General features: G+C 39.6%; 3 protein-coding genes, 2 long non-coding RNA genes, 1 other non-coding gene and 1 pseudogene across 17 annotated transcripts; 5 read left to right on the top strand and 2 right to left on the bottom strand.

Moving 5' to 3' along the window:
• The first annotated feature begins 58,863 nt into the window (after nt 1-58,863).
• Nucleotides 58,864-70,846, top strand: LOC141417435 (uncharacterized). Its single transcript, XR_012442002.1, has 3 exons — nt 58,864-59,003; nt 67,444-67,519; nt 67,613-70,846. It is a non-coding gene; the product is annotated as an uncharacterized lncRNA (long non-coding RNA).
• A 13,991-nt stretch (nt 70,847-84,837) lies between these two features.
• C15H16orf87 (chromosome 15 C16orf87 homolog) lies at nt 84,838-126,146 on the top strand. 3 transcript variants are annotated; one of them, XM_074056074.1, is made up of 4 exons: nt 84,838-85,273; nt 90,926-91,022; nt 113,213-113,395; nt 121,374-126,146. In XM_074056074.1, the coding sequence occupies exons 1-4, from the start codon at nt 85,208-85,210 to the stop codon at nt 121,631-121,633; spliced, it is 606 nt and encodes a 201-aa protein (XP_073912175.1). In that variant the 5' UTR covers nt 84,838-85,207; the 3' UTR covers nt 121,634-126,146. The 3 variants fall into 3 exon arrangements, with proteins under 3 accessions (XP_073912175.1, XP_073912176.1, XP_020026940.1); XM_020171351.2 differs by lacking the exon at nt 121,374-126,146 and adding an exon at nt 119,308-120,327 and having other exon boundaries at nt 85,085-85,273; XM_074056075.1 differs by lacking the exons at nt 113,213-113,395; nt 121,374-126,146 and adding an exon at nt 119,308-120,327 and having other exon boundaries at nt 84,843-85,273.
• A 27,022-nt stretch (nt 126,147-153,168) lies between these two features.
• Nucleotides 153,169-154,737, top strand: LOC109674765 (ras GTPase-activating protein-binding protein 1-like; annotated as a pseudogene).
• A 9,539-nt stretch (nt 154,738-164,276) lies between these two features.
• Nucleotides 164,277-287,982, top strand: Vps35 (VPS35 retromer complex component). Of its 8 annotated transcripts, none has more exons than XM_074056066.1 (28): nt 164,277-164,350; nt 218,235-218,325; nt 219,086-219,509; nt 223,199-223,650; nt 225,117-225,222; nt 225,823-225,916; nt 226,401-226,510; nt 227,828-227,969; nt 234,224-234,294; nt 237,338-237,466; nt 238,930-239,082; nt 240,186-240,318; nt 266,414-266,512; nt 268,043-268,139; nt 269,307-269,430; nt 270,749-270,931; nt 273,337-273,550; nt 274,910-274,993; nt 275,521-275,630; nt 276,090-276,186; nt 276,289-276,437; nt 277,980-278,187; nt 278,586-278,741; nt 281,762-281,884; nt 284,457-284,636; nt 285,117-285,356; nt 286,309-286,452; nt 287,029-287,982. In XM_074056066.1, the coding sequence occupies exons 3-28, from the start codon at nt 219,148-219,150 to the stop codon at nt 287,206-287,208; spliced, it is 4,140 nt and encodes a 1,379-aa protein (XP_073912167.1). In that variant the 5' UTR covers nt 164,277-164,350; nt 218,235-218,325; nt 219,086-219,147; the 3' UTR covers nt 287,209-287,982. The 8 variants fall into 8 exon arrangements, with proteins under 8 accessions (XP_073912167.1, XP_073912166.1, XP_073912171.1 ...); XM_074056063.1 differs by lacking the exon at nt 164,277-164,350 and adding an exon at nt 197,310-197,444; XM_074056067.1 differs by lacking the exon at nt 164,277-164,350 and adding an exon at nt 197,312-197,444 and having other exon boundaries at nt 223,199-223,308.
• On the top strand, nt 242,792-248,192 carry LOC141417434 (uncharacterized). Its single transcript, XR_012442001.1, has 2 exons — nt 242,792-243,718; nt 244,540-248,192. It is a non-coding gene; the product is annotated as an uncharacterized lncRNA (long non-coding RNA).
• On the bottom strand, nt 246,606-246,724 carry LOC141417765 (small nucleolar RNA SNORA26). The gene has a single exon (XR_012442397.1). It is a non-coding gene; the product is annotated as a small nucleolar RNA SNORA26 (small nucleolar RNA).
• Orc6 (origin recognition complex subunit 6) lies at nt 251,913-260,380 on the bottom strand. 3 transcript variants are annotated; one of them, XM_074056071.1, is made up of 7 exons: nt 260,221-260,380; nt 258,874-259,003; nt 257,710-257,873; nt 257,411-257,500; nt 253,769-253,881; nt 253,290-253,358; nt 251,913-252,406 (listed from the first exon to the last, which is right to left on the bottom strand). In XM_074056071.1, the coding sequence occupies exons 1-7, from the start codon at nt 260,283-260,285 to the stop codon at nt 252,279-252,281; spliced, it is 759 nt and encodes a 252-aa protein (XP_073912172.1). In that variant the 5' UTR covers nt 260,286-260,380; the 3' UTR covers nt 251,913-252,278. The 3 variants fall into 3 exon arrangements, with proteins under 3 accessions (XP_073912172.1, XP_073912173.1, XP_073912174.1); XM_074056072.1 differs by lacking the exon at nt 260,221-260,380 and adding an exon at nt 260,049-260,181; XM_074056073.1 differs by lacking the exon at nt 260,221-260,380 and adding an exon at nt 259,882-260,020.
• Nucleotides 287,983-288,358: the final 376 nt, after the last annotated feature.

The raw sequence follows: 288,358 nt of genomic DNA, 5'->3' as shown, positions 1-288,358 counted from the left end.
TAGAAAACTATCTGTGTTAATATGAGGAGCATGTAGCAAATTGTTTTCTGTAAGAATTGTGTCAGTTGTAGAAAGGAATACTGCCTGAAAACGTTAGTTTTTCAAGGAGGAGAAAGGAAAATTTGGTTCCAAGAGGCATATTCAGGTGAGTGGACAAAAATAAAGTATCTCTGAAAAGAAAATCGCTTGAGTTAGAAGCTGGAGCTTCAAGACTTTGTATCCCTGTTAGCATTGCATGAGTATTTGAAAGGAATTCTTACTGCCACGTGATTTTTCAATGCGGACATAGGCTCTCTTTCTTCCAAATAGGCCTATAGAACTGAGTTGATGAAACACATGTATCTCTCAAAGGAAAACCATCTAGTTAGAAAGAGAAGCATCTAGCACATTGTTTCCATGTGAGAAATGAGTTCGTTTTTTTATTTAATACTTCCTGGAAATCACAGTTTTCAACATGGAGAAAGGCTCCTTTAGTTCCAATAAGCCTATTCAGCTACATTGGAAAAACAAATGTATCTCTTGAAAGAAAGCCATCTGTTTCATCTAGTGCATTGGCTTCCCGTGAGCATTGAGGTAGCTTTTGAAAGGGAAAGTTCATTTCAGTTGCTACAAGGCAGGTATAGACTTGGTTTGATCGAAATAGGCTGGTTCAGCTGTGTTGAAGACGCACATGTATCTCTCGAAGGAAAACCAACTATGTTAGAAGCTGCAGCATGTAGCACATTTTTTCCATGAGAATTAAGTTAGTTTTTGTTAAATAACTCCTGGAAATCATAGCTGTCGAATGCAGAAATATTACCTGCCAATCAGTTTTCTAGAGGGAGAAAGAGTCATTTTGTTCCAAACAGGCTTCTTCTGCAAAAATGAAGAAACAAATGAATCTCTCCAATGAAACCATGAAAGTAAGAAGCCGCAGCATCCACCACATTGTTTCCCAGTGAGATTTGAGTGAGTTTTTGAAAGAAATACTTGCGGAAAATCATGGTTTTCAAAGTGGAGAAAAGCTCATAAGTTCCCTGTAGGCCTATTCAATTGACTAGATGAAAAAGTGTATCGCTTGAGAGAAAACTGTCCATGTTAATGGCAGGAGCATCCAGCACATTGTTTCCCTGTAAGAATTGTGTTTGTTTTCGAAAGGCATACATCTTTCAAACCATAGTTTTCAAGGAGGAGAAAGAAAAATTTGGTTCCAAGAGGCATATTCAGTTGGTAGACAAAAATAAAGTATGTCTGAAAAGCAAATCATGTGAGTTACACTCTGGAGCTTCTAGAATTTGTATCCCTGTGAGAATTGAGTTCCTTTTTGAAAGGAATACTTAGTGCCATGTGGATCTCTCAATGTGGTGATAGGCTCTCTTGGTTCCAAATAGGCCTATGCAACTGACTTGATGAAACACATGTATCTCTCAAAGGAAAACCATCTACTTAGAAACAGGAGCATCTAGCACATTGCTTTCATGTGAGAATGAGTTAGTTTTTTTATTTACTCCTTCCTGGAAATCATAGATTTCAACGTGGAGAAAGGCTCTTTTAGTTCCACTAGACCTATTCAGCTACGTAGAAAAAACAAATGTATCTCTTGAAAGAAAACCATCTGTGTAAGAAACAGCAGAATCTAGTGTGTTGGCTCCCCGTGAGAATTGAGCTAGCTTTTGAAGGGAAACTTCATTTCAGTTGCTACAAGACAGAGATAGACTCAGTTTGATCGAAATAGGCCGATTCAGCTGTATTGAAGAAGCACAAGTATCTCTCAAAGGAAAACGAGCAATGTCAGAAACGGCAGCATCTAGCACATTTTTTCCATGAGAATGAAGTTAGTTTTTGTTTAATAACTCCTGGAAATCATAGTTTTCAAGGTGGAGATAGGCTCTCTTTACTGCAAATCAGCCTATTCAACTCCGCTGAGGAAACGCAGAAGCCTCTCAAAAGAAAACCATCTCTGTTAGAAATGCCGCATCTAGTGCATTGTTTCCCTGTGAGAACTGAGTGAGTTTCTGAAAGAAATACTTCCTGGAAATCACAGTTTTCAAGGTGGAGAAATGCCCATTTGTTTCCTACTACACCGCTAAGGCTAAGTTGAAGGAAAACATAAATCTCTCGAAAGAAAACCATCTGTTCAAGGAGCTGCTCCTTGTAGCACATTGTTTCCCTTTGAGGACTAAGTTTGTATTGAGAAGGAAGACTTCCTGCAGCTTTATTGTTTCAAGATGAAGACCGGCTGTGTTTGATCTAAACAGGCTCTGCAGCTTCACTCAAGATACACATGGATCTCTCCAAAGAAAACCATCCATGTTGAAGCTGCAGCATTGAGCACATTTTCTCCGAGGGTGAATTCAGTTAGTTTTTGAAAGGAGTATTTAAAGCAAATCAAAGTTTCAAGGTGGAGAAATGTCAATTAGTTCTAAATAGGCCTATCAAGCTATGTTGAGGAAACACAAATATCTCTCAAAGGAAAACCATCTGTGTTAAAAGGAGGACCATCTACCAACTGGTTTCCCTGTGGGAACGGCATCAGTTTTTGAAAGGAATACTTCCTGCGGCTTCGGTGTTTCATGGTGGAGAGAGGCTCTGTTTGATCCAAATAGGCCTATTCATCTGAGTTGAAGAAAAACATGTATATTTCAAAAGAAAGTCGTCCGAGTTAGAAGCAGGAGCATCTACCGCATTGTTTACCTGTGAGAATTGTGGTATTTTCTGAACAGAATACTTCCTGACTCTTAGGTTCTTCAAGGTGGAGATAGGCTCCCTTCGCTCTAAATAGGCCTCTGCAGCAAACATGACGAAACACATGTATCTATCACCAAAATCTTCTATGATAGAAGCTGCAGCCTCTACCACATTTTTTCCCTGAGACTTGAGTTAGTTTTTGAAGGAAATACTTCCTACAAATTAGTTTTCAAAGTGGAGATAGGCTCTGCTTGCTTCTACAGGCCTATTCAGCTCAGTTGAAGAAACACATGTATCTCTCGAAAGAAAACCATTTATTTTAGAAGAAGGAGAATGAAGCACAGTTTCCCATTGAGAGTCAGGTTAGTTTATCAGAGGAATACTTTTGGCAACGTAGGTTTTTCAAGGTGGAGATTGGTTCACTTGGCTCCAAATAGGCCTATTCATCAGAGTTGAAGAAACACATGTATCTCTGCAAAGAAAACCGTGTATGGTAGAAGGTGCAGCATGCTGCCTATTGTTTACCTGTGAGAACTGTGTTAGTTTTGGAAAGTAATACTTCCTGCAATTAGGGTTTTTCAAGATGGAGATAGGCTTTCTTTATTACAAATATGCCTCTTCAGCTACGTTGATAAAACACTTGTATCTCCAAAAAATCCAAATGTGTCAGAATCAGGAGCATCTACCACATTGTGTCCCCATGAGAATTGAGTTGGTTTTTGAAAATAATACTTCCTGCAAATCACAGTTTTGAAGCTATTGAAAACCTCATTTTCTTCCAAAGAGGCTTATTCCATTCAGTTGAAGAAGCACATGTATCTCTCCAAAGTAATCCATCTGGGTTAAAAGGGGGAGCCTCGATCACTTTGTTTCCCTGTGAGAATTGACTTAGTTCTTCAAAGGAATTATTCCTGCAACTTAGGTGTTTCAAAGTGTTTATAGACTCTGTTTGCTCTAAATATGGCTATTAAGCTGAGTTGAAGAAACACATGTATCTCTTGAAACAAAACCATCTATGTTAGAATGAGGACCATGCAGCATCGTGTTTCCTTGTGAGAATTGAGTGAAATTTTGACAGGAATCCTTCCCGGAAAGCAAAGATTTCAAGGTGGAGAAAAGCTCATTTTTTTCCAATAGGTCCACTTGCAAAGTTGAAGAATCGCATGGATCTCTCTAACGAAAACCATGTGTGTGAGGAGCCACACTTTCCAGCACCTTGTTCCCCTGTGTGAAACGAGTGCGTTTTTGAAAGGAATGCTTCCTGAAAATCATAGTTTTCAAGGTGGATAAAGGCACATTTTGTTCCAGATAACCCTATTCTCCTATGTTGAACAAGCACATATATCTCTCAAAAGAAAACATTCAGTGTTAGAAGCTGAAGCTTCTAGTACATTGTTTCCTTTTGAGAATTCTGTCATTTTTTCAGAGGAATGCTTCCTGCAACATAGGTATTTCAAAGGGGAGGGTGGCTCTGTTTGCCCCAAATAGGCATATTCAGCAGAGTGAGAAACACATGTGTCCCACCACAGAAAACCTTCTAGGTTAGAAGCTGAAGCATTAGCACATTGTTTACTTGTTGCAATTGAATTTGTTTTAGAAAGGCATATTTCCCAAATAGTAGAATTTTCAAGGTGATGCAAGGGTCATTTTGTTCAAAGAGGCCTACTTAAGCGAGTTGACATCACCCATGTATCTCTCAAAGAAAACCATCCAAGTTAGAAGCGGCAGCAGCTAGCACATTGTTTCCTTTGGAGAATTCAGTTAGTTAGAGAAAGGAATATTCCTGCAGATGATAGTTTTCACAGGAAAGAAAGGTTCATTTTGTAACCAATAAGCCTTATCAGCAAAGTTGAAGAAACACCTGTATCTCTCAAAACAAAGCCATCTGAGTTCGTACATGGAGCTTCCTGCACATTTTTACATGGAGAATTGAGTTGGTTGTTCACAGAAAAACTACCTGCAAGTCTTAGTTTTCTACAGGGAGAAAGAGTCGTTTTGTTCCAAACAGGCTTTTCAGCAAAAATGAAGAAACAAATGTATCTCTCCAACGAAAACTGTAAAAGTAAGAAGCCGCAGCATCTAGGGCATTGTTTCCCAACGAGATTTGAGTGAATTTTTGAAAGAAATACTTCCTGAAAATCTTGATTTTCAAAGTGAAGAAAAGCTCCTAAGTTCCCAGTAGGCCTATTCAATTGAGTTGACAAAAAACATGTATCGCTTGATAGAAAACTATCTGTGTTAATATGAGGAGCATGTAGCAAATTGTTTTCTGTAAGAATTGTGTCAGTTGTAGAAAGGAATACTGCCTGAAAACGTTAGTTTTTCAAGGAGGAGAAAGGAAAATTTGGTTCCAAGAGGCATATTCAGGTGAGTGGACAAAAATAAAGTATCTCTGAAAAGAAAATCGCTTGAGTTAGAAGCTGGAGCTTCAAGACTTTGTATCCCTGTTAGCATTGCATGAGTATTTGAAAGGAATTCTTACTGCCACGTGATTTTTCAATGCGGACATAGGCTCTCTTTCTTCCAAATAGGCCTATAGAACTGAGTTGATGAAACACATGTATCTCTCAAAGGAAAACCATCTAGTTAGAAAGAGAAGCATCTAGCACATTGTTTCCATGTGAGAAATGAGTTCGTTTTTTTATTTAATACTTCCTGGAAATCACAGTTTTCAACATGGAGAAAGGCTCCTTTAGTTCCAATAAGCCTATTCAGCTACATTGGAAAAACAAATGTATCTCTTGAAAGAAAGCCATCTGTTTCATCTAGTGCATTGGCTTCCCGTGAGCATTGAGGTAGCTTTTGAAAGGGAAAGTTCATTTCAGTTGCTACAAGGCAGGTATAGACTTGGTTTGATCGAAATAGGCTGGTTCAGCTGTGTTGAAGACGCACATGTATCTCTCGAAGGAAAACCAACTATGTTAGAAGCTGCAGCATGTAGCACATTTTTTCCATGAGAATTAAGTTAGTTTTTGTTAAATAACTCCTGGAAATCATAGCTGTCGAATGCAGAAATATTACCTGCCAATCAGTTTTCTAGAGGGAGAAAGAGTCATTTTGTTCCAAACAGGCTTCTTCTGCAAAAATGAAGAAACAAATGAATCTCTCCAATGAAACCATGAAAGTAAGAAGCCGCAGCATCCACCACATTGTTTCCCAGTGAGATTTGAGTGAGTTTTTGAAAGAAATACTTGCGGAAAATCATGGTTTTCAAAGTGGAGAAAAGCTCATAAGTTCCCTGTAGGCCTATTCAATTGACTAGATGAAAAAGTGTATCGCTTGAGAGAAAACTGTCCATGTTAATGGCAGGAGCATCCAGCACATTGTTTCCCTGTAAGAATTGTGTTTGTTTTCGAAAGGCATACATCTTTCAAACCATAGTTTTCAAGGAGGAGAAAGAAAAATTTGGTTCCAAGAGGCATATTCAGTTGGTAGACAAAAATAAAGTATGTCTGAAAAGCAAATCATGTGAGTTACACTCTGGAGCTTCTAGAATTTGTATCCCTGTGAGAATTGAGTTCCTTTTTGAAAGGAATACTTAGTGCCATGTGGATCTCTCAATGTGGTGATAGGCTCTCTTGGTTCCAAATAGGCCTATGCAACTGACTTGATGAAACACATGTATCTCTCAAAGGAAAACCATCTACTTAGAAACAGGAGCATCTAGCACATTGCTTTCATGTGAGAATGAGTTAGTTTTTTTATTTACTCCTTCCTGGAAATCATAGATTTCAACGTGGAGAAAGGCTCTTTTAGTTCCACTAGACCTATTCAGCTACGTAGAAAAAACAAATGTATCTCTTGAAAGAAAACCATCTGTGTAAGAAACAGCAGAATCTAGTGTGTTGGCTCCCCGTGAGAATTGAGCTAGCTTTTGAAGGGAAACTTCATTTCAGTTGCTACAAGACAGAGATAGACTCAGTTTGATCGAAATAGGCCGATTCAGCTGTATTGAAGAAGCACAAGTATCTCTCAAAGGAAAACGAGCAATGTCAGAAACGGCAGCATCTAGCACATTTTTTCCATGAGAATTAAGTTAGTTTTTGTTTAATAACTCCTGGAAATCATAGTTTTCAAGGTGGAGATAGGCTCTCTTTACTGCAAATCAGCCTATTCAACTCCGCTGAGGAAACGCAGAAGCCTCTCAAAAGAAAACCATCTCTGTTAGAAATGCCGCATCTAGTGCATTGTTTCCCTGTGAGAACTGAGTGAGTTTCTGAAAGAAATACTTCCTGGAAATCACAGTTTTCAAGGTGGAGAAATGCCCATTTGTTTCCTACTACACCGCTAAGGCTAAGTTGAAGGAAAACATAAATCTCTCGAAAGAAAACCATCTGTTCAAGGAGCTGCTCCTTGTAGCACATTGTTTCCCTTTGAGGACTAAGTTTGTATTGAGAAGGAAGACTTCCTGCAGCTTTATTGTTTCAAGATGAAGACCGGCTGTGTTTGATCTAAACAGGCTCTGCAGCTTCACTCAAGATACACATGGATCTCTCCAAAGAAAACCATCCATGTTGAAGCTGCAGCATTGAGCACATTTTCTCCGAGGGTGAATTCAGTTAGTTTTTGAAAGGAGTATTTAAAGCAAATCAAAGTTTCAAGGTGGAGAAATGTCAATTAGTTCTAAATAGGCCTATCAAGCTATGTTGAGGAAACACAAATATCTCTCAAAGGAAAACCATCTGTGTTAAAAGGAGGACCATCTACCAACTGGTTTCCCTGTGGGAACGGCATCAGTTTTTGAAAGGAATACTTCCTGCGGCTTCGGTGTTTCATGGTGGAGAGAGGCTCTGTTTGATCCAAATAGGCCTATTCATCTGAGTTGAAGAAAAACATGTATATTTCAAAAGAAAGTCGTCCGAGTTAGAAGCAGGAGCATCTACCGCATTGTTTACCTGTGAGAATTGTGGTATTTTCTGAACAGAATACTTCCTGACTCTTAGGTTCTTCAAGGTGGAGATAGGCTCCCTTCGCTCTAAATAGGCCTCTGCAGCAAACATGACGAAACACATGTATCTATCACCAAAATCTTCTATGATAGAAGCTGCAGCCTCTACCACATTTTTTCCCTGAGACTTGAGTTAGTTTTTGAAGGAAATACTTCCTGCAAATTAGTTTTCAAAGTGGAGATAGGCTCTGCTTGCTTCTACAGGCCTATTCAGCTCAGTTGAAGAAACACATGTATCTCTCGAAAGAAAACCATTTATTTTAGAAGAAGGAGAATGAAGCACAGTTTCCCATTGAGAGTCAGGTTAGTTTATCAGAGGAATACTTTTGGCAACGTAGGTTTTTCAAGGTGGAGATTGGTTCACTTGGCTCCAAATAGGCCTATTCATCAGAGTTGAAGAAACACATGTATCTCTGCAAAGAAAACCGTGTATGGTAGAAGGTGCAGCATGCTGCCTATTGTTTACCTGTGAGAACTGTGTTAGTTTTGGAAAGTAATACTTCCTGCAATTAGGGTTTTTCAAGATGGAGATAGGCTTTCTTTATTACAAATATGCCTCTTCAGCTACGTTGATAAAACACTTGTATCTCCAAAAAATCCAAATGTGTCAGAATCAGGAGCATCTACCACATTGTGTCCCCATGAGAATTGAGTTGGTTTTTGAAAATAATACTTCCTGCAAATCACAGTTTTGAAGCTATTGAAAACCTCATTTTCTTCCAAAGAGGCTTATTCCATTCAGTTGAAGAAGCACATGTATCTCTCCAAAGTAATCCATCTGGGTTAAAAGGGGGAGCCTCGATCACTTTGTTTCCCTGTGAGAATTGACTTAGTTCTTCAAAGGAATTATTCCTGCAACTTAGGTGTTTCAAAGTGTTTATAGACTCTGTTTGCTCTAAATATGGCTATTAAGCTGAGTTGAAGAAACACATGTATCTCTTGAAACAAAACCATCTATGTTAGAATGAGGACCATGCAGCATCGTGTTTCCTTGTGAGAATTGAGTGAAATTTTGACAGGAATCCTTCCCGGAAAGCAAAGATTTCAAGGTGGAGAAAAGCTCATTTTTTTCCAATAGGTCCACTTGCAAAGTTGAAGAATCGCATGGATCTCTCTAACGAAAACCATGTGTGTGAGGAGCCACACTTTCCAGCACCTTGTTCCCCTGTGTGAAACGAGTGCGTTTTTGAAAGGAATGCTTCCTGAAAATCATAGTTTTCAAGGTGGATAAAGGCACATTTTGTTCCAGATAACCCTATTCTCCTATGTTGAACAAGCACATATATCTCTCAAAAGAAAACATTCAGTGTTAGAAGCTGAAGCTTCTAGTACATTGTTTCCTTTTGAGAATTCTGTCATTTTTTCAGAGGAATGCTTCCTGCAACATAGGTATTTCAAAGGGGAGGGTGGCTCTGTTTGCCCCAAATAGGCATATTCAGCAGAGTGAGAAACACATGTGTCCCACCACAGAAAACCTTCTAGGTTAGAAGCTGAAGCATTAGCACATTGTTTACTTGTTGCAATTGAATTTGTTTTAGAAAGGCATATTTCCCAAATAGTAGAATTTTCAAGGTGATGCAAGGGTCATTTTGTTCAAAGAGGCCTACTTAAGCGAGTTGACATCACCCATGTATCTCTCAAAGAAAACCATCCAAGTTAGAAGCGGCAGCAGCTAGCACATTGTTTCCTTTGGAGAATTCAGTTAGTTAGAGAAAGGAATATTCCTGCAGATGATAGTTTTCACAGGAAAGAAAGGTTCATTTTGTAACCAATAAGCCTTATCAGCAAAGTTGAAGAAACACCTGTATCTCTCAAAACAAAGCCATCTGAGTTCGTACATGGAGCTTCCTGCACATTTTTACATGGAGAATTGAGTTGGTTGTTCACAGAAAAACTACCTGCAAGTCTTAGTTTTCTACAGGGAGAAAGAGTCGTTTTGTTCCAAACAGGCTTTTCAGCAAAAATGAAGAAACAAATGTATCTCTCCAACGAAAACTGTAAAAGTAAGAAGCCGCAGCATCTAGGGCATTGTTTCCCAACGAGATTTGAGTGAATTTTTGAAAGAAATACTTCCTGAAAATCTTGATTTTCAAAGTGAAGAAAAGCTCCTAAGTTCCCAGTAGGCCTATTCAATTGAGTTGACAAAAAACATGTATCGCTTGATAGAAAACTATCTGTGTTAATATGAGGAGCATGTAGCAAATTGTTTTCTGTAAGAATTGTGTCAGTTGTAGAAAGGAATACTGCCTGAAAACGTTAGTTTTTCAAGGAGGAGAAAGGAAAATTTGGTTCCAAGAGGCATATTCAGGTGAGTGGACAAAAATAAAGTATCTCTGAAAAGAAAATCGCTTGAGTTAGAAGCTGGAGCTTCAAGACTTTGTATCCCTGTTAGCATTGCATGAGTATTTGAAAGGAATTCTTACTGCCACGTGATTTTTCAATGCGGACATAGGCTCTCTTTCTTCCAAATAGGCCTATAGAACTGAGTTGATGAAACACATGTATCTCTCAAAGGAAAACCATCTAGTTAGAAAGAGAAGCATCTAGCACATTGTTTCCATGTGAGAAATGAGTTCGTTTTTTTATTTAATACTTCCTGGAAATCACAGTTTTCAACATGGAGAAAGGCTCCTTTAGTTCCAATAAGCCTATTCAGCTACATTGGAAAAACAAATGTATCTCTTGAAAGAAAGCCATCTGTTTCATCTAGTGCATTGGCTTCCCGTGAGCATTGAGGTAGCTTTTGAAAGGGAAAGTTCATTTCAGTTGCTACAAGGCAGGTATAGACTTGGTTTGATCGAAATAGGCTGGTTCAGCTGTGTTGAAGACGCACATGTATCTCTCGAAGGAAAACCAACTATGTTAGAAGCTGCAGCATGTAGCACATTTTTTCCATGAGAATTAAGTTAGTTTTTGTTAAATAACTCCTGGAAATCATAGCTGTCGAATGCAGAAATATTACCTGCCAATCAGTTTTCTAGAGGGAGAAAGAGTCATTTTGTTCCAAACAGGCTTCTTCTGCAAAAATGAAGAAACAAATGAATCTCTCCAATGAAACCATGAAAGTAAGAAGCCGCAGCATCCACCACATTGTTTCCCAGTGAGATTTGAGTGAGTTTTTGAAAGAAATACTTGCGGAAAATCATGGTTTTCAAAGTGGAGAAAAGCTCATAAGTTCCCTGTAGGCCTATTCAATTGACTAGATGAAAAAGTGTATCGCTTGAGAGAAAACTGTCCATGTTAATGGCAGGAGCATCCAGCACATTGTTTCCCTGTAAGAATTGTGTTTGTTTTCGAAAGGCATACATCTTTCAAACCATAGTTTTCAAGGAGGAGAAAGAAAAATTTGGTTCCAAGAGGCATATTCAGTTGGTAGACAAAAATAAAGTATGTCTGAAAAGCAAATCATGTGAGTTACACTCTGGAGCTTCTAGAATTTGTATCCCTGTGAGAATTGAGTTCCTTTTTGAAAGGAATACTTAGTGCCATGTGGATCTCTCAATGTGGTGATAGGCTCTCTTGGTTCCAAATAGGCCTATGCAACTGACTTGATGAAACACATGTATCTCTCAAAGGAAAACCATCTACTTAGAAACAGGAGCATCTAGCACATTGCTTTCATGTGAGAATGAGTTAGTTTTTTTATTTACTCCTTCCTGGAAATCATAGATTTCAACGTGGAGAAAGGCTCTTTTAGTTCCACTAGACCTATTCAGCTACGTAGAAAAAACAAATGTATCTCTTGAAAGAAAACCATCTGTGTAAGAAACAGCAGAATCTAGTGTGTTGGCTCCCCGTGAGAATTGAGCTAGCTTTTGAAGGGAAACTTCATTTCAGTTGCTACAAGACAGAGATAGACTCAGTTTGATCGAAATAGGCCGATTCAGCTGTATTGAAGAAGCACAAGTATCTCTCAAAGGAAAACGAGCAATGTCAGAAACGGCAGCATCTAGCACATTTTTTCCATGAGAATGAAGTTAGTTTTTGTTTAATAACTCCTGGAAATCATAGTTTTCAAGGTGGAGATAGGCTCTCTTTACTGCAAATCAGCCTATTCAACTCCGCTGAGGAAACGCAGAAGCCTCTCAAAAGAAAACCATCTCTGTTAGAAATGCCGCATCTAGTGCATTGTTTCCCTGTGAGAACTGAGTGAGTTTCTGAAAGAAATACTTCCTGGAAATCACAGTTTTCAAGGTGGAGAAATGCCCATTTGTTTCCTACTACACCGCTAAGGCTAAGTTGAAGGAAAACATAAATCTCTCGAAAGAAAACCATCTGTTCAAGGAGCTGCTCCTTGTAGCACATTGTTTCCCTTTGAGGACTAAGTTTGTATTGAGAAGGAAGACTTCCTGCAGCTTTATTGTTTCAAGATGAAGACCGGCTGTGTTTGATCTAAACAGGCTCTGCAGCTTCACTCAAGATACACATGGATCTCTCCAAAGAAAACCATCCATGTTGAAGCTGCAGCATTGAGCACATTTTCTCCGAGGGTGAATTCAGTTAGTTTTTGAAAGGAGTATTTAAAGCAAATCAAAGTTTCAAGGTGGAGAAATGTCAATTAGTTCTAAATAGGCCTATCAAGCTATGTTGAGGAAACACAAATATCTCTCAAAGGAAAACCATCTGTGTTAAAAGGAGGACCATCTACCAACTGGTTTCCCTGTGGGAACGGCATCAGTTTTTGAAAGGAATACTTCCTGCGGCTTCGGTGTTTCATGGTGGAGAGAGGCTCTGTTTGATCCAAATAGGCCTATTCATCTGAGTTGAAGAAAAACATGTATATTTCAAAAGAAAGTCGTCCGAGTTAGAAGCAGGAGCATCTACCGCATTGTTTACCTGTGAGAATTGTGGTATTTTCTGAACAGAATACTTCCTGACTCTTAGGTTCTTCAAGGTGGAGATAGGCTCCCTTCGCTCTAAATAGGCCTCTGCAGCAAACATGACGAAACACATGTATCTATCACCAAAATCTTCTATGATAGAAGCTGCAGCCTCTACCACATTTTTTCCCTGAGAATTGAGTTAGTTTTTGAAGGAAATACTTCCTGCAAATTAGTTTTCAAAGTGGAGATAGGCTCTGCTTGCTTCTACAGGCCTATTCAGCTCAGTTGAAGAAACACATGTATCTCTCGAAAGAAAACCATTTATTTTAGAAGAAGGAGAATGAAGCACAGTTTCCCATTGAGAGTCAGGTTAGTTTATCAGAGGAATACTTTTGGCAACGTAGGTTTTTCAAGGTGGAGATTGGTTCACTTGGCTCCAAATAGGCCTATTCATCAGAGTTGAAGAAACACATGTATCTCTGCAAAGAAAACCGTGTATGGTAGAAGGTGCAGCATGCTGCCTATTGTTTACCTGTGAGAACTGTGTTAGTTTTGGAAAGTAATACTTCCTGCAATTAGGGTTTTTCAAGATGGAGATAGGCTTTCTTTATTACAAATATGCCTCTTCAGCTACGTTGATAAAACACTTGTATCTCCAAAAAATCCAAATGTGTCAGAATCAGGAGCATCTACCACATTGTGTCCCCATGAGAATTGAGTTGGTTTTTGAAAATAATACTTCCTGCAAATCACAGTTTTGAAGCTATTGAAAACCTCATTTTCTTCCAAAGAGGCTTATTCCATTCAGTTGAAGAAGCACATGTATCTCTCCAAAGTAATCCATCTGGGTTAAAAGGGGGAGCCTCGATCACTTTGTTTCCCTGTGAGAATTGACTTAGTTCTTCAAAGGAATTATTCCTGCAACTTAGGTGTTTCAAAGTGTTTATAGACTCTGTTTGCTCTAAATATGGCTATTAAGCTGAGTTGAAGAAACACATGTATCTCTTGAAACAAAACCATCTATGTTAGAATGAGGACCATGCAGCATCGTGTTTCCTTGTGAGAATTGAGTGAAATTTTGACAGGAATCCTTCCCAGAAAGCAAAGATTTCAAGGTGGAGAAAAGCTCATTTTTTTCCAATAGGTCCACTTGCAAAGTTGAAGAATCGCATGGATCTCTCTAACGAAAACCATGTGTGTGAGGAGCCACACTTTCCAGCACCTTGTTCCCCTGTGTGAAACGAGTGCGTTTTTGAAAGGAATGCTTCCTGAAAATCATAGTTTTCAAGGTGGATAAAGGCACATTTTGTTCCAGATAACCCTATTCTCCTATGTTGAACAAGCACATATATCTCTCAAAAGAAAACATTCAGTGTTAGAAGCTGAAGCTTCTAGTACATTGTTTCCTTTTGAGAATTCTGTCATTTTTTCAGAGGAATGCTTCCTGCAACATAGGTATTTCAAAGGGGAGGGTGGCTCTGTTTGCCCCAAATAGGCATATTCAGCAGAGTGAGAAACACATGTGTCCCACCACAGAAAACCTTCTAGGTTAGAAGCTGAAGCATTAGCACATTGTTTACTTGTTGCAATTGAATTTGTTTTAGAAAGGCATATTTCCCAAATAGTAGAATTTTCAAGGTGATGCAAGGGTCATTTTGTTCAAAGAGGCCTACTTAAGCGAGTTGACATCACCCATGTATCTCTCAAAGAAAACCATCCAAGTTAGAAGCGGCAGCAGCTAGCACATTGTTTCCTTTGGAGAATTCAGTTAGTTAGAGAAAGGAATATTCCTGCAGATGATAGTTTTCACAGGAAAGAAAGGTTCATTTTGTAACCAATAAGCCTTATCAGCAAAGTTGAAGAAACACCTGTATCTCTCAAAACAAAGCCATCTGAGTTCGTACATGGAGCTTCCTGCACATTTTTACATGGAGAATTGAGTTGGTTGTTCACAGAAAAACTACCTGCAAGTCTTAGTTTTCTACAGGGAGAAAGAGTCGTTTTGTTCCAAACAGGCTTTTCAGCAAAAATGAAGAAACAAATGTATCTCTCCAACGAAAACTGTAAAAGTAAGAAGCCGCAGCATCTAGGGCATTGTTTCCCAACGAGATTTGAGTGAATTTTTGAAAGAAATACTTCCTGAAAATCTTGATTTTCAAAGTGAAGAAAAGCTCCTAAGTTCCCAGTAGGCCTATTCAATTGAGTTGACAAAAAACATGTATCGCTTGATAGAAAACTATCTGTGTTAATATGAGGAGCATGTAGCAAATTGTTTTCTGTAAGAATTGTGTCAGTTGTAGAAAGGAATACTGCCTGAAAACGTTAGTTTTTCAAGGAGGAGAAAGGAAAATTTGGTTCCAAGAGGCATATTCAGGTGAGTGGACAAAAATAAAGTATCTCTGAAAAGAAAATCGCTTGAGTTAGAAGCTGGAGCTTCAAGACTTTGTATCCCTGTTAGCATTGCATGAGTATTTGAAAGGAATTCTTACTGCCACGTGATTTTTCAATGCGGACATAGGCTCTCTTTCTTCCAAATAGGCCTATAGAACTGAGTTGATGAAACACATGTATCTCTCAAAGGAAAACCATCTAGTTAGAAAGAGAAGCATCTAGCACATTGTTTCCATGTGAGAAATGAGTTCGTTTTTTTATTTAATACTTCCTGGAAATCACAGTTTTCAACATGGAGAAAGGCTCCTTTAGTTCCAATAAGCCTATTCAGCTACATTGGAAAAACAAATGTATCTCTTGAAAGAAAGCCATCTGTTTCATCTAGTGCATTGGCTTCCCGTGAGCATTGAGGTAGCTTTTGAAAGGGAAAGTTCATTTCAGTTGCTACAAGGCAGGTATAGACTTGGTTTGATCGAAATAGGCTGGTTCAGCTGTGTTGAAGACGCACATGTATCTCTCGAAGGAAAACCAACTATGTTAGAAGCTGCAGCATGTAGCACATTTTTTCCATGAGAATTAAGTTAGTTTTTGTTAAATAACTCCTGGAAATCATAGCTGTCGAATGCAGAAATATTACCTGCCAATCAGTTTTCTAGAGGGAGAAAGAGTCATTTTGTTCCAAACAGGCTTCTTCTGCAAAAATGAAGAAACAAATGAATCTCTCCAATGAAACCATGAAAGTAAGAAGCCGCAGCATCCACCACATTGTTTCCCAGTGAGATTTGAGTGAGTTTTTGAAAGAAATACTTGCGGAAAATCATGGTTTTCAAAGTGGAGAAAAGCTCATAAGTTCCCTGTAGGCCTATTCAATTGACTAGATGAAAAAGTGTATCGCTTGAGAGAAAACTGTCCATGTTAATGGCAGGAGCATCCAGCACATTGTTTCCCTGTAAGAATTGTGTTTGTTTTCGAAAGGCATACATCTTTCAAACCATAGTTTTCAAGGAGGAGAAAGAAAAATTTGGTTCCAAGAGGCATATTCAATTGGTAGACAAAAATAAAGTATGTCTGAAAAGCAAATCATGTGAGTTACACTCTGGAGCTTCTAGAATTTGTATCCCTGTGAGAATTGAGTTCCTTTTTGAAAGGAATACTTAGTGCCATGTGGATCTCTCAATGTGGTGATAGGCTCTCTTGGTTCCAAATAGGCCTATGCAACTGACTTGATGAAACACATGTATCTCTCAAAGGAAAACCATCTACTTAGAAACAGGAGCATCTAGCACATTGCTTTCATGTGAGAATGAGTTAGTTTTTTTATTTACTCCTTCCTGGAAATCATAGATTTCAACGTGGAGAAAGGCTCTTTTAGTTCCACTAGACCTATTCAGCTACGTAGAAAAAACAAATGTATCTCTTGAAAGAAAACCATCTGTGTAAGAAACAGCAGAATCTAGTGTGTTGGCTCCCCGTGAGAATTGAGCTAGCTTTTGAAGGGAAACTTCATTTCAGTTGCTACAAGACAGAGATAGACTCAGTTTGATCGAAATAGGCCGATTCAGCTGTATTGAAGAAGCACAAGTATCTCTCAAAGGAAAACGAGCAATGTCAGAAACGGCAGCATCTAGCACATTTTTTCCATGAGAATTAAGTTAGTTTTTGTTTAATAACTCCTGGAAATCATAGTTTTCAAGGTGGAGATAGGCTCTCTTTACTGCAAATCAGCCTATTCAACTCCGCTGAGGAAACGCAGAAGCCTCTCAAAAGAAAACCATCTCTGTTAGAAATGCCGCATCTAGTGCATTGTTTCCCTGTGAGAACTGAGTGAGTTTCTGAAAGAAATACTTCCTGGAAATCACAGTTTTCAAGGTGGAGAAATGCCCATTTGTTTCCTACTACACCGCTAAGGCTAAGTTGAAGGAAAACATAAATCTCTCGAAAGAAAACCATCTGTTCAAGGAGCTGCTCCTTGTAGCACATTGTTTCCCTTTGAGGACTAAGTTTGTATTGAGAAGGAAGACTTCCTGCAGCTTTATTGTTTCAAGATGAAGACCGGCTGTGTTTGATCTAAACAGGCTCTGCAGCTTCACTCAAGATACACATGGATCTCTCCAAAGAAAACCATCCATGATGAAGCTGCAGCATTGAGCACATTGTCTCCGAGGGTGAATTCAGTTAGTTTTTGAAAGGAGTATTTAAAGCAAATCAAAGTTTCAAGGTGGAGAAATGTCAATTAGTTCTAAATAGGCCTATAAAGCTATGTTGAGGAAACACAAATATCTCTCAAAGGAAAACCATCTGTGTTAAAAGGAGGACCATCTACCAACTGGTTTCCCTGTGGGAACGGCATCAGTTTTTGAAAGGAATACTTCCTGCGGCTTAGGTGTTTCATGGTGGAGAGAGGCTCTGTTTGATCCAAATAGGCCTATTCATCTGAGTTGAAGAAAAACATGTATATTTCAAAAGAAAGTCGTCCGAGTTAGAAGCAGGAGCATCTACCGCATTGTTTACCTGTGAGAATTGTGGTATTTTCTTAACAGAATACTTCCTGACTCTTAGGTTCTTCAAGGTGGAGATAGGCTCCCTTCGCTCTAAATAGGCCTCTGCAGCAAACATGAAGAAACACATGTATCTATCACCAAAATCTTCTATGATAGAAGCTGCAGCCTCTACCACATTTTTTCCCTGAGAATTGAGTTAGTTTTTGAAGGAAATACTTCCTGCAAATTAGTTTTCAAAGTGGAGATAGGCTCTGCTTGCTTCTACAGGCCTATTCAGCTCAGTTGAAGAAACACATGTATCTCTCGAAAGAAAACCATTTATTTTAGAAGAAGGAGAATGAAGCACAGTTTCCCATTGAGAGTCAGGTTAGTTTATCAGAGGAATACTTTTGGCAACGTAGGTTTTTCAAGGTGGAGATTGGTTCACTTGGCTCCAAATAGGCCTATTCATCAGAGTTGAAGAAACACATGTATCTCTGCAAAGAAAACCGTGTATGGTAGAAGGTGCAGCATGCTGCCTATTGTTTACCTGTGAGAAGAGTGTTAGTTTTGGAAAGTAATACTTCCTGCAATTAGGGTTTTTCAAGATGGAGATAGGCTTTCTTTATTACAAATATGCCTCTTCAGCTACGTTGATAAAACACTTGTATCTCCAAAAAATCCAAATGTGTCGGAATCAGGAGCATCTACCACATTGTGTCCCCATGAGAATTGAGTTGGTTTTTGAAAATAATACTTCCTGCAAATCACAGTTTTGAAGCTATTGAAAACCTCATTTTCTTCCAAAGAGGCTTATTCCATTCAGTTGAAGAAGCACATCTATCTCTCCAAAGTAATCCATCTGGGTTAAAAGGGGGAGCCTCGATCACTTTGTTTCCCTGTGAGAATTGACTTAGTTCTTCAAAGGAATTATTCCTGCAACTTAGGTGTTTCAAAGTGTTTATAGACTCTGTTTGCTCTAAATATGGCTATTAAGCTGAGTTGAAGAAACACATGTATCTCTTGAAACAAAACCATCTATGTTAGAATGAGGACCATGCAGCATCGTGTTTCCTTGTGAGAATTGAGTGAAATTTTGACAGGAATCCTTCCTGGAAAGCAAAGATTTCAAGGTGGAGAAAAGCTCATTTTTTTCCAATAGGTCTACTTGCAAAGTTGAAGAATCGCATGGATCTCTCTAACGAAAACCATGTGTGTGAGGAGCCACACTTTCCAGCACCTTGTTCCCCTGTGTGAAACGAGTGCGTTTTTGAAAGGAATGCTTCCTGAAAATCATAGTTTTCAAGGTGGATAAAGGCACATTTTGTTCCAGATAACCCTATTCTCCTATGTTGAACATGCACATATATCTCTCAAAAGAAAACATTCAGTGTTAGAAGCTGAAGCTTCTAGTACATTGTTTCCTTTTGAGAATTCTGTCATTTTTTCAGAGGAATGCTTCCTGCAACATAGGTATTTCAAAGGGGAGGGTGGCTCTGTTTGCCCCAAATAGGCATATTCAGCAGAGTGAGAAACACATGTGTCCCACCACAGAAAACCTTCTAGGTTAGAAGCTGAAGCATTAGCACATTGTTTACTTGTTGCAATTGAATTTGTTTTAGAAAGGCATATTTCCCAAATAGTAGAATTTTCAAGGTGATGCAAGGGTCATTTTGTTCAGAGGCCTACTTAAGCGAGTTGACATCACCCATGTATCTCTCAAAGAAAACCATCCAAGTTAGAAGCGGCAGCAGCTAGCACATTGTTTCCTTTGGAGAATTCAGTTAGTTAGAGATCGGAATATTCCTGCAGATGATAGTTTTCACAGGAAAGAAAGGTTCATTTTGTAACCAATAAGCCTTATCAGCAAAGTTGAAGAAACACCTGTATCTCTCAAAACAAAGCCATCTGAGTTCGTACATGGAGCTTCCTGCACATTTTTGCATGGAGAATTGAGTTGGTTGTTCACAGAAAAACTACCTGCAAGTCTTAGTTTTCTACAGGGAGAAAGAGTCGTTTTGTTCCAAACAGGCTTTTCAGCAAAAATGAAGAAACAAATGTATCTCTCCAACGAAAACTGTAAAAGTAAGAAGCCGCAGCATCTAGGGCATTGTTTCCCAACGAGATTTGAGTGAATTTTTGAAAGAAATACTTCCTGAAAATCTTGATTTTCAAAGTGAAGAAAAGCTCCTAAGTTCCCAGTAGGCCTATTCAATTGAGTTGACAAAAAACATGTATCGCTTGATAGAAAACTATCTGTGTTAATATGAGGAGCATGTAGCAAATTGTTTTCTGTAAGAATTGTGTCAGTTGTAGAAAGGAATACTGCCTGAAAACGTTAGTTTTTCAAGGAGGAGAAAGGAAAATTTGGTTCCAAGAGGCATATTCAGGTGAGTGGACAAAAATAAAGTATCTCTGAAAAGAAAATCGCTTGAGTTAGAAGCTGGAGCTTCAAGACTTTGTATCCCTGTTAGCATTGCATGAGTATTTGAAAGGAATTCTTACTGCCACGTGATTTTTCAATGCGGACATAGGCTCTCTTTCTTCCAAATAGGCCTATAGAACTGAGTTGATGAAACACATGTATCTCTCAAAGGAAAACCATCTAGTTAGAAAGAGAAGCATCTAGCACATTGTTTCCATGTGAGAAATGAGTTCGTTTTTTTATTTAATACTTCCTGGAAATCGTAGTTTTCAATATGGAGAAAGGCTCATTTTGTTCCAATAGGCCTATTCAGCTACGTAGAAAAAACAAATGTATCTCTTGAAATAAAACCATCTGTGTAAGAAACAGGAAAATCTAGTGTGTTTACTCCCCATGAGAATTGAGCTAGCTTTTGAAGGAAAACTTCATTTCAGTTGCTACAAGACAGATAGACTCAGTTTGATCGAAATATTCCAATTCAGCTGTGTTGAGGAAGCACATGTATCTCTCAAAGGAAAATGAGAAATGTTAGAAGCTGCAGCATCTAGCACATTTTTTCCATGAGAATTAAGTTATTTTTTGTTAAATACCTCCTGGAAATCTTAGTTGTCAATGTGGAGATAGGCTCTCTTTACTCCAAATCAACCTATTCAGCTCAGCAGAGGAAATGCATAAACCTCTCAAAAGAAAACCATCTCTTTTAGAAATGCTACATCTCGTGCATTGTTTCCCTGTGAGAATTGAGTGAGTTTCTGAAAGAAATGCTTCCTGTAAATCACAGTTTTCAAGGTGGAGAAATGCCCATTTGTTTCCTACTACACCGCTAAGGCTAAGTTGAAGGAAAACATAAATCTCTCGAAAGAAAACCATCTGTTCAAGGAGCTGCTGCTGGTAGCACATTGTTTCCCTTTGAGAACTAAGTTTGTATTGAAAAGGAAGACTTCCTGCAGCTTCATTGTTTCAAGATGAAGACCGGCTGTTTGATCTAAACGGGCTCTGCAGCTTAACTCAAGATACACATGGATCTCTCCAAAGAAAACCATCCATGTTAGAAGCTGCAGCATTGAGTATACAGTCTCCCTGTGTGAATTGAGTTAGTTTTTGAAAAAAATATTTAAAGCAAATCAACGTTTCAAGGTGGAGAAATGCCAATTTGTTCTAAATAGGCCTATCCAGCTATGTTGAAGAAACACAAGTATCTCTCATAGGAAAACCATCTGTGTTAAAAGGAGGACCATTTACCAACTGTTTTCCCTGTGGGAACTGGGTCAGTTATTGAAAGGAATACTTCCTGCAGCTTAGGTGTTTCATGGTCAATAGAGAAGAGAGGCTCTGTTTGCTCCAAATAGGCGTATTCATCAGAGTTGAAGAAACACCTGTGTATCACCACAGTCAACCATCTGTGTTAAAAGCTGAAGCATTAGCACATTGTTTAATTGTTGGAATTGAATTTGTTTTTGAAAGGCACATTTCTGAAAAATTAGAATTTTCAAGGTGATGCAAGGGTCATTTTTTTTCAAGGAGGCCTACTTAGGTGAGTTGACCATACCCATGTATCTCTCAAAGGAATCCCACCCATGTTAGAAGCGTCAGTAGCTAATACATTGTTTCTTTGTGAGAATTCAGTTAGTTATAGATGGGAATACTTCCTACAAATCATAGTTTTCAAGGGAAAGAAAGGTTCATTTTGTTCCCAATAAGCCTCATCAGCAAAGTTGAAGAAACACCTGTGTCTCAGAAAACAAAGCCATCTGTGCTCGAAGCTGGTGCTTCCTGTGCATTTTTCCACGTGAGAACTGAGTTGGTTTTTTGCAGAAATACTACCTGCAAATCACAGTTTTCTAGAGTTAGAAGAGTCCCTTTGTTCCAAACAGGCTTCTTCAGCAAAGATAAAGAAACAAATGTACCTCTCCAAAGAAAACCATGAAAGTAAGAACACTCAGCATCTAGTGCCTTGTTTCCCAGTGAAATTTGAGTGAGTTTGGGAAAGAAATAGTTCCTGAAAGTCATCATTTTCAAAGTGGAGTGAAGGTCAGATGTTCCCAGTAGGCCTATTCAATTGAGTTGACAAAAAACATGCATCACTTGATAGAAAACTATCCTTCTTCAGAACAGGAACATCTAGCACACAGTTTGTCTGGGAGAATTGTGTTAGTTTTTGAAAGGAATAAATCCTGAAAACCATAGTTTTCAAGGAGGAGAAAGGAAAATTGGTTCCATGAGGCATATTCAGTTGAGTGGACAAAAATAAAGTATCAATCAGAAGAAAAATATTTCAGATAGAAGCTGGAGCTTCAAGGGCTTTGTATCCCTGTGAGAGCTGAGTTACTTTTTGAAAGGAAAACTTACTGCAATGTGGATTTTTCAATGTGAAGATAGGCTCTCTTTCTGGCAAATAGGCGTATACAACTGAGTTGATGAAACACATGTATCTCTCAAAGGAAAACCATCTATGTCAGAATCAGGAGCATCTACCACATTGTTTCCCCATGAGAATTGAGTTGGTTTTTGAAAACAATACCTCCTGCAAATCACAATTTTGAAGCTGGTGAAAAGCACATTTTGTTCCAAAAAGGCCTATTCTCCTCAGTTAAAGAAACACATGTAGGACACACTTTGCAGGCATAATCACTGAGAAGAGGCATAACTTTGACCCCTCCACACCTCCAGCCAGCGCAGAGAATCTCCACTTCACATTAAATGGAGAAACCAGGAGGGATCCCGGGCCGCCATCGCCTGCACCCAGACGACTTGGGAAGACACAGACCAGGTGAGCTTCCCAGTACATGGTACTCCCACAGACAAGCCTAGGCCAGAGCAGCATAGCCCCCTGGACAGACTGACCTCCACCCGGGGAAAAAAGAGAAACTGAGTAATAAGCAATAAGAACAAATAAGACACACGGGAAAGAGGGTGGGGTGCACTGAGAGCTGAAGATTGGGGGAAGGGAATCTTTCCCGGGACTGTAAATAAACAAGCCGGGTGGGCCGGAAAGGCTCTGGTGGGAGTGGGGGCAGGGCGCATGCCCAGAAACCAGGAGCGGGAAAGGTGGTGAGAGTGGCGGAGGGAGGAAAACTCCACAGGAGAGGAGGGAAGACACACTTCCCACGTGAACTGTAAACAAACATGGCAGCTGGCAGGAACAGCAGCACCACCAAGTAATCAGAAGCAGGAAAGCTTGTGAAAGTGGCAATGGGAGGAAAACACAGGAGAGGGGGGAAGACCCACCTCCCACATGAACTGTAAATAAACATGCAGGCCTGACAACAGGGGTGCAGTGTCACCTTTCCCAGTGCTTGGAAAGGGGAAAGCTTGTAGCAAAGGCTCCTGCACAGGAGAACTCTGAACAAACAAAGACTGCAGGGCCAGGTGAGTGCTAAGATCTGCATAAATAATGCCTCCAGCAACAGCAGGTTGACAGCAGCAGGCAGACAAGCCACAGCTGCAGATACCATTCTCAGAACTGTCTCCAGACTCTTTTTTTTTCTTTTTCTCCCTACCTTTGATGAGAGAACAACCGAATTACACCTGCAAGTGGAAAAACTTACTGAAACTGTATTGCATTTGAACTTGGGACATTTGGTGGGGTTTTGTGTGTGTGTGTGTGTGTGTGTGTGTGTGTAGTTTTGTTCTACTTTATGCATCCCCCATGATGAGACAACTACAGAACAACATCTGAGGCACCATCTCCAGGATTGGAGACTGAGACGGACACCCAAATTATTAAGACTGAAACTTCATTGCATTTAACTCAGAGATTTTTTGGTTTTTTGGTGTTTTTTTTTAATTTTCTATTTTCCATTTTATTTTAATTCATTTTTATATATAGATATTTCTTTCATTTACTTATTTTTCATTTTTATTCCTATTTATTTATTTTTGATTTTTGATTTTCAATCCTCTCTCTGTCTCTCTAATGACTGTTCAGCTTCCTGTCAATTAGTACACTAACGCTCCCTGTTTATACCTTTGAAACTTTCTTGTCTGAAACCTTGTTCTGCTTTCTTCCTCTTGTCTGTGTATTTGTTTTCCCTTTTTCCTTAACTTCTTGCTTTCCATCTCAGCTCACCCTTCCATTCTAAATATTACCATTGTTATTATTACAAGCTAGAAAATACGTAATTGCACACAGTACAGGGACAGTAACAACACCAAAGACAATGACAGGAAGACAGAAAAAACAGGGAAACCAGTTTCCCCACAGCAAAAAATTAGTACAGGAAACAGAGGGGAATGAAGAAAACAGAAACTCAGATCCAGACTCCAACAAAATGAAGATAAACTATGCCAAAGGACCCAATGAAGCCCACAACAATAATTTAAAAGAAGACATACTACAGGTACTCAACGAGAATTTTATAGAGATGGTACTGGATAGGGTCAACCAAAATGTACAGAAGACACTCAAGAAATTCCAAGACAATAAAAATAGAGAATTTGAAAAAGCAAAAGAAGAAATAAAGGAAACCATAGAAGCACTGTATAAACACCAAAGTGAAAGAGAGAACACGATGAATAAATGGATAAATGAACTCAGGACAAAAATAGACAACATTAAAGAAGAAAACTGCCAAGATATGGAAAACCTCAGAAAAAAGAACGAAACAGAACTGCAAAACAAAACGGAAGGCCAATCCAGCAGAATAGAACAAACAGAAGACAGAATCTCAGAACTTGAAGATGAAATGGTAATTAAAGGAAAAACTGAAGAACTATTAATTAAACAACTCAAGACCTGTGAAAAGAAAATGCAAGAACTCACTGACTCCATCAAAAGAACAAACTTGATAATCATGGGCACCGAAGAAGGAGAAGAGGTGCAAGCAAAGGGAATGCGTAATATATTCAACAAAATAATAACAGAAAATTACCCAAATCTAGAGAAAGATATTCACATACAGATGCAAGAGGCCTCCAGGACAACAAACAGACCAGATCAAAATAGAATTACCCCACAACATATCATCACTAAAACAACAAGTTCAGAAACTAAGAAGAGAATATTGAAGGCTGTAAGAGAGCAAAAACAAGTAACATACAAAGGTAAACCCATCAAAATCACAGTAGACTTCTCAACAGAAACATTAAAAGCAAGAAGAGCGTGGGGTGAGATCTTCCGGGCACTGAATGAAAATAACTTCAACCTCAGGATACTCTACCCGGCACAACTATCATTCAAAATAGATGGAGCAATAAAAGTCTTCCATGATGAGCAGAAACTAAAACAATACGTGCCCACAAAGCCACCACTACAAAAGATTCTGCAAGGGATTCTGCACACAGAAAGTGAAACCCAACTTAACCATGAAAAGGCAGGCAGCACCAAACCACAGGAAAAGAAAAAGCAAGACAGTAGAGAGTAACCTCAACTTAGGTACACAGGATCAAACCTTCAAACAAGTAAGACAACTAAATGACAGGAATCACCACATACCTATCAGTACTAACGCTTAATGTTAATGGACTTAATTCACCCATCAAAAGGCACCGCTTGATGAAATGGATTAAAAAGGAAGATGCAACAATTTGTTGCTTACAGGAGACCCATCTCACTGACAGAAATAAGCATAGGATTAGGATGAAAGGCTGGAAGAAGATTTACCAAGCCAATGGCCCCCAAAAACAGACAGGAGTAGCAATACTTATCTCTGACAAAGTAGACTTCAAACCTACATTGATCAAATGAGATAAAGAAGGACATTTCATACTAATAAAAGGGAAAATAGACCAAAAGGAAATGATAATTATCAACCTGTATGCACCCAATGTCAACACACCCAATTTCATCAAACATACCCTGAAAGACCTAAAAGCATATATAAACACCAACACAGTGCTTGTGGGAGACTTTAACACCCCATTATTATCAATAGATAGGTCATCCAAACAAAAACTCAATAAAGAAATCCAATATCTACAATATGCAATAGATCAAATGGACCTAGTTGATGTCTACAGAACATTTCATCCAACCTCTACACAATATACATTCTTCTCAGTAGCCCATGGAACTTTCTCCAAAATAGATCATATCCTAGGGCACAAAGCAAGTCTCAGCAAATATAAGAAAATAGAAATTATACCATGCATACTATCTGATCACAATGCAGTAAAAGCAGAACTCAACAACAAAATTAAAGACAAAAAACATGCAAACAGCTGGAAACTAAATAACACATTACTTAATGAAGAATGGATCATTGATGAAATAAAAGGGGAAATTAAAAAGTTCCTGGAAGTCAATGAAAATGAAAACACAACCTACCAGAAACGATGGGACACAGCTAAGGCAGTCCTGAGAGGAAAGTTTATAGCCATGAGTGCATATATTAAAAAGACTGAAAGATCCTGAATGAATGACCTAATGATACATCTCAAACTCCTAGAAAAACAAGAACAAGCAAATCCCAAAACAAATAGAAGGAGAGAGATAATAAAAATAAGAGCTGAAATCAATGAAATAGAAACCGAAAAAAACATACAAAGAATTAATGAAACAAAAAGTTGGTTCTTTGAAAAAATATACAAGATCGATAGACCCCTGGCAAATCTGACTAAAATGAGGAGAGAAAAAATCCAAATTAGTAGAATCAGGAATGCAAAAGGGGAGATAACAACAAACACCGTGGAAGTCCAGGAAATCATCAGAGACTACTTCAAGAACCTATATTCAAATAAATTTGAAAATCTTAAAGAAATGGACAGATTCCTAGATACATATGCTCATCCAAAACTGAACTGAATAGATCTATGGCACAAAATGAAATTGAAGCAGCAATCAAGAGTCTCCCCTAAAAGAAAAGTCCAGGACCTGATGGATTCTCTGCTGAATTCTATCAGACCTTTAAAGAAGAACTGATACCAACCCTCCTTAAACTGTTCCATGAAATAAAAAGGGAAGGAAAACTGCCAAACACATTTTATGAAGCCAGTATTACACTTATCTGCAAAACAGGCAAAGACACCTCCAAAAATGAGAACTATAGGCCAATCTCCTTAATGAACACTGATGCAAAACTCCTCAACAAAATAATGGCAAACCGAATTCAACAACACATCAAAAAGATTATTCACCACGACCAAGTAGGCTTCATCCCAGGAATGCAGGAGTGGTTCAACATAGGAAAACCAATAAACATAAAAAACCCACAAAAACAGAAGTAAAGACAAAACCACTTGATCATCTCAATAGATGCAGAAAAAGTCTTTCATAAGATCCAACACCATTTCATGACAAAAGTGCCAAGAAAACTAGAAATTGAAGGAAAGTACCTCAATTTTATATAAGCTATATATGACAAAACTGCAGCCAGCATTATACTTAATGGAGAAAAACTGAAACCATTCCTTCTAAAATCAGGAACTAGACAAGGATGCCTACTATCTCCACTCCTATTAAACATAGTACGAGAATTCCTAGCCAGAGCAATTAAACAAGAAAAAGGAATAAAAGGAATACAAATAAGTAAAGAAACTGTCAAAATATCCCTATTTGCAGATGACATGATCCTATACCTTAAAGACCCAAAAAACTCTACTCAAACACTCCAAGACACCATCAATAGCTATAGCAATGTAGCAGGATATAAAAATCAACATAGAAAAATCATTAGCATTTCTATATACTAATAATGAACAAACTCAGAAAGAATATATGAAAACAATACCATTTACAGTATCCTCAAAGTAAATAAAAAACCTAGGTGTAAACTTAACAAAAGAAGTGGACAACCTCTACAAGGAAAACTATACACTTCTGAAGAAAGAGATTGAGGAAGACTATAGAAAGTGGAGAGATCTCCCATGCTCATGGATTGGTAGAATCAACATAGTAAAAATGTCTATACTCCCTAAAGTAATCTACATGTTTAAAGCAATTCCACCAAAATTCCAATGACATTCATTAAAGACATTGAAAAATCTACCATTCAATTTAAATGGAAACACGAGAGACCACGAATAGCAAAGGCAATCCTCAGTCAAAAGAACAATGCTGGAGGTATAACGATACCCAACTTCAAACTATATTACAAAGCAATAACAATAAAAACAGCAAGGTACTGGCACAAAAAACAGACATGAAGACCAGTGGAACAGAATAGAGGACCCAGATATGAAGCCACACAACTATAACCAACTTGTCTTTGACAAAGGAGCTAAAAATATACGATGGAGAAATAGCAGCCTGTTCAACAAAAACTGCCTGGAAAACTGGTTAGCAGTCTGCAAAAAACTGAAACTAGATCCATGTATAGCACCCCATACCAAGATTAACTCAAAATGGATCAAGGATCTTAATATCAGACCCCAAACTCTTAAGTTGATACAGAAAAGAGTAGGAAGTACTCTGGAGTTATTAGGTATAGGTAAGAACTTTCTCAACGAAATCCCAGCAGCACAGCAACTAAGAGATAGCATAGATAAATGGGACCTCATAAAACTAAAAAGCTTCTGTTCATCAAAAGAAATGGTCTCTAAACTGAAGAGAACACCCACAGAGTGGGAGAAAATATTTGCCACCTACACATCAGACAAATGACTGATAACCAGAATATATAGGGAACTTAAAAAACTAAATTCTCCCAAAACTAATGAACCAATAAAGAAATGGGCAAGTGAACTAAATAGAACTTTCTCAAAAGAAGAAATTCAAATGGCCAAAAAACACATGAAAAAATGTTCACCATCTCTAGCAATAAAGGAAATGCAAATTAAAACCACACTAAGATTCCACCTCACCCCTGTTAGAATAGCCATCATTAGCAACACCACTAACAACAGGTGTTGGTAGGATGTGGGGAAAAAGGAACCCTCTTAAACTGTTGGTGGGAATGTAACCTGTACAACCACTCTGGAAAAAAATTTGGAGGCTACTTAAAAAGCTAGACATTGATCTACCATTTGATCCAGCAATACCACTCTTGGGGATATACCCAAAAGACTGTGACACAGGTTACTCCAGAGGCATCTGAACACCCATGTTTATTGCGGCACTATTCACAATAGCCAAGTTATGGAAACAGCCAAGATGCCCCAGCACTGACGAATGGATTAAGAAAATGTGGTATCTATACACAATGGAATTTTATGCAGCCATGAAGAAGAACAAAATGTTATCATTCTCTGGTAAATGGATGGAATTGGAGAACATCATTCTGAGTGAGGTTAGCCTGGCCCAAAAGACCAAAAATCGTATGTTCTCCCTCATATGTGGACATTAGATCAAGGGCAAACACAACAATGGGATTGGACTTTGAGCACATGATAAAAGCGAGAGCACACAAGGGAGGAGTGAGGATAGGTAAGACACCTAAAAAACTAGCTAGCATTTGTTGCCCTTAACGCAGAGAAACTAAAGCAGATACCTTAAAAGCAAGTGAGGCCAATAGGAAAAGGGGACCAGGAACTAGAGAAAGGGTGAGATCAAAAAGAATTAACTAGAAGGTAACACACACGCACAGGAGATTAATGTGAATCACCTCCCTGTATAGCTATCCTTATCTCAACCAGCAAAAACACTTGTTCTGTCCTATTATTGCTTATACTCGCTCTACAACAAAATTAGAGATAAGGGCAAAATAGTTTCTGCTGGGTATTGAGTGGGTTGGGGGAGAGGTAGGGGATGAAGTGGGTGGTAAGGGAGAGGGTGTTGGCAGGGGGGAATATGACCTATGCCTTGTATGCATTTATGAATAATTAAACAATAAAATCTAATCTGTCTATGATTTGTAGTTGTTCTCAATGGGAAAATTTATCTGAATTTATTAGTCCACTATTCCATAAGACTGTGATTATTTATTTGGGTGTAAAATTAATAGAATGGTGAGATACAAATTAAAGTGTTTGATACATACAAAAAAAGAAAAGAAAGAAAATGTGGTAGTTATGAACAATGGAATTTTTTGCATCCATGAAGAAGAACAAAATGTTATCATTTGCTGGTAAATGGATGGAATTGGAGAACATCATTCTGAGTGAGGTTATTCTGGTCCAGAAGACCAAAAATCATATTTTCTCCCTCATATGTGGACATTAGATCAAGGGCAAACACAACAAGGGGATTGAACTTTGATCACATGATAAAGTGAGAGCACATAAGGGAGGTATGAGGATAGGTAAGACACCTATTAAACTAGATAGCATTTGTTGCCCTCAATGCAGAGAAACTAAAGCAGATACTTTAAAGCAACTGAGGCCAATAGGAGAAGTGGACCAGGAACTAGAGAAAAGGTTAGATCAAGAAGAATTAACCTAGAAGGTAACACACATGCACAGGAAATCAATGCATGTCAACTCCCTGTATAGCTATCCTTAACTAGTAAAAATCCTTGGTCCTTCCTATTGTTGCTTATACTCTCTCTTTAACAAAATTAGAGATAAGGGCAAAATAGTTTCTGCTGGGTAGTGAGGGGGAGGGGGAAGAGGGAGGGGGCAGGAGAGTAAGGGAGGAGGTGGGGGAAGAGGGCAGAAATGACCCAAACATTGTATGCACATATGAATTAAAAAAAACACTATAGTATAATGCAAAAACAAACAAACAACAACAAAAATACCCAAAACCCCCCAAAATATATGGAACAAGAAAAATATTCTTCAATAAGCAGAACCTAAAACAATAAATTTCCACCAACTCATGAATACAAAAGTTTCTCAAAGGTTTTCTGCATACAGAAGATGAAAGTAAACAAAACCACAAGAGGATGGGCAGTACTAAAGCACAGGAGAAGAAAAGACAAGGAATCAGCTGCACACAATCTAATTCTTAAGCAATAAAAACAACTAAATGGCAAGAATCACCACATACATATCAATACTAACACTGAATGTCAATGGACTCAACTCCCCCATCAAAAGACATTGTTTGGGAAACTGGATTAAAAAGGAAGATCTGACAATCTGTTGTGTACAGGAGACCCATCTCATTGATAGAAACAGACACTGGCTTAGGGTCAAAGACTGGAAGAAGATTTACAAGCCAAGGATCCTCCAAAACAAGCTGGAGTAGCAATACTTTTCTCAGACAAACTAGACTTGAAACTTACATTGATCAAACAAGATAAAGAAGGACAGTTCTTTCTAATAAAAGGGGAAATACACCAAAGGAAATGACAATTATCAACATATATGCGCCCAATGTCAGTGCACCGAATTTCATCAAACATATTCTAAAGGAGATAAAAGCACATATAGACTCCAACACAGTGGTAGTGTGAGATTTTAATACCCCCCTATCCCCAATAGATAAGTCATCCAAGCAAAAAAAAATCAATAAAGAAATTTTAGAATCAAATCACACCATAGATCAAATAGACCTAGCTGATGGCTACAGAATATTTCATCCAACATCACACAATATACGTTCTTCTCAGCAGCTCATGGAACCTTCTCCAAAATTGATCACATCTTGGGCACAAAGCAAGCCTCAGAAAATATGAGAAAATAGAAATAATCCCCTGCATTCTATCTGATCACAATGCATTAAAACTAGAACTCAGTAACTAAAACAACAGAAGAAAATGTGCAAACAATTGGAGGCTGAACAACAAATTGCTCAATGATCAGTGGGTCATTGATGAAATAAAAGAGGAAATTAAAAGTTTCCTGGAAGTTAATGAAAATGAAAACATGGCCTACCAGAACCTATGGGACATAGCAAAGGCTGTCCTAAAGAGGAAAGTTTATAGCCATGAGTGCATATATTAAAAGGACAGAAAGATCTCAAATCAATGACCTAATGCTACATCTCAAACTCCTAGAAAAACAAGAGCAAGCAAAACCCAAAATAAGCAGAAGAGTAATAATAAAAATAAGGGCCAAAATTAATGAATTAGTGACCAAAAAAAAAAAAAAAACAAAAACAAAGAATCAACAAAACAAAAAGCTGGTTCTTTGGAAAAAATAAAAAACATTGATAAGCCCCTGACAAATCTGGCTACAATGAGGAGGGAAAAGACCCAAATAAGCAAAATTAGAAATGAAAAAAGGGAGACAAAAACAAACATCATGAAAAAAAAAAAAAAAAAAACAAACATCATGGAAATCCAGAGAATCATCAGAGACTACTTGGAGAACCTATATTCCAATAAATTGGAAAATCTTGAAGAAACAGACAAATTTCTAGATATGTATGACCATCAAAAACTGAACCAAGAAGATATTAACCACCTAAACAGATCTATAACACAAAATGAAATTGAAATAGCAATAGTCTCCCAAAAAAGTAAAGTCCAGGACCTGATGGATTCTCTGCTGAATTCTATCGGACTGTTAAAGAAGAACTAATACAAATTCTCCTTAAACTTTTCTTCAAAATAGAAAGGGAAGGAACACTGCCTAACTCATTCTATGAAGCCAGTAGTACACTCATCCCAAAACCAGACAAAGATGAATCCAAAAAGGAGAACTTTAGGTCAATCTCCTTAATGAATATTGATACAAAAATCCTCAATAAAATAATGGCAAACTGATTCCAACAACATATCTGGAAGAGAATTCACCATCACCAAGTTGGTTTCATCCCAGAGATGCAGGTGTGGCTCAACATATGCAAATCTATAAATGTAGTACAACACATTAATAGAAGCAAAGAACAAAAACCACTTGATCATCCCAATAGATGCAGAAAAAGCCTTTGATAAGATCCAATACCACTTCATGATAAAAACTCTAAGAAAAGTAGGAATAGAAGGAATATACCTCAACATTATAATGACTATATTTGACAAACCTATAGCCAAAATCATACTTAATGGAGAAAAACTGAAATCACTTCCCCCAAAACCAGATATGAGACAAGGGTGCCCACTCTCCCCAGTCATATTCAACATAGTCCTGGAATTCCTAGCCAGAGCAATGAGGCAAGAAGAAGAAATAAAAGGAATACAAATAGGTAAAGAAACTGTCATAGTATCCCTATTTGCAGATGACATTATCCTATACCTCAAAGACCCAAAAAACTCTATCCAATAACTTCTAGACATAATAAACAGCTTCAGCAATGTGGCAAGATACAAAATCAACTTACAAAAATCAATAGCTTTTCTATATACCAGCAATGAACAAATTGAGAAAGAATACATGAAAACACTTCCATTTACAATATTCTCAAAAAATCAAGTATCTAGGAGTAAACTTCACAAAGGATGTGAGTGACCTCTACAAGGAGAACTACAAACCCCTGAAGAAAGAAATTAAGGAAGACTACATAAGGTGGAAAGCTCTCCCTTGCTCACTCTTTGGTAGAATCAACATAGTAAAAATGTCTATTCTACCAAAAGCAATCTACATGTTCAATGCAATTCCCATCAAAATCCAATGATATTCATCCCAGAGACTGAAAAATCTATCTTAAAGTTCATTTGGAAATACAAGAGACTGCAAATAGCCAAGGCAAGACTCAGCAAAAAAGAGCAACTCTGGAGGTATCACAATACCTGACTTCAAACTATATTACAGAGCCATGGCAATAAAAACAGCATGGTACTTGCACCAGAACAGACATGAAGACCAGTGGAACGGAATAGAGGATCTAGATATGAATCCACACAGCTATTTCCATTTTATTTTGACAATAACATACAATGGAGAATAGACAGCCTCTTCAACAAATGTTGCTGGGAAAAGTGGTTATCTGCCTGCAGAAAACTGAAACTAGACCCATAGCTATCACCCTATACTAGTATCAACTCAAGGTGGATGAAGGACCTAAATATCAGACCTGAAACTCTGAAGTTAGTACAGAAAAGAATAGGGAATACTCTGGAAGCAATAGGTATAGGCAAGTACTTCCTCAATAGAACCCCAACAGCCCAGCAATGAAGAGAAAGGATGGACAAATGGGACTACATGAAATTTAAAAGCTTCTGCACAACAAAAGAAGTGGTCTCTAAACTGAAGAGACCACCCACAAGTTGGAAAAAATTTGCCAGGTATACATTAGACAAAGGACTGATAACCAGAATATATAGGGAACTCAAAAAACTAAACTCTCTCCAAATCAATGAACCAATAAAGAAATGGCCAACTGAACTAAATAGAACTTTCTCAAAAGAAGAAATTCAAATAGCAAAATAGCTTACCATCTCTTGCCATAAAGGAAATGCAATCAAAGCCACACTAAGATTCCTCCTCACCCCTGTTAGAATAGCCATCATCAAAAACACCACCACCAACAACAGGTGTTGATGAGGATGTGGGGAAAAAGGAGCCCTCATGCACTGCTGGTGGGAATGCAATCCAGTTCAACCACTCTGGAAAACAATATGGAGGCTTCTTAACTATCTAAATATAGAACTAACATATGATCCAGCAATCCCACTCCTAGGGATATAACCAAGGGGATGTGACTCAGGTTACTCCAGAGGTACCTGCACACTCATGTTTATTGCAGCCTATTCACAATAGCCAAGTTATGGAAACAGCCACAATGCCCCATTAAGGACAAATGGATTAAGAAAATGTGGTATATGGAGTTTTACTCAGCCATGAAGAAGAATGAAATCTTATCATTCTCAAGTAAATGGGTGGAACTGGAGAATATCATCCCGAGCAAGGTTAGCCAGCTCAGAAGACCAAAAATCATATGTTCTCCTTCACATGCAGACTTTAGATCTAGGGAAAATGTAGCAATGTTGTTGGACTTGGGTCACACGCTAAAGGGACAGCACATAAGGGAAGAATGGGTATAGGTAGGAAGCCCAAAACTTGAAAGTGTTTGATGTCCCCACTGCAGAGGAGCTAATGTAGTAACCTTAAAATGACAGAGGTCAATTAAGGAAGGTGACCAGGAGGTAGTAAAGAGGTCAGGTAGAGATGAATCAATTCGGGTTTAATACACATGTGCATGGAAGCAATGCTAGGAATCTCTCTGTATAGCTATCCTTACCTCAACTAGCAAAAACGCTTTGTCTTTCTTATTATTGCTTATGTCTTCTCTTCAACAAATTTGAGAAAAGGGCAGAACAAGTTCTTCCTGGAAATGAGGAGAAATGACCCAATGAATAAATGAATAAAAAAAAGAAATTTAAACCTTCTGTCTTGGTTGGTGAAAGAAATGGAGTTAAATATTTCTATGAAAATAAATTTAATACAGGATTTTCATCTAAAAGGAATGTTTCTCTCAATGAAAAATGGTGATAGTTTTGGAGGATTTTTGTGAAATAAAGAATCAATACCCCTAGTTAAAATTGTTCCCAGACATTCAACCTTCTATCTACCTTGGTGAAAGAAAGAAAATCAGTATAGTACAGCATTTTCATCTAAAATCAATGTTTCTCACATGAAAAGTGTTAATAGCTGTGCCTTTTATATAGTTTGGTGGAACAATGGAACTTAAATGTTCTATGAAAATCAGTATAATACATCATTTTGATACAAAATGAATGTTCTCCCAGTGAAAAATGGTGATAGATGGGGAGGATTCTTGTAAAATATAGTATTTATACCCAGAGTTAAACTTGTTCCTATTCATTCAACCTTCTATCAACGTGATGAAAGAATGAGACTTACATGTTTCTATGGAAGTCAGTGTTATACAGCATTTTCATCTAAAATTAATGTTTCTCCCACTGAAAAGTGTTGATAGCTGGGGAAGAATCTTATAAAACACAGAATAAATACTCAGAGATAAACTTGTTCCCAGACATCCAACCCTTTATGTAGGTTGGTGAAAGATTGGATTTCTATGAAAATCAGTACACTATAGCATTTTTAGCTGAAATGAGTTTCTCCCAATGAAAAATGGTGACAACTGGTGATGCCTCCCTAAATACAGACATAAAACCCAGAGTTAAAATAGTTCCCAGACATTCAAGCTTCTATCCAGGTTGGTGAAAGAATGGAATTTACACATTTCTATGATAATTAGTGTAATGCAACTATTTGATAAAAAAATGTTTGTTTCTCCTGATGCAAAATGGTGATAACTGGGGAGGAGTCTGTGTAATACAGAACCAATCCCCAGAGTTAAACTTGTTCTGAGATACTCCACCTTCTAAGTTTCTGAAAGAATACGAGTTACATGTTTCTATGAAAATCAGTATAATATAGCATTTTGATCTGAAATGAATGTTTCTCCCAAAGCAAAATATAATATCTGGGGAAGATTGTAGTGAAATATTGAATCAATTCCCAGAGGTAAACCTGTATATAGACATCCAACCTTTTATTTTATGTTGGTGAAAGAATGGGAGTTACATGTTTATATGAAAGTCAGTATAATGCAGCATTTTGATCTAACATAAATATTTCTCCAACTGAAAAATGTGAAAGCTGGGGAGGATTGCAGTGAAGTATAGAATCATAAACCAGAACTGGAATTGTTCCCAATCAACATTTTATTCTGGTTGGTAAAAGAAAGTGACTTACATGTATCTTTGAAAATCAGTACAACACAGCATTTTGAGCTGAAATGAATGTCTCTCCCATTGCAAAATGCAGATAATGGGGAGGAATCTTCTGAAATATAGACACAATACATAGAGTTATTGATGCCAGACATTCCACCTTCTATCTAGGTTGGTCAAAGAAGGGGACTTACATGTTTCTATGAAAATCCAATGTAATACGGAATTTTGATCTAAAATTACTGTTTTCCCCAATGAAAAACAGTCACAGCAATGGGTGATTCTTGTGATCTATGGAATCAATACCCAGAAGCTTTTTCCCAGACATTTAATCATCTATCCAGAATGTCAAAAGAATAGGAGTTACATGTTTCTATGTAAATCAGTATAATGCAAAACTGTGAGCAAAATGAATGCCTCTCCCAAAGCAAAACTGTGATAACATGGTTGGATCCCTCTCAAATATGGACTCAATACCTATATCTAAACTTGAACCCACACATTCAACTTTCTATGTTGGTTGGTGAAAGAATAAGAGTTACTATTTCTCTGAAAATTGGCAAAATATAGCGTTTTGATCCAAAATGAATGTTTCTCCCAATGAAAAATGATTGTAGCTGGGAATGATTCTTGTGAAATATGGAATCCATACCCAGAAGTAAACTTGTTCCTAGATATTTAACCTTTTATCTAGGTTGGTGAAAGAATGGGACTTACATGTTTCTATGAAAATAAGTACAGTATATCATTTTGAGCTAAAATGAATGTCTTCCAATGAAAAACAGTGATAATTTGGGGAGAGTCCTGTGTAATATAAAACTTGATCCCAGACATTCAACATTCTATTCAGGTTGGTGAAAGAATGGGAGTTGTATATTTCTATGATTATCAGTATAACACACTTTTCCTCATTTTATTTGATCATTTTTACTTTTATGTATATACATTATTTGTCTCACCTTCCCCCAACCCTTCTCCTATCCCCCTCACCCCCTACTTCCAGGCAGAACTTGTACTGCCCTCTTCTCTGATTTTTTGAAGAGAAAATAAGAAAGACATATCGTTTTTGCTAGCTTGGAATAAAGATATTTATACAGAGAGATTTTTAACATTGGTTCCATGCACTTGTGTATTGAAACCCACATTGGTTCATTGCTACTGGAGCTCTTTGCTATATCCTGGTCCCCTTCCCATTGTGGTCTCTGCTAATTTAAGTTTACTTTTCTTGCTTCATAGTAGGGACCACACCATCCACTTCAAGTTTTAGGTTTTCCTTTCCCTATTTCTCCTGTGTGTATTCTCCCCTTAGTGTGTGACCCATGTCCAATAATATCACTGCATTGGTTTTGGATCTATACTCTGCATATGAGGGAGAACATGTGATATTTGGCTTTCTGAGCCTAACTAACTTTGCTTAGATATTTTCTAGTTCCATCCATTTTCTTGCAAATGACAAAATTTCATTTTTCTTTGTGGCTAAGTAAAATTTCATTGTGTATAAATACCACATTTTCTTGATCCATTCATCAGTTGTGCGTCATCATGACTGCTTCTGTAGCTTGGATCATTTCTCCCCGCTGCCCCCACTCCCTCCCTAACCACCCACTCCGCCCCCTCCCTCTCCCCCCTACCCCTTCAATACCCAGCAGAAACTATTTTGCCCTTATCTCTAATTTTGTTGTAGAGCGAGTATAAGCAATAATAGGAAGGAACAAGGGTTTTTGCTGGTTGAGATAAGGATAGCTATACAGGGCATTGACACACATTGATTTCCTGAGCGTGTGTGTTACCTTCTAGGTTAATTCTTTTTGACCTCACCTTTTCTCTAGTTCCTGGTCCCCTTTTCCTATTGGCCTCACTTGCTTTTAAGGTATCTGCTTTAGTTTCTCTGCGTTAAGGGCAACAAATGCTAGCTAGTTTTTTAGGTGTCTTACCTATCCTCACCCCTCCCTTGTGTGCTCTCGCTTTTATCATGTGCTCAAAGTCCAATCCCATTGTTGTGTTTGCCCTTGATCTAATGTTCACATATGAGGGAGAACATACGATTTTTGGTCTTTTGGGCCAGGCTAACCTCACTCAGAATGATGTTCTCCAATTCCATCCATTTACCAGAGAATGATAACATTTTGTTCTTCTTCATGGCTGCATAAAATTCCATTGTGTATAGATACCACATTTTCTTAATCCATTCGTCAGTGCTGGGGCATCTTGGCTGTTTCCATAACTTGGCTATTGTGAATAGTGCCGCAATAAACATAGGTGTGCAGGTGCCTCTGGAGTAACCTGTGTCACAGTCTTTTGGGTATATCCCCAAGAGTGGTATTGCTGGATCAAATGGTAGATCAATGTCTAGCTTTTTAAGTAGCCTCCAAATTTTTTTCCAGAGTGGTTGTACAGGTTACATTCCCACCAACAGTTTAAGAGGGTTCCTTTTTCCCCACATCCTACCAACACCTGTTGTTAGTGGTGTTGCTAATGATGGCTATTCTAACAGGGGTGAGGTGGAATCTTAGTGTGGTTTTAATTTGCATTTCCTTTGTTGCTAGAGATGGTGAACATTTTTTCATGTGTTTTTTGGCCATTTGAATTTCTTCTTTTGAGAAAGTTCTATTTAGTTCACTTGCCCATTTCTTTATTGGTTCATTAGTTTTGGGAGAATTTAGTTTTTTAAGTTCCCTATATATTCTGGTTATCAGTCATTTGTCTGATGTGTAGGTGGCAAATATTTTCTCCCACTCTGTGGGTGTTCTCTTCAGTTTAGAGACCATTTCTTTTGATGAACAGAAGCTTTTTAGTTTTATGAGGTCCCATTTATCTATGCTATCTCTTAGTTGCTGTGCTGCTGGGATTTCGTTGAGAAAGTTCTTACCTATACCTAATAACTCCAGAGTACTTCCTACTCTTTTCTGTATCAACTTAAGAGTTTGGGGTCTGATATTAAGATCCTTGATCCATTTTGAGTTAATCTTGGTATGGGGTGCTATACATGGATCTAGTTTCAGTTTTTTGCAGACTGCTAACCAGTTTTCCAGGCAGTTTTTGTTGAACAGGCTGCTATTTCTCCATCGTATATTTTTAGCTCCTTTGTCAAAGACAAGTTGGTTATAGTTGTGTGGCTTCATATCTGGGTCCTCTATTCTGTTCCACTGGTCTTCATGTCTGTTTTTTGTGCCAGTACCTTGCTGTTTTTATTGTTATTGCTTTGTAATATAGTTTGAAGTTGGGTATCGTTATACCTCCAGCATTGTTCTTTTGACTGAGGATTGCCTTTGCTATTCGTGGTCTCTCGTGTTTCCATTTAAATTGAATGGTAGATTTTTCAATGTCTTTAATGAATGTCATTGGAATTTTGGTGGAATTGCTTTAAACATGTAGATTACTTTAGGGAGTATAGACATTTTTACTATGTTGATTCTACCAATCCATGAGCATGGGAGATCTCTCCACTTTCTATAGTCTTCCTCAATCTCTTTCTTCAGAAGTGTATAGTTTTCCTTGTAGAGGTTGTCCACTTCTTTTGTTAAGTTTACACCTAGGTTTTTTATTTACTTTGAGGATACTGTAAATGGTATTGTTTTCATATATTCTTTCTGAGTTTGTTCATTATTAGTGTATAGAAATGCTAATGATTTTTCTATGTTGATTTTTATATCCTGCTACATTGCTATAGCTATTGATGGTGTCTTGGAGTGTTTGAGTAGAGTTTTTTGGGTCTTTAAGGTATAGGATCATGTCATCTGCAAATAGGGATATTTTGACAGTTTCTTTACTTATTTGTATTCCTTTTATTCCTTTTTCTTGTTTAATTGCTCTGGCTAGGAATTCTCGTACTATGTTTAATAGGAGTGGAGATAGTAGGCATCCTTGTCTAGTTCCTGATTTTAGAAGGAATGGTTTCAGTTTTTCTCCATTAAGTATAATGCTGGCTGCAGTTTTGTCATATATAGCTTATATAAAGTTGAGGTACTTTCCTTCAATTTCTAGTTTTCTTGGCACTTTTGTCATGAAATGGTGTTGGATCTTATGAAAGACTTTTTCTGCATCTATTGAGATGATCAAGTGGTTTTGTCTTTACTTCTGTTTTTGTGGGTTTTTTATGTTTATTGGTTTTCCTATGTTGAACCACTCCTGCATTCCTGGGATGAAGCCTACTTGGTCGTGGTGAATAATCTTTTTGATGTGTTGTTGAATTCGGTTTGCCATTATTTTGTTGAGGAGTTTTGCATCAGTGTTCATTAAGGAGATTGGCCTATAGTTCTCATTTTTGGAGGTGTCTTTGCCTGTTTTGCAGATAAGTGTAATACTGGCTTCATAAAATGTGTTTGGCAGTTTTCCTTCCCTTTTTATTTCATGGAACAGTTTAAGGAGGGTTGGTATCAGTTCTTCTTTAAAGGTCTGATAGAATTCAGCAGAGAATCCATCAGGTCCTGGACTTTTCTTTTAGGGGAGACTCTTGATTGCTGCTTCAATTTCATTTTGTGCCATAGATCTATTCAGTTCAGTTTTGGATGAGCATATGTATCTAGGAATCTGTCCATTTCTTTAAGATTTTCAAATTTATTTGAATATAAGTTCTTGAAGTAGTCTCTGATGATTTCCTGGACTTCCATGGTATTTGTTTTATCTCCCTTTTAGCATTTCTGATTCTACTAATTTGGATTTTTTTCTCTCCTCATTTTAGTCAGATTTGCCAGGGGTCTATCGATCTTGTATATTTTTTCAAAGAACCAACTTTTTCTTTCATTAATTCTTTGTATGTTTTTTGTGTTTCTATTTCATTAATTTCAGCTCTTATTTTTATTATTTCTCTCCTATTTGTTTTGGGATTTGCTTGTTCTTGTTTTTCTAGGAGTTTGAGATGTATCATTAGGTCATTGATTTGGGATCTTTCAGTTTTTTTAATATATGCACTCATGGCTATAAACTTTCCTTTCAGGACTGCCTTTGCTGTGTCCCATAGATTCTGGTAGGTTGTGTTTTCATTTTCATTGACTTCCAGGAACTTTTTTATTTCCTCTTTTATTTTATCAATGACCAATTGTCCATTAAGCAATGAGTTACTCAGTTTCCAGGTGTTTGCATGGTTTTTGTCTTTACTTTTGTTGTTGAATTCTACTTTTACTGCATTGTGATCAGATAGAATGCATGGTATAATTTCTATTTTCTTATATTTGCTGAGACTTGCTTTGTGCCCTAGGATATGATCTATTTTGGAGAAGGTTCCATGGGCTACTGAGAAGAATGTATATTTTGTAGAAGTTTGATGAAATGTTCTGTAGACATCAACTAAGTCCATTTGATCTATTGTATATTTTAGGTCTAGGATTTCTTTATTGATTTTTTGTTTGGATGACCTATCTATTGATGATAATGGGGTTATAAAGTCTCCCATGACCACTGTGTTAGAGTTAATACATGGTTTTATATCCTTCAGGGTGTTTTTGATGAAATTGGGTGCGTTGACATTGGGTGCATGTACATCGATAATTGTTATTTCCTTTTGGTCTATTTCCCCTTTTATTAGTATGGAATGTCCTTCTTTATCTTGTTTGATCAGTGTAGGTTTGAAGTCTACTTTGTCAGAGATAAGTATTGCTACTCCTGTCTGTTTTTGGGGGCTATTGGCTTGGTAAATCTTCTTCCAGCCTTTCATCTTAAGCCTATGCTTATTTCTGTTCGGTGAGATGGGTCTCCTGTTAGCAACAAATTGTTGGATCTTCCTTTTTAATCTATTTTGTCAAAAGGTGCCTTTTGATGGGGGAATTAAGTCCATTAACATTAAGTGTTATTACTGATAGGTATGTGGTGATTCCTGTCATTTAGTTGTCTTAGTTGTTTGAAGGTTTGATTGTGTGTACCTAAGTTGAGCTTACTCTCTACTTTCTTGCTTTTTCTTTTCCTGTAGTTTGGTGTTGCCTGTCCTTTCATGGTTATGTTGGGTTTCACTTTCTGTGTGCAGAATCCCTTGAAGAATCTTTTGTAGTGGTGGCTTTGTGGTCACATATTGTTTTAGTTTCTGCTTATCATAGGAGACTTTTATTGCTCCATCTATTTTGAATGATAGTTGTGCCAGGTAGAGTATCCTGAGGTTGAAGTTATTTTCATTCAGTGCCCAGAAGATCTCACCCCATGCTCTTCTTGCTTTTAATGTTTCTGTTGAGAAGTCTTCTGTGATTTTGATGGGTTTACCTTTGTATGCTATTTGTTTTTTTCTCTCTTACAGCCATCAATGTTCTTTCCCTTGTTTCTGAACTTGTTGTTTTAATGATGATATGCTGTGGGGTAGTTCTATTTGATCTTATTGGTTTGGTGTTCTGGAGGCATCTTGCATCTGTATGGGAATAGATGTCTCTAGATTTGGGAAATTTTCTGTAATTATTTTGTTGAATATATTACACATTCCCTTTGCTTGAACCTCTTTCCTTCTTCAATGCCCATGATTCTCAGGTTTGGTCTTTTGATGGAGTTGGTAAGTTCTTGCATTTTCTTTTCACATGTATTGAATTGTTTAACTAGTAGTTCTTCAGTTTTTCCTTTAATTGCCATTTCATCTTCAAGTTCTGAGTTTCTTCTTCTGTTTGTTCTACTCTATTGGATTGGCCTTCCATTTTGTTTTTCAATTCTGTTTTGTTCTTTTTTCTGAGGTTTTCCATATCCTGAGTCCCTTCCTCTTTAATATTGTCTATTTTTGCCCTGAATTCATTTATCTCTTTCTTTATCGTGTTCTTTGTTTCACTTTGGTGTTTATACAATGCTTCTATGGTTTCTTTTATTTCTTCTTGTGCTTTTTCAAATTCTCTATTTTTGTCATCTTTGAATTTCTTGAGTGTCTCCTGTACATTTTGGTTGACAATATCCAGTATCATCTCTTTAAAATTTTCATTGATTACCTGTAGTATTTCTTCTTTTAGATTGTTCTTGTGTGCTTCATTGGGTTCTTTGGCATAGTTTATCTTCATTTTGGTGGAGTCTGGATCTGAGTATCTGTTTTCTTCTTTTCCCTCTGGTTCCTGTAATAATTTTGCTGTGGGGAAACTGGTTTCCCTGTTTTTTCTGTCTTCCCATCACTGCCCTTGATGTTGTTATTGTCCCTGTACTGTGTGCAATTTAGTATTTTCTAGCCTGTAATAATAATAATGGAGATATTTAGAATGGAACAGTGAGAGGAGATGGAAAGCAAAGAAGTTAAAGAAAAAGGGAAAAACAAATAAACAAACAAGTATAAAAAAACAAAATGAACTAACAACAAAAAATTTCAAAGATATAAACAGGGAGTGATAGTATACTAATCAACAGAAAGCAGAACAGGCATGTAGAGACAGAGGATTGAAAATAAAAAACAAAAAATAATAAAAATAAAAATAAAAAATAAATAAATGAAAAAAAATCTCCAAGTTCAAATGCTATAAAGTTTCAGTATTAATAACTTTGGTGTTATTCCCTCAGCCTCCAATCCTGGAGATGGTGTCTCAGAAGTAGTTCTGTCATGTCATCAAAAGGGAAAAAAGCTAAAAAAAAAAACAAAAAAAAAACCCACAAAGTGTCCCACGTTCAAATGCAATACAAGTTCAGTGAGTTTTTCAGCATGCAGGAGTAGTTCGGTTGTTGTCTCATCAAAGGTAGGGAGGAAAAAAAGAGTCTGGAGACAGTTCTGTGAATGGCTATCTGAGACTGTGGCTCACCTGCCCACTGCTGTCAGCCTGCTGTTGCTGGAGGGTTTATTTATGCAGATCTCAGGAGTGAGCTTAACACTTGCCTAGCCTCTCAGGCTTTGTTTACTTAGAGTTCTCCTGGGCACAACCACCACTGAAACAAGCTTTCCCCTTTCAAAGCACACTGGGGGAGGTGACACTTCTTCTCAGTGTACCATCTTCTCAGGCCTGTGTGTTTATTTACAGTTCACATGGGAAGTGGGTCTTCCCCCCTCTCCTGTGGAGTTTTCCTCACACCACCACTTTTACAAGCTTTCCTGCTCCTGGTTGCTGGGTGGGTGCCGCCACTCCTGCTTTCTCCAGCTGTCTTGTTGTGAGGGATTTCCCCTCCCCCCCCTTCAGCACCCAGGTTGCCCCACCATCTTTGCTATGTGTCTTTTTTGTTGTTATTGTTTATTATTCAGGGTTTTTTTTCTCTTTTTCCCTGGGTGGGGTTCAGTCTGTCCAGGGGGCTATGCTGATCTGGCCCAGGGTTGTCTGTGGGAGTATCAAGTGCCGCTTAGTTCACCTTGTGGTCTGCATCTTCCCAAGCCGTCTGGGCTCTGTCATCTGGCAGCAGTGCAGGAGCCCTCCTGGTTTCTCCATTTAACATGAAGTGGAGATGCTATGTGCAGGCTGGAGGTGTGAAGGAGTCAAATTTTTGCCTCTTCTTGGTGGTTTTTTTTGTAAGGTGTATCTCCAGTGTCTCTCCAAGATTTTACTTTAGGAGGCACACTTTCTGCTTCCTCCTCTAGTCGCCATCTTGGAATCCTGCTCCATATATTTTGAATGATAGTTTTTCTGGGTAGAGTATCCTAGGGTTGAAGTTATTTTCATTCAGTGCCTGAAATACCTCACTTCATGCCCTTCTTGCTTTTAAAGTTTTGTTGAGAAATCTGCTGTGATTTTGATGGATTTACCTTTATATGTTATTTGTTTTTCTCTCTTATTCTCTGTTCTCTATTCTCTATTCTCTGCGATTGTTGCTTTAATGATAATATGTTGTGGAAAGGTTCTATTTTGGTTAAGTCTGTTTGGTGTCCTGGAGGCTTCCTGTACCTGAATGGGCAAAACTTTCTTGATGTTTGGGAAATTTTCTGTTATTATTTTGTTAAGTGTTTGAATCCCTTTTGCTTGAGACTCTTCTTCTTTAATGCCCATGATTCTCAGGTTTGGTCTTTGGATGGAGTTGGTGAGTTCTTGCATATTCTTTTCATAGCTCTTGAGGTGTTTGACTAACAGTTCCTCAATTTTTTTTAATTTCTATTTTATCTTTGAGTTCTGAGATTCTGTCTTCCACTTGTTCTAGTCTGCTGGAGTGGCCTTCCACTGTGTTTTGTGTTTCTGTTTGATTCCTTTTTCTGAGGTTTTCCATATCTTGGGTCACTTCCTCTTTAATATTTATTGTCATCTTTAGTTAATTTATCTTTCTATTTATGGTGTTCTCTGTTTCACTTTAGTGTTTATTCAGGGTTCCTCTGAGTTCAAGTTCATTTATTTGTTTTTGTGTCTTCTCATATTCTTTATTTTTGGTGTCTTGAAATTTCTTGAGTGCATCTTGTACATTTTGGTTAAACACATTTAGTATCTTCTCCATGAAATTCTCTTCGCTTTCTTGCAAGATTTCTTCTTTGAGGGTGTTTTTGTGGGCATTGCTGGGTTCCTTAGTGTCATTTATATTTGTTTTGTTGGGGTCAGGAACTGGGTATCTGTTTTCTTTATTTCTCTCTGAATCCTTTATTAAATTATTTTTTTGAGGAGAGTGGTTTCCATCCCTTCTTTCCATTGCTCCACTTGGTAATCTCCAACTATGTTCTTGGTAGGCTAGTTGGTGGTTTTAGTCACCTGTTTTCTTTCCCTTGACTTAATTTTTGTGTTGTGGTTGTCTTGGTTGTTAGCTAGGTTGGTGTGCTCTTTCTGTCCCTGGTCTGGAGGTGTAATTTAGCAATAACTAATTCACAGGCTTTCAATACCCAACCAGTTGTTCATATATTATATAGAAGATCCCTTGGTGGTAATATCTATAAGCAGTTGGTGGTTAAGGTTTGTTAGGCTAGCTATAGAAATTTGGGGAGTTGGTTAGAGTGGCACTTAAAGGGGAAGTAGGAAGTGGGGAGGGTGAGTGAGGGAAGCAGTGCAGGGGCTGCTGGCTTTTGTGGCCCTTGTGTGTGTTTGGGTGTATTTCTGTTGTTGTAATGTAGGGTGCTTGTGTCAGGGACTTAGGGAGTTGAGATTGTGTTAAGTTGGTATGGTATGTTGGCCAGCAGATGGTGAGTTTGTAGGAGGGAGGGGCAATCTGGTGACAGGTTGGGGAAGAAAGGGTGGGGAAGGTGAGGGCAGGGGAAGAGAGTGGACGAGAAGGAGCAGAAAGAGTAGTTGGGAAGGAGAGCAATGGATTTTAGCACAGTAGAAGGAGGGAGAGTGAAGGGGGTGACAGTAGGGATGAGAAGATGGTGATGGTAAAGTTGATGGTATAGAAATAAAATAGGGATTAAAAATTAAAAACCTACAATAATAAAGTAAACAAAAAGAACAACTGGGGAAAAAAACAATGAAAATCACTAGGTTCAGAAACAATAGAATTTCAGTCTTAGTTTAAGCTCTGGAGTTATATATAAGCAGAAGCTTTGATGTGGTCTCACCAGGTGATTTTGAGTAGTGTTTTGTTCTTCTAACAGTTTAATTAAAATTGTAAGGTGCAGAAGGTTTGCCAGATCATGCAAGGTGGTCAGAGCTATTGATTTCCCCAGCTAATAGCTGTGTTATCCTTCAGCTGCAGCTGTTTGTATGTCAGGAGTATTGATTCCATATTTCACAAGAATTATCCCTAGATATATTATTTTTTCATTGGGGAGAAACAATCATTTTAGATCAAAATGCAGTATTATACTGATTTTCATAGAAACATGTAATTCCTATTTTTTTCACCAACCTGGAAGATGGTTGAATGCCTGGGAACAAGTTTATCACTGGGTATTTTACAGGACTCCTCCCCAATTATAACCATTTTGTAGGGAGAAACATTTATTTCAGTGCAAAGGCTGCATTTTACTGATTTTCATAGAAACATGTGAGTCTCATTCTTTTACCAACCTAGATAAAAGATTGGAGGTCTGGGAAGAAGTTTACCTCTGGCTATCATTGATAGCCAGCTATCAATGATTTTCTTTGGGAGAAACATTCATTTTATCAAAAGGCTGTATTATACTGAGTTTCATGAAAACATGTAATTCCTATTCTCTCACCATCATGGATAGAATGTTCAAAGAATGGATACAAGTTTATATCTGGGTATTGATCCCATATTTCACAAGAATCCCCCTCAGCTATCACAGTTTTTCATTGGAGAAATATTTGTTTTAGATCAAAATGCTGTATTATAATGATTTTCATAGAAATGTGTAATTCTTACTCTTTCACCAATCTTGATTAGAGGTTTAAATTTCTTGGAACAAGTTGAAAGCAGGGTTTTGATACTATATTTCACTGCAAGAAACATTCCTGCTAGATTAAAATGCTGTATTATACTGATTTTCATAGAAACATGTAACTCCTATTCTTTCACCATCCTAGAAGGAAGGTTTAATGTCTGGCAATAAATGCAACTCTGTGTATTGATTCTTTACTTCACAAGAATCCTTTGTTGATATCACCATTTTTCATTTGTAGAAACAAATCATTTTAGATCAAATGCTGTGCCATACTGATTTTCAGAGAAATATGTACCTCCTATTCTTTTACCAATCTAGATAGAAGGATGAAAGTTGGGGAGCTTAACTCTAGATATTTCATCTCTATTTGACATGACTCCTCCCAGTTTTCACCATTTTGCATTGGGAGAGACATTCATTTTAGCTCAACATCGTGTGTAATACTGATTTTCACAGAAATATATAACTCCTATTCTTTCACCACTTAGATAGAAGGTTGAATATGTGAGAACAAGTCTGTTTTTCACAGGAATCCTCCCAGGTTATCACAGTTTTTCATTGGGAGAAACAATCATTTTAGATCAAAATGCTGTGTTATACTGATTTTCATAGAAACTGTAACTCCTATTCTTTCACCATCCTGGATAGAAAGTTGAAGGAATGGGAACAAGTTTAACTCTGGATACTTTGGATATTGATTCCATATTTCACAAGAATCTTCAAGTATCACTGTTTTTCACTGGGAGAAACATTCATTCCAGCTCAAAATGCTGTATTATACTGATATTCATAGAAACATGTAAGTCACATTCTTTCATCAACCTAGTAAAAGGTTATACATTTGGTTACAACTTTACCTCAAGGTATTGATTCTATATTTCACAAGAATCCTCCCCTGCTTTCAGTGTTTTTCATTGGGAGAAACGTTCATTCTGGATCAAAATTACACAGATTTTCATAGAAATTTTAATTCTATTTCCTTCACCAACCTAGATATGAGGTTTATGTTTCTGGGAAATGGTTTATCTCTAGGTACTGAGGCTATATTTCAAAGCACTCCTCCCCAGGTATTGCATTGGGAGAAACATTCATTTCAACTCAAAATGCTGTATTGTATATTTTTTCATAGAAAAATGTAAGTCCCATTCTCTCACCAGCTTAGATACAAAGTTGAATGTCTGGGAACAAGTTTATTTCTGGGTATTGAGTCCATATTTCACAAGAATCTTTCCCAGTTATCATCACTTTTCATTGGCAGAAACATGTATTTTAGATAAAAATGCTGTGTTATACAGCTTTTCTTGGAGACATGTAACTTCTACTCTTTCACCATCCTGGATAGAAGGTTGAATGGGAACAAGTTTAATTCAGGGTTTGATTCCAGATTTCACAAGAATCCTCCCCAGCTATCACCATTTTTCATTGGGAGAAATGTTAATTTTGGATCAAAATGGCATACTATACTGCTTTTAATAGAAACATGTAACTCTTATTCTTTTACCAACCTGGATAGAAGGTTGAATGTCTTGGAACAAATTTAACTCAGGGTATTGCTTCTATATTTCACAAGAATCTTCCCCAACTATCACCATTTTTCATTGGTAGAAACATTCATTTTAGATTAAAATGCTGTATTTTATTGATTTTCAGAGAGACATGTAACTCCTATTCTTTCACCCTCATGGGTAGAAGGTTGAATGTGTAGGAACAAGTCTAACTGCATGTCTTGAGTGTGTATTTGACAGTAATCTTCCCATGTTATTACCGTTTGCATTGGGAGAGACATTCATTTTTAGCTCACAATGCTATATTATAGTGATTACAATAGAAATATGAATGCTTCATTCTTTGACCATCCTAGACAAATGGTTGAATGACGGGAAGAAGTTTAACTCTAGGTAACAATTCCATGTTTCTCAAGAAACATTCCAAGCTATAACCAGTTTTTATGGGAGAAACATTCATTTAGACAGAATGGATAGACTTGAAAGAACAGGAACAAGTTTAATTTGGGTACTGTGTCTATATTTCACAGTACTCCTCCCAGGTTATCACCATTTTACATTGGAAGAAACATTCATTTCAGCTCAAAATGTTGTATTGTACTGATTTTCATAGAAACATGTAAGTCCCATTCTTTCACCAACCCTGGTAAAAACTTGAATGTCTGGGAACAAGTTTACCTCTGGGTATGCATTCCATATTTCACAAGAATCCCCTGCAGCTATCACCATTTTTCAATGGGAGAAACATTCATTTTGTATCAAAATGCTGTGTTATACTGATATTCAGAGAAACAGTAACTTCTATTCTGTCACCAACCTAGATAAAATGTTGAATGTGTGGGACCAAATTTAATTGTAGATATTGAGTCTGTATTTTAGAGGAATCCTCCCATATTACCACCATTTTACATTGGGAGAGACAATCATTTTGCTTATAATTCTGTATTATTAACTGATTTTCATACAAACATGTGACTCCTATTATTTCACCATTGTGGATAGAGGATTAAGTGCCTGAGAACAAGTTTAACTCTGGGTATTGATTCCATAGATCTCAAGAATTATCCATTACTATGATGTTTTTTATTGGGAGAAACAATCATTTTAGCTCAAAATGCTGTATTAAAATGATTCGCAGGATTAGGTAAGTCCGTTCTCAGACCAAACTGGACATAAGTTTGAATGTGTGGGAACAAGTTTAACTCTGGATATTGTGTATATATTTTACAAAACGCCCCCCCATTAGCACCATTTTGCACTGGGAGAAACATTCATTTTAGTTCAAATTGCTGTATTCTACTGATTTTTCAAAGAAACAAGTAAATCCCTTTCTTTCAGCAACCAAGATAAATGGTTGAATGTATCGGAACAAAATTCCACCTCTGGGTGTTGATTCTATATTTCACTATAATCCTCCCTGGTTTCACATTTTTCATTTGAAGAAACATTCATTTTACATCAAAATAATGTATTATGCTGATTTTCATAGAAACATGTAACTCCTATTTTTTCATTCAACCTAGATAAAAGGTTAAATGTATGGGATAAAGTTTAACTCTGTATTATGTCTATATTTCAGAAGACTCCTCTCCAGTTCACATTGTTTTGCATCAGTTTTCATCAAAATACCATATTAAAGAAAAAAAATGGTGGCTAAGATAGGGAATCAGATCTCCTAAGGTCTGTAATTTCAGAAACCTTGAGATGCTGGAGGCACTCTTGGGTTGTTCTGATATCTCCCCTAGCCAAAATAATAACCACCACCACATTATTTGCAGTTAAAATTCAAAGACTTGTTACGAGTTAGAATGAGGCACAACCACCCAAGAAAGACTTTAAAGGAGAATCTTTATTAGCCAGCTGGTGGCTGCTCTGACCAACAGGTCGTCAGGACTCAGAGCAGCCCCTCTCTAACTTTTAGCAGAGTTTATAAAGGCAAAAACCACATCCTGTTGGCAATCTTTGTGGAGCAAGCTAGCCCAGGTACAGAAGTGAGACAATGGTTGTTAGCTATAAGCATGAGTGAACACAATCAACACAATCAAGTGAACACAATCAACACAACTGTTTAACCGTATCCTGGTTTGGTTCCTCCCATTTTCCTCATTTTCATGGGAACCAGACCTTTTCATGGACCTCCTTCAGCTTGAAAGCAAAAATGGCACCTAATTAATGGTTCCCCTCTGTCTAAGTAAATTGCACTTGATTAATGGCTCCCCTCTGGCTAAGTCATTAACCATTTCATCCCCCCCTGCTTTTAGGTACAGAGTCAAATCATACACTCTTCTGAATGGATAGAATCACATTTAGTTCTCAAGACCATCAGTTTTACAGAAGAAATGCATTGGTGGATAAATTTAAGTAAGGCATTAAGAATACAGGGCCCCACTACTAGTCCCAAGATAAGTAGAATTAGAGGCCCTGTGATTGCTGTTATTAGAATAGTTAGCCAGGGGGACCAAGAGAATAAATTTTGATACCAGTTTCCTGACGATCTACAAAGTTCTTCTCTGTCTTTTAATTTTTTTTCTTACTAAAATCATGCTGTTTTTAATAACCCCTGAATGGTTTGTATAAAAACAACAGGTTTCTCCCAGAGCCACACATAGTCTTCCTTGTTTTAAAAATAGGAAGTCTAGACTCCTGTGGTTTTGTAACACCATTTCAGCTAGTGAATCTAATGAACTCTGTAAATTGGTGATAGATTGTTCTAACTCATGAAGATCTTGACCAATCTGTTTACTTAGGATTTTGAAGTTTATAACTCCAGTTATCAGTGCAGAAGCTCCTATGGCAGCTGATCCAACTATGCCTAGTCCCATCAGGACCAGTACCAGGATAGGGGCTGCTCACTTAGCTCTGTGATTAGAAAAAGGTGGGGGAATTTGTAGGTGTTGTCTGCCTGCTTCCCCTTCATATAGGCAGACCTGGGGAATGATGTGGGCTCATGATTTTTGTCCTGTAAAGGCATGAGAATTAATGCAAGGAGTTATTCCCATAGTGCAGGTAAATCAAGTACCAGGAGGGGGCACAAGGAAGGAGGAGGCATTGCCCAGATCCAAGAGGAAGATTTCTTGGGCACATGAATTTTGATAAGGGAATAGTTTAAGATTGTAGCCTGCAGTCTTAATACAGAGAGCTCATCCTTGGAGGTCCCCAGGAGTGAGTTTGGTGTTAAATCCCCATAGACAGACAGATTTATTTTTGGTTATTCCAGTTTGAGTCCAATTCTGAACATCCTGCTTTTTGAAGCCTAAGATGGCATCTACCCCAAGACCTACATAGTAGGGCAGCTCAGGATTTAAGCAAAGCTAACAGTCTTGTGTTAGATTAGGATTAGTGATGTTTAAAACTCTAAAAACTGCATCTATAGTCTAAATAGGCCTCTCTGAGTAGGTCTCGAAGTGGGAGGAGTTTGAGCATGGGGAACTGTGGCTTCTTTTATTTTTGGGCCTCCAGGGACAAGTGGACCAGGAGGAATCTGGTAGGGGTTATAGACATTTGGGCCAATAGGGACCTCTTCCCTTATTTCCTCCATGATTGGTGAATTCTGTCCCTGGATCTCTACCAGTTATGTATAATCAAAAACCCCATGTTTTTCCCGTTTCACACATGGACTTTAACCAGTGTTGCCAGGACTTTAAGTTTATCTTTAGAGGGTTACAAGTTCCCCTTCCACATGTCTTGCAGGGGGGTTGTCTCTGTGAGAATCTATGATAGAGATAAAGGGGTCATTATGTGTCCAGGGGACTTTAGTTACACAGCTCCAACTGGCATACTGGTATTGGCCTGAGCCCTGGCAGCCAGGTGTACTGGCTAGACAAACATAATATTGTTTAGTCTGCAGCCCTTCTTCTAAACTGTAGTGACTGCATCCATATCGATTTCCTCTTTTTCTGGTATAAATTCCAGCTTTTTCCAAAGAGATCACATAATATCTATGGAGAAGGTGGGCTGGCCTGAGGTATGAGCCTCTGTATTACTTGTGCTGTGACAGAATCTCGAAGTTCCCATGCAACATTTCGGGGCTGGTGGGGGTTGGGGTGTGCATGAGTGTTAGAGGCAATAAGCAAGTCTAAGGGTGGGCTCATTAAAAACAGATACAGGAATAACATCTTTGAGGAACAGAAAAGGACAATTAATTAGGAAAATGTTTAAGTCTTATCTTGAGGGGGTCCTGATTAGCCTCAGGTCTGACGACTGTCCAACACTGGTCAGAGTTTTCCGTGAAGGCTCTCTTAAACTGAGTATGATGAATCCATGAGCGTTTTCCAGCAACCTTGATGGCTGTGGGAGTGGACAAGATCACAGTGTGGGGACCTTGCCAGTGGGCCTCGAGGCTGTCAGGGTGGTGTCTTTTTACCCACACCAGGTCTCCTGGCTCCTAAGGAGTCCCAAGGGGGCCATCAGGTCTCGCCATTCCTTAGGCTTTTTGGACAGCTGAGTCAATTTGTTTGAGAATCTGTTGAAGAACCTTGAAGAGACTGGAGAAGATCATGATTAGAAATTTTTGTTATGGCTTCCTCCCCCAGTCTGGGGATTATGGGAGGTGATCGCCCATAGAGGCTCTCAAATGGAGTGAAACACTGTCTATAAGGGGTACATCTAACTCTTAATAGGGCTGCAGGAAGGGGGTTCACCCAGCCATCACCTGTCTCCAAGGAGAGCTTAGTAAGCAGTTCTTTTAGAGTCTGGTTCATCCTCTCTCCTTGCCCTGAACTCTGGGGCCTTTAAGCACAGTGTAACTTTCATTTGATCTGTAGTGCTTTTTTCGCCTATTAATTTAGATATTTTAGCTGTGAAAGCTGGGCCATTGTCAGACCCCTGTATTAAGGGGAGGCCAAATCGGGGAACTACCTCTTGTAGGAGTTTCTTTACAGTAATCTGAGCTGTCTCGGTTTTTGTGGGGAAAGCCTCAGTCCATCCAGAGAACGTATCAACCATCACCAGCAAATACGTATACCCATACAGGCCAAGCTTGATTTCGGTGAAATCGATCTCCCATTGTTCTCCAGGGAAGGAACCTTGCATTCTCATTCCTGGCTCAACCAAGGGTGGTCATTTTTGGTTAACCTGTTGGCATACACTGTGCCTTGTAGTGAAATCTCGTGCCAGGTATTCTAAGTTCTGGATAAAAAACCATTTTCTTAAAAGTTCAGTTCATTTTGTGGATCCTAATTGAATGGTGTCATGAAGATTCTTTATAAGCGTGTGTCCCAGAGACCAGGGGAGAAATATTCTCCCATCTGGCAACATCTTCCATCTAGAGGGGCTTGGTTTTAGTTGGAGAGTCCCTCCTAATTTTATGTCCTGTTCTGTGTAATTTGGTCATGAGGGCAGGGCTGCAGGGTGAGTTAGCAAAATCTCAAGAGGCCCCACAGCTTTTATGGCAATTGCCCTTGTGGCTTGGTTGGCTGCTCAGTTTCCCCTTTTTAATGACCATGGCAGTGAATAATGGCCACCTTTTTAGGAAGCCAGAGTGCCTCTAAGAGGGCTAGAATTTCCTGGGCATTGTTAATATTTTTACCCTCAGAAGTAAGGAAGCCTCTCTCCCTGTATAGGGCTCCATGTACATGGGCCATTGCAAATGCATACCGGCTATCTGTATAAACATTAATAACTTTATCTTTTCTGTACCTTAGACCCTGGGTCAGTACGATTATTCAGCCTTTTGGACTGAGGTTCCATTTCCAAGTGCCTGGGCCCAGATGGTCCGATCCAGGGTGACTACTGCTGCCCCTGAGCCATTAGTAAACAGTACCTCATCTGGCTCATCCCAGGGAAAGTCAGTCAGGTACGGTCGAAGGCTCCAGGTGTTTTCAAGGATTTCTAGGCACTCATGAATGGGCTCCTTGGGGTCGTCATCAAGAAGAAGAGTAGCGGGGTTAAGAGCATCAGTCTTTTAGAACTTTACTCTGTTTTGATTTATCAACAGAGCTTGATACTGAATTATGCAAGCATTTGTCATCCATCTGGCGAGACTCTTAAAAGGGCTTCCATTGCATGGGGAGCCACTAGGTGGAGCTCTTGCCCCAGAGTCAGTTTATCAGCCTCTTAGCAGAATAGCCTTGACAGCAATGGCTCTCAGGCATATTGGCCATCCTGCTGCAACCGGGTCCAGTCTCTTTGAGAGGTATGCAACTGGTATTTTCCATGGCCCTAAGGTCTGAGCAAGTACCCCTTTTGCTATGCCCCTTACTTCAGCTACATATAGGTAGAAGGGCTTCTGGATATCTGGCAAGATAAGCACCGGTTCTGACACCAATGCTTGTTTCAGGTTTTTGAAAGCCTGTTGTTCTGTCTCAGTCCACTCTAGAGACTGAGTGCTTGCATATGGGGCTTAGCTATCTCTGAGAAGCCAGGAATCCAAAGCCAGCAGTATCCAGTGGCTCCCAAAAATTCCCGCACTTGTCTTAAAGTTCTTGGTGGTGGAATTTTGAGGATAGCCTCAATATGCCCCTTGCTAAGAGTTTGTTTTCCCTGGGTCAGATCATAGCCCAAGTAAGTAGGCATGGAGGTACATAATTGGGCCTTTTTAGTGAAGTCACGCTACCCTTTGTCTCCTAAATCTTTAAGCAGGTCCTCAGTGGCCTCCCTACAATCAGTCTCGTTTTCAGCCACCAATAAGAGATCATCTACATATTGTAACAGGATTACCCCCAGATGTTCTGCTCTGAACGCTATAAGATCCTGGCTGAGGGCTTCATCAAACAGGGTAAGGGAGTTCTTGAACCCCTGCGGCAGTCTTGTCCAGGTTAATTGGCCAGAAAATCCCTCCTCCATGTCAGTCCATTCAAAGGCAAAAATAGGTTGACTCATCTCTGCTAGCAGGAGGCTGCAGAAGGCATCCTTCAGGTCCAAGATGGTGTACACTTGGTGGCTAGGAGGTAAAAGGCTAAAGAGAGTATAAGGATTGGGAACCATAGGATGAATTGTTTCTACTCTCTTGTTTAATTCTCTTAGATCTTGAAGAGGACAATAGTCATTAGTCCTTGACTTTCGGACAGGTAGGAGAGGTGTGTTCCATGGTGAGTGACATGGAACCAGAATTCCTGCTTTCTTCAGTCTCTTGATATGAATGGCAATGCCTCTTTTTGCCTCCATATTAATAGGATACTGTTTAACTTGTATAGGCATTGCCTGTGAAGTAAGTTGGACCACTACTAGGGCATGATGATTAGCTAGCCCCAGTGGGTTAGATTCTGCCCATACGTGGGGAATCTTTTCTCTGAGTTCAGACAGGTAGGGGGTCTCTGGAGGGTTTTCTTCTGTCATAGACAGAAGATATTCTTCATTTAAGGGACAAGTTAATAACAATTTAATAGGAGGTTGACTTTGGGTGTTCAGGTAAGTTCCTTCTTCCTGGAAGGAGATGGTGATTTGTAACTTGTGTAGGAGGTCTTGGCCCAACAAGGGGTAGGGACAGTCAGGAATCACCAGAAAAGAATGGGTTATAGTTCCTCCTCCTAGATTAGTAATTCAGCCTTTTGACCAGTGGTAGTCTTGTTGAGTTCCTGTGGCCCCTTGAGTAGACAATTTTTCCTTAGATAAGGGACCCTCTGGATTTTTAATAACTGAATAGGATACACCAGTATCACATAAAAATTTGACTGATTTGTCCCCCAGTTGAAGGGTAACCATGGGCTCCAGGGGAGGTGGTGTTAGGGAGCCCCAGCCCTGTCACTCCAGTTGGAGGACCTTTTGGCTCTCTCCTGTTCTTTTAGGGCACTCATTTTTCCACTGTCCCTTTTCTTTACAATAAGCACATTGGTCCTTTCTGAGCTGGGCGCTAGGAATTTTTGCAAGCTGCTGCTTGGGAGGAGGCCAAGAGCTTCTTGAGGGGCTGGAGGTGGGAGCTTGCAGAGCTGCCACCATCACCTTTGAAAGCATTCTGGCCTATTTTCTGGCATGTCTCTATTATTACAGACACATTGTGCTATTTCTACTAATTCTGGTAATAATTTCCCTTCAAATCCCTCCTGCTTTTGTAATTCTTTCTAATATCTGGGGCCAACTGGGAAGTAAAAGCAATATTTATTGCCCTTCTATTTTCTGCAGTCTCTGGGTTTATAGGAGTGTATGTCCTATATGCCTCCAGGAGGCACGCCAGGAATGCTGCAGGGACTCATCTGAGCCTTGTCTAATTTCATTCACCTTAGACAAATTTGTGGGTTTCCAGGCTGCAGCTCAGACTCCCATAAGAAAGAGCCAGTGATAGTTGGTGAGAGCCTCCTTACCTGCATGGGAGTTTGGATTCCAGTTAGGATGAACTAAGGAAAAGATGGTCACCAGAAGGTCCTTATTCCCAGTAGGAGTCCCATCCAGGCCCAAGACATGTTTTCTGGCTTCCAGCTGAGTGCAGTCTTGCACTTCAACTGTGAAGAGAGTCTGTAAGAGCTGCTGGCAATCATCCTAGGTAGGCTGGTGAGTGAAAAACACAGTCTCAAGAAGAGAGATTAGCCCCAGAAAATCTGTCAGAAAAAGACAGATTTTATTGTTTCCACTTATAGAGATCAGTGGTTGAAAAGGGCACATAAATCATGAAAGGGGCCCCATCTCTGGGAATTTGTCACAATGGGAGACTAGGGGCTGAGAGACCAGATGAGAGGTCTTCTGTTGAGGGTCTCGGCTCTGGGTGCTGGTATGAAGACCTGTTCCTGGTGCGTGGTGGACTCAAGACTTGGCTTGAATCCTGCAAGATGGGGGCGGGTAAGGAGGTGATGAGGGAAAATTATTATCCAGTGAGGCATCCTGTAGGACAGCCTTTTTATCCTCCAGACATGTAGATGATGATTTGGGGGGCTTCGTGGATAGGAGAACCTTTGAGCTGCCTATGCCTCTTTTTATAGACTTTTGTAGCCAGCAAGGCTTTTCAGATAAGACTTCAATCCAGGTCAGGATGTAAGGAATCTGGTCAGGGTGGCAAGTCATTCCATGATGACCCATTCCACCTGATAGGCAGTAGGCAAATCAAAGGTCCCCTCAGCAGCCCATCCCACATCAAATGAAGGCCAATCTAATACACAGAATTTTCTCAGTGTAAAGGCACCACAAGAGGCCCCCAGGTCTAAAGCCTTCTGTTGGAAAGAAGAAAAGTTAGTCAGCAAACATTGTAAAGGACTGGAGGTAGACGAAGGTTGTCCCATGTTGTAGTTCCAGTCATCCTCTGGTTGCCTAGGGTGGTCTAAAAATGTTAAATACAGAATGACAGAACAGGCACACAGAATAAAAACAATGACTTGTGGCCACACAGAATTTAACCAGACAGACCAGGGGTTGGGGCAACGTCTCACCACCACCCAGGATTCAGGAAGTAATGCTGTGTCCAGCCTTCCCTTGAATCCCCTTACCTCCAGAGGTTTTCCTGACCAGATGACTCTCCTCTGTGAGGATTAATGTCTCCTGACTCCACTTGTCACCCATGAGGATAAGGAGGTATGTCCTAGGGCTGAGGAATGTCTCTCAGCAGCCACCCCCTAGGGCCTCCACCCTATTGGGCTTTGTGGAGTCCTAAGAGATCAATACTCTATTAGCATCTTGGGGGTCATTAAAAGGATCTTGCTGGGGCCTCCAAATGTTATGAGTTAGAATGAGGCACAACTACCCAAGAAAGACTTTAAAGGAGAATCTTTATTAGCCAGCTGGTGGCTGCTCTGACCAACAGGTCGTCAGGACTCAGAGCAGCCCCTCTCTAACTTTTAGCAGAGTTTATAAAGGCAAAAACCACATCCTGTTGGCAATCTTTGTGGAGCAAGCTAGCCCAGGTACAGAAGTGAGACAATGGTTGTTAGCTATAAGCATGAGTGAACACAATCAACACAATCAAGTGAACACAATCAACACAACTGTTTAACCGTATCCTGGTTTGGTTCCTCCCATTTTCCTCATTTTCATGGGAACCAGACCTTTTCATGGACCTCCTTCAGCTTGAAAGCAAAAATGGCACCTAATTAATGGTTCCTCTCTGGCTAAGTAAATTGCACCTGATTAATGGCTCCCCTCTGGCTAAGTCATTAACCATTTCAGACTGACCCTTAAATCAGCCTTTAATTGCACTTAACAGCTGTGAAAATCCTGCCTGGCACACCCAGCAAGGCGTGTCTGGCTCTGGCCCTGAAAAAAAGCCCCCAGCCACTTCTCTTTTCCAACAAGCAGAAGACAGAGCATCAATCAGAATCAAACCCTGTGACATCCTGGATCCCTAATCTGTGGAAATTCTCCCTGTGCCATGCTGAGTGATGCCATTTTTCACTGGCAGCTGGCTCCAAAGCTGTCTGAGTGAAACTGCAGAAGATACAGGTGAGCATCATGCACCACAAGCGGCTCCCTTACCCAACCCCCCCCCAGGAAAATAACCCAGTGCAGCCCCTAGGCAGACTGAACCACCCCCACCCCCAGCAAAACTGAAAGCCATAAATAGAAAATGGAGTGGATATCCATTTTCTTCATTTCCCTCTGAATTCTGTATTAAATTATTTTGGGGGAGAGAATGGTTTCCATCCCTTTTTCATCGTCCCATCACTCCATTTGGTAGTGTGCAACTATGTTCTTGATAGGCTATTGGTGGTTTCAGTTACCTGTTTTCTTTCCTATAGTTAAATTTTGTTTTGTGGGTGTATTGGATTTTTAGCTTACTGTATGTATGCTATTTGTGTCCCTGGTCTGGATGTAATTTAACTAATATTAACTAATTCACAATGGTAAAACTAACAAAACAAAACAAACAAAAAAAGAAATCAACAGAGAGAGATGAACAAATAAACACAAACACAAAAAAAAACTCCAGGTTCAGGAACAATAGAATTTCAGTCTTAGTAGTTCTAGTGTTACTCCTTCAGCATCCAGTCCTGGTGTTGGTGTTTAAGCAGAAGCTCTGTCTTAGTCTCGCCAGGTGGTTGAGCAGTCTTGCCAGTTTTTCTTCTCTCTTTCAGTGGCAGCTGCTTAGTCAACTCCTCCCTCAGTGAGGTTGGCTTGTCCTCAGGTTCCGGAGATTAGCTCTGTAGCTCACCAGCTGTTCTGCTTTGGAGCTGGGTTTTCACTGTGTTGTTTTACTGGGGGCTTGTTTCTTTGCCTTGCCCCCTTTCTCTGGGACAAGGTCAGTGATCCGTCAGCCAGCCCCCTACTGTCAGTGTGTTGTGATGGTTTATTGATTGTTTTTCAATTTTGCAGTGTTGTTTGATTTGGATGTTGCTTAGTGGCTCAGGAGATGAGCTTTATGGACCACTACCTGCTCTATTTCAGGCAGCAGCTTTTCACCCACCTGCTGTCAGCCCTTGTGCCTTTCCTGCCTTTGTTTACTGAAAGTTCATGTGGAGATCTGCTCCTTGCTTCTCCCACCATCTCCGGTGCACTTATAGCACCCCATCTCCTCTGCTGTGTGTTAGTTTTCAGTTCCTTGTTTATTCAGTTTTTTATTTTGTTTTGTTTTGTTTGCAGGGTGGGGAGTCAGCCTGCCCAGGGAGCTATGCTGGTTCATCCCAAGAGTGCCTGGGGGAATACCACATGACACTTGGTGCTCACCTGTTGGTCTGCCGAATGTCTCCCAAGCAATTTTGGAGCTGGTGTCTGGCAGTATGGGAGCCCTCCTGTTTTCTCAGTGTAACATGGCATGGAGAAGCTTTATATGGGCTAGGGGTTCAGAGTGCTGCAGTTTTGATTCTTTTTGGTGCTTTATTTCTGCCAAGTGTGGCTCCAGCATCTCAGCAAGATTTTTGATTTACAGAGCTCATGCTGTCTGCTTCTGCACTCTAGTTGCCATCTTGGATCCACCCAGAAGGTTTAAATTTCTGGGAACATTTTTACCTCTAGGTATTGAGTCTGTACTTCAAGGACTCCTCCCAAGCTATCATCATTTTTCATTAGGAGAAACATTCATTTAGATCAAAATGCTATTAAATCTGATTTTCATAATCACATGTAAGTCTCATCCTTTCACCATCCTAGATAGAAGACTGAAAGTCTGGATACAAGTTTGACTCTGCCTACTGATTCTATATTTTGCAAGAATCCTTCTCAGGTATCCATTTTCCATTAGAAGAAGCATTCATTTTAGATTAAAATGTTGTATTTTACTGATTTTCATAGAAACCTATAAGTCCATCCTTTCATCATCCTGTACAGAAGGTTGAATGTCTGAGAACAAGTTTAACTTAGGTATTGAGTCTGTACCTCCATTTTATCACCATTTTGCCTTGGGAGAAACATTCATTGTGGCTTAAAAATGCTGTTTAATACTGATTTTTATTGTAATATGTAAGTCCCATTCTTTCACAACCTAGTGAAAAAGTTGAAAGTCTGGAAACCTCCCATACTTTCACTATCCTGGATCAATTGTTGAATGGGAAAAAGTTTATCTTTGGGTATTGATCCTATGTTTCATAAGAATCCTCCCCAGGTTTCACCATTTTTCATTGGGAGAAATTTTCATTTTAGATCAAAATGGTGCATTATACTGAGTTTCAAAGAAATATGTAGCTCCTATTCTTTCATCAAACTAGACAGAAAGTTGAATGTGTGCAAACATTTTCACTCTAGGTACTGAGTCTGTATTTGACAGGAATCCTCTCCTGGTGAAAGAATGGGACTTACATTTCTACAAAAATCAGTACAATACAGCATTTTGAGCTAAAATGAATGTCTCTCCCAATGCAAACCAGTGATAATGTGGGAGGAGTCCTGTGAAATATGGACACATTACCCAAATTAAGGTTGTCCCCATTCTTTCAACCTTCTATCCAGGACAGTGAAAGAATAGGAGTTACATATTTCCAAGAAAATCAGTAAAATATAGTATTTTGATCTAAAATGAATGTTTTTCCCAATGAAAACCAGTGATAGCTAGGGATGACTCCTGTGAAATATGGAATCAATACCAGAATTAAATTTGTTCCCAGACATTCAACCTTCTATCTATGTTGATCAAAGAATGCGGCATTCATATTTCTATGTTAATCAGTATAATCCAGCATTTTCAGCTAAAATGAATGTCTCTCCCAATGCAAAATGGTAATAACATGGGAATATTCCTGTCAAATACAGACTCAAACCTGCATTTAAACTTGTTCCTACACATCTAACCTTCTATCAAAGTTGGTGAAAGAATAGGAGTTAAATGTTTCTCTGAAAATCAGTATCATACAGCATTTTGATCTAAAATGAATGTTTCTCCCAAAGAAAAGTGGTGATAGCTGGAGAGGATTCTCATGAAATATAGAATCAATACCCAGAGGTATACTTGTTCCCAGTCATTCAACCTTTTATCTAGTCATTCAACCTTTTATATAGGAGTTACATGTTTCTATGAAAATTGTTACAATACAGTATTTTGAATGGAAATTAATGTTTTGCCCAATGTAAAATGGTGCTAACTGGGGAGGTGTCCTGTGTAATATAACAGAATACCCAGAGGTAAACTTGTTCCCAAACATTCAACACTCTATCCTGGTTGGTGAAAGAATTGGAGTTACTTATTTCTATGATTATCAGTATAATACATTTTTCTCCTTTTATTTGATCATTTTTACACTTACTTCCATGTGCATACTTTGTACCACCTACCTACTACCACCCCCAACCCTCCTCCTAACTGTCCCCAACCCCACTTCCAGCCACACCTGTTCTTTTCTCTTCTCTGATTTTGTTAAAAAGAAAACATAAGAGAAAATAAGAAAGACACATCGTTTTTGCTAGTCTGGGATAAAGATAGCTATACAGAGAGATTCCTAGCATTGCTTCCATCCATTTGTGTATTGAAACCCACATCGGTTCATTTCTACCAGACCTCTTTGCTACTTCCTGTTCCCCTTCCCATTGTGGCCTCTGCTAATTTAAGAATTTTTTTTCACTCCACAACAGGGAGCACATCAACCACTTCAGGTTTTAGTTTCCTTTCCTTTCCCTATTTCTCCCGTACGTGTTCTACTTTTAGTGTGTGACCCATGTCCAATATTACTGCATTGGTTTTGGTCTATAATCTGCAAATGAAGGAGAACATGCGATTTTTGGCCTTCTGAGCCTGGCTACTTTGCTTAGATGATCTTTTCTAGTTCCATCCATTTACTTGGAAATGACAAAATTTTATTCTTCTTTGTGGCTGAGTAAAATTCCATTGTGTACAAATAAAATTTTCTGTGGTGTATAAATAACCCATTCCTCGGTTGTGGGTCATCTTGACTGTTTCCATAGCTTGGATATTGCAACTAGTGTTCTCAAATTAGACTCTGATGATTCCCTGGATTTCTGTGATGTTTGTTGTTTTTTCTCTTTTTTTGTTTCTGATTTTGCTAATTTGGGTCATTTCCCTCCTCCTTTTAGTCAGATTTGTCAGGGGTTTGTCAAACTTATTTTTTTGCTGTTGTTGATTCTTTGAATTTTTTTTTGGTTGCTATTTCATTAATTTTGGCCCTTATTTTTTATTTCTCTTCTTCTTGTTTTGGGTTTTGCATGCTCTTGTTTTTCCAGGAGTTTGAGATGTAGCATTAGGTCATTTATTTGAGATCTTTCTGTCCTTTTAATATAAGCACTCATGACTATAAACTTTCCTCTTAGGACTGCCTTTGCTGTGTCTCATATGTTCTGGTAGGTTGTGTTTTGATTTTCATTAGCTTCTAGGAACCTTTGTAGTTCCTCTCTTAATTCTGCTATGACCCACTGATTGTTGAGCAATGTACTATTCAGCCTCCAATTATTTGTGTGTTTTATGCTGTTGTTTTTGTTATTGAGTTCTAGTTTTAATGCATTGTGATCACAGAGAATGCAGGGAGTTATTTCTATTTTCTTATATTTGCTGAGGCTTGCTTTGTGTCCTAAGACATGATCTATTTTGAAGAAAGTTCCATGGGCTGCTGAGAAGAATGTATACTGTTTGTTGTTGGATGAAATATTCTGCAGACATTAATTAGATCCATTTGATTGATGGTGCCATTTAATTCTAGGATTTCTTTTTTTTTTTTCATTTATTCACATGTGCATACATTATTTGGGTCATTTCTCCACCCTGCCCCCCTCCCCTAGTTCTAGGATTTGTTTATTTTTTGTTTGGATGACCTATTTATTGGTGATAGAGGGGTATTTAAGTCTCCCCTACCACTGTGTTGGAGTTTATATGTGCTTTTAAGTCCTTCAGTATATGTTTGATGAAATTGGGTGCACTAACATTGGGTGCATATAGGTTGATAATTATTATTTCCTTTTGATGTATTGCCCTTTTTATTAGTTTGAAGTGTCCTTCATCTCATATGATCAATGTAAGTTTGAAGTCTACTTGTCTGATATAAGTATTGCTACTTCTGCCTGTTTGAGGGGAGGGGAGGCATTGGCCTGGTAAATCTTCCAGCCTTTCACTGTATAGCAGCCTAAGCCAGTATTTATTTCAGTCAATATGATGTGTCTCTTGCAAACAAAAGATTGTCAGCTCTTCCTTTTTAAACCAGTTTGCCAAATGGTGTCTTTTCATTGGGGAGTTGAGTCCATTAACATCCAGTTATAATATTGATAGGTATGTGATGATTCCTGCCATTTAGTTGTTTTTGTTATTTAAGGGTTTAATCATGTGCAGTCAAATCAATGCTACTCTGTGATTGCTTGTCTTTTCTTCTCCTGTGGTTCAATGCTTTCTGTCCTCACATGGGTTTGTTTACCTTCACCTTCTGTGTGCAAAATTCCTTGTAGAATCTTCTGTAATGGTGACTTGGTGGTCATATATGTTTTAGTACATAGTGAAAGATTTTTATTGCTCCTTCAATTCTGAATGATAGTTTTGCTGGGTTTTCCTGGAAAAATGATAGTTTTCCTTTAATGTTTACATTTAGAGAGAAGCTGTCACAGGTTCCTCCTTTTCCCAAGGATTACAATGTCATGCCCCCTCCCCTGAGAAATGCCTCTCCATCTCATGTTGCTACTATATATAATAAACTCACTGGAGGTGGAGGGGGCTGGTGTGTCTCCACCCAAACACCCAGCCTACCTGGCTCCAGCTTTATGCATGTTTGGCCTTTTGTCTGTTGTCTTTTCCAGCATCTTCTGTCACCCCAGTTAGGTTTCCAGGACAAGCTTACCTGGCATGTGAGACTCTACCACTTAAGCCACTCTGTCAGCCTCTTGATATCTTTTTATACACAGCATTGTGTCTAATTGCAAAATACTGGAAGCAGCTTGAATGCCCATACATAAGAAAGTGATTGATTCACTAGGGCCATGCAAGCAATGGAGTAATGGAGCTAGTAAAAAAGAATGAGGATGACCTCCACCAGCTGATACAGAGTTGACATATTATCAGTGAAAAAGTAAATGGGGCTGGCAGACTGGCTCAAGTGGTAGAGTGCTTGCCTAGCAAGCACAAGGTCCAGAGTTCAAATCCCAGTACAATAAAAACAAAACATACATCACAGGAGTATCTATTAAGATACATTTTTTTTATGTTAGAAATAGAGTGATATAAGACAATACAGAAAAGATGTAAGACAATGCACATACATCCACTCATTTGTAAAAAATCAATATGGGGAGGATAAACCAGAAACTAAAATGATTGATAACCTGGGAGGTCCATGGAAAAGGGATGCATAAAAGAGGAAATGCAAGCTGCACAGCACTATGGGAAAGGAGTGCTGCTAGCTGGGGTGGGGAAGGAAAAAACTAATCTAATACCTGGGCTTTTTTTTGCTTTTCCTTTTTGAGACAGGGTCGCCCATGTAGCCCAGGCTTGCCTGGAACTCACAATCCTCCTGCCACTTCTTGAGTGCACCACCACACCCAGTTAATAAGTGACGTTGGAAAACACCGTCTTTATTTTATTTTTGGCAGAACTGGGGTTTTGAACTCAGAGCTTCATGCTTGTTAGGCAGGCACTCTACCAGTTGAGCCATGCCCCCAGCCCTTTTATCTTCAGTTATTTTTCAGATAGGATCTTGTGTTTTTGTCCAGTGCTACAGCATAACTGGGATCACAGCACTACCACACCTGGTTTATTGATTGAGAGCTTTCTGATCTCAGCCTTATGAGTAGCTCAGATTACAGGCATGAGCCACTGTGCTGGTCCAGAAAACACCATCTTGATGGACACTCTAATAGTAAAGACAAAGAGAATTACATTAATGCTGTTCTCTAGTCTTAAATTTATTTCTCACAAAGGTATGAATTAGTGATTCTGAGTCTGTGTGTACTAAAACTGCACAAATGGGTAAATATGTTTCAGATAATAAGAAATGGGTTTCTTGCAAATAAAGAAAAAGGAGGCTAACATAAACTCTGTTGGGTTAAATGTACCATAATCTGAGATAGTGTATGTGCGGAATTATATATAACAAGTACATAATATATAGATATATATACATATATATGTTTGTATTATATATATATGTTTGTATTACATATATACATGTATGTATTTCCCAGCTCTGTCCACTGAGTGCACTAGAAGCAGTAATGAAGAAATCTAGCATCCAGATTTTTATTTCTAATTATAGTTCTCCAATGAAGGAACCAAAGCTCTTTGGGGGAAGTGGTTGATTCCAGGACTGGAATAGGGAAAATACTAGAGGATCCTGGAACATTTTGAGGTGTCTGACAATAATGAAATGCTTTTAAAAAATGAAATGCTTTAAATAAAAAAGGGTGTGGGGGATTTGTTGAAAGACTATGAGGTCACATGAAAGAGCTCCTACTGACCAAAGCTGGAATATGAGCCAAAAAAACTTGGCTCCTAATCCACAAAATAAATATCCATGAGTCCATACTTCAATAAATATAAGTAAATAAATGAGAAAAGACAGCTCTTCCTTGTAGAAGAATTCCAATTAATAAGTAGGAAGGAATGTAGGAAATAGAAAGTTAGCATTAACTGAATACACTGATAATAGTTGCAAATAAGATTCACTGATGGATGGCAAGATTACTGGGTAAAAGTATGAGGAGAAGCAATACTTGTGTAGTCTCCAAGTATCTCCCCCCAAGATTTTCATTGACTATAAAAGATAGTAACTTTATAATGATGAAACCTGCCAAAAACCAACCTTAACCCAATGATTAAGGTCAGCATCACAGTAAGACATATTGATATTATGAACCTTATGATGTGATGCACCAAACAGTATGTCATTTCTATGTATTGTCAAAAAATGTATAAACTCAGAAAATATTAGCCAAACCCAAATGAAATACATTTGAGAAAAAAACTGATCAGTACTCTTCAAGAGAGTCAAAAAGTTGCTGGGCATGGTGGTACACACCTGTAATCCAGCACTTGGAGAATGGAGAGTTCTATGCCAACCTGGGCTACATAGCACAGCCATGTCTCAAAACAAACAAGAAAAAAAAAACAGAAACAAATCAAACAGTCAAAGTCAAAAGACAAGAAAAGACATGAACTGGAATAGATTGGAGGAAACTAAGGGAACACAACAAATAAATATGTGTGGAATTTTTAATTCTTTTTTTACCATGGCCTCTTCTTGCTGAGTCAAGTATTTCTAACTTTTCTCTTCTTGTTTAAAAATGTCTGTTTCAGACAGCTGCATTATTTTCATATAGTTCTGGGAAATGAATATATAATTTCTATTCATGGATCCACTTGGGTTTTCAGTCTTCTCTCTTTTTTGCACTTGGAAAATTCCCTTTTCACCTTGGAGTCAGCTCTGACAAAACTGGTGGGGGTTTTTTTGTTGTTGTTGTATCTTGCCTAGCATGTTTGCTTAGAGTGAGACAGGTAACTTCTGCTGCTGCTTTTGTTTTTTTGACACAGGATCTCCCTGTGCAGCCCAGAGTGACCTCAAATTCATGATCATCCTGCCTTTGTCTCCTGAGTGCTGGGATTACAGGTGTGTAATCTACCCCACAAGAATTAGATTCTTGTATCAATTAAATCTACACTATTGATGGAAACCTTGTTCCCCCACCTCTGTTTCATTTAGAAAGAGGGTCATTGAGATTCCAAAACGGCAGCTAGAGAGAGGAAGCAGAAAGCATGCCTACTAAAGTAAAATCTTGGAGAGACACTGGAGATACACCTTACAGAAAAAACCATCGAGACAAAACTTTGACTCCTCCACACCCCCAACCTGTGTGTAACATTCCCATTTCACGTTAAACAGAGAAACCAGGAGAGCTCCCGTGCTGCCACCAGATGGCAGTGTCCAGATGGCTTGGGAAGAAGTGGACCACAAGGTGAGCTAAGCAGCATGTGGTACTCCCACAGACAACCCTGGCCCAGATCAGCATAGCCCCCTGGACAGACCAACCCTCACCCAGGGAAAAAAAGAGAAAAAAACACTGAATAATAAGCAATAACAAAAAAGACACATAGCAAAGAGGGCAGGGAGCCCTGAGCACCAAAGGGGGGGAGAGGAAATTCCTCACAACAAGCCAACTGGAGAAGGCAGGAGTGGCGGCACATGCCTAGCAACCAGGAGCGCAAAAGCATGTAAAAGTGGCAGTGGGAGGAAAACTCCACAGAGAGGGGGGAAGACCCAAGTCCCACATGAACTGTAAATAAACACACCAGCCTGAGAAAGCTGGTACAGTGTCACCTCCCCCAGTGTGCTTGGAAAGGGGAATGCTTGTAGCAGTGGTGGTCGCACCCAGGAGAACTCTAAGCAAACAAAGCCTGTGGGACTAGGTGAGTGTTAAGCTCACTCCTGAGATCTGCATAAATAAAGCCTCCAGCAACATCAGGCTGACAGCAGCAGGCAGGTGAGACACAGCCTCAGATAGCCATTCACAGAACTGTTTCCAGACTTTTTTTTTTCTCCCTACCTTTGATGAGAAAACAACTAAACTACACCTGCATGCTGAAAAACTTACTGAAACTGTACTGCATTTGAACTTGGGACACTTTGTGGTGTTTTTTGTTTGGTTTGGTTTGGATTGGGTTTTTTTCCCCTATCATGAGACAATGACAGAACTACTTCTGAGATACCATCTCCAGGATTGCAGTCTGAGACACTAACACCAAAATTATTAAGACAGAAACTTTATTGCATTTGAACATCAAGATTTTTTTATATATTTTTTTTTTCTCAATCCTCTGACTCTCTAATGTCTGTTCAGCTTACGGTTGATTAGTACATTATCTCTCCTTGTTTATATCTTTGAAATTTTTGTTTGTTCATTTGTTTTGGGTTTTTTTGTTTGTTCACTTGTTTTTCCCTCTTTCTTTAACTTCTTTGCTTTGATCTCCTCTCACCCTTCCATTCTAAATATCACCATTATTATTATTACAAGCTAGAAAATACTTAATTGCACACAGTACAGGGACAATAACAACACCAAGGGCAATGATGGGAAGACAGAAAAAACAAGGAAGCCAGTTTCCCCATAGCAAAAACTTAGTTCTGGAACCAGAGGGAAATGAAGAAAACAATACTCAGATTCAGACTCCAACAAAATGAAGATAAACTATGCCAAAAACCCAATGAAGCCTACAAGAATAATCTAAAAGAAGAAATACTACAGGTAATCAATGAGAATTTTATGGAGATGCTACTGCATATGGTCAACAAAAATGTACAGGACACACTCAATAAATTCCAAGAGAACAAAAACAGAGAATTTGAAAAAGCACAAGAAGAAAAAAAAGAAACCATAGAAGCACTGTATAAACACCAAAGTGAAACAAAGAATGTGATTAATAAAGAGATAAATGAACTCAGGACGAAAATAGACAATATTAAAGAGGAAATGACTCAGGATATGGAAAACCTCAGAAAAAAGAACAAAACAGAACTGGAAAACAAAATGGAAGACCAATCCAGCAGAATAAAATAAACAGAACACAGAATCTCAGAACTTGAAGACAAAATGGTTATTAAAGGAAAAACTGAAGAACTATTAGTTAAACAACTCAAGAACTGTGAAAAGAAAATGCAAGAACTCACTGACTTCAACAAAAGAACAAACCTGAGAATCATGGGCATTGAAGAAGGAGAAGAGGTGCAAGCAAAAGGAATGCGTAATATATTGAACAAAATAATAACAGAAAATTCCCAAATCTAGAGAAATCTATTCCCATAGAGATGCAAGAGGCCTCCAGAACACCAAACAGACCAGATCAAAATAGATCTACCCCACAGCATACTATCATTAAAACAACAAATACAGAGACCTAAGAAAGAATATTGAAGGCTGTAAGAGAAAAAGAACAAATAACATACAAAGGTAAACCCATCAAAATCACAGCAGACTTCTCAACAGAAACATTAAAAGCAAGAAGAGCTTGGGGTGAGATCTTCCGGGCACTGAATGAAAATAACTTCAACCTCAGGATACTCTACCCAGCAAAACTATCATTCAAAATTGAAGGAGCAATAAAAGTCTTCCAGGATAAGCAGAAACTAAAACAATATGTGATCACAAAGCCACCACTACAAAAGATTCTTCAAGGGATTCTGCACACAGAAAGTGAAACTCAACATAACCATGAAAGGGCAGGCAGCACCAAACTATAGGAAATGAAAAAGCAAGAAAGTAGAGAGTAACCTCAACTTAGGTACACAAAATCAAATCTTCAAACAACTAAGACAACTAAATGACAGGAATCACCACACACCTATCAGTACTAACACTTAATGTTAATGGACTTAATTCCCCCATCAAAAGGCAAAGTTTGACAAACTGAATTAAAAAGGAAAATCCAACAATTTGTTGCTTACAAGAGACCCATCTCATCAAAAGAAATAAGCATAGGCTTAGGATGAAAGGCTGGAAGAAGATTGACCATGACAATGGCCCCCAAAACCAGGCAGGAGTAGCAATACTTATCTCTGACAAAGTAGACTTCAAACCTACATTGATCAAACAAGATAAAGAAGGACATTCCATACTAATAAAAGGGGGAAATAGGCCAAAAGGAAATAACAATTATCAACGTACATGCACCCAATGTCAACGCACCCAATTTCATCAAACACACCCTGAAGGATATAAAACCATGTATTAACTCCAACACAGTGGTCATGGGAGACTTTATAACCCCATTATCATCAATAGATAGGTCATCCAAACAAAAAATCAATAAAAAAATCCTAGATCTAAAATATACAATAGATCAAATGGACTTAGTTGATGTCTACAGAACATTTCATCAAACTTCTACACAATATACATTCTTCTCAGCAGCACATGGAACCTTCTCCAAAATAGATCATATCCTAGGGCACAAAGCAAGCCTCAGCAAATATAAGAAAATAGAAATTATACCATGCATTCTATCTGATCACAATGCAATAAAACTAGAACTCAACAACAAAAGTAAAGACAAAAAACATGAAAACAGCTGAAAACTGAATAATTCATTGCTTAATGAACAATGGGTCATTGATGAAATAAAAGAAGAAATTAAAAAGTTCCTGAAAGACAATGAAAATGAAAACACAACCTACCGGAACTTATGGGACACAGCAAAGGCACTCCTGAGAGGAACGTTTATAGCCATGAGTGCATATATTAAAAAGACTGAAAGATCCCAAATCAATGACCTAATGATATTTCTCAAACTCCTAGAAAAACAAGAACAAGCACTCTCAAAACAAATAGAAGGAGAGAAATAATAAAAATAAGAGCTGAAATCAATGAAATAGAAACCAAAAAAAAATGTACAACGAATTAATGAAACAAAAAGATGGTTCTTTGAAAAAATAAAAAACATCAACAGACCCCTGGCAAACCTGACTACACTGAGGAGAGAAAAAACCCAAATTAGTAAAATCAGGAATGCAAAAGGGAAGATAACAACAAACACCAGGAAATCATCAGAGACTACTTCGAGAACCTATATTCAAAAAATTCAAAAATCTTCAAGAAATGGACAGATTTCTAGATACATATGATTATCCAAAACTGAACCAAGAGGATATTAATCACCTGAATAGATCTATAACACAAGATGAAATTGAAGAAGCAATCAAGAGTCTCCCCAAAAAGAAAAGTCCAGGACCTGATGGATTCTCTGCTGAATTCTATCAGACCTTTAAAGAAGAACTGATACCAACCCTCCTTAAACTGTTCCACAAAATAGAAAGGGAAGGAAAACTGCCCAACACATTTTATGAAGCCAAGATTACACTTATCCCAAAACAGGCAAGGATACCTCAAAAAAGGAGAACTAGAGGCCAATCTCCTTAATGAACATTGATGCAAAAATCCTCAATAAGATAATAGCAAACCAATTCAACAACACATCAAAAAGATCATCCACCACAACCAAGTAGGATTCATCCCAGGAATGCAGGGGTGGTTCAACATATGAAAATCAATAAACATAATAAACCACATTAACAGAAGCAAAGACAAAATCCACTTGATCATCTCAATAGATGCAAAAAAAAGCCTTTCATAAGATCCAACACCATTTCATGATATAAGAGCTAAGAAAACTAGGAATGGAAGGAAAGTACCTCAAAATTATAAAAGCTATATATGACAAACCTACAGCCAGCATTATACTTAATGGAGAAAAACTGAAGCCATTCCCTCTAAAATCAGGAATGAGACAAGGATGCCCACTATCTCCACTCCTATTCAACATAGTACTGGAATTCCTAGCCTGAGCAATTAGGCAAGAAGAAGGAATAAAAGAAATACAAATAGTTAAAGAAACTGTCAAAATATCCCTATTTGCAGATGACATGATTCTATACCTTAAAGACCAAAAAAAACTCTACTCAGAAGCTCTTAGACACCATCAATAGCTATAGCAAGGCAGCAGGTTATAAATTCAACATAGAAAAATCATTAGCATTTCTATACACTAATAATGAACAAACTGAGAAAGAATATATGAAAACAATTCCATTTACAGTAGCCTCTAAAAACATCAAATACCTAGGTGTAAACCTAACAAAGGATGTGAACGACCTCTAGAAGGAAAACTATAAACTTCTGAAGAAAGAGACTGAGGAAGACTATAGAAAGTGAAGAGATCTCCCATGCTCATGGATTGGTAGAATCAACATAGTAAAAATGTTTATACTCCCAAAAGTAATCTACATGTTTAATGCAATTCCCATCAAAATTCCAATGACATTCATACTGAGATTGAAAAATCTACGGTGAAATTTATATGGAAACACAAGAGGCCATGTATAGCCAAGGCAATACTCAGTCAAAAGAACAATGCTGGAGGTATCACAATACCCAACTTCAAACTATATTACAAATCAGTAACAATAAAAACAGAATGGCACTGGCACAAAAACAGACAAGAAGACCAGTGGAAGAGAATAGAGGACCCAGATATGAAGCCACACAACTATAACCAACTTGTCTTTGACAAAGGCACTAAAAATATATGATGGAGAAAGGACAGCCTCTTCAACAGAAACTGCTGGGAAAACTGGTTAGCAGTCTGCAAAAAACTGAAACTAGATCCAAATATATCACTCTACAGCAATATTAACTCAAAATGGATCAAGGATCTTAATATCAGACCACAAACTTTAAAGTTGGTACAGGAAAGAGTAGAAAATACTCCGGAATTAATAGGTACAGGCAAGAACTTTCTCAATGGAATCCCAGCATCAGAGCAACTAAGAGACAGCATAGATAAATGGGACTTCACAAAACTAAAAAGTTTCTGCTCAACAAAAGAAATGGTCTCTAAACTGAAGAGAACACCCACAGAGTGGGAGAAAATATTTGCCAGCTTCACATCACACAAAGGACTGATAACCAGAATATATAGGGAACTTAAAAAACTAAATTCTCCAAAAACTAATGAACCAATAAAGAAATGGGCAAGTGAACTAAACAGAACTTTCTCAAAAGAAGAAATTCTAATGGCCAAAAAACACATGAAAAAATGCTCACCATCTCTAGCAGTAAAGGAAATGCAAAGTAAAACCACACTAAGATTCCACCTCACCCCTGTTAGAATAGCCATCATTAGCAACACCACTAACAACAGGTGTTGGTGAGGATGCAGGGAAAAAGGAACCCTCTTACACTGTTGGTGGGAATGTAAACTAGTACGACCACTCTGGAAAAAAAGACTGTGACACAGGTTACTCCAGAGGCATCTGCACACCCATGTTTATTGCAGCACTATTCACAATAGCCAAGTTATGGTAACAGCCAAGATGCCCAACTACTGATGAATGGATCAAGAAAATGTGGTATCTATACACAATGGAATTTTATGCAGCCATGAAGAAGAACGAAATGTTATCATGTGCTGGTAAATGGATGGAATTGGAGAACATCATGCCGAGTGAGATTAGCCTGGCCCAAAAGACCAAAAATCGTATGTTCTCCCTCATATGTGGACATTAGATCAAGGGCAAACACAACAAGGGAATTGGACTTTGAGTACATGAAAAAAGTGAGAGCACACAAGGGAGGGGTGAGGATAGGTAAGACACCTAAAAAATTAGTTAGCATTTGTTTCCCTCAATGCAGAGAAACTAAAACAGATACCTTAAAAGCAACTGAGGCCAATAGGAGAAGGGGACCAGGAACTAGAGAAAAGGTTAGATCAAAGAAAATTAACCTAGAAGGTAACACACATGCACAGGAAATTAATGTGAGTCAATTCCCTGTATAGCTATCCTTATCTCAACTAGCAAAAACCCTTGTTCCTTCCTATTATTGCTTATACTCTCTCTTCAACAAAATTAGAGATAAGGGCAAAATAGTTTCTGCCAGGTAGCGAGGGGGTAGGGGGGAAGAGGCAGGGGGCAGTGGGTGGGTAAGGGAGGGGGTGGGGGAAGAGGGCAGAAATGACCCAAACACTGTATGCACATATGAATAAAATAAAAATAAAACAGGGTAATTGCTGTTAGTATATCAGAGACAAAAATAAAGCTACTCATTCCCCTAATTACCTATAGTTGCAACAAGTATTTTTGTTGTTTTTGGTAAAAATCTATTATTGTTGAGATCAGGTTTTTTTCTGCTTTGGTAAAATGAGGTTGTCAATTTACTTTGGAGTTGAATCTGGAATTTTAAGTGAGGACCAAAAAGAACAGAGACTTTTTCTCTTTCCATTTCACCAACTTGAAGGCAGAAAAATTGGAATAATATATATGTCATAAGGGGCTGGAAGTAAAGTGGCTGAACATTAACCACAAGATTCCTCTCACTTCAAACATTGACCATATTTGAATTCTGATGAGTCACTTTCCTTTTGTTTTAAACCCTTTGGTGATTTTAGGAACAAGTTTGTTATGGTTGTAGTTTTAAAGAATATACAAGCTGACTCAAGTGCCACTTAGAATATGTGACTAATGGGGTAAATATTAACTTGGGTTTTTGGTTTTTTCTTTTGGGTGGAACTGGGGTTTGAACTTAGGGCCTGCATTTGCAAACCAGGTTCTCCCCTGCTTGAGCCATACCTCCAATCTACTTTCCTTTTGCTTTGCTTATTTTACTCTTACAAACTATTTGCCTGGGCTGGCCTCCCAACTGTGATCCTGATTTCAGCATTACAAGTATCTAAGATTACTGGAGTGAGTCACTGGCACCTAGCTCCAAATAGTTCTCTTATACCCCTGAATATACATTATTTTTGTTCATCTGTGCTAAAATTAAGAATGAAGCCCATAGAAGTCAGAGAGATAGGTGAAAGAAGATACATTGTACAGTAAATAAAGATGTAGGAAACACAAAGACCATGACATAGCAGTCATTGAGATCACATGAAATGGGCAAGAAGAAAACCCAGAAATGCTCTTAACCCAAACACAGTAAGAAATAGGAACTGATCAGACCACTATGGGAGAATTTTTTTCCTAACTACTAAGTTGATTTGAGATATTAACTTAGTACTGAAAAACTGTTTGGTAGGCATTGAGTTATTGGATTCAAAGGCACAACTCATATTAGCTTGGAAGCATTTTTTCCATGGGAGGTGGTAATAAAATTACTGGAAATTATATTCTTATTAAAAAACTAAACGTATTAGCCACTTGATATAAACTGAGTATAATAACAGAACATATGTCTTCCAAATGAAATTGCTGGTATTTGACCAGGTAAAACTTATCTTAATTGGTGAAGCTGGTACCAGATATATTTCCACATGTGCTGTTCAGCATTCATAATGGTATTATACTGTTCAGTTTTCCTTGAGGATTTTTATTGTTTATTATCTCCACAGAAGTGAACAATACAGTATCTTTGAAAGCTTTGTGAATGCTTTTTTTATATGAATTTAAACTAGGACATAGTGCAGGTAAGGCAAGCAGGAACATGAATTCTATCTTTGGAGAAGGTTCTGTTAGTGAAAGAACTATCCAATGGTGGCTTGGAAAATTTCATTCTGGGGATCTGAGTCTGAAAAATGAACCCCAAGGGAGGCCAAGTCTGTTTTAAATGATGATCACCTGACAGCCATGGTGGAAGCTAACCCCAAAACATCAATCCAAGGTCCTGCTGCAGACATAAGTTTCTGCTACAATTTCTCGACATCTGGCTGCAATAGGGAAGGTGAAAAAATTGAACAAGTGGGTAGGTACCACAACAGCTGAAGGATGATCACAGCTGAGATGGTTATAATTTGTAAAAGCAGAGACCTGTTTTGGAGGGACCCATCAGCTTTAACAAAACAATAAATACTTTATATGGCAACTGAAAGTGTTCTGGCTGGATATTGATGATGTTCTCAAACTTTTGTTAAAAAAAGGGTTCTGAATGATAGTCTGTAAAAAGGGTATTTCATTATTCTTTCTTTCTTTTTTCTTTTGTTTTTTCAGTAGTGGGGCTTGAACTCAGGGCCTTTACCTTAAGCCACTCCACCAGCCTTTTTTGTGTTGGGTATTTTCGAGATAGTGTCTTGAAAACTATTTGCCCAGATTGGCTTCAAAACACAATCCTCCTGATCTCTGCCTCTTGAGTAGATAGGATTATAGACGTGAGCCACCACTGCCTGGCTTTTCATTTCTGTTTCTTTAACCTAGGTAAAACTAGCATTTCATTGTTAAGTAATTGAAATTATGCATAAAAATTGATCTAGAAGCACTCTGCATTGGTTAGCAGACAGGGACCTGTATTTTTCTATAACAACACTTCAACCACAGACAAAACAAACTGCTAGAGCAAAGTTAAATGAATTGTGCTAAGAAATTTTGTCACACTGATTTTTTTCTCACTAGACCTTTTCTCAATAGATGACGGCCTTTTTCATCACTCGGAACTCTTTCTAACAAAAAGAACATTCTCTTCTTGAAAGGCACACCTCCAGCCCAAAAGTATATTTTCATTTGGGTAGAAGCAGCCCTACACTGTGACACAGGTTTGGTGAGCAGAGCCTAAGCTACTTAAAGCCTAATTTACCACCTCAGCTGGATGCTCTGATCTGGAGTCACCTATCATTTACTTTCTACATCCTTAGGTTGGTGAAAGAATCTTTCAGTGTTTTGGTAGACTCTGCCTTGTTCCTGATGCTTCTGATTTTGCTCAGACTGCTAGGGTATCAGGGCTGAGACCAGAAGCGTGGGAAGGACTTTATTTCAAAGGCACCATTAAGGATGAGGGACAATGGTCACTGAGCATAGAGCAATGGCTTGTCCAGTGTGAAAAAAATGAGATGAATATTTACTTAGACTCTAGAGTCTCTGAAGACTTTGTCAGTTTGGCAGTTCTGTCCCTCAGTGCTTGAGTCCTCCCCAGAGTGCTCCCTGGGAAAGTCCAGAAAGTCAGATTTTGTCTCACGGAGGGAGACCCAAACAGATCAGAAATCAGGGCAAATACAACCTTTTTAGCATGTAATATGTGTTTGTGTTCCATTTGAGAAACCCTTTGGAGAGACTATGTGGTCCCAAGAAATGCCACCATAAAAGAGCCACCATGTGTGCAGCACCATCTTGCCACTCCCTAGGAATAGGAAACATGGGTGATGCCATCTTGCCCTACTCTAGGAAATTTATAAGTAATTTGTGGTTAAAATTCTCTAGATTAATATAATTTCTATATGTTTTTACTGCATTATTTTGTTAAGGATCAGGCCAAAAAGAGTATTTATGTTAAAGATCTGATATAAACTACTTAAAATCTAGCTGACTAATCTTCTAAAAATAATGACAAAAACAGTTTAAGGGTGCACTCTAAATTAACATAATTGTTTTGTGTATCATTGTGTGTGTTTTCTGTATGTCTATCTCCTACCAATTGTGGCCACTTAATTTTATTTGAGCTCATTACATTCTTTGGCATGCCTACGTCATAACATCTATGTGTGTCTGTGTGTGTATGTTTAGACATCTTTAGGATAGTTCTTAAGATACTTCTATAAAATTAATGTACACAACTGTCTCAAAGGTTATCTGAAGTTCTAATCCCAATCAGGCCTAATTATTCTCTCTTAGGACTAAAGAAAATTTATTTATTTATTTTTCCTTTTTTTTTTATTATTCACATGTGCATACAATGCTTGGGTCATTTCTCCCCCCCACCCCCACCCCCTCGATACCCAGCAGAAACTATTTTGCCCTTAGCTCTAATTTTGTTGAAGAGAGAGTATAAGCAATAATAGGAAGGAACAAGGGTTTTTGCAGGTTGAGATAAGGATAGCTATACAGGGAATTGACTCACATTAATTTCCTGTGCATGTGTGTTACCTCCTAGGTTCTTTTTGATCTAACCTTTCCTCTAGTTCCTGGTCCCCTTCTCCTATTGGCCTCAGTTGCTTTTAAGGTATCTGTTTTAGTTTCTCTGCATTGAGGGAAACAAATGCTAATGCTAACTAATTTTTTAGGTGTCTTACCTATCCTTATATCTCTCCTGTGGGCTCTCACTTTTATCTTGTGATCAAAGTTCAATCCCCTTGTTGTGTTTGCCCTTGATCTAATGTCCACATATGAGGGAGAACATACGATTTTTGGTCTTTTGGGCCAGGCTAATCTCACTCAGAATGATGTTCTCCAATTCCATCCATTTACCAGCAAATTATAACATTTCGTTCTTCTTCATGGCTGCATAAAATTCCATTGTGTATAGATACCACATTTTCTTGATCCATTCGTCAGTAGTTGGGCATCTTGGCTGTTACCATAACTTGGCTATTGTGAATAGTGCTGCAATAAACATGGGTGTGCAGATGCCTCTGGAGTAACCTGTGTCACAGTCTTTTTTTCCAGAGTGGTTGTACTAGTTTATATTCCCACCAACAGTGTAAGAGGGTTCCTTTTTCCCTGCATCCTCACCAACACCTGTTGTTAGTGGTGTTGCTAATAATGGCTATTCTAACAGGGGTGAGGTGGAATCTTAGTGTGGTTTTACTTTGCATTTCCTTTATTGCTAGAGATGGTGAGTACTTTTTCATATGTTTTTTGGTCATTTGAATTTCTTCTTTTGAGAAAGTTCTGTTTAGTTCACTTGCCCATTTCTTTATTGGTTCATTAGTTTTTGGAGAATTTAGTTTTTTAAGTTCCCTATATATTCTGGTTATCAGTCCTTTGTCTGATGTGTAGCTGGCAAATATTTTCTCCTACTCTGTGGGTTGTTTCTTCAGTTTAGAGAGCATTTCTTTTGCTGAGCAGAAGCTTTTTAGTTCTAATCCCAATCAGGCCTAATTATTCTCTGTCTTAGGACTAAAGAAAATTTATAAACAATAATCTCAACCTGTTTTATTCTACCATGAGTGTAATTTATTTAACCCTTTTATAATTAGGTTTATCGACACGTGTCCTCATAAAATGCTATTATTTAGAAAAATGGCTTAATTTTCTTCCTAAGTCTTTTAAGGTGTAAAGTAACTAATGGTCTTATATAAAACAGCTACCTAATTTGGGTTTTTGTTCATAAAGGTTATTTCAAGATACAAATCAAAGTCTTAAAGTTTAAATTATAAGCTTATAATTTAAAATCTACCTAAAATTTTTCTAAGGTTAAAACTTCAGGTACCCATGTGTATTTAAAATGTGTTTGTTTTATCAAACTTTGGTGTTGGCCACACATCTGTTGGGACCACCTGCCTGGGAAACCGGGTGTGGTCATCGTGCACATGGGTGCAATTATCCCAAGGGGCCAACTGGATAATCTTGTGCAGAAATCATAATGAGCCAAGGTGTGATTTTCCCCTAGTGGGCGGCTGGGAATGAATGATGGGGAGGGGCATGGGCAGTTCCCAGCAGGTGAGGGTGATCTGGCCCAGACCCCAGGCAACCTATATGAGCCCCAAACTTTTCCTACTTCTCGCCTGCCACAATGGTACTGGTGGTTTGATAGAAAGAATGACAGTTAATATAAAGGGCTAGGCACAGAGTACATGCTCATAAAATAGTATTTGAAAGTATGAAGGGAAGAAGCAGTGGAGACAAAGCAAGATGTGGGACTCCCAGAAGCCCCGCTAGTGCCCAGGGAAGGTCAGTGGGCTGAGTTCAGTGCTCAGTTGAGGCACTGCCTTGTGTGGACTGACCAGAGTTACTTAGCTAGGAAGGAGGGCTGGCCTGGAGCTGCTTAGAGCCTGTGGATTTTCTCCAATGGAGATTCCCACCTAGTGCATTACTAGCCATGTAGACGGAAAAGAAAAGCCCTCCTACAGGATAAAGATGAGGCTTTTTGTGCTTTGTCTTGTCTTTCACAATTATTTGTCTTTTTTCTTAATTTTAGCCTTCAATTTTGGAAGTATGGAGTGTAAATGTGATTAGGTTTTCATCATTGTGAGGATCCTTTCTCCATTGCATCTTAAGGAAGAACTAAAATGTTTATTTAAGTTTCCAACTTTTTCATTTACTAATTACATTGGATTTCCAAGGAAAAGGTGAAATTTTGTAAATGTGTAGATTTGTCAAGCATGCCAGTGTTCTTATTTTCCTTTTCCAGAAAAGAAATTTCTTATCTATACCTCCCTTGTAGCTGGAATTACATGTGTGTACCACCATACCCTGGTTGTTGTTCGAGATGAGGTTTCACTAACATTTTTGCCCAGGCAGCCCACAAACAGCAATCCTCCTATCTCCCAAGTAGCTGTGATTATAGGTGTGTGTCACCATGTCTGGCTAGAAAAGGTTTCTATTAAAAGGTTCTTTGGCAGAGAATTTGTTTTGGATGTCAAAATAAGGAAGGGAATGGAGATGAGGGCTGCTACTTATTTCTCAGCCCACCTTGAGGTAGCCATTTTGCTACCTTTTTGATACCTGTTATTAAAGCTCCTGCCTATACCAGTTGCATATTGTGAGGGTAGAATACCTACAGCAACTTGAGCAGCATGCATGAAAGACCTGAAGCAAAGTTAGTAACAGCAACAAAAGCTAGAGAAAAGTGGAATCTTTAGCACCACCTGTGTGTTGGGTTTTCTCTTCCTCTTTCTGTTGATGCTGCAGCCACAGTCTTCTTTCACTTCCTTTTACCTTACATTTGCCCATAATATTCTGTCTGAATATTTATTACCCCCCTTCATCTCATTAACTGCATACCATGAAAATTTCCTCAAGGAAGTCTCTACCCACCCTGCATTAGTCAGACTTTTCAGCACTGTGGCAAAATATCTAATATAAACAACTTAAGGGAGGAAATATTTATTTGGGCTCATGGTCTCAGTGGTTTCAGTCTATCATGGCAGGGAGGTTTGGTAGAGCAGAGAAGTTCCATCTTGGCTGCCAGGAAACAACAAGAGGGACAGGAAGGGGTCAGGAACAAGATACCTGGAAGGACGGGCCCCGAAGTGATCTACTTCCTCCAGCAAGGCCTCACCTCCTAAAGTTTCTAGCACCTAGAATGCTAGAACCTAAAATGGTTCCATCACCAGCTGGGAACCTAGGCTTCTACACATGAGCTGGTAGGAGTCAATTCATATTCAAACCATACACTACTACAGGTCAGTGGCCCCCGCCCTAGAGCCCTGGAACAGTCCCTTTATAACTCTAATCACAAAAATTGTGCACTTATCTGTGTGCCTGTCTTTTCCACTAGAGTACAATACTCACAACAGCAGGGACTTTATTTTGCTCACCACACCATATTCCCATCAAGAACACCAGGTCCAGCAGTAGTGTGTTCCTAGTAAATATTTGTTTACTGAGTGAATAAACATAAAGGCAAAATCCATTCGCTTCTTGGAAAACTTTTGTTTCAGTATCAAAGGAATATGTTTGATAGCAAAAATTGAAACCTAATGAGCAGTGGCTTAAACAAATACATTTTGATTCCTACAGTTCATAAAAATGTTTAAACAGAAAATATTTGAAATTTATAGTGAATACCTTTATGCTGATTATATCATTCACAAATATGATAGTTGCTTATCACTTGTTTGTCCACTTAGCCATCCCTCTATCCATTTATCAATTCATCTTTTTTTTGGGGGGGGTGGTACTTGAGGGGGAGGGGGTGAACTCAGGGCCTCGAATTTGCTCAGCAGGCATTCCCCCTACCACTTGAGCCATGCCCCTAGCCATTTTTGCTTTGCTATTTTTGGACTTAGGGTCCCACGTTTTTGTCTGGGTCAGCTAGACTATGATCCTCCTATTTAAACTTCCTGCAGCTGGGGTGACAGGTGCATGCCACCACACCCAGCTATTGGCAGAGATGGGGTCTTGCTGATTTTTTTGCCCATGCTGGCCTTTAACTGTGATTCTACTGATCTCTACCTCCTGAGTAGCTATGATTGGCATGAGCCACCACACCCAGTCCATCTATCTTTTTAAATGCAATTTGACATCAGTTGTACATCATTGCATTTCACCATAAATACTTCGTTATGCATACCATTCCCCAGAGTTCAATATTTGCTTAAGGGTCTTGTTTGAGAGAAATTTTTATTGACTAAAATGCCTAAATCTTAGGTGTACTATGCAGTGGGTTTTGACAAATTTGGGAACACTTGTGTAACATAAACCTCTGTTAAGATACAGATTATTACCATCAACCTGAAAAGTAGTTCCCTTATACCTATTACAATTTATTTCCATTCTTGCCCCAGAGGCAAAGAAAACTCTGATTTTCTTCTTTTATTCCATAGAAATTTCTCTTCTAGAACTGCATATAAATGGAATCATACGGTACATACTCTTGCATAAGACTTCTTTAGTAAGCATACTTCTGAGATTCATTCATTTTGCTGTGTATTAATTTGCTTTTAAAAGGTAAGTAGTGGGTGGGGGAAGGGGGAAGAATGACCCAAACATTGTATGCACATATGAAAAAAAAAAGCTAATTAGTATTCCATTGAACGAATATACTACAACTTATTTATTTACCTGTTTCACAGATATATGTTGATTTTTTTCTCCCCAGTTTGGCCTGCTATGAATAAAGCTATTATGAATACTCTTGCACAAGTCTTTTCATTTCTCTTGGATAAACACCTAAGAGTGGGAATACTGGGTCAGAAGTCATGTGTGTATTTAGACCAACCATTGCACAGCTCCACAGAATTAAAGACCTCTATCTTAACCCCAGTCTCCTGCCCCATGGCCTTTCTAGGTTTCCAGAAAAAGACCACATTCAAATAAAACTTTCAGAAGACTGTCTTCAGGGCCTTGGTTTCTCATTTATGCCCCACACCATTTTACGATTGCTACTTTACTACCTCTTTCCCCAGTTCCTTGGAATAGAAATGAATCATCCAGGAAATGGCCTTGTCTCACACACACACACACACACACACACACACACACACACACACACAGAACAAACAGCCTCTCAAATTTTGCTACATTTGGCTTCTATATTTTTTTTCAATTCTATACCTATTCTTCCCTATTGTCCCTCTCTCTCCCTGTCTCTGGTCTAACATCTGAGTCCTTTGCTGGGCCATTCATTCTCACTTTAGAATTTATTCTTTTGGTGGTACTGGGGCTTGAACTCAGGGCCTCAGGATTGCTAGGCAGGTGCTCTACCACTTGAGCCATTCCATCAGCTGGACCAGCCCAGCTTTTCTTCCTTGGTACTAAAGGCCCTACAGAGGTACATATGGCCCACCACTGTAGCCTTAGCTTTGCCTGCCTGTCATGTACTTACAACACGGAATTGCTGACCTCCTTGCCTTTGCCCATCTGAGTGAAAAATGTGTCTCCTTTCTGCCCTCCAGTTTATTAATGCCTTTGCAAGCACAGATACATTCATGCTGCCTATGCTCCGAGAATAACATTGTGGGGCTGGCAGAGTGGCTTAAGTGGTAGGAGCGCCAGCCTAGCAAGCATGAAGCCCAAATTCAAACCCCGGTGCCACAAAAAAAATAAATAAATTTGTAAAACTAATAGCTGTCATTCTATAAAAAGCTGTAACAATAATTCTGTTTTATGAATACCTTAATTTGCTCAAGCCTATAATTCTAGCTGCTTGGGAGGCTGCGGTTCAAGGCCAGCCCAGGCAAGTAGCTCCCCAGACCCCATCTCCAAAAAGATCCAGAGCAAAATGGTCTGGAGGTGTGGCTCAAGTGGTAGAGCATCTGCTTTGTAAGCAGGAAGCCCTGAGTTCAAACCTCAATGCCCCCCCCCCACACACACACACAACTGCTCAGTTGACGGATGTCTATGCATGCTATTTCCGAAGTGTTGCACTAAGAAGCAGTACGGTAAAAGTGCACTGTGTTTACACGAATGGATTTGAGCATAGTGGAGAGTATTTCTTAAAATTCCTCAAGGTGGATTTTCTAGGTCAAATTCTAGGTAGTTTTTAAGAGTACACTGACCCAGAGATTGCTGGGCTAGACTTTACCACTTAAGCCACGTCCCTAGTCCTTCTGTTTTTGAGAGCATCTAACTTTGCCCATGACCTCGAACTCTTGGTCCTCCTGCCTCACTCCACAGTAGGTGGGATTAAAGACATAGGCCACTACGCTTGGATGAATTTACTCTTCCAATACAATCCACCTTTGTTGTATTTGAATGTTAGACCACGTATGCCCATCACCAGACTGCATGTTCTTTGAGAGGAGGCACCTCATAGTATTCACGAATTGACCTTGAGTTAACAAATTATATAGCCTGCAGCGCAGTCTTTGGCTTTGAATGTAGCAGAGTCACTAAATATCTATTATAATTCGTTACCGACTAGCCTTGCTAACTTGTACTCAAGCTTTATGTTAAACAGCAAGACCTGCACTAGCCCTTATCCGTCTGTCACACTCTCCTTTCCCAGTAGCGTTCTCCCAGGAGCGGGAAGGGGGCGTGGCCAGCACTACGGGCCGCCCTACCTGCAATTTATTGGTTCAGCTTGACTTGACGCCCTTTACTACTGAGTCCCGCTGAAGCCACGCCCCCAGGCGGACAGCTGAGCCGGGAAAAGGCGTGGGCATTGGCACACCGGGCAGTCTTGGCGTCTGCTCTTGGTAGACTCGGGGCGAGCTTGAGGGCCGAGCTGGAGAGCCGGTGGGCTGTGGGGAGCGGGCTGAGTCTCCGTGCCAGTACGGGCGGCGACCAAGAGGCGCCCAAGCAAGGTGCCCCGGCTCTCAACAGGCCGGCGCCGCGCCCCGCCCTCTTGGCACGCAGGCCCCGCACGCGCTCGCGCACGCGCGCGTCGCGCCAGAACCTGGGTCGGCCGGCGGGAGCTGGGACTGGGCGGGCGCCGGCCTTGCTGCTGAGCTACAAGGGGAGGAGCTCGGGAGGCCACTGCGGCTGCCGAAAGAGAGGAGCATGTCTGCAACTCGAGCCAAGAAAGTGAAGATGGCCACCAAATCGTGCCCCGAGTGTGACCAACAGGTGGGCGCCTGGAGCGGGCGCGCGAGCGGCGGGGCGGGCGCGCGCAGGTGGGCGGCAGTTGCTCTGCTGCCGTTGGCTGCGCGGAGGCCGTGTCGCCAGGGTCCCGGCGGCCCAGCGGTTGGGTCGGCTGTGGGCCAGTGGTGGCGGCAGAGTCCGAGTCCAAGGCCGGCGAGGGCTTGCGGGAAAACGGCCTGGTTCGCCTGCCGGCAGTCAGACGAGCCAGTCCCTAGGTCCCGCCGGGCTTGCGTGGGGCTGTGGGGGGGCGTGGATTTGTCTGTGGGGACCGTCCGGAGTCGCCTCGCCGGCTTGGGTGACAGCGGTGGATCGTGGACGAGCTCGGCCTGGTCAAGCCTCCCGGGCACGCAGGGCGCCCACGGTGCGGAACTCCGAGCCCAGGCCCAGGCCCAAGCTCCTAGAGTCCTTCCTGCCATACGGGGTTGCTTTGTTCCCAATTGAGATGTGTCCCGTGGGTGTCCTTAGAAGGTCCCCACCTCGACCGGCGGTGCGGAAACCCTACAAAAGCGCCCGCACTATAGTGATGTTAAGTTTCTGCGAATTTGGGGATTTTCCTCCTAAATGTACTTACTATATTTGTATTGTTGCGTGATCGCGAGTCTTTTGTGTACTTTGTTGCTAATGAACACTACCGAGAAACGTCCACATTGAGGCTCTTCCCTTCTGGGCGCTGCTTATCCCACCGCTCCCAGTTTTCACTGTTGTAAATTTGACGTGCCTACTTTCCGATCTTTATTAAAATCGTATGTAGTTTTGTGAATTTGAAATGGTTCCTGTCTACATTGACTTCATGGTGTAAGAGTTGTAATTTTTTTCATTTTATGTTTCCTACATTTAAGCCTCATTTGTTACTAGAATGATGGACGTTCCTTCAAGCCTTATAGTGTAATGAGTTAAAACTCAATTAAAACCGCTCGTAAGGCCCTTATTTTATGCCAGCATGTGTATTTGGGTGCGTTTTTTTCCTTTTCCACTGAGTGATTTTGTTTTTTCAAAATAACTATCTCTCCTCCCCCTTTCTTTCTTCCTTTCCTTTTTTTTTTTTCTTGTTCGTTTTACATTAGTAATTTGAAATGTCTGAAGACTTTTTTTTTAAGTAAGCAGATTAATGTATTCTTTAAGGAACAATCTTGTTGGATGATCAAATCCTGTAACAGAAAGCATGTTATATGTTTTATTTTGTATCATTTATGGGCAGTGGTAAAAATGCTGATCACAGAAAGGTTGTTACAGTTTATTGAGCTCTACCAGCATGCCATATAAAAACCAGTTTAGTCATGTTTTCCAAAGTGAAGCGTTACATTCATTCTTACCATTAAAATAAACGTTAAATTCCAACAAAATTGGGCTTTGCGATGTAATTCGTTTGGCAGGTTACTTAAGTGTTTCAATCATTTCCATTTATTTCAGTTAATTGTGCAGAAATGCAAGGTTTACATGCTATGTATTATGCATTCCAGTCTTTGTAGGGCACAAGTCATTACAAATCATGTTCTTGTTTTACTTGGCATAAAGAAAACTTTCTGGAAAATAATCTGTTTTTAATATCCTAGTTAAAGAGCAGAAAATAATAAATATTTAGGAGCCACTGAAGCTGTTCAGCAAAGATCATATTTGGAAAGATCCTATGTTTGTTATACATGCACATATGTATTCTTTTACTCAAAACCAACTATATCAGGTGGGTTGTTTAATGAACAGAAATGTATTTTCTCAAAATTCTGGAGGCTTGGAGTGCAAGATCAGGGCATGTTCTGGTGAGGGTCCCTGAATTTAAAGATGACTGTGTTCTGGACAGCCATGTGACACAGAGAGAGGGCAAACTCTTGTTTCATTATAAAGTCACTAATCTCATTATGAGGCTTCTATCTCATCTAAACCTAATTATTACTTTGTGATCTTTTATTCATGTATTTTGGGAGGGTACTGGGTATTAAACTCAGGCCTAGTGATTACTAGACAAGTAATTGAGCCACCCCAGAATTCTGATTATCTCTTGGACCTCATCTCCAAATATATTCCATCACATATCTCCCCTCACACTGAGAGATAGAGCTTCAGTCTGTGAATTGGGGAGTGGGGAAACACAGTTCAGTCCATAGCATGCTAGTAAATAATTTTACTTGTTGGTTTCTTTTGTCTTTTGTTCAGAATACTTGAGAATGTAACATACATGATGACAAATTAAAACTTGGTGATTTAGGTAGGTGTGGTGACATACACCTGTAATCCCAGCTACCGTGGAGGGGAATATCAAGTTCAAGGTCAGCCTGGGCAAAAAAAGTGAGAACCTATCCCAGAAACAAAGTAAAAAGCAAAAGGGCTGCAGACATAGGTCAAGTGGTAGAACACTTGCCTAGGAAGCATGAGAAGACTGAGTTCAATCCCCACTAGTGCAAACCCAGGGCCTTGTGCATGTTAGGTAAGCACTATATCATAGCCCTACATCCCCAGCCTTTTCCTAAAGTGATTTTTCTCTTCATAAAACTAATTGAATTGAAAATACTAGATTAAATTTGGCTTTCTATTTAAAAGTATAAGCTAATTTTAGTTATAAACTGGAAAAAATTATAATCAAGAAAGACATTTTCTAAACATTACATTATAGACTGTTGCCATGACTAAGTTATCTAACAAACATTGAATTAGAATTTACATATAGTTAGAAACATAAAAGTAAAACCTTTAAAGTTCTAGGAGATTTCCCCAGCTGACTAAATTTGCCTATCCTATGTGCTTACCTTTTAAAAAACAGGTATAGAGAGGCAAACAAGAAAAAGCTAAATGTTCAGCTGCTTTATGACCTCTCTTGCAGGACTCTTTTAAAGATATACTTCTGCACTATACCTAACTACCAGTGCTTCTCAGTTTTTCAAGGGGGTTTCATATCCATTGGCCACTCAAAATTATAAGCCATTTTATATGTATTACTATTCAAGATTCTTGCCAGTTTTCTGGTGTCTTTTGTGTATATTTTGTTTTGCCTTCTTTTTTTTTTAATAGAGCAATCTTTTTTCCATTTATAGGAAATTTTATGTGACAGGTAATTGTGTCTGCTGTGGGTTTGATTCTCTTAGTAAAGAATAAGTCTCTCCTTATTTGTGGGTTACATTTCCAAAATTTCCCAGTACATGGTACCCAATCCTGAATGTGTTGTTTTTTTTCTTACACATGTATGCCTATGGTAAAACTTAATTTATAAATCAGGCATAGTAAGATATCCATAACTAAATGTAGAACAATATATTGTAGTAAAGTATGTGAAAAGTTGAGTGAGAGTGTGAGCATGTAGTATATGTGAATGTTGTCTCAAGATATCTTATTGTACTATATTCACCCTTCTTGTCAAACTTGGGGAACTAAAAAACCCCAGAAAGTGAAACTGGTTAAGGTGGGAATACTGTAAATGAGTTCTCTGTAATATGGTTATTTTAGGGCTTTTTAAAAATCAGTGCATTAATCTGGGACCAAGGATTAGTTTTATGCAATATTTTAAAAATACTTTTACTTTTAAAACATACAAACAACCTAAGTACACTTTTCAAGGAATTAATTGATAAGCCACAAGTAGCTAGTACTTGGATTTATTTTTCCCATTTTTAAATCCTGAAAGTATAGCATTAGAACATTCGTTACTATTATCTTTAAGGGAAATTCAGTGTATTTGTATAAAATCCAAATTATATTGTAATTAATGAGATTAATATTCAAGTTGCCAACCTATTTCATAATTCTTTTTACAGGATCTGAGTTGTGTTGGTAGGTGGTTGTGTGTATATTCTGTTCCTGTTTCCCCTCTCCTCATCCCCAAAACTGTGGGAGACCGGGTTTGGAAGTGTTTCTGTTTGTAAATAGGACTTTTTAGACAGAATTAGCTCAGACACATGAAGGGTTCTTGAGTGGAACTCAGTAAGTTAACCTATCAATTGAATTAGTGCTTGTGCATCTGTGTCTCAAAGCCAAATGTGCATTTCTCATCTAACTGTAGTACTCTAATTATTCTGGATGTAAGTCAATATAATTTTTCTTGTATATGACAGATTCCTAAGTTCAAATGTATTAGGTTCTAGTAACTGGAAGAAAACGCTTGCTGGATTAGCAAAGGAGCTGTTGAATAAGAGCATCACGCTTCTGTGGGATTTTTTTTGGATAGCGTTAGTTTAAAACAGTTTACATTACCATAGATCCCCTATGATATGTTTAGGTGTAAAGGAAATGAGTTTGGTTTCTATGAAGATGTGAAATTTTAAAAACAACTGTATGTACTTTGAGCAGATTTTAAAAAGCATAGCATTTTACATTTACCATTATGGATTGAAGTGATCTTACCACATTCTTAATAAAGCAAGCTATTAGGCATACCTTTTTAATAGACTTCATTGTTATGTCTCTTAAATGCAAATTAGAGATCTTGTGTTCAGGATTTTTATGCAAAGAAAAAGAACTCTGCCACAATTTCAATTTGGCTTGATTGTGTGGAGTATATTCTAGAACATGAGGCAGTCTGTACATACATGGGTAAAAAGCTTTATAATTAAAATTCAGCTTCAGTGGAACTGGCAAACGGAGTTTATCTTACAAAGAGAACTGCAATTATCTGCTATTTGGGGAGTATTTTTAAAGGTTAATATCTGGTTTTTGGTGAAATGTCTTGATTCAGAAGATTATTAACTTCTAATAATAATGAGTGGTAATAGTGGTGAATCTAAAAAAAATTTCCATGATTTTTATAACCACATTTGTCTTAAAAATATTTATAGTCATGAAGTAGATAAAGAACTAAAAGTATTTTGGTCCTTCAACTATACTTTCCTCCTCAAACTGCTGATTGTGAACTCTTCTTGTGTCAGGAATAATACTGGTATCTTCTCTCATGTTAGAACCCTGATTTGTTTTTGGTTTTTCCCATTTTATCATCAGTAGTCAGTTTGGGCCTGACTCTTGTTTTTCCTATCTGTGAAACATCCAACAGATCTACATTTTCTCCATTTCCATTCTCACTATTCTAGTTGGGCTCTCATAATCTTTTGCTGGGATTACTTAATGATTCTTAACCACTTTCCCTTTTACAATTTGTTCTGTAACATAAACTGCTATCAAACTACCATTTTAGGAAGACTACATTTTTTCCTGCCTGCCTTTCCTGGCCCTGATCCTGTTAAGGTTTTCTGTTTTCTCTTGTATCTGTACCTACTTACATATTATTTATGGTATTGCTATAGTAAGGTATCCATGGTATTGTAAGCACTAAGAGAACTGAGTATGTATATGACATTCCTATTTCATATAATTTGTTGTAAGGAGGTAGGGTTTAAGCAAACCTGTGGCTCCTGTTTCAATTAATATATTCATTTGAGGATTTTTTCTTTTTCTTTTTTTTGTGGCACTGGGGTTTGAACTCAGGGCCTACACTTTAAGCCACTTCACCAGCCCTTTTCTTGTGTGTGTGATGGATTTTTTCAAGATAGGGTCTCTCGAACTATTTGCCCGGGCTGGCTTTGAAGTGCGATCCTCCTGATCCTTGCCTCCTGAGTAGCTAGGATTACAGGAGTGAGTCACCAGCAGAGACTACATAAATACTGAGAAATTTAACAGTAGAAAGAATAACATAGTTTTTTTTCTTTTTTTTCCCTGCAGGTTCCTGTTGCATGTAAATCATGTCCTTGTGGTTACATATTTATTAGCAGAAAACTTTTAAATGCCAAACATTCAGAGAAATCACCACCATCTACAGGTAATTGTGAAAGCTTAACACATTTTTAGCTTCTTATTTCTTATTTGTTTATTTATCAGTACTGGGAATTAAACCCAGGGTCTTGAGGATGCTAAAGCCAGAACTTTTACCACTTGAGCTTGATGTAGAAATTTATAGTTAATTTTTATGGATTTAATATTTACCTTTTTTTAAGTTAAAAATTTAAATCTTGAGGGTTGGGAATGTAGTTTAGTGGTAGAGCACCTGCTGAGCATGCTTGAAGACCTGGGTTTGATCCCCAGATCAACACTTACAAAACAATAGCTGGAAATCAGCTTAAAACATTGACTCATTCCATTTAAAGATTAACTCCCTTCTAATGTTGATAAAGTATATAATTTAAAATATTTTTGTCTATTTTAAATTTATTTAACAATCATGAAAAATAGCTTAATAATATAATTTTACATTGAGTTAATTGGACATACAGTGTCCAATTTATAGTGTACAGTTTGATAAGTTTTGACAAATGTAACACAAGTCAGTCATCACAATCAATTGTGAACATTTTTCATTCTGAAAAGTTTCATAGTTCACCTTTGGAATTTCTGCTTCCTACTGACTCCATTCCAAGTAACCACTGCTGCTTTCTATTACTACTCAGATGAGTGGAGTCATGCAGTATGTGCAATACTCTTTTTGTCTGACTTCTTTCACTGAGCATAATTATTTAAGATTCAGTTCATTCCTTTTATTGCTTAGTAGTATTCTTTGTGTAGATATGCCTCAGTTTGTACTTCACCTGTTGGTGCATAATAGTTTGTTGTTGGTTGTTACCCCTGCCCCCATGCTGGTAAAATTTGCAACAATTTTAAAGTTTTGGTCTTTTTTTTCTTCCTCCTTCCTTCCTTTTTTCCTTTCTTCCTTCCTTCCTTCCTTCCTTCCTCTCTCCCTCCCTCCCTTTCCCTCTCTTCTTTCTTTGCTGGTGTTTGAACTCAAGGTCTCACACTTGCTAGGCAGGCACTTGCCACTTGAGTCATGCCCGACCCTTGTTTGTTTGAAACTAGTGATTGTGGAAAAATGTAACTGGGTTTGGTATGAATATAATTTTTATTGGTTATTTATCACAATTCCCTGTTTGAGAATTTCTAGAACATAATTTTGACCTGGCACCAGTAGCTCACACCTGTAATCTAGCTACTCAGGAGGCAGAGATCAGGAAAATCGCAGTTCAAATCCAGTCCAGGCAAATAGTTCATGAGACCCTATTGTTGCTGGAAATTATGAGCTGAGATATGAGTCTCTGAGGCAGATTAGCAGGAAGCAACGTTTATTGTGCCGGCACAGACCCAGAGGACTTGTGTCCAAAGGCTGAGACCCGAGAACAAAGGAGTCTCACCTTATATACCCTTGCAAGCAGGTTACAGAAGCAAAAAGCAAAGCCCAACCCACATATGGCTGCATGTGACTTCATTGGCTATTTTATTTCCCCAGTGCTATGTGACCATCATATTTCAATTTTTTAAATTTTATCTCTCTGCTTTGCCATCCCCTCCCCATCTCATCATTCAAACACAGCCTGTCTGTTTCTTTTCTGGCCTCCCCTTTCTTACTACATTATTACCCCCTTTGATGCTCAGACCCACCCAGGGTCAAAGAGCATCATCTTCATCTAGGGGTTTGTATTTCCATAGCATCATTACATGTGCAGCCATTTTTCTTTCTATAATGGCCTCCATTGGGATCCTGTCCTCTCCAAGTCTCATGGGCAAGCTTTTTCATTCTGTCTATGATCTCTTTTATAACCTTTTTTTTTTTATCATTAATCTGTAAGCAGCAGTTGTTTAGGTTAAATTTTAACAGTTATTAATTTGAGGTGCATGAGACTTCCAGGGTCAAGGCACTTTTTATCTATCCTTACGCCAATTACATGTCCCCATGTCCAATCAGATGGCTTTAAGTACAATGAAATTTATAGGGTTACAGGTGCCGTGGGTACAGTCGGGACAGCTTTCCCCTTGTGAAGGAGGGCTGCGTTCCCTCTGCTATGTGGCCCATGAAACACAACCCCAGTAAGGACAATAATAAGAACCCACATCATCACATGGCCAAGAATTGTCTCCCCAGAACATATACTTATCATGTGATGTATAGGCTCTTTCTGAAGTTAGGCCCTCATAGCCATAGCCTATACCTCCATATCCACCCTTGTCTATGGCTGCACATGCATCAAAGAGCATTGACGCTGGTTTATCAGGGCTAAACACCTGGGTGCAGCTGACAAGGTTCCCAGGATTGTGGACTCGCCTGATCTGTAACCATTGTTCCTGAGGGTGGTAAGTGGGGTTGAAGCAGATATGCTGATTAATATAGGAACACATTGAATAGATGGTATGGTTGTGAGTGCATGACCCAATGACAGTGCCTGCACAAGAATAGTAAGTATGGAATAGCAAAGTCCTAGTGACAACATTTCCTGCCTGAGTAGTATGCATACATAGGTCACAGGAGGAGGGCTCTGAGGCCACAAAGGGAAACCACATCAGTAACAATAAACAGTAATTATGTATCCTTCCCAAAAGAGACAGAAGAGAGCAAATAAAAACCTTTTATCATGAGTCCAATCAGCGGGGACAGTTTCTGCCAAACCTATGGCAAAGATTATGGTGAGAATTCCAGCAACAGTTACAAACAAGGGGTGACAGTGCATCACAGTCTAATTACAAAAACAGACTGATTGTCCCGTTGCAGAGTCAACTCCTGAAGTTTCTGCCATGAGTTGACTAGTCAGCTTCCAGAGAGTGACTAGAGTAGGGCTGTCGTCCTGCCATTCTTGGTCCATTGTTTCCTGGGAAGTGGAGTCCTGCTGAGGGAGTGTACTCAGCTTCCAGAGGGTGATCCTACATGGTGAAGCTGGATCAGGGATGCACTCCCACATGAGAGAAGCTGGTTTGACTCGACTGTGGTAGATCCAAGGAGCAATCTCTGCTACTTTAACTGCGGTGGGAGTAGACAAAATAACAACAAAAGGGCCCCTCCAATGGGGTTTTCGTGGTTGGATATTTTATTTTATTTTATTTTTTATCCAAACAGTATATTTTTTTTTAATACTGAGTAGAATTACCTTGGCAACAATATACTGTTAGTATATATGTCCAAGAAAACTCATTGTTTAAAAAAGTTAAAACCATCATCTCTAAGTATCAAAGGACATGTTTAGAGCAGTAAAAATATTTTGTCTCTATTTAAGTAGAAGACTCTGTCTAAACATATGAGTTTGTGTCTAGAAGGACTTTAGTGCCAGATAGCCACACATGCATGAGAACCATTTCTTTAATCCTCTCGGCCTTGGTTATTTTTGAGAGGTCTGGCACCAGTGACTCCATTGGAACTTTGATGGCATTACCCCCTTTGTCTTCAAATTGCTTGTTTCTGAGCAGTCTCTTCTGAAGATCTGTCTTCCATCCAAGTATTAACAAGGCCTGACCCTGCTTAGCTTCTGAGATCAGATGAGATTGAGTACATTCAGGGTGGTATGGCCATAGACTGAAGACCTTTCTTAATTGGTTGCTTTTTCCTGGATTTTGTTTGCGGAGGAGGATAATGAACAGATCAGGTGGGAGTCAGTGCCAGGTAGACCCTTTTGGCCAAATTAAAGCAACAAGGAGGCTTAGAAGGAGTGGCTCTTAAGCAGTAGGCTTCTAGACAAAATCTAACAAAAGCAGATGTCTAAAAAAGCTAACCTGGTTGACACACAAATAGTTATTAGAGTCATTTTTCTACGGACTTGATTATAAATGCCCCAGAATGATGAGAACTATAATGACAAAAACTTAAGAGTCATGGTTAAAATTTTGATGGACAATTTAGCAACTAGCAGAACAGTATATCAGTGCCATTAACCTTTTGTTACTGTGTTTATCTAAATTTTGTATTTTTGAAGGCTTGAAAAACATAAATATATTTAATACATTGGAACCAGCAACAGCATCACAGCTCTATAGAGGTTTTATATATATATATATATATATATATATATATATATATATTAGTTTAGTTGTTGCTCTTGAAGTAAAACCTTAAATTTTTTCATCAGTTTGGGGAAAGAACAGTAAACGCAGATAGCCCAGTCACAGACACATATAGGGTACCAACTGTATTAGAATCACCCAAGGCAGCAGTTGTTTAACCATGAGGTCATCTAGAAAGTTTTACATAAACTGTTAGGAAATAAGAGGCAGGGAAGAGGCAGAGAGATGTCTCAAACATAAGTACAGGGTTTATTGTTTAAGTAGGAGCCCTGTGGAGAGAGTCCCCAGCAAGAGAGCTAGAACCCATTACCATACACAGGCTTGGACTAGATAAAGGGGGCTAGTGGAAAAGTACCAGGAAGGTCACTAAGGGATATTATTGCTGGGCAACCAAGAAAGATAAGTTGTAGTTAGGTCACTGCCCAACTGTCCTTGGCTTTCATCCAGGGAGATAAAGGTAAGCTATCTGTAAGTGGCTATCCTCATTGTTAACCCTAACATAAACCAACTCTTAAGTGAACATGACTTAGTTACCTTAGTAGTCAAAACCCTGACAAAAATCACCAGAGAGCACAGGTAAATATGGGGACTAAGTGTCGAGTTAGGAAACATAGTGGCCAAGAATCATAGCTCAGATGTTGATAGGGGATCACATCCAGATTGTTGACATTAACATATGGCTCATGACTTACAGCAGGATCCCACCAACCTATAGTTAATGGAGCCCCTCTAAAATAATAGGCCCAATCTGGTCATCCCAGGCCAAAATTTCCCTCTGTCCAAAATGTGGAAGGAGTAGGACTAACATCTCTACTTTGTTGAGTCCAATAAAAACTGGAGGACTTGACTCTTAGTGTAGTCCTCCTTTTGAGTTTACATAAGTAAATCTGTCTTAACCCTCATATCAGCGCTGCCTCTTGTTTTTTTGTGTTTTAATAAACTCTTGTTGTCTTGCCAGATTTGTGGATTAACCTGTTGCACCAAAAATTCCTGACAGTTATCTCAATAAAACAAAAGCCATTTTAAGACAATTTTTTGTAAATGTTATCAAGAACAATACAATATTTTAAAGATAGCCTTGTTGTTATGAGCTTAGAGAAATGTTTTAGTTTAACATTAGTACATTAAATTTTGACCTTACAAAACCTTTAATGTAACTGTTAGATTTTAGTCAACTTAATCACTTACATAAGCATATATAAGATCCATCTTTTCATGACAACTTATTTTGTATCTTTGTGACAACTTAATATGTACCCTGGGGGAGCTTTATCCTTTCTTGTTTTTTTGAGACAATTTTGAGGACAAACCTTTTATTTTTTTTTATATAACCTTCTTTTAAAAATCCAAAAGTATTTTTACCTTTTATTTTTAAAGACTATATCCTTAATACTTTTTAAACATTTTTGTTATTTGTTGAAAATAACTCATAAAATCTTTTAACTTAGAGCCTTGTTTTGTATGACAAAGCAAGAAAGAAAGCAATCTTGAAATTATTTTTGTATAAAAGCAATTTATAGACACCCCATTTGTTAATAGACCCATGTGTTATAAGAGAGAGTTAAATTCCAGATTGTATTTATGAAAGAATGAAACATGTGAAGGTCATTTCTTTAACTACCCAAATTCCAGGATTGCTGCTGCAGGCTGTCACTCCCCTTTTCTTTTTTCTTTTTTTTTTTTCCTGGCCTAATCCAGAAAAAATCTCATCTTAGTGAGATCTGATTGAAGTAAGTTTGATAACCTGTTTTCTTAAAAGTGGAATAGAACTGAGTAATCATTTTTCCATTGACTCTATAATAAGAACTGTTCTCACATATGTACATGGAAGCAAAACTAGGAATCTCCCTATATAGCTATCCTTACCTCAACTAGCAAAAACCCCTGGTCCTCTTTATTAATGTTTATACTCTCTCTTCAAAAAAATTAGAGACAAGGGCAAAACAGTATCTGCTTGGAAGTGAGGGGGTGGGGGAAAAAGGAGGGGGCGGGGGGGGAAGGAGGGAGTAATGATGACATAATCATTGTATGCACATATGAATAAAGGAAATTAAAAAGAACTGTTCTCAAGATGTTTACATATTTATGTGTAAAAAGCCTAAACAGTTTATAACAGAGATCTTTATAATAAATACCCCGGGTTTTTTTTTTTTTGTTACCTTGAGTATCATATTAACCTTACAGCAGCAGTTTAAGAACCATTTTGAAGACGCTTACACATACATGCATACTGTGAGCACACCATTAGATGGTTGCATAATCTGATCAGCCATTAGCAAGGGAAACATAAGCATCTCATGACTTTCTCAATATCAGACCAAGCTTACTGCACCATTCTTTGGAACAGTTTTGTTTTGTTTTTACCAGCAACAGTCAAAGTTGCTCTTTTTTTCACCCTTTTAAGTAGGTTCTCCCTGTTTATGTTCTCTAGAAGTGAAGATACCAGCAAGTTCAGTATTTGTGGCATATTTTAATAATCCTAAATTGTTTTCTGTTTACTTTTAAGACGTAAAAACTCAACTGAAGGAGTGTATTAAACCTTTCATCCTTTTATGTCCCCAAACATTTTATAACATTTTATCTTTTCTCTCTCTCTTCCCTCTCCTTTCTCTCTGCAGAAAGGAGAAGACCTCATCCCAATTTTATTTCTATTCCTCCATTTCCTCCTCTCTATATTCACAACCCTTCTGCAACATTCCTTTTCTTTTAAGTCAGACCAGATCTTATGTATCAGGGCAACTCCATCCTTCATGTGCTAATTTTTGTAAGAGCTCAGTTAGTGCTGAGTCTCACTCCTCCTTCAGGATGCTCATTTTAGGTGAAGATGCGCAAACTGGGGCACCAAAGCTATCCATCAAGACTGGAAGACTCTGATTCCTCCTCAGTCCACTGAATAAATTGCCACCTGAATTTAAATAAACAAGAGAGTCTGGTTTTTGAAGACCAATTTCAGCCTCTTTGCTTTTCCCATTCTCCTAGGTGTTAGATGTTTTTTTACAATTACTCTGTAATCTTCATTAACCATAGTTTTATGTAGTGACCTTTTTGGGGCCATCCTACACCAAGAGCAGGCCAGTCTATTTCACAAAGAACCTTGAGTTTGTTAGGAGTCGAGTTAACTCCATAATCTTCATTAAATCCCTTTTTAAAGTTTTTAACCATACAGTCCAAGGGAATGTTTTTACTCTAATTTCCACCTATCTCTTTCCATTTCCAGATGGCAGGACAGACACAGAGGGGAAAGGGTTTTGGAAAAGCACTCACTTTCTTCTTCTGTTCCCTTCGCTGGGACTTAGGCAACTCTTTGACCTTAGTGAGTCCATATAAACCCCAGACCATAGGGTCACCCTTGACCTTATGAGTTCACCACAGAACTGAGGATTGGGACTCCTCACTCACTTCGCAGCTGGACTGCGTCTCAGGCTCGCATTTTCATATACTCTTACACAGCACAATACTTCCACCCTGCTCCCTAAACCTGAGAGACACCGCTTCACCTCAACAGGTGGTTACTAGCAGTTTCTGGGAGGTGATCAATCTCCCTTTCTGCCTCCTGAGTCAGACCTGAATTTGAACCCAGGTTCTTACAGTACAAAGAGCATTGCTCCTAAGTTGGTTCCTGCGCCTCAGTGGGTTCCATTCTGCATTTGAGGCCTTCACCCTGACTCACCGGGAGGACAAATTCCCCCCTCCGGATCAAGCCGTCCATTGGCACCTGGTGGGATCTCCTCCCAGTGATCTGGGGGATGCACCCCAGTGACAAGGGAAGTAATAACTCATCATCTCCCATAATCCCAGATGAGCCCCCAAGTAATGTTGTGGGAAATTATGAGCTGAGATATGAGTCTCTGAGGCAGATTAGCAGAAAGCATCGTTTATTGTGCTGACACAGACCCAGCAGACTTGTGTCCAAAGGCTGAGCCCCGAGAACCAAGGGGTCTCACCTTATATACCCTTGCAAGCAGGTTACTGAAGCAAAAAGCAAAGCTCAGCCCACATATGGCTGCATGTGACTCCATTGGCTATTTCATTTCCCCAGTGCTATGTGACCATCATGTTTCAGTTCTTTAAATTTTATCTTGTTCGATGAAATTTCTTAAAGATAAGATTTACCTTAGACAATCTATACCATGTAGGAAATTTTAAAAGTATATTCAAAGCAAAATCAACACATGGGCTATTTATTGTACATATTTGTTTGGCATAGCATAATAATTTAATTCATGTAGGTAATGTATAATGACCAAATTAAGGTCATTTCCATCGTCTCAAACATTTATCATTTCCATGTGTTGGGAACCTTCATACTCCTGCTTATTTTGAGATATGTTGTAAATTGGTGTAGACTACAGTTACCCTTCTATAATTCTTCCTACCAACCATATTTTGGTACCTATTACTATTTAACCTTTTTCTATGCCCCCTCCTCCTTGCCCTTCCTGGTGACCTTCTTAATGAACACTGTTCTACTCCTTTCTTATGAATAAGTTGACTTTTTTAGCTTTCACATATAAGTAACAACATGTGGTATCATCTTTATGAGCCTGACTTACTTCAGTTAATGTGATCTCCTCCAGTTCCATCTACATTGCTGCAAGTGACAGGATTTTATTCTTTGTAATGACTAAATTATATTCCATTGCCTATCCTAAATTGATAATTTATTCATCCATTCATGGACACTTGGGTTGATTCCAAGATACTGATTATCAATAGTGCTACAATAAACAAGAGAATGCAAGTATCTCTTTAATATGTTAATTCACGTGAATATATGTCCAATAATGGATTTGCTGGATCCGAGCAAAATATGGTACAGTATGATACAATTCTGTTTTGTTTTGGGGGGTTTTTGGTTGTACTGGAGTTTGAACTCAGGGCATTGTGCTTGCTAAGCAGGTGCTCTACCACTTCGGCCTTTTTTTGCTTTAGCTTTTTGGATAGGGTCTTACATTTTTGCCTGGGTCCTTAATCCTCCTACCTACAGCATAGGCATTCACCATCACCCCTCCTTGTTTGAGATGGAGGTCTTGCTAACTTCCCCAGGCTAGCCTGGAACCACAATATTCCTTTGTAGCTTCTCAAGTAGCTGGGAATGAGCCACACCTCCAACCCTAGTTTTAGTTTTTTTGAGAAAACTCCATAGTGGCCAGTTTAATTTATATCTCACCAACAGTATGTGAGTTCTTTACATCCTCACCAGCATTTGTTACTTTTTGTCTTTTTGATAACAGCCATTCTAACTTGGGGTGAGATGGTATCTCATTTTTATTTGCATTTCCCTGATGATTTGTGATATTGAGCATTTTTATATACTTCTGGCCATGTTATGTGTTCATTTGAGAAATGCCTACTCAGATCATTTGCCTGTTTTTAAAACTCAGATTTGTTTTCTTGCTGTTGAGTTTTTATGATTTTTGATACTAATCTCTTGTTCAATAGTTTGTAAATATTTTATTACATTCAGCAACTTGTCTTTTCACTTTGTTGATTTCCATTGCTGTGCAGCAGTGTCGTAGTTTGATATAATCCCATTTGCCTATTTTTGCTTTTGTTGCCTATGCTATTGGGGGTCTTATTAAAAAAATCAGTTGGGCACAGTGGCTCACACCTGTAATCCTAAACACAGATTAGGAGGATTGTAGGTTGAAAAGGGGAGCAAGACCACATCTCAACAAGCTGACCTGCAGTGGTGTCTCATTCCTGTCATGAGAGCTGTGCCAGAGTTAAAAGTGGAGTGATCATTGTCCACTCCCACCTCTGCCAAAGGCAAGATCTTAACTGAAAAATAAAAGCCGAAAAAGGCTGGAGGTGTGGCTCAAGTGGTAGAGGCAAGCACAAGGATACAATGTCTTGCATTGTTTCTCCTGTTGCTTTCTTTTAGTAGTTTCATAGTATCAGGTCTTTGATCTAATTTTTGTATATGGTGAGAGGTAGGGATCTAGTTTCATTCTTTTGCACACGTATGGCCCCAGTTTTCCCAACACTACTTACTGAAAATACTATCCTTCCATTTACATTCTTGGGCACCTTTTTTGAAAATTGGATTTTTTTGGATTAATTTCTGGGTTCTTTATTCTGTTTCCTTACTCTGTTACTTCTGTGCCAGTATCATGCTGTTTTGGTTACTATATTTTTATAGTATATTTTAAAGTCAGATGTGGTGATACTGTTAACAGCTCTGGTACAGTCTGTGATCAGTAGACTTCCAAATTCTTTGTCCTGTGTGGAAGAATCCATGACAGGACACATGGGTATAAATGGAGTTTATTAAAAGTTAGGGAAGGAAAAACAAAGTGGAGCATGGTGGGGCCCAGATGGAATCTGGAGGCCAAGAGAAGGTGCTTCTGCTCTTCAGGTGCTTTTAAAAACTATAATCACCTATGGGAATGGGAGAACCAGGTGATTGCCATCCAATAATCAACGAGTGGGAAAGGACATGGGCAGTTCTGACCCAGTGAGGGAGTTTCCTGAGCCAAAGCATGGTTAATATAAAATGTAGAACTTTTCTATGAGTCCTGAACTTTCCCTAATTTTAGCCTACCTCAATACCTTTAGCTTCATTCCCTTTACTCAGCATTACTTTGGCTATTCAGGCTGTTTTGTGGTTCCCATGAATTTCATGGGGTCCCCCCCCCTACTTTTTCTATTGTGATGAACAATGCCATTGGTATTTTGATGGGGATTGCATTTAACCTGTAGATCACTTTGGGTGATAAGGCTATTTTAACAACATTAATTCTTCTAATCCATGAATTTGGAATGATTTTTTTCATATTTTTGTGTGTGTCCTTTTCAGTTTTTTGAAGTGCGTTACAATTTTCATAGCAGAGCTCTTTCTCTTCCTCAGTTAAATCTGTTCCTATTAAATTTATAATTTTTTAAAGATTTTGTAGCAATTATGAATGGGATTGCTTTCTTGATTTTTTTTTTTTAGCAAGTTTGTTACTGGTATATAAAAATGCTGCTGTTTTTGTTTGTCAATTTTGTATCCTACAACTTTATTGAATTTGCTTATCAGTTCTAACAGTTTTTTAGTGGTGTTTTTCTATATATAAAATCATCTGCACACAAGGATAATTTGATTTCCTCTTTTCCAATTTGGATGCCCTTTCTTTCTTTTGTCTAATTGTTCTTGCTAAGACTTTAATACTATGTTGAACAAGAGTTATTTCCAGATATTCTTATTTTATTCCAGGTCTTAGAGGAAACACACTTTCTTTTTCTCATTCAATATGATATTGACTGTAAGTTTGTCATATATAGTTTTTATTGTGTTGAGGTGTGTTCCTTCTATACCTTGTTTGCTGAGTTTTTATGTTGAAAGAATGTAAATGAGAATAGTCTAATTTGCAGGCCATTACAGTTTATCAAGTGCTTAATGACTACTGCAAGTAGGATCTAGAACATTTGTTATAAGTCAGTTAAGAGAGTTTATAGAAGAAATGAAAATTGTTAATATGTATCTTCACTAATAATCAGGGAATTGCAGTTGAAATGAAATGTCATTCTTTCTGAATTTTTAAGTACTTTTGTGAATATGGCAGAATGGGTACTGTAATACTGTTGGTGACATAACTTGGCAAAGCTTTTTTGAAGAGCAATCCAAAGTAGTTTGTTAGCTAAGTGTAGTGGTATACCCCTATAATCTCAACTACTCAGGAGGCAGAGGCAGGAGAGAGTTTGAGGCCAGCCCAGTCCGCACAAAGTTAGTGAGACCCTGTGAAAACAAAATGCAGGTTCAAGTGGTAGAGTGCTTGCCTACCATGGGTGAGGCCCTAGGGTCAGTCTCCAGTACTGCAATAAATAAACTAGTTATTAAAAAGTTTTAAATGCACCTAACCTTGAATCTAGAATTCTCTGTGAATAGGTATGTAACTTAGAGAATCTAATTGTTTGAATACACAAAATATTTGGTAGGATTTTCAAGGCAACACAAATAAGTTTTTAGTAAACCAGATGCCACAGTATGAGAATGCTTGAATAAAATAGGGCATATCTTTTTAGGGAGCAGTATGTAATAATTAGAAAGAATGATACAGATTTTTGTGTAGACATGGAAGTCTCTAAAATAATTTAAGAGAAAAAGGGAATTAAAAATACTTGTGGTGTAGACGCATTTTTTTTTAAGTGTCTGCACAATAATGTGTGCGTGTGTGTGTGTATAGTGCTTGGGATGGAACCAGGGCTTTGAACCTGCTATGGAAGTGCTTTCCCATTGAGTTATACCCAAGCCCTACAAAATACTTTTTACAGGTAAGGGCTACTTATTTATTTATTTTTGGTCCTGGGGTGGAACCCAGGACCTTGAGCATGCTAGGCAAACCCTGTATCATGCTTTTTGTTGTTGTTGTTGTTCTTGAGAACCTAGGGCCTCATGCATGCTAGGTAAATGCAAGTTTAAAGTTAAAATTAATTTTGGTGAGAGGAGCATTTGAGTGTTATTTTATAAATATAACTGTTAAGAAATGCTTTTTTTTTTTTTTACAAGAACCTAGAACTTCAGGCAATTATTATTCTTCAACACCTTTCCAAGGAGTTTATTGGATTTTTTTTTGTATTGAAATAGAGATGAGTTTTTAAAAGTAGTGTTTTTGTTCATTTAGGATTTCATTTCTAAATTGAATGGTTGACTGAGAGTTTAAAAAGTAGCTTTGAGCCAAGTGTCAGTGGCTCTCGTCTATAATCCTAGCTACTTGGAAGGCTGAGATTGAGAGGATCATGCTTCAAGGTCAGCCCGAGCAAATAGTTTGTGAGACTCCATCCCAAAATAACCAGAGAAAAATGGAGTGAGGTGTAGCTCAAGTGGTAGAGCACCTGCTTTGCAAATGTGAAGCCCTGTGTTCAAATCCCAGTCCCACCCACCCCCCCCCAAAAAAAAAGTAGCTTTGAAGGCCAGAGGGTGTATATCAGTGATAGAGTACTTGCTCTGGGTTTAGTCCCCAACACCACCAAAAAAATGTAAAGCATCCTTGAAATTAAAATTGCCAATTTGGTTTTTTGAGACAGGTTCTTGCCTGTGTAACTCAAAATGACCTCAGCTCCCAAGTACTGGGATTACGGCCATAAGCCACCACTCCCAGTACCAGAGAAATTTCTTTAAAAGGTATTAAAGGAAGCATCATATTTCTTAGAATTGTGACTATCTGTACTGTGGACCAAAGAGCTAGTTACTAGTTATTTCATCAAATGTTTGGTTAACTATGAATATTAAGAGAAGTATTAATTAACTAAGATTGTCCTACATCTTTTAATTTGGTTTTCCAGATGGGAGTTCTCAGTGGTTTATCAGGGGTCCCAGTTTGCATTTAATAACGGTGGTCATACATTTTTCCTTTCTAAAATTTTAATTATAAGACCTATAGAATAAAAGTAAACTAAGGAGCTACGCATCGATTATAGACTCTAAAGTTGAAGAGAAAGATTTAAGACCAGTTAAAACTTGGAATTTCCTATTAGTATTTTACTATTGTCTATAGGTATATGCTTTAGGGTAAGCTTAGTCCAATAAATAATCTCCCCATTTTTTATTGCTAGAAGGAAAATGATTAAGTCTAAACTCACTTTTCAAATTATTCTTTAAGGTAATTTAGTAGGCAGTGATTGATAGGTAAGCAAAGAAGTCTAAAAATGATAGATTTACTTTAGTTTTCTTTTAAAAAAATGGAGATTCCAGTACTTGGGACACTTAGGAGGATTGCAAGTTTGAGGCCAACCTGGGCACGTGGCAAGTTCTGCGTCAGCCGGTACTGCATAGTGAGGGCCCTATCTCAAAAATAATCAAAACAAAACAAAAAAGAGACTGTTTTAGGTCACATACTTTTGTCACAACAGGTGCACATTGTTGTACTAGAGTTTCTTTCCATAGTGCCCACAAGATAATTCCATTCTTCTATATGGGTGTGGGTGGGTGTGTGTGTGTGTGTGTTTAACCCATGTGTTTTTAGTTCTAAAACAAAGTTCTCAGAAATTGTTTCCTACCTGGAAAAACATTTTAAGAAAAGACATGTGACAGTATACTTCCTATCTTCTATTGTGGAAAATGTCTTTATTTTGCATTCACATTTTAGTGTTATTCTCGTTCATCCTTGGCACCCGGGACAGGGATATAGCTCAGTGGTAGAATACTCACCTAGCATGTGTAAAGCCATGGATTTTATTCTCAGCACCAAAAAAAAAAAAAAAAAAAAAGTGCCTTTCCACCTGAAAGCTCAAGTTTTTCCACTTAGGGCATTTTTAAATCATTATTTCCTTTTCCTTGTTCTCTTTTCTTGTTATTTTTTCATGCTTACTTGATAATATATCAGGATTACAGACCACAGATATTAACACTGTATTGGACAGAGAATTTACTTTTACTGTTTAGTGAAGAAGGTAACTTTTATACCTACAGGCATTCCAAGCAGAAAGAAGAGGGAAGAGTAGAAGAATGTCAGGGACATGTCAATCCCATGGAAAAAAATATTTCTGGCAACCTTAAGCACTTACATGTCAACAGTCTGAGCTAGATTTCTTGGCCACCTTGCCAAGAAGGAGAGTCTTAAGAAATATATAGTACATAATTAGCATTTCTGTCCTAGATATGTTGCAGATTTTTTTTGGATCTTCATTTCTCTTTACTTTCTGTTGCATACTTTTGTCTTCTTGCTTTGTTCTAGGAAATTTTTATTTCCCTTTCTAGATTTTTCATTGTCATTAGGCATGTTTGTTATTTAGCTTATTTTTAGCACTTTATCTCATTTTCTAATTTTTTTTTCAACTTTTATTGTGGTAAAGTATACATAACATAAAATTACGTATTTTAACCATTTTTAGTGTATACTTCAGTTGCATTAAGTGTGTATTCATATTGTATTCTTAACCATATCCACCATCTACCTCCCACACTGTTCTCAAACTGTAATCCATGCAACAGTAATTCCCCATTTTGTCTCCTCGCTTTTCTCAATCATCACTCTGCTTTTTTTGTGTGTCTTTGAATTTGATTATTCTACCTCATATAAATGCAATACAATATTTGTCCTATAGTGTTTGGCTTATTTAACTTAGCACAGTGTCTTAGAGGTTCATCCTTTATTTTATTAAGGTTTGTTGAACATGCATAAGTTCCCTTTTTAAGGTTAAAGAATACTACATTGTATGTGTACACCACATTTTGTTTATTCAGTCATTCATCCGTAGACATTTAAGTTGCTTTCATCTTCTGGCTACTGTGAATAGTGCTGTGAATATGGGTATATGCATATGCGTTCAAGCCCCTGTTTTCATTTCTTTCAGCTATGTACCCAGAAATGGAATTGCTGAATGATACAGTAGTTGTGCTCTTAATTTTTTTAGGAATCCCCATACCATTATCCACAGCAGCACACCATTTTACATTCTGCCAGCAGTGCCTAAAAGTTCTACTTTCTCCATATCCTCATCAACACTTATTTTTCTTAAATAATACCCTAATAACCATGAAGAAGTATCTTGGTATAGTTTTGAATTGCATTTTTCTTTTGATTAGTGATGTGGCACAGTGCTTATTGGCCATTTGTGTATCTTTGGAAAAATACTCAAATCTTTGTCCGTTCTTGAATTGGGTTGTTTTGGTTTTTTGTTCTTGAGTTGTAGGATTTTTTTTTTTTTTTTTGTATGGGGTTTGAACTTAGAGCCTGGTGTTCTTTATATTTCTGGATCTTAATCCTTTATCTGATAATGATTTACAGATATTTTCTCCCATCCCATTTATTGGGTTTTCACTCTGTTGATTATGTCCTTTGAAGCACAAAAAAACCTTTTAATTTTGGTGAAGTCCAGTTTGTCTGTTTTTCCTTTTGTTTCTAATGACTTTGGTATCATATTCAAGAAATTATCACCAAAATATAATGTCACAAAGCTTTTCTATTTTTATAGTAAAATTTTAGCTCTTCTATTTAGGTCTTTTATCCATTTTGAATTAAATTTTGTGCATGGTGTAAGATAAAGGTCCAACTTCATTTTTATTGCTTGTGGATATGCAGTTTTCCCATCACAAATTATTGAAAATTCTTCCTTTCTTCATTGAATTGTCTTACAGAAGTATTGAAAGTAGTTTGACTGTATACATGAGTATTTTATTTCTGAGCTCTTTTTTTTTCCTTTTGTCTGTTTGTCTTTATGTCAGTACCACAATGTTTTGATTACTGTAGTTTTGTAGTAAATCTCAAAAATTAAAAAAAAAAAAGGAAATGTGAGATCTCTAACCTTAGTATTTTTCAGGTTTGATTCCATATAAATTTCAGGATGGAATTTTTATTTCTACAATAGAAATTTCTTAATCTCTTTTTAAGTGTTAGAAATTTCACTGAAGGTAACATTCCATGAGATCATACTCATATCAAATTGCAAAAAATTTGAAGCACAGAAACAGTAGTTTGAAACTTAACTGTTTGTGTTAGATTCCATCTTTCTTAATATGTCAAAACTATACTGGTTTTAATGATACAAAAAGTCTTTAGAAAGTCAAATTCGTTTGTGCTTGGTAAGAAACCTATGTCTTCATCCATTTAATGGGATCTATGTTAAGAGAACCCTGTCTTGGTTGTATGTTACCACACTACTCTTGTATTGGTTGATGATTCTCAATTCCCCATAGTGGACTGCCATCTTGGTATCTCAGATATACAGTCCATTTGACTCAAGCTGGCTGGGGGATAAATGTTCCTGCCAATGTCTACTATGCTGAATAGGCCCTTTGTTGTTCCTTCTGGGGAGTCATATTTCCTACATAAAACTTAGTTTTCCAAGGATTTCCTTTTCCCTCAAAGATAAAATTCTAACAGCCGGGCATCGATGGCTCACAGCTGTAATCCTAGCAACTCAGAAGGCAGAAATCAGGAGGATTGCGGTTCAGAGCCAGACCAGGCAAATAGTTCATAACACCCTGTCTCAAAAAAACCCTTCACAAAAAAGGGTTGGTGAAGTGGCTCAAGGTGTAGGCCCTGAGTGCAAGCCCCAGTATCGGAAAAATAAAGTAAAAGTCTAATGTACACCTGGGATAAGTGTACTTGTTCAGAACTATCAGCAACCAATTAATTTTAATCTTTTAAGTTACTGGGTCCAAGCACAGCTGCTGGCACCTTCTGGTCGTCCATCCACAGGGACCCTGAACCTTGGGAGGCTCCGCAGCTTCAGTGGAACTCTAGGAGTTCTCTGGAGGCTGGGCCTCTGACGCCAGCACTGCCTACCCTGCCTGGCCTTCATGGCCTCAGACCATCACCCTTGGCCATGACCAACCTATGGTGCTACTGCCTCTCCCAAGAAACCTAGTCTCCTTTCAGATCCTTCTGAGCATGTATATCAGAATGTTCCAATTTTTTTGTGTTTACTAGATCCTTCTCTCTCGTGCTTTTTATTTTCCTCAAATTGTTGACAGTTCTTAATTGCTTGTTTTTATGATATCTATAAATTGAAGGAATTGGCTTATCAGTGTAAATAACTTGCATGAATGTATCTTACAGTATTTTAAAAGACCTTTTTGGGTTTTGTTTTTTTCATACAGGGACTCACTATGTAATCCAGGCTGACCTCAAACTTGAGATTCTCCTGCCTCAGGCTCCCAGTGGTGGTATTACAGACATTTGCCACAAAGCCCAACTTAAAGTCTATTTTGATAACAGTTCTCTTTAGTGTATAATTGGGAGAAGTTTAGTGGCAGGTTTTAGGTGTACATTAGGTGAGCAGGCAGGACACTGATTAATATTATCCTTGCTATTGCCAAAGTAAGAAAGGATTTGTTGAGAGCAGAATGTGAAATCTATTACAATATTTCATTCTTAGGAAGAGTTGCATTTTTCTTTGTGTTAGGAAAGTTTGATATTTTCTTGCCCATTTCTCTATTTTCTGGGCTTTATTTTCTTATGTTAGTTTTTCTGCATACATAGGCCTACCTATTCCATAGCAGTCCTATAGCTTTTTCTGACCATCACCCATTGTCTGCCCCTCCTTATTGTACTTTTTTGTCCTGTCTTGGAAGGGCCTTTGGGACTCTCTTGGGAAAAACAACTCTTCTGTAGGAGCTATCACTTGTTCCTATTTTGGATTATGATCCTTCTATTCAGAACCATTGGCTTTTTAGATTGCTGAAGTTTTAAAATTTTGTATCAATAGTACCTTTTCCTTGTTTCCAGCACTAGATTTATTTTCCTTTTTCTCTCTCCCCTTTCCCATGTTTCCCCTCTTTTTCATGGGATTTCTTTTTTCTTTTTTTGGAGGGGGGGTCGGGAAATGCAGTTTGAACTCAGGTTCTCTTGCTTGCTAGGTAGACACTCTACCACTTGAACCATGCCCCCAGTCCTTTTCAGATAGGATCTAGTGCTTTTTGCCTGGGGACTGGCCTTCATTGGTGGTGCTCCTGATCACCTCCTGAGTAACTGGCTTGAGCCATTGCATCTGGCTTCCATGGAATTTCGAGATGATGGTGAAATAAACAAGTACTCAGACTGATTTTATTTATTCAGCAGTATTTAATATGTATAGTTAATGTTCTAGATTCTGTGAAAAAGATAGAGGAATCCCATATCATAAAGCTTATATAAGTGTGTTTATATGTTCCCTTTTGCGGGGGGGTCTGGTTTTAGGGTTTGAACTCAGGGCTTCTTGCTTGCTAGGCAAGTGTTGTACTGCTTGAGTCATGCCTCCAACCTTTTAGTTGTGGTTACTTTGGAGGGTCTTGCTTTTTGTCCAGGCCGGCCTTTAAGGAGATCTTCCTGAACAGGCCAGAAAATAGAGGGGAAAGCTACTGGGGCTCTCAGGTGGCCAGGTAACTTTTCTTTGTGGTAATTGTAAAATCTTAGCACTTACAGTCATAGATCCCTTTTCAATTGTAAATCCCCTACAGCTGTAGAATAGGAAGCCATGGAGACTTCTGCCCTTGGACCGAATGCATGTAATTAAAATACCTAAGAACTAGCTTAAGTGCATGCCCAGAGTGTGTCAAACATGTTTCTGTGGGATGTGCCACAGAGACCACCCAGATTCTTCCTGGTTTTTGTCCTTTAAATTTATAAAAGGCCCTTGAAACAAAGATATGCTTCTTCTACCTCACCTGGCCAGGGGTGAATCACAGCTTTCTCTATGATACATAACTTTCCTTCACTGTTAATAAACATTACTACATTTCCGTGTCATGCTTGGATTCTTTCCATGCAAGACAAAAGAACCTAGGCATCTTCTGTCTAGAGTTTCCCAGAGACTACCCATCTGGTAACATCCCTACTCTCACTGGGATGACAGGTGCCCACTACCACGCCCAGCTTTTTTCTGTTGAGAAGGAGACTTGCAAACTTCTTTTGCATGGACTTGGCTTAGAACTGTAATCCTCCTGATCTCAGCTTCCTGCTTAGTCTGGGGTGACAAGCTTGTGCCCCCTTGCCCAGCTGTTGGTTGAGATGGAGGTCTGAAATCACCATCTTCCTGATCATCAACTTCCCAAGTTCCTAGTATTACAGGCATCATAAAGCTTATATTTTGATGGGAGAGACATACTAAGCTTACAGGTAAATAACAGATTGTGGAAGAGTAAAATATTAGGAACTAAGTTGGACTGGGAAACTCAGAGGGAGTGGCCTATACATTGCTATTTGAAGGGGGAAAAGCCTGTCTCATAAAGAGCCTTGGGGAGAGAGCTCTAAGTGGAAGGATTAGCAAATACATAGACTCAGGCAGAGAGAGGACTTGTTTAAAAGAAAGGCATGTCTGTAGTGTAGTAAACACACTGGTTACATTGGAGATAACTGTAAATGTCAGATCTTGTGGTGACTTACTCTTTGGTAAACAATTTTTACTTTATTCTAAATACCAGTAGAAAACTAATAAAAAGCTTTTTATTATCAAAGGTAATGAAGGGGAGCTATGCAACTTGAGGGTTTTTTTTAAAGATAATATTGGGTATGTAGAGTGAGTTTGACTAGGAGAATTGAAGAGATTGTGGATAAATTTTGCAGAGTATCTATGGACTTTTGTGAAGTATAGAAGCAAGATGAGTTACAAATGACAGGCTATTTGACTTGTGTAAGTGGTTGGTGCTATTTACTAAATGATGAAGGTTGGAGGAGGAGCAGATGTGGGGGTGAGAATCAGTTACTTTTTGATACATTTGAAGTAGAAGGAATTCAAGTGATGAGTATAGTTTAGAGTAGAGATCAGGGCTGTGGTGTAAACTTTGGAGCCATCATAACAATAGTGTTTAATGCTATGGGTCTTTAAAGGTTAAAAGAAAAGGATGGGACAGGCCCTGGGCTTTCACATTAGAGACTGAGAAAGCCCCTGTGATGGTGGTGGTGGGAGGGATAGGGACACAGCAAAGCTAATAAAAGGAATGGCTGGTCAGATAGTAGGAAACCTGGAGCCTGAAAATCAAATGAAATAACTTCAAGGAATCTCCGGAGTAGTCATCTTTGTTGACTTTTTGAGCGATGGCCTAAAATGATACAAAAGTGAAGTGTATTGAGTTTGGTAACAGGTTTTCTTGTTCTTGATGTTGATTCTTCTTTGACCTGAGAACTATAAGTAGTGGAGAGAATTTAAGAGCAAATGGGAGGTGAGAAAGCACAGGCACCACTTCTAAGAATCTGGCTCTGAAGAGGTTTGTGGAGATGGATGGGAAGCTGGAGGAGCAAACCTAAATTCAGTGTTCAACTTTAACAGGCATACTGTTAAGGGTACCAGTGGAGACACTTGGGTGTAAAGGGAGTTTATTAAAAATTAGTGAAAGAAAATTCAAGAAGGAGCATGGTGGGGCCCAGGTGGAATCTGGAGGCCTAGAGAGCATGTTCCCCCCCTTCAGGTACTGTTAAAATTTACGCTAGTCTAGGGGAGGGGAGGAACCAGGTGATTCTCATTCAGTAATCAATGAGTGAGGAGGTGTATGGGGGGTTCCCGGCCAGGTGAGGGTGGTCTCCGGGCCATCCCTGGGCAACCTACATATGAATCCTGAACTTTTCCTACTTCTAGCCTGCCTCAGTACTGTATAAAGCCTTACCTATTCCTTTTTTTAAAACTTTGTTTTTTTGAGAAATTCTTAACCGCATACAACAGTATACTGTGACCAAACCCTGCCACACTCAGTCCCTGCCATTGAGTATTATTTTGAAGTAAATCACATATAATTTCAGTTATAAATATTTTCTAAAAGATAGACCTTTAAAAAGTGAAGTGTAGGCTAGTGCCGGTGGCTCGAATCTGTAATCCTAGCTACTTGAGAGACTGAGATTGGGAGGATCATGGTTTGAGGCTAGCCCCAGCAAAAGAAGGAAAAAGCGGTGCTGTGATTACAAACATACACACGAGCATGCCCAAACACTACCTACCTACCTACCTACCTTCTTTCCTTCCTTCCTTTTTTTCCTTTCTCTCTCTCTCTCTCTCTTTTTTTAAACAGTAACCCGTTATACTTTTTGTATATTCTTTCAATTGTTTCCTTTAGTTCTTGTGATATAAATTTTCCTATTTGTTTTGGCCTTTTACTTAGGTATTTGGGGGGATTCTCTTTGGTGCTTTTGAATTCACATATGTATTGAAGCAAGTTTTTTTTTTCTATACAGCATTTTTTTGTTTAGAAAGGGTGGATTCTTGAATTAATTAAATCACCATACTTAGTAAAGTTCCTCTATTGTTACTCTTTTATATAACAACATTGTCTTTATCAGTTATTATCTCATCTGTGCTTTAAGTGAAAACTATTCAGTTTTTTAGTGTTTTAAAAATATTTTCTATGGATGCTCTGTTTCATTTTTATTGTAACCTTAATATATTATGCCTAAGGTCAGTTTTGGTTTTGCATACTTGACATATTTCAGTCTATAATTCAGGTAGGTGGGAAGAAAGGAATGAAATTTTGTTTTCGTTTTCTAATATTTCACCATTTTAAACTTGGAAACAGGAGTTAAAAGGCAGATAGGTTGCTGTGGAATTGTTTGAAGTTGTAGGAGCTGAAATTTAAAGCTGACAAATGAAAAACTGTATTTTCCAGTATTCCACGTAGCTCATGTGTTATGTGAATGTTTGAGGTTTTTTTCCTGTATGGGTATGGGGACCATATATGGCTGTAGTTTTATAAAATATGCCAGGAAGCATACTCTAGTGCTATTTAGAAAGTAAAAGGAAGACAATGAGAACTTGGGCAAACAGTTCTTGCTAAGCCCTAAAACGTATCACTTTTATTCATCCATACAGAAAACAAGCATGAGGCCAAGAGGAGGCGAACAGAGAGAGTTAGGAGAGAGAAGATAAATTCTACAGTAAATAAAGATTTAGAGAACAGAAAGAGGTCTCGAAGTAACAGCCATTCAGATCATATCAGACGAGGAAGAGGAAGACCTAAAAGTGCATCTGCCAAAAAGCATGAGGAAGAAAGAGGTATGGATAAATCTTAGCAGCTTTTTTTCAAGTTTTAAAATGATCAGAGATTAATAATTAATAATTAATAAATAAGATAGTAGAGGCAGTGGACTCCTGAATTTAAAAATCACAGCTTGTATTTTAGTTTAAAAGCATTTCTTCTATGGTAGATGCTTTGTTTAAAAAAAAAAATCTCAATCTGAAATTCTTTTTGGAAACCTAAAAGCTTAAGTTAGGTAAAATACACTTTTCTATAAACTGACGTTAGTAGAGTTTAGATAAGTTTGTATATTCATCTTTGAGAAGCCTGTTAAAATGGTTGTACTTTTTTTTTTTTTTAAAGAAAAGTGGAAGTTGAGTTATTTCAAATTTCTTTACTCTTGAGTTTAAAAACTTTACTACTTAAAGTGTTCTTGGTATGCATTTTTAAATTGCTTTTTGGGAGATTTGTATACTCCCTACATAGAAGCAGCTTTTGCTTAGGTAGGTGAATTCTTGATTGAAAGTATATTTCTGTTTCTCCTTGTAGGTCTTCTCTTTACTTCTCATAAGTAGTATGTCTACCAGTAACTTGTTTTTAGCTGTTAACTACAACTTTAGCCTTTGAGTTGTTTCTTTGAATTACATGTCTTTAAAAAAATTGGGGGGCTGGATGAGTGGCTCAAGTGGTAGAACACTTACCTAGCAAGTGTGAAGCCCTGGGTTCAAACCCTAGTACAGCCAAAAAAAAAAAATGGAAATTTTCAACATGTAAAAGAGTAGGGAGAATATTATAATCACCCCCGATATGCCCATGAATGTCTTTTTAAAATTGAGACTTTCAAGGCAGTAATTACGGGGAAAAAAAGGGTAATTTCTCTTTATATTTCTTTAGAAACCTGTGAAAATGATTTCATCTTCAGTTAAATGTATTTATAATTTCATTATTTGAGAGTTATACTTTAGGCTTTTTTTCAGACATTTATTGTTAGGTATTCAAGTGCTTTCTATATAAATGTAAATTTCTACTATTTGAGACACTGAGAATTTTCTACCTGTTCATCATTTTTCTGTGCTTTGTGTGCTTTTATTTGAACAAAGTTAGTACTGCTGGACGAAAAAACTTCACTACTATAGTTGTCCCTAGATTTTTATCAAACTTAAAGATGTCTTAATAATGTGTGATTAGAAAAATAAGGCTTACTTATTATTATTTATTATTAACTGTATTCTGTGAATGCTGCAATTAGGTACTCCTAATTTCCTGGACAATTTTGCTGTTTTTCTCTTTCCTTCTATTATGCTTTTCCTGAGATTTGATTTATTAGCTTAATTTGAATGTGCTTTAGCAATGGGATCACCAGAAAAATCTATGTCAAAGGTATTTTAGAGGAAAACTGGGTAAAGAAAAGTCAACAGACATGAAAGAAATACTGCTTGGTCCAGAAAATAGAACATTCTTTTCATTCTTTTTAGTTGAAGTAAAGGGAATATAACAAAGTACAGAGAACAAATGCAGTGGTAAGAGGAAATGAGAAAACAGATAATGGTAGGTTTTGGGGTTTTTTTTCTTTGTTTTTGGTAAGGAAATGAGGTCTGAATTATGCTAGGACTTTATATGTGTAGGCTTATACTTTTATTTCATTATTACTTAAAAAAAGCATTTATTTGGCAGTAACTTTTTCTATAGTAAAAATTTTTTTTTCCCCTCTCTGTGATGCTGGGATTAAACCCAGGGCCTATACATGCTAGACAGGTGCTGTACCGCTGAGTTACATCCTTAGTTCAAGATAAATTCTTTGAATTTTATTTATATATTTATTTTGCGTTACTGGAGTTAGAACTCAGGGCTTACCCCTTGAGCAACTCCACCACTCTTTTTTTGATGGATTTTTTTGAGATAGGATCTCAAGAACTGTTTGCCTAGGCTGGCTTTGGACCTCAGTCCTCCTGATCTCTGCCTCCTAAGTAGCTAGGAATTCAGGCACGAGCCACCAGCACCCAGCTCTTTCAACTTATTTGTGTTTGATAAAAATCACAGCAAAATGCTCAAAGCAAATTTTGTAGATTTTTTTTTCTTTTTGAGACTATATTTTGCTGTGTACTCCAGACTGGCCTCAAACTCAACGATCTTCCTGCCTCAGCCTCCCAAGTGCTGGGATTATAAGTGTGCGCCACCATGCCTGAATAAACTGGAATATTTTAATGTAGACTTGGGGCATCAGCAAAGTTTTTCTGTACAGAGCCAAAAAGTAAATATTTTAGGTTTTGTGGACCATACACTCTCTGTCACAACTATTCAACTCTGTCATTGTAGCTGGAAATAGCTATAAATGATATGTAAATGAGTGAGCATAGCTATGTTTCAGTAAGACTTTTCGACAGGATGGGTGAGAGTTGACACCCAAACTGTAGTTTATCAATCCTTAAAGTAGACATACAGTATCCTTAATTTCCCATATAATATGTGAAACTATGAGCTTTTGAAATGTCTATGTATTTTAGTATAGACTTCTTTGGTAATGCTTCTTAAGGCTGGGTAACTATTTAGTTTATTTCAGTTTTGTTTTGTTTTCTTTTCTTTTCTTTTAAGTGTGTGCCTCACGCTTGCTAGGCAGGCACTCTACCACTTGAGCCACTTGCCAGCCCTATTTCTGCTTTTATTGATTCCTGCTTTCAAGGCACTTGAAAAATTTGAAGCAAGCTTTAACTTTATTTTAACATGTGAATTAAGGAAAACCTGATGGTGCATTTAAAAACAAAACTTTAAAGATTTGACTTTATTATTTTCTATTTTGAAAAAGAATAGGAAGTAGAAAAAATGGAAAAGTGAAGTTCCTTTCCTCCTATGTTTATCCTTTGAAAAGAATAAGATAAAGCAGAGTTTTTGATCTAGAGAACACCAGGCATTGTTGAAGGCAGGGATGCTATAGGAAGCTCAGGAAGATTAGGTGAAAATTGGACATGGTGAATATTGAGCTCTCTGGTCAGGCTTATATCTTCCAGGTAAAAGAGATTAGAGGTGGATTGGAGGCATGGTTCAAGCAGTAGAGTACCTGCTGTGAAAGCATGAAGCGAAACCCTGAGTTCAAATACCAGTTCCACCAAAAGGAAAACAGAGAGAGATTGGAAGTAATCTCTTCTCATGAATATGAAGAGCCCAAGAGAAAAAGCCTATAATAAAAATAATGTCATTAGTGAGTGATTTCACAAAGAAATGGCATAGATAGACTATTTTGTTCTGATTACTAGTGTCAGACTAATCATCTTTTTTGCTCACACTTCCCACCCTCATTGCTCCTGTTTGTTCACACTTTTTTTTGTTGTTCATACTTTTAAATACAAACATATTACTGGGAATTAACCAGATATCTGGAAGAAAGCTTCTAGTATGGAAGGCTGAGACTACATCAGAAGAAGAAAAAAGATAAATTAGAACAAGTTTTTGCAGGGAGCATAAAAAATAAAAAAATATCATTAATATCTAGCAAAAGAAGCTAACTAATCATGAAAAAAGAACAAGATGTTTGAAAGTCAGTTATGGAGGTCAAAAAGATACCTGGAAAGTAGATTTCAAAATATGAACTTTAAAACATTAAAAAATATACAGAAATTTTTTAAAAACTAATAAAAGGTCTAAAGATTACTGAAGTAAGATTCCAGAAAATACAGCAATAGGAAAAGAAATGAAAAAATAGGATGGAAAAGATAAGAAATTTAGAGGACTAGCCTGAGGCCTAACATATAAAAGTAATTAAAGTTTCAGAAAAAGAACATAGAAGATGGAAGAGAAGAAAGTTGTCAATGAAATAATTCTACAAATTTACCCAAACCTGAAAGAATTGAAACTCCCATTCCAGTGGATGGTTAGAAATAGAAATTTTGCCAAAGCATATCATCATATATCTTTGGTTACAGAAAAATTCTTTAGGATTTCAGGGGGAAAAAAAGAAAAGAATTAAAGTGGCATTTGAATTAATGCAACAGAATACTACCTAATGAGGAACAGACTACTGCTATATGAATAACATTGATGAATTCTTAAAACATATTGAGTGAAAGAAGTAAACACATGCTGTACTAGATACACTACTGAATATACTAGATACATGCTATAGAATAATATTCTTTATATGAAGTTTAAGAAAAGGCAAAATGAGTTTATGGTAATAGAAATCAGCATGGATTAGGGGCTGAGGGAGTGGCTCAAGTGTAGAGCACCTGCCTAGCAAGTGGGGCCCTGAGTCCAAATTCTAGTACCACCAAAAAATGGGGCTGGAGGGATACCTCAAGTTGTGGAGCACCTGCCTAGCAAGCATAAGGCCCTGAGTTCAAATTCCAGTACTGCCCTCCCACCCAAAAAAGAAACTTTCTGGAGTGAAGAAAATTTTCTGTATCTTTCTTATTTTTTTTTTGCTGGTGGGGAGGGTGCAGGGGTGGGGTGGGGTTGTACCTGGGGTTGAACTCAGGGCCTGGAACTTGCTATGCAGGCTCTCTACCACTTGAGATACTACCAACCCATTTTCTGTGTCTCGATTGAGGTGTGGGTTACATGGCTGTATACATCTGTCAGAACTCATCCAGTTTCACTTAAAGGATCTATATATTTCACTGTATGTAAATTTAGCAATAATTTTAAAAATAACCTTGAAAAAAGTTTTGTCAACAGTGACACCAGTAGTGATAAGACAGTCTTAACAATTCTAAGGGGAAAAATCTGTAAGTCTTTTCTCAACCACACTACAACTTAATGTTAAAATAGACTAATGATGCTTTCTGATACTCAGGGTCTTAAAAATTGTGCTACCCATGATCCCTTTCTCAGGAAGCTACTTCAAGTTACATGCCACCAGAATGAAGAAGCAAATTAAGAAATAATACTAGGATCCAAGTCAAGAGGGAGATGAGGAGAATCTTCAGCATGGTGTTGAATTAAGGATCACAAGATGATAATTGTGCAGTAGGCCTAGAGATCAATCATTTCAGAGGAACAGGTTAGAAGACTTGGAAAGATTTCTTCAAGAAGATAAAACTAGTATCTAATATGTATAAACATCCTGAAAAAAGAATAAAAACTGGGAGAGAGTTTGAGTTGAATTAGAAATGAAAACTAATGAAAAGAGAATCACTTCAGGGAAAACAATGTGCAGGAAAAGTAGGCTCACTCACGTAGTTATAACAATGTAACACTGAACATTGATTTACTGAAAGTGTGAGCGGGCCAGGGACGTGCAGAATGTTTGAAATGAGGAAAACAAAATCCTAATTTTCCATGGCAGAAAGTGAATAATGTCCAAAACCAAGAAGTAGCATTCTTAACATTACTTACATAGTTGTATCAGAGAATAGGAAATGGGCATGGAGAGATGCAGAATGGACTTCTATTTTTTGTAACAGATTTTGTAAAAATGATTTGGCTAAATTTTATATGTGTGTTTAACTTTGATAAAATTGTCAACAAATTTAAAGAAAACAAAAAAATAGAATCATGGTAAAGTCTAAAAAAATAATTTGAAAGAATACACATCAATATGTTAATTGTAGTTTTAACTTGCTCATGATATCATAGGAAGTTCTGAACATGATTAATATTCAAAAAGGGACCATCTTTTTGGGTGAGAAGATTAATTTTGAGACAATTTATACAAGTGATGAAAAATAAGTAAATGAGATTCTTACAGAAATTATATGGCTATTAGACTGTGTGTGTATAGAAAAAATATATATGTATATACACATACACATATAGTCTCCATTAGGTCTTCATTTTATTAGCTCTTTTTTGTAATTAAAATTTAAATTACTTTTTTCAGTTTAGTAGCATAACATTGTATATTATAGTGGGCATAATATTTATTGTCATTTAAAGAAATACTTAAAAGTTTTAAGGTTATATAAAGAATACATTATTTCTTGCTTTTATATTAAGCTTTCCCTTTTTCTTTTAACAGAGAAACAGGAAAAGGAAATTGACATCTATGCTAACCTCTCTGATGAAAAGGCTTTCGTGTTTTCAGTCGCCTTGGCAGAAATAAATAGAAAAATTATCAATCAAAGACTTATTCTCTGATACTTGTCTGCAAAATTTGTTGAAACTTTTTGAGGATTACATCAGCAGATTCTCAAACCATTATGGACTCTCAGGAGCATTCTGACAGCATCAATAAGGGCCATTGATTGTTTTTTTTCTCTTATCATTTAGCCTGTGCCACTCTTTGGGAGCAAAGCTGTTGGCTTGGACTATTCTGGGATTTCCTTGTTTACCAAGGAGTATTATCAGTGTTTTGTGTGGGGATATAAGTAAGGGTATTTACAAAAAAAAAAAAATGCTGGACGAATGTTAAAGGATAAAAAGGGGTAGGGATGGGGTAAAAGTATGAAAACTAAGGAAATAAAATGCTTCATAGTTTTCAGATTTGCCACCAGAGATGCAATATTTTAAATACTGTCAGAAAGACTGACTTTTAAATATATATATATTTCAGATTTTCAGCACTAACAGATTGCATATATGCAGTTCATTTACTTTTAATGAATTGGCAATTGATATTTTATTGAATGGGGAATTAAGAATATAAATTATAAATTTTGTCTTCAATTGACTTTTTTTCTTGACCATTATTTTTATGACTTAAGGTAGGAGTTATATTTTAGAAGATTCTTTCTAGACAGTTGTAAGTTTGGGTGCTAACATGAAGAAAACATTTAAGGATATGTCATACTTCAGATATAAACACCTTGTTTGTTTGAATGTAATTTATTTATTGGTTTAAAAAAACAGTTTTTCTGCTCTCAAGATGGTACCTGTTAAACATAACATATATTTATTACATGGAAACTATTTCTTAGATAGCCACTTGTAAGCAGTAATGTTTTATCTGAGTAGATGTTCATTTATGCATCCTGATAATTATTTAAACTGTTACTTGACCTCACCCTGGAAGAAAAATAAACCTTAATATTGAAACTAAGTAGATTAACAGTGTGGTGTGTAGCTTTTTGTCCCAGTGAAGTTTATTAAATATATTTTAGTTCTTAATTTTTCTTATATTAAATCCTAACCATTTATAGTTATTTTATGCTAAATGATTTTGCATTTTGGCATACCAATTTCATGACTGACCCATTCAAACTTGGCCCGAGAGTGGAAGTCACCCTTCACTTCCAGTGCTCCAGTACTGCCCTTGGGCAGAATCGACCTGGACAGCAGGGATGATCAATAATCCCTCATGCGTTGAGACTGGAAACTTTTTCCCCAATCCTCAGCTTCTTCCTTTTTCCCAAGTAGTTCAGGATGAGTGTCCCCCTCCCTCCCTTTGCTGTAAACAGCAGTGGGCTTCCTTCTTCAGGGAGTTTGGGGAAAATCCCTGCAGGCACCAGAAAGTGCTAGTCTCTAACTTGAGCTTAACTGCCTTTGTCAGGCATCTGGTTAAACTAGTTAAACAGGTTCTACAGCCTGCCCTCAGGAAAAGAAAAAAAAACACAGTTAAAAGGCAGAGACCTCAGGGTCTTCTCCATTTTTGCCATTTTTGCACCTTACCACAGCAAATGCCTTCAGATGCTCCCTCTCCTTTTCATAAAAAGCCTATATGCCTCACAGGATATATAGGTGGACAAAAGTCTACTTCATCAGGAGTCCCTGTCCACGCCTCTGCAGAGGTCCTCCCCCTGGCCATGCAAGCCCTCTTGGTTACTTTGATAGAGTTTTTTTGTTTTTTTTTTTTAATTACAAGCCTTCAGTTGGTAGAGGAGAGCCAGGTACCTGGGTCACAGGACAAACAGGCAAGTCAAAATAAACAGACAAAAAAATTGGTCAGGGGCTTTGAGGGGGGGGGTGCAGTGTATACAACCAGAAAACCTAAATGTCCTGCACAACCTTAGCCACAGGTGGCAGTGGCAGGAGAGCAAGGGAGAGGGATGCACTCTCCCATGTAGAGTTTCTCCTCATCTGGAGACACTTAGTTAAAAGGAGAAACCTATGTTAAGGTGACCAATTGTCCCTTATTTCCCTTTTTAGATGGGGAATCAAGCCTCAAGGATCAAGGAAGGATCCCCCCTTGCCTGCTTATTAAAACATTGGAAAGACTGATCCAGAATGTCTTCAGCAAAAGCAACTCAAGTTTTACTGCACCCAGGCTTGGCCACAGTATCCTCTGGGAGATGAGGAAAGATGGCCAGAAGGAGGGAGCATTAATTATACCATTCTTCAGTTACATGTTCTATAAAAAGGAGGGAAGTGGACTGAAGTTCCATATGTTCTACTGTTCTTTTTCCTAAGAGACCACCCAGAATGGCTGAGCAAATGCAGGCTAGATACCCAGACCATGGTGACCCTTTGCAAAAAGCCACCAAACTCCCTTGAGGAACCAAAGAACCCATCTGATGCTCCATCAGCTCCCCCTTTCCCCCCTTACCCAAGCTACCTCACACACCGGACTCTACCCCCTCCAGTTAATTCCTTGAGGAGATGAGGCTCACGTTCCTTTTAGAGTGAGTGAACTTAAGTAAAAAAAGGATTTAGGAAATTACACAGAAAATCCAGGTTACTACATCCAGGCATTCAGAGAAGTCAGCCAAAACTTTAAATGAGCTGGAAAGATGTAATGCTATTGCTATCTCAGACCCTTATTGCTCTGGAGAAACAGTGGGTACTAGATCAGGCAGTGAAAGCTGGGGACGATAATCACTTAGATAAATGTGGCCCTACAGGCTAATCTCAGACTGGGCCCTTACAGGAAGAGGAGGGGGAGGGAGTAGAAAGACAAAGACACTGGATACCTAAAAGGGAACCCCAATTGCCAAATCTGACAGGAAATCAGGCAGTACCTAGGTATGACCCTAAGTGGGACCCTGCATTCTTGAGGATCTAAGGAGAGCCAAGGTAAAACCCCTTAATTACTCCTAAGTCACAGCTGTACAGCAAGGACCCTTAGAAGCCCCAGTAGCTTTCCTACAGAGACTTAAGGATGTTTACAAAAGCATACCAACATTGTGCCAGAGTCACAGGAGAGGAAATTGTCCTAAAAGATAAATTCCTAACAAGCACCAGATAACCATAAAAAGCTTCAAAACCTGGTGGCTGAAGGGAGCAGAGATCTAGACCAATTGGTCCATGTAGCCACGTCTGTATACTATAATAGGGACTTAGAAAAGAACCTGGAAAAGGAAAAGAGAAAGGATAAACGACAGGAGGCTCTGATAATAGTGCTCAGAGAGGCTTCCCCAGGGCAAAGTCCAAACCTGAGGACATGCTTTTAATGTGGACAGGCAGACCATTTTAGGAAGGAGTGCCCCAAGAGAAAGCTACCTCCAGGACCTCCCCCATTTGTCAGGGTAAACATTGGAAGGGACACTGTCCTTAGTTCCCAAGGGAACTGAGGCCAGAGCCTCCCACCCAATAATGGGTCCTTGGGCCTCCCATCCAGGCTCCTGTAACCACCATAAAAGCAGAGGAGCCTGGGGTTATACTTACCATCGAAAAGCACAAGGTCAACCTCCTTATCAATACTGGATCAGCAATTCCTTTCCCTCCCGGACCCAGGTCCTCCAAGAAATTTACTGTTCGAGGCATATCAGGCCAGCCCCTAGAGCGTTATTTCACTCAGCCTTTAGCCTGCTCCTGGGGAGATTCCCATTTCTGTCACTCCTTTTTAATTATCCCAGAAACCCCTCTCCTCTGCTAGGGGGAGACCTTCTATTTAAACTGGGGGTACAGCTCTTTTACCCCTAGGAGAGTACTTTTGCTTGCCCTGATAGAGGAACAAGTAGACCCCACGGTGTGGACAGGTGGACATACTGTGGGATGGGCATGAACAGTGGTCCTAGTCCTAATTCATCTCAAGGACCCCTCCTGGTTTCTGTTGGAGTCCGAAGTTGACCACCCCTCAGAGGAACAAAAGACACTCACGATAATGTAAGCCACAAAGCGAGGTTTATTTCCAGCCAGCTGGGGTCCAGGTATCTGCCCGACACTGTGGGTTTCAACACGGACCCCGAATACAAAGTTCAGGCTGCTTTTATATTTTTTAGACATTAGTCACGGTCACACAGCAATTTTTATGGTCCCTGGGGTCACATATTTCTGATATCACCCACATCTTGGTGGTGGGGCAAGATTACTTGAAGATTATTTATCAGGAATTTGGTAAACACCAGGTGTCTTAACTCATTGACTCACATACTGTTTTAGCAAGATTAACCAGAAACAGTCCCTGTTCCCAGAAACCATCCCACCCCCCCTTAGTTCCAGTAAGTGATGGCTTGGGTCATGTTAACCATGGCTGGTTTCAGGCTGAGTGGGCTGCAAGCCTCAAAGGTACCCTAACATTTGTAACCTAACATTCCCCCCTTTAGTTGTTCATAATGAGGAATCATGCTCATCTGGGCGACGAGCGTAAACATCCTCAGGGCTAGGTAACTGTTCATATTGCTGTTTCAGGACCATTAGTTGGACTGTACTAATTTGATCTCTCATGAAGGTCACTAGCTTATTCAGAATACAAGGACCAAAGGTTAAGATAAGCAGTAGTATGACCAGAGGGCCCACCAGGGTAGAGACCAAGGTAGTGAACCAGGGGGACCTATTGAACCAAGCTTCGAGCCAATTTTCTTGGGCTTCCCTTTCCCGTTTCCTTTTTGCCAGTCCTTCCCTCACTTTAGACATAGACTCCCTAACTACCCCTGAATGGTCAGCATAAAAACAACATTCCTCCCCTAAGGTGGCACATATTCCCCCCTGCTGAAGGAACAATAAGTCTAGGCCCCATCGGTTCTGAAGCACTACCTCAGATAGAGAGGTAAGGGATTTTTCTAGGTGACTAATGGAGGCTTCTATCCTCTCTATATCCTTGTCTATGGCCGCGTGCAGTGAGGACATCCCTTTATGTTAAGTAGCCAGGGAGGCTATGCCAGTTCCTGCCCCAGCCACCCCTAGGCTAAGTAGGGTAGCAATGGTTAATGCAGAAATAGGCTCTCTCTTCTTTCTCTCACCTGTTCCTGTATTCCAGTATGAATATAGGCTCTCCTCAGAATGATAGGTGATGCGGGGCAGCGCAGCCACTAGGACACAGAATTCTTTAGAGCCGTTAAACACATTAGTTGATAGGCAAGGGGTGAGCCCGGACTGTGAGCATATCCACCATCCATTGCCTTTTGGAATTGCCCACTTAATACCATCGCCCCAGGTGGGGTTGTTTTCTACAACAGCACATAGGTCCTGTTTTCCCACCGGCACCTTCCCTAAGCAGGTTCCTTGGCTGCTCACTTGTTGTATGGTCAGACCTCTCTTACAGTCTCCCCAGGAACATTGAGTGGGGTTTTCACTAGTCGAGATATCATAGGTGACATCTAGCCCTATTGCCTCATAGAATGGGGGCCTCACATCATAGCACAGCCAGCAGGAGGTAGTCATATTAGGGTTGGTGTGGTTCAATGTTAGGAATGCAGCATTTACCAGATTCCAGAGGGGGTCTGTGGACCTGGTCATGAGACTGGGCTTCACCAAGGGAGGGCCAGTGCCTAATGGTCTAGGAGTTTTAATACTAGCCTTTGTGTGAGGCCGGGTAGGGACTGGGGTTGTGCGAGGTCAGAGAGGTGGCTCTACATAGGACGGCTTAAGTACTTTGTTGGGGCCTACCATTTTGGATGGTGGCCCCATGGGCTCAACTTTTAATCTGATTACTACGGTCGAACCAGAATGTCCACCATATTTATAAAACACAAGTCCCCACACCTTGCCTTGTATCCACCTGGGGGTGTCCTCTTTGCCACTGTCAGTGAAGGTGACCTTGATTCTATCTGTATCTGTGGGCTGGCATTCATGGATGGGTGACGGAATTCTGTGCCCCCAGGGTACTCCGTTTACAACGGCAAATTTGACTAGGTCCGGTTTTGATATCCCCCACTTCCATTCACCATCATTGGATGTGACACATGTCCATGACTTACAGAAGGAGTATTGTATCCCCCCATAGTCCTTGTTCTTTTTGTGGCCGGGGCAAGCATAAAAACCATAATGTCGGGCTGACTCCGGGGCAGTAGACTTGTAGGCAGGATTAATGTCTCTGAAGCAGAATTGAAGCTCCGGCCACCAAGTTCCTATGGGGGCAGTGCGAGTAGTCTCGTTAAGGGTGGTATAAGTCTCCCCATCAGTGAGTATCCAGGTTTGCTTATAGGGCTGGTGACGGTTTGTTTCTGTGAGGCTCCTGCTCTAGGCATTGAGCAAGATCAGAGCGACCAGCCAACCCATCCGTGGCTGCTCCTGAAGACTCTGAATGTTCCCAGAGTCGCAAAAGCTTCAGCTTCAATGGGTTATCTGGGTGCCACCGCATGGTCCACTCTCTAGCCTCTTTCTGTTCCTGATGATTGGCTTGATGCACATGGGAGTGATGGACTCAAGGCCCAATGCCGTCAACCTTAAGAGCAGTGGGGGTAACCAGAATGACCAGGTAAGGGCCTTTCCATCTTTCTTCCAGAGTGCAGGCTCTGTGCCTCTTTACCCATACCTAATCCCCTGGGACGATGCCATTTTCCGGGTTCAGCTTGGGGCTTCTGCACCGCAGTCAGTAGTCTCTGGATCTCCGGGAGGTTACGTAGCTCCTTTCCTTCCACTGTAATGAAATCCCTTTCCCAGTAGATGGCACCATGTACATGGATGGTGCTGAAAGCATAACAGCTGTCGGTATAAACAGTCACTCGTTTTCCCTCAGCCCGCTCAAGTGCCTCTGCCAGCGCGATCAGTTCGGCCTTCTGGGCTGAGGTCCCTGGGGGCAGCGGGGCACTCCAAATTATGTTCCCATCTTGGTCTACCACCGCTGCGCCCACCTTACGCACCCCATCCGAAATGAAACTACTCCCATCTGTATACCATACCAGCTCACTGTTGGGTAGGGTTGAGTCCTGGAGATCGGGGCGCACTTGGGTGATTTCAGCTATAATCTCCTGACAGTCATGTAGAGGAGCTTCCAGGTCCGGATTTGGCAGCAAGGTGGCCAGATTTAGAGAAACCGGGTCGGAGAAGAGGATTCGGGGAGCATCCAGCAAGAGCCCTTGGTAATGAGTCAGTCGGACATTGGTCATCCATCTACCTGGAGGGTGCTTTAGGACCCCCTCCACTGCATGGGGGGTTACCACCTTCAGATGTTGCCCAAAAGTGAGCTTATCTGCGTCCTTTACCATTAGGGCAACTGCCGCTATGATCTGCAGGCATGGGGGCCAGCCTGCTGCAACTGGGTCTAACCTTTTGGATAGATAAGCAACTGGCTGCTTCCAGGGCCCTAGGTACTGCATTAGTACCCCTTTTGCTATCCCCCTTCTTTCATCTACAAAGAGGGTGAAGGGCTTTAGAGGGTCTGGCAGCACCAGGGCTGGGGCTCTCAGGAGGGCGGTCTTGAGCTCCTTAAAGGCCTTTTGTTGATCTGGCCCCCAGGTCCAAGGGGCCTTGTCCTTAGTTGCCTCATATAAGGGTTTTGCCAGTTCAGCATACCCCAATATCCACAGCCGGCAGTAGCCCGCCGTCCCCAGGAACTCGCGGACTTCTCGAGCCGAGGTGGGGACGGGGAGTCTGAGAATAGTTTCTTTCATAGCATTCGTTAACTATCTGGTTCCCTCTTTTAGTTCATACCCCAGGTAGGTGACTGTTTGTCTACAAATTTGAGCCTTCTTTGCACTGGCCTGATAGCCCAACTTCCCCAGCTCCTGGAGGAGGTCTCCAGTGGCTTGCCAGCACTCAGCTTCAGATGCAGCTGCCAGAAGCAAGTCATCTACATACTGCAAAAGTGTGACGGAACTGTGGCTCCAGCAATATGAGTCCAGATCCTGATTAAGAGCCTCATTGAACAGAGTAGGGGAGTTTTTGAAACCTTGAGGAAGTCTAGTCCATGTTAGCTGTCCGGGGGTTCCCGTATTTTCATCATGCCATTTGAAGGCAAAAATGTGTTGACTATTGGGTGCCAGGACTATGCTAAAAAAAGCATCTTTCAAGTCCAAAGTGGTATACCAAACATGGGAGGGGGGAAAATGGCTCAGCAAGGTATAGGGGTTGGGGACTGTGGGGTGGATGTCCTCAACCCTCTTGTTTACTTCCCTTAAATCTTGGACTGGCCTATAGTCTTTTCCCCCCGGGTTTCTTAACGGGGAGAAGTGGAGTGTTCCAAGCAGAACGGCAGGGCCGTAATATTCCAGCCTCCAGGAGACGGTTTATGTGAGGCAATCCCCCTCCATGCCTCAGAAGACATGGGATACTGACGGACTTGGATGGGCTGAGCCGAAGCCTTGATCTCTACTATTACCGGGGCTTGATGTTCCACCAGCCCCACACCTGCTATTTCTGCCCAAGCCTTGGGGTAGGTTTGAATCCAATAAGCCATTTCAGGGGACCACTCAATAGGTTTCGGGGGAGGGTCCCGCAAGGAGAACAAGTGATGTTCATCCTCAAGAGACATGGTCAAGACTTGGAGGGGCTGTCCTTGTCCATCTGTCACTTTGATACCGTCCAGCTCAAAGTGAATGTGAGCCCTCACCTTAGCAGATCACATCCCAGAAGGGGGGCAGGGCACTCAGGAATGACCAGAAAGGAATGGGTCACCTGATGTCGGCCCAAATCCACCTGACGTTTGCTAGTCCATTGATATGCCTTGGATCCAGTGGCTCCCTGCACAAGGCTAATTTTCTGGGACAGTGGCTCAGTAGGTTTATTAAGGACTGAATATTGGACCCCTGTGTCCACAATGCATCTCACGGGCTTCCCCTCCACATATATGGTTACCCAAGATTCAGGGAGGGGGTCCGAGTCCCGTGCCCTCTAGTCACTGTCCATTCCAGCTAACAGGACCCAGGCGTCATTATTGGGCCTGCTATTTGGTCCCAGGTGACCCTGGAGTTTGGGACATTCCTTCTTCCAGTGTCCATATTCCTTACAATAGGCACATTGTCCCTGGTCTAGCCTGGGTCGATCTCTTCGGGGACTTGTGGGGCCGGTCTTTCCAGAACTCGGTCCAGCCAGACCCTGGACTCCTGTTAGCAATATCTTAGCCATCTCTTTTTTTTTTTTTTTTTTTTTTTTTTTTGTGGGGGGGTGGGGGGGTGGGTGTTGGTGTGTGTGTGGGGGGGGGGTGTGTGTGGAGGTGTGTGTGTGTGTGTGTGTGTGTGTGTGTGTTGGGGGTGGTGGGTGTGGGTGTGGGTGTGTGTGGGGGGGTGTGTGTGTGGGTGGGTGTGTGTGGGTGTGTGTGTTGGGGGTGGTGGGTGTGGGTGTGGGTTTGTGGGGGGGGTGGGTGTGGGTGTGTGTGGGTGTGTGTGTGAGTGTGTGTCTTAGCCATCTCTTTTTGCTGTTTCTTGTTTTCCTTACTCTGGTGTTCCCTGTCCTCCTTCCGAATCCTTTCTTGTAGTTCCTGATTCTCCTTCCTGATTCTATCCTCTCGTTCTTCCAGGGTTTCTTGGGTGTTAAAAACCCTTTCAGCTACTTTCATCAGATCCCAGGTAGTCATCTCCCCAAGCCCTTCCTGCTTATACAGTTTCTTCCTAATATCAGGGGCAGCCTGATTTATGAAGGACATTATCACAGCTGACTGATTCACCTCTGCTAGTGGGTCTAGGGGGATATACTGTCTGTATGCATTGTAAAGACTCTCAAGGAACACAGCCAGGCTTTCATTTTCCCCCTGCATTATTGCCTTTACCTTAGCCAAATTGGTAGGACGGCAGGCTGCTGCCTAGAGGCCTACCATAAGAGTCTGGCAGTAGACCCGGAGACGCTCCCTACCTTCTGCAGTCCCATAGTCCCAGTTGGGTCTGTTTAAAGGAAAACAATCATCAATCAGGTTTGGCAGGGTGGTCGGTCACCCATTGTTTCCGGGGACATTCTTTCTGGCTTCAGTGAGAATCTGCTCCCGTTTCTCGGTGGTGAATAGAGTCTTAAGGAGCTGCTGACAGTCATCCCATGTGGGACTGTGAGTATGCAAAATGGACTTGAACAGATCAGTCAGGCCTCTAGGGTCCTCAGAAAAAGGAGGATTCTGGGCTTTCCAGTTGTACAGGTCACTACTTGAAAAAGGCCAATACTGATAGGTGCATCCCCCATCAGGACCAGCACCACCCAGGGCCCGCACCAGGAGGATGGGGGGCCTGGTGGAAGTGGAGGAGGGCTCCTCCTCTGGGGTTTCTTCTCGCTGCCTATGGGGCCTGAGTCCCCTCGCCGGTCCAGAGACCGGGGCAGAGGGTGCAGATGGGGAGGCTGACAAGTGGGGAGGCTCAGAGGAGCCATCTGCCTCTGGCTGGAGTGGCATGGCAGCGGCATATGGCAGGGGATTTACTTCACAATCTAAGTCTATCAAGGATGGGTGGAGAGTTGGGTCTTCCTACAGAATAGGCTTCTTAGGGGAATTAACGGGAGTGGGGGTGTTCCCCGACACAGCCAGTATTGCGGGCCAGTCTGTAGGTGCTCCATGGATAAATGGTTGCAGCCAGGAAGGGGGGTCTTCTACTAAAGTCTGCCACATAAGGACGTAGGGATATTGATCAGGGTGGCCATGAAGACCGGGTCTATTAATGACATCTCGGACCTTCTTAATCGTGTCCAAGGAGAAGGTACCTTGAGGAGGCCAGCCTACATTAAAGGTTGGCCATTCTGCTAAGCAAAGGGTGTCAAACTTACCTTTCTTAATTTTCATGCCATAATTGTGTCCCTTAGCACAGATTTCTGAAAAATGACTCAGAAGAAGGGTCTTAGGAGTTACCTGAGCCTGTCCCATGATGATCAGGAGAGAGGGACAGAGGAGACAGCAAAGAACAAAAGAGACAATTCCAGCAGACAAACAAATTTGCACAGGACTCTCCAACATACACAAGTACTGGCCAGTCAACCAGACTACTCTCACAGGTGCAATTCCATTCACACCAGATTCAGGATCCTTACCCAAAGACCGCCCAAATGGCATCCATTGAGGACGCTGGTGCAGTTCCTGACTGTTGGGGATGTCTCCCATGACTTCCAATAGTGAAGCCTCCAGGGCTGTAACCCTTTCCTTCCACTCAATGAGAATTCTCAACCAAATTCAGACGGGGACTCTAAGTCCCTCCAAACGGAGGTGGCCAATCCTCCTTCCGCGGTCTTTCTCAACTAAACCTCAGTATTGGAGGCCATTTGTTCCTCTCAGGGAGGGGCTGAGATCTCGGTGGGACCTCCAGATGTTGGGGTCCAAAGTTGACCACCCCTCAGAGGAACAAAAGACACTCACGATAATGTAAGCCACAAAGCGAGGTTTATTTCCAGCCAGCTGGGGTCCGGGTATCCGCCCGACACAGTGGGTTTCAACACGGACCCCGAATACAAAGTTCAGGCTGCTTTTATATTTTTTAGACATTAGTCACGGTCACACAGCAATTTTTATGGTCCCTGGGGTCACATATTTCTGATATCACCCACATCTTGGTGGTGGGGCAAGATTACTTGAAGATTATTTATCAGGAATTTGGTAAACACCAGGTGTCTTAACTCATTGACTCACATACTGTTTTAGCAAGATTAACCAGAAACAGTCCCTGTTCCCAGAAACCATCCCACCCCCCTTAGTTCCAGTAAGTGGTGGCTTGGGTCATGTTAACCATGGCCGGTTTCAGGCTGAGTGGGCTGCAAGCCTCAAAGGTACCCTAACATTTGTAACCTAACATTCCCCCATCAAAAACAATATCCTTTAAAGTCAGAAATTAAGGAGGGGCTAATTCTCATAATTAAAAACTTAAAGAGACAGAAACTGCTAATTGAATGTTCCAGCCCATTTAATACTCCTATTCTTGGTGTCAGGAAGGGACCTAACAAATGGAGGCTAGTCCAGGATCTCCGCCTGATCAATGAAGCAGTAGTGCCTTTCCACCCTGTAGTTCCAAATCCCTATACACTTTTAGCCCAAATGCCTCCTTGGTACTGGTTACTACTCTGTCCTGGACTTGAGGATGTCTTCTTTTGCATTCCCTTACATCCTAAAAGTCAACCTATCTTTGCCTTTGAGTACCCCACAAAAAAGTCTGGACAGGTCACCTGAACTGTCCTCCCCCAGGGATTCAGAGACAGCCCACATTTCTTTGGGTTGTCTCTAACCCAAGACTTGGCAGAGTGGCAGTATCCACAAGCTACTTGCTACAATATGTAGATGACCTCCTGCACTGTTTTTAATTGGAATACTCATTCATTTTAATTCCTAATGCTTTTTGCATTAATCTCAATTTCACAGAAATATGTAACTCCCATTCTAAAAGCAACTTAGTTAGAAGGTTGCTGTTCTGATAGAAAGTCAAACTACTGGAATTGGCTCTGTTATTTCACACCAACTGAGCCTGTCATTTTACAAGCCACTAAATCCTTATTAAACTTCTTAGCAGATAGAGGATATAAAATCTCTATTAAAAAAAAAAAGCCCAATTGTGTCAGTCTAGGGTTACATATTTAGGTCTTGTCCTGGAGAAAGAAATGAGGGCTCTAGGAGAAGATAGAATCCTTCCAATCCTGATGTTTCCTTTAACTAAAACTCTAAAGCAATTGAGGGCCTTTTGGGGGCAATGGGATACTGTAGAGTTTGGATCCTGGGATATGCAGACCTAGCCAGGCCCTTATATCAAATCCTTAAGCAAGTACAGAAGGATACCCAGCCCTTTATTGAATGGGATGACAAGTCAGAAAATGCATTCCACAAGTTTAAATAGCCCCTTATGACAGCTCCAGCACTGGTCTCCTAGTACAAGACAAGTTTCAATTATATGTCTATGAAAAGGGTAGACTGGCCTTGGGTGTCATGACTCAGCTTTGGGGCATCACTCCCCAGCCTGTAGGCTACTTAAGCAAAGAATTAGATCAAGTAGCCAAGGGATGGCCAGGATGTCTTTGAACAGTCGCTGCAGTAAGCATTCTAGTGCCTGAAGCTCAAAAACTTATCCTAAACTGCTTCCTAATGGTTTATACCCCACACAACCTAGGGAGAACTTTAAACTCAAAAGGAGAAATTTGGCTATCTGACAGCCATCTGCTTAAATTCCAGACCCAGCTTCTAGGAGGGACAGAAATAACTTTAAGGACCTGTCAGAGCCTAAATCCTGCATCCCTTCTACCAGAGGCAGAGGGAAATCCTGAACCCTCATATGAGGAGGTACTTATGGAAAATTATGCTGCCCAACCTGACTTAACTGATTAGCCTTTAAAAAGTCAGATCTAGAATTATAAACTGATGGCAGTTCCTTTGTCAAAAATGTTGTCAGACATGCAGGGTTTGCAGTTGTAACAGAATTTGGCACCCTCAAATCAGGTCCTCTTCCTCCTAATACAAGTGCTCAGTTGGCAGAATTAATGGCCCTAACAGAAGCCGAGAGTCAACATCTATATTGATTCTAAGTATGCTTTCCGATCCTGAATGCTCATACAGCCATTTGTAAAAAACAAAAACAAAAACAAAAAAAAACGGAATACTAACTACAACAGGAACAATTTCCCATAGAGATAAGAGGGAGGTTGCTCTAATAGTTTTAGGGATAACAGCATTAATTGCAGCCCTAGTTGGAATTAGCTATGGGTGATTGCCAATCATGTAACTGCAAAAAATCTAACCAAAGTGGTAGAGGGCACCTCAGAACAGGTAGGCCTTGCCATTAAGGACATGCAAAGGTCTTTGTTGTCCCTTGCCTGTATGGTCATGGCCCACCACCTAGCCCTAGAGTTTCTTTTGGCTAAACAAGGAAGGGTATGTGCTATGGCCAATACTTCCTGTTGCACATATATAAACACTTCAGGCATTGTAGAGGAACATGTAGATCACATCTCCAACAGGCTAAGTGGCTCCAGGAACAATCTTGAAACTCAGGTTTCTACACAGATAAGGGACCAAATAAAATCCTAGCTCCCCTCCAGGACTTGGTTCCTACCCTTTCTGGGTTCTATAGTTGCCATTATTCTCTTGCTGTGTTTGGGCCTTGCATTTTAAACTTACTTGTCAAGTTTGTTTCTTCTCATCTAGAATCCATCAAACTACAAATGCCTCTTGTGGTTAGCCCTGATGCTGTGGACCCCTTCATTACCCCCTGTCAGCAGGAAGCAGTTACTGAACAGACTTTGTCGTCCTTATTCTTAACAAAAATTAGGGTGGTCACTGAGAGGGGGAACTTGAAGGATGGACCGCAGGAGGTCAAGGAGACACTTCTCCTTCCCAGGAAATGACTGTCTGCATCTGAAAGACATCTCTGCCCTCAGGCAATGCACAAAAAGGCTATAAAACCCAATCCCCACCCTTGCTCACAGGACCACCAGTTTCTGGGCCCCCCTGCATACCCCACTATGTAGTCTTTCTCTTCTCTTCTCTACAAATAAAATCTTTACAACCTCTGCTTCTGGAGTCTGCCTGTGCTTTCATTCTCAGAGTGGACCCGAGAACCCTAAACACCTGAAAATTCCTGCACGTGTCATTTGTGCTTCACCACAGGCTTATTAGGGAAGTTAGTGATCAGTTAGACTTTGCCCCTGCTGTCAGAATCTCTCCCTACCCCCTTTTGTGTATATATGTTTATTTCTAGTTGGTGTATCCATCACCTCAAACATTTATCATTTCCTGGAGTTGTAAATATTCAAAATCCTCTCTCACTGCTATTTTGAAATACAAAATTAGTGATTGTCAGCTGTAGTTTCAATTTCAATTGTAGCATTGTCAACTTCTTCCTTTATCTCACATATCTTATTACCTCCCAAAAGAAAACAGGTCTACATTTTTCTCCTTCACTTAAATTAGTTGACAGCAGAGGGAGCTTTAGAGGTTCTCAAGATAAGATGTAGAAATTTCCTAAGAATTCCTTTTCTCTTATTTCCCATATCCACCTGCAGATACTACTGCAGTTACCCTGTATGCATTTTAAATTAGTAATAAAAATTTCCCAAGAATGTAATGTGATTTCATCTTTGAAACATACTTTATGAAAATCTGATTTTGACCAAGAAAGTTTAAATGTAATTAATATCTAAGAATCCTTGTGAAATATATCCTCAGAAAAAGCAAGAACCACTTGTGGAGTAGGCATTCTTTAAAATTCTTTTATAAGAATTATTGATGTGTCACAGTCTATCTGTTTATAGCCAGACTATTGGAGGAAAGTAATGTTAAAATATTCCTTGGATATGGTGAAGGAGGATACTGATCTGAGCTTGTCATGTAGAAAAGTAATTATTTTGCTTCAGATGCTCATAAAGTTAATTTTCTTTTTTATGTACTTAAAGATTTCTTTGTTAGAGGAGCAAATTAGGTTTCACCTGTTTGTGACAGACCTCATTTAACCAATTTCTCTAAAAAATATATTATTTGGTAGATATATTTATAAGCTGACTTGTTATAAAGCTTAAAAATTTAGTTTGTTTACATCTGTTGTAATGATCCCAGAAAATATTACTTATTCACTGGTGAATAATTAAGAGAATAACTATAGTTCTTTAGTTACTTGATACAAATTTATTCTACTGTAACATCTGTAGCATCTATAAAATGATTATTCAAAATGTCATGAAAGACTCCATGGTCAGGGTAGGTCTGTTTGAAGGTATGTTTATTTTTAAATGTGAGCAATATTAAATAAAAGTAATCTGGGAGAATTTGGGAGGCAGGCTAACCTGTACAAACTTGTGTACTTAAACTCTCTCTGCCTCCCCAGCTCCATGATATTCTAAAATATTTTGGGGAGCAGTTTAATACTTGAGGCTTGATTTTGTTATTAGTTTTGTACATGAACTTTTCTTTCATTTTTATGGGCAAAGGAGTCTTGGGTTATATTTACAAGTTACCTAAAAAATAAGGAGTCAGGCATGGTGATTCCCACCTGTAATCCCAGCACTCAAGTGGGGGTTGTGTGGGGGAGGAAGATTGTGATCTCAAAGTTACATAGTGAATTTGAGGCCTGCTTAAGTACATATAGTGAAGACACTGTCTCAAAAAAAAAAAGGTTTCTAAAAGTAAAGGAAATACTGCAAATTATATTTAATGTAGCAATCAGTAGAAGTAGTAAAAGAGCTTGAGGCATTTTATATTCTGATGAGATAAAAGTTACAATTACTGGGCTAGAGATTTAGTTCAGTTGTAAAGTACTTGCCTGGCATATTTGAGGCCCTGAGTTCAGATCCCCAGCACCACCAAAATAAAAAATTACAAATTACTCAAAAATTTTGTCCATGTAAATTCACATTTTTTTAAATTTCAGATATTAAAAAAACTTGTTACTTTATAAAAAGTAATGCTTTCTTCTAATAATTCAAATTTAAAACTTTCATTTCCTAAACTCTAGTACTTGTACTTCATTTTCTAATTTTGATTGTAAAAATGACTTCACAATTTATATTTTGGGTTTTTTTTCATTTTTCTTTTATAATTCACATGTGCATACAAGGCTTGGTTCATTTCTCCCCACTGCCCCCACCCCCTCCCTTACCACCCACTCCGCCCCCTCCCTCTCCCGCCCCCTCAATACCCAGCAGAAACTATTTTGCCCTTATTTCTAATTTTGTTGTAGACAGAGTATAAGCAATAACAGGAAGGAACAAGGGTTTTTGCTGGTTGAGATAAGGATAGCTATACAGGGCATTGGCTCACATTGATTTCCTGTGCGTGGGTGTTACCTTCTAGGTTCATTCTTTTTGATCTAACCTTTTCTCTAGTACCTGTTCCCCTTTTCCTATTGGCCTCAGTTGCTTTAAGGTATCTCCTTTAGTTTCTCTGCGTTAAGGGCAACAAATGCTAGCTAGTTTTTTAGGTGTCTTACCTATCCTCACCCCTCCCTTTTGTGCTCTCGCTTTTATCATGTGCTCATAGTCCAATCCCCTTGTTGTGTTTGCCCTTGATCTAATGTCCACATATGAGGGAGAACATATGATTTTTGGTTTTTTGAGCCAGGCTAACCTCACTCAGAATGATGTTCTCCAATTCCATCCATTTACCAGCGAATGATAACATTTCGTTCTTCTTCATGGCTGCATAAAATTCCATTGTGTATAGATATCACATTTTCTTTGCTGGGGCATCTTGGCTGTTTCCATAACTTGGCTATTGTGAATAGTGCCGCAATAAACATGGATGTGCAGGTGCCTCTGGAGTAACAGTCTTTTGGGTATATCCCCAAGAGTGGTATTGCTGGATCAAATGGTAGATCGATGTCCAGCTTTTTAAGTAGCCTCCAAATTTTTTCCCAGAGTGGTTGTACTAGTCTACATTCCCACCAACAGTATAAGAGGGTTCCTTTTTCCCACATCCTCGCCAACACCTGTTGGTGGTGGTGTTGCTGATGATGGCTATTCTAACAGTGGTGAGGTGGAATCTTAGCGTGGTTTTAATTTGCATTTCCTTTATTGCTAGAGATGGTGAGCATTTTTTCATGTGTTTTCTGGCCATTTGAATTTCTTCTTTTGAGAAAGTTCTGTTTAGTTCACATGCCCATTTCTTTATTGGTTCATTAGTTTTGGGAGAATTTAATTTTTTAAGTTCCCTGTATATTCTGGTTATCAGTCCTTTGTCTGATGTATAATTGGCAAATATTTTCTCCCACTCTGTGGGTGTTCTCTTCAGTTTAGAGACCTTTTCTTTTGATGAACAGAAGCTTTTTAGTTTTATGAGGTCCCATTTATCTATGCTATCTCTTAGTTGCTGTGCTGCTGGGGTTTCATTGAGAAAGTTCTTACCTATACCTACTAACTCCAGAGTATTTCCTACTCTTTCTTGTATCAACTTAAGAGTTTGGGATCTGATATTAAGATCCTTGATCCATTTTGAGTTAATCTTGGTATAGGGTGATATACATGGATCTAGTTTCAGTTTTTTGCAGACTGCTAACCAGTTTTCCCAGCAGTTTTTGTTGAAGAGGCTGCTATTTCTCCATCGTATATTTTTAGCACCTTTGTCAAAGATAAGTTGCTTATAGTTGTGTGGCTTCATATCTGCATCCTCTATTCTGTCCCACTGCTCTTCATGTCTGTTTTTGTGCCAGTACCATGCTGTTTTTATTGTTATTGCTTTGTAATATAGTTTGAAGTCAGGTATTGTGATACCTCCTGCATTGTTCTTTTGACTGAGTATTGCCTTGGCTATTCGTGGCCTCTTGTGTTTCCATATTAATTTCATGGTAGATTTTTCAATCTCTTTAATGAATGTCATTGGAATTTTGATGGGAATTGCATTAAACATGTAGATTACTTTGGGAAGTATCGACATTTTTACTATGTTGATTCTACCAATCCATGAGCATGGGAGATCTCTCCACTTTCTATAGTCTTCCTCAATCTCTTTCTTCAGAAGTGTATAGTTTTCCTTGTAGAGGTCTTTCACATCTTTTGTTAGGTTTACACCTAGGTATTTGATTTTGTTTGAGGCTATTGTAAATGGAATTGTTTTCATACATTCTTTTTCCGTTTGCTCATTGTTAGTGTATAGAAATGCTAATGATTTTTCTATGTTGATTTTATATCCTGCTACCTTGCTATAGCTATTGATGATGTCTAGAAGCTTCTGAGTAGAGTTTTTTGGGTCTTTAAGGTATAGGATCATGTCGTCTGCAAATAGGGATATTTTGACAGTTTCTTTACCTATTTGTGTTCCTTTTATTCCTTCTTCTTGCCTAATTGCTCTGGCTAGGAATTCCAGTACTATGTTGAATAGGAGTGGAGATAGTGGGCATCCTTGTCTGGTTCCTGATTTTAGAGGGAATGGTTTTAATTTTTTTCCATTAAGTATAATGCTGGCTGTAGGTTTGTCATATATAGCTTTTATAATGTTGAGGAACTTTCCTTCTATTCCTAGTTTTCTTAGAGCTTTTATCATGAAACGATGTTGGATCTTATCAAAGGCTTTTTCTGCATCTATTGAGATGATCAAGTGGTTTTTGTCTTTGCTTCTGTTAATGTGGTTTATTACGTTTATTGATTTTCGTATGTTGAACCACCCCTGCATCCCTGGGATGAAGCCTACTTGGTCATGGTGAATAATCTTTTTGATGTGTTGCTGAATTCGGTTTGCCATTATTTTGTTGAGGATTTTTGCATCAATGTTCATTAAGGAGATTGGCCTATAGTTCTCCTTTTTGGAGGTGTCTTTGCCTGGTTTTGGGATAAGTGTAATACTGGCTTCATAAAATGTGTTTGGCAGTTTTCCTTCCCTTTCTATTTCGTGGAACAGTTTAAGGAGGGTTGGTATCAGTTCTTCTTTAAAAGTCTGATAGAATTCAGCAGAGAATCCATCAGGTCCTGGACTTTTCTTTTTGGGGAGACTCTTGATTGCTGCTTCAATTTCATTTTGTGTTATAGGTCTATTCAGGTGATTAATTTCCTCTTGGTTCAGTTTTGGATGATCATATTCTAGAAATCTGTCCATTTCTTTAAGATTTTCGAATTTATTTGAATATAGGTTCTCAAAGTAGTCTCTGATGATTTCCTGGACTTCCATGGTATTTGTTGTTATCTCCCCTTTTGCATTCCTAATTCTACTAATTTGGGTTTTTTCTCTCCTCATTTTAGTCAGGTTTGCCAGGGGTCTATCGATCTTGTTTATTTTTTCAAAGAACCAACTTTTTCTTTCATTAATTCTTTGTATTTTTTTTGTTTGTTTTTATTTCATTGACTTCAGCTCTTAATTATTTCTCTCCTTCTGTTTGTTTTGGGATTTGCTTGTTCTTGTTTTTCTTGGAGTTTGAGATGTATCATTAGGTCATTGATTTGGGAATCTTTCAATCTTTTTAATATATGCACTCATGGCTATAAACTTTCCTCTCAAGACTGCCTTAGCTGTGTCCCATAGGTCCCGGTATGTTGTGTTTTCATTTTCATTGACTTCCAGGAACTTTTTAATTTCCTCTTTTATTGCATCAATGATCCATTCTTCATTAAGTAATGAGTTATTTAGTTTCCAGCTGTTTGCATGTTTTTTGTCTTTACTTTTGTTGTTGAGTTCTACTTTTACTGCATTGTGGTCAGATAGTATGCACGGTATTATTTCTATTTTCTTATATTTGCTGAGGCTTGCTTTGTGCCCTAGGATATGATCTATTTTGGAGAAGGTTCCATGGGCTGCTGAGAGGAATGTATATTGTGTAGAAGTTGGATGAAATGTTCTGTAGACGTCAACTAAGTCCATTTGATCTATTGTATATTTTAGATCTAGGATTTCTTTATTGATTTTTTGTTTGGATGACCTATCTATTGATGATAATGGTCAGGGCTACTGAGACCCTTTCACTTCAACCCCATCTCCACAGGTTCACTGCCTGGTTTTTCCCTGGTGCCTTTGGCCTTGTTCAGTTTTACTTTTCTAGAGGACAACCTTAAGGCCAAGCAAGTAACTTAGTGGTAGAGTGCTTGCCTAGCATGCATGAGGCTCATGGTACTTATCTGTAGTCCCAGATACAAAGGAGGGTGAGGCAGAAGGATTACTTGAGTCAGGAGTTTGACGCCAGCTCGGACAACATAGTGAGTCCCTGAGCGCTGCACTCCAAGGGTGCACGGCTTGTGCGTCCTCAGCCTGCCTGTCCCACCTGCCCAACCCACGGCAACTAATGTTCTGCCACAAGGCTGGCAGCATGCCCCACAGAGCACACCCTGTGCCCGCCGCCACCACTCCAGATGATGAGATGGAGATGTCGGACCTCATCATCGATGTGAAGCCGGAGCCAGACATGCAATTCCTGCAGGCCCAGGGGCTGGGGCACTTGTCCTCAAAGGACAAGTCCGTGCCCGAGAGGTTCAGGGGTTAACCCTGCCAGTCCCTGGGCCCCGGGCCCACTGGGGCCGCCCTCCACACCTTCGGCGCACGGAGCCACTGGGCCCTGTGGATGCCGCTGACCCCTAACCTTGCCAACCATCAGCCCTGGACCGACAAACACCAGATCTGTTGACCTGCGGCCTCTGCTTGCAGACCTTCCCATTGGAAGCCATCACTGTCTTCATGAACCATAAGAAGCTGGGATGTCAGCCCTTCAGTGGCCCCAGCCCCAGCCAGATGTCAGAACCCCCAGAGCTGTAATCCCTGAGCTGCCTTCGCTGTGGCCGACAGTTCATTCACTGGGGCCTGGAAGCTGCTGCACCACACCCAGTGGGACCATGGGGTGTCCATGTACCAGACGGAATTGGAGACCCTGGAGGCCCTGCTGCTGGGCCTGGCTGAAGTGGCCGCGGCTGTGTCAGCATTAGTGGGGCCCCTGCCTGAAGCCAAGGCCCCTGGCATGAGCAGTATCTCCCGGCGCAGTCCCATGTGCCTCCTGATATTATTTCTTCTACTTGTTCTAGTCTATTGGTGATGCTTTTCACTTTTTTTGGATTTATTGGGTTTTTCATTTCCTTCATGTTTTTTTCAGAATCTCAGGATCCTTACTGAGTTTCTCATCCATGTCGCTTTCTCTTCCAGATCTTGAATTGACTTGCTTACTTCATTCAGCTGTTTGAAACCTCTTTGAGGTCATTGATCTTTTTAACAATAGACTTTTGAATTCTTTGTCTAGCATGTCAGTCATTTTGGTAGTTTTGGAATCTCTTATTGTTATGAGCTTTTTTTTCGGAATCATATTGCATTGCATTTTCATGTTTCTTATGTTTCTAAGTTGTGATTTGTTCATCTGTTAAGCCGGATGGCTCTTCCAACTTTATTTGGTTGACATCTTAGTGAGTCTTCTCTTGAGAGCTCAGTCTCCAGTACCATTCAAAGAGGAGAAAACAAAACACTATAAGAGCAACAACTGTGTCAAGCTGGTAAAGTCTGAGGGCTGGATGCTAGGCTACTTATGGGTCAGTCATCAGTGTCAGAGCTGCATTCACATTAGAAGCTTCCCTTTGTGTACCTGGAGCTGCTGCTGGCCTCAAGGAGCTTTGCAGCCTATGAGTTAGGCAGCTTCCCTTTTGCTCCAGATTCCCCAGTTTGTGCACCCAGGAGTGACAATGTCCAAGCCCAAGGGCTTCCCTCAAGTGTGTACAAGAGTGTGGGGCAAACAGAGCCTGAAATCTGCATTGGAGGTAGAGAACCAGGGAAACCTGACACTCAAAGGTTTAAGATCCCACCAGTAAATCACCCTGTGGGAGAAAGGAAGGTGGGGAAATAGTGGATTTTACTGAACTTGGGCTCAGTAGGGAGGCAGGTCTGAAAGGCAAGCAAACCTCAGGCCAATGGACTTAGGCTTGGATCTCTTATTCTGTGGTAATACAAATGATTACCAGGGGCTCACTCCTTGACTCTCCCTCTGAGGGAAGAGTCACCACATACTTCACTGCTCAAGCTCCCTGCTTCCCAGAATTCTCTGCTTGCTGATCTCAGAGCTTTCAGGTCCCACCTAGCAGAAAATCATCCTGTGTGAGGAAGCTGGGGAAAGACTGATCAGCTTGACCTAGGCTCAGAGCTCTTGATCCTACCTAGTAACAACCACACTCAGCAGCTAAACAGCTCCTGGGCAGTCCTTTCATAACAGGCTCTAGCTTGGATCCATCTCTGTGGGACACACAGGTGGTAGGACTCATTCCTTATCTCTGAAGGTGGACCCAATCAGCCGTCATGCCCTTCATAGCCTGAGGTCTCTGATGCCCAGACTTTTCAGTGGGTCTGAGTCCCACTGTCTCCTTCTCCAATCTTTCCCCCACTGGCTCTTTCTTACCCAAGCACTGTGTGTGTATGGTTGTGATTGGGTGTTCTCAGACTTGACAACTTGTGATTACTTCCTTGTTTTCAGGTCCCTAGAATAGCTCAACTCAGACAATAGGACACCTCTCAAGTGGCACTCAGCTATAGCTCAAGATATGAGAAGAAACAAAATGGATTTCTTCCTCTGTTACTCACTCAACAGGGGTCACTCACTGTTGCACAAAATCCCCACACTGGATTTAAGACTTGCAAGAACTGTTAGCTTGTTCTGTGGCTAGGACTGATAGTCTGTCACTTGGGCTGCCTATCTTACTTTGTGGCTATAATTTGGTTCCCCCTTACCCCCACCCCCTGGGAGCCAAGTTTGGTACTATGGGCTCTTTCCTACTTGTCTCTCAGTGGCCTGCTTTTCCACAGATTTTCAGCTATCCTGTAGATTATTTTGTGATTTCTGGTGTTCTATCTCTTTATTTCTTTGAAATAAACTCTGTTCTTTATTAGCTTGACTCTTCTCATTCAGAGTCACATGGAGGAAGCTTCTATTCTGCATCTTACCCCAGAAGTTGCATATGTTGTTTTCTTGCACTTAATTGTACTGCACTTCTCAGATAGCTTTAGTTTTGTTTAAGAAATTGAAGATTTACAGCAACCCTGTTGAATAAGCATGTGACTGCCACATTTTGGTAATTCTTGCACTGTTTCAAACTTTTCAGTATTATATGTGTTGGGGTGACCTGTGATCAGTGATGCTATTATTGTGATTGTTTTAGTAAATTTAATGTGTGTGTTCTTACTGGTCCATCTACTCAGTATTCCCCCCAGTGTCCTTTGGCTGCACAATTCCTTTGGACACAATACTAATATTTGGACAATTACTAATCCATAATGGCTTCTAAGTGTTCAAGTGAAAGGTAGAGCCACACACTTCCACATTAAATCAAAAGCTGTAACTGATTAAGCTTAGACAGGAAACCACATTGAAAGCCAGGCTTCTTGAATCAGGAAGCAAGTTGTAAATGCAAAGGAAATGTCTTGAAGGAAGCTGAAAGTGCTACTCCCCTCTCCACAGCCCTCTGCCAGCCCCCCAACCCCCCTCCCCATGCCAAACACACAAAAGAAAGCAAAACACTCTTACTACTGATATGGAGAAAGTGATAGAAGATCAAACCACCCACAGCATTCCCTTCAAACCAAAGCCTAATCCAGAGCAATGTTTAATTCTCTTCAATTCCAGAAAGGCTGAGAGGTGAGGAAGCTGCAGAAGAAAAGTCTGAAGCTGGCTGAGATGGATTGATGAAGAAAGGAGCCACCTCCAAAACAAAAGAGAAGGTGAAGCAGCAAGTAAGAGTAAAAGCTGAAGTAGCTGCTTGAGAGGATCCAGCTAGCATCATTAAGCTCATTTTCAATGGAGATTAGAAAGCCTTATACTGGAAGATGCTACCTATGACTTTTGCAGCTGGAAAGAAATCTATGCTTGGCCTCAAAGGTTCAAATGACTGGTTGACTCATGTTAGAGGCCAATGGGGCTGGTGACTAAGTTCAACCCAATGTCATTTACCATTCTGAAAAATTCTAGGTCCCTAAAGAAATACACTAACTCTGCCTGTGCTCTATAAATGAACAACAAAACCTAGATGAAAGCACATCTGTTTACAACATGATTTACTGAATATTTTGAGCCCACTGTTGAGACCCACTTAGAAGATTCTTCCAAAATATTATTGCTGATTGACAATGCACCTTGTAACCCAAGAGATCTGATGGAAATGTGCAGGATTAATTTTTTTTTCATGCTAAGATGTATTTCTAACACCCATTATGCAGCCCATAAGTCAAAGAACAATTGTAATTTTCAAGTGTTAAGAAATTTTGTAAGAGGCTGGGTCTGGTGGGGCATGCCTGTAATCTTAGCTACTCAGGAGTTGGAAATCAGGAAGCCCACAGTTCTAGGCCAGCTTAGGCAAAAAACTCCGTGAAATTTCATTTGAACAAACAAGGTAGGTGTGGTAGTACACACCTGTAATTCCAGAAGTACAGGGGGCACAGATAGGAAGATCATGGTTCAAGACAATAACTAAAATAACTACTGCAAAAAAGGGCTGGGTGTGTGGCTCAAGTGGAAGAGTGAATACCTAGAAAGCATAAGGCCATAAGTTCAAACTCCAGTACCAGCAAAAAGGAAAAAAGTTTTAAGAGTATTGCCATACATGATGATTTCTATGATGGATCTGGACAAAATAAACTGAAAAATTCTGGAAAGGATTCACCACTCTAGATACTACTAGTTGCTAGATATTACTCTAATTGCTTCTCAGCCTTTTGGCTAAGATGAAGTGAAGATGATGATGATTTGTGCTACTGGGGTTTGAACTCAGGCCTTGCACTTGCTATGCAGGTGCTCAACCACTTGAGCCCTACTCCCAGACCTATTTGCTTTGATTATTTTTCAGTAGCATCTTGTGATTATCCTCCTACTAATACTTCCCATGTAAACAGGATGACAATTGTTGAGATGGGGTCTCACTAACTTTGCCCAGGCTGGTTTTGAAGCATGATCCTCCTGATCTCCCCAGTACCTGAGATTACAGGCATGAGCCACTGTACTTGGTTTTCTGAGATAGGATCTCATTATGTGGTCCAGGCTAGCCTTGCACTAGTCATCCTCCTGCCTCACCCTCCTGAGGACATCTGGCACCACATTGAGCAAGAACAGTCTTGATCCATGGGAGGTCAAAATATCACCATCAATAGTCCTTTGGAAGAAAATGACTCCAACTTTCATGACTGACTTTGAGGGGAGGAAATAACTGCAATCTTGCAATAAAAACTTTAATGGATAAGAAGTTGCTTTTTATGGATGAACAAAGAAAGTAGTTTACTGAAATGGACTCTAGTCAAAGGAAGAATCAATCAGAACAGCAAACTCTGTTATCTTATTCTTAAGAAACTTGTCAGAGCCACCCCACCTGCAGCAACCACCACCCTGTCCAGTCAGTAGCTGCCAATATCAAGGCAAGACCATCCCTTGACAAAGACTAGGACTTGCTGGAGGCTCATAAGATCATTAACAACTTTTAGCAATCAAAGTGTATCTGTAAACACAATGCTATTGCACACTTAGACTAAAATATAGTATAAAATAATTTTACACACAGTGGGAAACAAAAATTGAATGATTTACTTTATTTCAATATTAATTTTACTACTCTTCCAAGGAATGCCTGTGGTTTTCAACAAGAAAACACAATGGAGAAAGGATAGTTTCTTCAATAAATGGTGTCAGGAAAACTGGATGTCCACATTGAAAGAATCAAACTGGCCCATATTTTACATTATACATAAAAATCAACTCAAAGTGAATCAATTCTGTAAATGTAAGACTTACGTTTTTTGAAAACATAAAACTACTAGAACAGAACCAGTATCAAGCTCCGTGGTATTTGGCTTTGGAATGATTTTTTGGATATCACAGGCAACAAAACTAGAAATACGTAAGTGAACTACATCAAATTAATAAGCTTCTGCACTGCAAAGACAAGAAAAAAAAAGGTAACCCACAGAATGGGAGTAATATTTGCAAGACAAACATGTAAGAGGTTAATATCCAAAATATATAGGAAACTCAAATAACTCAATACTAAGAAAACAAATAACCTCATCAAAAATGGACAATGGACCAAAAATAGACATTACTCTAAAGACATCCAAATGGCCGACATGTGCATGAAGATGTGCTTGACATCACTAATCAACATAATCACAATGAGACACCACCTCATACCTGTTAGGATGGCTATTAAAAAACAAAAAACAAACCAAAAAAACCCAAAACAGAACTAGCTGCAGTGGTTCACCTCTGTAATCCTAGTCAATTGGGAGGCAAAGATCAAGACAATGATGGTTTGAAGCCAGTCCAGACAAAAGTTAGACCCCATCTAATCAATAAGTGGGACATGATGGGACACCTGTAATCCCTGCTGCACAGGAGATGTAGGTAGGACTGCAGCCTGAGGCCTGTCTGGGACAAAATGAGAGACCATATCTGAAAAATAAACTAAAAAGTGAATAGGGTTGGAGGTACAGCTCAAGTGGTAGACCTTTCACCTAGCAAGCTTAAGGCCCTGATCTCCAAACCACAGTACTGCCAAAAGAAAAATTTAATTTGAAACCCTCCCCTACCGAAAACCAAAGATAGTGTTGCTAAGGATGTGATGAAATGGGAACCCTTGTATGCTATGCTGGGAATGTAAACTAGCACAGCCATTTTGGATAACAATACAAAGGGTCCTCAAAAAATGAAAATCAGAACTATTACAGGATCCAGCTGTAATAGTTCTGGGTGTACACCCAACAAAAATGAAATCAGCAGAATGAAGAGAAGCCTGCACTCCCACGTTGACTATAGTCTTGTTCATAATAACCAAGATATGGAATCAACCTAAGTGTTCAACCAAATAAAGAAAATGTGATACACACACACACACAATGGGATACTATTTAACATTTAAAAAGAAGGAAATTACATAATTTGCAATAACATGGATAAACTTTGAGAATATTAAGTGAAATAAAACAGGGTCAGCAGGGGAGGCATGGTAGCAGGTGTTGGGGAGATTGATGTTGGTCAAAGGATACAGAATTTCAGTTATGCAAGAAGAATAAATTTAAGAAATCTATATATCATGGTGACTGTGGTAACAATGCATTACAGACTTATCAAATTGCTAAAAGAATACATTTTAGGTGTTCTATTGATTAAAAAATTAAGTAAATGTGGTAATGCATATGTTCCTTATTTGACTTTGGTCATTCTACAATGTACACATACATAAAAACATCAGGTTGAACACCACAAATGCATCCAATGCTTATGTCAATAGAAATTATTACTTAAAATAAATGAGCAGTGCCTCTGGGATCTGTGATACAATATCAAAAAGTCTTAACATTTTGTATCGCTGGATTCTCAAAAGGAGAAGACAAAGTGGTACAGAAAAAAAACAATACAAAAACACTTGAATGGTTGACAACTTTACATATTTGGTGAAAGATATGAACTTACACATTTAATAACAACGTCAACAATCCCCAAACATGATAAATTCTGCAAAATCTATATACAGACAAATCATAATCAAACCAATGAAAACAAAAGATAAAACCTCGTGAGAACAGGCATAGAAAAATAACATATTTCATTTAAGGAAAAGTTATTATCATTTTTTCTTTTTTGGTGGCATTGGGGCTTGAACTCAGAGCCTTACACTTGTTAGGCAGGTGCTTTGCCACGTGAGCCACTCCACCAGCCCAGGAAAAGTTATCTGAATGGCTACACATTTGTCATCAAACTCATGGAGGTTAGAAGGACATCTTAATATGCTGAGACAAAAGAACTGTCAAGACAGAATTTTAATCCAAGAAAATTTTTTTCTTTCATGAAATAAGCACATTCTAAGAGGAGGAAAATTGAAAAACTTAACTGTCAGCAGACCAGCACTAAAAGAAATTCTAAAAGAAGTTTTCAGGTGGAAAGAACATGATACAATTGTAAACTTGGAACATCAGGAATTAAGGAAACATGAATAGAAATGATAAGCACCTGGGTAAATAAGTTTAGGACTTAGATGGGAACAGGGGCATTTGCTCCTCTAATCCAAGCACTCAGGAGTTGGAAGCAGGAGGATATTGAGTTTGAGATTAAAAAGAAATTAAAAAAAAAAAAGAAATCCAAAACCAGTTGGGTACCAGTGGCTCATGCCTATAATCCTAGCTACCTGGGAGGCTGAGATTAGGAGGATGGTGGTTTGAAGTCAGCTTGGGCAAACAGTTCTTGGAGACTCCATCTCCAAAATAATCACAGCAAAATGTGGCTCAAGTGGTAGATCATCTTTTTTTGCAGGCGTGAAGCCCTGAGTTCAAACCTCAGTCCTACAAAACAAAACAAAACCCTGACTCCCCCGCCAAAAAAAACCAACTACAATAGTATTGAGTAGCTATTGTAATATTGATGAGTTTCATTATTTCAAAGACAACTATGACACAAAGGGGAGAGGTCAAAATGATGTGAATGGTGTAAAGATTTCTATGTTCCACTTAAACTAGTAAAAAAAAAACCACACACACTGTTTAAAGTGAACTATAAATCTTAGCATGTATATGGTAATCCTCAGAGCAAACAATAAAAAACTATATACAGGAAACACAGTTAAAAACCTCAATAGGTAAGTTAAAATAGTAAGAAGTGTTCAAAAAAATTCAGAAGAAGGGCAGAAGAGGAAAAACAGAAGAACATGAGACAACCTAAACAGGGCATGTCATCTGCTTAACTGAAGTGACAAAGGACAAATTTTAAATTTGTTGAAAGGTGGCCTGTCTTCAACAGAAGTTGGCCACCATTCTGGGAAAATGAATCAAGCATTCACAGTACGGCACTGAACTCTGCAGCCTGAGCACCACAGCTTTACCTCCACAGGAACTCCTTGGGTCCCTGTACCATGGATATGTATTGCATAATCCTAGGACTCAGGAGGATGAGACAGAGGACTGCAAGTTTCAATCTCAAAACCAAAATATAAATTGGGAGGATTCCAAGATAGCGGCTAGAGGTAGGAAGCAGAAAGCGACCCTCCTATAGTGAAATCTTGGAGAGACACTGGAGACACACTTTGCAGGCATAATCACTGAGAAAAGGCATAACTTTGACCCCTCCACATCTCCAGCCAGTGCAGAGAATCTCCACTTCACGTTAAATGGAGAAACAATGAGGGCCCCCGGGGCCGCCAGTGGCCAGCGCCCATACGGCTTGGGAAGACGCAGACCAGGTGAGCTTTGCGGTACTGCGGTAGCCCCACAGACAAGCCTGGGCCAGAGCAGCATAGCCCCATGGACAGACTGACCTCCACCCAGGAAAAAAAGAGAAACTGAGTAATAAGCAATAAGAACAGTTAAGACACACTGGAAAGAGGGTGGGGTGCCCTGAGCGCTGAAGATTGGGGGAAGGGAATCCTTCCCGGGACTGTAAATAAACAAGCCGGGCGGGCTGGAGAGGCTCTGGTGGGAGCGGGGCGCATGCCCAGCAACCAGGAGCGGGGAAGCTTGTGAGAGGAGGGAAGACCCACTTCCACGTGAACTGTAAACAAACATGGCAGCCCGCCATGTTTGTAAACAAACATGGCAGCACTGCCCAGTAAGCAGAAGCAGGAAAGCTTCTGAAAGTGGCAGTGGGAGGAAAACTTCAGAGGAGAGAGGGAAGACCCACCTCCCACAAGAACTGTAAATAAACACGCAGGCCTGACAACGCGGCGGCAGTGTCACCTTTCCCAGTGCTTGGAAAGGGGAAAGCCTGTAGCAGAGGCTCCTGCACAGAACTCTGAGCAAACAAAGCCTGTGGGACCAGGTGAGTGCTAGCTCACCCCAGAGATCTGCATAAATAACGCCGCCAGCTACAGGCTGAGAGCAGCAGGCAGGCAAGCCACAGTTGCAGATACCACTCTCAGAACTGTCTCCAGATGCTTTTTTTTCTTTTTCTCCCTACCTTTGATGAGAGAACAACCGAATTACACCTGCAAGCCGAAAAACTTACTGAAACTGTATTGCATTTGAACTGGGGACACTTGGTGGGGCTTTTGTGTGTGTGTGTGTGTGTGTGTGTGTGTGTGTGTGTGAGTGTGTAATTTTGTTCTACTTTATGCATCTCCTTTGATGAGACAACTACAGAACATCTGACACACCAACTCCAGGACTGGAGATTGAGATGGACACCCAAATTATTAAGACTGAAACTGCATTGCATATAAACTTGGAAGTTTTTTGGTTTGTTTTTGTTTTTAATTTTCTATTTTCCATTGTATTTTAATTCATTTTTATATATAGATATTACTTTCATTTACTTATTTTTTATTTTTTTTATCTTTGATTTTCAATCCTCTCTCTGTCTCTCTAATGTCTGTTCAGCTTACTGTTGATTAGTACACTAACACTCCCTGTTTATACCTTTGAAACTCTCTTGTCTGATACCTTGTTCTGCTTTCTCCCTCTTGTCTGTATATTTGTTTTCCCCTTTTCTTTAACTTCTTGCTTTCCATCTCAGCTCACCCTTCCATTCTAAATATTACCATTGTTATTATTACAAGCTAGAAAATACTTAATTACACACAGTACAGGGACAGTAACAACACCAAGGACAATGATGGGAAGACAGAAAAAAACAGGGAAACCAGTTTCCCCACAGCAAAAAATTAGTACAGGAACCAGAGGGGAATGAAGAGAACAGAAACTCAGATCCAGACTCCAACAAAATGAACATAAACTATGCCAAAAGACCCAATGAAGCCCACAAGAATAATTTAAAAGAAGACATACTACAGGTACTCAATGAGAATTTTATAGAGATGATACTGGATAGGGTCAACCAAAATGTACAGAAGACACTCAAGAAATTCCAAGACAATAAAAATAGAGAATTTGAAAAAGCAAAAGAAGAAATAAAGGAAACCATAGAAGCACTGTATAAACACCAAAGTGAAAGAGAGAACACGATGAATAAATGGATAAATGAACTCAGGACAAAAATAGAAAACAATAAAGAAGAAAACTGCCAGGATATGGAAAACCTCAGAAAAAAGAACGAAACAGAACTGCAAAACAAAACAGAAGGCCAATCCAGCAGAATAGAACAAACAGAAGACAGAATCTCAGAACTTGAAGATGAAATGGTAATTAAAGGAAAAACCGAAGAACTATTAATTAAACAACTCGAGACCTGTGAAAAGAAAATGCAAGAACTCACTGACTCCATCAAAAGACCAAACTTGAGAATCATGGGCATCGAAGAAGGAGAAGAGGTGCAAGCGAAGGGAATGCGTAATATATTCAACAAAATAATAACTGAAAATTTCCCAAATCTAGAGAAAGATATTCCCATACAAATGCAAGAGGCCTCCAGGACACCAAACAGACCAGATCAAAATAGAACTACTCCACGACATATCATCATTAAAACAACAAGTTCAGAAACTAAGGAAAGAATATTGAAGGCTGTAAGAGAGAAAAAACAAGTAACATACAAAGGTAAACCCATCAAAATCACAGCAGACTTCTCAACAGAAACATTAAAAGCAAGAAGAGCGTGGGGTGAGAACTTCCGGGCACTGAATGAAAATAACTTCAACCTCAGGATACTCTACCCAGCAAAGCTATCATTCAAAATAGATGGAGCAATAAAAGTCTTCCATGATAAGCAGAAACTAAAACAATATGTGACCACAAAGCCACCATTACAAAAGATTCTGCAAGGGATCCTGCACACAGAAAGTGACACCCAACTTAACCATGAAAAGGCAGGCAGCACCAAACCACAGGATAAGAAAAAGCAAGACAGTAGAGAGTAACATCAAGTTAGGTACACACAATCAAACCTTCAAACAACTAAGACAACTAAATGACAGGAATCACCACATACCTATCAGTACTAATGCTTAATGTTAATGGACTTAATTCACCCATCAAAAGACACCATTTGACAAAATGGATTAAAAAACAAGATCCAACAATTTGTTGCTTACAGGAGACTCATCTCACCAACAGAAATAAGCATATGCTTAGGATGAAAGGCTGGAAGAAGATTTACCAAGCCAATGGCCCCCGAAAACAAGCAAGAGTAGCAATACTTATCTCTGACAAAGTAGACTTCAAACCTACATTGATCAAACGAGATAAAGAAGGACATTCCATACTCATAAAAGGGGAAATAGACCAAAAGTAAATAATAATCATCAATCTGTACGGACCTAATGTCAACGCACCCAATTTCATCAAACATACCCTGAAAGACCTAAAAGCATATATAAATGCCAACACAGTGGTTGTGGGAGACTTTAACACTCCATTATCATCAATAGATAGGTCATCCAAACAAAAACTCAATAAAGAAATCCAAGATCTAAAATATGCAATAGAACAAGCGGACCTAGTAGATGTCTACAGAACATTTCATCCAACCTCTACACAATATACATCAGCAACACCACCAACAACAGGTGTTGGCGAGGATGTGGGGAAAAAGGAACCCTCTTACACTGCTGGTGGGAATGTAAACTAGTACAACCACTCTGGAAAAAAATTTGGAGGCTACTTAAAAAGCTAGACATTGATCTACCATTTGATCCAGCAATACCAGTCTTGGGGATATACCCAAAAGACTGTGACACAGGTTACTCCAGAGGCACCTGCACATCCATGTTTATTGCGGCACTTTTCACAATAGCCAACTATGGAAACAGCCAAGATGCCCCACCACTGACGAATGGATTAAGAAAATGTGGTATCTATACACAATGGAATTTTATGCAGCCATGAAGAAGAACGAAATGTTATCATTTGCTGGTAAATGGATGGAATTGGAGAACATCATTCTGAGTGAGGTTGGCCTGGCCCAAAAGACCAAAAATCATATGTTCTCCCTCATATGTGGACATTAGATCAAGGGCAAACACAACAATAGGATTGGACTTTGAGCACATGATAAAAGGAAGAGCACACAAGGGAGGGGTGAGGATAGGTAAGACACCTAAAAAATTAGTTAGCATTTGTTGCCCTTAACGCAGAGAAACTAAAGCAGATACCTTAAAGCAACTGAGGCCAATAGGAAAAGGGGACCAGGAACTAGAGAAAAGGTTAGATCAAAAATAATTAACCTAGAAGGTAACACACATGCACAGGAAATCATTGTGAGTCAACTCCCTGTATAGCTATCCTTATCTCAACCAGCAAAAACCCTTGTTCCTTCCTATTATTGCTTATACTCTGTCTACAACAAAATTAGAAATAAGGGCAAAATAGTTTCTGCTGGGTATTGAAGGGGTAGGGGAGAGAGGTAGGGGGCGGAGAGGGTGGTAAGGGAGGGGGTGTGGGCAGAGGGGAGAAATGATCCCAGCCTTGTATGCACATATGAATAAAAAAAAAACAAAAGAATCTGTGTTTCCACCCAGAAAATGGGCCTGTTTATCACCCAAATTATTACACAGATGGAAGATTAATCTTTAATGATAGAAGGAGCTGTGCAAATAAATGTATTTAAAGAATGGAAAAAAAAGATATCAAAAGGGAAAGGAAAGGTGGTATAGCTCCCTTCCTTCTTAACACAAACATACCCTCTTAGGATCCTCAGATTCCAGCATAGTAAGAGAACCTATGGTGTGGAAGCAGTTGCGTGAGGGATTCTTGCTGCCCTCTGTGCTGTGGAGCAAAGCTTGTTCCTCTCCCGGTCAGCCACACAGGTTGAATTGACCAAAGCAATGGTTATGGAGAAGCCTACTCCCCTGCTGGTCAGGTGGGAATTTGTGAGACAGTATGACACACTGCTGAACCAGACCCCTGACATGCTCCATAGATTTTATGGCAAGAACTCTTCCTATGTCCTTGGGGGACTGGATTCAAATGGAAAGCCAGCAGATGCAGTCTATGGACAGAAAGAAATTCATAGGAAAGTGATGTCACAAAACTTTACCAACTGCCACACCAAGATTCGCCATGTTGATGCGTTCGCCATGTTGATGCACACGTGACTGTCCATGAGTGGTCCAGGTGATGGGACTGCTGTCCAACAACAACCAGGCTCTGCCGAGATTCATGCAAACATTTGTCCTTGCTCCTGAGGGCTCTGTTGCAAATAAATTCTATGTTCATAATGATATCTTCAGATACCAAGATGAGGTCTTTGGTGGCTTTGTTACTGAGCCTCAGGAAGAGTCTAAGGAAGAAGTAGAAGAACCTGAAGAGAGAAGATGCCTGAAGTGGTACCTGATGACTCTGGAACTTTCTATGATCAGACTGTCAGCAATGACTTGGAAGAACACTTAGAGGAGCCTGTTGCTGAGCCAGAGCCTGATCCTGAACCAGAACCACAGCAGGAACATGTATCTGAAATCCAAGAGGAAAAGTGTGAGCAGGTATTAGAAGAAACTGTTCCTGAGGATGCTAAGAGTTCCTCTCCAGCACCTACAGACATCGCTTAGACTGTGCAGGAATACTTGAGGACATTTTCTTGGGCATCTGTGTGACCAGTAAGAACCTTCCTCCCAGTGGAGCCATTCCAGTTACTGGGATACCACCTCACGTTGTTAAAGTGCCAGCTTCACAGCCCGGTCCAGAGTCTAAACCTGAATCTCAGATTCCACCACAGAGGCCTCAGAGGGACCAAAGAATTCGAGAACAATGAATAAATATTTCTCCGCAGAGAGGATCCAGGCCAATCCACAAGTCTGGTGAGCAAGGTGATGTTGAACCCAGAAGAACTGTGAGACACCGTGACAGTCACCAATTCTTCATTGGCAGCTTCCCTCGTGAGGTGGACAAATCAGAACTTAAGGATTTCTTCCAAAGTTATGGGAACGTGGTGGAGCTGCACATCAACAGCGGCGGGAAATTACCCAATTTCAGCTTTGTCATGTGTGATGATTCTGAGCCTGTTCAGAAGGTTCTCAGCAACAGGCCCATCATGTTCAGAGGTGAAGTTCGTCTAAATGAGGAAGAGAAGAAGACCTCCAAGATAACAGTCTATGGGGACCTGGAGGCCCTCGAGGTGGGCTGAGCGGCCCTCCCTGTGGAGGCATGGTGCAGAAACCAGGATTTGGAAGAGAAGAAGACCTCCAAGATAACAGTCTATGGGGACCTGGAGGCCCTCGAGGTGGGCTGAGCGGCCCTCCCTGTGGAGGCATGGTGCAGAAACCAGGATTTGGAATGAGAAGGGGGATTGCTCCAAGGCAGTGAATTGCTTATCTCTGATCTTCGTGTAGCATATAAACCCCAGCTCCTGCAGTATGGTGAATTTCTTCAACCAGCTTTGTTATTTTGGAGTATGATGAGTCTAGTCAATTATAAACTGCTTAAGTTTGTACAATTTTATTTCTTTTTGTGTTACTGGTGTCTGCCCCTTCCCTCTCCTGGCCTTTTAGTCCTTCACTTCTAATTTTGTAGAATGATATTTTAGGAGTAACGGATTTTTAAAGAAGAAAAAAGACTGAATCTCCTTGCTTACTTTGCATATACAGACTGGATTAGAAAAAAAAAACAGCCATTTCCCCAAAGGAATATGTCTTGTTTATTATTGACTTTTGGTATGTTCATTCATTGGAATAGTTTTTAGTTTCTATACGTTTCAAAATCCTGTGACAAGTACAGGCTTTGATAAACATTTTGGACGCAGGAATAATCCAAATTGTTTCTTGAGTCATGACTACCTTCTGATGTAGAAAAAATGCCATTTGGAAAATTTGACAAGTTTGATTCTCACTGGTGTAGTTATCTGAATAAAAGGTGTTAATAGAAAAAAAAAGAAAGAATATCAGGAATTGAAGATAAAAGTTGAGGAAATATTAACAATCAAACAGCAATATAGAAAAAACAAGTGCAACCACAACTTTTAAGAACTCTGGAACATGATCAGGATACCAAACCTAAAAATCCATGAGGTAGAAGAAGGAGCTGAAATAAAACTAATGGAGTAGAAATCCTTTGCAAGGAAATTATAACAGAAAATCTCCCAAATCTCAGGAAAGATGTACAACCAAATACAGGAAGACTACAGAAACTCAAACATGACCAGAAAAGAACCCCTCCACATCACATTGTAGTCAAAATGCTAAGATTACAAAATAGAAAATACTGAAAGCTGCAAAAGAAAAATGTCAACTGACAAAGGCAAATCCATCAGAATTATATCAGACCTCTCAGCAGAAATACTAGATGCCCGAAAAGCATAGAATTAAATTGAAATGAGATATTTTAAGGTCTGAAAATAAGTTTACTGTCAACAAAGATTACAACATCCAGCAAAGTTATCTTCTAAAATTGATGACAAAATAAAAGCTCTTCCAAGATAAGCACAAAATAAAACAATTCATGACCACTAAGCCAACACTACAGAAGATACCTATAAGAATCCCACACACAGATGAGGAAGAAAGATAATCATAAACATGAGAAGTCAGGAAAGAATAAATTTCAGGACAGGAATAGATAAACAAATGAGAAGGAAAGAATCAAGCATGCTCAAGTCAGTAAACCAGAAAAGCCTTAAGAGGAACAGGGAGAAAGAAAAGAACAAACAGTTTTCAGATCACTAAGAAAAAAACAAACAAACAAGAATCAAGAGTCACTTCTTAATAATAATTCTAAATATAAATGGTCCTAACTCTCTAAATAAAAGACACAGACTAGTTGGACTTATTTACTTTTTTCTTCTCCTTTTATCATTTTTACATTTACTTACAAGTGTTGTATATATTGTTTGTGCCAACTCTCCCCCCACCCCTCCTACCCCTCACTTCCAGACAGAACCTGTTCTACTCTCTTCTCCAATTTTGTTGAAGAGAAAACATAAGAGATAATAAGAAAGACATACATTTTTGCTAGTTTGACTGGTTAGATTTAAAAGAAACATCTAACTTTGTTGTTGGCAAGGAGCACACCTCGCTGGCAGAGGCACACAGAGACTGAAAGTGAAAGGATATAAAATGATATGCCAAGCAAGTGGAAACCAAAAGTAAGCAGGAGTAGCTGTACTCATATCTGACAAGGTAGACTTCAATCCAAAATTAAAAATGTATATAACTCTATATGTTAGGACATGTTTACTCTTTTTAAAAAAAGAATTTTAGAAAGTTGGTGTTAATTCTCCTTTAAACATTTAGTAGAATTTGTCAGTAACATCCTCTATTCCTGGACTTCATTGGGAAGTTTTTGTTTACTGATTCATTCTCTTTACTTATTACAGATCTATTGAAATTTTTTTATTTCTTCTTGAGTCAATTTTATGTATTTGTTTCTAGAAATTACTCTATTTTATCTATGTTATTTGATAGGTTGTTTATCATTATTCATAGTATTTTCTTACAGTTCTTTTTATTTCTGTATGGTAAGTAGTAACATCCACACTTTTGTTCTTGTTTTAGTTATTTGTATCTTCTCTCTTTCTCTCTCTCTCTAGTCACATAGCTAAATGTCTAAATGTTTGTCAATTTTGTTGATCTCTCCAAAGAACCATCTTATGATTTCATTGCTTCTTTCTATTATTTTTCTATTCTCTATTTCACTTATCTCCAACTGATAATTTACAGAACTCAGTTCCAGAACTTCAACTTTTGTTTTGTGATTTACCATTAGAGTTCTTTTGTACTACCCCATTCTCTCATTTGAATCTTACTGTGGAACATTTTCTAGAACACAAACTTTCCAGGATGCCAAAGAACACAAGCATTTGAAATATTGTAATATTTCATTCCATTATTTCTCTATAGAATTATCTCTTTCTTTATCTGATGGAAATATCTGTTAAGCATTATGTTAGTTAGGGTTTAACCTGAGAAACAGATGTATTTACACTATTCAAATTTAAAATGATTATTGATGTAGTTAATGTCTACTATGTTTGCAATCTCTATTGCATTTTATCTTTTATTCTTTTTCTTCTCCTATTCCTGCTTTCTCTGGTTTTAATTGAGTACTTTATCTCATTCTGTTTTCTTTTCTCTCTTAGTTCATAAATTATACTTAATTTTTAAAAAAATTTTGGTGTATGGTGGTGCATGCCTATAAGCCCAGCTACTCAGGAGACTAAGCCAGGAATATCACTTGAACCTAGGACTAAGGAAAGGGTCAGCCTAGGTAACACTGAGATCCTGTCTTTAAAAAAATAATAATTTTAGTGGTTTTCATAGAGTTTGCAATATACATTTACAAGTAATCTGGGTCGACTTTCAAATAGTACTATACTATTTCATGTACAGTACAGGTGTCTTGTAACCTGTACTGTAACAGTATTCCCAATTCTTCTCAACCCTTACACAATGCTCTTATTCATGTCACTTACCTATATGCTTTAACCACCCAGTATTAATATTATTACTTTAGTATATCTTAGATTAATTAAGAATAAGAAAACACTTTCTTTTAACTTCACTTTTTTCAGAACTCCAAAACTTTTCCTGTCTTTATGTATTCAAGTTTCTGATCTGTGTCATATTCCCTCCCTCTGAAGAACTTAACATTTCCTTGAGGCCAGCCTGGGCTGCATAGTGAATTTAAGGCCATCTTGGACTGCATAGCAAGTCCCTTTCAAAACAAAACAAAAACATTTCTCACTAGCCTTGTCTACTGGCAGCAAATTCCTTTTTTTTTGGTCCCTTTTACTTTGAGGGATAACTTCATTGTATATGTAATTGTAGGTTGATTTGTTTGTTTAAAATTTCTTTTTGTGTGTGGTAAATAGTATCTGTATTTCCTTTTGTTTATTGTTGTGCTGGGTGGAGGTACATTGTGGCATTTACAAAAGCTCGTACAACATACCAAATATATCATACTTGAATTCATTCCCTCCACCATTTTCCATTCTGCTTTTTCTTTCTTACATATTTTCTGACAGGAAGTGTACTGTAATTCTTATCATTGTTCTTCTATGAATAAGATGGGATTTTTCTCCCCTGGCTTCTTTCAAGATTTTGTCTTTGGCTTTTTGCACTTTGAATGTGATATGCCTCAGGGTAAATTTTGTGGTATTCTGCTTGGCATTCTCCAGCCTTCCTGTATTTTTGTGCCTATCACTAATTTTGGAAAATTCAAAGCCATTATTACTTCAAATATATATTTGGCCCCATTTTCTCTTCTCCTGGTATTCTAGTTATACACATTTGCTAAACATGTTATGTAAAATTTATGAAATGTTTCTCAGTTCTTGAGTATTTGATTCTGTTTTGTTTGAGTTTTTATTGACAGTCTTTCAAGCTCAGTGATTCTTTCCTAAGATCAGGTTGTCCCACCTACTGATGAATCCATGAAAGGCATTCTTTGAATAAATTTTGCCATTTACAGGAAAATGGATGGAACTGGAAAGCATCAACTTATGTGAAGTTAGCCAGGCTCAGAAATCCAAAGGCTGCATGTTTTCTCTCATATGTGAAATATAGACTGAATACAAATACAAGAAATATTATGAAAAACCAGTTATGCTAAGGGGAGGTCACATACAAGAGAGGAAAGGTGAAAGAAGGAAATTAAGAAAGTGAATATGGTTGATGTACTTCCTATACAAGAATGAATATAGAATTTTAAAACCTGCTGAAATCACCATAAGAAGAGGACTAAAGCAGAAAAGAGAAAAATAGAGGGGATGAACCAATTTGAGTTGTAATACATATATACATGGGAATGTCATAACAAAACGCCCTGTACAGCTATCTTAAGCAAACAAAAATGCCTTTTTTTTTTTTATAAAAACAGAGAACAGGAAGGCAAAACAAATCCTGTCTGGGAGGTGGGGACCAGTGTTGAAGGGAAGATATAAGGAGAGGGTGTAAGAAGGTAAATATGGTGGAAATATTCTGCATACATGTATGTAAATGGAAAAATGAGACCTGTTGAAACTATGCCAGGAATGGGGAAAGGGAGTGATGAAGGAGAATGATGGAAAGGGTGAATTCAAATATGATAAATTATAAGAAATTTCATGTCACAAGATATCCCCAGTACAACAATAATAAATTTTTTTTTTAACTTTGCAGGTCAATGCAAAGTTTGAGCTCCTCCTTACTAGCTATGTGATTACGTATACTACTTCTCTTTCCTAGACTGGGTTTCCACCTTCGTAAAGTCATCCTAGGTCAAATAGATAATGTGTATAAAGCATTTATCAATAGTATTTATTCAGTAAGCCACTGCTAGGATGAAAACAAAGCTCTACTGGAAAACTGAGAATATGTAACCTTACCTGGAGTCAATCTGGAGTAGAAGGACTGTTTTCTTATAGGTCATTCCTCAAGCAGTGCTATGATGACTTTACTGTTAAGCAAAAAGAATTAGTGCTAAAAAAATGCCTTGATGTTTTAATTTGGGATTTAAATTTTTTCTTGTTGTATAATGATGTATTAATTTGAAAACAAAAAAGAGTATAAAAAGAGTGATTTGATAATTTGAGAAGAGTTTTGGAAATAAGAGTTTATTTCTAAAAGTTAGGATGGATGAGGTCATTCATTCATTAGGTTATGAAATGTGAATTGAGCACTTACTCTGCTAGTCTCTAGGAACACAGTGGTGAAAAATACAGAGAAGATCCTTGACTTTATAGAGCTTACACTGGGCTCTAGGTAAGGATACACAATAGAAAATTAAACAATGATTAAAAAAAAAAAGGTAAAACAGGTCCTGCCTGAGGGTTGGTACCAGTGAGAGGGGGGAGGATTATGGAAAGGGTGTACAAGGGTGAATATGTTGAAAAAATATATTTCATACATGTACTCATGTATGAAAATGGAAAAATGAGACATGTTGAAGCTATTCTAAAAATGGGGGAGGGAGGAATAAAGAAGAGTGGCAGAGGGGGGTGAATTTAACTAAGATATATTGTAAGCACTTTTGTAAATGTCACAATGTTCTCCTAGTACAACAATAATATGAAAAAAATAAAATAAAGAGGTAACCATAAAATTAAAAAACAAGATGATTACATAAGGATGCATAAGGTTCAGTGGTAAAGGAAGGTTTCTCTGAGGTGGTGACAATTCAGCTAAGACCTGATGACAAACAGCGATATTCTTTATGCTTACAATTTGGTTGGTTTTATAGTTTTAAACAAATTTGAAAATTGGCCATTTTCTCCCTCCTCCTTTGGAGACTTAAATTAACATATATTAGGCCACTTGAAATCCAACAGCTCACTACTATTGTTCTGCTCTGTTACGTTTTTGTTTTGTTTTGTTTTCTGAGACAAGGTCTCACTATGTTGCCCAGGCTGGTCTAAAACTCCAGAGCAGAATGGACTGGAGGTGTGGCTCAAGCAGTAGAGTACCTGCTTTGCAAGCATGAAGCTCTATGTTTAAACCCTAGTCCCACCAAAAATAAATTAATGTACAAACAAAAATAAACCCCAGTGATCCTCTTGCCTCAGTCTCCCAAGTATAGATGTGCACCACCACACCTGGCTTAATTTTTTTTTGTAGTACTGGGACTTGAACTCAGGGCCTACACCTTGAACCACTCCACCAGCCCTTTTTTGTGAAGGGTTTTTTTTGCAAATTATTTGCCCAGGCTGACTTTGAATCATGATCCTCCTCAGTAGCTAGGATTACAGGCATGAGCCAATGGCACCTGGCTGGTTTTGTGTGTATATGTGTGTGTGTGTGTGTGTGTGTGTGTGTGTGTGTGTGTGTGTGTGTTTTAAGGATTTTTCTTTTTTGTATTCTTTTTGGATAGTTTCTATTGCTGTGTTTTCATGTTCACTAGTCTGAAACATTTAGCTTGCCTTTTATATTATCCTGTATGTTTTCATTTCAGTGTTGGAATTTTCATCTTTAACATTTCAATCTAGACCACACTAAGATTCCACCTCACCCCTGTTAGAATAGCCATCATCAGCAACACCACCAACAACAGGTGTTGGCGAGGATGCGGGGAAAAAGGAACCCTTTTACACTGTTGGTGGGAATGTAGACTAGTACAACCACTCTGGAAAAAAATTTGGAGGCTACTTAAAAAGCTGGACATCGATCTACCATTTGATCCAGCAATACCACTCTTGGGGATATACCCAAAAGACTGTTACTCCAGAGGCACCTGCACATCCATGTTTATTGCGGCACTATTCACAATAGCCAAGTTATGGAAACAGCCAAGATGTCCCAGCACTGACGAATGGATTAAGAAAATGTGGTATCTATACACAATGGAATTTTATGCAGCCATGAAGAAGAACGAAATGTTATCATTCGCTGGTAAATGGATGGAATTGGAGAACATCATTCTGAGTGAGGTTAGCCTGGCCCAAAAGACCAAAAATCGTATGTTCTCCCTCATATGTGGACATTAGATCAAGGGCAAACACAACAAGGGGATTGGACTATGAGCACATGATAAAAGCGAGAGCACACAAGGGAGGGGTGAGGATAGGTAAGACACCTAAAAAACTAGCTAGCATTTGTTGCCCTTAACGCAGAGAAACTAAAGCAGATACCTTAAAGCAACTGAGGCCAATAGGAAAAGGGGACCAGGAACTAGAGAAAAGGTTAGATCAAAAAGAATTAACCTAGAAGGTAACACCCACACACAGGAAATCAATGTGAGTCAATGCCCTGTATAGCTATCCTTATCTCAACCAGCAAAACCCCTTGTTCCTTCCTATTATTGCTTATACTCTCTCTACAACAAAATTAGAGATAAGGGCAAAATAGTTTCTGCTGGGTATTGAGGGGGGGAGCGGGAGGGGGTGGAGTGGGTGGTAAGGGAGGGGGTGGGGGCAGGGGGGAGAAATGAACCAAGCCTTGTATGCACATATGAATAATAAAAGAAAAATGAAAAAAAAAAAAAAACATTTCAATCTAGGATTTAAAATTTCCTTCCAAATCTCCCATTTAATCTATTCCACATTTTCCCTAGCTTCTTGGAATGGGAGCAACCACAAAGCTCACTTCATTTGCTCTTTGTCTCTCCTTCATCACTGCCCTTTGTTGCCTCATGTCAGGTGTCTTGAGGTATTGTCTAGGTTCTTACTTGTTTCAGACAGCAGGTAAAACTTGCTCTTCACTGGAAAGAGAAGTACCTTGCATTATTTACAATACATTATTTAACTCATGTTTACAGTTAAGTTTTTAAATGTGCAAAAAAGCCACCAAATACTGTCAGTTGAAAGCACTTTAGTCTGGTGTGTGGTAAAGTGCATGCCACAAACATGTGTCTTTTGCTAACCCTCATTCAGAGGCTATTTATTAACAACATACCTATCAAAAAGTTCTGATATTTTTCTTCTGTATTTTTTGGATTAAAAAAAATCACTTCTTACCAGAGAAAGAAATATGCTCCAAACTCTTTTCTTAATTATCATACTATAATAGTATCACATTTCTGGGCTGAACTGCTTCTCAGACGTAGTTATCAAACATTTTAATAGCATTACACATACATATAGCCCAAGAACTTTAGAATGTATGTAGATGTGAACTTTTTTTGAATTGTGGTAAAATCTACGTAACATTTGCCAATTTAATCACTTTTAAATGTACAATTCAGTGACATTAAATGCATTCACATTATTGTGGAATAGTCACTACTATTTATTTCCAGAACTTTTTCATCATTCTATAATGAAACTCTGTATTTATTAAATAAACCCACATGCCTTCTTTCCCAGATCTGTGACCTCTACTGTCTCTGTGAATTTGCCTATTCTAGTTTCACATATAAGTGAAATCATACAATATTTGTCTTACACTGTCTAGGTTATTTGATTTAGTGTAATGTTTTCAAGGTCACACATGTTGCAGCATATATCCATTTCATTCCTAATATTCTATCATGTGTATATACAACATTTTGTTTATTCATTCATCTGTTGAACACTTGGGCTGTTTCTACCTTTTGGCTGTTGTGAATAAAGCTGCTCTGAGCACTGGCATACAACTATCCATTTAAGTTCTTCCTTTCTTTCTTTTCTTTTCTTTTTTTTTTTTTTTTCTTTTCTGATACCAGATATTGAACTCAAGGCTTCACACTTGTTAGGCAGCTGCTCCTCTACTAGAGCCATTCCACCAGTCATTTTGCTCATTTTTGAACAAGTTTTTTTTTTTGGGGGGGGGCGCATAGTATTTTGGAGCATTTATTTTAATAACCAAATCTATCTATAGGATAGATTCCATTAATTTTGATATTTTATATCTAACATATCTAGAAAATGCTTCATAGAAAATGACTGTATATATCCACAAATGTCCATAGATCTTTCCTTGTAATAGATGAAGTAGATGGTGATTCTACTTCTACCTAAAGAAAGATCAAAGCCAGGGAAAAGGATCCAAGATGATTAAAGCCCTTTCCCTTAGCTGGGGCCCCTATGTCCAGCTATCTTGCTGAAAACTGCAGATGGCCTTCATCCACAGCTGTGCTGACATGATATAACCTTGAACAGCTAACTGCCAAGTCTGCTTCTGCACTCCCTGCTTTCTTGCTGCTGCTTTTCTCAGTATAAAAACCTCAACCACCCTGAGCTCGGAGCCTGCGCCATTTTGGAGATATCCAGGTGCTGGCCCACTAGCATAATAAACCTTCCTTTCCTCCAGCCACCTGGGTTTGAGTCTTATTCTCAAGGGTCAGTCATACTGTCTGTAACATTTTCTGCAACATTTTGGAGGCCCCATTGAGATTAGACTGCCACGCCCCATTGGGCAGCGGGTCCCTGCTCCCCAGCCCTGTAGCCTGTAGAGGTTCCTGGAACCAGGAAGTATGCACCCCTAATGTGATTCTGGGGTCTCCTTCCAGATGACTGAAGGAGGCTACGGACCCAAGGACCAGGCCGTCAGACTGGTGGAGTGAAACGGAGACCTGCAACAGATGTCTGGACCAGGTAGTAACCCCCGGGGTAGTCAGTGTAGGAGCCGGTGCTAATTGATTCCTGCAGGGGACCAGCTGAGCCCTGACATGATTCCAGGGTGACTGGTCCCCTTCCTTTGGGACCAATATGATACCAATCAGGAACCAATGTTATTCTGGTCATCTGGGGCCAATGTGATTCTGGCCAACTGGTTTGGTGGCCGATGTGATTCCAGCTTTCAGCCAACTAGGTTTAAGGCTAGCCAGGATTAAGGAGAAATAAATAGGGACTGGTTGTTTTAAACTCTGAGTGAATGGTGTGTGAGTGAGCGACTTGACTCTGGCGTTTCAAGCTCAAATTTGTGGCTCCACAGCTGGGTACCCTTAAGGTCCCCTGAAGGCTATGGAGTCTGAGTGGGCTCAATCTGAGTCATGGTGATTAGCATATGGTTTATGGTGGGATTGGACTAGTGTCCAATCATAAGTATCCAACTCTGGCTAAATCACACCTGGCCTCATTGTCTGGGGTTGTGGCCAGGGGAGCATCTCTGTGGCCTCACTGAGAGGCACCCTCTCCTTTGTCTGTCTTGCAACATCGGCAATTATCAGGCACATATAAAATGGGCATCCTGAAGGAGGACTGAGGCTCAGCATTAATTGAGCTCTTACAAAATTAACACATGAAGGATGGACTTGTACTGATACGTAAGATCTGGTCTGACTTAAAGAAAAGGAATATTACAAAAGGGTTATGAATACAAAAAAAGGGGTAAAAAGAAAAAGAACAACTTTGACTGCTGCTGGTAAAAAACTGTTCCAAAATGTTGATGTAGTAAGCTTGGTCTGTTATTGAGACAGTCATGAGATGCTTATGTTTCCCTTGCTAATGGCTGGTCAGATTATGCATCCATCTAATGGTGTGCTCACTGTGTGTATGTGTATGTAAACATCTTCAAAATGGTTCTTAAAATGCTGCTATAAGGTTAATGTGATACTCAAGGTAACAAAAAAGTCAGGATATTTGTTTTAAACAACAGTTATAAACTGCTTGGACTTTTTACACATGAATATGTAACCATCTTTAAAACAGTTCTTAATATAGAGACAATGTAAAAATTATTACTCTGTTCTACTGCTAGTTTTTAAGAAAACAGTGTTTCAAACATATTTCAATCAGGTCTCACTAGGATGCAGGCACTCAGGTGTTAACACTCTGGCTCAGACCAGAGGGGAAAAAATGGGGGAGGGGGGGCACAGCCTGCGGCAAAAATGTTAAAATTTGGGTAATTAAAAATGACCTTTGTGTGTTTCATTCTGCCATAAATACAATCTGGAATTAAATTCTCTCTTTTAGTACAAATGGGCTCCTCTGAGTCAAAGTGCCCAACAGTACTCCAGAGTATGCTTGCTAACTTTAGGGAAGGCTTTTCTGGTGACTATGTGATTAAAATGAAACCTGCCAAGCTTTGAAGATTCTGTAAATTGGAATGGCCCTCCTTTAACACAGGATGGCCAGCAGAGGGCACTCTAGACTTGGCTATTATCGCCCGCACCAGGCCACTCTGGCCTCCCTGAGATCTGAGTCCAATACAAGGGACTCCAATAAAAAGGAAAAAACACTGGGCCTGGACCTCTACCCATGTCATCCAGCAGTTCCCTCATCATACCCCCCTTTGCCTCCAATGACCCCAAAAGAAGGGATAAACCATTAAAAAGGTTACCAAATTCTGAGAAGCTAACAAGTAAAAAGTACAGCAGCGCTATGCCCCCTCCATCAGGCTCCAGGGCTGCCACTTGAGACTTTCTCCACAGTTGCACAGCCTCATGCTGCAGCACAATGCATTAAGACCAGGTCTGAGCCCTAAGTTAGGGCCACTGCCTGTGCTGCGTGTCCTCAATCTATCGGGCAATATAGTGAGTGGAGCACTGACTCTGGGAGAGGACCCAGGCCCTGACTTCCCACAGCTACAAAGCCTCAATCTCAGTGAAAACCAGCTACAAGAGCTGCCCGCCAACCTGGCACACTGTGCCCCATGCCTGCAGAGCCTCAACCTGACCAGCAACTGCCTGGACACCTTCCCTGCTGAGCTCTTCCAGCCCAGTGCACTGCCTCTGCTTAGTGAGCTAGAGGCTGCTGACCCACAGCTGAAAAAAGGGGAGGGAACAGAAGCAAAGGCAGGAAAACAGTGAGGGGGAGGAGGAGATGACAGATGTGGCAAAGCTGCTGCTCACTGCACCTCTGACAAATGGACTATGCTCCTGATAGTGGAGCAGATTCATATGATGGACCTAAAGAAAAGCCTGAAGGTGGTGTATTGGCTTTTGCTCCTCCCCATGTCACTATGGTTCACTGACAAGCCCAGGTACAAGTCAGTGCCAAAAGTCTGTGTCACACGTGCCATTGATGGTTTTACAGGGCTCCTGGATGATCATTCTAAGTTATCCAACACCTTTCAGCTTGGTATTTTTAAGATGTCTGGGCTCTTTGTTCTGCCTTTCTAGGTTGTTGTTGTTAGGTGATGCTGTGTTGTCATTACAACACTACCCTGGTCTCACTGGTTTTCATAAAATTAAAAACACAGTTGTCTTAAAGCAAACATCTGACAAAACTACATTGATAATTATTAAATAGATCAGGACTCCAAAACAAAAGAAGGGAACAGCCTGGCCTGATGGGAGAGCAGACATGTAAGGCCTTTACAGATCCTTAGACTGCAGACAGATCATTGGGAGGGTACCTAGAAGGGGGAAGGCTGCTGTGTCCATCTGGCCAATAGGCAGCCAGATCCCCAAGCCTTGCTTCAGTCACTTGAACTTGACCTCTAACCAGAGGCTAGCCTTCCAGAGTGCTACTGGCACAATACATGAGCTGCAGTCCAGATCGGCATCCCATGAACAGCAAAATGGCCATTAGTCTTTCACAGAATTGGTACAGAGGACTGGAGGTAAATGAACACAGGGCCCTGCTGGTCACCAGAATCCCAGAGGACCTAAAACTTGTGGACATTGAAGCCATCCTACAGCCGACCTTGCTGTCCCTGGGTCAATTCAGGCTTCTGGCAGTAAGTGCCATGAGCCAAGAAAAGGCCAAGGCCACCCTGGTGGACTTTGTGTAGGATGTAGATCTGGAGGCCATCTCCAGGGAGACACTGGGCAAGGATGGGGTATGGAGAGTTCTGTGTGAGACCAAAACACAGGACACACAGGTCCTGAAGCAGCCGAGAAAACTTCTGCTAAATAAAAGGCCCAGCCAGGCCTTTAAAAACACAAAAAGCCATGCCCAGGGGCCAAGACAGGAGGCCAGAAAGGCTGGCATCCCTGGTAAAGCTCCCTGGGGCCATTGGGAAGGCAGGCACAGAGTCAGAGACCATAGGGTGACCCAAAAATACAAAAAGAGGGGCCACAGAGGGCAGCCTATGATGAGCAAGTCTGGGGACTCTTCGGATGACGGCTTGGGTATCATGATAGAGGAGATTCAGGCAGAGGACCTAACTGTGGACAAAGACCAGAGGTCTCTGTATGCCATGCTCCAGGCTGCCACCAAGGAGCTCATTAAGAAGTGGGCTACCCAAGACAACCCAGATAAAGGAGACAGTCCCCAAGATTTCTTGGCCCTGGTCACTATGACAGACAAAGCCAAGGAGGAGGGGCTGGAGAAGGAGCACCTTAAAACTGAGTCCAATGGCCTCAATGCTGAAAAAGACAGGAGTGATGACATGACATCTCCCATTTGGGTAAAACCTCTCTACAAGAACTGTTACAAAAATATCTGATCATTCCTCAATTGACGACACTAACTCAGTTTCCCAGTAAGGCTTGCCTGCACTGCACCCAATACAACCCAGGACAGGGGCCCAAGCCCCTGATACTCATCCAGAAAAAAGGAGTCTACCCATTCCAACACCTGAAAATGGACTTCTCTGAGATCCAACCAAGCAAAACTTATCAGTACCTTCTGGTGTGGTCTGCAGTTTTACAGGCTTGGTGAAAGTATACCCCACCCACATGAAAAGCCTGCAGAGGTATTAAAAACACTAGCCAAGGAAATCATTTCCTGGTTCGGGGTACCTGACAGTCTTGGGTCAGACAATGGGCCTGGTTTTGTCAGTCAGGTGATCAAAGAGATATCTCATCACCTCCAGAGACTTTAAAATATGAAATCCTGAGACCTTGTCAATCTACCTGGAACATTCCTTTGTTGCCAGTTCAGAAGCCAGACACTGATGATTACTGTCCAGTGCAGGATCTCCAGGCAGTCAGTCAAACAACAGTGGCTCTGCACCCTGTGGTTCCTAACCCATACAGTTTGCTGGCCCTGATACCAGCAGAGACAACCTGCTCCTTTTGCTTGGACTCAAAAGATGTATTGTTCTGTGTCCAGTTGGCACCTGTGAGACAACCCATCTTTGCTTGCCAATGGGAGGATACCCCAACCAGAGGGTCAACAACAGTTAACCTGGACCTGTCTCCCACAGTGTTTCAAGAACTCCCCAACCATCTTTGGAACTGCTCTGACATCAGATTTATGAGCATACCCAGCAAAAAAAAGCTGGTTGCACACTCTTACCACCTCCTTGCAGCAGCTAACCACCAAGACTGTCTTAAAGGGACAGAGTTCCCACTCTGTCTCTTCTGGAATGTGTCCCCTTTGATGAGACAACTACAGAACAACATCTGAGGCACCATCTCCAGGATTGGAGACTGAGACAGACACCCAAGTTATTAAGACTGAAACTTCATTGCATTTTAACTTGGAAGTTTTTTGGTTTTTTGGTTTTTTTTTTAATTTTCTATTTTTCATTTTATTTTATTTTATTTTATTTATATATATATTTCTTTCATTTACTTATTTTTTATTTTTACTCTTATCTTTTTTTTTTATATTTTATTTTCAATCCTCTCTCTGTCTCTCTAATGCCTGTTCAGCTTACTGTCGATTAGTACACTAATGCTCACTGTTTATACCTTTGAAACTTTTTTGTCTGATTTCTTGTTCTGTTTTCTCCTTCTTGTCTGTTTATTTGTTTATCCCTTTTCTTTAACTTCTTGCTTTCCATCTCCGCTCACCCTTCCATTCTAAATATTACAATTGTTATTATTACAAGCTAGAAAATATGTAATTGCACACAGTACAGGGACAGTAACAACACCAAAGACAATTATGAGAAGACAGAAAAAGAAGGGAAACCAGTTTCCCCACATCAAAAAATTAGTACAGGAACCAGAGGGGAATGAAGAAAACAGATACTCAGATCCAGACTCTGAGTATGCCAAAGGACCCAATGAAGCCCACAAGAATAATTTAAAAGAAGACATACTACAGGTACTCAATGAGAATTTTATAGAGATGATATTGGATAGGGTCAACCAAAATGTACAGGAGACACTCAAGAAATTCCAAGACAACAAAAATAGAGAATTTGAAAAACCAAAGAAGAAATAAAGAAAACCATAGAAGCACTGTATAAACACCAAAGTGAAACAGAGAACACGATGAATAAACAGATAAATGAACTCAGGACAAAAATAGACAACATTAAAGAGGAAACCACCCAGGATATGGAAAACCTCAGTAAAAAGAATGAAACAGAACGGCAAAACAAAACAGAAGGTCAATCCAGCAAAATAGAACAAACAGAAGACAGAATCTCAGAACATGAAGATGAAATGGTAATTAAAGGAAAAACCAAAGAACTATTAATTAAACAACTCAAGACCTGTGAAAAGAAAATGCAAGAACTCACTGACTCCATCAAAATACAAAAATGAGAACAATGGGCATCGAAGAAGGAGAAGAGGTACAACCGAGGGAATGCGTAATATATTCAACAAAATAATAACAGAAAATTTCCCAAATACAGAGAAAGATATTCCTATACAGATGCAAGAGGCCTCCAGGACACCAAACGGACCAGATCAAAATAGAACTACCCCATGACATATCATCATTAAAACAACAAGTTCAGAAATAAGGGAAAGAATATTGAAGGCTGTAAGAGAGAAAAAACAAGTAACATACAAAGGTAAACCCATCAAAATCACAGCAGACTTCTCAACAGAAACATTAAAAGCAAGAAGAGTGTGAAGTGAGATCTTCCGGGCACTGAATGAAAATAACTTCAACCTCAGGATACTCTACCCAGCAAAACTATCATTCAAAATAGATGGAGCAATAAAAGTCTTCCATGATAAGCAGAAACTAAAACAATATGTGACCACAAAGCCACCACTACAAAAGATTCTTCAAGTGATTCTGCACACAGAAAGTGAAACCCAACTTAACCATGAAAAGGCAGGCAGCACCAAACCACAGGAAAAGAAAAAGCAAGACAGTAGAGTAACCTCAATTAAGGTACACACAATCAAACCTTCAAACAACTAAGACAACTAAATGACAGGAATCACCACATACCTATCAGTACTAACGCTTAATGTTAACGGACTTAATTCACCCATCAAAAGGCACCGCTTGATGAAATGAATTAAAAAGGAAGATCCAACAATTTGTTGCTTACAGGAGACCCATCTGACCGACAGAAATAAGCATAGGCTTAGGATGAAAGGCTGGAAGAAGATTTACCAAGCCAATGGCCCCCAAAAACAGGCAGGAGTAGCAATACTTATCTCTGACAAAGTAGACTTCAAACTTACATTGATCAAATGAGATAAAGAAGGACATTCCATACTAATAAAAAGGGAAATAGACCAAAAGGAAATAATAACCATCAACCTGTATGCACCCAATGTCAATGCACCCAATTTCATCAAACATACCCTGAAAGACCTAAAAGCATATATAAATGCCAACACAGTGGTTGTGGGAGACTTTAACACCCCATTATCATCAATATAGGTCATCCAAACAAAAAATCAATAAAGAAATCCAAGATCTAAAATATACAATAGATCAAATGGACCTAGTTGATGTCTACAGAACATTTCATCCAACATCTACACAATATACATTCTTCTCAGCAGCCCATGGAACCTTCTCCAAAACAGATAATATCCTAGGGCACAAAGCAAGCCTCAGCAAATACAAGAAAATAGAAATTATGCTGTGCATACTATCTGATCACAATGCAGTAAAAGTAGAACTCAACAACAAAAGTAAAGACAAAATACATGCAAACAACTGGAACTAAATAACTCATTACTTAATGAACAATGGATCATTGATGAAATAAAAGAGAAATTAAAAAGTTCCTGGAAGTCAATGAAAATGAAAACAAAACATACCGGAACCTATGGGAAACAGCAAAGGTAGTCTTGAGAGGAAAGTTTATAGCCATGAGTGCATATACTAAAAAGACTGAAAGATCCCAAATCAATGACCTAATGATACATCTCAAACTCCTAGAAAAACAAGAACAAGCAAATCCCAAAACAAATAGAAAGAGAAAAATAATAAAAATAAGAGCTGAAATCAACAAAATAGAAACCAAAAAAAGTATATGAAGAATTAATGAAACAAAAAGTTGGTTCTTTGAAAAAATAAACAAGATCAATAGACCCCTGGCAAACCTGACTAAAATCAGGAGAGAAAAAACTCAAATTAGTAGAATCAGGAATGCAAAAGGGGAGATAACAACAAACACCATGGAAGTCCAGGTAATCATCAGAGACTACTTCAAGAACCTATATTCAAATAAATTTGAAAATCTTAAAGAAATGGACAGATTTCTAGATACATATGATCATCCAAAACTGAACCAAGAGGAAATTAATCACCTGAATAGATCTATAACACAAAATGAAATTGAAGCAGCAATCAAGAGTCTCCCAAAAAAGAAACGTCCAGGACCTGATGGATTCTCTGCTGAATTCTATCAGACCTTTAAAGAAGAACTGATACCAACCCTCCTTAAACTGTTCCATGAAATAGAAAGGGAAGGAAAACTGCCAATCACACTTTATGAAGCCAGTATTACACTTATCCCAAAATCAGGCAAAGACACCTCCAAAAAGGAGAACTATAGGCCAATCTCCTTAATGAACATTGATGCAAAAATCCTCAACAAAATAATGGCAAACCGAATTCAGCAACACATCAAAAAGATTATTCACCATGACCAAGTAGGCTTCATCCCAGGGATGCAGGGGTGGTTCAACATATGAAAATCAATAAACGTAATAAACCACATTAAAAGAAACAAAGACAAAAACCACTTGATCATCTCAATAGATGCAGAAAAAGCCTTTGATAAGATCCAACACCATTTCATGATAAAAGCTCTAAGAAAGCTAGGAATAGAAGGAAATTACCTCAACATTATAAAAGCTATATATGAAAAACCTAGAGCCAGCATTACACTTAACAGAGAAAACCTGAAACCATTCCCTCTAAAATCAGGAACCAGAAAAAGATGCCCACTATCTCCACTCCTATTCAACATAGTACTGGAATTCCTAGCCAGAGCAATTAGGCAAGAAGAAGGAATAAAAGGAATACAAATAGGTAAAGAAACTGTCAAAATATCCCTATTTGCAGATGACATGATCCTATACCTTAAAGACCCAAAAAACTCTACTCAGAAGCTTCTAGACATCATCAATAGCTATAGCAAGGTAGCAGGATACAAAATCAACATAGAAAAATCATTAGCATTTCCATAAACTAACAATGAGCAAACTGAAAAAGAATGTATGAAAGCAATTCCATTTACAATAGCCTCAAAAAAAAAAAAACCAAATACCTAGGTGTAAACCTAACAAAAGATGTGAATGACCTCTACAAGGAAAACTATACACTTCTGAAGAAAGAGACTGAGGAAGACTATAGAAAGTGGAGAGATCTCCCATGCTCATGGATTGGTAGAATCAACATAGCAAAAATGTCTATACTCTCAAAAGTAATCTGCATGTTTAATGCAATTCCCATCAAAATTCCAATGACATTCATTAAAGAGATTGAAAAATCTACCATGAAATTAATATGGAAACACAAGAGGCAATGAATAGCCAAGGCAATACTCAGTCAAAAGAACAATGCTGGAGGTATCACAATACATGACTTCAAACTATATTACAAAGCAATAACAATAAAAACAGCATGGTACTGGCACAAAAACAGACATGAAGACCAGTGGAACAGAGTAGAGGACCCAGATATGAAGCCACACAACTATAACAAACTTGTCTTTGACAAAGGAGCTCTGGAGTAACACAGGTTCCTCCAGAGGCACCTGCACACCCATGTTTATTGCAGCACTATTCACAATAGCCAAGTCATGGAAACACCCAAGATGCCCCACCACTGATGAATGGATTAAGAAAATGTGGTATCTATACACAATGGAATTTTATGCAGCCATGAAGAAGAACGAAATGTTATCATTCGCTGGTAAATGGATGGAATTGGAGAACATCATTCTGAGTGAGGTTAGCCTGGCCCAAAAGACCAAAAATCATATATTCTCCCTTATATGTGGACATTAGATCAAGGGCAAACACAACAAGGGAATTGGACTTTGAGCACATGAAAAAAGTGAGAGCACACAAGGGAGGGGTGAGGATAGGTAAGACACCTAAAAAATTAGTTAGCATTTGTTTCCCTCAATGCAGATAAACTAAAGCAGATACCTTAAAAGCAACTGAGGCCAATAGGAGAAGGAGACCAGGAACTAGAGAAAAGGTGAGATCAAAAAGAATTAACCTAGAAGGTAACACACACGCACAGGAAATTAATGTGAGTCAACTCCCTGTTTAGCTATCCTTATCTCAACCAGCAAAAACCCTTGTTCCTTCCTATTATTGCTTATACTCTCTCTACAACAAAATTAGAAATAAGAGCAAAATAGTTTCTGCTGGGTATTGAGGGGTTCGGGGGGAGAAGGAGGGGCAGAGTGGGTGGTAAGGGAGTGGGTGGTAAGGGAGGGGGTGTGGGCAGGGGGGAGAAATGACCCAAACCTTGTATGCACATATGAATAATAAAATTTTAAAAATACAGAAAAATCAAGCTAAATAAAATCTGTCAAGGATAGTAACAAATAATGGAAAAATTCTTTGCCAAGCTGTGATAGAATCATCTAAAATAGTGTATGTGTGCGTCCACAGTCAGGAGCATGGTTTTGTGGGATTTTTTTTTTGTCAATATTGCAATAAACTAGGAGTTGTAGATGAGAGAGAGATGGACATGATAGATTGGCAACAAGCCAGTGCATATTATAATTTAAATAAATCAGGTATTCAAAAAATAAAAAAGGCTCAGATCTTTCAAAACCTCCCAAGGCCAACAAAACCTTGGCACAAAAATAAAACAAGCTGTCTGTTCAATCCTGACTCCAACTTTAAGAAGACAAATCTGTGAGTTCTTAAAAATGGTTGGGTTCTGCCAAATTTGGATACCTAATTTCTCACTGCCAGCAAAACCTTTATATAAAACCACAAAGTGGGGGACAAAAGGGAGCTCCTAATCTGGAAATCTACACAACAACAGGCTTTTCATGCCATCAAGGAGGAATTAATTAGTGCCCCTGCTCTGGAACTCCCAGATGTAAAAAGCCTTTCTTCCTCTATGTACATGAGAGAAATGACTTGACAGTTGGAATCCTGACCCAATTCCTAGGCTCATGACATCAGCCAATGGCTTATCTCTCCAAACAGTTCAGTTCAATGGCAAAGGGATGGCCTCCCTGCTTGTGAGCTCTCACACCCACAGCCTTCCTGGTATCAGAGACAAAAAGTTAACACTGGGGGAGAAAATAACTGTTAGGATCCCACATTCTATGATGACTCTAATAAAATACAAGGGACAGTATTAGCTGACAAATGCCAAGATAGTCAGATACCAGAGTATGCTCTGTAAAAATCCACAAGTGAAGGTAAAAGTTGTCTGGACTTTAAACCCAGTGACCTCCTCCTGTTAGCTGTGGGCCTCCAGACCATGACTGTGTTGAGGTGATTAATAAGGTATTGTTAAGCCACCCTGATCTTGGTAACCAGGCGCTTCATCAGCCCAGCTAACAATATTTGTAAACAATGTAAAACATGTTCCAAAATAACCCCAAACAGGGGCTTCTCCCCAAACCAGGACTCCAGCATCAGCTTAAACTGACCCTGAACAGGGGACATTCAGCCTTGCCCTAGTCAAAAACCAGAAGCTGACTAGTCTATGCATGGCAGAACTTGAGGAGTCAACTGGACAGACAGTTAATGGGTGGTTGTTTCTCACGGGCAATGTTATGTGGTGATGTTTGAGTTCTGCCATCCCTTGCCTATCTCTCTTTTGGTATCATAACCTTGTTTTGGTCAGTAACAATAACAGTAACTGCTCCATAGGACAAAGCCTAAATCAAGAGGCTCTTTCTGACAATCTTTCTCTCATACCAGCAGGATGTGATATTGATTTTGGTTGTTTCTATCCTGGGTTCCCTTTTCAAATAGTAATGCCTCATGCCAACTTTCCAAAGTAAGCTGGGTGATATGTATTTGCCAGAAGAGGAGTGAAAACTCCTCCACTCCTTCAAGGAAATGCTAAACAAAGTCTTTTATGGGATAAAACTGGACCCCCTGGGTAGCCCCCCGGTGGGCCCACTCACTGTGCTACTCTTACTACTGCTCCTAGGGCCTTGTGTGATAAACCTCACCAGGTTCACTTGCAACTGGATGGAGCTCTTAAATTACAGTTAGAGAGACAGTACCAAAGACTGCCTCTAGATGACTTCCCTGAAATGGTCATAAGGGATTATGATGGAGAAGAGGAGGGAATGATTAGGAAACCCAGAGAAAGATCAAAGCCAGGGAAAAGGATCAAAGACGAGTAAAGCCCTTCCCCCTTGCCTGGGCCCCTACATCCAGCTATCTTGCTAAAAACTGCAGATGGCCTTTGTCCACAGCTGTGCTGACATGATATATTGTAACCTTGAACAGCTAATTGCCAAGTCTGCTTCTACACTCCCTGCTTGCTTGCTGCTGCTTTTCTCAGTATAAAAACCTCAACCACCCTGAGCTTGGGGCCTGCGCCATTTTGGAGATATCCAGGTGCTGGCCCACTAGCATAATAAACCTTCCTTTCCTCCAGCCACCTGGGTTTGAGTCTTATTCTCACTGGTCAGTAATACTCTCTGTAACGTTTTCTGCAAAAATTCTAAGTTGCTTCCCATGTATTTGGGTTGTTTTCAGAGTTTGCTGTTTTTGTTGTTATATGGTGAACTTCCAGAAAAGAATGGTTGTCTAGATTAAGGGGTGAGACTTCCTAAGGCTCCAGCAATAAACCTGTTAAGCTACCTTCTTTTTTTTTTTTTTTTTGGTGGTTCTAGGAATGGAAACCAAATGAGCACTCTACCACTGAACTGCATCTCCAACCCTAAACTTTTCTATTGGTTGGAAAAGTTTATCTTTGTAGGAAAATACAAAACAAAACAAACCCCTTGGCATCTGTTTTCTAGATAGACTTGCAGATGAGAAATTCACTTCTGAAATTTCACATCATCATTAAGAAAACCTGCTGTGGCTCCACAAGTGGCAGCTCTGACCCAAGAGCACCATGTGCCTCTCTTGAGTCGGAAGCCACATAGACTTGGCATTAGGGATACAGATAAATATGACTTCTGCCCTTCACAGGGCTAAAAGTTTTAAGTGTGATTTTCGATAGAAGTATAAAACACCAAAAAAAATCAAACCCATGTTTGTAATAAATTTAGAAAATCAGTTCAACATATCTTAGTGCATTTATTTCATTTATGAAATACTTCTGAGTGTGATTAAAAGGAACAAACAAAAAAAAGGAAAAGAGCTACCATTTATAGAGTAGTCATGTGTCCTAAGTATTGTGCCATCTGCTTTCCTGGTATGATTGTGTCTCATAATTATAAACTAGAGCTGAAACTCAAAGAGTTAGTTAATAAAGTTGCTGTGGGTCACATACTTAGTAACTGACAAAACAAGCCTAGGTCAGTGTGACTCCAGTTTTTTAACAAAACTACTGACAGCTTGTTAGATGGGAGAGTAACAGGGAAATGCATTTCAAATAGCTTAATGTTATTGTGACTAGCTAGAAAAGTAACATAGATATAATTTATAAATAAATAAAGGATTTAATAGGAAGACTTTTAAAAACTGTGCTAGAACTAAGAGATAGTATAGATAAATGGGACCTCATAAAACTAAAAAGCTTCTGTTCATCAAAAGAAATGGTCTCTAAACTGAAGAGAACACCCACAGAGTGGGAGAAAATATTTGCCACCTACACATCAGACAAAGGACTGATAACCAGAATATATAGGGTACTTAAAAAACTAAATTCTCCCAAAACTAATGAGCCAATAAAGAAATGGGCAAGTGAACTAAACAGAACTTTCTCAGAAGAAGAAATTCAAATGGCCAAAAAACACATGAAAAAATGCTCACCATCTCTAGCAATAAAGGAAATGCAAATTAAAACCACACTAAGATTCTACCTCACCCCTGTTAGAATAGCCATCATTAGCAACACCACAAACAACAGGTGTTAGCGGGGATGCAGGGAAAAAGTAACTCTCTTACACTGTTGGTGGGAAGGTAAACTAGTACAACCACTCTGGAAAAAAATTTGGAGGCTACTTAAAAAGCTAGACATTGATCTACCATTTGATCCAGCAATACCACTCTTGGGGATATACCCAAAAGACTGTGACACAGGTTACTCCAGAGGCACCTGCACACCCATATTTATTGCGGCACTATTCACAATAGCCAAGTTATGGAAACAGCCAAGATGCCCCACCACTAACGAATGGATTAAGAAAATGTTGTATCTATACACAATGGAATTTTATGCAGCCATGAAGAAGAACGAAATGTTATCATTCACTGGTAAATGGATGGAATTGGAGAACATCATTCTGAGTGAGGTTAGCCTGGCCCAAAAGACCAAAAATCATATGTTCTCCCTCATATGTGGACATTAGATCAAGGGCAAACACAACAATAGGATTGGACTTTGAGCACATGATAAAAGCTTTAGCACACAAGGGAGGGGTGAGGAAAGGTAAGACACCTAAAAAATTAGTTAGCATTTGTTGCCCTTAACGCAGAGAAACTAAAGCAGATACCTTAAAAGCAACTGAGGCCAATAGGAAAAGGGAACCAGGAGCTAGAGAAAAGGTGATATCAAAAAGAATTAACCTAGAAGGTAACACACACGCACAGGAGATTAATGTGAGTCAACTCCCTGTATAGCTATCCTTATCTCACCCAGCAAAAACCCTTGTTCCTTCCTATTATTGCTTATACTCTCTCTACAACAAAATTAGAAATAAGGGCAAAATAGTTTCTGCTGGGTATTGAGGGGGTAGGGGGGAGAGGGAGGGGGCAGAGTGGGTGGTAAGGGAGAGGGTGTGGGCAGGGGGGAGAAATGACCCAAGCTTTGTATGCACATATGAATAATAAAAAAAATTAAAATTAAAATTAAAACTGTGCTGTAAATGTTACATAAAATTGCAGAAAGTCATGTTAAATTTCCTGATTGATGCAAGTCCTCTCCATATGTTGCTTTTTTTTTTTCAGATCAAATTTTTGGACTCAAGTATTCTATTCATTTTGTTGACTGGCTTTTATCTCCATACCTGTGTTCTCTCATTGGCCTCACTGACACATCATCTCAAAAGTCTCCCTTCTTAAGGAATTCTTACCACAATTTCTTATAATGAAGGGCTCTGTCCACCTTTCTGCCTCTAAGCCTTGATGAGTTGCTTAAACCCATCTAACAGATTCTGTATTTCCATTGGAGGTTTGAAGGTCCCCAGTTTGTCTGTATCATAGCTCTACTCTCTTTTTGGTTCTTGACTAAGACACTTTTGATTGAGCCTTTTGTTTTGTACTTCCTTGTTTATAGTTGTCTTTTTTTCAGCCCAGTGTCTCCTTTTTGATTTACCTCTCTCTCTAAATTGAAGCTGAAGACAGTCACTAGAATCTCCATCTTACCAGACTAATTTTCAAATTCCTGTACTAGAAAACACGGTTGTTTCAAATTGATAGAAGTTTTACTGTTGAATCAAGCCATTTTTGTATGGACAAGAGTTCTATAATACAGATGTGGCTGTTAGATGTTCACTCCTACAGATTGTGTAAGGACATTACTGGAAAAGGCAGAATGTTTGGTACCCAGCCCTCAACAAAAGATGACTGCTACACTCTGTAGACCATTGCACTGAAAAAAGTCATGATAGTCTTATAAACAAGATACTACAGAAACAGGAGCTGAATCCTGAGAGTTAGGCATGATTGCAAGCAATGGGACATTCAGACCCAAAGAGCATGGACTAATCTACACCTGAAGCAGGTCACCAGTAATGAGCTGAAGGGTTCTGTTCACCTTGCCCTGAGTTTAGCCATTTCTGTCAGCTACTCAGGTGAATTTCCATAGAGTACAGGTGTCCACACATACAGAGGTCCTGGCCTTCATGTTGCTATTAGGCTACCTTAAGATAGGGACACAAACTAGGCATCATGGCATGCACCTGTACTTCCAGAACTTGGGAGGCTGAAGTGAGAGAATCCCTTGAGCCCAAGAATTGGAGAACAACCAGGACTACATAGGGAGACTGAGAGAGAGAGGGAGAGGAGGAGAGAGGAGAGGAGAGAAGGGGAGAGGATGGGAGGAGAGGGGAGGAAGGAAAGAAGGAAGAAAGAAAGAGAAAGAAAAGGAAAGAAGAAAGGAAGGAAGGAGAGGAGAGGGAGGAAGAGAAGGAGGAGGAGGAGAAAAAAGAACAGAAGAGAAGAGAAGAAAAACATAAAAATGGCACACATTTGTCATTTTTTAGCCACCCTCTATCACCTCCCCTTTCTGAAATACCATCCCCACCTTGGTGGGATGGTAAGTCTAGGAACAAATCTTCCACAATGGCAATCAAGTGGGTTTCTATCAGAGTTCCCCTGGGAATGAGTGATGCAAAGGTGGGAGATGACCGATGTCAACCCCCCACCTTGCCACCCCCGCCCCACAGCCTTTTCTCTTCATTTTTCCTGGGCTCCACTAAGTGAGCATTGAGCTTGTGAATCTGTAGTTTTCTTATCTGTTCTCTCTCTCTAGTTCTGGGAGATTTCTTCTCTTATTCTTTTGAACATTTTGTTTCAGCTGTATGTAATATGCTCAGTGCTGGGGTTTGAACTCAGGGTCTCACACTTGCTAGGCAGACATGCTATTACTTGAGTCTTGCTTTTAGCCCCCTCAGCAATCACATTTTTAGTCTCTAATTGCTTCATCTTGTTCTTTTTTCAGATAAACCCATTCTGGTTTTATAAAATCTTCCCTAAATCTCTAAGTCAAGTTTTCTTCCATTTTCTGATTATCTATGTTTCCACTGATGTTTGTTTTTCATGTTTATATTTCTTGGTGTTTCTCTTTCAAGCTGCTAATTTTACTAATATCTTGCTGCTATTTGTTTGGCCATATTTAAGAAAGTCTGTGTAACTAAGTGTCTTCTCCCCTGTGAGCATCTGACTGGGTGCTCTGGGCATTGGGTGGGAAAGGGTGATTAGAACTAATTTTTTAGGCTGAGGCCTCCTGATCATGGAATGAGGACTTACTCTGTGGCACCAAGTTCAGGACTAAAAGCCTGAACTCAAATTCTCCAATTTGAGTTATTTAACTTTCTTTAGAGAAAAACTGTCAGAGACTTGTTTTCTTTTGTCTAAGAATAAATACTAGCTATCTGTACTTTTCTGGCTGTGTGTATGAAGGACTGGCGGGGGGCACCGGGAAGGTGAGGATGGAGAAAAGCAGGTGGGTACAGTTGATCCACCATCAGGACTTGCCCAGGTTCCCACAGACTAACTGGCAGCCCTCCTCAGCAGCCTGAGGTTTATGTGTTAACTCCTCCATCAGCTTTCTGGCTTCCAGAGATGTACTGACTCTCTCATCCCTGTATGGACTCACTTTGTCCTAAAGTATGAGTTTATCCTTTTTTGTATTTTCATTCCTTAATAAAAAGAGACAAGGCAGAGAGAACAAGTCTGGCTTATTAATAAAAAAATTTTAAAACTACACATGCATTTAGTGTTATAAGTAATATTTCTTGCAAAAACTGTAAATGCATTATTTACATTAAAATAGATTTTTTCTTTTTATTGCCTAAAAAGTATATAAATAATATACAAAAACATATTCCTTATAAAAATGCAAATACAAAAGCATGCATAGCAATGGAAATCGCTTTTCTCTTCCATTTCTTCTTATCCCAGTTTTGCTGTTTTCCCAGGACATAACTGCTGTTAATAATAGGGTATATCCTTTCCAACTATTGCCTATGGATTTATATATCTATGTCCATCTTTCTGGGTACAGTCTATATTTTTAATATAGATGGGATCATATTTTATTGTTGTCTTGTGAATTTTTTTTTGTCCAAATGCCTTGTATAGCTTTTCATGTCGGTAGACATGTCAACCAGTTTTCTCTACTGGTTTACATTTTTTTTGAAGGCAGAGAAAGGTTTATTACACAACCCAGACATATATGGGAAGGGGCAGAGTAAGGACTCAGCTCATCTTCAGCTATCTTTAGGGTGAATGCATGAATATTAACTATTTTTTTTTATTTTTTTACTGAACCCCAAAGCACTGTGCTTTTTATTTTTTATTTTTTTTCTTTTATTTATATGTGCATACAATGTTTGGGTCATGTCTACCCCCTTCCCCCTACCCCGCTCTCTTACCTCCCAGCCCCCTCCCTCTTCCCCCCACCCCCTCGTTACCAGGCATAGGAAGGACCTAGGGTTTTTGCTAGTTGAGATAAGGATAGCTATACAGTGAGTTGACATGCAGTGTGTTCCTATGCATGTGTGTTACCTTCTAAGTTAATTCTTCTTGTACTAACCTTTTCTCTAGTTCCTGGTTCCCTTCCCCTATTGGCCTCAATCACTTTAAAGTATCTGCATTAGTTTCTTTGCATTGAGGGCAACAAATGTTATCTAGTTTTTTGGGTGTCTTACCTACCCTTATACCTCTCGTATGTGCTCTCACTTTATCATGTGATCAAAGTCCAATCCCCTTGTTGTGTTTGCCCTTGATCTAATATCCAAGTAGGAGGGACAGCATATGATTTTTGGTCTTTTGGGCCAGGCTAACCTCACTCAGAATGATGTTCTCCAGTTCCATCCATTTACCTGCAAATGATAACATTTCATTCTTCTTCATAGCTGCATAAAATTCCATTGTGTATAAATACAACATTTTATTAATCCATTCATTAGTAGTTGGGCATCTTGGCTGTTTCCATAACTTGGCTATTGTGAATAGTGCTGCAATAAACATGGGTGTGCAAGTGCCTCTGGGATAACCTGTGTCACTTTCTTTTGGGTACCTCCCCAGAGTGGTATTGCTGGATCATATGGCAGATCTATGTTTAGATTTTTAAGAAGCCTTCAAATTTTTTTCCAGAGTGGTTGTACTAGTTTACATTCCCACCAGCAGTGTAAGAGGGTTCCTTTTTCCCCAAATCCTCGCCAACACCTGTTGTTAGTGGTGTTGCTAATGATGGCCATTCTAACAAGGGGTGAGGTAGAATCTTAGTGTGGTTTTAATTTGCATTTCCTTTATGGCTAGAGATGATGAGCATTTTTCATGTATTTTTTGGCCATTTGAATTTCTTCTTTTGAGAAAGTTCTGTTTAGTTCACTTGCCCATTTTTTTATTGGTTCATTAATTCTGGGAGAATTTAGTTTTTTGAGTTCCCTATATATTCTGGTTATCAGTCCTCTGTCTGATGTGTAGCTGGCAAATGTTTTCTTCCACTCTGTGGGTGGTCTCTTCAGTTTAGAAAACATTTCTTTTGTTGAGCAGAAGCTTTTTAGCTTTATGAAGTCCCATTTATCTATGCTATCTCTTAGTTGCTCAGCAGCTGGGATTTCATTGAGAAAGTCTTTGCCTATACCTATTAGTTCCAAAGTATTTCCTACTCTTTCCTGTACCAACTTTAGAGTTTGTGGTCTGATATTAAGATCCTTGATCCATTTTGAGTTAATATTAGTATAGGGTGATAAACATGGATCTAGTTTCAGTTTTTTCCAGACTGCTAACCAGTTTTCCCAGCAGTTTTGTTGAAGAGGCTGTCTTTTCTTCACTGTATACTTTTAGTGCCTTTGTCAAGACAAGCTAGTTATAGTTGTAAGGCTTTATATCTGGGTCCTCTATTCTGTTTTTCTGCCAGTACCATGCTGTTTTTATTGCTATTGCCTTGTAATATAGTTTGAAGTCAGGTATTGTGATACCTACAGCATTGTTCTTTTTACTGAGTATTGCCTTGGCTATTAGTGGCCTCTTGTGTTTCCATATAAATTTAACAGTAGATTTTTCAATCTCTTTGATGAATGTCATTGGGATTTTGATAGGAATTGCATTAAACATGTAGATTGCTTTTGGGAGTATAGACATTTTTACTATGTTGATTCTACCAATCCATAAGCATGAGAGATCTCTCCACTTTCTATAGTCTTTCTCAATCTTTTTCTTCAGAAGTTTATAGTTTTCCTTATAAAGGTTGTTCACATCCTTTGGTAAGTTTACACCTATGTATTTGATTTTTTTTTAGGCTATTGTAATGGAATTGTTTTCATATATTCTTTCTCAGTTTCTTCATTATTAGTGTACAGAAATGCTGGTGATTTTTCTATGTTGATTTTATATCCTGCTACCTTGCTGTACCTGTTTATTGTGTCTAGGAGCTTTTGAGTAGAGTTTTTTGGTTCTTTAGGGTATAGGATCATATCATCTGCAAATAGGGATATTTTGACAATTTCTTTACCTATTTGTATTCCTTTTATTCCTTCTTCTTGCCTAATTGCTCTGGCTACGAATTCCAATACTATGTTGAATAGGAGTGCAGATAGTGGGCATCCTTGTCTAGTTCCTGATTTTAGTGGGAATGGTTTCAGTATTTCACCATTAAGTATAATGCTGGCTGTAGGTTTCTCATGTACAGCTTTTATAATGTTCAGTTACTGTCCTTCTATTCCTAGTTTTCTTAGAGCTTTTATCATGAAATGGTGTTGGATCTTATCAAAGGCTTTTTCTGCATCTGTTGAGATGATCAAGTGGTTTTTGTCTTTGCTTCTGTAATGTGGTTTATTACATTTATTGATTTTCAAATGTTGAACCACCCCTGCATTCCTGGGATGAACCCTACTTGGTTGTGGTGAATGATCTTTTTGATGTGTTGTTGAATTTGGTTTGGCATTATTTTACTGATGATTTTTGCATCAATGTTCATTAAGGAGATTGGCCTATAGTTCTCCTTTTTGGAGGTGTCTTTGCCTGGTTTGGGGATAAGTGTTTTACTGGCTTCACAAAATGTGTTTGGCAGTTTTCTTTCCCTTTCTATTTCATGGAACAGTTTAAAGAGGGTTGGTATCAGTTCTTCTTTAAAGGTCTGATAGAATTCAGCAGAGAATCCATCAGGTCCTGGACATTTCTTTTTGAGGAGACTAATGATTGCTGCTTCAGTGTTATTTTGTGTTATAGATCTATTCAGGTGATTAATATCCTCTTGGTTCAGTTTTGGATGATCATATGTGCCTAGAAATCTGTCCATTTCTTTAAGATTTTTGAACTTCTTTGATTTTATATTTATTTGAATATACGTTCTTGAAGTAGTTGCTGATGATTTCCTGGACTTCCATGGTGTTTGTTGTTATCTCCCCTTTCGAATTCCTGATTCTACTAATTTGGGTTTTTTCTCTTCTCATTTTAGTCAGGTTTGCCAGGGGTCTGTCGATCTTGTTTATTTTTTCAAAGAACCAACTTTTTGTTTCATTAATTCTTCGTATGGTTTTTTTTATTTCTATTTCATTGATTTCAGCTCTTATTTTTATTATTTCTCTCCTTCTATTTGTTTTGGGATTTGCTTGTTCTTGTTTTTATAAGAGTTTGAGATGTATCATTAGGTTATTGATTTGGGATCTTTCAGTCTTTTTAATATATGCACTCATGGCTATAAACTTTCCTCTCAGGACTGCGTTTGCTGTTTCCCATAGGTTCCGGTAGGTTGTGTTTTCATTTCCATTGACTTCCAGGAACTTTTTAATTTCCTCTTTTATTTCATCAATGACCCATTGTTCATTAAGCAAGGAGTTATTCAGTTTCCAGCTGTTTCCATATTTTTTGTCTTTATTTTTGTTGTTGAGTTCTAGTTTTATTGCATTGTGATCAGATAGTATGCATGGTATAATTTCTGTTTTCTTATATTTGCTGAGCCTTGCTTTGTGCCATAGAATTTGATATACTTTGAAGAAGGTTCCATGGGCTGCTGAGAAGAATGTATATTGTGTAGATGTTGGATGAAATGTTCTGTAGACATCAAGTAGGTCCATTTGATCTATTGTATATTTAGATCTTGAATTTCCTTATTTTTTTTTTGTTTGGATGACACATCTATTGATGATAATGGGGTGTTGAAGTCTCCCACAACCTTTGTGTTGGAGTTTAATATATGCTTTTAGGTCTTTCAGGGTATGTTTGATGAAATTGAGTGCATTGACATTGTGTGCATATAGGTTGGTAATTGTTATTTCCTTTTGGTCTTTTTCCCCTTTTATTAGTATGGAATGTCCTTCTTTATCTCATTTGATCAATGTAGGTTTGAAGTATACTTTGTCAGAGATATGTATTGCTACTCCTGCCTATTTTCAGGGGCCATTGGCTTGGTAAATCTTCTTCCAGCCTTTCATCCTAAGCCTATGCTTATTTTTATCAATGAGATGGGTCACCTGTAAGCAACAAATTGTTGGATCTTCCTTTTTAATCCATTTTGTCAAACAGTTCCTTTTGATGGGTGAATTAAGTCCATTAACATTAAGTGTTAATACTGATAGGTATGTGGTGATTCCTGTCATTTAGTTGTCTTAGTTGTTTGAAGGTTTGATTGTGTGTACCTAAGTTGAGGTTACTCTCTACTTTCTTGCTTTTTCTTTTCCTGTAGTTTGGTGCTGCCTGCCCTTTCATGGTTTTGTTTGCTTTCACTTTCTGTGTGCAGAATCCCTTGAAGAATCTTTTGTAGTGGTGGCTTTGTGGTCACATATTGTTTTAGTTTCTGCTTATCATGGAAGTCTTTTATTGCTCCATCAATTTTGAATGATCGTTTGGCTGGGTAGAGTATCCTGGTATTGAAGTTAATTTCATTCAGTGCCCGGAAGATCTGTCCCCAAGCTCTTCTTGCTTTTAATGTTTCTGTTGAGAGGTCTGCTGTGATTTTGATGGGTTTGTCTTTGTATGTTACTTGTTTTTTCTCTCTTACATCCTTCAATATTCTTTCCCTAGTTTCTGCAATTGTTGTTTTAATGATGATATGCCATGGGGTAGTTCTATTTTAATCTGGTCTGTTTGGTGTTCTGGAGGCCTCTTGCATCTGTACGGGAATAGCTTTCTCTAGATTTGGGAAACTTTCTGTTTTTATTTTGTTGAATATATTATGAATTCCCTTTGCTTGCACCTCTTCTCCTTCTTCAATGCCTGTGATTCTCAGATTTTGTCTTTTGATGCAGTCAGTGAGTTCTTGCATTTTCTTCTCACAGGTCTTGAGTTGTTTAACTAATAGTTCTTCTGTTTTTCCTTTAATTACCATTTCATCTTTGAGTTCTGAGATTCTGTCTTCTGCTTGTTCTATTCTGCTGGATTGGCCTTCCATTTTGTTTTGCAATTCTGTTTCATTCTTTTTCTGAGGTTTTCCATATCCTGGGTCATTTCCTCTTTAATGTTGTCTATTTTTGTCCTGAATTCATTTATCTCTTTATTAATCATGTTCTTTGTTTCACTTTGGTGTTAGTACAGTGCTTCTTTGGTTTCCTTTATTTCTTCTTTTGCTTTTTCAAATTCTCTATTTTTGTTGTCTTGGAATTTCTTCAGTGTCTCCTGTACATTTTGGTTGACCCTATCCAGTATCCTCTCTATAAAATTCTCATTGAGTACCTGTAGTATTTCTTCTTTTAGATTATTCTTGTGGGCTTCATTGGGTTCTTTGGCATAGTTTACCTTCATTTTGTTGGAGTCTGGGTCTGAGTATCTGTTTTCTTCATTTCCCTCTGGTTCCTGTACTAATTATTTGCTGGGAAGAAACTGGTTTCCCTGATTTTTCTGTCTTCCCATCATTGCTCTTGGTGTTGTTTTTAGCCCTGTACTTTGTGCAATTAAGTATTTTCTGGATTGCAATAATAGCACTAGTGATATTTAGAATGGAAGGGTGAGAGGAGATGGAAAGCAAAGAAGTTAAAGGAAAAGGGAAAAACAAATAAACAAGTAGAAAAAACACAACAAAGAAACAAACAAAAAAAGTTTCAAAGATATAAACAGGGAGAGACAGTGTACTAATCAACCATAAGCTGAAAAGGCATTAGAGAGACAGAGAGAGGATTGAAAATTAAAAATTAAAAAATTAAAATAAATTTATATATATATATATAAATCTCCAAGTTCAAATGCAATAAAGTTTCAGTCTTAATTATTTGGTGTTCATCCCTCAGCCTCCAGTCCTGGAGATGGTTCCTTAGATGTTGTTCTGTAGTTGTCTCATCAAAGGGGAAAAATAAAATAAAACGCAACCACACAAAACAAGAAAAACCCACAAAATGCCCCTAGTTCTAATGCAATACAGTTTCAGTAAGTTTTTCAGCATGCAAGCATACTTCAGTTGTTGTCTCATCAAAGGTAGGGAGAGAGAAAAGAAAAAAAAAGAGTCTGGAAACAATTCTGTGAATGGTTATCTGTGGCTGTGGCTTGCCTGCCCTCTGCTGTCAGCCTGCTGTTGCTGGAGGCTTTATTTATGCAGATCTCATATGTAGCACTCACCTGGCCCTGCAGGCTTTGTTTACTCAGAGTTCTCCTGTGCGAGAGCTGCTGCTACAAGCTTTTCCCTTTCCAAGCACACTGTGGGAGGTGACAATGCATCCGCTTTCTCAGGCTGGCATGTTTATTTACAGCTCACATGGGACGTGAGTCTTCCCCCCTCTCCTGTGGAGTTTTCCTCCCAGCGCCACTTTTACAAGCTTTCCCACTCCTGTTTGCTGGGCATGTACCACTGCTCCTGCCTTCTCCAGCCTGGCTTGTTTATTTACAGTTCTGTGAGAGATTCCCCTCCCCCCCTCTTCAGCACTCAGGATGCCCCACCCTCTTTGCTACATGTCATTATTGTTCTTATTGCTCATTACTCAGTTTCTCTTTTTTTCCCTGGGTGGGGTTTGGTCTGTCCAGGGGCCTATGCTGATCTGTCCCAGGATTGTCTGTGGGAGTACCGCATACCGCCTAGCTCACCTTGCAGTCTGCATCTTCCCAAGCCATCTGGGCACTGGCATCTGGTGGCGGCCCAGGCACCCTCCTGGTTTCTCCATTTAATGTGAAGTGGAGATACTCTGCACAGGCTGGAGGTGTGGAGGGGTCAAAGTTTTGCCTCTTCTCTGTGGTTTTGCCTGTAAGGTGTACCTCCGGCATCTCTCCAAGATTTTACTTTAGGAGGTATGCTTTCAGCTTCCTCCCTCTAGCCACCATCTTGGAATCTGTCCATTCCATCTATTTTGAATGATAGTTTTGCTGGGTAGAGTATCCTAGGGTTGAAGTTATTTGCATTCAGTGCCTGGAAGACCTCACCCCAAGCTCTTCTTGCTTTTAATGTTTCTGTTGAGAAGTCTGCTGTGATTTTGATGGGTTTACCTTTGTATGTTATTTGTTTTTTCTCTCTTACAGCCCTCAATATTCTTCCTTCTAGTCTCTGTACTTGTTGTTTTAATGATAATATGCTGTGGGGTACTTCTATTTTGGTCAGGTCTGTTTGATGTTCTGGAGGCCTTCTGCACCTGTATGGGCATAGATTTCTCTAGATTTGGGAAATTTTCTGTTATTATTTTGTTGAATATATTATGCATTCCTTTTGCTTGCACTTCTTCTTCCTCAATGCACATGATTCTCAGGTTTGGTCTTTTAAAGGAGTCAGTAAGTTCTTGCATTTTCTTTTCACAGGTCTTGAATTGTTTGACTAATATTTCTTCTGTTTTTTCTTTAATTACCATTCCTTCTTTGAGTTCTGAGAGTCTGTCTTCTGCTTGTTCTAGTCTTGTGGATTACACTTCCATTTTGTTTTGCATTTCTGTTTCATTCTTTTCCTGAGGATTTCTATATCCTGAGTGTCTTCCTCTTTGATATTGTCTACTTTCACTCTTAGTTCATTTATCTCTTTATTAATCGTGTTCTTTGTTTCACTTTAGTATTTATACAGTGTTTCTACAGTTTCTTTTTTTTTTCTTCTTGTGCTTTCTCAAATTCTCTATTTTTGTTGTCTTGGAATTTCTTGAGTGTCTCCTGCACATTTTGGTTGACCATAGCCAATATCATCTCCATAAAATTCTCATTGGTTACTTGCAGGATTTCTTTTTTCAAGGTGTTCTTATGGGCTTCTTTGGGTTCTTTTTTCGTTTTATTGGCGTCTGGATCTGGATATCTGTTTTCTTCATTTCCCGTGGTTCCTGTACTGATTTATTATTTGGGGAAAGTGGTTTCCCTCTTTTTTCATCTTCCCATCATTGCCCTTGCTATTGTTACTGTCCCTGTACTGTGTGTAATTCTGTATTTCTAGCTTGTAATAATTACAATGGTGATTTCTAGAGTGGAAGAGGGAGAGAGGAGGAAAAGCAAAGAAGTTAAAGAAAAGGAGAAGAAAAACAAACCAAACAAATAAACACACACTAAAAAAAATAGAGCCAATGAAATAAACAGGGAGAGGTAGTTTACTAACCAATGGTGAGCTATACAGGCATTAGAGAGACAGAGAGAGGATAGTAAAGCAAAAAAAGAAGAAAAGAAAAGAAAATCCCCAAGTTCAAATGCAATAAAGTTTCAGTCTTAATAATTTTGGTGTTAGTCCTTCATCCTCCAGTCCTGGTGTTGGTGTCTGGGAAGAAGTTCTGCTGTTGTCTCATCAAAGGGAAACAACTAGACAAACAAACAAACAAACAAAAAACCAAAAACCTAAGCACATCAAATCAATTAAATCCCAAATTTAAATGCTATACAGTTTCAGTTAATCCTTCAGCATCCAGTCCTAGTTCTGTATTGTCTCATCAAAGGACAAACAGAACAACAACAACAAAAAGAGTCTGGAAACAGCTTTGTGAATGTCTATCTGGGGTTGCGGCTCACCTGTCACCTACTGTCAGCCTTGTGCTACTGCAGGCTTTATTTATGTAAATCTCAGGAATGAGCTTTACACTCACCTAGCCCAAGCAGGCTTTGGTTGTTTAGAGTTCTCCTGGCTGCATGCCCCTTTTCTTTTCTCCAGTATGCAGCCCTACCTGCCTGTTACAATTGCATTCTTTTTTTAATTATTTAGAGTTCCTGTGGGGAGTTGTCCCTCCCCTACTCTCCTGTGGAGCATGCTATGCTTTAGCCACTTTTACAAGCCTTCCCCTCTCCAAGCACACTGGGGGGGAGGTGCTGACTCTCCTACCTTGTCCTGCTTGTTTATTCACAGATCGAGTGGGTATTGTCCCTCCCCCACTCTCCAGAGCTCAGGGGACCCTGCCCTCTTTGCTAAATGTCTTTTTTTTTTCTTTTTCCAGCTACTTGTTTATTAGTCAGATTGGTTTTTTCCTCTTTTTTCCCTGGGTGGGGATCAGTCTGTCCAGTGGGCTATGCTGATTTACTGTGTGCCACTTACCTCACCTGGTGGTCTGCGTCTTCCCAAGCAGTCTGAGAGCTGGCGTCTGGTGGTGCAGGAGCCCTCTTTGTTTCTCCATTTAACGTGGAGTGGGGATGCTATGCATGAGCTGGGGGTGTGGAGGAGTCAGAATTTTGCCTGCCAGGCATATCTCCAGCATCTCTCCAAGATTTTACTTTAGGAAGCACACTTTCTGCTTCCTTCCTCTAGTCACCATCTTGGAATCCCCCTTGTTTACATTTAAAGCAGTTTGCAATTTTTCTTTTTCTAAAAAGGCAAAGTCTATTGCTTTCTTGTTTCATTGACCCTTAGTATGCGTCCCACTTAATCTGTAAAGAATCCCAGTGGATTAAACTGAAAAACCTAATTAGGTAAAATATAGCAAATTGAACAGATCATACATAATATATAATATTTAGAAGTAAAGTTCAAATGATAAACAAATAAAATACCAAAACTTCTTTATTAAAATTCATCTTATCCTATCCCAGGTCATGTTTGAAATAGAATCAAATCTCCCTTATTTTGCTCAGTTACTAAAATGAACCATTTGTTATGAATATGTTCATAGTTTTGAAATGTACTTGTTTTCCTACTATTTCCTGTATGTTTTTCTCCATGCTCTAAACTCTCATTTTATCAGTCATTCTTTTTGGTCTATTTAAACAATTTTTTTCTGTGGCACTGGGAATAGAACCCATGCCAGGCAAACACTCCAACACTGAACCATATCCCCAGCTCCACCTCTCATTTCTAACCATGGCTGCAGCCATCAGAGAAACACTACTCATGTAGTAACTTGTTACTTGATGGATGCCCAGCAACTTTCTTAGTTTTTCAGAGTTGATTCTGAGTGATCATTCTAGTATACTTTAACTAATAACCATAAAAGTTACACTTCAACTGGGAAATGTAAATGAATTTAGCAGGCATGGTGGTGGTGCATGCCTGTAATTCTAGCAGTTGGAAAGTGGAGATAAGTAGATTGCAAGTTTGAGGCCAGCCTGGGCTACACAAAAAAAAAGAAAGGAAGGAAGGGAGGAAAGGAGAGAAAGAAAAGAAAGGAAGGAAAAAGGTGTGAATTAGTTGTCTATCAGGCATATAATCAATGACCAGCACACTTCAATCTATAATCCATAGAAATGAACAACAGTGGGGGACTGTACTAGCTTAGGGGCCTACATCCCATACATCTATGGATTATTTCTCTCTGAGGGCTGGACTGGAGAAGGACAGTAGATTTGCTTTGAGGTGTCCCTGGTTGTTCACCCACAGAGATGTCATGAATTTCCTCTTGAGTTGCTCTGAGCAAGTGATGCAGGAGTTAGCAACATGGCTTGGGGTGACTTTCAGTGGGCTAGGGCCAGTTGACATAGGCCACTTAGGTTTACAAAGAGCTAAACCATCCCCACTCACACATAGCTGATACACTTGTATCTAAATGTGGTACAGTCAGGGCCCTTGGCCAGCTTCAGGGCAGGAAATAGAATACTACCTCCATCACCAGGGAAACAATATGGTCTGCGTGCATGATTTATACTGGAGCAAATGAGAAAGTTCAAAGAGACAGTCAGTCAGGAGGGAGACCAGAGGACAGTTTGCACAGATCTTGTCTTGTGATATTACTGTTGACAAGCCACTTAACTGCCCCCAGGTTTAAGTAACTCTGTGTATAAGGTGGAAATAACAATATTTATGTATTTCACTGGAGACTTATGAAAACAACATTTCTGACAGACCACTTGGGATCCATGGATAGAAAATGGTATGTAAGTTCAGGTGATAAACTTACTGTGCATTTGTTTTCAGCAGTGCATCAGGGACATGTAGACCCTCCAGAAAATACTTTTAGAATCTGGTCCAAAGCAACAGTAAAAACAAGCAGCACTTAGTTTTAGGTGTATGAGCTTGTCTTTGGTATAACTGGATTTGGGGTAATTGCATGTATAATTCACACTTCGGAATTGTTCCCTAAACCTCCCCTTCCAGTTAGTAATACAGGTGATTAAATCATTTGAGAACATTGTAGCTGATTGTTCCCAAATGCATGCCAATATGCTTTTTAAAAAGATTCCCAAATTAATTCTACTTTGTAGTTTATAAATTGTGCATGGAGTCTGGAACATTTTTTCCCAAATTGGATGGGGAAATCTATTTAAAAAAACAAAGCACAAAGAGTTGTTCTTTCCCCCTGGGATTTGCTGTTTCTGAAGGGTCTCCTAAGCCTGTTAAATATAAGTGTTTTCCAGTCACTTAAGATCAAGAAATTGACCTCAGCCCTCCCTGTAAGATTATTAAGTGTTTTTGGTCAACTGGGGTCCTGAGGGAGTCCATCACTCTGTGTTTCTGGTTAATTAAACTTCTCTCTGGTGCATGCTTTTATCTAGAATAGTTTCTGCAGGTTTAAGTGACTGGTGACAAGTACATAAAAACAAACTTTTGTTGAATAACACGGATTATACCTCTGTTTTAAAAATTAGGAAACAGATAAAGTTACAGAAAATAAAGATAATATACATTCTCTCATGTAGAATTAACCATACAGGCATCCATGTAGATTTTAAACAAAAATGAGATTCTAATATATGTATTTGCTGTTTTGCCTCCAGTTTATGGGCTGATGTCTTCACCTATTGGATTGAGAAGAACATCATAGATCTGTAGAGTTTTTTTAACCTGCAGTAAGGAGGGTCCTTCTTCTGTGACTGGCCTGGCAGTTGGGGAATGAGGGCCTCAGAAAGCAGGCAACATTTGCAGGAGAACTTTGAAAGACTAGTTCTTTTAGATGTTGCTTTACTTCCTTAGTGCTACAGTGTTTTAGCAACATAGGAGCACACATCTAGAAGTGGTAGCACTTGCTAAGTTTGGCTTCTGTGTTCTGGCCCTCCCAGTCCATGTGCATTCTGTGACCAGACCCATCCAGCCCCTTCTCTTTTTCTATGCTAACAAGATTTGATTAGGGTATAACCAATATGCAGTGCAATGTACACATATCACAGCCTCTGGAATTTTAACAAGTATATATCCATGTGACCACCACCCACAACATAAAACACCTCCAGCATCCCAGAAGTGGGTTTGTGGCCCCCCAATTAATCACTTCCATCCATTTCTAAACTGATTTTACCATACTACTTCCCACCTCAAAACATTCCAGATGATTGTTGTTGATGCTGCTTCAGGTCTAAATGTCTTCAATTTTCCCAGGCCACCATTAAGGGTCCCACCTGCTGAATCTGGCAGGCCTCCACTGGCACATCCTGACCTGAGGACAGTTCCACACTGTGGTTCCTACCTGCCAGACTCTACCTGGGACTTTGTTCGCTCTGCATCCTCACTAGAATTGCCTTTCCTTGGTCATTCTATGTCTCACTCATCCTTCAAGGCTCAGCTCAAGTCTTGTTTCCTCCAAGAAGTCCTATCTTGTTTCTTTGTCTCCTCTTACACTGTGGCATCATGTGGCTACATTTCTGCAAAGAATGTAGAGCCTGGTTCCCTTTCAACCACTGTGCATTCCTGCTTGTGATTTCTAATGAACGTTTGTATCCTGCAGCAGTCACCGTCTAAACCCTCCTGTCCTCACTACCCACTCTTACATTTTGGAGTTGCCTAAGGGTCTATCTCTCTGTCCCCAGACCTTGCTTGGTGTCATTTTCTCCCCTTTTGTCTTTCCTGATCTTGGGACTTTGTCACCCAGATGAACAAAATCCTCTCTTGCAAACCATCAGGTCCCATCTCTGCTACCAGTTCTTCAGATTAACAACAAAGAAATCCAGGGATGGGCTTTCTTGGAGGTGGGGGAAGGTAGAGGAGAAAATTTGAGCAGATAAAGCTAAAATTATTTTTATCAGAAATAGGGGGGCTAGATACACTTTATTGTATAATTTTGCCCCATCCCACTCATGTCCTTTGCACCAAGAAGTCATTGACTACCCCCACTGTATCTGTTTTTGTGATGTGTTAATCTCACTTCCTTCTAAACTTTTGGGGTTTGTCATGGCATAAACAGAGCTCTGAGCTCATAAGAGTTGATACAGTCAAGGGACTTAACTAGAATTGCAACTAAAGTGCTTAGCACAGTGTTTGCCTGTGGTTAGGCTGAGAAAAGCCTATAGTCTCTCCTCTGATTTCTGTCAGCAAGACAGGTGAGAAAGTCCCAAAACAATGCATATGTTGGTGTAGGAGGACTTCCAGAAAAACTCCCCTCTGTAGTGAGCACACCCAGTACCCCACTGACTCTCACTGTGAACCTCAGTCTCTTATGAGTCAATGAGGATCATAATCCCTCTGCCTCAGCATTTACGTAGCAAATGTGAGGCATACATCAAAGCCTGTTGCAGATGGAAACATCTCACAGTGTGAGCTGGTGGAATGACAGGTAAGACAATGTGTTGGCACAAATGTGTTGTGCCTGCTTTCAACTCCAAATGTAATTGGGTTTTCTGAATTGGTAGTTGGCATAGGCAGCCCTGTAGAGACAAATTCAGGTTATAGACAAACAGCAGAAAGTTTTAGAGTATTGTCCATTGTAAAAACTCTGGAGGCTGGCTGCCTGCATTTAAATCTGGATTCTTGCATTTATAGAAAACACCTTCACTCCTCTAAGACTCCATTTATTTGTCTGTAAAGTAGGATCACAATCACTTTCTCCTAGAATTTTTGGGAGGGGGAAAAAGGTAATTTATATAAAGATACAGCATCAATGCCTGGTGTATTAAACTGCTCAGTAATATTTATCATTTCATAATAAGTGTTTGTTTTGTTCAGTGAAGGATGGATGAATGAGTGAATGGGTGGGTAGATGGATGTACGGGTGCTATTGGTCTGGATTTGATTCCTGATGGTGCTTTTCTGTTCTTTTCTAGTATTTTCAGGTAAATTCCATCTGCCCTTGCTTAAATGGGGAGTAATTTAAGTAGGCATGTGGGGAAAAGATGAGATGAGATTAGGGGACCTCCCCACACCCAGACAAGGTTTCCACACAATTGTTGTGTTCCTCTCTGCTTCTTCAGAGAGACCACCTTCATTTTGGTTTTATTCTCAAATGTAATTCCTGGATTCATTCTGGCAGGATTGTGACTGTTGTTTTTATTCTCTTCTCTTTCTGAGTAGCTGGGAAGAGACAAGTTGTAGACATTTTACCATGAAAGTCTAACAAACATACTAATATCTGGGAGTCTCTACCCTTTGACCCCTTCCTCATCTCCTCAGATGACTTTCATAACTAAGCCTGTGGTGTATAAGCCAATCTTACCTTCTCCACCTCCTCAACCCCCACCTTCCAATCTACAGAACAGGGTGGGAGTTCCATGGTCTCTCTGAAAGCAACAATTGTGCCATCTGGTCCTGTCTCTACCATTGACTTGCTGTGTAACCTTCAGAAAGTCCCTTCTCCTCTCTGGTACTCAGATTTTCCATCTGCAAAATAAGGGAAACTACATGTATAGTCTCTGAGATCCCTCTTGTTTCTAAAAGTGGCAGAATGTTTATGAGAATGGGGTTGAATTCTGCCTTTATTGCTTCTCACTGTCTGACCTTGGGCAAGCCAGTTAAGTTCTCTGTATTATAAAATGGGAAAGATAAATATAAATCTACACCTTAAGTCTGTCGTGGGTTTTATGACAGCTGAAGTGCTTAGCAACAGGGTCTGGAGCTAATACCAAAACCTGCAGCCCCTTCCCAATTCCTGTCAACCATACCAGGTAAGCTGCAGTCCCAAAGTGAGGTGTGTCTGCGTGCTGATGTATGTGAAGTGTAAATGTAGGGTTTGGCCTCCCCCAGGGCATCTTGGAAAGATCTGGAAAGAGAAGCCTTGCAGGCATCTTATGTAGCCGTTGCTTTCTCCCTCACTGTAGCATGCCCCCATCCCTAGAGACTCTGTACCTCTTTGTTGCTTCCTGAGTAGTTTTATTTGGAGAGGCAACAGCTGGGCCCTCCTAGCCCAGAGATTACTAATTAGACTCCTAGCCAAGGTGCAAGTAGTCTCAGAGGAGAAACTCAGGGCCTCTAATCCATTCTGCTCCTGCTCTGACCGAGGGCTACCTGGAGGCAAGGATTCCTATCTCATCTGGGCCCCTGTACCAGCATTCTGGGTTTTGAACTCAGGCCAGCTGTACCCTACAGCTGCCTCCTCTCTCCTCTGTCCTTGGACCACACAGTGTTTGTTTTACAAGTAGACACTCTACTAAGTGATGCAGGAAGTAGGCCCCTGGGGAAGCAGATATAGCCCAGCAAAGCAGATAACCAAGTGATGCTTCTGGGGCCTGGGACAGGGTCAGAGATAAGCGGAAATGCCAGGCTTATCACTACTGCCTGAGCTCTTCCAGAGAGCTCGTCCTGGCCAAGCAGCCCACCTCATTCCCAGGACTCCAGGCAGTTAGTTGGGCAACATCTCTCCACAGAGTAAACACTGAGTTGGCACTGCAGGATGGGGACTCTGTGCCCCACTTCAGCACTACATGATCCTAGCACCAGAGGCCAGCAGCGGATGTCAGATTACACCCAGACATTTGTGGTAAGGAGAGCTTCAAGTTAATATGCTTTGAAGTGGGAATCTGAGGAACAATTGCTAAGGTCATGGGACTAAAGGAGCCTCTGGTGACAATTGTTCCCTGGACCTAGTGCCCTTGGATCAAGCTTTGGTTAATGGGGACAATTTGGGAATGGCCAGCTTGAACTTCCCAACTAATACAGGGGGTAGTGGGCAGGTGACACAAAGTGGCAGCTAACCTTGAAGTTGCTGGCATTGAAGTCTGTGAAGCTTTCTGAAGTTCTTTTCATCTGTTTTCCTTTCTTAAGTAAGCTTGGCTCAATGAAGGATATAATTGCACCTTCCAAGCACACATTAGCTAAAGATGCATGCAGGGGAGACTCAGCAGGTGGCCTGGGCTGAGCCAGATGCCTCTGGAGGCTGATTTGGGATTGGGAGTTGTCCCCCTTCCTATTCCTGCCCCTATCCCAGAACAAGTAAGCACATTGCTATCTTTGGGGGCTGACTATCTAGAGTGGGAGGTGGGGAGAAGGTAAGGCTGGTCTTCAGAATGGCAGTTCTAATATCTGTGCCAGGCTCTGTGCTAAGTGGTTTACCTATATTCATACTCAGACAGTCCTGTGAGTAGTGCACTGTTGTGAGCCCCCTGCATAGATGAGGAGAGCTGTGTCCAGAGAGCTGAAGTAAGTTGCATTTATACAGCAAGTCTCTTTGGTATTTGCATAGTGTAGAAAAGGGCAGCTTTCTTCTAGTCACCTGGCTTCCCTCTCATGGAAAATTCTCATATGTGATTTTGTTAGAACAAGACCCTTCACTGTCACATGCATTGTTGTTGTAAATATATATAAGTCAACAAAGTATATCATGCGTTATATCCCTTGGATGTTGTATCTTTGAGTTTTGCAAAACTTGTTTCTTGTCTTAGTCCCCAGAGGCAAATGTGGATGTCTTCTAGTTGTTTCTTTTATTTACCCCATATTTCTTCATGGTCAGTTCTGTCCATGATCTATGGACTTCCTATTAAGATAAATGAAGATTTGACTCTTAGTCTTTTATTGGTCTGGGTGTTTTGGGTTTTTTTTCAGTTCTGGAATTGAACTCGGGGCCTCACCACTTTGAGAATGCTTGAGCTCCCAATCTCACAATAGATACATTGCTGTTTTGTTTAATAAAATGTTTGTTAGGATTGTAAGTAGTCATTGCAAAGTCAATTATTGTACTTTAATCTTTAATCTCATTCTTTCTTGCACTGACATTCTTGGCTTTTTTTTTTTTTTCAGTACTGGGGCTTGAACTCTTACACCTAGAGCCACTCCACCAGCCTTTTATTGTGAAGGGTTTTTCAAGATAGGGTCTCCCAAACTATTTGCCCAGGCTGGCTTCAAACAGTAATCCTCTTGATCTCTGCCTCCTGAGTAGCTAGGATTACAGGCATGAGCCACTGAGCACAGCCCTTGGTATTTCTAATTCCTCTTGTTCCTCTTTTGCCCTCTCTGCCATCATTGTACTAATAGCTAACATTTGAGCACTTCCTGTGTGCCAAGCACTGCTCTAGCTACCTCACAAGCATTGTCTTCCCCAACTCCATGAAGTGTGTGTGTGGTTATTATACTTATGTGGCAGAGCAAGAAGGAAGTCCAGACTCAGAGAGATTAAGTAATCTTTGGCAACAATTCTAGCTAGTAATTTGCAGAGGCAGGAGTTAAATCTAGACAGTCTGACTCCAGGCCCCATGCTCTTAACATTTATTACATGTCTTTAAGGGCTGGGGTATAGCTCAGTGATACAGCACTTGCCTCACAATTATAATGCACTGGGGTTTAATCAGCAGAACTGGAAAAAAAAAAGGAAAAACCCCACATGTCTTTAATTACGTTGCATTATACACTGTCTTCTCCCCATTCTCCTGCTTTGACTCTGGGCCTAGGTTGGAGTTGTTTTTTTTTTTTTCCTTTTGCTGGAATACATCCTCAAAGCAGCTTCCTTAGGTGCATTAAGAAAAGGAAAGAAAAAGAAAGCATGCATACATTTTTTTACATCTTTTTTCTTTCATTTTTTTGCATCTTTGCAAGTCATAAAACTTCATTCTGTCCTCTGAGGATGGTGAAATGTCTCCAAAGTTCTGAAGGAAATGCTTTCTCATCTATAATTCTGTATCTAGCCTAATTATCTTCCAGTGTCCAGTTGTTTATTTTTTAATTCATTTATTCACATGTGCATACATTGTTTGGGTCATTTCTACCCCCTGCCCCTCACCCCACCTTCTCCCCTAACCCTGCTCCCAGGCAGAACCTGTTCTGCCCTTATCTCTAATTTTGTTGAAGAGAAGACTTAAGCATAATAAGAAAGACAAAGCAATTTTGCTAGTTGAGTTAAGGGTAGCTACACAGAGAGATTCCTAGCATTGCCTCCATGTAAAAATGTGTTACAACCCAAGTTGATTCATCTCTAACTGATCTTTACACTGGTTCTTGATCCCCTTCTCGTGTTAACCTCTGTCGCTTTAAGGTTTCTGTATTAGTTCCTCTGGAGTGAAGACATCAAAGGCTTTCATGTTTTGGGTTTTCTACCTATCTCCTGTATGTGCTCTACACTTGTCATGTGACCCAAGTCCAACCACACTGCTGTATTTGCCCTAGATCTAAAGTCCACATATGAGGAAAAACATAGGATTTTTGGTATTCTGAGCCTGCCTAACCTTGCTCAGAGTGATATTCTCTAGCTCCATCCATTTACTTGAGAATGATAAGATTTCATTCTTCTTCATATGGCTGAGTAGAATTCCATTGTGTACAAGTACCACATTTTCTTGATCCATTTATCAGTAGTGAGGCATCTTGGCTGTTTCCATAACTTGGCTATTGTGAATAGTGCTGCACTAAACATGGGTGTGTAGGTGCCTCTGGAGTAATCTGTGTCACATTCCTTTGGGTATATCCCTAAGGAGTGGGACTGCTGGATCATATGGCAGATCTATGTTTAGATTTTTAAGAAGCCTCCAAATTTTTTTCCAGAGTGGTTGCACCAAGCTTGCATTCCCACCAGCAGTGTACGAGGGTTCCTTTTCCCCACATCTTTGCCAACACCTGTTGTTGGTGGTGTTTTTGATGATGGCTATTCTAACGGGCGAGGTGAAGTCCAAGTGTGGTTTTGATTTGCATTTACTCTATGGCTACAGATGGTGAGCATTTTTTTCATGTGTTTTTTGGCCATTTGAATTTCTTCTTTTGAGAAAGTTCTGTTTAGTTCAGTTGCCCATTTTTTTTATTGGTTCATTTTGGTTTTGGGAGAGTTTAGTTCTTAAGTTCCCTTTATATTCTGGTTATCAGTCCTTTGTCTGATGTATAGCCGCCAAATATTTTCTCCCACTCTGTGGGTGGCCTCTTTAGTTTAGAGACCATTTCTTTTTTGTACAGAAGCTTTTTAGTTTTACGAAGTCCCATTTTTTAATTTTCTCTCTTAGATGCTGGGCTGCTGGGGTTCTATTAGGAAGTACTTGCCTATACCTATTACTTCCAGAGTGTTTCCAGTTCCTTCCCGTACTAACTTCAGGGTTTTGGGTCTGATATTAAGGTATTTGATCCATTTTGAGGTGATACTAATACAGGGTGATAAAGATGGATCTGGTTTCAGTTTCTTGCAGATGGATAACCATTTTTCCCAACAGCATTTGTTGAAGAGGCTGTCTTTTCTCCATCGTATATTTTTGGCACCTTTATCAAAAATAAGGTGGGCATAGTTGTGTGGATTCATATCCGGGTCCTCTATTCTGTTCCACTGGTCTTCATGTCTGTTTTTGTGCCAGTACCATGCTGTTTTTATTGCTATTGCTTTGTAATATAATTTGAAGTCGGGTATTGTGATCTCTCACAATACTTTTTGCTGAGTATTGCCTTGGCTATTTGTGGCCTTTTGTATTTCCAAATGAACTTTAGGGTAGATTTTTCAATCTCTGTGATGAAAGTCATGGGGATTTTGATGGGAATTGCATTAAACATGTAGATTGCTTTTGGTAGTATAGCCATTTTTACTATGTTGATTCTACCAATCCATAAGCATGGGAGATCTTTCCATCTTCTGTTGTCTCCCTCCATCTCCTTATTCAGGGGTTTAGAATTCTCCTTGTAGAGGTCATTCACATCCTTCGTTAGGTTTACTCCTAGGTATTTGATTTTTTTTGAGGCTATTATAAATGGAATTGTTTCCATATATTCCTTCTCAGTTTGTTCATTGTTGGTATATAGAAAAGCTAATGATTTTTGTAAGTTAATTTTGTATCCCGCCACCTTGCTATAGCTGTGTATGCTGTCTAGAAGTTTTTGGGTAGAGTTTTTTGGGTCTTTAAGGTATAGGATCCTATCATCTGCAAATAGGGATATTTTCACAGTTTCTTTACCTATTTGTATTCCTTTTATTTTTTCTTCTTGCCTAATTGCTCTGGCTAGGAATTCCAGTACTATGTTGAAAAGGAGTGCAGATAGTGGGCACCCTTGTCTCATTCCTGATTTTAGGGGAAATGTTTTCAGTTTTTCACTGTTAAGTATGATGTTGGCTGTAAGTTTGTCATATATACCCTTTACAATGTTGAGGTACATTCCTTCTATTCCTGGTTATCTTAGAGCTTTTATCATGAAGTGGTGTTGGAGCTTGTCAAAGGCTTTTTCTGCATCTATTGAGATGACCAAGTGGTTTTGTCTTTGCTTCTATTAATGTGCTGTATTATATTTATTGATTTGCATATGTTGAACCACCCCTGCATCCCTGGGATGAAGCCGACCTGGTCATGGTGGATGATCTTTCTGATGTGTTGTTGGATTTGGTTTGCCATTATTTTATTGAGGATTTTTGTATCGATATTCATTAAGGAAATTGGCCTAAAGAACTTTCTCAATGGAACCCCAGCAGCTGAGCAACTAAGAGACAGCATAGATAAATGGGACTTCATAAAACTAAAAAGCTTCTGGTCAACAAAAGAATGGTCTCTAAACTGAAGAGACCACCCACAGAGTGGGAGAAAATATTTGCCAGCCACATATCAGACAAAGGACTGATAACCAGAATATGTACGGAACTTAAAAAACTAAATTCTCCCAAAATTAGTGAACCAATAAAGAAATGGGCAAGTGAACTAAACAGAACTTTCTCAAAAGAAGAAATTCAAATGGCCAAAAAGTACATGAAAAATGCTCACCATCCCTAGCAATAAAGGAAATGCAAATTAAAACCACACTAAGATTCCACCTCACCCCTATTAGAACAGCCAACATTAATAGCACCACTAACAACAGGTGTTGGCAAGGATGCGGGGAAAAAGGAACCCTCTTACACTGCTGGTGGGAATGCAAACTAGTACAACCACTCTGAAAAAAAATTTGGTGGCTTCTTAAAAATCTAAACATAGATCTGCCATATGATCCAGCAATACCATTCTTGGGGATATACCTGAAAGAATGTGACACAGGTTACTCCAGAGACACCTGCACACCCATGTTTATTGCATCACTATTCATAATAGCCAAGTTATGGAAATAGCCAAGATGCCCCACTACCGACAAATGGATTAAGAAAATGTGTATCTATACACAATGGAATTTTATGCAGCCATGAAGAAGAATGAAATGTTATCATTTGCTGGTAAATGGATGGAACTGGAGAACATCATTCTGAGTGAGGGTAGCCTGGCCCAAAAAACCAAAAATCGTATGTTCTCCCTCATATGTGGACATTAGATCAAGGGCAAACACAACAAGGGACTTTGATCACATGATAAAGAAAGAGCACACAAGGAAGGTATAAGGATAGGTAAGACATGCAAAAAACTAGATAGCATTTGTTGTCCTCAATGCAGAGAAACTAAAGCAGATACTTTAAAGCAACTGAGGCCAATAGGAGAAGGGGACCAGGAACTAGAGAAAGGTTAGTTCAAGAAGAATTAACTTAGAAGGTAACACACATGCATGGGAAATCAATGAGAGTCAACTCCCTGTATAGCTATCCTTATCTCAACTAGCAAAAACCCTTGGTCCTTCCTATTATTGCTTATACTCTCTCTTCAACAAAATTAGAGATAAGGGAAAAATAGTTTCTGCCTGGAAGTGAGGGGGGAGAGGGAGGGGGGAGAGGGAGGAGAAATGACCCCAACATTTTATGCACAGATGAATAAAATAAATTTTTTTTAAATCTAAAAGCAAAAGGAAATTGGCCTATAGTTCTCCTTTTTGGAGGTGTCTTTGCCTGGTTTGGGATAAGTGTAATATTGGCTTCATAAAATGAGTTAGGCAGTTTTCCTTCCCTTTCTATTTCATGGAACAGTTTAAGGTGGGTTGGTATTAGTTCTTTTTTAGAGGTCTGATAGAATTCAGCAGTGAATCCCTCATGTCCTGGATATTTCTTTTTTGGGAGACTCTTAATTGCTGCTTCAATTTCACTTTGTGTTATAGATCTTTTTAGGTGATAATATCTTCTTGGTTCAGTTTTGGATGGTCATAAGTATCTAGAAATCTACCCATTTCTTCAAGATTTTCAAATTTGTTAGAATATAGTTTCTCAAAGTAGTCTATGATGATTTCCTGGATTTCCATGGTATTTGTTGTTATCTCCCTTTTTGCATTTCTGATTTTACTGATTTGGGTTTTTTTTTTCTCCTCATTTTAGTCAGGTTTGCCAGGGCTCTGTCAATCTTATTTATCTTTTCAAAGAACCAGCTTTTTGTTTCATTGATTCTTTGTAATGTTTTTGTTTATTTGTTTGTTTCTATTTCATTGATTTCAGCCCTTATTTTTATTATTTCTCTCTTTCTGCTTGTTTTGGGATCTGCTTGTTCTTGTTTTTCTAAGAGTTTGAGATGTAGCATTAGGTCATTGTTTTGAGATCTTTCTGACCTTTTAATATATGCACTAATGGCTATAAACTTTCATCTCAGGACTGCCTTTACTATGTCCCATAAGTTCTGGCAGGTCATGTTTTCATTTTCATTAACTTTCAGGAACCTTTTAATTTCCTCTTTTATTTCATCAATGACCCATTGATCATTGAACAATGTGTTGTTCAGCTTCCAATTGTTTGCATGTTTTCTACTGTTGTTTTTGTTGTTGAGTTCTAGTTTTAATGCATTGTGATCCGATAGAATGCATGGGATTATTTCTATTTTCTAATCTGCTCAGGCTTGCTTGGTGCCCTAAGACATGATCAATTTTGGAGAAGATTCTGTGAGCTGCTGAGAAGAATGTATATTGTGCAGAAGCTGGGTGAAATATTCTGTAGATATCAGCTAGGTCTATTTGGTCTATGGTATCATTTAGTTCTAGGATTTTTTTATTGACTTTTTTGCTTGGATGACCTATCTATTGGTAATGGGGGGTATTAAAGTCTCTCACTACCACTCTGTTGGAGTCTATATATGCTTTTAGGTCCTTCAGAGTATGTTTGATGGTGTTAGGTATGTTGATGTTGGGTTCATATAGATTGATAATTGTTATTTCCTTTTGGTGTACTTCCCCTTTTATTAGTATGGAGTTTCCTTCTTTATCTCATTTGATCAATGTAAATTTGAAGTCTATTTTGTCCTAGATAAGTATTGCTACCCCTGCCTGTTTTTGGTGGCCATTGGCTTGGTAAATCTTTTTCCAGCCTTTCACCCTCAGCCAGTGCTTATTTCTGTCAATGAGATGGGTCTCCCTTAGGCAGCAGATTGTTGGATCTTCCTTTTTAATCCAGTTTGCCAACTGGTGTCTTTTTTTTTGAAAGTTTTAATTTTTTTTAATTTTTATTTTATTCATATGTGCATACAATGTTTGGGTCATTTCTCCTCCCTTCCCCCACCCACTCCCTTATCTCCCACCCCCTCCCTCTCCCCCCTACCCCCTCACTACCTGGCAGAAACTATTTTGCCCTTACCTCTAATTTTGTTGAAGAGAGAGTATAAGCAATAATAGGAAGGAACAAGTGTTTTTGCTAGTTGAGATAAGGATAGCTATACAGGGAGTTGACTCACATTGATTTCCTGTGCATGTGTGTTACCTTCTAAGTTAATTCTTCTTGAACTAACCTTTTCTCTAGTTTCTGGTCCCCTTCTCTTATTGGCCTCAGTTGCTTTAAAGTATCTGCTTTAGTTTCTCTGCATTGAGGGCAACAAAAGCTAGCTAATTTTTTAGGTGTCTTACCTATCCTCATACCTCCCTTGTGTGTTCTCGCTTTATCAGTTGATCAAAATCCAATCCCCTTCCAACCAGTGTCTTTTGAGGGGGAGTTAAGTCTGTTAGCAATCATTGTTAGTATTGATGGTTATGTGGTGATCCCTGTCATTTAGTCATCTTTGTTGTTTAAGGGTTTGATTGTGTGCAGCTGAATCAATGTTACTCTCTACTTTCTTGCCTTTTCTTCTCATGTGGTTTGGTATTGCCTGCCCTTTCATGGTTTTGTTTGCTTTCACTTTCTGTGTGCAGAATTCCTTGGAGAATCTTTTGTAGTGGTGGTTTGGTGGTCATATATTGTTTTAGTTTCTGCTTATCATGGAAGACTTTTATTGCTCCATCTATTTTGAGTGATACTTTTGCTGGGTAGAGTATCCTAGGGTTAAAGTTATTTCCATTCAGTGCCTGGAAGACCTCACTTCATGCTCTTCTTGCTTTTAAGGTGTCCGTTGAAAAATCTGCTGTGATTTTGATGGATTTACCTTTTTTGTTATTTGTTTTTTCTCTCTTACAGCCTTCAATATTCTTTCTCTATTTTCTTTGCTTGTTGTTTGTTCTATTTTGGTCAAGTCTGTTTGGTGTCCTGGAGGCTTTCTGTACCTGAATGGGCATAGTTTTCTCTAGATTTGAGAATTTTTCTGTTATTATTTTGTTGAATATATTATGAATTCCTTTTGCTTTCACCTCTTCTCCTTCTTCAGTGCCCATGATTCTCAGGTTTGGTCTTTTGACAGAGTTGGTGAATTCTGACAGATCCTTTCACAAGTCTTGAGTTGTCTGACTAATAGTTCTTCAGTTTTTCCTTTAATTACCATTTCATCTTCAAGTTTTGATATTCTGTCTTCTGCTTGTTTTAGTCTGTTGGAGTGGCCTTCCATTGTATTTTGTTTTCTGTTTCATTCTTTTTTCTGAGGTTTTCCATATCATGGGTCACTTCCTCTTTAATAGTGTCAATTTTTGTCCTTAGTTCATTTATCTCTCTATTTATGGTGTTCTCTGCTTCATTTTGGTGCCTATTTAGGGCTCCTATGATTTCACTTATTTTTTTTTCTTGTGTTTTCTCATATTCTTTATTTTTATTTTCTTGGAATTCCTTGAGTGCCTCCTTTACGTTTTGGTTGACAATGTCTAGTATCATCTCTATGAAATTCTCATTGGTTACTTGCAGGATTTCTTCTTTCAGATTGTTCTTGTGGGCTTCGTTGGGTTCCTTGCTGTAGTTTATCTTTGTTTTGTTGGAGTCTGGATCTGGGTATCTGTTTTCTTCATTTCCCTCTGAATCCTGTACTAATTTATTTTTGGGGTGAGAATGATTTCTATCATTTTTTCATCTTCCCATCATTCTGCTTTGTACGGTTTCTGTCCTTGGTCTATGTGTAATTTAGTATTAGCTAACTTACAATAGTAGAACTAACAAAACCAAGAAGAAAGGAGAAAAGAGAAAAAAGAAAAAGAAGGAAAAGAAAAAAATGGAGAACCAAAGATATCAACGGGAGATATAGTGGACAATCAGACAGCGAACAAGACAAATAAACACTTAAAGAAAAGAGAAGAAAAAAATTCCTGGTTTAGGAATAATAGAATTTCAGTCTTAGTAGTTCTGGTGTTACTCCTTTAGCATCCAGTCCTGTTTGTCTGTGTCTTCTAGGCAGGTTTGGAGCCTGCATCTGGTGGTGTTGGAGCCCTCCTGTGGCAGGTGGTGGCCAGTGTGCCGGTGGGCCGGCAGGTAGGCGGTGGCCTGGTGGGCCTGCAAGGCAGAAGACTGGCAGGGCCAAGGCCTGGTGGGTCCATGGGTTGGAGGCCTGGTAGGCTGATGAGCAGCAGCCTGGCTGTTCTGCGGGGCAGAGGACTGGTGGGCCAACAAGCAGCAGGCTGGCAGGCCTGCAGGGCGGTGGCCCAGATGGCCCATGGGATGGAGACCTGTTGGGTCCTGGGGTGGAGTACTTGCAGGCTGGTGAGCGGTGGTCTGGCTGTTCTGCATGACAAAGGCCTGGCTGTTCTGCTGGGCAGAGGCCTGGTGGGCTGGTGAGTGGCAGTCTTCAATCTGATATTTTTGAGGGGAAAATGATTCCCTGAATCACTGTGAAGCCATCAACCATGAGGTCTTCACCAGAACCAAGCTGAATTTAGCACCATGCCCTTGAACCTCTGGAAGAAAGCCCTGCTTCAGCTTTTCTCTTTGAGATGTTAAGAAGCTGCAAGGATCCTTGGATGAGTGGAGAATAATCATGTCTCTCTAGTTGTTTTCAGGGTAAGTTTGATAATATTTTGATTTCAGTTCTTTAGTATGTGATTTTTAAAAATTAAGGATCTTTTTATCATGTTTTCTTTTTCCTATGATCTAAAATTACATGACGACTTTAGTGTTTCTTTGACAAATTCCTTCCACCTTTCATTTCTCTTCCTGGAACTCCATTCCAGAGTAGTGTGAGAGTAGTGAACCCATAGTCTAACATCTTTTCTCTCCTATGTATATAGCTTCATTTTCAGTTCTATTTTCTGGTATAATAGCTTAACTTTATTTTCTAATCCACATTTTGGATTTTTAAATTTTAACATTCATGGCTTTAATTTCCAAGATTTCTCATATTCTATGATTGTTCTTTTCCCATAACATCTCTTTTTAATGGATGGAATAGCCTTTCATATTTTTCTGTGTCAATGAATGACAGACTTTTTGAAAGCTTCTTCTGTTCCTCATTTTCTTTATTTCCCCCATGATTGTTTCTGTTTATTTATTTTGGTCTCCTCTTCATCCTGGGGGCTTTCTTTGAATACTGGTGATTGTTTCTTGTCTGTGCATATTTCAGAATAAGGTGCTAAAAACTGGGTAGGAGTCTTGTTGACTGCTGGCTTTGTTGAGGATGATGAGGTGAGGGGGATTCCCCCTCCCAGTGCCAGGACATAGAGCTATTATGCTGTGGACCACTGAGTTTCCTCAGAAATAGACAGAAAAAAGGGTGGAGTCTCCTAAGGTGGGGAGGAGTGGACTTGCAGTGGACCCTCAGTGCCACATTTCTATTCCTGCCTGTCCCTCCTGGGATGTCAGGTCCACCTGCTTTTCTGGGATTTGTAGGGCCAGCTGATTCTATGCTTGTCTATACTCTCCTTTGTTCCCAGTTAGGCTGTAGTCTGCTAGTTACCTTTCCCCCAAAAGATGTTTTCCAAAAATTCATTGGTAACACTCCTTCACCAATGACTCCTCTTCCATTCTCTGTGTCATTGAGGGTATGTATTTATTTTCTTCCTTTATTATCACTTTAATCAAGTCTCTGGAAGGGAAGGAGATAAATTCAGAAGGTGGATCTTTCCATTTGAGTCAGTCTTGATATCACTTTAAAATGAAAATGTTCAATCTGTCATCATGAGCCCCAAGACTATTGGGTCACCAAAATTCTATGGGAGAATACTGGGGCTCACTCAGTCTACTCTAATCCCACCCTAAGGCAAACAGAGGTCAGCCTGTCTTTTTCCAGAAGTGGGTCAACTACACTGTCCTCGCCTAAGGAGGAAGTGTTGCTGTATTTACGGTTGCTTCTTCTCTGGTCTTCTGAGGTGGAATCCCTCCCTATCCTCTGGGCAGGCATCATTGCCCCAAAGAATTGCCCTGCTATTTGCTTGGCCTACACAACAGTGAGGGTTAGAGAGAAGCCAATGCATCAGCCCTCAGTAAACCCATGTGTGCACAAACTCATTTCTCCTGAAGGCTGAAAAACAAAGGGAATTCAAAGCTGGGGTTCTTGGCTATTCCTGTTCACCAAAGAAGCCTCAAGAGCTTATGTCAGTGTATTCTGAGCAACCTCCCCAAAGGTCCCAGAATCTACTTCTGGGAATTGTCAGTTTCCTGCCCTGTGCAGTCTTTAGAAGGTTCTGGGATCTGGGAAAGCCCAGCTGCTGCCCCTCCCACAGAGGTCTCCTGAAGATCAGCTCTCCTAGTGCTTCCTGCTGCCCCACTGGATTCCTTCCTTCATTGCTGTTATATTGAGTCCCTGCCCTATGCTAGGCAGTGCAGAGGCATCATTCTGCCCTGAGAGACCTCCACAGAAGCTCTGGAATAGTGAGTGACTTCAGTGGTCTCATTTCTAGTAAATGAACTGCCTTGGGAACTTGCTGCTTAGGAGGGGACCTTGAGCAAATCCTTTTGTCATTTACAAAGGTTAGCTTTAGAGGTTGATGTGGGAATGGGGCACTTGCTTGCTTCCTTTGGACTTTTAGTATCTTTCCATGGCTTTATTAACCTTGCACTTGCTGGTTGCTCTGAAGGTCTTCATAGCATCAATAATCATGCAGCGGCCTGTTGGTAGAAACTCTCTCTTAGAAACTGGGGTCTGACTCTATAGACTGGTGTGAATTTCACCTTATAAAAATTATTGGCACCAACTGGGAGAGAGATATTAGGCCAGGTGTTAGATTTCCAGAGATTTCTCTAGACAGACATTTCCCAAGGTTTGATACACAGAATCCTGGTTCCACTGGAAAGTATTATATGTGAAATGTGGGGGAAAGTGTTCCTCTGGTCAAATACAGGAGCCTTTTCTATGGTAGATGAGGTTCTGCCAAAGAGGGGCTGGTGGGGTATGCTCCCCAAATTTGTTTTTCTAAGGACACTTTATTTTTGTGGGTTTTGTTTGTTTGTTTTGTTTTTTTTTTTAGATGAGTTCCCAATGTGTAGTTCAGTTTGGCTTGTAACTTGCTGTGTAGTTCCAGCTTAAACTCACAATCTTCCTGCCTTAGCCTTTTGAGTGCTGATATTACAGGTATGCACCACCATGCTCAGTTTGTGTTTGTTTTTAATCACAGTGATAGAACAAACTGGGCTTGTTTTGGGTCATTCTGCCAACAACACCAAGGACTGTTTTCAGAAATGAATTTGAACTTGTATGTGGGTTTCTTGGGGACCACTATCCTGATAGAGGGAGCATAAAGAGGGGGTTGTGGTCAAGCTGCATTTGCACAATATGGGCGTTATACTGATAGGCCACTTATGGCTTAAAATACAAAACCATCTAATGATGCTTTTGATCATCAAACTTCCAGGTTGGAGTTTATCATAATTGCTTTTATTCAGAAGAGGGAAGCTGGTTGGGGGGACACCAAATCCCTTCCCTTAGTGCCTCACTGACCATGGGTCAAGCATCTTCAGGAGGCCACGTTCCTGGGTGCCTTGGACACATTTCCTTCTCTGGCTCCTGCTTTTTTCTGATGAGGGACTAGATGAAGAAGATGTAAGACAGGCTTCTCTGTGACATCCTTGGAACTATGAGGTGGCCCCTGTGTTCCACCTCAGTGACAACCTGAGCATCTTTCCTTGTGTCTGCTTTGTATATTGGTATGCACCTATGGCAGATGGGACTCCCATGTCCTCAGCGCCTGGGATCCCTAAAGCTGGAGAGTACAGCTTACCTAAAGGACACATTTGGTCCCAACCTTTTTAGCATCAACTACACGATCCCCAGCTTGCCCTCAACAGATTCTTAAAATATTTACTCATCAGCAGCCTCTCAAAGAGGAATGTTAAACACTGCTGTGATGTCAAAGGGGCCCCAAGGAGAAGGGCCTGGGCCAAATTTAGTCTGTCACTCACAGCCCCCATGGTTGAGTGAGAGATAGGCAAAGCAGAGGCCCAAAGAGAACCTGGCCCTTGAGGCTCCCAAAGCAGCCTGGGTGGGTGTGCAGGCTGGCACCATGGGTAGGACTGTAGCCACCAAAGACAATGAACTTACACACAATACTGTGTAAGTGAAAGCCAGAGGTCTGTGTCCCTTCTGTTTTTTTGCTTTTGCTCTGGTCAAGACTGAATTGGGATATCAGGAGCCTCAAAGGAGGGCTTGGGACCCCAGGGTCTGCCAGTGTTAGGCAAAGCTTGCTTAACCACCATGGACAAAAAGCCTAATGTGCTGAGTGAGAAGGTGGATAAACCCTTGCATTTCCAAGAAAATGTCATGGAGAAACTGTAGTGTGTGTGCCAAGGCATGGGCCATCTGGAGCAAGGTCTGTACTGGCTGAAGGCCTTCCAAGGGTTGGGTCCAGCTAGGGCTGACAGTACTCCTCCAGCTGACACTCAGGCTGCGTGGCCTGAGGTCCTAGAGCTGGTGAGGGCCATCCAACAAGATGGTGCCCAGTATAGCGCCAGACTTGAAGCCCTCTTCAGAATGGTGGTGACTATGGACAGGGCCATGGCTTTTGTGGGAGCTGTGTTCCAGAACTCAAAGGTGGTAGATTTCATCATGCAAAGGAATGTCCCCTGGAGGAAAGGCAGCCTGGCAGAGGACCCCGAAGAGGTTGGTTCCTGCTTCACTTCCCTGGCTAGAAGGGAGGCCTACGAGCCCTGGTGGGGCTACTGGGATGTTGTTCCCTTCTTGGATCTCCTGTTAATGGTGAAAAGAAGAGTTGGAGACTTAGAGGTCATTAGTGGCTTTCCAGACACCCCACTGACCACTGCCCACAGGGAAGGAAGAGGCAATATCCTGACCAGGACCATGGCCTTGGCAACTTAGACACAGGGGACAACCTGGTGGAAGGAGGGAAGAACATAAAAGTTCTTGACTTCTCTTCCTCAGGGCTCCTTTCTGGTCCTAGTGATCAGTTTCCCCTGACAGTCTCTACTCAGAAACCCAAAATTCTCTTCCTGTCCCAACCTTGTGCTTTGTCCTGGAGTGGGCAGTGTGTGCAGTTACTCGTGGGAAGATGTGTTGACAGTGACCCATGGGAGATATTGGGCAGGGGCCGGAGCCTGGGGGTGGGGGTGTGGCATTTCTGGAAGCTGCTGTTCCCAAGGGTTACATAATCAAACCTGCTGGTAATGGAAGCTTGGCCCCTGTGGGGGTAGGGGAGATGTGTGGAAAGGATGCCTGTGTTTGGGAACAGCTGAGGGTCAGCCGCTTAGCAACACTCATACAGCCTGGAGCCACCATTTCAGATCACTGCAGTTGCCACCAGCTTCTGCCAGGGGAGAGTTGGAGTCAGAAGGAGGTTATGCCTAACTGCATCAGGTGGAGGGTGACTTCCTTCCCAGCCCAGGCAGGTTGAAGCTCACTCAGCTGCCCCCTCCCTTCTGGGCAGGACCCTCCCCACAGCTCCCTCCTGCCTCCCCTATAACCCCCTCAAGTGCCTACAGGGGAGAAGGGATCCTGGCAGTGGCTCTTGCCACTTGTTAAGCAACCCAGGTTTTATAAAAGAAAATTAATCTAATAAAATAAATCAATAGCTTTGAGAAGAAAATTAAATTAACCTACTATGTACATGCTAAAGGCAAAGTACCTATAATGGAGGGGGCCCAGGGTTCCATCCCCAGCACCAAAAAAAGAAAAGAAAACTCACGTGGTATGAAGAACCAAGTTCCTCCTGCTCCATCCCCCCCATCCCAGAACCACAGGTTCCAGTTTCCTTAAGACCCTTTCAGATAGAGGCTGTGCATCTCTAAGCACAGTACTGGAAGCATCATCCTCAGGTTTCTGATTTGTTTTCATCCAAATATTGTTCACATCATTCTGGCTTTGATTTTTTTTAAGAGGAGGGAAGGCAGGCATTGTTTTGTATTTATACCTAGAAAGCTTCTTTGTTCTTGTTTCTTAAAGTTACAGAGTACTCCATTTGGGGGATGTGTCTTAATTTGTTAACTAGTCCCATATCATCTGTTTATATTGTTCTTCACTGTTAGCCATGATAAATAATAATGCAATGAATAACCATACATGTATGTCTTTGAATACAAGTGTAAGTTTATCTGCATGACACATACCAGTCATGCAGTGTAAATGCTAAGCCAAAGGGTAAATTTGTATCATTAAGTCTAACAGCCTTCAGAAAAGTTATTCAAGAGACTGGGGACTCCTTATACAGTTGGTCTTCTATATCTGTGGGATCTGCATCTGAGGACTGAACCAACCTGAGATCGAAAATATTCGGGAGGTAGGGGGGATATTGTATCTATGTTGAATATGTATACATGGTTTTTTTCTTGCTCTTATTTCTAAATAATATAGTATAACAATTACTTACCCAGTACTTGCATTGTATTAGGTGTTGTAGGTGTTCTGGAGAGTACTGGAAGAATACAGGGGGTGGACATAGATTACATGGAAATACCACACTGTTTCATGTAGGAGGTTGGAGCATCTGTGGATTTGGGTATCCAGGAGGGACCCTAGAACCTATCCCCTTGGATACTAAGGGACAACTGTACTAATCTCAATTTTGGTCAATGTTTGAAGTTTTCATTCTGAAATATTAAAAACACATGCACATAAGATCTCATGTTTCATCCACAGATAGAAAAAGAATGAAAATATTGAATAATGCTTTTTAGCCAAAGTAGAAGCAGCAAGCTTTTGCATACATTATGAGAGAAATCCAAGCTGTAATGAGCACTGCAGCTCAGTGACTGAGCATCACCCACCATGCACAATGCCCTGGACTTGATTCCCAGTAACAGGAAAATGTTCTCAGCATTTGGTAGTACTAGGGTTTGAACTCAGGACCTTGTGCTTACTAGGCAGATGCTCTATCACCTGAGGCACACCTCCAGCCATTTTTGCTTTACTTATTTTTTTCAGATAGGGTCTTGTGCTTCTGCCCAGGGCCAGCTAAGACCTTGATCCTCCTACCTATGCCTTCTGCTTAGCTGATTTTATAGGCATGAGCCACTGTGCCTGGGCAATAAAGACTATTTCATAAACATAACCAGACTGGGCATGGTGGCTCATAGCTGGAATCCCAGCTACTTGGGAGGCAGAGATCAGGAGGACTGAAGTTTGAGAACAGATCAGGCAAAAAGTTAACAATACCTCATCTCAATAAGTAATCTGGGCATGATGGTTCATAGCTATAATTGCAGCCATGAGAGAGGCTATAGGTAGAAGGATCACTGTTCAAAGCAAAAAATGCAAGACTCTATTCAAAAAATAACTAAAGCAAAAAAAAGGGGTTCTGGAGGTATGGCTCAAGTGGGAGAGCACCCAAATGTGAAGCCCTGAGTTTAAACTCCAGTGCTACCACCACAAAAAAAAACCAACATAATTGTAATGCCATTATTAGACCTAAAATGTGAATGATGACTTCTAATGTTATTTGAAGTTAGTATTAAAATACCCCTAATTGTCCTAAACTTTAAAAAAAGATTGGGGCAGTACTCAGTACCTTGTGCTTATTAGGCAACTGCTCTTATCACTTGAGCCACACATCCAGCCCTTTTTGCTTTAGTTTATTTTTCAAGTAGATTCTGATGCTTTTTTTTCCTGGGACTGGCTTCAGACTGCAATCCTCCTACCTCTGCAACCTGCCTGCCTGAGATTGTAGACATCTGTTACCATGCCCAGCTTGTTTGTTGAGATAGGGTCTCATGAAATTTTGCCCAGGCTGGCCTTGAACCATGATTCTCTCATCTCTGCCACTCTCAGGGATGCAGGTGTGAGCCACCGTACTCACTCACTTTTAAATTTTTTTACAGTTTATTTGAATCAGATTTAAATATAGCAATTGATTATATGCTCTTAAAGCTAACTCTTCTTTTGGTTTTTTAAGACATGGTCTCACTATTAATGCTGAGTTGGCCTTGAACTCACTACATAGCCCAGACTGACCTCAAATTCATTGTGTAGCTCAGGATGGCCTTGCACTTGGGATTCTCCTGTCTACAAAGTTCTCTGATTTTTAGCCACTATACCTGGCTAAAATATGTAAGACTTTTTATTAAAGGTAATTTCAGCATAAATATTAAACATTCTCTGTAGGTTTAAAGTCTTTTGCAGTTTTAGTAAACTGTTTGTGATCTTTTCTCTTTTTTCTATTTTATTTTCCTCTTTTCTTTATTAACTTATACATGCTCTTTATATACTAATTAAATTGGCTGTCATACATTTTGCAACTGTTTAGGCATTTCTGGGCTGGTGTGGAGTACGGAGTTATCAAACTCTCTGAGTTCTCATAACATTTCTTGTCTGCATTGCTCTACTGGCACTCAATCCATCTCTCTCTGGTCCTTGTGTTGAATATCTTGTTACTGTTTGCTGGTTTGAGTCTATTCTCCAATCAGACTGTCCACTGCTTACTGGTTCATGCAAGGAAGTCTCTACTTCCCAGGCTGGTCTTACAGGAGGTATTCAGAGAACAGATAGTGAATTCACACCAACCACAACTGTTTACCACATTGTCAGTGCTGAAACCTGCATCATGAGACTTTCTGGAGATGGTGTTTCCTAAGGGAGCAGGGCCTAGTAATCATCTGTGAAATCCAATTCAGTTCTAGCACTCACTGTCTGTTCAATTTGAAAAGTCTACCAGGGCCTTGTGAAGGCCCTCCTCAGATCTTCTGAAGTGCTCGGTGAACTTTGTTGGTTGTAACAATGAATTAGATTACTAGAAGCCAGGTCCTCTCTCAGGAAAGAGCTTCAGGCTCAGCCAGGGGCGGGTCAAGTTGTTCAGTGCACCAACCCTGTAGAATGGGGTTTGAATCTCTTCTACTTCTGCATGGATAAGGCAGGGCCCAGAAGGTAAAGTGCTGGTGACAGGACCTGGCTGTGAGGGGTATGTGGGAGGAGAGAGAGAGTGTTCCTATGCTAAAGGCAGGGAGGGAGAGGGCAATTTGAGCCCAGCAAGGTCTGCCAGAGGACAATCTGTACAAGTCCCTTTCCACCAGTGAGGTGACGCAGGAGGAGGTCAGTGATAATGCCTCCAGTTCCCCAGCTGCGGGGTTGGCAGAACAGAGCTTGCAGACCAGGAGAAGGGAGCTCTCTTTGTTGAGCAGAAGGTCTGTCTGCCACTGATGACATTGTTGATAATCATGATAACAGCAGCTAGCATGTTTTAGGTGCCTTTCACTGGGTTGTGTGTTCTTTATATGTTATTTCCTTACCATAAAAAGGACAAAACATGGTGTCCTGGAATCCCAAAGGTGTGAGCAGGTAATAGGATTGAGAGAAATGGGCACAGTGTAGGAAAAACAATGGGACCAACCTCACCTTTAGGGTCAGGCAGACATTCGGGAGAAGTATAGGGCCACAGCTGGAGAGAGATGCCCCAGCTATCTTTATCATTTGAGCCTAGAGCTGCCAGATGTTCAGGTACATTTTCAAGAAAGTTGGAACTTGGAATTTTTTTCTAACCAAATTTATTAAGGCATAATAATTAAATAATTTTATTAAGGTATAACTTACACACAATAAACTGCATGCACAACATACAGAAACTATACACATTTTAAATAAGTATATAATTCAACAAATGTTTGTAGCTAGGTCCCTACTAGCACAAATTAAAATAAGAAACAATCCTATCACACCCAAAGGGATCCTAGAATTACAATCTAAAGATCTACATTTTTAAATATGGAAATAAATTAAAGTGAAACAAAAAGTGTACTGAGCTGTTTTTGACCTCTGGGCTCCCAGTTAAGAACCTCTGTGGCCAAGGCAGGAGTGAGTTTCTTGTGCCTGGGAGCTGTGTCACACCAGAAGCCATATTAGGGACTTACCAACCAATGGTACAAAATGCGTGGAAGCTCCGGGGGACCCAGAAAGAGGCTGGACTGCATAGAAATATTTGCTTGAGAGCAGGACATCTGTCTGCCCAGACTGTTCAGACAGGGAGCGTGGCACGCCAAGCTCTGTTCTTGAACAGAACATTCGGATTTAAGGGAAAGCTGCTGTGTGCTCCTGTGGGCCAGCGCTAAGCATCTGAACACCATGACTCATTTGACGATGACAGTTCAAAATCACTGTGAGTACCTACTATGTGCTAGGTACACTTCTCAAGACATTCCACCAATTAATTGGCTAATCTTCACACTGACTCCGTGACACAGATAATATTATTATCCCCACTTTACAGATGAGAAAGTGAGACGCAGAGAAGTTAAGGAGCTTGGCCGAGTAGTAAAGGTGGGGTTTAAACCCAGCAAGGCTGGTTTGAAAATCCATGATCCTGGCTATACTGCTACACTGCTTCATGTGTAGCATGTGAGTGGACATGGATCCACTTACCCAGTTCCCAGGCAGACATTATCCATTGATTGTGGTGCCCCTCCCCTCCCGCCAAGCATGGATTTACCTGACCTCAGACTTCAGTCTTACCCAGCACTCTAGGAGCCATGAACTGAGCTGACATTGAACTCAGGGTCTCACACCTCCTAGGCAGGTGCTCTACCACTTGAGCCATTTTGCCAGCCCTGTTTTCTGTTAGATTTTTTTCGAGGTAGAGTCTCGCAAACTATTTGCCTGTGGTTGGCTTCATACCATAATCCTGTTGATCTCTGTTTCCTGAGTAGCTAGGATTACAGATGCAAGCAACTGTAACCTGGCCCAAGCTGACATTTTAAGATGAAGTTTATTTCCAGCCCTGATCTAAGTCCTTCGAGGTTCAGTCCATTTATAAACTCTGTCAGGGGCTGAGTCTGCCCTTCAACAGCAATATAGTGAAGCATTTTAAAAAATGTATATTCTAGATTTGAAACTGGAATTCTCAACATCCTTATCCCCAAAAATAAGCCGTATCTACTGTCTATTATTACTGTGGACTATGTGAAATAACCTGACTACTTTATCTTAAGCACATGTACTTAAGGTCAGCAAATGCTTGTGGCCTGAATGATGGTGATGATGATGATAGTTTGGGGTTGTTATTTTAGAACAGAGAGCAAGTGGAAGAGAAGGGAGCAAAACTGAAGCATGAGCTGAGCACCCGAGGCGTGAGGGCAGACATCAGGGGGCTGTGGGAAGGTGAGTGGCCCTTGCTTTCTTTCTGTTGCACAGGCAATGGTTCAGAATAACAACACTGCAGTGCTAGTGCGGTGTGATTCCTTAAAAACCAGGAAACTGCTTGTCTCTTTTTCTCAGCCCTTTTTGTGCTGTATGTGTATCCCACTGAAGAGACAGACAGTCAACTGCTATGCTTTGAAAACATTATGTCACCAACTGAATGCTCAGGTGTATTTATTTCATTTTTCTTTAAATGGAACTGTTTTGGATTTTAAGCTTAAATTTTCTTTAAAAATTTTGCATAATATGTACATGGTTCTAAAGTCAAATCAATAAAGTAATGTTAAGAGAAGTTCAGCTTCTGCCCTGAACATTTCTGTGGTTCAGTTGTAGCCATTCATAAAGCTTTGTGGTCTTTCCTTTGAGGCACATTTAGACCACATTATAAGTGGTTATATACACACACATGCATTTGTGCCTTAGATAAACAGCTTCCAAACACACTGCTCTCCACCTTGCTTTTTTTCACTTACAATATACCTGGAGATCACTCTAAAACTGTATAGAGAGATACTAATTTTTCTTTTTTATGGCTATGCAACAGTTTATTGTATGGATGTTCCATAGCTCAGACAACCTCTTAAGGGTCTTCTGGGTTGTTTCCAGTCTTTGGGTCCTGTAAACATGATCACTGAATGGTCTCATTCAAACACTTTGCAGTGTCTTTGTGACTGGTTCCTCTGGGTTGTAATACATTTTCACCCTGCCTGTTTTCATGTAGAGAGCCAGAAGGCTGACCTGCCAGAGGGGACAGTGGAGAGGCCACCCCTCATCACTTCAGGGATGAGAGCTGACCTCCTCATTCAGACAGAGGCCTCGCCAGAGCAGGGAGATGGAGGTCCTAGTCTGAATCAGGTGCCCCTTGGACACCTGCTGCTGCCCACACAAGTGGAAGCCAAAGCTCCTGAAATATCCAGTAAAGACCCTAGGACTGGCCTGGAATCATCTGCAGCACCCGACAGGGTCAGTGAGGCCCTCACCAGCCAGGAGGTGGCACCCACTGCAGGACAAGGAATATCGTCCAGCAAGCCTGACACTCAGGCCCCAGAAGAGGGCATGAGGCTCACTTCAGGGTCCAGCCCTCAGCTTCCAGGGCCACCAACCCTGGCCAGGGCAGCTCACCATGGCAGAGAAACACTTCCACGGTAAGGAGTGCTCACTGGTGCTGGGCTACAGGAGAAATTAATTGCAGCCCTTCTACTCAGCATGACCTATAGGCCAGTGATACATCAGGTGACCACTGTGCACATAGAACTAGCCTGTTTCTGGGAGCTCAGAGCACTGTTCTCACTAGAATTACCTGGGAGGATTTAAACATACTAATGCCCAGAGATTCTGATTCAATTGATCTGGAGTGAGTGGCAGGCTTTGGGATTTCGATTTTGAGATTTTGCTCTGCAGGTGACTCCAGCAGGGAGCTCTTAGAGCAAAAACAGCTAACGGATGAGGACCACAGAATCCTTTCCACATGCCCAGAATTGGCCTGGCACTTTACAGGCACCATCTCATTTTATCCTCATGATATGCCCAGCAGGCAAATGTGGCTGTTGTTCCACTTTACTGATGAGGAAATGTAACTTCAGGGTTCTGGGGCCACACAGCTAGGGATTCACAGAGTTGGGATCCAAGTCCAGTAAACTGCACAAAAATCTGAACCGGAACCATTCACCACCCTGCATCCTCAGGCCAGCATTTAATTAAGTTCTGAGTAACTTAATAAGAAAAGGATAGGGCAGGCTGAGTCAGTCTTGGGGGCTTTTGGGTGGCTTATGCCAGAGGTTCTGGTGGTGGAGATGCAGCAGCTACCCTGACTCTTAGGCTGCGACCTCTGGACCTGTGTTAAGCAGACACAGGGAGGGAGCCTGCTGACTCCCCCGCCCTCAGCCCTGTGGAGCTGGTCCCAAGAGCAGCCTGCTGAAGGGCACTGGGTTTCCAGGCTTTTCTTAGAAGAACTTGGTAGCCCCTGCACCTGCCCTGGGCTGCCCTGACCAGTCTCCAAGGCCTGGCTAGGGGAGGCAATCGGTGTCTGTTTGCTATGGCAACCTTTTGTTCTGGAAGGAAATGGGAGTCTCCAGGAGACCTGAGAAGCCCAAGGGAGGGATTCCTGGCAGGCGTCCCTGGATCCAGGCCAGGGCTCTCCATGTGGAATCCAGGAGGCAATGAACTTTCCCTGAACTTGTTGACTCTAAAAGATTCCAGGTGAGAAGAAAAGATCTCCATCTCAGCCCTAAGCTGAACTTCAGGCTCTCCCGAAGTGGGGAGGTCACTACCAGCCCTTTCTACCCTAGTATGTGAGTATACTTTGAGAAAAATAGATTTGAAGTCAAATGTCAGCTCCAATTGGTAGGGGCTGCTGGGCTGAGGATCCTGAGGTCATATCTGAATCTGGTGGCACTGAATTTTGGAATTAATTGGCAGTGCCTGCCATGAGGGTGCTATGCTGTAGGTAAGAAAGCTTTGGACACTAACAGTGACATGGAGCTTGCATGGCAGTGGCTTTGGGGTCATCCTATGCCCCCCGCCCCCGGGAGGGAAGACCAAGTTAAGGAACAGTGACTACTGCCCTTCTCAGCTGACCCCCAGAGACTCTATCAGCAGCTGCTTGCCATAGTTTCCCATGTCCCAGGGTCTGGGATGAGGCTTGAGCTGGGTTTCGGTGGCTTGGCTCGGCTTGGCTGTCCTGTCATCACCAACCTATACTTAGTCTCAAGGAGCACAGTGTTCCAAGGATTTCTTCCTCCTGCCCAGCAATCAGCTGCAGACAGGCTGCTGAGTGTCTCAAATGCACCACCAAGGGTCAGGCACTACACAGCCTGGGCCTTCAGCTGCTGAAGAAAGATCTCCTTATTTTCTTCTTTTTTTATTGTGTTAAAAAAAATAATAACAAGAGCAGGAGGTATGGTTCAAGTGGTAGAGCACCTGCCTAGCAAGCACAAAGCCCTGAGTTCAAATCCTAGTACCACCAAAAAAAACCCACACCCCCCTGCCACACACGCACCCCATAGAATCTACAATCTTAAGATTTATTGTGTATGTGGTGCTGAGGATGGAACCCAATGCCTTGCACATGCTAGGCAAGTGCTGTCCCTCTGAGCTCCATCCCCAGACTGTCTTAACTATTTTGAAGTAGACATTCAGCAGTTTTGTATGTTCACATTTTTGTGAAGGAGATCCTCAGTCCTCAGAACTTTTTATTCTGTGAACAAAGCTTTGCACACATTCTCCTCTCCCATGACCTAGCCCTGGCAGCCACTGTGCTACTTCCAATCTCTGAATTTTACTCTAGATAGCTCATATCAGTGGAATCATGCAGTGTTATTTTGTAAATGGGTTATTCATTTAGTGTATTGTCCTGAAGATTCACTCATGTTTTAGCACCTGTCAAAATTTCCTTTCTTTTTAAAGCTGAATAATATTCCATTTTATGCTATACCATATTTATTTATCTATTCACCTGCCAGTGTTCACTGTGTTACTTCCACCTTTGGGCTATTGTGAATAGGACATACAAGTATCTCTTGGAAACTCTGCTTTCAATTTTTTCTGACCTTTCAATTCTGAAAGTAGAACTGTAGTAAGTATTCAAGTACTGGAGGAAGTAAGTAGGAGTCTCCAGTTTTAATTTTCTATTTGAAGATTGGGCTATTTTGGCTTATTCTCTCTTTCTTTATTTTTTTGATGGCATTGAGGTTTGAACTCAGGGCCTCATGCTTGCTAAGCAGGCGCTCTTACCACTTGAGCCACTCCACCAGCTGCTTTCAATTTTTTTGGATATATACCTGAAGTAGGATTGCTGGAACACATAGAAATTCAACCTCTAATTGTCTGAAGCAGCTGCACAGGTCCTGCATCAATGGTGCCATTTTAGGGCTCATGTTTTAACTCTGTGCTTGTGCTTTCCTCTGTCGGTTGACTCTCTCAGCTCATCTGTGAAGTGTTCAACAGAGGAGGGACTGAGGCTGGACTTGTTCAGTGTTGTCCATCAAAGCTGAGGCCAGACTGGCTTCCTGCCCAAGATTCAGTGTATGCAGACACTGTTACCTCCTCACCCCACCACACACAGACTCTGTGGCAACATGGCAGTGGGATCACAATCCATCAAGAAGAAGGTCTCCAAGGGGAAGCCAGCACTGGGAGCAACTCAGAGAGGAAAGATCCAAACCGCTGGAGTCATGACTGCCAGTGTCAGGATCCCTCCCTCTGAGCATCAGGGCTCGAAGTGCTTCCTGACCTCCAGCTGGGTCATAAACTTCAGTGCCACAGAATTTGGGTACAGGAAACAGACTGAGACTGGAAAGAACCCAGTCTCAAACCCACAGGCTGCAGCCCTCCTGGGGTAGAGCAGGCTTTGGATTCCTCAGGACCACTCCTGTTCACCACAGGTAGTCTCCAGCCTTTCTGGGACCCTCACCCAGTGCAGTCCTGAGAGGTGATGGGCCATCTGCTAATTAAGCCAGCCTGGGGTCCTTCTGGAAAGAGGTGGTTAGGGATCCCAAGGGACAGAGATTGGCGTCTGCTGGTTTCAACTACAAGCCGACTCTTACTATTGTAACAACCCTAAGATCCCCATTTTTACAGATGAAAACTGAGGCCAGAAGACCAGCAGTAGGCCTTTGAGCCCAGATCTGTTCTGACTCCAGAGTCCTCGATTTTTTTGTTTTGTTTTGTTTTTGCACCTGTTTTTTGAGACAAGGTCTTACTATGTAGCCCAGGTTGGCCTGGAACTTGCAATCTTCTAGCCTCAGCCTCCTGGGTGCTGGGATTATAGGTGTACACCATCATGTCCACCCAGAGTTCTTGTTTTTAACCTCAGGGACATATTTCTCTTGTGTAGGATCTCCATCCATGTGCAAGAGATGCATACACATGAGGAGCTACTTGTGACACCAGGGGGCAGATTCAGACCCACCCTCCCTGCAGAGCCTGCAGTAGCTGCCCATCCAGGTGAGCAGGACCCACCTGGGCCCAGGTGCTACTCTGAAGCCCCCAGGGATGAGTTGGCAGAACAGACTCCCAAAGAAGCTGGAAAGCTTCCCACACTGCAGAAGAGCAACAGTGGGGGAGCAGAGGAGAGTCAAGGGCCTGGGACCAAGTCCATCGTGGGACAAAGCTTGGCAAGAAGGGATGAGGAAGATGATGCTTCTGGGGCTCCAGGCCTACAGAAGGACAAAGGCCTAGCAGCAGAACACTCTGAGTCAGGGAAGGACTGTGCAGCCGGGGGCTCAGGGAGAGCCAAAGCAGAAGGAAGGATGTACCCAGGTGCCGAGGCCAGCAGCATAGTTCTGGGTAAGTGAGGCAGTTGCCCAGCTTGTCACAAGCCCTGAGTTGAGTGTGAAGGGAGGCTATACTCCTGGGGAGCTTTCCTGCTGCTTCCAGCATTAGAAAATGTGGTTTAGGGGGAACCTAAGACTAGGGAGCTATACACCCTGGTGCTGGAGACCAAGGTGCAGAAATATGAAGGGCCAATGGATCAGCTTGTGGTGGCTGGGGAAAAGGGGACCCCTGTGATCCAACTGGAATGCTTTCTCAATTAGTTGCCTGCCTGAGCTTTTCACCACTGGTATTTTGCATTAAGACAGGGAAGGCTCCTATTACAAATCTAAGATGGGGAGCAGGGGTGTGGCTCAGTGGTAGAGTGCTTGCCTAGCATGGGCACATGTGCAAAGGACCTGGATTCCCCAGCACTGCAAAAAAAAAAAATGCAAAGCAAAGATATTAACTGATGCCTCACCACTCTCAGCCATTCACACCCAGGGAACCAATTCTCACCCAGGAGAGGGAGGAGGTTGTAGACTCCTGACCTGCTTGCCATCCCAGTGAGGTGGGAGGCATCCTGTGCTCTTTAGACACAAAGGCCCTCAACCCTTCCAATGCTGAGTCACCCTCCCTGTCAGAGGGTCATCTGTGGAACACTCAAGTGCTCTCTGTAGTCAGACAGCAAGCCCTGAACAAATGCCAACCCAGCCACTGACCTCCCACCTCAGTGTCTTCTTGCCCTCTACGCACAAACTGGCTTATGTCATTGTACTTGGTGCATATTCCAATTCTGTTTAATTCCTCTTCTCAGTTTCCATTTCCTTCAATACAGTTCTACGTATCAAATCACCTGCTTTAAAAAAAAAAAGACAACCCTAAGCTATTTAAAAATCTTTCCAAATGGTGGAAAGATTTATAAATGGATTCACAGTTGCTCCCTCTGCCCCATGCTGTGGGAGCTGCCCCAGTGGGCTCTATCACCTGTACTTGCCCTCTGGCATCTACTTGGTTCAGCTGTTAGGAGACCGAGGGTGAGAGGAAAGAGGGCGGCATGTTTATTGTCCAGCTGCCTCCTCACAGCATCTTGCTGTACTTCATAGCCTCCTGTAAAAATAGGCTTCCCATTGAACTTTGCTCACAACCCTCTTCCAGTGTGCAGTTTCCTGTGAAATGGGGCTTTCCCCTGCTGAGCTGGGGAAACCAGGCTCATAAGTCTAGAGCCTTATGAAAACAACTTCTCAACCTTACAAAGAGCACTATCCTAGTGGCCAGGAGATCTGGTTTTGAATCCGTCACTGGTTTCATCTGTGACTTTGATCCAATCACTTCACCTCTTGAGTCTCAGTTTCTTTTTCTGCCAAATGGCTGTCCCATTGGAGATAGAACTGTAGAAAGTGCAAAGGGTTTGTCACCTGGTAAACCAAGTGAAGTTTAATGGGTCTGGGATGGGTAGGGGTGTATAGGAGGTTCACAGGTCCCTTGTTATCTTCTGACAGATGACAGCCCAGCCCCATCGGCTCCTTTTGAACATCGGGTGGTGAGTGCCAAGGAGATGTCCATCTTGGCGGGCTACACAGTATGCCAACATGAAGTCTTGGGAGGGTAGGTGAGGACTGGGAGTAGGAGTGGCTGGGCAGACCTGCCTGGAGAATGAGCTAGGCCCTGCTGGGTGGTTCTCAGAGATGGCTGATCAAGCCCAAGCCAGCATGGGATTTCCTGCATGGCATGGGTAAAGACAGAGCCTGGGAAACGAGGTGAAGATGTCCCTAGAGTGCAGGGTGACCCCACGTGCAGGGCCTACCCACAGGGTGTGAGAAGCTCAGACTAGAGATAACAGGATAGCCAACACAGGTGTGATGAGCAGGATATCCTCAGTGTGGAGGACAACTCTGAGGTGTGGAGTGGCCTGAGGAGGAATATTCTCTTGGGTGCAGGATAGCCCATGTGGAGTAGGAGGAGGTTTTCCTTTAGTACTTAGGGTAGACCACATGGTATGCCTGGTAAAGACTTTTTTTTCTTTACTTTCTACATGGTGTAAGGGTGACACCTAGGACTTACTTGGGCATACTCTGGGATATAGGATGGTCTGTGTGTGTGTGTGTGTGTGTGTGTGTGTGTGTGTGTGTAGGAGGGGACAGGTGACTCACCATGCTGGGGGAGCTTCTTGTGCTCTCAGCCTGCTGTGTCCCTGTGTCTCTGTAGGGGCCGGTTTGGCCAGGTCCACAGGTGCACAGAGAACTCCACAGGCCTCCCACTGGCAGCTAAGATCATCAAAGTGAAGAGTGCCAAGGATCGGGTGAGATATCTGCCTGGGGTCAGCCAGGTCTTTCTAGCCAAGCTCAGGGCCCCTCCACTTCCTACACAGCCTCCCACCCCAGCCCACATTGCACAGGCACCCCCAAGCCAAACAGGGGACTCACTGCCTTTCTGCCTCTGTTCCATGACTCCCACATTCCACTCAGCAAATCAAATTGTATTCCTTAGTTTAAACCCACATAAGTATGTGTGGGTGTCCTGGCCTGGCTATGTCTGTGGGACCCTGGACAATAAATCCCTTTCTTGGGCCTCAGATTTCTATCTGTGAAGTGGGTGGGTCAAACTAAATTACCATTGAAAGAGCACGTTTTGGGTGGTGAACCACAGAGACCTGGTTTGACCTAGGTTCATTGAAGAAGGATGGCAGGGGGCAGGGTGTCTTTGTCTGTCTGTCTTGGAGGGTGCTGCTGGCTTCTCTTCCTGACCAGTTTGGTTGGAAACTGCTCTCTCTGCTGCTTCCATAGGAGGATGTGAAGAATGAGATCAACATCATGAATCAGCTCAGCCATGTGAACCTGATCCAGCTCTATGATGCCTTTGAGAGCAAGAACAGCTTCTCTCTCATCATGGAGTAGTGAGTGTCTCAGAGGTGGGGCAACAGTTCTCAGGCTGGAGATCAAGGCTGGAACTTTATTCTAGGCAAAGTTCTGTCCCTGTTCTTCCCTCACTGGGACACCTAGGGTCATGCCATCACTTCTTCTCTGGGTTGGCTGCTTGAACCCAGTTTGGAGCATGGAGGACAAAGCCTCTTTTGAACCCAAACGAGTGACTAGAGAGTCTGATTTGACTGCAGATGTACATTGTTTTGGCCTAAACAATTTTAGTGATTTTTGAATGAGTTGTTAACAGTTGGAAATTGGATTAAACAAGCTCAGAAAGGCAAATACCACATGTTTTTGCTCATATGTGAAATATAGATCTTTAAAAAAAAATGACATGATTATAAAAAGGGAGGACTATTTGTGGAGGGACCAGATGAAGGGGAAGGGGGAAAGGAGAGGGTAATGGGGTGGATATGATCAGAGTACATTACATATGCATAAAAATAGCATAATAAAACCCACTAAAATGTTAAAAAAAAAAAGAGGGAGAGGAAGGGGCGTTAAGAAAGGCTTATATGGATGAGGTGAATTTGATCAAAGTACATTATAAACAAGCTATAAATATCAAGATGAAACCTCTTTGTACAATTCATTTATGCTAACAAATAATCTTTAAAAACTGTTGGAAATTGGGAAATTTAGATGATAGAAATTAGAAAATTGATATATCTGGCTTTTCTTGAGACTTGAAGGACATGGTGATCTGGACCTGCATTTCTGGCTGGAAACTGTGTTCTGGAGCGCACGGGGTCTGTCTGTAAGGACACAACAACCCATCCCTATTTGCCACAACTTATCACTCCCAATACCCCTTGGCAATGAGCCATGGCTCAGCCATTTATGTTTGGGCTTGTGTTGCCATTTTCCTTCTGGCAGGGTTGAGGAGAGCAAAACAACTGTCCTGGCATGTCTATACCAAAAGTGAAAAAATAAGAACTGTGTGCTTTCAGAAAGCTTTTGTCTCAGTTATAGTCTGATTTGCCTATTTAGACTTCTAATCATCTGGGAACTAGTCCCCCTAAACTGATGAGTTTGCAACCCTGATTTAGATTATCTGGAGTTTAGACTGTCAAACTCTGAAAATCATCCCATATTTTTTGGTAGGAATAAGCCAGAGTAAAAGTCCCGTTAAAACCCTAGATGGCAGCAGCGGCAGCATTGTGACCCATGAGGTGTAATCAGCCTTGGACTGACCTTGGACTGTCCCCTTGGTTGCTGGGGAAAACAGTGAGCAAGTGCTGTGAGAGCTCTGCTCAGTCTGATGCCTGCCTCTCCCTTTCCTTTGACAGTGTGGATGGGGGTGAGCTCTTCGACCGCATCACAGATGAGAAATGCCATCTGACTGAACTGGATGTGGTCTTGTTCACCAGGCAGATTTGCACGGGTGTACTTTACCTCCACCAGCACTACATCCTGCACCTGGACCTCAAGGTGAGTTCTGCTCCAGAACTTGGCAGGTGGTTCCTGAGCTTCTCGCACTCATCATTGAGAGCTCTGTCAACATGGTTTCCTTTCCTGGCTCTGCCATTGCCTGGCATTCTGCGCAGGCCAGTCCTGCCTCCACTCAGAGCCTTCATTCTTCCATTTGTAACTTGTGGCTAATTGCACTTGTTTACGTGTTATTTAAAGATTAAATGACACAGTGACCTTTCTTTAAAAAAAATTTAAGATTAGTCTTTTAAAAGTTCAAAAGGGAACATATGTTTGTGGCAACAAATACAGTAATATAAAAGTCTATAAAATACACAGTGGAAATTCTTCCTATCTGGTTTTCACCCAAAGAGGTCTCTGGGACGGCCTTGCACTGTAGATGAACATACACAAAGAGGATCATATGATGGGCCTTGTTTTTAAGCTTGCTTCTTTTAGTTAACATTACATTGTAGATCTCTCTCGTTACTCATTCATTTTTTTTTCTCTTGCAAAGCCGGGGATCAAGCCCAGGACCTTGCAAGTGCTTTACCACTGAGCTGCATCCTCAGCCCTCCCCATTCTTTTTAAGGGCCGTATGATATTCCATTGAATGAACAGATTACATATTCTTTTGTCTCCTAGAAGTATCCTAAGAGAAAAAAGTTTCTGGCTGGTAATAAACATTTGAAACATGGTGGTCATTTCTGTGTTTTTTTTCACTTCATTGAGCCAACAGGAATGTGTTTTCTGCAACATAGAAGGGAATGAATTTCAGTGGCTCCCTTCAGAGTACAGGAAGTGGGATGGCTTCACCTGTTAGATGCATGTTGTTCCTTCTGACCATCTCTCCTGATTGGCATCAGACTGTCAGGAAGATACTCAGAAAAATAGCTGGCAGGGTGGGGAATTGGTCTCAGAATTCTGTCTATCAGAACTAATTCCAAGGCGTCTGTAGAGTAGGAAATTAGGGAAAGCTCAGGAATTTTCTCTGTGGGTAGGACTAGTGTTAGGGCTAGTGTTGGGTCAAAGACCAGCTTTTCGGGAATTCCTGCACAAAGAAGCCACCTCTGCTGAGGTCCATTTCCCAGCCAAGCAGAGCTTGTGTTTTTCAGCTCCTGTCTGGTTGTGAGACCTTGGGAATGTTCCTTGAGTTCATCAGTTGCAAAGTGAGGAAGAGAAGTTCCTATCCCAGGAGTGCTGTGAGGAAGAGCTCCAGAGCCACTCTGTCCACCACAGTAGCCAGGAGCCACGTGTGGTGATTAAGCACTTGCAATGTGGCCAGTGTGACTGATGAACTAGATTTTACTAATTTCATTAAATTTAAAATCTGACACTTGATTCGGCTATTGAAAAACTTTTAGTATGTTTTGGACCAGCTTGGATTTGATTTTCAACTGTAAATTTTATGAAACCTAAATATAGATCAAATAGCATTGATGAAAACTTTAGGCCCATATTAAGATGTGCTGTAAGAGTGAAAAACTGGGTTCCAAAGACTTATGAAAAAAGAGGGCTGACAGAGTGGCTCAAGGGGTAGAGCATCTGCCTAGCAAGCACAAGGCCCTGAGTTCAAACCTCAGTACCACCAAAAAGAATGGAAAATGTCTCATCAATATTTTTATTTTGATAACCTATTAAAGTAATATTTTGAATATATTGATTTAAATAACATGTACTATTAAAATTAAATTTTAGAAAATAAAATTTGATCTGAATTAAATTGAAAATGCAGCATGCAAAAACATATGGCATATGTCTAAGCTGGGAAAGAAGCTTATAGCTATAATCATCTATATTAAAAAAAGAAGAAACTGGGCATGGTGATGCATACATGTAATCCCAGTTTCTTGGAAGGTGGAGGCAGGAGAATCATAAGTTCAAGGCCACTTCAGACAAAGTTAGCTAGACCTTATCTCAAAAACAACATATGAAACAAAAGAGCCAGGGGAGTGTGTCAAGTAGTACAGTGCTTGCCTAGCATGTGTGAGACCTGGGTTCAATCCCCAGTACCTAAATAAATAAGACTAAAGATTTCAAATCAATAATCTACCCTTCCACCTTAAGAAGCTAGAAAAAGAAGAGAAGTTAAACTCATAGCAAGAAGAATGAGGGAAATAATAAAAATTAGAGCATATATAGATAAAATAAAATAGAAAAGCAATACCGAAAATCAGTGAACCCAAAAGTGGGTTCTTTGAAAGATCAATAAATTGGCAAATACTTAGCTATATGACTAAGAAAAAAAGAGAGAAGATTTGAGTGAATGAAATCAGGAACACAAGAGAGAACATTATTGGCCTTACAAAAATAAAAAAGGAGCCAGATGCTAGTGGCTCATGCCTGTAATCCTAGCTACTCAGGAGATAGAAATCAGGAGGATAACGGTTCAAAGTCAACCTGGACAAATAGTTCATGAGACCCTTTCTCGAAAACACCCATCACACAAAAGGGCTCAAGGTATAGGCTCTGAGTTCAAAGCCCAATACCACAAAAAAAAGGAATATAAGGAAGTATTATGAAAATTCTATGCCAACAAATCAAATAACCTAGGTGAAATGGACAAATTCCTAGGAAGATACAAACTACTGAAACTGACTCAAGAAGAAACAGAAAATCTAAATAGACCTATAACAAATAAAAGGATTGAATGATTAATCAAAAACTACCCACAAAAAAAAGACTAGACCCATAGACTTCACTGGTAAATCCTACTAGATGTTTCACAAACTCTTATTTTCAAAAAAAGTGGAAGAGGTGGAAATCTTTTATTCATTTTATGAGACCAGTGTTATGCTGACACCAAAACCAAAGAAATAAAAAAAAACTGCATGAAATAGATACAAAAATTCTCAGTAAAATATTAGCAAACAATGCAGCAACAAATAAAAGATTATACACATGACAAAGTAGAATTTACTTCAAGAATGCAAGGTTGCTTTAATATATAAATATCAATTAGTGTAGTATGACATATTGTAAGATATATTTGCTTTTGCAGTGCTGGGATCAAACCCAGGGCCTGTGCATGCTACCCCTGAGCTACATCCCCAGCTCAGTCAGTTGATTTTTGATAATGGGGGAAAATAGTGTTTTCAACAAATGGTGCTGGGACACCATGTTAGATATCCACCTACCAAAAAAAATGCAGTTGGAGCCTACCCTCATACTATATGCACAAATTAACTCAAAATACATCGTAGATCTAAATGTAAGAGCTAATACTATAAAAATATTAGAAAAAAAACAGGAATAAGTCTTTCTGAACTTGGATTAGGCAGTGGTTTCTTAAATATGACATAAACAAGAAAAGCATATGCAAAAACTAAAAATAGATAAATTACACTTTACTAAAATGAAAAATCATTGTGCTTCAATGGATACCATCAAAAAAGTGAAATGACAGCTCATAGAAGACTAGAAACATTTCCAAATCATGTATCAAAATAAGGGACTTGTATCTAGCATATATAAAGAATTCTTCCAACTCAGTAACAGAAAGACAAATAAGCCATTTCAAAATAGTCAGATGGGCTTGGAGTGTAGCTCAGTGGTAGAGCACTTTCCTACCATGTGTGAGGTCCTGAGTTCAATCCCCAGCACTGCAAAAACATGGTAAAAGGATTTGAATAGACATTTATCCAGTGAAGATGTACAATGGGCAATAAGCAAATGGAAAAGTCAACGCTGTAGTCATTAGTCACTTGGTAATAATTTAAAAAATGAGATACTATCTCATGCCCAGTAGGCTGACTAAAATATAAAAAAACAGTAAGAATTGTTGACAAGGATGTGGAAAAACTGGTACTCTCATATATTACCAGTAGGGTTGTAAAATTGTGCACCACTTTAAAAACCAGCGTGACAAGGGCTGGAAGTACGGCTCAAGTGGTAGAGTGCCTGCCTATGAGGCCCTGATTTCAAGTCCCTGTCCTATAAGCAAAACAAAACAAACAACAATAACAACAACAAAAACAAGTATAACAGTTTCTAAAACCAGGATTACTATATGAATCCACAATTTCATTCCTAGGTATATAACTAAGAGAAATGAAACAAAATAATGCAAGACTTATACACAAATGTACTTAGCATTATTCATAATATCTAAAAAGTGAAAACAACCTGGATGTTCATTAATTGATGAATGAATAAACAAAATATTGCATATCCATGTGGTGGAATAGTATTTAGCCACAAAAAGGAATAAAGTACTAATAGATTATTACAACATGAATGAATCTTGAAAACATGCCAAATAAAAGAAGCCATGCACAAAAAAGCTACATATTTTAAGATTCCATTATGTGAAATGTCCAGATCAAGGAAATCTCTAGGAGAAAAAAAAATACATTAGTGGTTTCTAGGAGTTGGGGAACAAGGGGAGAATAGACATTGACTAATGATTTTTTGCAAGTGATAAAAATGTTCTAAAATTAAATAGTGGTGATCATTATGCAATTCTCTAAATATAATTTTTAAAGCACTGAATTTTATACTTTAAAATGTTGGCTTTTATAATATAATCATTACTGTTTACACTTTAATAATGTTATAAATTTTTCATGTTTCTTTTTACTTTTTAATGTGCCTACTAGAAAGTTAAGGGGTTTTGTTTTATTTTTTGAGACAGGGTCTCACTATATAGTCCAGATGGCCTCAAACTTGTGATTCTCCTGCCTCTGCCTCCCAAGTGCTAGAATTACAGATGTGCACCACCACACCTAGATGAGAAAGCTTTAAATCATGTATGTGGTTCACATTATATTTCTGTTGGGACAGTGTTATTCTGGATCTTATAAAGAAGACAGATTTTTATGTACTTTCCATACCTATCTGAGGAATTGCACAACCCCTCTGTAACATAAATAACAATCAAACATTCTGTTGGGAAAGTTAGCACCTGACATTTTCTTTGGAAGCTCTAAAGTATGCCATGAGGATTTGATCATCACACCCTCCAGGAAGATGGGTGGAAAGTGGTTACCATTCCCATTTTAAAGATGGAGACACTGAGGTTCAGGAATAGAAAGAGCTTCATCTAGGGCTTCAGTACCAGGTGACCGAGCCCTAGGCCGCAGGCACTGGACCTTAGGTCTCCAAGTTATTTCTATGTAAGCCCTCCAGCTTCACTCAGCTCCGAGTTCCCCCCACCACCTCAGGCTTATCATACACAAGCACCAGCATGGTTACAGACTCCCTCTGGCCTCAGAGCTGATTTGAAGACCTAGAAAGGAGAAGCACATCACAGTCGCTGTCCTCACCCCCATGAGTCACAGCTGCCACTACAAAATGGCAGGTTGATATTCATCAGCTATATTCTTTGTGTGTGTGTGTGTGTGTGTGTGTGTGTGTGTGTGTGTGTGTGTGATATGGGATTTGAACTCAGGGCCTCATGCTTGCTAGGCAGGCACTCTACCACTTGAGCCACTCCACCAGCCCTTTTTTTGTGACGGGCATTTTTGAGATAGGGTCTTGCGAACTATTTGCCCAGCCTGGCTTTGAACTGCCAGCCTCCTGATTTCTGCCTTCTGAGTCGCTAGGATTACAGACATAAGCCACTGGCTCACTTTTTTCAAGACAGCATCTCATGAACTATTTGCCTGGGCTAGCTTTAAACCAAGATCCTCCTGCTCTCTGCCTCCTGAGTAGCTAGGATTACAGGCATGAGCCACCAGCACCTGGTTCAGCTGTACTCTTCACTAGACCAGTGAGTGATACTTTGATCTCACCTCTGAGATTGTGATGTCATGGATCAGGGTTGGGGCCTGGACATTGGAACTTTAAAACTTCCCTAATGATCCAATGCGCAGCCAGGGTTGGGAACTACTGCCCCAAGCCACAGGCAGTGGGTGAAATCTAAGTTACAGAAGGGTTCTGGTGTCAGTAGGTTTAAATTTGATGTAGTTGTCGACATTTAAAAGCATGGAATTTTCACATTATAAAACCTGGATTTCTGGCTTCTTTTGAGGATCAAGAAACTCTGACAATTATGCCAGCATTTCTGCATGGGGAGCAGCTCCTGGAGCTGAGCAGTGGCCACCCTTTGACATACGGCAGAAGTCGCCTAGTTCCCCATACTCCACACCAATCCTTACCATCTCATCAGCCCACTTCATTTATTTTCATTGCCTATCCAACTCCTGTAGGGCTGCCCTGAGACATACATTCTCCTGGAGGCTGGGAAACTCGAGGCTCCATAGCCCAGTAAGTGTGGGAGAGTCAGGCCTCCTTAGCTTTCATTAGGGCTAAGCAGACTTCTCTTTCTTTTCCAGCCAGAGAACATTCTGTGTGTCAGTCAGACAGGACACCAAATTAAGATCATTGACTTTGGGCTGGCCAGAAGGTAAGAGCATTTTATTCTGATTCATTGACAAAAGCCCTTGAGATTCTTTGTAGCTCTCTTAGGTAGGTTACCTGCCCACAGTCCAGCCAGTTCTTCCATTTTGGGATGGATGCATGAAGCCTTGCCTTGTGGATAAATAAACCTTGTTACTACAGCAATGGTGGCTTTGTACTATGGGCTCCATTTCTTCCTAAATGTCTGTGGAATTAACAGTCCTTCAAACCACCTGAGCAGAGAGAGTGCCAGTCAAAGGGACCCAGAATGGAGTGCTAGGCAGCCCAAGTCTACCCATTTCTTGGGCCTCCTGGGGTCAGGCTCTTTTGGGCTATATAGTACATCCATTCCCACTCTTGTCCTCTGGGAAGTGAACAGGTTAAACATGAAAACATGTATGTGACAGTGCTGGGTGGTGCCATGGGTGAGTGGTCTGGAGTTACTCAGGACTGGGTTAGATCTTGGTTCAGTGGTGACATGACATTACCTACTGGCATGGGGCAGGTATGAGGATTAAATGAGAATCTCCGTGAAGGGCATCTTAATAACTGTTTCCCACAAAGAAGCTGTCTATGTTGTCTCTATGAGCCTTAAAATGTCTTCCACTCCATCCACAAGTCAAGAAAGCAGAGCCTCGTCCCTGTGGAAGCAGAACTTAGCTCCTGGTTTCCTGCATGTGCTCCCAGGCACCATCAAGAACCACAATGGTGGTCTCCTGAGGTCACTCCTCCACTGGCTAAAGTGGCAAATGTTACCCAATTAGCAGGAGTACTCTTGACCTAACAGTAGAAGGAAGTTCATATCATCCCACCTGCACCTTCTGTTACACAGGGCCCTCTATTTCTCCCTAATTCAAACACTTAAAATCACAGTCAATCTGTAACGTAAAAAACCCTGCTTCATGTTTTCTCAAATAATGTCTTCTAAAATAGGGATTATCCCTCCCACTAGCACATCTTCTGTATTAGAGCAGTATTTCTCAATGTAGTTACTGCTACCTGCCCCCAGTGGGCCCTAGTCCCTTGGTCTCCCTATTCCATGAAATTTAATGCCACAGATGTCTTATGTGGCTATGTATTGCCCTTTGGAAAGCTACAAACCATTGTATTAGCTAAGTTATTTTTTATTCCCTCCAGAACCAATTTTAACTCTCTGTGGGAGGATTTTTCTTCATTGAGAATACATACATCACTCTCTAATGTCAGATAACTGGTTGCCACATGAATACTTGCAGTGGAACACTATGAATTGAGCAAGGGGCAACTGGGACAGGAAAGGCTTCTCTAAACAGCAGAAGGGACAGATGGACAAGATTCATTATCTCTAGACAATGTTATACTGGCAAACACTTAACCACCAGCTTGGGAGAGATGGGGAGAGGATATAGGTTGGTTGTAATATTTGCCAAATTTTGCTAATTTCAAGCTACTGACATAATATCACTGAACATGGTGGACTCAGGTATACCTGTGAGAGCCAGCATGACATGGGCTGGAAGGGAGGCAGGGGAGAGAGTGTGGTCTGTGGACTGAGAACAGGATGTACACCATGTACAAGCAGGCTAGGCTGAGGGAAGAGGCAGGAAGTAGAGGACACTCCTGAATATTATCTAATATAACAAGTTTGAATGTTATCTAATAGTCCATTGAGGCTGACCTGTGGAGAGGTGAAAAGGACTGGAAGTCAACTGACCAAAATTTAGGTACCCAGAAGCAGATTGTGTGTGGCCAATCCATCCAAAACTACCAGTCAGATTCCTTAACCTGGTCCATGGCATTGATGGCAATAGTTTTGCCAGCAGGACCAGAGGCAAAGGGCGAATTCAAGACAATAAACACAGAGAAACACCTGCAGAGAAGCCACCTTAGTAAAACTGCTGGACACTAGTGGTGCAGATACCTGAAGCTTGTGATACCCAGAAAGCTGCACTGAATAGGGCCAGGCCAATGGTCGCCATTTCTGTCTGTGAATTGGACAAAAACCACCAAAAACATTCCAGTCATCTGGGAAATGGGTCATTCAGCCAAACAATCACTTGAAAATTTCACTTTTGCCAAATTGGTTTATGCCAAACCATCCTGTTTCCTGAGACATATGTCCTTCTAAGAGGAAGTCTCTGTGGGGGAAGCACACGAGTTGAGAAAGCATGTTCTATAATGAAATGAAAAGTGGGGAAAATGCTACTCTCCCCCTAATATAGACTATAGAAAATTAAGTTGCAATTCTATATGGGACATCTGAAGGTGCTGAGATTTACGGTGGGAATACGGACCCTGGTAGAGTGGAAGGTATGTTCAAGTCTTCAGAGGCCATGACATTCAGAGGGATTCAGAAGAATTAGGATTACCCTCAGTAGCTACACTTGGCTATTGTGAATAATGCTGTTATGAACATGGGTATACAAATGTCTCCCAGAGACACTCTTTTCAGTTCTTTAGACATTTACCTAGAAGTGGAATTGCTAGATTATATGGTAATTCTTTTTTTTTAACTTTCAAAGTAACCAATTTCCTATTTTCCATAGGCTCCATCATTTTACATTCCCATCAATAGCATACAAGGTTTCCAATTTCTCTATATCCTAGTCAACACTTATTTTTTCTGTTTATTTTTTAGTACAGTGGCCATCTTGATGGGTGTGCAGTGATATCACATTGTTGTTTTGATTTGCGTTTCCCTAGTGATCACTGGTGATGAACACTTTTTCCTCTTTTGCTGGTTCTGTCATCCCTCTAGCTACACTGTGCACACCAACATAGCAGTCCTTCTGCTCCATTTGATTATACTCATTCTCATGGCTGCAAATATGCCAAATAATATCTACTGCCATTCTCTTCTCTTCAGATCTTAAATGTGTGGAGAAGTGTTGTGGTTTTCTGATCTACCACTCACTTAGAAAAGTCTGAAGTCTGAGTTATGATTATTCCCCAGTAAACCACCTGCCTGACAGGAAGGGCTGGGGAGTGTCTTCTCCTACCAGGAATTAGTCTGGCATCCACATCTTCTCCCAGCCTCACTCCCATGGTCCTCTGTACTCCCTCCTCCCCAGGTACAAGCCTCGGGAAAAGCTGAAGGTGAACTTTGGTACACCTGAGTTCCTGGCCCCAGAAGTCGTCAACTATGAATTTGTCTCATTCCCCACAGACATGTGGAGTGTGGGAGTCATCACCTACATGCTGTGAGTACTTAGGGGCTGGCTCTGAGGAAAACTGGGGCTCTCTGTCTTGCTTTGGTGCCCTTAGAAGCTACAAAAATTTGAGCACATTTCTAAGAACATCAGAACAGGAACAGGACAGTGAGATGAGGAAGGAAAGTTGTCAGCTAAGGATGTCTCTGAGCTAGTTACCATATTTACAAATTGATCCTAAACTTAATCACTTAAAAAAGTAAAGATGAAAAAAAAGAGTTGAGATATACAGATGTCATTCTCCAGAGTAAAGCGCTGAATACCATTGTGGTAGTAAAGGCTTTCTTAGGGTTCAGCAGCTATATCTAAGTCATGGGCTGAGCCACTGAGGGTTTTGCTACTCAGATATTAAATACAAAATAATAACTGAAAATAACCAAAGGTATTAGTGACCCTAAAGGAGGTCCACCAGTGGGCAACTAAAGTTTATTTCTGCAGGGGAAATCTGAAATGCACTGAGAAATACCTTCTCAGCCTTATTTTGTCTGAGGGGCAAAAGATCTTGGTTATTGATTCTGGGCTAATCCCGTGTGTGTGTGTGTGTGTGTGTGTGTGTGTGTGAATCAATTTCCTGATACTTCTGGATGAGTAAAGCAAGATTTAGTTGGAGAGAAAGTCATTCAGCAAAGACTTTCTCTTTGGATACAAGTGGGATAGGAGTGTACCAAAGGGCTAAGGCAAGAGAATGGGCAGGCCTGTCACTTCTGACCCTGGGCTCCCTGTTTTGTTCCTCACAGATTGTGGACTTCCCTTGACTGTTTCCTTAGAGGCTAACATCATGTTTTGCTGCTTGTCTTATTGCTATTGTGTAATGACTACCTTGTGCACTGCACTTTGTGTCTATTGCTCTAGGCTGGGGAAGCTTAGCTCTCAGGGCCAACCAATCCAGTTGTTCTGCCTTTCTGCCCTCATTCTAGCAGAGTTTCCTTTGGCCCAATGGAGGATAGTGTGTAATTGAGCCTGGTTGTCTCAGAAACAACCAGGGAAGCTATTTTTAAATTAAATCAATATATACTTGATAACTGTACATATCAGGTTGGACCCCAATTTACTCTGTACAACAGACTTTAGGAAGAGTGTGGTGAGTGTGATAGGGGACATTCTATCATTTTATATGAACACCCTTTATTTTATTTTATATTATTTTATGTCTTGGTGGCAGTACTGGGGCTTCCACTCAGGACTTCACAGTTGCTAGGCAGGTACTCCATCACTTGAGCCCCACCCCAGCCCCAAACATCCTTCATGACCCTAAAATTTTAATCCTTCTTCCTCCTTCCCTTAATGAACATTCTGGGCTAAACCCTTTGGAGAAGCAATGGGGCTGCTTTTCTTTTGGGTCATCTTGGTTCTGGTTAGGTCTGACTGAGTCTTTTTAGTTTCTTCTCTATTCAGTTGAAGCATGTTCGCAAATATGGCTTCCACATACTGATGGTCCTTTCTTTCCTTTGTAGGCTCAGTGGTTTGTCCCCATTTCTTGGGGAAACAGATGCAGAGACCATGAATTTCATCGTGAACTGTACCTGGGATTTTGATGCTGACACCTTTGAAGGACTGTCAGAGGAGGCCAAGGACTTTGTTTCCCAGTTGCTGGTCAAAGAGAAGAGGTACATTAATTGCTGTCACTCATAGGCCATTCTAATGGGACCCTAATCTAGCTGCTGGGCTGAACTGCTGGAACTAAAAGTCCTTTCTTCTCCCAGGATTTCTTATTCTGTTACTTGTTTGGAACAATAAAGAGAACAGAGAAAAGAACAAAGGAAATCAATTAAAAAACAACTAGTAACATAAACTCTTTTCAGAGTTTTAGAAAGGAACATATTTGCAAATGGGTTCTATTTCCAAGTTATTTATAATATTTTAATTTTGAAAAAAGTTGAAATGTGCAGATGTCATCCCCTAGAATAAAGGTTTCTTGGTAATTAAGCCAATACCTCATTTCTTGTGATGAAGGCCTACTTTAGACTTCAGCCACTATATCTAAGTCATGGGTTGAGTCCTTGAGGTGCTTAATACCCAGATATAAAGTAACAATTGAAAATAACCAGTAGTATCAATAACTCAGGAGAAAGGTCCAAGAGTCTGGGCTCTGAGACAACTTGTTATTCTCTGATCTTCCAGATTTTGATTGTGAAAAGTTTCTGAGAGTGGAAAAAAAAAATTCTAATTCAGATGAACTAGTGCTCTGGAAGAAGAAGGGAACATCTTTCAAGTATTATGTTCTTTTTTTTTTTTTTTTGCAGTGCTGGGTCTTGAACTCAGGGCCTATACTTTGAGTCACTCCACCAGCCCTTTTTTTGTGCAGGGTTTTTCAAGATAGGGTCTCACGAACTATTTTCCTGGGCTGGCTTCAAATCACAATCCTCCTGATCTCTGCCTCCTAAATTGCTAGGATTACAGGTGTGAGCCACCAACTCCTGGCTTCTTTTATTTGTTAAGAGCAACCCAGGCCCAGGTGGCCTTCATACTGCTGATAAAAGTGTCCCAGCCCTCTCTAGGATGTTATGATGAATCATTGCCTCTATAGAGGTCAGGGAACATTTTGCTGATGGCTTACTGCATTTTTAAGGAGAAAATTTTAGAAAACAAGTTCTTCTTTTGGTACATGGCATGAATCTGCCTGAATGATTAATCTGTTCCACTGACTCAGGCTTCCCAAGGGCAGCTAGAAAAGGCAAGCCCAGCTAAAAGCTGCTCTTTGATTCTACAGCTGCAGAATGAGTGCCACACAGTGCTTGAAACATGAGTGGTTGAATAATTTGCCTGCCAAAGCCTCAAAATCCAAAGTTCGTCTCAAATCCCAACTGTTGCTGCAGAAATATATGGCCCAGAGAAAATGGAAGGTATTTTGTTTTTCTTTCTGTAAAAGCAGCATTTGTTTTCTGTCCTTTGAAAGAATCGTAGGTAAGTTTTTACTTATACTTTGATTCTAAATACAAAAATTATTTAGGGGAAAATGCCTCTTTCAAGTCAAAAGCTTAGTTAGCTTGACTGCAAGATGCCACAGACCAGAAATAACTGGCACAAAAGTGATGTTTATTTCCTGGTTACATGGACACTTGAGGTAACAGAATGAAGTTGAGCTTATGTGGGACTGTGAAGGCCCTGACCCAACTGCTTATAGCTTGGGGCCTGATTCTTCCACATTTCAGAAATTAGGGATGGGAAAGCCTTATTAAGCTTTAAAATTTTGTTTACAACAAGATTTTGGTACTAGCCAGGTGTGGTGGCTCATACCTGTAATCCCAGCTACTGGGGAGGCAGAGATCAAGAGGATCATGGTCTGAGGCCAGCCTGGACAAAAAGTTAGTGAGATTCCATCTCAACCAACAAGCTGAGTATAGTGGTGTGCACCAGGAACAAATAGGAGGGTTGAGGTCTGGGCCAGTCCAGGCATAAAAGTGAAACTCTATTCAAAAAATAAAGCAAAAAGAGGTTTGGGGGTATGGTTCAAATGACAGAGCACCTGCTAGCAAGTGCACGGCCCTGAGTTCAAACCCCAGTACCATAAAACAACAAACAATAATAACAACATAAAACTCACCTTTTTGGTACATGATCATGCTACCTATCTTAAATAGCAGCTGCCATCCAGGGAAGTGCCTTTCCAACATTGGTGTTGACTTGAATCCTCACTAAAAACCAAAACCCAACAGGACTGTGGACATGGCTCAGTGGTAGTACACATTGCAAAGGTCCTAGGAAAGTCCTGGGATCAGTCTCCAGGACTACTTACCCCACACCCCCAGCAAGAACCCCAAACCAAAGAACAAAACCCTTCTCCTCAGGAGCCAGTAGTACACAAGTACACATCCACGTGTACAGACACATCGGAAGCAAAACTTCAAGTCTACTCTAACAGGGTGTGGTATAGTCTATTTTCTGTTCTATGCCATTTGACTTCATTAAAAAAAAACAGCTATTAACAGTCTACACATTTGATTTCATGACTCACTAGAGGATTGTAAATCAGAATTTGAAAAACCCTGTTGTAAGCTGTTTCATTTTTCATGTGAAAGGGCAAGATAATTTATCTCACCTGGGGTTTATTCCAAACATGCCCCAAAAGGTCATGTGACTATTTTACTGTAATTATTCTAGAAAGTTGTTTCTCCCTTTAAAAGATAAGTTTTAAACAAACACAAGTGTCTAGACTCTTCTTAACACAATTGGTCTAAAAAATGCTTTCTCTCTTATTTTTCCCTTCTCCTTACCTCAAGAAACATTTCTATGTGGTGACTGCTGCCAACAGGTTAAGGAAATTTCCAACTTGTCCTTAGTATTCAACTCTGCTGCTCCAGTGGGCTCAGGAATTACTGAGGCCAGTGATGATGAAGAGATGACTCATGATTTTAAATAACCTGGCATTTTACTCTTGATTCCTTTTATTTTGTTAAAAAAACAAAAAGGTTATGTTTGTTGCCTTTCTTGTGGATATAAAGTGGCTATAAAGCAACCTTTGTAGGAACTCTTTCTGCCTTGTAGGATCACTAAGTTTGAAATCTGTTTACATTTGAGTATCTCTACTTTTGGTAATAAGTATAGACATGGTCAAGGTAGTTAGGAAAGGTCCTACTTTGCATGTCAAATGTAATTTCTAAACTTACTGTGATTAAAGAGCTCAGTAAACTATGGTACAAGGGCATGCTATTTAGTGTTATTTCTTCCACTGTAAAGAATTCCTAGAATTTTGATTTTCTTAGGAGTGAGCAAATCTTTTAACTATATAGATTTAGGACAATGATCCTCAAACTTGTTTTAATTTGTGTTCCCTTTTAAGAGTCAACATCAGCCAGACATAGTAGTACACACCTATAAATCCCAGCATTCGGGAGGCTAAGGCAGGAGGGTTATGAGTTTGAGGCCAGCCAAAAAATCATTATCAACGTGTATTCTTTAGTATTGTTTGAAATTTCAAAATATATAAGCAGTCATGGCTAAACATGATAATTGTAAATATTTCATAAGTCTGTTTCACTGTCGCTATCTCTCCTAATCCTGTCTTATTCTGACCCCCTTTCTTAGTCATGAATTTCTGGTCTTGTAAGTCTGGAAACTGACATGCAATATACAGAAGACAGGAGTGTAGTCATGGCCGGCTTTCAGAGTGGAGCACGGAAGCTACTGCATTACAGCAGTCTCGTCCTCCACTTACTGAATGACATTGTTCTCATAGAGTGAGCATTCGGCATGGGTGTAAACTTCTATTTGTGTATACTTAAACACTTTACCACCTTAGAAAGTGAATAAAAGGAATACTTTATTATTCAAAGGTAAACACTTTTTTTTTTCCATAGGTGCATACAAGGCTTGGGTCATTTCTCCCCCCTGCCCCCACCCCCTCCCTTACCACCCACTCTGCCCCCTCCCTCTCTCCCCGACCTCCTCAATACCCAGCAGAAACTATTTTGCCCTTATTTCTAATTTTGTTGTAGAGAGAGTATAAGCAATAAAAGGAAGGAACAAGGGTTTTTGCTGGTTGAGATAAGGATAGCTATACAGGGAGTTGACTCACATTAATCTCCTGTGCGTGTGTGTTACCTTCTAGTTAATTCTTTTTGATCTCACCTTTTCTCTAGTTCCTGGTCCCCTTTTCCTATTGGCCTCAGTTGCTTTTATAAGGTATCTGCTTTAGTTTCTCTGCGTTAAGGGCAACAAATGCTAACTAATTTCTTAGGTGTCTTACCTTTCCTCACCCCTCCCTTGTGTGCTAAAGCTTTTATCATGTGCTCAAAGTCCAATCCCATTGTTGTGTTTGCCCTTGATCTAATGTCCACATATGAGGGAGAACATATGATTTTTGGTCTTTTGGGCCAGGCTAACCTCACTCAGAATGATGTTCTCCAATTCCATCCATTTACCAGCAAATGATAACATTTCATTCTTCTTCATGGCTACATAAAATTCCATTGTTAAACACTCCTTTTAATTTCCTCACTTCTCCCTGACTTTTGTCCCATTCCCAATCTTCCTTAAGTTGGCAGTTTAGTGCTGAAGTGACTTTTAGTTTTTCATTAGACACACAGCCTTTCAGGATTTTTCCCCAAATGGACTTTCTTTTCTGACAGAGAGTCTAGGCGTGGAGGGGGAGGAGGGAGGTGGAAGGTCATCCTGCTGAAATTTTCCTCTGGGCACTAACTAGCCCTTGAAGGAGAGCTAAGATTGTCAGGCCACCACTCTAACCTGCTCCCCTCAGAGAGACAGCTGCTGGACACCACCTTCCAGAGATGCAACAGTGATTTGGTAAAATGGCTCATTTTAAACTGTCAGTTATCTTTCTGAAAAAGGTTTTTTGGGGCATCCACCAGAAGGAGCAAGAGAGGATACTTTGTAATTATATCTAGTATAGTAGTTCACACCCTCTTTGGGACTTAAAATTAAGTTTTTAATGAGCAGATATATTTTGTGGTTTCTATATAGGACAAGGAAGATTTAGACAAAATTCTGTATCGAATTTTAATTAATTTTTCCCCTTACGCTATTATTCTTTACCTGGAAAATGTTTCTCTCAAAATCCTTTTGAAAGGTGTGTAGGCCAGGCTTACACAAGTGAGAAGTAAAGTTTTGGGCCCCCAATCTGAAATTCAAAGGAGTTTTTTTTTTTTTTTTCATTTTTCTTTTATTATTCATATGTGCATACAAGGCTTGGTTCATTTCTCCCCCCTGCCCCCACCCCCTCCCTTACCACCCACTCCGCCCCCTCTCTCTCCCCCCAACCCCCTCAATATCAAAGGAGCTTTTATGAAGCTATTTTGCTGGTGTGTACTTAGTTCCAAAGTTTTTAAATTACAGCTGGGTGTGGTGGCACATGCCACTACCAGAGGTAATAGATCATGGTTTGAGACCAGCCTGGGCAAAGTTAACATGAGACCTAATCTGAAAAGCAAATTAAAAACAAAAGGACTGGAGGCTCAAGTGGTACAGCACTTGCCTAGCCAAGTACCTGAAAAAAGAGAAAAACAAAAGCAAAACAAACCACATTTTTTTAAAGGATTGCAACAGCGTTTGTAATTTCTTTTCCTTTTTCTGTTTTTGTTTTATTTGTTTTTGTTTTTTTGAGACAGGATCTGGCTTTAAAGCTCGGGCTGGCCTCAAACTCACTGTGTATCCCAGGCTGGCCTTAAATTTGGGATCCTCCTGTCTGGGCCTCCAGAGTACTACAAGTACAGGTATGCACCACCATGTTGGGCTTGTATCAATTACTTGGAATGAGAATTTTCCACTTGAGGAACAGACATTAGAAACCACTAGGAAGAGAAACTCTAAAAGGCAGTCAGGCTCACTTTATTTACTTATCAGGTCGATGAAGTTTGATAAAAGTGTGGGCAAAATGGCATTTCCTATTTTTTTGATGAGCAGGTATCCAAATAAACATCATGCCCACACTTTCATCTAGCAATTCTTTTCTTAGAAGTGCAGTCCTCACTACTTGAACAAACATACAGAGATTTATGCAAAATGTTTAGAGTAGCACTATTGCTAATGACCCAGTGGAAACAACCAGCACATGCCTGTCAGTTTTAATTTAGTTAAATGACTTTCATCATAAACACAAGGAAAACCTATAGCTTTTACAGATAGATCTAGATTGAGGGGGCAAGATGGCAGAGTAGATGCTTCCTCCATGATTCCATGAGTGAGAGAAGCCAGGGTAACAAAAGAAGATGATATTCCAAAGAGAGAAAGAGGAAAGGCAGTGAAAATCACAAAAGAGAAAAGAGGACAGCTGAAAAACATTGAGAAACAGAAGGCTATGCAGAAAAAAGTAGGAAATAGCCACAGCTCCAGCCCTGGATACCTGGGGAGAAAGGGAAGCTGAATCACAACCACAACTTAAGTGAGGCAGCCCTGGTAATAACAGACTGGCAGTCTTAGTCACAGAGTAAGTCCACAGTTCTCACAAGCCTTAAATCCAGTGTGGGGATCTGGTGACTCCTCCTGCATGGCAACACAGCAATGGAGAAGAAAGCCATTTAGTTACTCCTCGTACCTTGGAGAGCTATAGCCAGGAGCCATCTTGAGAGGGGGCTTGTTGTTTGAGACTGAGTTACTCTGGGAACCTGACAACAAGGACAACTGCACCTCAAGGAGACTGGGGAACCCCCTGCCACATTGCTTAAGTGGAAGGAGGTCACAAGAAGTGGTCATGGTGGCAGGGAGGATCTGATGTGCACTCACTGAGAAGTTTAAGCAGCATAGAGTCAGGGAGTGAAGAGCGCCATGGTTGGTGGGCCACCTGTCTGTGGCAAGGAGGAGCCCCATCACCTGCGGATCACTGCAGAAACAGAGCTCTGACCCTGTCGCTGGTGGATGGCTGGCCTCTGGAGCCACCTCCTGGCTGTGTGTGCTTTGACATCTGGAAGGACTGAGAGCACTGAGCCCAGCTCCTGCGGATCATACAATCTTCTCAGCCTCCTAGCTCCTGCAGGGTGGTGGTTAACTGCTGGGCAAGGTCTGAAAGAACTGAGAAGGGCAGGCAGAGTGCCAGCTTTCCCCACCCTTCCCTTTCAGTGCAGAAGTCAGCGCTGTTTGCTTCCCCCATTCTCTGAAGTAAATGCAGCTCTGGAGCTAACAACTGACCCTTGACTCTTCTGGCCCTCCACCTACATGCAGCACTGCATCAGCCTGAACAGTAGGAGCTGCAAGAGATTCTAGCTAATTTAGTCTGAGTAGTACTGAGAATTAGGGCTGGTATATTAAGCAAAACCCAAAAAACTCAGGTCATGAAATTAAAAGAGGAACTATTGGGGAGGTGGAAGTGGGAGGGAGGAGGGGAGATAAGAAAGAGTAATAGGGGCAGTAAACAAGATCAAAGAACATTATGCATGTGCCCTTGGTTCAATTTAATATGTGCCCCCAATGAGAAAAAGATAGACCTAAATATATTGAAAGCCATCTTTTCATTAAAAAATAGAACATATGTGCTGAGCACTGGTGGCTCACACCTGTAAACCTAGCTACTTGGGGGGCTGAGGTCGGAAGGATTGGGGTTCAAGGGCAGCCAGACAAATAGTTCAAGAGACCCCCATCTCCAAAATAAGCAGAGCAAAATGGACTGGAGTTGTGGCTTAAGCGGTGAGAACTCCTGCTTTGCAAGTTCAAAGCCCGGAGTTCAAACCCCAGTCCCACCCCCTCCCCCCCCAAAAAAAATCCAGGGAAGTTTTATAAGCTCTTCTCTGGGTTTTATGGAGATTTCCTTTTCCCTTCTGTGTTAGCCTCTCAAGAAGTCATTCCATTTTTGAGGAGACATGCCTATATGCACATTAACAAATTCCAGGATATGCAAGAAAAGATAAGAAAACAGTAGGATGAGAAAAGTGGGTGCTACTTTTTACTTCATAACATCCTGAACCACTTGAATTTTCCCTTTTTTTTATTTGAAGAAATATGTATTGCTTTTATAATGAAAACTTAGCAGACCAATGTCAAGTGAGGACCTTGTTTTGATCCTGGTTCAAGCAATAGTAAAAAGAATTTAGACAATCAGGGATTTATAATTATAACTTTCACACTGGTAATAAAACTGAGCTTCAAAAAAAGTTTTCACAATAAAAACAGTACTGAAACAGATGGACTCACTGACTACAAGTGCGAGTGTGCTGGAAAATTGTAGAAAGGACTCCTGCCCTCCAAGGGCATTTTGGACAAGGCTGATTTAAGGCAATTCCTCCACTCACCACGTAACTTAAGAAATGACCAAGTACCCACTACATTCCAAATAATCGAAATAATTATCTGCTTTTAAGGCAAAAAGAAAAATGTCACAAATAATACCTTTTATATTTAGTCTAACACCTTAAACATAAACAAGGATCAGAAATTTCAGATTTGTCAGAATCTCATTGTAGATCATTTCAAAGTAAATGTGCCTGAGTAAATTTAAATGGAAGAAAGATCTAAATGTAAGTGTTAAAACTATGAAACTCTTTAAAAAATGGGAAAAGTTATGATACTGGATTTGGCAATGGTTCCTTTGCTATGGGAACAAAAGCAAAAACAACAAAAGAAACAGGATCAAAAATAAAGCTGCATGTTAGGCAGTCAACAGAGTGAAAAGGCAATCTAAGGAATAGAGGAAATATTTCCCAATCAAATATATGGTAAGGGTTGATACCTAGAATATACAAAGAACTGCAAGAACTTGAATAGACTTCTACAAAGAAAATATACACCTACCAGTTAGCACACAAGATGTTCAGCGTCACTAATCATTAGAGAAATACAAATAAACTACAATTAGATAACACCTCATACCCATTAGGATGGCTATCAAAACAGCCCAAACCTAAAACTAAACCAAACAAAATAACAAGCATTGGTGAGGATGTAGAGAAATTGGAAGCTGTGAACTATTGGTGGAAATGTAATATTATGTGACCAATGTGGACAGTGGCATGGCTCCTCAAACATGTTTAAATTATCCGCTGACAGAGTGGCTGAAGTTGTAGAGCACCTGCCTAGCAACTTTGAGACCTGAGTTCAACCCCCCAGTACCACCAAAATTTTTTTTTAAAAATTGCAGTTCAGTACTCCTTCTGGGTATCTACACAAAAATTACTGAAAACGGTCTCCAAGAGATATTTATACACCTATATTCACAGCAGCATTACTCACACCAGCGAAGAAGCAACCCAAGTATCCCTTCTACAGATGCATTAAAAAAAAAAAAAGTGGTCTTGTATATACAATGGAATATTATTCAACCTTGAAAAGGAAGGAGATTCTAACACATGCTAGATAAACTTTTTGTTGCCCTTAACGCAGAGAAACTAAAGCAGATACCTTAAAGCAACTGAGGCCAATAGGAAAAGGGGAACAGGTACCAGAGAAAAGGTTAGATCAAAAAGAATTAACCTAGAAGGTAACACCCACGCACAGGAAATCAATGTGAGTCAATGCCCTGTATAGCTATCCTTATCTCAACCAACAAAACCCCTTGTTCCTTCCTATTATTGCTTATACTCTCTCTACAACAAAATTAGAGATAAGGGCAAAATAGTTTCTGCTGGGTATTGGCGGGGGGAGCGGGAGGGGGCGGAGTGGGTGGTAAGGGAGGGGGTGGGGGCAGGGGGGAGAAATGAACCAAGCCTTGTATGCACATATGAATAATAAAAGAAAAATGAAAAAAAAAAGTGGTCTTGTATATACAATGGAATATTATTCAACCTTGAAAAGGAAGGAGATTCTAACACATGCTAGATGAACTTTGAGGACACAAAAACCATATTGTATAATTCTACTTACAAAAAATGCCATGTCAAATTTGGAGAAAGAAGTTGGTTGCCAGGGACCCTGGGGCAGGAGGACTGGGGTTTTATTTAATGGGTAAGTTAGTTTTGCAAGATAAAGGAATTCTGATTGGTTGGAAAGCAATGTAACTGCACAGTGCTGAAGTGTATACTAAAAGGTTTAAGATAATTAATTTTGTTACATATATTTTGCAATTGAAAAAGTGAGCAGGGCACCAGGTAGTTCATGCCTGTAATCCTAGTTGCACAAGAGGAAGAGATCAGGAAGATTGTGGTTCAAGGCCAGACAGTCAAATAGTTCATGAGACCCTATCTCGAAAATACCCAACACAAAAAGGAATGGTGGAGTGGCTCAAATGGTAGCAGCATGAGGCCTTGAACTCAAAGCTTAGTACTGTGAAAAAAGTTAATGTGCTTGATTACATGGTGACAAATACATTGCTTTTGACTTTAAACTAGAAATCTAAGTCTTGGAACCAGGTAAAAAATTATACTCCTTCTTAAAATAAATAAGGAATTCCGGGTACCATTAACTCATGCCTGTAATCCTAGTTACTTGATTTTCTTTTTTTTTTTTTGGCGGTACTGGGGCTTGAGAACTCAGGGCTTCATGCCTGCTAGCCGGCACTCTACCATTAAGCCACTCTACCATCCCTAACCCTAGCTACTTGGGAGGCTGAGATTGGGAAGATCATGCTTCAAGGCCAGCCCAGGCAAATAGTTTGAAAGACCCCCATCTTCAAAATGGACGGGAGGAGTGGCTCAAGTGGTACAGTGCCTGCTTTGCAAGTGCGAATCCCTGGGTTCTAGCCCCAGTCCCACCAAAAAAAAAAAAAAAGAGAGAGAGAAAGAGAACAAGAGGAATACTCACTTAATTTCTTATATTCTTTCATTTGTTTGCAATGCTAAAGATTGAACACAAGGCTTTGCATATGCTAGTCAGGTACACTATCACAGAGCTTTAATCCCCAGCCCTCATGTATCCATTTCAGATCAAAATGGTAACAAAAGCTACTATTTGGACTGGGGGTGTGGCTCAAGTGGTAGAGTACCTGCCTGGCAAGCATAAGACCCAAGTTTGAACTAAAGCTACTATTTAGTGAATGCTTCCTAAATGCCATGCACTTTACAAGTATTACATCTAATCCTCACAAGACACCTATTTCTTTTTTTATTATTTGTTTATTCACATGTGCATACATTTCTCCCCCCTACCCACCTGCCCCCTCCCTCTCCCCAACACTGCCCCTCACTTCCAGGCAGAATCTGTTCTGCCCTTAGCTCTAATTTTGTTGAAGAGAAAACATAAGCAATAATAAGAAAGATAAAGGGTTTTTGCTAGTTGAGATAAGGATAGCTGTACAGAGAGATTCCTAGCAATGCTTCCATGTACAAATGTGTTACATCCTAAGTTGATTCATCTCTAACTGACCTTTTCACTAGTTCCTGATCCCTTTCTCATATTGACCTCTGTCATTTTAAGGTTTCTGTATTAGTTCCTCTGCAGTGGGGACACCAAATACTTTCATGTTTTGGGTTTTCTTCCTATCCCCATACCTCCCGTGTGTGCTTGCCCCTTATCATGTGACCCAAGTCCAACCACATTGCTGTATTTGCCCTAGATGTAAAGTTAGCATACGAAGGAGAACATACGATTTTTGGTCTTCTGAGCCTGGTTAACCTCACTCAGAATGATGTTCTCCAGTTCTATCCATTTATTTGCGAATGATAAGATTTCATTCTTCTTCATGGCTGAGTAAAATTCCATTGTGTAAAATACCACATGTTCTTAATCCATTCGTCAGTAGTGGGGCATCTTGGCTGTTTCCATAACTTGGCTATTGTGAGTAGTGCTGCAATAAACATGAGTGTGCAGGTGCCTCTGGAGAAACCTGTGTCACATTCCTTTGGGTATATCCCTAGAAGTGGGATTGCAAGACAGCTATTTCCATTTTCATAAACAAGCAAACCAAAGCCCATTAACGTCTTGAGCTTTTCTTAGGGGAGAAGTGGCAGAGTTTAAATCCAAATGTGTGGTTCTGAAGCTATGTTCATTCCTCAATACCATAGGGCATGTCAGATATTACGCCTATGTTGGGATCATTGGATTATGGTATTTCTTTAGCTTTAGTCTCCTAAACTAAAATAAAAGGGTGGAAGGGGGAAGAAATCACTTTAAGTCACACCAGGTCTATGCAGCAGGCATTGCTTTACTTGTAGCATAAAAGAGGCAACCACTATTATTATTGATGCCACTCTGAATAGATTTCAAAAATTGGATGCAATTAGTTAATCATAGAAATATTGAATTATGTCAGATTTCTGTCACTGTAACAAATACCTGAAAAAAATCAACTTAAAGGAGGATTGTTTTGAGTTATGGTTTCAATTCATGCTTACTTGGCTCCATTGTTTCTGGGCTTTGGTAAAGTAGAACATCATAGTGGTGAATGGTAAGGCATGGTGGCCAGACAATGGTGGAAGGGGAGGAAGAGACTGGGACAAGATATAGTCACTAAGGGCATGCATCTAAGGCATGCCTCTCTTCAACCAGGTCCTGCTTCCTACCTTTCCATTACTTCTCAATAGCCCATCAAATTATGAACCCATCAATGCATTAGTTCATTAATGTCAGAGTCCTCATGATCCATTCACCTCCCAAAAGTCTCACCTCGACACGTGCACCTTTGGGGGGCATTTCAGATTCAAACTATAACAATCATGTATTCTTGATTTTAGTTAAAGTCATGTCTGGTATGATGCTCCTTGCAACTTAACTTCCATAAAGGTCCTCTTCCATAGTGTTCAAATATGCAATATTATTAAGGTTACATTTTTCAGTGTGTGGATATCAAAGAAAATAAGCCTTGGTATATTGCTTGTTTTGAGACCTCCATATGTGAACATCTCTATACACTAATATTTATTCAGTACTTATTCATAGCAGGTAAATGCTCTACTGTACCATCTCTGATATTCCTCCAAATTATGAGGTAATATCATTTTCATTCCTGCTTTATAGATGAAGTATAAATTAATTATTAATTTGCTCAGTGTTTCACTGAGTCTGATTTGAGTTTGGGCTGTAGTGAACAGTGACAGAGTACAGGAACTTGTGCTTTTCCTTGCTAGAGTAGACACAGATTGTGGCCTAACAAAGACTCCTCCAAACTGATGACAACTGCATCTTGAACATATAGAAAAATAACATTTATTAACTTAGGCTATACAATATATTGATTTAGTCAATCTAAAAAACAAAACAAAACAAAAAAATAAACCCTGAATAAAAACTTAAGTAAAATCAGTAAGAGTCTATTCATTCTGAAATTTATATTCAGGATGGGACCACAAGCTGTCTTTAGCTTAAAACAGAGATGAGACTATGAGGGTACTGTGGTTGATCTAATGTTTTCATGTTAGGAGCCAGCTCACTCAGTGCTGGCTTCTTCTGATCATCTAAGGCAATGATCAGAATCCCAAAACCCACAAATCTTCCTGCAGGTGGCAGTACACTACCTGGCTGTGGTACATGCCAGTCAAGGAAACAGAAATCACTCTGTTGTAGTCTTCAGAGAACTGGCAGCATTTTCCAAAATTTTCCTTTTCCATTCTTCATAATCTTGTGTCAGATCTTCATCTTTCTGTGATTTATGTGGGATCTCTGCTACCTTCTCTATTTCTATGAGAAAATTATAAAAAGTAATTTAAAACTCCTTATGTTTACAAGTGAAATAAATTATCTACTTCAATTAATTAAGGTAATAGAGAATAAAATACTGAAATGAAATGTAGAAATGATAACTATCACTTTTTTCCCCTTTCCCTTACACTCCAAGCATTTGAAGACATCACTTACTTGGTGCTGGATAGGCAAACAGTACCTCATTTAGCCCTTACCACAATCCTATGGAGTGGATTTTGTAGATTAGGAAATTAAGGTTTATAGAAACTGTGTAACCCACACAGCCAGTAAGTGGTGTTAAAGCAAAGAAAAAGGAAGCTGTTAGCTTGTGATTATCTTTGCAGCTAGAGCACTTATGTAAATAAACCAGAACCTGAAGCCTTCTGTAGCTTAAAAAAAAAAAAAAAAGCACCAGCCAATTAGACAATCAACCAGCTAATTGGTTATATAATTAGACTTCCCATCAGGCCGGGTTGCCGAAATAAGGCAAATATCTAGCCATAGCCAATCAGGTTATTTTTCTTTTTTAACTTTGTTTCCATGTTCAGTCTACAAAAACTCCTAGTTTAGACTGCTAGGCAGAGCTCCCTGAACTTGTTTTATGTATGAGTGCTACCCAATTCATGAGTACTTTGCTCAATAAATTCTATTTAACTTGTTTAAAGCTTTTAACATGGCAAATCAGTCAGGCAGTTTGGCGTCAGGCATTCTTAATTACACTTGTTACTTTCACTAATGATTGCTTATTAAATGACTAATGGTCAAGATTTACTCTAAGGTTGGCCCTTATCATGTGAGTTACTAGAGCAACACAAATTGTTCACTGCATTAATCACATTGCACTAATTTGAATATCAGTATAAGTGTTAGTAAGCATTACCCATTGCTGGTGGTTCAACCAGTGTTTTCTTTTTCTTCCTTGGTGGACTAGCTAAATCCCCAGGTTCTCCTTTAAGGAAAGAAAAAAGTGTTACCAAGTTTAATATCAGTTCCAGTACTAAATTATTTGGACATATTTTGGACAAGGAGAAGGCAACTGGTCATGCCCTCTTTTTGCTGCTTCTCTTGTCAGACCTCTGAATGACTTCTCTCCTAGCTTATGTACATGGAGGCTGGCATCTAACATTTGAACATGAATCCAGGCATGGATTCATGGAATCACAGGTTTTTAAAAAGCTACTAAACCACTTTATTGGAAAAAGAGAAAAGTCAATTTTTCTCTAGAGAAAAATGACTAAAATACTATCTGGCCAACATTATATGTAGAATTCAGAAAGTTTTGAAGTTTGAAAAATATCTGACTTTTACCATCAAGTCTACATTTTCAAATAAGACATTCTTGAACTACAGAATACTCACTTTCAATCTGCTGCCCAATCTTCTCTAACTGCTTACACAGTCGATCAAATATAGCTTTTTTTACACCAGATGTGGCTACCATTTTGTTTTTATCCACTTTCAGCTTTAGAATCCTACAAAAGAATTTCATAAATTGTTGTTTTTTAAGACTAGTACAGTTTTTCCCTTTGGTCAACCAGATTATAAACTTTTTTGCCAAGGTTTGTTAAGAGCTCTTAACTGTCGAGTTTTTCTTCCCGGTCATCAGCTAGAACCATGCAAATTTGCCTTTGTAAGTCCTTTACTTAGTCAATTATTAGACTGAAAAATTTAAAATGCAAATGGGATCTGTTTTGGAACAATGGGGCACACAGAAGACTTTTGCTGTGGAGCTTCCTGCCCTTTAGAACTTTTTTTATTCATATGTGCATATAAGGCTTGAGTCATTTCTCCCCCTGCCCCCACCCCCTCCCTTACCACCCACTCCACCCCCTCTCTATCCCCCTTACCCCCTCAATACCCAGCAGAAACTATTTTGCCCTTATTTCTAATTTTGTTGTAGAGAGAGTATAAGCCATAATAGGAAGGAACAAGGGTTTTTGCTGGTTGAGATAAGGATAGCTATACAGGGAGTTGACTCACATTAATCTCCTGTGCGTGTGTGTTACCTTCTAGGTTAATTCTTTTTGATCTCACCTTTCTCTAGTTCCTGGTCCCCTTTTCCTATTGGCCTCAGTTGCTTTTAAGGTATCTGCTTTAGTTTCTCTGTGTTAAGGGCAACAAATGCTAACTAATTTTTTAGGTGTCTTACCTTTCCTCACCCCTCCCTTGTGTGCTCTCGCTTTTATCATGTGCTCAAAGTCCAATCCCATTGTTGTGTTTGCCCTTGATCTAATGTCCACATATGAGGGAGAACATACGATTTTTGGTCTTTTGGGCCAGGCTAACCTCACTCAGAATGATGTTCTCCAATTCCATCCATTTACCAGCGAATGATAACATTTCGTTCTTCTTCATGGCTGCATAAAATTCCATTGTGTATAGATACCACATTTTCTTAATCCATTCGTCAGTGCTGGGGCATCTTGGCTGTTTCCATAACTTGGCTATTGTGAATAGTGCCGCAATAAACATGGGTGTGCAGGTGCCTCTGGAGTAACCTGTGTCACAGTCTTTTGGGTATATCCCCAAGAGTGGTATTGCTGGATCAAATGGTAGATCAATGTCTAGCTTTTTAAGTAGCCTCCAAATTTTTTTCCAGGTGGTTGTACTAGTTTACATTCCCACCAACAGTGTAAGAGGGTTCCTTCTTCCCCCGCATCCCCGCCAACACCTGTTGTTCGTGGCTTTGCTAATGATGGCTATTCTAACAGGGGTGAGGTGGAATCTTAGTGTGGTTTTAATTTGCATTTCCTTTATGGCTAGAGATGGTGAGCATTTTTTCATGTGTTTTTTGGCCATTTGAATTTCTTCTTTTGAGAAAGTTCTATTTAGTTCACTTGCCCATTTCTTTATTGGTTCATTAATTTTGGGAGAATTTAGTTTTTTAAGTTCCCTATATATTCTGGTTATCAGTCCTTCGTCTGATGTATAGCTGGCAAATATTTTCTCCCACTCTGTGGGTGTTCTCTTCAGTTTAGAGACCATTTCTTTTGATGAACAGAAGCTTTTTAGCTTTATGAGGTCCCATTTATCTATGCTATCTCTTAAAATTGCTGTGCTGCTGGGGTTTCGTTGAGAAAGTTCTTACCTATACCTACTAACTCCAGAGTATTTCCTACTCTTTCCTGTATCAACTTTAGAGTTTGTGGTCTGATATTAAGATCCTTGATCCATTTTGAGTTAATCTTGGTATAGGGTGATATACATGGATCTAGTTTCAGTTTTTTGCAGACTGCTAACCAGTTTTCCCAGCAGTTTTTGTTGAAAAGGCTGTTATTTCTCCATCGTATATTTTTAGCTCCTTTGTCAAAGACAAGTTGGTTATAGTTGTGTGGCTTCATATCTGGGTCCTCTATTCTGTCCCACTGGTCTTCATGTCTGTTTTTGTGCCAGTACCATGCTGTTTTTATTGTTATTGCTTTGTAATATAGTTTGAAGTCAGGTATTGTGATACCTCCTGCATTGTTCTTTTGACTGAGTATTGCCTTGGCTATTCGTGGCCTCTTGTGTTTCCATATTAATTTCATGGTAGATTTTTCAATCTCTTTAATGAATGTCATTGGAATTTTGATGGGAATTGCATTAAACATGTAGATTACTTTGGGGAGTATAGACATTTTTACTATGTTGATTCTACCAATCCATAAGCATGGGAGATCTCTCCACTTTCTATAGTCTTCCTCAGTCTCTTTCTTCAGAAGTGTATAGTTTTCCTTGTAGAGGTCTTTCACATCTTTTGTTAGGTTTACACCTAGGTATTTGATTTTGTTTGAGGCTATTGTAAATGGAATTGTTTTCATACATTCTTTTTCCGTTTGTTCATTGTTAGTGTATAGAAATGCTAATGATTTTTCTATGTTGATTTTATATCCTGCTACCTTGCTATAGCTATTGATGATGTCTAGAAGCTTCTGAGTAGAGTTTTTTGGGTCTTTAAGGTATAGGATCATGTCGTCTGCAAATAGGGATATTTTGACAGTTTCTTTACCTATTTGTATTCCTTTTATTCCCTTTTAGAACTCTTTTTAGTACTTCTCAGATGTTAGTAATTTGCAGAATGAGAATCACAGCAGCTTTTAAGTGTTTAACTCATTTTAACCCACTATGCTTATATTTAAGAGTACCCCTCTAGCTACTGCCAAAATTCAAAACTCTTCTTACAATACTCTACAGTAACCACCAATAAAAAAAAATTTTTAAGTAAAAAAAAACTTACTCATGATAATAGACCTATTCAAACCTTTCTTACTCAGTGTAATATGGTTTCAAAAATGGGATTCTTTATTTTCACTGTTTTCAGCAGTAACAGACTCCCTATACACCCAAGCCATTGTTGAATTAAAGGGACATTTTCTATAAATGATAGTCACACCTAGATACATAGCTAACATAACAGAGCCAAACATACCAAAATTAGTGGCTAGGTAGTAAAAACAACCTATTCTTTAGTGGCCAACTACATTTTTCCTCCCAGGAAGTTTTCTGGCAAGATGAAATAAGATAACTTTAGGCAAAGACATCAAGAATTACTAATGTAAAAAAGGAAAAAAAAAAAAAAAAAAACTAATGTTTCCAGGATAACAATTTGGTATACACATAGATGACCACATTTTTAAGATTCAGATGTAAGAATATTACAGAAGTTTGATAAACTAATTAAAGTTGTAATCAGTACTTTAAATAAAAATATAACTGAAAATCACACACAACCACTGTTCTGACAGATTTCATCACTTACAAACAGAAGACTCTGAAATTAGAACACCCAGCTTATACATATGGCTGCCACTTGGCAAGTGGAGTTCTGGCAACACTAGTTCCAACCTGTCAGCTACATTATGGGATAAACTGAGAATCTGGTCACTTGGCCACTATTTCTAGTGCTATCTATAAGGGAAAATGTGCTCTGTGTTGACATCAACTAAATTAGAAGTATTCTTTGGGAATGAAAAACCCACTTATAAATTTGGAGTTTTTCTAAATGTTAAAAGGAACACTTACTTGCATGCTGAAAGTAGTGCAGCAGTGGTGAAAAGCGGCCTGGATAAGTCAAGATCTACTTGCTGTGTCTGGGGAAGACTGGACTCATAGCTAAAGCAGAGTAGCATTTGCAAAATTACTAGTCAGAAAATAACATTTCAAAAGGGAGCGAAATGCAAATCAGAACTAACAATATAAGCTCTCAGTCACTTTAACATCTTAACTATTTTTTTAAGACTGAAATTACCCAGAATAGATTACTGGGTGACGTGCCTCATCTGTTAGCATAAATTTTCAATTAAGGTTTATTATGCCCATACCTTTGCAGGATCTTTGAAGCCATGTTCACTGCTTCTGTACAGCTGAATTGTACAGCTAGGTCTCTTATTTCAATATTCGAATTCAGGCCCAATAAACACTCAAAAGATTTAAGATAGCTCTGATACATCTTCTTGTTCAAACCAGAAAGTTTAATTAAATAAGCCTTTGAAAGGAAAAACACACAAATCATAATTTCTATATATTCTACTACCCTTATGTACTTATGGTATCAGGTGTTCAAAATTAATTCTGTGGCAAGTCACTCTACCTAGAAGTTTAACTTCATTTAATAAAAAATCAGTAATTGTGTCAGACTACTGCATCCTAGAAGCTCATATTGTAGAAAGGCAGTCATAGGTATGCACAGAAAATTTTAAAACAATTATATAGTATCAATATGTCCAAGCTGTGAGAAAAAAGTGGGGGACACCTATATGGTCACTTGTTTTTCAACAAAGGTACCAATGTGCAAATTACTGGGAAAAAGAATGAGGGAAGTGGTGGGAATGTAATGAGATGTGTGTGTGGAGGAAGGAGAGGGAGATGATGGGAAAGTAGGAGAGAAACAGGAGGATCCACCACTGTGGGGAACCAACTGCCTGGGAGAGTCAAAGAGAGCTTCAAAGAGGATGTAACAGCAAGGGGGGGTGGGTCACATAAGACAGTTTGCCAGAAGATCATTCCAAGAAATAAAATGTTGCATTTACAAAGCTACAAGTTATTAAAGTACACAAGTTTGTTAACTGAATATGGTAGCTTGAGGCCAAGGGTTCAAGAGAGATTGGAGGGTCTGATGGTAATAGGACGCCAACGGAGCTATCTTTTTTTTTTTTTTAACATTCAGACTACTTAATGAGTATATCCATTATGACACAGGTACTGTGCTAAGTGTTAACATACAGCATATTGGCCTCTATGAAGAAAAAGATGATGATGGTCAGGGAAACTAGATAATAAAGAATAAAGAACACACTGCAAAAAAAAAATTTTTTCCCAACTTGACAAAATGTTTCTAAAGTTTATCTAGAATTACATGAGAATAGCCAAGACAATTCTAAAATGTAAGAATTTTGGTCAGGGTCTATTCCAACCAAAATTAAAATGTAGTGGTTAAGCTTTAGTGCTGCACTAGATTATTCAGACATTCAATAGGATTTACTTACCCTGTCCAAGGGGCACTTCATCCAGGAAGCTGCAAGGTCCAGGCACATGACTGCATTGCTGGTCTCTGTGGTATGTGCAGACAGACCAATACACTTCACCTGGGACAGTCGCAAGTACTCCTCTGCTTTCCTGGTTGTAAGAGAAATGCATTCAGTAAAAACGGTTTCAGAAGTTTGCCCACCTTAGGTTAAGCAGTGAATAGACTTCATCCTGAGCCTAATTACTGTGCACGTTTATTTGGGGCTGCGAATGAAGCTCACAGCCTTTTGGGAAAGGAAGTTCTAAAAAGATAGGACCACAGCTCTGACTCCGGACATCATGGTGCCTAAGCGCTTTGAGGCAAAAGTAAGTTCAGTTCCTCCAAAAAAACAACCCCTTCCTCCCTCCATTACTGCAACAAACAAAAATAATCAAAGCAAACAAGTTAGATCAGTGTTCCTCCTTTTTTTCTTCCTTAAAATTAGTGGTTCTCAACCTTTATTGTACCTGACAATCACCTTCGGGGGCTTGTGAAAACAGATTCTGGGTTCCATCTCCAGTCTCTGGTCAGTAGGCCAGGGCGGGGACCAAGAATTTGTATTTCCAACAAGTGCCTAGACGACACTGCAACTGCTGATTCAAGACCACACTGTGAGAAGCGCTGTTTTAAAATGATCATATGTCCCATCTTAAAAATCTTTTAAGAAGTGCTCTTCCCCCTCACTCCCTTCCTTCACCTAACAGCTGAGGTACTAGGCCTAGTTCTGCTCTACACGCTGGGCTGCAATGGCTCCATTTTAAACCCAAGATCATGCAGAGATCCTCCCAATCTCAAGGCTTTTGTAGCGGCCGTTGGTTGTCTGGGCCGCTCTTGCCACGCCTGGCACCTTCTGTTTATTTGTCGGGTCTCAGAGTAAATGGCCCCGCAACCTCTGGGGTCTTTCCTGGATTTTTATGAAAGGTGGCCATCTGGCAATCGCACCAGCATGTCACCCTGTCTAATGCTCTACAGAGTTCTTGCCACATACAAACAGTGATCGCCATACGAGCTGTGCGGCTTGTCTGGTCCACCACCGTACTGAGAATCTCAAAGAGCCCGCGGAACGACTGGAAGTTCTCCTTGTTTGTCCTTTCCCTACTCCCGTACACTGCACTGAGCTAGTCGTTCCCAAGGAAGTCTACAAGTCATTCTCACATAAACTCGTGACTGGGAAGTTCTTCTCAAAATAGGGCCTAAATCTCGCTCAGCTCCGGCCCTCCCTGTCATTTCCGTACAGCGGGCCGCGTGCGAAGGGAGTGGGTGTCGTCTCCGGAGGGCAGGACCGCGCGGCAGGGGCTTCTCCCAAGGGGTGCACGGCCCGACTCACCTCAGCACATCCGGCTCGGAGAGGCCCAGGCGAGGAGCTAAGCGCCCTATTAGCCCAGACCCCATAGTGCAGGCCAAAATAACTCTCGCGAATAGCAGCAGCGGGACGAAACCCGCGCGGAGACGCAGCTTTGGCCAGTAAGAGCCAGGCCCCACCCCCGGCGTGATTTAATTGGTTAGAACAAGACGTTGAGGCCATCCCATAAACCAATCCTGGTCTTTCTTCTGCGCTTGCGCAGTACTAGTACGTCAGCCAAGGCAGATATAGTGAACATGGGCAGGCAACTCTCGCCTCTTCTATTCCTTTTTTTGTAATAAATTCCTTAAACACCACCTTTACTATCAGCTGTCTCCTGCCGGCTTTGTGAGCAATACCCGCTGTCCTGCCCCGCCCACTCATACTATACTATAGATACACTGGCTGGCACCGTAGTCCGTCAAGCGTTAAGTGGTGACAGCCAATAAACAGGCGAGACTTGGGTTCCGAGAAGCAGGCCAATCGACGAGCCACCTGCAGGACTTGGAGGCGGGTCTAGAGAGGGCGGAGCTTGGAGTGGCCGCCGCGTCACCTGATCACGGGAGTGTCTGCGCGGGGTGGGTGCTGCTTGCTGCAGGCTCGAGGGAGTCGCCATGGTGAGTGCTGAGGGGGCGGTGGGCCGGGGGACCGACCCTTCCGCAGTCCCTGTTTTCTCCCACCGGCTTGGAACACTGCGGGTAGAATAGAGGCCCCACATCCCGATCGGGGCTGAGACCCGCCCGTCTTGGCCTGCCGGATTGGGGACAGGCCAAGGAAGGCCTCAGGCGGACTGATCCGGGCCGGGGTGGGCGGTAGCTCCGGGCTGCAGCCGTTGCTCCAAGGTGAGGCGGCCTCTCTGTGGGCGTGTCTCGGCCTGGAGGTTCTGGCTGTCGGTGAAGTGGCGTCGGCTACCTTCCTTCTCAGAGAGGAGCCTGGGCCCCAGGTCCGATTGTCCGACCGGGTTGGGGGCCTCCGAGGAGGCGCTGGTACCCGCCCAGCTGTTGCATTTCCACCTTTGTGCTTGGCTGGGCTTGGCCGCCCCACAGCCTTTTCTCTCTAGAAATCCCTTCCAGAGGGGCCGCCGTGGCTCCCTAGCCTTGCCCGGTCTCACAGCCCCTTCTTCTGCAGTGTCTGTCCGTGAATTCTAAGGACCTGCTTAGATGAATTTCCTGCAAGGACGCTTACTGTCTCCACCGGTCCTGACAATCAGATAGGCACTGCTAGTTCCTTTCGTATGTGTTCACTGGGAACGGGACCCTGGCTTACTTGCTGCAAGTAGACAGGCTTCTTAGGGCCTCTCTGTGATGGCAGCAAATCATGGTGCCATCATTAGCAGATAGACGTGAACTTCCTCAAAATGTGAATCCCTGTCTAGTTCCCATAAAGGCAAGTTGTCACTTGCATTTTGTTAGCGTTTGATGTAGTCTGCGCTGTATAAATAATGTTTTTTGGATGCTCATGTGCTGTATGTCTGTATTAATTATTCACTGTGTAGAGACCTCTGTAAATCTGTAAATCACAGATTTCACTTTAAACGTGTAAATAAGAGAAACCATGATTAAATCTTTGACGTACTACTTGTAATATATTGCCTTACAGGGTGATTTTTCTTATTTCTCAGAAATTTTGCAATAGAGAATGTAACCGGTGTAAAAACTTAACTTTAGGATTTGTTTCTCAATCTTTATGGATTATCATTTTTGTAGTGTTTCGTAATGGAACGAACTTAATTCAGGATCTACTAAACGCTCCAGTTCTGTATTGGGTGAACCAGCCTGGAACAGTGGATTGGGCAAACACAGTTCAGTTGTCATCAGTGTTATAGGGAAAACAAACCTGGGTATCAGTCCTATCACAGCCACTGTTTTTATGAGTTGATCAAGTAGTCTTTGAATGTCACCTTTGCATCTGAAAACAAGTGTTAGCTTCCTTGAAATTAATCAGACATCTTGTATGCTTTAGTGTCATGGACTGTGCTAGATACTAGGTACAATCAAGTGAAAGAGACATACTTGTGGAACTTACTGTAATACAGTGTGAGGTTTGCTATATACCACGATCTACTCAGTGCTTTGGGGTCACAGTGGAAGATTTTGCCTGGGAAGCTTGGGAAAGACTACAGGAGGTAATATGTGAGCAGACAGAAGGCCAGAGAAATTCGCCATATGGACAAGAAAGATGATGACCAATACATGAAGCCATGAGCAGTAAATATTCGTGGTGTACTCCATTGGGGATTCTTGGAGTATTAGTAAGTTAGGACATGTTTGGTATTCAAATTACGGGGTTCTTTGTTGTTTTATTTGTTTGTTTTTCCATGGTGGGGATGGAACCCAGGGTTTTGAGACTTACTGAGCCTAAGGCAAGCATTCTACAATCTGAGCTATATCCCTACTCCACATTTTTTTAAAGCTCTTATCATCTCACCATTCTTAATTCTCCCTACAAATCATTAATTTGTGCCACATGATTTTTTAAATAGCATTTTCATTAGTGTGATAGAATTCTGTATCCGTGGGATTCGTTTTTATTTTACAATTGATTTGCTTGGGATTGTTACATTTTACATCTGCAGCATACAAGGGGAAATTGATTCAACAAATAGGTTGCTGCAATGAGTGGAGGTAATTACTTGCATGTAAAGGGGCTACAATACTAAATGTGTAATATTAAGTGCTTATTTCTACTGGGCACATTTTGGGCTTTATCTGTGTCATTTTGTTTATTCCTCATAACAGTGATTCAAGAACTCTTACTATTTCCATTGAATTATAGAGGAAACAAAAGGACATTGTTTAAATGCAGAGTAGTATTATAAGTGGTCTGTTCATGATGACCTTTGCTTTTCTTTGCTTCTTATATACTTGGGAAGCCAGTTTGTGAGTCTCAAGGTAAAATGGACCTAATCACAAATGTTCATTTGATTTTAATTCTATAGTGTTTCCATTTTTCTCTGACCCACAAGGTCAGTGTCATCATTTGCAAATGGAAACCAGTTTCATGAGCTGATAGACCATGGTTATTTGGCTAGTGTTTAATGATATGATAGGTGTTCATAATATAAGTGTCTGTGACACTTCCAGGAGGAGCATCAAGAATAGCCATTTGTAGCACAACTACAATGAGTAATTTGTAAAAATATGTCTATTATAACTTTTTTTTCATTTGTAGCCTACTTCGTAATTTGTTTTCTTTAATTTTCTACATTTTGTATTTACATTTATATTAACTGTAAGCTCAGTTGAGGTACAAAATAGAGTTTTGCTGAAGTTCTGTTCACTTGGTTATAGGTCACTGAATCTTTCTAGTTATTCTACACAAGTACTTTGGAACTGTTTTGTTATTTATAGCCTCAGTTTTATTTCCTATATAATAAAAATTATTATATATGGTAGCCAAAATGTGGAAACAACCCACATGTCCAAAAGTGGAAGAGTGAATAAACATACAATGGAATATTATTCACCTTTTAAATGAAGGAAATTCTGACACATACAACCTAGATGAACCTTAAAGACATTAGCTAAATCTAATAAGCTGGATACAAAAGAAAAAGTATTGTATGATTTCAAGCATATGAGGTACCTAGAGTTGTAAAATCTTAAAGTACAATTGCTTGGGGAGGGTAAAGGATGGTGAAAAGATGTTGCTGTTTAATGGATACAGAGTTTCCATTTGGAAAGATGGAGATGGAAGGTGGTAATGACTGTATAATTGTGTGAATGTGATAAACTTTACTGTTACAAAAATGTCATGGCTGGATGTCCTGGCTCATGATTGTGATCCCAGATACTCATGAGGTGAAGTGGAGGATGGTGGTTTGAGGCAAAAAGTTAGCAAGGCCCTATCTCAACAAAAATAAGGTGAGCATGGAGGCGTGTACCTGTCATCCCAGCTACTTGTAAGTAGAAGGATCCCAGTCTAGGCCAGTGAGGCAAAAACATGAGACCCTATCCAAAATATAACTAAAGCAAAAAGGGCTGAGTATGTGACTCAAGTAGTAGAATGCCTGCCTAACAAGTTTTAGGCTACAATTTAACCCCCAGTATTTACAGGTTGGGGGGGGGCAAAGTCATGTATCTAAGTTGACCATTTGAGCTTAATAAAATTCATTGGTTGTGATTATTGTTACCTATTGCATCCAGAAGTAAGGAGTCTAAAAAAATCCAAACATAGGTTGGTGTCACTAAAGTTCTCAGAAGACTAGCTCATGATAAGTAATAAATTTCATTAACTCCAAATTCTTTAGTTCTGGTATCCTCCTGAACCAAGCATTTTGTGCTTTCTGTATAAATTAATGTTCTCATTAAGATTAAAAAACACTTAACTTTTTCTTTGAAATTTATTTATGGTTCTTGACGAAGAGTGTTTGCAGAACTCAACTTACTAGTTTGTAAGTTTGTATTTACTAGTAAGTACTTAGGAGACTCTAAGTTCAAACCCTAGCACCACCAAAATTAAACCAAGAAAAAGTCTTCAATTTTTATAAACTATCGTAGTTCAGAAGTGGGTTTATGGCTGGGTACTGGTGGTTTGTGCCTGTAATCCTAGCTACTTGGGAGGCTGAGATTGGGAAAATTGTGGTTTAAGGCTAGCTCAGGCAAAAAGTTCACATGATCCCATCTCCGAAATAACCAGAATAAAATGAGCTGGAGGTACGGCTCAAGTGGTAGAGCACTTGCTTTGCAAGTGTGAAGCACTGAGTTAAAATCCCAGCCTCACCAAAAAAAAGTGGGTTTTCTCAAAATGTTTTTATTCTCTTAGATATGAAACAGATCAGATTTTATTTTACTTTCATGCTTAGGTGTCTTTGACTTCCACCTTTTCTAACTTATTATGTAAGAGGCATTTTGTCTTGATTCAGTTTTTAAAATTAAGGTGAAATTGACTTAAACCATTTTAAATTGAATAATTCAGTGACATTTTTATACATTCGAAATATTATACAACTACCACATCTATTTTGTTCCAAAAACATTTTCATTACCTTAAAAGAAAACCCTGTACTCACTAAGTAGTGATTCCCCAACTCCTTCCTTCTGGTAACCACCAATCTACTTTCCGTTTTTTTATGAATGATTTATCTGTTGAGCATATTTCATAAAGATGGAATCATACAATAAATATGCAGTCTTTTGGGCTGGGGGGTGTGGCTCCAGTAGTAGAGTACTTTCCTAGCAAGTACAAGGCCTTACACCACCTACCACAAAAACCCACCACCAACAACAAAAAACAATGTGCAACTTGACTTCATTCATTTACCATAATGTTTTCTAGTCTCATTCATGTGGCATATATCAATACTTTAGTCCTTTTTATGGCTGAATAATAATTTTAGTGTGTGTGTGTGTGTATAAATATATATTTATCCACTCATCTGATATTTAGTCATTTTAAAATTAAATATACAATCTAAATGTTCTAGAACCAGTTTATTTATGTAGCAAATGTTTATGAAGTACCTATTCTGCACTTTGGTTTTCAAAGACATAAAATGACCATCATTTATAATTATAATGGATACATGCTATGGTAGAGATGTTTACACTACATGAAAGAGTGGTGAGTTATACTTGATAGGGAGAGCTGATTTATTGTGTAAGCACATTTTTGCTGATGGCAGAAAAGAGTTCATTACACCTGTTGATCTGTGTATTTGAAATGATATAAGCTAGGTATTTGAGAGTATTCCTTATCATTTTCTATTATAAGTCTAACAGTTTTAGCTATTTTATTAGCAAGTTGTTTAGTCCCTTGTTAAGTATTTCCTAAGACAGCGTGGGGTCAGCCTTCTTATAAACTAGTTCCTTGGTCTAAAGAATAGTCTCAAATACAGATGAAAAGTAGTTGAAAAAGAAAGAGACTGTCAGAAATTTGGATTAGACTATACCTATCACAAGAATTAGATTGGTTTGATAGCTATGTTCTGGTTGAATTCAGAGCATATTAGTAGAGCATAGCCAGAAACTACTACCACAGTTTTCTTGAGGGCAGCTTGCTACAACAATATTGAGTCAATTCAATACTTGTCAAAAATTGATAAATTAGTTTGAGACTCAGAATGAGTTTTATGTGAAAGTCTTGGAGGAGGACGTTAGCTAGAATGATAAAAATAAACAGTTTGCTAGAAGAAAGTATTTATGAGACACTAATGGAAGTATTTTTTAAAAAATTTCAGCCTACAACACAGCAGTCGCCTCAGGATGAGCAAGAAAAGCTCTTAGATGAAGCCATACAAGCTGTGAAGGTCCAGTCATTCCAAATGAAGAGATGCCTGGTAAGAATGAAAATGTGAGGAGAGATAAAGTAGTAGATTGTAGCTTCCTAAGGAAGCATCTATAGTGTTTTCTAAAGTTAAGTAGCCCTGCGGCTTCTGGTAAATCTAATCTTCAGTGTCCACCACATCTGTCTTCAGATTGGCCTCTGTCTAGCACTGTGTAGAGCACTTTTTGCTTATTCAAAATTATACTTAGGGTTTGGATTTTTCTGTCTTCCCTATTAGACTGTAAGCTCATAAAGCAAAAAATCTTGCCTTTTATTTACACATTACTCTATCATCACCACACTAATATCTGACCTGAATTACCTCTCTGGTTCTGTATCAAATCACAGGAGTATTTTAACATATAAAGGATACTCACTGAATATTTGTTAAATGAATGGATTTAAATGCTGTCAGTTTGAATTATTCAGCTGTTCTGCCTCTATCTTGAAAGCTTTAATTTCTTCCTATATAGATATATTTATTACAGAAACTAGCTTAAAAATTACACTGATGCCTAGTTACACATTTTCATATTCTAGAAGATAGGAAGTAATCTATAGATACTATAGATCTTCTGGATTAAAATTTAAGGAATTGAATCAAATATGCTAATACTTTAAGGCCCACATTGCTGTAGTGGTGTTGATGACACTTTATAAAGGATCTTACATTTTCCAAGGCTTAGTATTATGCTCTCATATCTTACTGTTTTGTTTCCCTGCAAACAAATTTGTAAAGAAAAATAAATGTCTTGGAATAGAAAAAATGGGTTTGTTCTTGTTTACTTCTTTCTCTTTCTGTGTTTGGTTAGTGTTTCCTATATCTCAAGGGATTGGGACATGTAGGCATTGCAAAAGTCTGAAGAACACAGGAGAAAAATAAACTTAAATGGATAGTTGTTCCAGACAGCTCTGAAGAGTCTTTAACCTATGATAAAGCCATTGTCAAGATAGTTATCTTGCTTCAAAACAATTAGCATGCCAGATCTCTTGACCACAGGTAAAATGTGAATAATAGGCTAGGCATAGTGGCTCACCTCTGTAATCCCAGCTACTCAGGAGGATCAAGGTCTGAGTCTGGCCTCAGGCAAAGAACTTGAGACCCTGTCTGAAAAATAACTACAGCAAAAAGGGCTGTAGACAAGTGATAGGGCACTTGTATAGAAAGCATAAAACCCTGAGTTCATACTCCACTATTGTGCTCCCCCCGCCCCTCAAAAAAAGTAAATTAATGAATGAAGCTAATTTCTTAGTCTCTAGAGATTGAAAAGATAGAAGTTATACTGCTAGGAAGCTTGCTGTCCTTGATACACTAAGTATTCTAAACTTTGTAGCCCTGCTGAGGAATTATGCATCTTTTTGTTCTCATTGGAGACAAGGCAAAGAGAAACTACGTGAGGGTGATTTTTATGTGATTAAAATAATTAAGTGCTCTATACTCTTTAAACTGTGCAGTAATAGATCCTTGATATATAGTTTATATAACCAAGATAAATTTTTATTTAAATTAAGCATCTCATCTATTCTCTTGGTATTTTTATAGGACAAAAACAAGCTTATGGATGCTCTGAAACATGCTTCTAATATGCTTGGTGAACTCCGGACTTCTATGCTGTCACCAAAGAGCTACTACGAACTTTGTATCTTTTGAATGTAGAAATATTTGACTGTACTTCTTGATGGCAAATTTTGTTCTTTATTAAATTTTTCTGGAGTTACATTATTCTTCATTGTCTTAGTTAAATGGTATTCCTTCTCCATGCAGATATGCTAAGTGAATAAAAGGAAAATTTGCTTTCAGATTACTCTTTTCAGATTAGCCTCTCTTTTTTTGCTGCACTGGGGATTGAACTCAAGGCCTCCCTCATTCTAGCCAGTCACTGCCACTGAGCTAAACCCTTAACCCTATGCTAAAACTTCCTTAAATGGATTGTTGCTATATCTCAGTTTTCAGATCTTTCTTTCTTAATGTTATTAGGTGATTTGTTGGTTTTGTTTTGTTTTGTTTTTTTAACATGGGAGTCTCTTACTATGTTATCCCTGTTGGCCTTGAACTCCTAGGCTCAAGTGTTTCTCCCACTTAAGCCTCCCAAGTAGCTGGGACTACAGGTGCAGGCACATGCTGGATTAACAATCTTTTTTTTGGGGGGGGGGGGGTAGTTATTTTGTCTTTTTGAGACAAGGTCTACTCTGTAGCCCAGGCTGGAGATGTGCTCATGATCCTCCTGCCTCAGCCCTCCAAATGCTGCAATTATAGATGTGCACGACCAGCATGAAAATCTTTATCATAAAGTAAGAAAAACCAACTGAAGTTCTGCCTTCACCTTAAGTACTCTCTTAGAGGCCTAAATGTAAGGTATCTTCCCATCAGATTTTTTTTGGAGACAATATCTGACTTGCTATGTGGTACAGGCTGGACTTGAACTCCCTATCTTCCTTCTTCAGCCTCCTGATTGCTGGGATTATAGGTAGGACCACCATACCTGACTGTCCAGTAGTTTTTAGTTTTTGCTTTTTGGGGTTTTTTTTGTTTGGGTAGTCTGAACTTAAGGGCTTTGTGTTTTCTAGGCAGGTTGTTATATTGCTTAAGCCACATCTCCTGCTAGTTTTTTTCGTTTTGTTTTGGTGGTGCTTGGGGTTGAACCCAAGGTGTTGTGCATGCTAGGCAAGTGCTCTTCCACTAAGAGTACATCCCCAGCTAAGCTACATCCCCAGCCCTGCCCAATAGTTTTAATGACTTTTACAGGTCATAGAGTTTTGATTAAGTTGGCTTATCTTTATTTTTAACCCTTAATCATAATTAAAAGATATGGCTATTTCTGATGAGCTGCACTACTTGGAGGTCTACCTAACAGATGAGTTTGCCAAAGGAAGAAAAGTGGCGGATCTCTATGAGCTTGTGCAATATGCTGGAAACATCATCCCAAGGCTGTAAGTAATCAGAATCTGAGCACTTTAACATCTGCCTTTTCAACTTTCCTTGTTTTTTGTTTTTTTTTAAACAGTTTTAAGGGTATTTAATTTCTTAACAAATTGACATTTAACATTTTGGCAAATAACTTTGTTACTTTAAGTTTTCAAGTAAATTTACTTTTTATTTGAAGAATTTTAGACATAAAAAAAATGGATATGCTATTGTTTAAAGTCTTGACTACTAGAAAAATTAATATCATGACCATTATTCTCTAATATGTTTAAAGGTGAATATATATATATAACATATATATATATATATATATGTATATATATAAAACAATCTCTACATACAGTAGTCTACCCTTATCTGTGGGTTTATTTAATCCACGGTCAACCATAGCCAAAAAATATTAAATGGAAAATTTCAGAAATAACTACTTTAAACTGTACACTGTTCTAAGTAGTATGATAAAATCTTGCATTGACTTGCTGGAGATGTGAGTCAACCTTTGTCAAGCATATGCACAGTGTATATGCTACTTATAGATTATTTAGTAGCCTTCTTGGTTATCATATCAACTGTCATGTTATTGTGGTGCTCAATGTTCAAGAACCCTACATAGCCTAAGTCTACATCACCATCATTCACTTCACTTCAGCTTATTACCTGGATGTTGTGTCATCTTACATTATCACAAGAAGGATGAGTACAGTATAACAAAATAGGAGAAAAGGAGAGTGGGAGACCATATTTAGATAACTTTTATTACAGTATAGTATCAAAATTGTTCTATTAGTTATTAACCTCTTAATGTGCCTAATTTATAAACTTTATCATGTAGGAAAAAGCATTAGTAGATACTGTCTGCAGTTTCATTAACTGGGAATCTATGGTACATATCCTCCATAGATCAAAGGGGACTGACTACTGTATATGTATGTTACAGCTATTTTTGGTTATTTTTTGATGGTACCGGGGTTTGAATTCAGGGCCTTGTGCTTGCTAGGCAGGACTCTACCCCACTCTTGTATACATATTTTTAGAAGTGATTTTGCATGCCTATAATCCCAGCCCTCAGGTGTCTGAGGCACCAGCCAGGATTACATGGGGAGACCCTGTCTCAAAAAGAAACCCAAAAAATCAGTGATTTTTATTTATTTTTTTCCTTTTTATGTTTTACTGGTTATATTTTAAGTCAAATGATGTTTTCATAATGCGGAGAAAGCAAGATTCCCATCTTATTTATATAATTGTATGTAGTGTGTTTGGACATAATCAAATTCTTGATTTGATGCTTATTTCTAATCAAATGTCTCTTCAAAATTCTCCTAGCTATTTGTTGATCACAGTTGGTGTTGTATATGTCAAGTCATTTCCTCAGTCCAGGAAAGATATTTTGAAAGATTTGGTAGAAATGTGCCGTGGTGTGCAGCATCCATTGAGGGGCTTATTTCTTCGAAATTACCTTCTTCAATGTACCAGAAACATATTACCTGATGAAGGAGAGCCAACAGAGTAAGTAATCTTGGCTTAGTTATAGTATTTCATTATAGAATATGTTAAAAATACAGAAAAGTGTCTAGAAATAAGAAAATAAGTATCAATAATCCTCTCAACCACAGTCATTGGTAGCATTTTGTATATAGATTTCCATTGTGATATAGAAGTCTTCATTATTGTAGTATGATCTAAGATGTACTCTTATGCAAATTATGCCTTTGGATTATTAGAATCTGCTTTCTTTTAACATGAGTTAGGGTGTTTTTCTTTATTAGTGTAAATTAGTAATCAAAGGTGTTTTATTGTGATATATACATACATGCATATAATGTACATTGATCAAATTCATCCCCTATTACTCGTAAACTCCTTCTCCCTTTTTAGAAGTTTTTACTGGGTTTCAATGATTCATACATATATATAATGTACTTCAATTATATTGACCCCCCACAACCCTCTCATTTCCCCCCACTCCCAGAGCATTTTTCTATTCCATGAACTATTCTTTAAAAGTATCACTAAAATTAGTTACATTTTGAAAATTATATTTGATGAAAGAATGAAGTATGCCTTTCTCTATGAGCCAGCCAGTTTTCATAATTATTTCTTGAATGTGTCAGTTTTTGTAATTTATGGACTACTTGTTACCTTAAAATGTAAGTGGTCTATGACAGAAGTTAGGTATTAGCCCGTAAAAAGAAAAAACAAAGGCATTTGTTTCTTCGTCTGACCACCATTCCAGCATCCAAGTTCACTGTACTTTCTTCCTACAATGGCAGATGGTCTTCTCGGTGTGGTTTCAAACAACTGAGTGACCTTTTCATGAGACAGGATGGTAAAATAAAAAAACAAGAGCTTACTTCCCTTTTAACTTAATTTTTTTTGTGTGTGGTATTGGGGTTTGATTGTGTTTTATTATTTATTTTTTTTTATTGCCATATTGGAGCTTGAACTCAGGGCCTCATGCTTGCTAGGCTCTACTACACAAGCCACTCCTACAACCCTTAATTCTTTTTTTAAAAAAGTTTGTCAGGTTGGTGGGTCACGCCTGTAATGCTATCTACTCAGGAGGTGGAGATTGGGAGGATTGTGGTTCGAAAATGAGGCCAGCCTGTGCAAAACGTTAGTGAGACCCCCATCTCAACCAATAAAAAGCTAGGTGTGGTGTCATGCACCTGTCATCCCAGCTACATGGAAAGTGTAGATAGGAGAATCATAGTCCTGGCAGGCCGGGGTATAAAAGAGAGACCCTATTTGAAAAATAAAGCAAAAAGGGTAGGGAGTGTGGCCCAAGTGGTAGAGCACCTACCTAGCAAGTGCAAGGCTGTGAGTTCAAACCCTTGTACTAGGGGAAAAAAAAAGTTTATCCATGTATTGTATTTCTAAGGTTTATAAATGAATGGTTTTTAGTAACTACATCAGTTCCTCCCCCCACTTTTTTGGTGTGTGTCGGTGTAGTGCTGTGTACCATGATCTGATCTTGAACTTGAATTCTTTTGGTTCAGCCTTCTGAGTACTGGGATTATAGGAGTGTGCCACTTCAGCCATCATTAGTTCCTTTATAAATATACATATATACATACCTATCTTTATTTATTTATTTTTGTTATACTGGGGTTTGAACTCAGAGCCTTGAGTTTTAACATGCAAGTGAGCCACTTGACCCATGCACCTAGTCTTTTTTTGCTTTAGTTATTTTTCAGATTTTTGCTTGGGCCAGCCTTGCACCAATCCTCCTATCTCCACCTCCTGCTTAACTGGGATTACAAGTGTGCACCACCATATACCCAGCCTTGTTAATTCCTTTTAAAAGAAGAAATATAACAGTTTTACCAAGCATGCAACAAAAATTTAACAGTATGGAGAAGATAATAAGGCTGTTTACTTTATTCCAATTTGACTCTCAATTTTAAGCATTTAATTAGTCAATCAGCAAAAATTTTTGGAAACTAGGTTCCCATCTTAGGAGATATAGAAATATAAGGTAGGAAATACTAGTCTGTTTTCTTACAAAGCTCATATTTCAATTGAAAGCAAAATATTCAGTAAAATGAAGTAGTTAGCATTATACCATAGTGTCATTTTTTTTTTTAGATTTTTTTTTTTTTTATTATTAAGGGAGTTGTCGTAAGAGCAATTGCTGGACTTCAGTCCAGCAGGCCTGAAGATAGGGAAATGGGGAAAGTAATTTGTTACCCTCCTGATTTGGTGGGTTTTTTGTTTTGTTTATTGGTGATGGTTCTTTTTTTTTCTCCAGCTAGAGTCTGGTCTCAAAATTAACACTAAGCTAATGAATTTGAAAGGGGTTTTATAATGCATGTGTATGTTACAGAGAGAAGAAGGAAATTAACAAAAGAGAGGGATGGTAATAAGTTGGTCCTGTAATTTATGTCCTATATAACGATGCTTTTTCTTTGCAGTGAAGAAACAACTGGTGATATTAGTGATTCCATGGATTTTGTACTACTCAACTTTGCTGAAATGAACAAGCTGTGGGTGCGAATGCAACATCAAGGACACAGCCGAGACAGAGAAAAAAGAGAACGAGAAAGACAAGAACTGAGAATTTTAGTAGGAACAAATTTGGTGCGCCTTAGTCAGTTGGAAGGTGTAAATGTGGAACGTTACAAACAGGTTTATATCTTTTTACTTATCACCTTTTTTTATGAGATATAAAGTGAAATCTGACTTTTAAAATATTCCTGTTAAACATTACATTGAAAAGCCTTTTTTTCAATGGCTTTTATCATATACCTTATTAAACTGAAAGACACTGAATATTGGAAGACTCAATATTGTCAAGATAGCAGTTTTTCTTAAATTTATCTACAGATTCAGTATACTCTCAGTCTAATCCCAGCAGGCTTTTTTGTTGAAATCTAAAATATATGTGGAAAAGCAAAGAACCCAGAACAATTTTGAAAAAAAAAAGACAAAGTTGGAATACTCAGACAACCTAAATTCAATATCAACATTAAAGTGAAGATGATAATATAGTGAAGTGAAATAGTATGGTATTGACACGTATGGATAGGTACGTAAAGGGAAAGAGATATTATATATCAATGGAGAATAATAAAATGGGGATCAGTAAACTTTTCCGATAAAGGAACATGTAGTAAATATATTTTAGCTTTGCAAGACTTACCATGTACACCTAATGAAGGACAAATAAAGAGCAAAAGCGTCTAAAAATAGAAAAAGGAGTAGGCAGGACTATGTTCCAATGAAACTTTATTTGCAGAAACAAGCATGGAAGATTGGGAATGGGGTATAGCTAAGTAGTAGAGCTCTTGTCTAGCATGCACAACACCCTGTTCCATCGTCAGTAAAACAGAACAAAACAAAAACAACGAAACAGGCAGGAAGCTAAATTTGCCAGTCCTTGGATTTTTCCATTATTGACTCACCTATATATGGCTAATTGTTTTTGATAAAGGTGCAGAGGCAACTTGTTCAACAGATAGTTCTGGAACAATTAGACATCTTTGTGCAAATAGACAAGAAAGCCAGTCTTCCCCTCACACCATGTAGAAAAATTCTAAAACTGGATAAGAGACTTAAATATATGAACCTTAAATTCCTAGAATATAGCAGAGTAAATATTTATGACCTTGAATTAGATAACAATTTCTAGTGAGGTATGGTGGCACCTTTCTATAATCTCAGCACCAGGGCAGAAGGATTGAGAGTTGAAGGTGAGTTTGGGCTACATGAGAGCCTGACTCAAAAACAAAAGAACAAATGAACAAAGATAAAGAGATTCTTAGGATATAACAAAGCAAAAATGATTTTTTAATGAGCTTTATTTGATATGAATTTTATACTAAATAGCCCTTATTTTTATTTAAAACATCTGTAAAATGTTAAAGTTGAGAAATGAAATATGGGTGCAATCTAAAATTTGATTTTCAAGTTAGTTCAATGTGTTATTAGAAGAGTAGTATAGGATTTTAACCTAAACACTATTAATGATTTTCTTTGTTCTTTTAGATTGTTTTAACAGGCATATTGGAACAAGTTGTGAATTGTAGGGATGCTTTGGCTCAAGAATATCTCATGGAGTGTATTATTCAGGTAGGTAGGAACCTTTATTTCATGTCGTAAAAGGATTCATCTTTCATTAATTTTCTTTGTTTTGAGAAAAATCTTGGACCAGGTATGTTGGCAAGCTCTTGTAGTCCCACACACTCAAAAGGCGGAGGCAGAAGGAGCTCTTGAGCCCAGAAGTTGAAGGCCAGCTTTGGCAACATAGCAAGACACTGTCTCAGAAAAAGAAAAAATCTTGGGAGAATAGAAAATGAACTTTCCTGAATAAAGAATTTTTCTTTCTCCGGAAATTTTCTTTCTCCCAAATTGGCCTTTGTATTAGTATTTTTTTTCCTCCAAAATGTAGAAAAAGGTTTTCTAGGTCTCATTAGTTTTAGTTTAATTGTAAGTATACATTGATTAATGGAATATTCCTGTCTGGGTTTATTTCAGAAAGTTCAAAAATGATATATTTGAGTATAGTTGTATAAGACCTCAATGATTTTTTTCACAGTTAAGTTTAAACACTATTCATGAATTCAGTACTTTTATTATATTAATCATTTGATTTTTAGGTTTTTCCTGATGAATTCCATCTCCAGACGTTGAATCCTTTTCTTCGGGCCTGTGCTGAGTTACACCAAAATGTGAATGTGAAAAACATAATCATTGCTTTAATTGACAGGTGAGACCTTCTAAAACTGGAGATTAAATGCTTGACAAGGAAATAATGAATTTAAAACATGTTCATGAATAGCTTAAGATGTAGGAAATAAAAGTTAACTTTATTACTTTTGGAATTCTGGTTCAAATCTGTGGTAGTAAAAGATAGTATCTTAAAAGTCTATTTTCTTTTTATCTTTTAAGTCTTTTTGGGGGGCAGTACTACGGATTGACACTCTAACACTTGAGCCATACCTCCAACCCTCATTTTATCTTTTAAATAATATTTATTTAATTCATGATTGCTGGATACATTTGTGACATTAGTTCATTTCTCTCATATCCATTTAATTAGGCTTTGCAAAGCTTGGGAACATCAGCATGTTGACAGTCTAGTTAAAAAGAAAATCTTTAGTGTGGTATAAAGTAAGGAAGTGATGAAACAAAACTGTAGTTAAATACAAGCTGTTTTCTCATTTAGGTTAGCTTTATTTGCCCATCGTGAAGATGGACCTGGAATCCCAGCAGATATTAAGCTTTTTGATATATTTTCACAACAAGTAGCCACAGTGATACAGGTTTGTATAGCATTTCTCCTAAGTTCTCAAAATTTTGAAACTTCTCTGTCAGTAGATCCTTTTTGTAATTATGTAAAATAAATGATTTTCTAAACATTCCAGTCTAGACAAGACATGCCGTCCGAGGATGTTGTGTCTTTACAAGTCTCTCTCATTAATCTTGCCATGAAATGTTACCCTGATCGTGTGGACTATGTTGATAAGGTTTTAGAAACAACAGTGGAGATATTCAATAAGCTCAACCTTGAACAGTAAGTCAAAGTTACATTTTTTTTAAAAAGCCTTATAAAGCACTTTTTTGTCCAGGATTTGTGTTTCTTTCTCAATTCTTTTTGAAATGTTAATATTTGTCTTTTTTTAAAAGCATTTGTTAGGATTATCATGATTGGTGCTAATCAGGACAGAAAGTTGCCACCAGTTATTGATTGTATACTTGGGTAAAGTAGTGGCTCTGATGTATCCTAGGCAGTCTTCAGGGACCAGTGTCTCCAATTCAGACCCCTTCTGTATCTTATAAGAATGAGCTAGTTTTTAAATAGTAGGAAAACTAGAACAAGTCATATTTCCCTAAGAAGTGGTTTTCTGTAGATGAGTAAATTGTGAAAAATCAGGTATAGAAATTAAATTCATTTAAATATTTTTCTCTTTGAGCTTTGGCTTTGATGCCATTAGGGAAAGAACAATACTGTTTCTCACTTGAAGCTTCCTCAGCCATGCTGTCCTACACCTAGTCACCCTCTAGTGGCCACTAGGGGCTATTTTGATCCTGTTATCTTTTTGCCAGGAACTCCCTTCCTATGCCGTTTCTCACTTCTGAATATGGGTCAATCCAGGCCCCACTTTTTCTCTCCAAATTATTCATAATTTCACCTCATATAATCTTTCTTATTTCTGTCCAACATTTCAACTAGCTCAGGAAAATTTTTCCTTTTACCTCTTTTAGTTTTAGTCCTTCCCCTTTTTTGGGAACTGAAACATAGGGCAGATCTTGAATATAAGTATGAGAGAAAATGAAACCCTTATTATCTTCTCTCCAACAAATGAGTTTTAAAGTAAAAGTAGACTAAATGATTAGAAGTCCCCATCTCCAAAGGTCTTGTAAATGCCCAGATATGCCTCCGTCTCCATAGGATGTTCCTATAAGTTACTATCTCACTCAACCTGCTTTTCTTTAATTGCCAACATTTGATGCAGAAGAAATGGTTTATGTACTTTTCTATTCCGTTGAATTGAAAAAGTGAACCAGAATTGATGCTAGTTTTGCATGGATTTTTTTTTCCTACTTATTTTTGTCATGAATATACAATACTTATTGCCTGTCCTAGGAACCAAGCTACAACTTAAAGTATTTTCCTTAGAAATGTTGTGAAATTCTAGGTAGTCATCTTAATTCTAGCTATATAGCCTGCTTATTATTATGAACAGAACAAAAACGGTAAATGTATGTTTAGATAGGCATCTTTATCCTTTTTTTTTTTTTTTGGAGTGGGGGGAGCTGTTATGTTTTGTCATGTTTTTCTTTTGAGATAGGTTCTTGCTATGTAGCCCAGGCTAGCCTTGAACTCATGTTCTTCCTGACTGAGCCTCCTGGGTGCTAGGATTACAGGCATGCACCACCATGCCTGGCTATCTTAATACTTTTGAAAGGTCATCGGACCATTTTGGGATAATGTGATTCAATTGACCTATTTCTTTTAATATGTATACTTAAAAATTTTAATGAATTAAGTGCTACATGTCTATACAAAAAGTTAATTTTATTCATGAAAGGTTACTGTTTTTCTTTTTTGTAGCATTGCCACCAGTAGTGCAGTTTCAAAGGAGCTCACCAGACTTTTGAAGATACCTGTTGATACTTACAACAATGTTTTAACAGTCTTGAAATTAAAACATTTTCATCCACTCTTTGAGTACTTTGACTACGAGTCCAGAAAAAGCATGAGTTGTTACGTGCTTAGTAATGTTCTGGATTATAACACAGAAATTGTCTCTCAAGACCAGGTAAGAAAATACTAACATTTTATTTTACAGAAATAATCTAGTTATAATTTTAAATCTTAAGAACTAGACACATGAGATAGTCGGGGAGGGTTACTTCATACTAAAGAAAAGTTACAAATAGCTTATTCATTATATAAATTCAAAAGCTGGAGATATATACAGATAACACCTCTAATTCCACCATAGAGTAACCTTTGTTAATCAACACTTGGTGCATCTCTTTCCAGACTTTTGTCTGTTTAGGTGTGTCTTGACACTCATGTTACCAACTTTCTTATAAAAACTGAATCATTTCATTGATATCATTTCATAACATTATACAACTAGAAAGTTGTGACAATGCCCTTCTGTGCTGATGGCTTCACCTGGGTGGGTTTCTTGTATCTCCCATGTTGCAGGTAGATTCCATAATGAATTTGGTATCCACCTTGATTCAAGATCAGCCGGATCAACCAGTAGAAGACCCTGATCCAGAAGACTTTGCTGATGAGCAAAGCCTTGTGGGCAGATTCATTCATCTTCTGCGTTCTGATGACCCTGATCAGCAGTACTTGGTATGATTTAACTCTTACTTAACCCTTCATCAGCTGCTAATGAGTATAGAAGTACTTAAAGTAATTTACTGCATCTATGGCCTTTGTTTAAAGGTTTTGAAAAAGTTGCAACTGAACTAAAGGTTCATGTATCCATGGGATTTTACTTTTACTTTTTAAGAAGAATCTCACTATGAAGCCCAGGCTGGCCTCAAATTCATGATCCTCCCACCTCAATCTCCTGAGTGCTGAGTGCCGTCATGCCTAGCTGGACTTCTACTTTTATATAAATGAGTAATTGTAAACTTTAGGAGCATGCAAACAGTAAACCAGGTGCTCTAATTTCTTCTGAAGTTTTTGTTTTGGTGGACTGGGGTTTGAACTCAAGAGCTTTGCATTTGCAAAGCAGATACTCCACTACTTGAGCCACACCCCCAGTCCATTTTGCTCTGATTATTTTGGAGCTGGAATCTCATGAACTCTTTGCCTGGGCTGTGCTTGGAACTGTGATCCTCCTGATCTCAGCCTCGTAAGTAGCTAGGATTACAAGTGTGAGCCACTGGCACCTGGCCTTTGAAGACTTCTTAAGAATTACAGAAAAGCTTGTCTTTTTTGGGGGGTTGGTAATAGTGGGATTTGAACTCGGCAATTGCTTTATCATTTGAGCCATGTCTTGGCCATTTTTACTTTAGTCATTTTTCAAATAGGGCTTTGCGGGGTTTTTGCCCTGCTGGCGTGGACCTTGATACTCCTATTTATGCCTCCCGTGTAGCTGGAATGACAGGTGCATACCACTACATTGGCTTGTTTGTTGAGATGGGCTCTTGCTAACTTTTTGCCTGGACTAACATCATACCCTGACCCTCTCAATCTCTTCCTCTCGAGTCAGAGAGGCATGAGCCACTATGAAAAACTTACATAGTGGTATGTAAGTTTGTATGTAAGTGGTATCCAATATTTATTTTATGTTCAAGTTCTTAACTGTATACTGCTTTTAGAAATGTTCAGTTGCACCAGGCACTGTTGGCTACACCTGTCATCCTAGCTACTCAGGAAACAGAGATCATGAGGACCTCAGTTTGAACCCAGCCCAGGCAAATAGTTTGCAAGACCCTATCTCAAAACAATCCATCACATAAAAGGTTTGGTGGAGTGGCTTAAGGTGTAGGCCCTGAGTTCAAACTCCAGTACTACAAAAAAAAAAGTTCAGTTGCTTATCATAATAATTTTTTTTTTTTTTTTTTTTGGCAATTCTGGGGCTTGAACTTGGGGCCTATGCCCACAGCCCCTCCACCAGCCCTTTTTTGTGAAGAGTTGTTTTTTTTGTTTGTTTTGTTTTGTTTTGTTTTTTAATTCATTAATTCACATGTGCATACATTGTTTGGGTCATTTCTCCCCCCTGTGAAGAGTTTTTTTGAGATAGGGTCTCGAGGTACTGTTTGCCTGGGCCAGTTTTGAATCACAATCCTCCTATTCTCCACCTCCTTAGTAGCTAGGATTATAGGTGTGAGCCACCAGCACCTGGCATAATAATCTTTAAAGTATAAGAAGCATAAACCTGATACCTGATTTTCTGAATTTTTCAAAGGTTTGCAAATTAAAATTGTATTTGTCACATCAAAAACATGTGAATGTCTTTAAAATGGGGTTTGCCTTTTCTTTAATCCAATTTCCTGAGAAAGAATAATCAGATGAAGTTTTCCTTTATCATTAGTTCTCAACTAATCTTTGTGAAATAAATAAAACATCTTGTCTAAGCAGGGGTGTAGACAACAGATACTGAATATTTTTAACAATTACCATTGTTGGATGTATGTTGTTAGGCTGCCATAATGGAAAATACCTTTATGTGAGGATGTCCTGACTCTTCTGTTGATTTTGTCGTAGTTGACATTCTTGTACTCTTTCATAGGTGATGTGAAATAAGAGGCCGGTTTCTGATAAGTCTGACTTATCAGAGATAAGGGATGAACTTTCTAAGCACTGTGGTATCATCCTCTGTGCACTGTGTGATCTGCACAGTGACTGATTGTTCAAGTATTTTAATAATTCCTTTATGTTTTCTGTGAGGTGTGTGTATGTTTTCATTTTCTGTTGCATAACCCATGTAGTAGTTCGCCTACACTCTTAAGGATAGGATCATTAGCTCTAACTGCTGCAAAAGGGAATTCATTCATATATCCATCCCCTATACCAGAGAAATTCACAAAACCTAACTATGTCATACTTTGTGTTATATATTTTAAAAAGTATTTCATAAATTCTGTGGGTTTTTTTCTGAGACATCTACACATTTGTTTCACAGTGTTTCTTTCAAGCTGTACTGACACTTACCTTGATTTAAATGGGCTTAGTATTTTCTGAATTAGGAGGTATGATCTACCAGCAATAGGTAAATAGCTGTTTTTGTATCATAGTAATAGCCACCATTTTCTGAGCACTTGCCTTGTGCTGGGTACTGATAACACTTCTATATGTCATTTGTTCTTCTCAGCAGACCTAAGAGCAAGCTACCTCATTTTTCAAATGACACTTGGGGCTAAGGGAAGGTAAATAATTTGCCTATGGTCACACAGATAGAAAGTTGTAGAATCTACTTTTAAATGTAAGTCCATCTTACTTTAGAGCTTGTATCTTTTGTTTGTTTGTACATTTGTTTGACAGTACTGGGGTTTGAACTCAGGGCCTTGTTCTTGCTAGGCACTCCACCAGCCCTAGAACCCATGCGTTCTTTTTTTTTTAATTGTTGTGCTGGGTAAGAGTACATTGAGAACCTGTGTTCTTTGTCAACACAGTATCTAGTTTGTACATGTGTGTATTAAAATATATCCCTGCTTCTAACTTTCACTTCTGTGAAATGGGGTGAAACAGGCAATTGTGACAACTCAGACAAGAAATATGTAAAGTACTTACCACCATATAGAGTCTGGTACACTGTATATATTCATGAAGTAGTAGTAATGATTATGACTAGAATTCCTATTTAATTTCATAAATTAATTTTAGTGTGGAAAAGATTTTTAAAAAGTTTTTTTTGTCAGATTTTAAACACAGCACGAAAACATTTTGGAGCTGGTGGAAATCAACGGATTCGCTTCACACTGCCGCCTTTGGTATTTGCAGCTTATCAGTTGGCTTTTCGGTACAAAGAGAATTCTAAAGTGGTGGGTTTACTTTCCTTCCCTTTTCTTCACTGTGTTTATGTTAGTTTTATATAATAGAAAATTTCAAGCATAACCAAAAATAAATGATACAATAAAATCCCATTTCCATTTATTCTTTACTCATCATCCTGTGTTAAGAATTCCTAACAGTGATATTGATAAATCATATACTAGCTGAGGGATCACATAAAACACTTAGAAGAAAGATTTCTAAGTCAGATTACTTTTACCTAATGAAAGGGCCCAGTATTGCAAAATATAAAAACATGTAATTGAATAATGTCATAAGTTGTATGCAATTTTTCTGAGTTTATTTCTTCCTGAACCAGAATCATTGCTAGTCTTTTGTGGTGTATTTTGAAGAAAATACCTCGTGGAGTCTTTGCTCCCGTTTCCTATGTGGGGAACAAGAAATGTTTCTCTCTCTCTCTCTCTCTCTTTCTCTGTCTCTCTCTCTCTCTTTCTCTGTCTCTCTCTCTCTCTCTCTCTTCCCTATGTCCCACCTTGTCCATACTTTATCCTGTTACACTAAAATAAATCCTTGCTAAAACTTCAAAAAAAAGAGAGAGAGAGAAAGAAAGAATATACTTATATTTTGAAGGAAATACCTCAACTTGTGTATATGAATGTTGAACAGCCAGGTTTAGGTTAGTGAACCTTATTGTCAGATGTCCTACCAACATTGAATAGCAGTTTGGGGCCAGTTTTTATTAGGACAACTTCTCATTCATTCTGTTTTCCAGCACTTTATGGTTTGGTATTTGTGACTGTAACAATAAAATGAGCTTGTATTACAAAGCTATAGTAATCAAAATGGTGTGGTACTTACTGATATAAAACCAGACACATAGACCAGTGGAACAGAATAGAGAAATAAACCCATGCACATATGGTCAACTAATCTCAATCTTTATCAGGATGCCAAGAATACACAAGGAGGAAAGGACAGTCTGTTTAATAAGTAATGTTGGAAAAAAAAATAGATGTCCATACTCCAAAGAATTGAATTTATCCTATAACGTGTGTGTGTGTGTGTGTGTGTGTGTGTGTGTGTGTGTATACACAAAGATTAACTTAAAATGGAATAAAGAATTTGACTTGATACCATAAAACTCCTAGGTGAAAACATGAACAAAAACCTTGACACTGGTCTTGGCAATGAATTTTTTTTTTTATGTGATACAAAAAGCACAGATAGAAAAACCCAAAATAGGCAAATGGATTTTATAAAAACTAAACTAAACAGGAACAGTCAATAGTGTAAAAAGAAAGCCTACAGAATGGGAGAAAACCATACATCTGATGAGGGGTTTGTATCCAAAATATATAAGGAACTCAGCTCAATAGCAGGAAAATAAATAACTTGATTTAAAAATGAACAAAAGACCTGAATAGAAAATTTTCCAAAGAAGATATATAAATGGACTATAAGTATATGAAAAGATGTTCAGCATCAATAATCATCAGGTAAAACGTAAATCAAAGTCACAGTGAGATGCCATCTTACACCCGGTTGGCTATTATAAAAATGACAAAAGATGACAGGTATCAGCCACTGATGCCCAGCTTAACAATTTTCCTCATAATAGTAAGTTATTTGGTATTATGTTAATGACTAGAATGTAACGTACCAACTAGATGTATAGCCCGATTTATTAAACTATTCTCCTTTAGAAACAACCGGCAAAATCATGGTGAATGGTCTATATATACACAAAGCTTTATTAAGACCCTAATTATTTCCTTAAATAAATTCATAGAAGTGGAATTGTTAGATATTTTTTAACAGTACAATTACATATTCCCAGTTTTCTAGTATGAAGAAAATTGTTAAACACCTATAATACTAGCTTCTTGGGAGGCAGAGATCAAGTGGATTGCAGTTTGAGGCCAGCCTAGGCAAATAGTTTTTGAGATAGAGACACTATCTCAGAAAACACCCAACACAAAAAAAGGGCTAGTGGAGTGCTTCAAGTGGTAGAATGCTCTGCCTAGCAAGCGTGAGGCCCTGAGTTCAAACTCTAACTCTACCAAAAAGAAAGAAAATTGTTATGACAAAATAAGTGAAAGAAGTGTTAGATACAAATTATTTGCAGTATTTATTTAACTCTTTCAGTGAGCTAGTTTAAAGTAGAAAATAAAAGCATACACACGATCCTGGTTACATTTACATAGAGGAAATAGAAAGGAAGACATTAACATCAGAACATTACCAGTGATTATTGCTAGGTGGTAGATTTAGGGATGACTTAATTTTTTTTAAACTCTTTTGTATATTTTTCCTAATTTTCTCCAAAAATTAGGGGATGTGTTACTTATCAGAAAAAAGTAAATCAAATATATATAACTTGCAAAGGCAGTAGCCTCAAATGGATGTTTTAAGAAGACATTCTGCTTGGTGTACTTGGTATGTGTGTTCCATAAATGAAACAAAGGAGGAAAATAACAGGAAAACTGTGAGCTGTACTTCACTGCTTTTGCTCTTTGGTTCTATTAGAAGTTTTAAGTAAGATAATATTCTTGACCTAGTTAGTCTTGAGCTTAAGGTAATTTAAAATGTTTCTTGTTTTAGGATGACAAATGGGAAAAGAAATGCCAGAAGATTTTTTCATTTGCTCACCAGACTATCAGTGCTTTGATCAAAGCAGAGCTGGCAGAATTACCCCTAAGACTCTTTCTTCAAGGAGCACTAGCTGCTGGAGAAATTGGTTTTGAAAATCATGAAACTGTTGCATATGAATTTATGTCCCAGGTGAAGATGTGCTCTCCTTCCTGGGTTCCTGGGTTGTCTAGTCAGTTTTACTGAGTTCAGTCACTTGTTTGTAGTTATTGTGGCAGTGCACATGGTTTTACTCTTCTTTTTTAACTGAGAGTATAACTACTGCTTTCCTACCATCTTGGAACTTCTTCCTGGTGAGGAGCAGCAAAACTGTTCGGTTGCTGGGAGATGATGAAATTTAAAATTTCCAAATGGGCCATGGTGAAGTGTTTCACGGGGAAAATAAAACAAGGTTCCATTGTCAGTTCAGTTTGGGAACCCTGGGTTAAAGTTTAGACTAGTCTCTTTATTGCAATTTTTCTGCTTCTTTACCATCTCAGCTGTGTTTGTGCTTCTACACAAGTGGGAGCAGCATTCTCTGATATGAAGTGACAGGAATTTTCTCACAGGATGGGGATTTGATAGGAGTGGATGGCTGGTTCCTGAAAATTCTTTCTGCTTTGTGTCAACCAGGCATTTTCTCTGTATGAAGATGAAATCAGTGATTCCAAAGCACAGCTAGCTGCCATCACCTTGATCATTGGTACTTTTGAGAGGATGAAGTGCTTCAGTGAAGAGAATCATGAACCCTTGAGGACTCAATGTGCACTTGCTGCTTCCAAACTTCTGAAGAAACCAGATCAGGGCCGAGCTGTGAGCACCTGTGCACATCTCTTCTGGTCTGGCAGAAACACAGATAAAAATGGGGAAGAGGTAAAGGTCATCACCAGCTGCCTTACAGGAGATGGAATTGTTAATAGGGATTTGTTATCATGGCCTTGTGCTCTGAAGGTGAAACATTTGGGGATCCCTAGAAATCTGACAAAAACAATTGCTTTGTTTTATTAAAAGAAATGAATGGACAGTAATTTGTGGAGTAGTCTCCTCATGTGAGAAAGCCTCCCCTTTGAGAATGTTGTAACAGCAAGTTTATACTACTCTTTGTTCAGTTTAAATAGAGCTGTACCGTAAGCTCACCTGTTGATTTATTATATGCAGTTTTGGCAAAGTGTGGTCAAGAAAAATAATGAATAAAAATAGGGCCCAAGTTGTAGAGTGCCTGCTTAGCAAGAGCAAGGCCCTGAGCTCAAACTCCACTACCACTAAAATAAATAAATAAATCAAAAAATTTTAAGACAAAAATTTTTAATGCCCACACACCCATTTGTAGCTCAGTTGGTGCTGAAAAGCTTTCAATAAGTTCTGTGTCATTGTATTTAAATCATTGTGTAATCTGAGTGTTTCCCTGTCCTTAATTTTGTGAAAAATCTACCTCCAAGGTAAAAACTATAATAATTCCCTCAAGCCAAAAAAGGCATGTAAAGTGCTTAGTTTAAGTGATAGAGTGAAAAGGTTGAGATTTGTCAAAAGGTGGCCTGTCTTTAGCAGAAGTCAGTTGGTGGTATGAGAAACATGAAGCAAGCATTTGCAGTAGGGTACTGAACTCTGCATCCTGAGCATCTATGGTTTTTCCTCAGTGGGGGTCTCCTTGGAACCATATACCAGTGGGTATACTTTTTCTTTTTTAAAGAAGAATGAAGAGCATTTAAATTTGTTTACCTTTAAAGCATGAAAGAGCACTGTAGTGTCTTTCTTTCATTGTATGGAAATGAGACATTTGTGGTTCCTTAATCTCTTCAATATCTCTCTGTCCTTTCACTTTTAGCTTCATGGAGGCAAGAGGGTAATGGAGTGCCTAAAGAAAGCTCTAAAAATAGCAAATCAGTGCATGGACCCCTCTCTACAAGTGCAGCTTTTTATAGAAATTCTGAACAGATATATATATTTTTATGAAAAGGAAAATGATGCGGTAAGTGCACTAGTGAAGTGTGTTGTTAGTTAACTAATGTTTTCCTTTTTTGCCCCAGGAGATTTGATACATAGATAAGTCTGTCGCTATGATACTTTATTTTGTCTGTGAAAGTCAGAGTTTGCAGTCCATCTACTGGCTCTTTCATTTTCCAAAGTCCTTTTCTGTCTTCATAGATGCACATCTAAACACTGTCCATTTGAAAATACAAAATAGTTTACAAACTGCCAAATAGTAGACTAATTTGTCATTGTGTACTCATTTAAAATAGTTCCTAAATGTGTTATCCTTTTAGTAGCACAGTGTTGGTGAAGATTTATAAGTTAAATAAAATTGATTTTGTTCTTAAACTGGTTCATGTTACTCTGCTTTATTAAGTTGGGTTCTTTATTTTTATTCTTTATTATTTTTCTTAATGAATAGCCAACAGTTGTAGCCAAAATCATGTTCTCATCTCTCCTTTTTCATAATCCTTCAGGCAATTGATGAGAGTAGCACAAATTCAAGAGTGTTATTAAATTACCTTATTTTTTGTGATTCATACTTGATCATGACATTTTACATACTGTTTTGTAGGTAACAATTCAGGTTTTGAACCAGCTTATCCAAAAGATTCGAGAAGATCTCCCAAATCTTGAGTCCAGTGAAGAAACAGAGCAGATTAACAAACATTTTCATAACACGCTGGAGCATTTGCGCTTGAGGCGGGAATCACCAGAGTCTGAGGGGCCAATCTATGAAGGTCTCATCCTTTAAAAGAAGACAGCTCACTATACTTTCCATGTACATCCAGTAAGGGTTTATTAACTAGGTCTCCTTTCCGTAGATTGTGCCTTTCAGAAATGCTGAGGTAGGTTTCCTGTTTCTTACCTGTGATGTGTTTTACCCAGCACCTCCGGACACTCACCTTCAGGACCTTAATAAAGTTATTTACTTTGTAAGAGTTCAAGTCTTGTCTGATCTCCCCAAATAGCATGATTGATCTGCTATTTAAAATTCCTGTGATCTGTAAAAAACAAAAACAAAACCCACTTATCTCAGCTAATGAAGCTTGCCTTCCCTTGTTTGTTTTGTTTCATTGTTGATTGTGTATTTTCTTCATTATTAGGGAGTACTAACCCAGAAGTATCTGTTGCTTTGTTCTCTAGTCCTATTGAGATTAATTTAGAGGAAAGGAATACTGTATGTGAAATTGAGCTCGGGCTTTTCCCTAAATGCAAGATAAGGCCATGTGTAATATTTTCCCCAAAACTAGAATATATTAATGCATGTGTGAGAATTTGAAAGCATCATGGTCAAAAGCAGAAGCTATATTTTGCATATTTGGACTCAGCCATCCATTAAGAACCTTTGCTGTCCTCTGGACATATTTATCAAAATAATTTGGTTCAAAATAGTATAAAATAGAAAATTTTGTGATCTATATAATTTATGTATAACCATTATTGTAAATTTAATGGGAAATGCATCACAATTATGATTTTTTGTTGTTTTTTTGCACCAGTGAAACAATAAAGTTGCTATTAACAATTTTGGGTGTTCTTTTCTTTTTCATACCGTCTTCATTGTATGGTGTTTCATACATTCTCATGCTTATAGAACTTACATTTCAACTCTAGTTTTAAACACTTAACCGATCAAGGCACCATCTACTCTTTCAGTCACTTACACCTATTTGTTTTCCTCAGCTTCACCTTGCTTTTCCTAGGCTTGATGGGTTTTCATAATCTGCCAAAGGCATACCACCTATACCACAGTTATCTACTGTGTAACAAAAAACATTTTCTTCTGGATCAGAAATTTGGGAGCAGCTTAGCTGGAGGGTGTAATCAGCCTGCCTCATTTGCCATCAAGATTTTGGCTGGGACTACTGTCATCTGAAGGTTTGATTAGGGCTGACCTCTAA

This window comes from Castor canadensis, chromosome 15 (genome assembly GCF_047511655.1).
Source record: "Castor canadensis chromosome 15, mCasCan1.hap1v2, whole genome shotgun sequence".
Lineage (NCBI taxonomy): Eukaryota > Metazoa > Chordata > Mammalia > Rodentia > Castoridae > Castor > Castor canadensis.
This window is presented reverse-complemented; position numbering and strand designations above follow the sequence as displayed.

What these genes read in the sequence shown, in the direction of transcription:
- C15H16orf87 (XM_074056074.1), top strand. Translation starts at nt 85,208, where the DNA reads ATGTCTGCAACTCGAGCCAAGAAAGTGAAGATGGCCACCAAATCGTGC. An exon ending in GCCCCGAGTGTGACCAACAG is followed by an intron (nt 85,274 to 90,925) that starts GTGGGCGCCTGG and finishes TTTTCCCTGCAG; the next exon opens with GTTCCTGTTGCATGTAAATC. An exon ending in AAAGCATGAGGAAGAAAGAG is followed by an intron (nt 113,396 to 121,373) that starts GTATGGATAAAT and finishes TTCCCTTTTTAG; the next exon opens with ATGGGGAATCAAGCCTCAAG.
- Vps35 (XM_074056063.1), top strand. Translation starts at nt 197,358, where the DNA reads ATGGGGACTCTGTGCCCCACTTCAGCACTACATGATCCTAGCACCAGA. An exon ending in GACTTTGGGCTGGCCAGAAG is followed by an intron (nt 234,295 to 237,337) that starts GTAAGAGCATTT and finishes CCTCCTCCCCAG; the next exon opens with GTACAAGCCTCGGGAAAAGC. An exon ending in GGAAACATCATCCCAAGGCT is followed by an intron (nt 269,431 to 270,748) that starts GTAAGTAATCAG and finishes AAATTCTCCTAG; the next exon opens with CTATTTGTTGATCACAGTTG.
- Orc6 (XM_074056071.1), bottom strand. Translation starts at nt 260,285, where the DNA reads ATGGGGTCTGGGCTAATAGGGCGCTTAGCTCCTCGCCTGGGCCTCTCC. An exon ending in TCCGAGCCGGATGTGCTGAG is followed by an intron (nt 259,004 to 260,220) that starts GTGAGTCGGGCC and finishes TCTTACAACCAG; the next exon opens with GAAAGCAGAGGAGTACTTGC. An exon ending in GATTGGGCAGCAGATTGAAA is followed by an intron (nt 253,359 to 253,768) that starts GTGAGTATTCTG and finishes CTTTCCTTAAAG; the next exon opens with GAGAACCTGGGGATTTAGCT.